The 205880-nt window shown below is 44.6% G+C and overlaps 1 protein-coding gene and 1 long non-coding RNA gene across 5 annotated transcripts; both read right to left on the reverse strand.

Annotated features, from left to right (window-relative positions):
- Positions 1-38753: 38753 nt before the first annotated feature.
- On the reverse strand, positions 38754-142629 carry ZNF831 (zinc finger protein 831). 3 transcript variants are annotated; one of them, XM_081559365.1, is made up of 6 exons: positions 142308-142629; positions 103268-106828; positions 102040-102179; positions 90784-90935; positions 41615-41775; positions 38754-40826 (listed from the first exon to the last, which is right to left on the reverse strand). In XM_081559365.1, the coding sequence occupies exons 2-6, from the start codon at positions 106790-106792 to the stop codon at positions 39984-39986; spliced, it is 4821 nt and encodes a 1606-aa protein (XP_081415491.1). In that variant the 5' UTR covers positions 106793-106828; positions 142308-142629; the 3' UTR covers positions 38754-39983. The 3 variants fall into 3 exon arrangements, with proteins under 3 accessions (XP_081415491.1, XP_081415490.1, XP_081415492.1); XM_081559364.1 differs by lacking the exon at positions 142308-142629 and adding an exon at positions 124941-125273; XM_081559366.1 differs by lacking the exons at positions 38754-40826; positions 41615-41775; positions 142308-142629 and adding exons at positions 58721-59344; positions 124941-125273.
- A 9197-nt stretch (positions 142630-151826) lies between these two features.
- LOC145533027 (uncharacterized) lies at positions 151827-164015 on the reverse strand. Of its 2 annotated transcripts, XR_014073768.1 has the most exons (5): positions 163051-163271; positions 162019-162234; positions 159871-160010; positions 154518-154753; positions 151827-152320 (listed from the first exon to the last, which is right to left on the reverse strand). It is a non-coding gene; the product is annotated as an uncharacterized LOC145533027 (long non-coding RNA). The 2 variants fall into 2 exon arrangements; XR_014073769.1 differs by lacking the exons at positions 162019-162234; positions 163051-163271 and adding an exon at positions 163693-164015.
- Between the last annotated feature and the right edge of the window lie 41865 nt (positions 164016-205880).

Genomic DNA, 205880 nt, shown 5'->3' on the forward strand with positions numbered 1-205880 from the left:
CAAAATAAATAAGCATTTAATACATGCTATCCAGCCATGGAGTAGTTATAATGGTTACAGTTGTGTGCAGAAGTTTCTTTTCTGAGCCATTGGAAGTCCTTTGACGGTGGTTTTTTCATTATCTAGTGATACAATAGTATGCATAACAAATATCCCCCATACTGTGACACTCATTGGCCAAGCAGCTCTGCAATCTTATTGGGCTCACTTATCTATCTGGGGGGTCATCTGATTGCTGGGGAGCCAGCTTGACTTTGACTGAAACAACAAAAATGACTCAGCTCTGTTCCCATGATCCTTAACACCAGCAGACCAGCCCCAGGAGGTCCTTCCCACAGCAGTAGACAGGATTTCAGAGAGAGAAAACCCAATACACTGAGCCTTCTCAAGCATCTGTTGACATCATGTCTGTGAGCATCTCATTGGCCAAAGCAACTCCCTTGGCCAAACCCAGGACTGGGGAGGAGGACACAGCAAGATCACAGGGTCAAGGATGTGAAATTGGGCCCATCTGCAACCAGCAGCAGGCAGGAACTTAAACCCTCTAACATGCTTAAAATGGTAGGTAAAATTGACCCTGAGAAATCAGCAAAGGTTGGCTGAGTTGATCACAAACTTGGGCTCCAAACCCAAGTTGCCAATATTGCCAAGCATCAGAATTGGCGATTAAAAATACAGGAATTTATAGAGTACAGGCTTCCTGGTGGCTCAGAGGGTAAACCGTCTGCCTGCAATGCAGGAGACCAGGGTTCAATCCCTGGGTCGGAAAGATCCCCTAGAGAAGGAAATGGCAACCTACTCCAGTACTCTTGCCTGGAAAATCCCATGGACGAAGAAGCCTGGTAGGCCACAGTCCATGGGATCGCAAAGAGTCGGACACAACTGTGTGACTTCATTTTCTTTCTTCTCTTTATAGAGTACAGGTGAGTCACTTTTATTGAGGTTTGGGTTTTTTTTCCTCCCACAAACAGCTGACTTTATTTCCTTCCATGGAAATCTTTAAACTTTCATTCCCAGGGTCAGAGGGAAAAAAAGACACATCCCATTTGCCTAAATTCCCTGATTTGTCACACACTTTTCTTCTCATCTAGGTCTCCCACACACCTGGGGAATCATCCAGACTCTCAAGAGAAGTAAAGAGATCAAGGGTGAGAGGGATGTGAAAACAAATGGGAGGAAAAAGAAATTTTGGCAGGGGAGAGGGGGTAGGTCAGAATTCTAAAGGGGGTCGCCTGATTCTGGAACTTCCCAAAGTTAGAATAAAGAAGGGACTCTACAGAACTCCTCAGGTTATGGCATGGATGCATTTTCTTCTGAAAGAAATTTCACAATCATGTTTTTAACGAGCTCCACATTTTCTCCTATAAAAATGATTTCCTTCTAAAAGACTAGAGAAAGCTGCTTCAGCAGGACATCAGTTAAACAAAAGAGTAATGAATTGAGTCTGGAAGTCGTAAGTCAAGTTCAGAAATCCAGAGAGGCCAGGATTTGAGCTAATACCTTCTCAGAACCAGGGAGCCCTGAGTGGCAGCAAACTCTCCCGCAGGGAAGGGGTAATGGATTGGGGGGAGGAAAAAGAAATAGTTTGCCTTTCTTAAAAAAAACCTTTAGGATTAAACTCTTAGTTTCCAGAGATGTCCACAGGCACTACAATCCAATTGCATTTAAAAGGGTCCTGAGTGTGTTTCTTTATTCACTCAACAACCATTCATGAAGAACCTGTCAGGAGCCAGACACTATTCTATTAGGTACTAATATTAGGACTTGAATGAGATGGTTGCTTCCATGGTGCCTGCGGGCTATTGGTGAGAAAGACAATAACCAAGAAACCTAAGAGACAATTAATTCATATGATTTGGGGTTGGGATAAGTGCCATGAAGAAAAATGCATAGCCGAAGGAGTAGGAGTGACAAAGAGGGTAGGGAGAGGGGCCCTGTTTCTTTTATTCTTTTTTATTAAAAAAAAAATTTTTTAAGTATAGCTGATTTACAATATTGTGTTAATTTCTGCTGTACAGCAAAATGACTCAGTGATACATACATATATTCTTTTCCATTATGGTTTATCAGAGGGGCCCTTGTTTCGAGCAGAGTGGAAAGGGAGGTTGTTCTGAGGATGGGACTTTTGAGCGGAGACCCAGAGCTAAAGGAGAAAGCCAGGCCATGCAGAGACACAGGAGAAGATTACGAACACACAGAACATCAGGGCAGGAGTGAACATGGCTCTTTCTGGGAAAAGCAGCAAGACCAGTCTGTTAGTTACTTCCCATAGCATCATCTGATCTACCTTCTGATCCCATATTGAGGGTGGTTAACCTCCCTGCCTTCTCAGGCTGGGTTGGGGTCTCCCTTTCCTGATGCTCCTGGGGAGACTTCGGGTTTGTCTCTCTTAGTGTTTTTCAGAGCTGTGACCACATGCCTGTTTCTGTGACGATCTGGGAAGTGTCTGTTGCCCCCATGATATTACTAGATGACATGGACCACGTGTCCTTATTCACTGCTGGTGCTTCAATGCCTACTCCAGGGCCTCCTGACACTTAGTAGCATCTTCACAAATGCATTCAGCTCCTTCTGTGCATTCTCTCCTTTAATCCTAACAACAACCCTTCCAAGTGGAGACTGCTGTTCCCCATTTCACAGATGAGGAACCTGAAGACAGAATGGGGAAGTGACTCACCAAGGCTCTCATGGTAGCAGGGGAGAGGGGCATCAGGATTTTAATCCAGGTCTGTTTGACTTTAAAACCCAAACATTGCAGTCCCACCCTCTGGATGGGTGATAAGCTCAAGGATGGGCATGTGACCCCAAGCAGAGACAGTGATAAGCTGGGCAACACTGCTGGAGCTTCTCGAGAAGAGAAGCCACCTCCATGGAAGACAGGATGGGGCCATGGAGAGAAGCAGATCCACGATGACTTCTTCTGAGGCCCTGGGTCAGCCTCACCTGAATCAGACCTGCACCTGGACGGCCGAGACTTCCTGCTCTGAGGCAGTGTGTCTGCGTCTTCACTTGCAATATCAATGTTTATTAATTGGTGAAACATTGCAGCAACAGTCATCACCATCCCTACTGGAGTTATTATTCTATAGAAGAAATAAGATACAAATACACACTTTTTTTACCAGAGCTGGTCACACATCGAGTTTTCTAGGAAGGCTGCTTCCCTCCTATGCAGTCTAACCTCAGCAGCTCAAATTTCCCCATGGCAGACCAGCTGTCCCCACTCCCTGCTGTGACCACCACAGACCTACAAGGAATGAGATCTCTGGAGAGTCTGGTGGTAAGAAAATCCTGAGCCCTGTCTGCCTTTTCCTCAATACCATGAATAAATGATTAATTTGTGTCAAACGCTGAAGTCAGGTACAGTCATGTGATCGCCATTAAGCCCATAAGAGATGAATCCATCAATTACCTGGCAACTCAGGACCATTGTGCTCGGGCCCAGGGGCAGGCAGGAGTGTGACACAGTCTCTGAACTTTAAAAGCCAGTGATTTGCCAGGGAGATGAAGGAAAAGACAGGGAATTGTTCAACACAATGCAAGACAGATGCAATCAGCGTTGAGTGGTGTCCTATGGTCTGCACGGGGGATGGGCATTCACAGGAGGCAAGACCAGTTCTCAGGGCTGTCACACACACTCTTCCACCACGGTTCTCCCCTACCATACCTACCCTATCATTATTCACTTCAGCTCTTCCTTTTTCCCTGTAACTTTTTTTTCCCTGTAACTTTTTTTTCCCTCAAAATTTTTACTCTAGAAAGAGATGGCATCAGCTACACAGACACCAGTTTCATGAGCCATCAAGAGAAAAGAACTATAAAATTAAACCTAACGAAAGCACGAAACAGCATCATCCAACATCTAACCAGACCTGGTCTTGTGCCACCCTCGGCTCTTTGGCTGGCCCTCTCTTTCTGAAAAAAAAAAAAAAACAAAACAGAAAGTGAGAGAGTGTTAGGGAGGTACTGAAGCTATGCTATTCGTAGAGAAATACTGACTGTCCTGGAGGCAATCAGGATTGAAATAGAACTCAGGAGTGTCCTTATCGTGAGACGATCGGTGTCTGTGCTGTGTTCATTGCACAGTCCGCGCTGCACTTGGGGACACCCGCAGGGCAAGGGTGTCAGCACCCCAGCTTTAGTGCAGATGCCACTCAAAGTGTTGGTTCTGAGCCCTTGACCCATGTCATCCTTGAAAAAACTGAGATAAGAATGACCCCTAAGTGGTTCACAGCACGATCAGTAGGACTTTACACGAGGTGACTTATGTGCAACGATAACACAGCACAACTCGACAACTCTAAGCTGCTTTATTTTTGCTAAGATGATGATGGTGGTGGTAACACTGAGACCCACAGCCAGCCTGCCAGGACAAGTGGCTCAAAGTTGATTTATCCAGCATTCACTCTCTGCAGACACTGTCCCTTTCCCCCCTAGAGTTTAGACTTCAGTGGGGACAGGCAGTACCAGTCCAACAAAAGAAAGATACCAACTTTGATGACGGCAGGCCAAGGTGCTGGAACAGAGTAAGCCAACCTGGTCTGGGGAGTCAGAGAAGATCTCCTGGGAAAGCACCAGTGCTCGTGAGGGGCAAACAGGTGAGAGGGAACACCCCTGACATGCAAATGAGCAGGTCCAGGCAGCCAGTGGGAGAGCAGCTCCAAGCACCTGGCCGAGACAGATGGCCCTGGGAATTTCCACCCAGAGTCCTCTGGGCAAAGGCCAGGCCAGCTTAACTGGGAACCAACTGATCCTGGATGAGGGTGTAGCCGAGAGGCCTGCAATGTGTCCATTCCAAAGGGCTGCCTGGGTGTTGTCTGGCTGCTGCCGGGGTGAAGTACTGCCACCACCCTCCATTCCCATTGCCCAGCGAACCTTGCTTCCTCACAAGAGCTCCTCGCCGACCACCTAGCAATGGAACCCTAGCCAAGCACACCCAGATATCAATGCAGAGTAACCTAGGAATCACTCCTTTTGCAAAGTACAGAAATTATTTTTAAAGTTGGAAATTTTGATGTATCATGTCTGCTTCCAGGAGACCTAGGGACACCTCCAGGAGACCTAGGGACACCTCCAAGAGACCTAGGGGCACCTCCAGGAGACCTAGGGGCACTTCCAAAGACCTAGGGGCACCTCCAGAGACCTAGGGGCACCTCTAGAAGACCTAGGGACACCTCCAGGAGACCTAGGGGCACCTCCAAAGACATAGGGACACCTCTAAGAGACCTAGAGTCACCTCAAGGAGACCTAGGGGCACCTGCAGAGACCTAGGGGCACCTCCAAGAGACCTAAGGACACCTTCAAGAGACCTAGGGGCACCTCTAGGAGACCTAGGGACACCTCCAGAGACTTAGGGGCACTTCCTGAGACTTAGGGGCACTTCCAAAGACTTAGGGGCACCTTCAGAGATCTAGGGGCACCTCTAGGAGGCCTAGAGACACCTCCAGAGACATAGGGGCATTTCCAGAGACCTAAGGGCACCCTTAGAAGACCTAGGGACACCTCCAAGAGACCTAGAGGCACCTCAAGGAGACTTAGGGTCACCTCCAAGAGACCTAAGGACATCTCCAAGAGACTGAGGGTCACCTCAAGGAGACTTAGGGGCACTTCCAAAGACCTAGGGGGACCTCCAAAGACCTAGAGACACCTCCAAGAGACCTAGAGTCACCTCAGGGAGATCTAGGGGCACCTCCAAGAGACCTAGAGGCACCTCAAGAAGACCTAGGGGCACCTCCAGAGACCTAGGGGCACCTCCAGAGACATAGGGGCATCTCCAGAGACATAGGGGCACTTCCAGAGACCTAGGGGCACCTCCAGGAGACCTAGGGGCACTTCCAAAGACCTAGGGGCACCTCCAAAGACCTAGAGACACCTCTAAGAGACCTAGAGGCACCTCAAGGGGACCTAGGGGCACCTCCAGAGACATAGGGGCACCTCCAGAGACAGTCTGGAGACAACTCCAGAAGACAGGCAATCTCAAAACCAAGAATTCTACTTTGCTCCCAAAATGCAACTCCAGAGCAACTTTCAACCACAGTGATGCTGAGTTGGATGCAAGCAGGAGCAGGCATACAGTTTACCCTCTGCGTGGCCAGATACAAAACCCAGAAGGTGGGTTTCTATGAAGTTGAGTACAAACCATAACTTATTATTAGGATTAAAAGCTATTGCTTAGAGTCTCTGCTATGTGTCAGTCACTACGCTAAGCTCTTCCCATATCTCATCTCACTTAATCTTGACATCAGTCATGGGATAGGTATCCTTATGATGCTTTTCTCACCATCCAGAAAACTGGGGTACAGAAAGATCAAGTAACTGGCATTAGGTCAGAAAGCTAAAAAAGAAAAAACAAAAGATAGAGGCACTGGGGCCAGAATTCAAGTCTATCTGACACCAAATCCAGATTTTCATGACATCCTCACTCTCCCTTCTCTGTAGTATCTATCACTCTTGCCTGGCATGTCACCCCTGATGGAATGGGAGCTCCTTGGGATGAAGACCATGTCATCATCACCTTCTTGGTCTCAGCATTTCACAATACCTGGCAGGTGTTGGCATCCAACTGAAGCTCATCAGGTGTGTTTGTAGAACTGAGCTGACATCGCACACTTGCAAATGAGGAGTGGTTGGTGTCAACCAAGTGGTTGGTGCTCTAATGTTTGGGGTTTATGTTAGAGATAAGCCAACCCAGCCCTTCTCTGGAGGAGAAGGTGGGAGTCCCCTGGCCTTGGGCACCTGTGTGCCTGTTTCTACCCACAGCTGACTCGAGTGGACACTGTCTTGGGAGCAGAGGCTGGGAACATGCAAAATGGGATCAGTAGGACCCCATGACAATGCCAGAAGACCTTAAGAGGTTTGTTTCAGCCACCACCCACTTCTCAATTTCCCAGGTCCAGTTGCTCAGAAGCAAAGCAGACCTGCAAAGACCAGCAAGGGTGGAATCAAGCCTCTGCAAAGGACACTTGACATTGGACTTAGGGCCACCCTAATCTAGAATGATCTCATCTCTTAATTATATCTGCAAAGATTGTTTTTCCAAAGGAGGTCACTCTCACTGGTTCCATGAGGACACGTCTTTTATGGAGGATCACTATTCAACTCCCTACATTTTGGCCTCTGCCTCCCAAAAGTCACATCCATCCGATGTGCAAAGTACATCACCACAATCCCAATTCCCCCCAAATCTCAATTCATTACATCATCAACTCAAAAGTTTCAAATCTTGTCATCTAAATTAGCAATAGATGAGACATTGGTTATGATCCATCACGGGGTAAAATTATTTTCCACCTGTTTATCTATGTGCTAGGAAACAAGTTATCTGCTCCCAGAATACAATAGTGGTACAGGTATGTGATAGTCACTGCCATCCTGAAAGGGAGAAACAAGTGGGAAGTAAAGGGATCACTGGCCCCAAGCAAGTTAGACACGCAGCAGGGCACATTCCATTAGGTTTCCAGTGTGTGTGCTCAAGCGCTCAGTCCTAACCAACTCTTTTTGACCCCATGGACAATAGCCCACAGGGTCCTTTGTCCTTGGAATCTTCCAGGTAAGGTTTCCAGGCCTGAGAATAATCCTTTGTGGTTCTTGGCCCCACCCGCTGTACCTGTGGGCTCTGCCCCTAGACGCTCTAGCAGCCAGTAAAGACTGCACTGTTGATTTCAAGGACAGAAGCATGAAGCCCAGTCAGGAGGCTTGTATAGACCAAACAGGAGATGCCGGTGCTTTAATCTTGGATCATGGTGGTAGGAGTAGGGAATCATGGTCAGATCAGATTTAGAGAAAATATTCTGGGTGCAGAGCCAACTGGATTTTGTGATATTGAACTTGGGAAGCAAGAAAAGAGTGATAGAAAGAACTCAAAACGCCCTCGAGGATTTTGGCCTGAAACTTAGAAAGGCAGATGATGCAGGCGTGTTTTGGAATGTGTGGAATTCTGTCTGAGTGAAGAGAATTTTTCACACCCTTTCAGAAACTGAACCTAGGAGGTAGCCAGCCCCTGCACCCCAAGGTTAGAAGGTCACCCCCCAAAGGCCTTTCCCTTAGGGTTCAATTAGTTTCTTTTATTCCAACCCTCATCTCCACTTCAGACTCAAAGCATGTTTACCACAGAAGAGTTTTGGGGAGTGAGAAAGAGAAAAGAGTTATCTTGGAGGCCAGCCCCACAACCCAGAGTGCTGGGAACACCTCTTTCCAATTCTGGGGCCTCCTGTCCATCCCCCTCACACCCGCTGCTGGGGACACTGTGCTTGGCTGTATCACCCCAGCCCACCTCTGTCAGCCCAGCAAACAGACTCCAGGAACAGGTTAAGTGCAGAGTTTTGTGACCCACTGGTTCTCATCAAGCCACGCCCCCTCTCAACACCACAGTCATAATAATCTTGGTATCTGTTACCATCCCTGCTCTGAACTGCTTGAAGACAAAAGGAAGTGACAAATGAAAACCCTTTGGGAAAACGATTGACAAGGAAAAGAACAAACAGCATGCAGCGGCACACACTGAAGCCATCAAGGCTGGCTTTGCTGCCCTGCACACAGACTTTAAGAACAGCCAAGAGATGCTAGGATCTACAGTATTTTAATTATTGCTTTCAATTTTTTCCCCAAATATTTATTAATTAATGAATGTCTGATCATAGAAGTGATCTTGGGGCCTTCCTACAGCTGAACTTTAATAGTGTGAAAGTCACTCAGTCACGTCCAACTCTTTGCTACCCCATGGACTGTAGCCAGCCAGGCTCCTCTATCCATGGAATTCTCTAGGCCAGAATACTGGAGTGGGTAGCCGTTCCCTTCTCCAGAGGATCTTCCTGATCCAGGGATCGAACCCAGGTCTCTCGCACTGGAGGCGGTTTCTTTACCGTCTGAGCCACCAGGGGAGCCCTAACCTTAATAAGATAAGCTTAAAATAATGCTTACTACCTGCTGGGTGCCCCATATTGACTTACAATATGTATAATACACAGCAGCAAGGAAGGTCATTTTATTTCTGTTTAACAGATGAAGAAACTGAGGCTCAGAAAGGCTCAGAGACTCAACCACAGTCTGAAGGTTGAATTTGGGAGTTGTCCCCAGCTGGATTGCCCACAAAGATTTTGGGATAAGCTCACTGTGGAAATAAATGTGGATCAAGAAGACTTCTGGAGGGCTTCTCTAGTGACTCAGTGGTAAAGAATCCATCTGCCAGTGCAGGAGACAATCCCTGATCCAGGAAGATCCCACATGTCACATGGCAACTAAGCTCGTGTGCCACCACTGTTGAGCCTGTGCTCTAGAGCCCAGGAACCACAACTACTGAGCCCACATCCTGCAACTACTGAAGCCCATGCACCCTAGGGCTGTGCTCTGCAACAAGAAAAGCCACTACAATGAGAAGACCGTGCACCACAACTAGAGAGTAACCCCCACTTGCTGCAACTAGAGAAAAGCCCAAATAGCAACGAAGACCCAGTACAGCCAAAAATAAAAATTAATAAAATATTTTTTAATGTGATCTTTTTTAAAAAAAGGAGATATCTAGAGATTGAGAACTGGGGAGATCCAAAGGTCTAGGAAAGGCGACAGAAAAGAGAATCCAGCTGTGTTTCAACCCAACCGGCCCACTGTCCTGCACTGGTAATGGGGAGAGGGTACCAATCCACACATCTGTGGACTCCCCCATATTTCCAATGCCATTTATGCGCTGGCTCATCTGCTTACTCAAAAGTACTTCTTGAGACATGAGCAATGGGGAGGGTATTGTCAAGATGCTCACTGGTTGGAAGACAGGAATGATGGTACAAAATGGTTAGAATTCTGCATAAGTTATCTATGAAATGCCCAGAGTGGGGATGAGTAGGGATCCATGTGGACTCATACACCAGCTCATTTAGGTCAATACGTGCATCTGACTACATTGATCCAGTCCATCTCTTTAAATGAAAAAGAGAGCAGAAGGCAACACCAAGATACAAAATAATGAGAAAATCTAGGCGCCACTGTTAAACAGTTTATAAGATCCAGTGGAACAACTAGATGGGAACCAAGATCATGCAATTGCTGTGAGAACATGGCAGATTCAAATAATGCATAAATACAATAAAAGTTATGAATGAAAGAACAGAAGAAAACCCTTGCATACATATGCAGATGATTTTCTTTTCTTTTTGGCCATGCCACAAGGCATGCCACTTGCAGGATCTTAGTTCCCCTACCAGGGATTGAACCCATGTCCCCTGCAGTGGAAGCACAGAGTCCTAACCTCTGGACCACCAGAGAAATTCCCCAAAATAATTTTCAACAAGGGTGCCAAGGCCATTCAATGGGGGAAGAGACAGCCTTTTCAACAAATGGTACCAGGAAAACTGGAAATCCACATACAAAAAATAGTTATGTAATACCATGTACAAAAATTCACTCAAAATGGTTCAAAGACCTAAACCTAAGAACTATAACTATGCAACTCTTAGAAGAAAACTAGGGGAAAAACTTCATTACATTGAATTTGGCAATGATTTCTTGGATACAACACCAAAGTACAGAAAGAACAGAAAGAAGAAGCATACTGTTCTCCATAGTAGCTGCACCAATTTACATTCCCACTAGTAGTATACGAGGTTTCCCTTTTCTCTGCATCCTTGCCAACACGTGTTTTTTCTTGTCTTTTTAGATAGTTGTCATTCTGACCGGTGTGATGTGCTATCTCACTGTGGTTCAAAGCTAAAAGTTACAAGTACTATATGATCCAGCAATTCTACTTCTGGGTATTTTCTTCAAAGAAAAGAAAAAACACTAATTTAAAAAGACATATACACCCCTGTGTTCATCGCAGCATTATTTACAATCACCAAGATACAGAAGCAACCTAAGTGTCCATCTATAGGTGAATGGATAAAAAGATGTGGTCTATATATACAGTGGAATATTACTCAGCCATAAAAATGAAATCTTGCCTTGAGTGAACACATGGATGGGTCTGGATAATATTATGCTAAGTGGAATAAGTCAGAGGAAAAACAAATACTGTATGATTTCACTTACATGCTTCTGCTGCTGCTGCTAAGGTGATTCAGTCGTGTCCAACTTTGTGCGACCCCATAGATGGCAGCCCACCAGGCTCCCCTATCCCTGGGATTCTCCAGGCAAGAACACTGGAGTGGGTTGCCATTTCCTTCTCCAATGCATGAAAGTGAAAAGTGAAAGTGAAGTCGCTCAGTCATGTCCGACTCTTCTCGACCCCATGGACTGCAGCCCACCAGGCTCCTCCGTCCATGGGATTTTCCAGGCAAGAGTACTGGAGTGGGGTGCCATCGCCTTCTCCATCACTTGCATGTGAAATCTAAAAAACAAAACAAAACAGAAACAAACTCACAATACAGAGAATAAACTGGTAGTTGTCAGAGAGGAGGGGGCTGGGGAAATGGACAAAATAGGTGAAGCTGATTAAGAGGTACAAACTCCCAGCTAAAAAATAAATGAGGATATAATGGACAGATAGGGAATATAGTCAATAATATTGCAACAGTTTTGTATGGTAATTGATGGTGAATGGTCTACTACAGTGATCATTTCATAATATATAAAAATGTATTCATAATGTATAAAAATATCAAATCACTACGTTATATACCTGCAACTAATATATATGATATTGTATATTAATTACAAGTCAATAAAAGGCAAACAATTTGGATTTCATCAAAATCAAAAACATCTGTGCATCAAAGGACACTACCAATAGACAAAAAGGCAACATGCAGAATGGGAGAAAATATTTGCAAAGCACACATCTGATGAGGAATTAACATCTAAAATACGTAGTGAATACTAAAACTCAACAAAGAAACAGATTCAAAAGTGGCAAAGGGCTTTAATAGACATTTCTCCAAAGAAAATGTACAAATGATCAATCAGCACATGAAAGAGGAGCAGAATCACTAATCATTGTTGTTGGTTGTTTAGTTGCTAAGTTGTGTCTGACTCCTTTGCGACCCCATGGACTGTAGCCGGCCAGGCTCCTCTGTCCTTGGGATTTCCCAGGCAAGTATCCTGGAGTGGGTTGCCATTTCCTTCTCCACTCTAATTATTAGAGAAATGCAAACCAAAACCACCATGAGATAGCAATTTGTACACCCCTGTTTATAGCAGCATTATTCACAATAGCCAAAAAGTTAAAGCAACCCAAATGTCCATTAGTGATAGAATGGATAACTAAAACATAGTACATACTGCATACAATGGAATATTATTCTGTTGCAGCAATATGGATGGACCTGAGATTATCATAAAAGTGAAGACAAAGACAAATATTATATAATATCATTTATATGTGAAATATATAAAATGATACAAATGAACTTATTTGCAAAACAGAAACAGACTCACAGACATAAAAAACAAACTTATGGTTACCAAAGTGGAAAGGAGAGGGGAAGGGATAAATTAAGAGTTTGAGATTAATACATACATATCACTATATATAAAATAAACAACAAAGACCTACTGTATAGCACAAGGAACTATATTCACTATCTTGTAATAATTGTAATGGAAAAGAGTCTGAAAAGAACCTAAAATGGACTCACTTTGCTATATACTAGAAACTAACACAACATTGTAGACCAATTATCCTTCAATTAAAAAAAAACAAGTCCCAGGCTTCACAGGTGGCTCAGTGGTAAAGCGTCTGCCTGCCAAGGCAGGGGACAAATGAGAGGCAGGTTCAAGCCCTGGATCAGGAAGATCCCGCGAAGTAGGAAATGGTAACCCACTCCAGTATTCTTGCCTGGAGAATCCCATGGGCAGAGAAGCCTGGTGGGCTACAGTCCATGGGGTCACAAAGAGTCGGACACAACCAGCAACTAAACAACAAAAAACGTTCCAATGGTGGTGGTGATGGTTGAGCAATGATAAGAATTTTACTTAATGCCACAAAACTGTACACTAAAAATGGATTAAAATGATAAATATTATGTTATATAGATATGTATGATAAAATGGTAAATCTTGTGTGTGTGTATATAAATATATATAAAACCACAATTAAAAAATAAAATCAAAAGGGGGTGGAAATCCTCCCATACACCCCCAAATTTACTGATGACGTGCATGCTTAGTTACATTCAGTCGTGTCTGACTCTTTGCGACCCCGTGGACTATAGCCCCCAAGGCTCCTCTGTCCATGGGATTCTCCAGGCAAGACTCCTGGAGTGGGTTGCCATGCCCTCCTCCAGGGGATCTTCTCAACCCAGGGATCGAACCCAGGTCTCCTGTATTGCAGGAGGAATCTTAGCAGCTGAACTACCAGGGATGCCCTACTGATGACAGTAGTGGCCAAGGAAGTTGTTATATTCTTTTTTTTTCAGAGCTCTTTAGTCCAGGGACAGAGGGTTGTTAGTTTTTGAAAGAGTAATTGGGGCAAATCGTTTCTAACCCCTCTCAGCTCCTCTACAAAGCATAGCTGGTCTGCAGTGACTGGCTCAGCATATTGCTCCATCTCTTGAAGGGGGAGGTGAAGCAGAGCATGTGACTCAGAAACGGGGGGGGGGGGGGCCCTGAAATTCGATCCTTATCTTACCGCTGCTGTAAGTCTGTCCCTCTATGCCCGGCACCTGTTGAGGCACTCGGAATGTGATGTGTCTGCAATGCTGGACTGACTTTCAGGCGTCTCTGTAGTTTCTATAAAGGCAGGGTAGCCTCCAATTAAAATAAAAATAATAATAATAATAATTAAAATAAATAAATAAAGACAGGGTGGCGGTGGGGACTTGAAAGATAATACAAGTTTCAAATGAAAAAGATGTTCCAAATCTCTTATTTAAAAAAAAAAAAAAATGCCAGGAGAAAGGTCAGGGAAGAAAGGTTACATGGTAATGAAGGAGGAGCGCACAAGTCCCAGGGTGGCCTTGATTTTTTAATTTAAATCCAGGGCCCATCGCTAGCTGCGGCTCCTCATGAATGATAAGCAGAGACGGTCCAGATGTGGCTGCCGCCCAGGGCGATCAAACCACACAATGTTGCTTTAGAATAATACATTACTCTGGATGGAACGTTTCAACAGGTGCTGATTTCCTAGGTGGAATGGTCTCTTTCCCAGAGGCAAGAAAATACTTCTTTTGCATACCCAGCGCTTAGGGTATGCAAGGGCATACCTGCCCAAGGGTAAAGCCCCTTGGCCTCTGTGTGATGCTGATTTCCCTGGTAGGTTTCACCTCCTTTGTTTTGGGGTCACTTGAATTATAAGTTTTGAACTAGTCTGGCCTTTGGACAGAAACAAGCTCTGAGCACTTTCTCTCTCTGGAGGGGAATTTTACTTTTAAATACCAATAGGTATATAAATGAAGGCTTCTGTGCTAGCTTAGGCTTTGTTTGGAAGAGAAACATTATTTCGTGACATTTTGGAAAATATTTCAAGTGAATGGATTCCTTTGATGTTCAGACAAATTAAAGGTTAAATCACTCCATGGAGTTGTCAGGGACAGGAAACAAGATTATTTGCTGTGTGCATGGCTTTTTTTTTTTTTTTTGCCTTAAATACTTATTTTGTACCCATCCCTTAGAGTTCCTTGAAAAATCAGTGTTTAAATGTATGCTATGTGGGTTCTTCCAGGCAAGACCTCTGGGTCATCCATCAGTCTCATCAAATCTGTTTAAAAATCTGGCGTATTGGTCCATGGGTCTTGTTGGGGGCTTTTTGTTTTTGTTGTCCTGCACTGGCTACTTAATTAAATTCATTCTTTTCATGTGTCATTGAGAAACACATGATTGTTCCTGCTAACTGCCCAGTGTGTTCTCTGGAGCTCAGCCCTGCCCATGCTTCTGTAAAGTGTGTGTGTTCAGGATGGGAAAGAAATGGTGAAAGTCCCTGGGAAGTTGTGTCAGCAGATTAAAAAAAAAAAAAAAAAATCTGGGCAAAGCAGGGGTAATGAAATTAAATGCTAACATGCAAAGTGCACAGCTGGCTCTAAGATCTTCAGATTTGGTTTTCACCACATGTGCTTTTCCACTACACAGAGACTCTGACTTTCTCTGGGAAACAGAGAAGCATTGTGGGGAGTGATCCGGCAAGGGATGGTGATGCTTCTAGATTCTGAGGAGGTTCTACAGCCCTGGCACCTTTGTTCTCACAATAGACTTATGAATAAGATTTCACGGTTAGAAGTAGCCTCAGACTTGTTCTGTCTCACAATAGACTTATGAATAAGATTTCACGGTTAGAAGTAGCCTCAGACACCCAGGGAAGGAAGGCAGGGGCCTTGGGAGAACATCCTTACATCAACCAAAAGGGAGGCCAGAGGTTGTCTAAACAAGCTTTGAGAAATAACAATTCTGCACAAAGCAGAGCCCAGTTCTGTGGTGTAATGAAAGTTCAAAGCTGTCCAGATTCAGCAGAGGTGATGGCTGTGTGCAAAGGGAAATGTGCCCAGCGTCAAGAGCCACTGTGGTGACCTAGAGGGGTGGGGTGGGGGCAGTGGGAAGGAGATTCAAGAGGGAGGGGATATATATGTATACATATGGATGATTCACTTTGCTGTACAGTAGAAGCTAACACAACATAGTAAAGCAATTAATACTCCATTTTTTTTTTTTTTTAAAGTGGAAAACTAAGGTGCTGCAGGGAAAGCCTACAAAGTTGCATCCCTGTGAGCTAAAGCTGATGGAAGCCTCACCTGGCAAAGCCAGTTCTAGGACTTCTCCCACCTGCAAACTGGAGAAAAGGGAAGCCTGCATTCTGTGACAGGACCCAGTTAATTTCAGGATGTGTTATAAACCTTCCGCTGCAGAACTTTGGCAGAAAACAAACCTGTCATCTCGAGAGGAGTTCGATGTTCTCAGTTCAGTTCAGTTCAGTCGCTCAGTCGTGTGCGACTCTTTACGACCCCATGAATCGCAGCACGCCAGGCCTCCCTGTTCATCACCAGCTCCTGGAGGTTACCCAAACTCATGTCCATCATGTCGGTGATGCCATCCAGCCATCTCATCCTCTATCGTCCCCTTTTCCTCCTGCCCCCAATCCTTCCCAGCATCAGGGTCTTTTCAAATGAGTCAGCTCTTCACATCAAGTGGCTAAAGTATTGGAGTTTCAGCTTCAACATCAGTCCTTCCAATGAACACCCAGGACTGATCTCCTTTAGGATGGACTAGTTGGATCTTCTTGCAGTCCAAGGGATCTCAAGAGTCTTCTCCAACACCACAGTTCAAAAGCATTAATTCTTTGGCGCTCAGCTTTCTTCACCATCCAACTCTCACATCCATACATGACTACTAGAAAAACCATAGCCTTGACTAGACGGACCTTTGTTGGCAAAGTAATGTCTCTGCTTTTTAATATGCTATCTAGGTTGGTCATAACTTTCCTTCCAAGGAGTAAGCGTCTTTTAATTTCATGGCTGCAATCACCATCTGCAGTGATTTTGGAGCCCCCCAAAATAAAGTCTGACACTGTTTCCACTGTTTCCCCATCTATTTACCATGAAGTGATGGGACCAGATGCCATGATCTTAGTTTTCTGAATGTTGAGCTTTAAGCCAACTTTTTCACTCTCTTTACTTTCATCAAGAGGCTCTTTAGTTCTTCACTTTCTGCCATAAGGGTGGTGTCATCTGCATATCTGAGGTTACTGATATTTCTCCTGGCAATCTTGATTCCAGCTTGTGCTTCTTCCAGCCCAGCGTTTCTCACGATGTACTCTGCATATAAGTTAAATAAGCAGGGTGACAATATACAGCCTCGACATACTCCTTTTCCTATTTGGAACCAGTCTGTTGTTTCATGTTCAGTTCTAACTGTTGCTTGGTGACCTACATACAGGTTTCTCAAGAGACAGGTCAGATGGTCTGGTGTTCCCATCTCTTTCAGAGTTTTCCACAGTTTATTGTGATCCCCACAGTCTTTGGCATAGTCAATAAAGCAGAAATGGATGTTTTTCTGGAACTCTTTTGCTTTTTCGATGATCCAGCGGATGTTGGCAATTTGATCTCTGGTTCCTCTGCCTTTTCTAAAACCAGCTTGAACATCTGGAAGTTCACGGTTCACGTATTGTTGAAGCCTGGCTTAGAGAATTTTGAGCATTACTTTACCAGCATGTGCGATGAGTGCAATTGTGTGGTAGTTTGAGCATTCTTTGGCATTGCCTTTCTTTGGGATTGGAATGAAAACTGACCTTTTCCAGTCCTGTGGCCACTGCTGAGTTTTCCAAATTTGCTGGCATATTGAGTGCAGCACTTTCACAGCATCATCTTTCAAAATTTGAAATAGCTCAACTGGAATTCCATCAGCTCCACTAGCTTTGTTTGTAGTGATGCTTTCTAAGGCCCACTTGACTTCACATTCAAGTACAATTAGGATGATAAGCACACTTCTCCCTCCTCGAAACCCCTTCATTATTAAGAGAGAGAAGGATACAGACAGAGCGGGACAGGAAGAGTCTGGTAAGAAATTAAATGACCCCAAAACAGACCAGAGGGTGGAGGGTGACTGGCAGCTTCCGATGAATGAAACCAATTTTTCTCCCAAAGCTTCTGGAGTATAAATGGCTTGGATCAACTTCTGCATTGGCAACTGAAGATGGCAAACTGTTGCTGAAATGCAAAGTGGCTCAGATGGTAAAGAATCCACCTGCAACGCAGGAGACCTGGGTTTGATCCCTGGGTTGGGAAGATCTGCCGGACGAGGGCATGGCAACCCACTCCAGTATTCTTGCCTGGAGACTCCCCATGGACAGAGGAGCCTGGCGGGCTATAGTCCATGGAGTGACAGAGTCACCTCTGTGACTGAGGGCAGCAGCACAGTGTTCACCGCATTGTGAGGCCAAACAAGACCAAAACATCCAAGACTGGAACAGAGAAAGCTTTACTGCAGGGCCCCGCAAGGAGACAGTGGCTCATTCCTTACAAACACCAAGCTCAGACTTCCCTGGTGGCTCAGTGGTAAAGAATTCACCTGCCAATACAGGAGACATGGGTTTGATCCCTGGTCCAGGAAGATCCCACATGCACTGGGGCAACTAAGCCTGTGCCCCATAACTACTGAACCTGTGCCCTAGAGCCCTTGCTCCGTGATGAGAGAAGCCCCTGCAATGAGAAGCCCACTTACCACAACTGGAGAAAGCCTGCACAGCAACAAAGACCCAGCAGGGCCAAAATAAATAAATAAAAAAAATTAAATTAATTACCAGCCTTTTAATTAATTTATTAAATAAAAATAACCAGCCTTCTGGTCCTGGAATGCTCTCAGCAAAACCCTTTTCTAGGAAAGGTGAAGGAGGCACGAGGTTGCAAACATCTTGGCATCAGAGCCTTTGTTCTTGAGGTCAGGTCATGGTCAGGTAATGATGTTCTGGTAAATCTCTACCAAACGAATGTTATTATCTGTTCTGACAAGAAGGTGCAGGTCCCCAGATCCTGTCCAGCTGCCATCGCTGAGGGAGCCAGGCACCCTGGACTCAACTGGCCTTCAGGCTCCTCAGGCTGCCAGTAGGCTGCACCCTATGCAGACAGCCGCTGCCATAAGGTGGCTGAGGCAGGGATGGGGGAGAGGTTCACCACAACCACCTCAAGGCCTGGGCCCAGCAGTGGGCAGCCTTGGCAAGGGCTCTGGAACCTCCAGGACACAGCCCGCAGCCTGTTCCCCAGGCTCCTGGCTCACCCACTGGGCCGAGGCCAGGAGAACTGGAGGGCCCCAGGGAGAAGGCTGGGCTCCACGTCTTACCCCACTCTCAGTCTGAGGACCACCATTCCACAGACCATTGGCTGAATGCCCAGACTAAGGGTCACTCACTGACAGTTGGTTGCTTGTGGGAGGGGCCACTGAAGCGCTGGCCAATGGCTGACCGGGACCACTAATGGTTCTTCACTGACAGTCGCTTGTGGGAGGGGCCACTGCAGGGCTGACCAATAGCTGAGCGGGCACCACTAACTGTTCTGCAGTAACCATCTCCTGGTAACAGGGTGGTGGAGGAGGAGGGGTAATGGCCCATAGCAATGGTCTTGTGCTAAGGGCTGTACTGGGCAACGCTCTATTACAAAACCTCTTCTAAATCAAAAAGGACATGAGAAATAAGATCTTGACACAAGAAATAAGATCAATTCACCTTATTTCATTTTATTTTTTGGTGTTCTCATCCAGTACTTTTTTTAAAAGAGATGCTCAATAAATTCTTCAAAATGAGGTATTGAAAGTATGTTTATATTTGTGGTTCTCACCTGGGAGTGGTGTGTCTGGCTCCCAGGGGACACTGGGTAGTGTCAGAAGACATTTCTGATTGTCACCATGCAGTGATGGCCTCCCCACCCCAACCTGACCTGTAATCAGCCCTTTCTTCCGTGACATTGGCCTGAGTGCACTGGCCCAAGTGCTCCATTGAAGCAAGGACCTCTCTGTCCACAGCCCCTCCTAGTCCATCAGGCCAGCCCACTCCTGCCACCCCCTACACTGCACTGCTCTAGCAAACAGACAGGAGCTCCACTGTGGGGGCACCAGCTCTGGGGCTATCTCTGGGGTCAAGAGCTGACTGTTGGGGCCAGGGTGGGCTGAACCCACAGTACCTGACACCCCTCCACATGGCCACCGTGGTCTCCACCATCTGCACACCTCATTCCACCGAGGGCTAAAGGACAACGTTGCAGGAGCAGCCAGGCCCTTCAGACCTGGGGTGCAGTGGCAATGAGGCAGGTACCAGTTACAGCGACCCAACTCAGCCATTGATTGGCACCACAGTTGACCCCTCCCCTTCAAATGTAAAAGAAATTTGAAGTCAGAGCAAGGGAAGATGGTTTTTTGAGATGGTAGATGCTAGTCTGCCATCTTCTTAGTCTGCTAGCTTTCCCATTAAATTATTAGTCCTTGTTCCAACTACCCAGTCAAGGGGGCGGGGTGTGGGCAGGCACATCACCCCTAGGTGAGAACCACTGATGTAAACTCACCTGCAATATCTCATTTTGAATAATTTATTGAACATCTCCTATAAAAAGTACCACACAGACTGGATGAGAACACCAAAAAATAAAATAAAATGAGATAAGGTGAGTTGAAATGATCTTATTTCTTGTGTCAAGATCTTATTTCTCACATGGAATTCTGCTCAATATTATGTGGCATCTTGGATGGGAGGGGAGTTTGGGGGAGAATGGATACATGTATTAATATATGTGTGGCTGAGTCCCTTCACTATTCATATAAAACTATCACAACATTGTTACTTGGCTATGAGAATGAAAATGTTAGTTGCTCAGTCTTGTCTGATTCTTTGTGACCGCATGGACTTAGCCCTCCAGGCTCCTCTGTCCATGGGATTCTCCAGGCAAGAATACTGAAGTGGGTTGTTATTTCCTCCTCCAGGAGATCTTCCCAACCCAGGGATTGAACCCGGGTCTCCTGCATTGCAGGCCGATTCTTTACCATCTGAGCTACCAGGGAAGCCCAATATAAATAAAAAGTTTAGAAAATTCATCTCCCAATTTATTGGCCTGTCGTGTGGCAAGCAGAATGAGCTTGGGCTCGGTGACAGCCACTTGGGGGAGGGAGGTTGGTTATTGGCATCTACTGGATGGAGGCTGGGGGGTTGCTGATAAACTCCTGCAGTGCACAAAGCAGAGCTACAAGGAAGCCTCTGGCCCCAAACGTCAATGCGCCAAGGCTGGGAATCCTGGACAGGACAGTGTCTTCTAAAGCTATCAGTCATTCAGACAGGGATGCCTACAGAGAAGCACTTTGCAAGTCAGGTTTTGTGTTTAGAAACCAGGGAGGTTTAGATGACAAGACATAAAATCCAATGCAACTCAGTTGAGGCACTACAGGGACCCCAGTGACTCTAGCAACTAAAATCTACATCTGTAACTTTTGAGAGTTGGACCATAAAGAAGGCTGAGCATCAAAGAATTGATGCTTTTAAACTTTGGTGTTGGGGAAGACTCTTGAGAGTCCCTTGGACAGACAGGAGATGAAATCAGTCAATCCTAAAGGAAATCAACCCCAAATATTCATTGGAAGGACTGAAGTTGAAGCTCCAATACTTTGGCCACCTGATGCAAAGAATAGACTCATTGGAAAAGACCCTGATGCTGGAAAAGATTGAAGGCAGGAGGAGAAGGGGGTGATAGAGGATGAGATGGTTGGATGGCATCACTGACTCAATGGACATGAGTTTGAGCAAGCTCCAGGAGATGGTGAAGGACAGGGAAGCCTGGTGTGCTGTAGTCCTTGGGGTCACAAAGAGTTGGACACAACTGAGTGACTGAACAATAAAAACTTTTGATGAGTACCCCTGTACGCTTACTCTAACTGTGCTCACTTGGGCCAACTTGTCTGCAAACAAAAATTCAGGTGTGGGGGGAAAAAAAACCTCAGGTATGAATTCATTTTATGGCCTTTAGCCTACTGAGATCCTCTGCCTGATCTGGGCAGAACTTCTGTTCCTTGTCAGTGGAGGTTGTGAGAAAAGAAAAAAAGTAATGCTGGAGCCCTTTGATTTTCTATTGTCTGCTAGCTCTAGGATTGATTACTACGCCTCTGAGGTTTGAACTTCTCCCTGGAAAATCATAGTGAAAATAAATGTAATTTATATAAACTCTTGAGCTTAAACATGTACATTGTGCAAAGTAACTCCACTTGGAAATGTTCCTTACAGCCTTGCCCATCAGAGCTGTGCTGAAAGGGTGTCTGGTGAGCTTTGGAGCGTTTATCAGTCCTAAGTCCACTTATAAGTCCACAAATGCTAAGCTAACATCTTCCCCTTGCCCTCAAAAACAAAAAATAATTGGTTTCTCCTAGTATCCATTTTCACCCATGATCCTACATATGTCATGAGCTCTTTACTGATTAAGAAGTTGTGATTAACATGTTCCCATAATTGCAAAGAGCAGAAGGAACATTCTACACATACCCATCGCTTCTCCTGCCAAAAATATAAACACTCATTTGAGTTCAATTGGACATTCATTGCCACTAAAGAATCCCCCAAAATCAGTGCTGGGAACTTGTTAGATGCTCCTCTGAAAACCGTTGTTTGCTGAATTGAAACAAGTTCCCGAACCATATCTTCCAAGGTTTTTAAAAAAGGATGAGACTACAGGTTTGCATGTCAGGGAATCACACTAACCATATTGTGTTTGATTAAAAGCTTGTCATCTAAAAATTGCCTATTTCTTGTAAGAAAGGGAAATTTCCCTTCAGTCTGGCCACTCAGAGGCAGCAAAAGCTCCAAAGCAGCATTCATATATATATATGATGGTGTCACCAGGCTGCTGAGAAAAAGGGACTGGAAAGACAGGTGAGACCACCGCAGCCTTTTATTTAGAAACCTTACATTTGTTTTGCACTGTTTTCCTTTAAAGCACTTTTTACATGTTTTATACCTTTTGAGTCTCACCACACACTCCAGTTGCCAGCAGTTACCTCCCTGACTCAGAAATAGCTGAAGAAAGGCATCATGAACAAAGCATTATGGATTGGAGTTGGAGGTGGCTGTCTACATTTGTGACTGCAGTGTCCTGGAGGGTAGGAATGGGAGCTGATTTGTCTTTGAAACAGACACACAAACTGACAAAGTGAAAATCCTCAATAACTACTTGCTCCATTGTTAGTTCATCCATCTAATCATCACAGATTTTCTAGGGGCCAGGAACTCTTCTAAGCAACTTATAAGCATGATATCATTGAATCCTCACAATGACATTCCATGATCAAGCTATAGTATGGCATTAACTCCTAATATGATGTGATGAGAAGGGCCCTCGACCTATGTGATCCCCTTTGCAAAGCCCTCCACCGCAGCTTAATCCCTAGGAAAACACAAAGGAAGCCCCCCAAAAGTATTAGTCACTCAATCAAGTCTGACTCTTTGCGACCCCATGGACTGTAGCCCACCTATCCATGGAATTCTCCAGGCAAGAATACTGGAGTAGGTAGCCAGCTGTTCCCTTCTCCAGGGGATCTTCCTGACCCAGGGATCGAACATGGGTCTCCTGCAGTGTAGGCAGGTGTGTTTTTTTTTTTCATTTAAAACCATCTGAGCCACCAGGGAAGTCAATCATGAGGAAAACATCAAACAAAACCAAATGGAGGGACAAGCCACAAAACAGCTGGCCAATCTTCCTCCAAACTGTCAAGGTCATCACAGCCCAGAGGAGCCTAAGGAGACATGATGATGACCAAATGCAAAGGGGTGATCAGGATGGGGTCTTGGACCTGCAAAGGGACATTAGGCGAACGCTAGTGACATCTGAATAAACTGTGGAGTTTCGTACATAGTCCCATGTCGGAACTGTCATTGTCACCAATGTACTACAGAAACGAAAGATGTGAAAAATAGAGGACATTGGGTAAAGGTTGATGGGCACTGTCTGTACTATCTTCACAACTTTTCTGTAAATCTGAAACTATATTAAAATAAAAAACATATTTAAATTAGAAAGCTTGCTTTAAAAAAAATAGAATCCTCTAAGGTAGGGATTTTTAACTGCCCCAATTTGATGGTGAGACTACTACCCACGGGAGTCAAAACTCGTTGTCTCCTAACCTGCTTGTCATTCTAGCAGTTTGTCCCACCCTGCTCTGAGGCTCCTGTTAACACCACGGAAACCCTCCTTGGGCTCCTGAGAATTAAATGTGAGAGCAGATCTTGAACGGGTCATTTCTCTGCTTGAAAAGTTGAGTCACCCAGGTTGCTCTGAAGGGCAGAGAGCGAGCCAACAAGGTCTAGGAGCTCGGGAAAACATCGCCAGATTGATTTAAAGGGATGTTCAGAGACCCCCTCAGAACTCCTGGGAAGTCTTGGATGTCTGAGGAGGTTGAAAAATCATTCCAATTCTGTGGGGCCTGGGCAGCAGGAAATCATCGAGAGTAACCTCTCACACCATCGAGACACCAACCTTTCTGCCTCTCTGCAAAGTCCAAGACCCACAGCTGCTTCCAATCAGGATAAGCAAACCCTCCTTCCGGAGCATCTCACTCCACGGCCCCCGTGGCTGACTCTTCAAAGCACAATCCGTAGCCCCATGCAAGGAAGAAAACACACACCCTTTCACCACCTGGGGCCTGTGGTCCCCTCCTTCTTTTCCCTCTTCACCGTGTCATTTCTTTTCTGAGTCCTCAGCAGCCTCCAGCCTTATCCATTGGGATTTCTTGGAAGGTCCCCTTGCTTCTGGTGTTTGCGTCATTCCAGTGATTTTCTCCCAATGACATTCAGATCTATAAACTTCCAGTGTTGCAAAAAGACGCCATGGACCGTGCTGGGCACTATGGGTTCTGCTTCCTCAGCATCCAGTCTCCCTTTTCTCCCATGACTGCTGGGGAGGTACTTCATCCCCACAGCTGGCTCCTTACTGCAAGGTTCTTTGGGAGAGAACTTCCCTCCCTTGTTTAGGCCTGGCTTAATCACAGTCCCAGTGAATATGAGTCTGGGGGAGGGGGATGTGAACCAAGCAGATTTGCCTGGGATTTTGTCACCAGCAAATGAGGGTCCTGAGTGCTCTTCAACGCCAAGGGAAGTCCCCTGTGATACCCCAGGGGGCTTCTGTTGGCTGCTGAATGATATGACCATACTCCTTATGACACCACCCTCCCCCGAAAAAGTCAACCTTTCAAATTACCAACTGCTTTGTGATACATTGTCCTGTGTATTCCACTGTTTTCCTCTAGGCTCTGTTCCAACACATTATTTCTTCTTGCTTGTTTTTATAAAAATGGGGACATCCGATAAACACTCTTATGCTAAACTCCGTGGCCCTTTCCTACCATATTTATCAATCGACTCATTCTCTTGGACCCTGAAGCATATGTTTTGAATGGATGTACTCTGGTTTATTGAACTTTTTACTTGCTGGTGGGCATTTATGTTGCATTCTACTAAAACTGCCTTGGTGCACCTATCAGTGTACTTTTTTAAGACAAAAGTCTAGAAGTAGACATGTTAGTTGAAAGGGAAAATGTCAATGACCATGCCACGGATGGACCTCAAGGGCTCTGCTGTCACTCCCTTGACCCTGTCTCTCTGTGGCCACCACCTGATGGTGCCCTGAGTCTTGTTCTGCGAAAATTGAGGAGAGGGCTCATGGTGAGTGAGAACCTTCTACGTGTCAGGCTCTGAGTATTTAGAACTTTATGTGCATTTAACCCCGTGAAGCTGAAACAGTTACTACCCCCATTTACTTTGCAACTCTATGGACTGTAGCCTACCAGGCTCCTCTGTCCATGGGATTCTCCAGGCAAGAACACTGGAGTAGGTTGCCATGCCCTCCTTCAGGGAATCAACCCAGGGATGAACCCCCGTCTCTTGCATCTCCTGCCCTGGTCGATGGGTTCTTAACTATTAGTGCTGCCTGGGAAGCCCACATTTACAGATGAGAAAACTGAGGCTCAGGGAAAGTCAGTAAGTTGCCCCAAATTGTAGATCTGATATATGGAAGAAAAAAAGGAATTTGGCTCCAGTCTTGCCTGACTTTGTAGCCTGTGCTCAGCACCCCCACATCCCCTTCCCGGAGGCTGTTGGTGGGTGCATGGATGATGGATGGGTAGGTGGCAGATGGATTACCTCCACAATAATTGATTAGAAATCAAGCGTTTGGTGTGAGGTAGATGTGAGGTTCTCTTCATCTGGTTTGAATTATTATGAAATCAGGATTATGTTGTTATTTTTCAGGCTACATTCTGAAAGACAGTGATTAATTTCTTTTATTCATTTATTTTCTTTTTCTATCAGCTTTAGCTACTAAATCCTCCTCAGTACAACCTTCTGAATCTTCCCAGAACTGCACAGGAAGAGGAGGCTTAGTGTGTTCTAAGCCGTCGACTTCTAGGGTGGGTCAGACGTTCTCATAGGCAGACGGGCCCTTCTGAGGTCATTGTCTTTGGGGCTGTTTTGTCCACAAACTTCTGGCTTCTCAGGGAAAACACATGTCTAGATGTGGAGAAAAAGGAACCCTTGTGCACTGTTGATGGGAATGTAAACTGGTGTGTCCACTGTAGAGAACATTATGAGGTTTCTCAAAAAACTAAAACTAGAACTACCATGTGACCCAGCAATCCCACTCCTGGGTAGATGTCTGAAAAAAAGAAAAACACTAATTTGAAAAGATCCATGCACCCCAATGTTCATAGCAGCGTTATTTACAATAACCAAGACATAGAAGCAATCTAAGTGTTCATCAGCATATGAGTGGATAAAGATACATAAATACGTTACTGTTAGTCACTCAGTTGAGTCCAACTTTTTGTGACCCCATGGACTGTAGGCCACCAGGCTCCTCTGTCATTGGGATTCTCCAGGCAAGAATACTGAAGTGGCTTGCCATTTCCTTCTCCAGAGTATCTTCCCCTCCTAGGGATGGAACCCGGGTCTTCAGCATTGCAGGAGAGGGCCATAATGGGCACAACGTGTGTGATATCAGAGATTTGGCAAATGCAGGATAACCAATCCTCCTATTTTTCCCAGAACAAAGGAGGACCCTGGGATGTTACACTTCCAGTCCTAAAATGGGGAAAGTCCCAGGCTAAACCAAGACAAGCTGGTCACTGTGGCAAACATCTCTATCCCGTTAGGGATAAAAGAATGGATGGAGCTCCTGAAGGCTCAGACTGGACCACTCCCCAAAGCTGGGCCATGTCCCTTGAGTCTCAAAGGCACATTCTGGAAAAGTTTGGTGCAGTTTGGAAATGCGAAAAAAAAAATGCTAAATATTAATGACTTTCCTCCCTGCCTAGGTGCTTCTGATTGAATCTAGGGTGTTTATCTCTGATAGGGGGCTTGATGGTAATGAAGTCAAATTGCCCTGCTATCCTGCATGGGGCAAAACTCCATTCCAGGCAACCACCAGAGCTAAACCCACCAGCCACCAGAGTATATGGCAGGGCCTCAGAAATTGGAGAAGGCACTGGCACCCCACTCCAGTACTCTTGCCTGGAAAATCCCATAAACGGAGGAGCCTGGTGGGCTGCAGTGCATGGGGTCGAGAAGAGTCGGACATGACTGAGTGACTTCACTTTCACTTTTCACTTTCATGCATTGGAGAAGGAAATGGCAACCCACTCCAGTATTCTTGCCTGGAGAATCCCAGGGACGGGGGAGCCTGGTGAGCTGCCGTCTATGGGGTCGCTTGGAGTAGGACACGACTGAAGTGACTTAGCAGCAGCAGCAGCAGAAATTGCAAAGCATTATTCAAATGTAAGTAAGATATTATTTTCATCCTAGTTTGTGAAGGTCCCTTGTGGTATTGGCAATTCTTATATGACAAAGATCTTTGTTCCTTTTATGCTGAATTAATAATTCACTTATGCTAATAAAACAAAAGAAATCCAGTTGCCAGGGTCTCAGAACAACCCCATGTCCTCCCATGAATTCTAATATGCTAGTTTTTTCTTTTTTTTTCTTTTGAACCACCAAATGGGAACAGGTGAGCTACAAACTCTTGGCATATTTTGAGCCAAAAGTGGTCCACAGATTTTTTTTTTTTAATGTGAGACACATGCCTCTGCTTTTGCTTGGCCTCAGAGCATACCCCCAGCTGCAAGTTGTTTGAATCAACTACCCATGTTTTTGGTCGAAGCGTGAGAGACCTGTGCTGATGTGACCTTTCACCCGTCTCCCTTACATGTGCAAGTTTTGTTTGTTCTCCACAAATGTGCATGGCGGGTGGGCCCCATCACAACATCAGCATTCCAACTCAGGTGGATATAATTGAACATATCTTATTTTGAGCCTTTCCGTGAGCAGAAATAGGTCTAACTTGGTCTTGGAATCTTGGATGTCCAGAAACGGGCTGGACCCACAGTAGTTACTTGAAAGCAAATCAGATATCCCTGTTGATTTTGAGGAGTCTCTCCTCCATGAAAGCCCAAAGACTTTCTTGTTCAAAGAATCAACTCTATCACAAAATCCTTGCCTTTTGAATACCAGAAGAAAGCCCTGGAAGCTTAACAGAAAACTACCTTTCAAACTTGGATGCTAAAGAATTCATATTAATTCGGAAAAACCTTCCCTCGCTGACCTTCATCTTATCTCGACATTTAGTGAACCCCTGAAAGATCACTTAAATACAGTCACAATCTGCCTTTTGTCTCTCTGACTTGCAGGGTGGAAAATGGTTGAATGCCCCCAGAGGTATTTCATATTCAAGGCAGATCTGCAGTCTATTCAGGCCAGGGCTATGGCAAAGGCTTTGCAGGAAGGACAACAGCACATGCTCCAAGAGAGAGCTGACCAGGTGGGGTTCTTACAGATGGGGGCTTCTCACCACCTCCCCAAGCCCACCCCTGATGCTCTATAATTGCACTATTTTATCGGGTGATGTGGTTCTGCCCAAGTGCATCCAGAGATGGACTGCAACTCTATATCCACACAAATTCTTCCCTCTGGTACACCAGGTGTCATCTGAAATTCATATGTATGTAATTGAAAATGACATTTCCTCCCACTACACAGGAAACCACCAAGCAGTGACCACAGGAGTGATTAATAATATAGCTCCTCCCACCTCACCCACCAGCTCCTAAGTTTAGGATAGAAATCAATTAGATTTTCACCTTGAAGCTCCCTGCTGCTCCAAAGCATATTATTTTATTCAATCTGTCAGTAATTTCCAACAATCTGGTTATAAAATCAAAGTACAACCCATAGGGTTTTTTTTCCCCTCCATTCATACTCTTAGAAGTTCTTTCTCCCTCAGATGAAATTGTGTTGAAATCTGTGCAGTGAGGCTCAGATCCTTGGTCCTACAGTGAGCGCCCTTTGCACGTTTCCAGGTCTGCGGGTCTCTCCAGGCAGAGAACCGTTACTTCTCCAGCTCTGTTAATGTTTTGTGGCAGACGTGTCAATCAGGAGGGGGACTACAGCTTTGCTTCCCTCACCGTTGGTGAAAATTGAGTTGTCACAGCACAGGGAGTCCACGATCATTTCTAATCACCGCACCCCCCTGGTGAGAAGCATTTAGCTTTGGGTCAGTTGCACAGGCCAAGGCAGGTATGAGGACAACCGGGGCAACAAGCCCATCTTCACCACCCAGGTGCTTCATGTGGCAATGATTAAAATGTTAAATGTTCTTCCTTCTCAACAGTTGTCTTAATTAAAGACCAATATGCGCCTTCTGTTCCCAGGCTCCCAGCCCTGAAGGGTTCTCTTCTGACACTTTGAAGGCAGCACATTTTGAAGTGCTTTTTCCCGTATGCCTTCCTCGTCGGATGTGGATCATTTTTATAAGCATCAAACAAAAGACGACTCACCTACACTGACCCAGGAATTGGATTTTTTTAATTGGCTGATCTCTATGGGGAGAGGGGAGGACTCAGCTACTAATGGAAAAAGTTAAGCTTTTCAAACTTTATGTGAAATCAGAATGAAGATGGCCGAACAAAATAAAGCAGCCTCAGTGGGCAGGGTGTTCTGAGTGAGTCCTGAGTGAGACCACACGTGGGGTAGAACCGCTCCTTCTCAAGCCAAAAACAGGCTTGTTTTTCAAATGCTTCCCCATCTCAGTGAAGAGAGAATGAGAGAGAAAGAGAAAGACTCCAAATACAAATCTAAGCCTCTGGAATTTTATCAGATCCCAGTGCGTCTCCTTCTGTCCCTACGTAAGTCAGAAGATCGTCTTGCTCCATGGGTCTCACAAGATTCAACACTGGACAGCAGGCATTAGGAATCTTCTGTTGTTACAGTGACTTTTTCCCTTTCATCTTTTCATCCAGATGACTGTATAAACTGCAAGGCAATTAAAGCCATCTACTCCTTTATCAGAGGGTTTATGGACAGCAGTTCTCAAGTCTTGGGGTCAACGGACCCTTTAAGTATTTTGTTTTAAGGCTTAGATTATCCACCTATTAACAGTTGGAGCAAGCTATTGTGAAAATTAAAGAAGGCAAGGGGGAAAGTCAGGTTAAACCAGATGCCGACACAAAACCCTAAATGGGTCCGTATAGAGTTTTGCGCAGCTCTACACAACTCCCCCTTGAGCTGGTTGGAAGATGCTACTTTCATCTTAGGTACCTCCCATTCTCAGGAACAGTATACACCTTGCAGACAGGAGTGTGCATTTACATTTTAGGCCAACTTTCAGCTTTTCAGTTCCAGAAGAACCTCCTTTCTAGATTCCCAAGCATGGTGTGGATTTCTTGGTCATAGCGTTCAGGATAAAATATACTCTAACTCTGCCCATAAAATCCCCCAGGTCCGGCCTTGTCCCCTGCAATCTCACTTCCTGCTCCCCAGTCCACATACCTGTCCCTCTCTGTGCCCGTGGTCATACCATTATCTTTTCGGTTCCTGCCCCTCAAAGCTCCCTCCACTTGGAACATTCATTTTCCTCTCATTCTAATTCATCCTTCAGCATTCAGTCTCAAGGTACCCTGATTCTGGGGGTTCCCCCAGTTCTTTTCTCACCTGGTATGGCCCCTTTTTAGCATTTGAAAAATTGTAACTAAATAACGTGTAATATTTTGTTTCACGACATCTTCTCTATCAGGTTGTGCCTGGCAGATGGCAGGTGTTCAATAAATAGTTTGTTGGATGCATGGAAGGGAGGAAGAAGGGCAGGGAGGGTGGAAAGAAGGGAGGAAGGGAGGCTGCGGGAGGGAGGGAAGGAGAGAGGGCGGACGCACCTGCAGTGGAACCTCACTGTGGTGGATACTGTGAGGTACCACCAGATCTTCTCTAGTGAAGGACTGTTGCCCCAGCCCCTGGAAGTGCTGTCGGCAGGCACTGTGGGGCCCTATGGCGACTGCCTCAGCTGCCTAGAGCTGCCTCCCCAAGGTCACACCCCTTCTCCAGAGCATCCCACGGGTTGGCCAAGGCTGTCATAGTCTGTGTTAGAATTCAGCTTCTCCCTCTGCCCAACGTGCTTCCTCATTCTCCTTTGCACAGGGCTGGACCTTAAGAGCATTTCCTGATAGACCTCAGGCACTAAACTCTGTTTCAGAGTCTGCTTACAGGAAAAGCTAACCTGAGACTCATAAGCCTCTCCTGGAAAACGGATGCCCCTTAAGCCTAGGATGGACCAAGCCCTAAAATTCAGGCTCCTGGTGGCAGTGGACAGGGGGACACTAAGTGAGATTCCCAGCTGCGTCTCTAAAGCTGACAGTTTAGGCAAAAACCTGAGAAGAAGGGCCTTTCTAGAACTGTTGGAATCAGCAATGCGGCATCTAGAAGTTCTCTACTGAAAGTAATTTTAAAAGTAGAAAAAGTCACAGAAAGTCCTGGTGCCTGGCAACATACTAAGTATTCAGCAAATGTTTGTTGAAACAATGGAAGTTTCTCTTTTTTTCTCCTGTTCTCTCTTTCTCCCCTAAGAATTTAAAACCAGGGAAAGATAATAAGACTAAAACATTCAGCTCCATCAGTTGTTTTCTCTAAGTCACTTGTTTTTAGCACAAAAGTGATAACTATTTGTAATGTATTTTTCCATTATTTTCTTTGTGCAGGAGGTTTTTAAATTAATTTATTCTCTCCCTGCATCAGGTTGTCTTATAATTGAAGATGTGAAGTGTTTGTATTCCAAATGCTTTTGGTGATGTCTTTTTTGCTGTTAAAATCTTCTTTGTCTACACTTGTGATCCCTGCCAAATTGCCTACAGAACAGCAACTCAAGTACATAAATTATGGGACCACATAGGCACCAATCACATCTATTTGAGTCCAAATGTCTTGAGAGAGTTTTCTTTTTGCAAAATCAACACAATCACACCCAGATTAGCTGGACCATTTGGAGGATGGATTAGTCTGGATAACATATTTTTCTGGCTGATTTCCAGTTAACCAGAACTCCATTGATATTTCCCAACCCTGATGCAGAAAATCTTTATAAAATGTATTGATACTCTTGACGCTCTTAGCAAGGAGAGTGGAGATAATGGACAATTTCAGAGGCAGAATCCGGTCATGTCATGGCAAGCATGTTGGACTTTGAGGCTTTGATATCAGTCACATCCTTGCTTCTGACTCAAGCCAGGACCACATCCTCTGGTTCTCAATTTTCTCTACAAAGAAGAAGACGCACAACAACCTTTCAGATTTGGTGCAGCCCCATCAATCCTAAAGGAAATCAACCCTGAATATTCATTGGAAGGACTGGTGCTGAAGTTGAAGCTCCAATACTTTGTCCACCTGATTCGTAGAGCCAACTCATTGGAAAAGACCCTCATGCTGTGAAAGATTGAAGGCAGGAGGAGAAGGGGCAGCAGAGGATGAGATGGTTGGATGGCATCACCAACTCAATGGCCATGAATCTGAGAACACTCCAGGAGATAGTAGAGGTCAGAGGAGCCTAGCGTGCTGTAGTCCATGGGATTGCAAAGAGTTGGACATGACTTAGTGACTAAGAACAAAACCAGATCTGAAAACTCCTTGGTTCCCAGCAGCAGTATTCATGATCTTTCATTCCATTTGGCCATAGAGGTCAACCCAGGTTTGGGACTCTGGGTTGCATCTACCCTCACAGTAAAAGCTGATCCTTAGATCTGTATTTGCTGGATGTCTAGTCGATATTCAAACATCTGTTCACATGGACTTAACTTCCCATGTCCTAGTTCTTTCTCCTCAAAGTGGAATGAAGAGTGAAAAAAATGAAGTTAATTGGACCATAACCCATAGATGGTCTACAGTGCATCAATTCAAAATGCATATCCTAATGCCTCTTGATGAAAGTGAATGAGGAGAGTGAAAAAATTGGCTTAAAACTCAACATTCAAAAAACTAAGACCATGGCATCCAGTCCCATCACTTCATGGCAAATAGATGGGGAAACAGTGACAGACTTTATTTTCTTGGGCTCCAAAATCACTGCAGATGGTGATTGCAGCCATGAAATTAAAAGATGCTTGCTTTGAATTTAAAAGACGCTATGACCAACCCAGACAGCATATTAAAAAGCAGAGACATTACTTTGCCAATAAAGGTCTGTCTAGTCAAACCTATGGCTTTTCCAGTAGTCATGTTTGGATGTGAGAGCTGGACCATAAAGAAAACTGAGCACCAAAGAATTGATGCTTTTGAGCTGTGGTATTAGAGAAGACTCTTGAGAGTCCCTTGGACTGCAAGGAGATCAAACCAGTCAATCCTAAAGGAAATCAGTCCTGAATGTTCATTGGAAGGACTGATGCTGAAGCTAAAGCTCCAATACTTTGGCCACCTGATGCAAAGAGCTGACTCATTGGGAAAGACCCTGATGCTGGGAAAGATTGAGGGCAGGAGGAGAAGGGGATGACAGAGGATGAATTGGTTGGATGGCATCACTGACTCGATGGACATGAGTTTGAACAAGCTCCAGGAGTTGGTGATGGACAGGGAAACCTGGCATGCTGGAGTCCATGGGGTCACAAAGAGTCAGACAGGACTGAGTGACTGAACTAAACTGAACTGAACACAACTGGGGAAGTTCCAGAGGTGATGTTACAGAAAGCATCAGGACTGGGATATGGAGCCTAGACTCTGCTTCTGGTCCTTCCAAGGCAAGTCTTTCTCCCCATTCTAGTCTCGTCATCCAGTCCAAGTATAAGGCTGCTCTGGGGTCACTAATAGACTGTGACCTCACCTTCTTAGACCAGAGTTTCTGAACCTCAGCAGTATTGGCACTGAGACTGGATACTTCTTGGTGGGGACCATTCTGTGCCTCATAGGATGTTGAGCAGCATCTCTAGATGACTTTGTTAATCTCTGATAAAGAGGCGATAACCAGAAAAGGGGTGGAGCCAAGTCACGCATCTTAGATGCTTTCTTTTTTCCCCTTGATGCCTAGTGAGCCATTTCTGTTCCTTCACTTAGCAGATATACATTAATACTTGCTATGAACTAGGCATTGTCCCAGTTGTTAAGAACCTCAAGACACCATGCCCTGCCTCCAAGGGAGTCTCTTTGGGACTGTTTATGCGGCTATCTCATTATGTACTTCATGGACCTCCACCACCCAGCTCTTTATTTTAACAAGAAGGGGACTTTCTGAGTAGAGTATGGCTTACGTGTGTACACCTGAGCATAGGGTGGGAATCCTTAGAGCAAATATGTCTTATGGGAACTCTACATATAGACAAAAAACAAGCCTAGATACCTGACCTTTTATTTATGATGAAGTCTAGGGGCTTTGTCTGAATTTCTGCTGAATTCTGATGAATTCTTCTCCGTTTCATGCAACATACACATAGAAGACAACTCGACTGCCACTGAGGTCAGAGACAGGACTGAGTCCCATCCACAGATGCTGCACATACAAAGCTGCCAATTTCCTATAGGAAACCATTCACACTTGCAGTTATCCAGGGAATAGTTCCTCTACTTATGGGTAGAAATCACATGGACTAATGCTTGGATCCTCAGTGGTAAAGAGTGTTGAATTTGCCTCTGGCAGAAACTGAGGGAGAATGAAAACAGACGTCATTCACAGCTGGGGACAAATGTCTTAGACGCCACCAAGCAGTTCCTTCTGCATTTGCAGCCTGGAGATTAACAAGCTGTCCCCAAATACGCGACTGGAGACTTGTTCTCAGTGGCTGTTAGCACAGCCAAATCCGTTTGCTTCAAATTCAAGAGTAAGGAAGCTGGTCTTTCATCGGAACTGAAGGGACTGCGGTGGTTCAGCATGAATCCCTGATACGCTTTCTTGTGTATCATTCTGTACTCATTAACCAACCAACCAATAAAACAACAAAACATTAAAAAAATATATTGACGCAACCAGCTATTATATGATTGTTCCTTCAAGACTAATAGATGTGAGCGTCCTTTGACTTGGAATGTTAATTGCTCAGCTGTAAAGTTTGACTGAAGACACTTATCTGATAAACCTACAGTGCAACTTGCCCTCACCAGTTCTATTGGCTTGAGAGAGAGCTGAGCTTAATGAAAACTGGAATAACTCAAGAAACTAACACAAGTATCTTCTAGATTAGCTCCGTGTTTCCCCCCAGAGTGTGTGTGTGGGAGGGGCTATCTTGGGTAGTACAAAGATGATATTTAACTGGTATGCGATGACCGATCTTAATACTTTTAATTCATATCGGAAAATACACACAACTACCAAATTAAGGCTGAGATTTCACAGATACTATAATTTACAAAAAGAGTAGCTTCTTTAAGACAGAGATGATTTAAATGAAAGTATTAAGTAAAGAATGTACCCACGTGTGGACAAATACTGCAAAAAGCAGTAAGATGGTTTTCAAATGATGGAAGTTTAGAAAGAATAGATCAATTTATGACAATAAGCATTTAATAAGTTAGCAAACTTATATCTGCTCTTCCCATGTTTCCATTCGCACTTTTTCTCCCAGTGCATTATGTCTCCATTGACGTCAAATGGCTCCAGGAGGTACAGACATAGAATACTGTGTTGGTACGTAAAAATAAGTCTACTATTCTTGCCAAGAGTACATGATTTATACTCATAAGGAGGCATTGTTTTTGAAGTAAAGATGTTTTCTCAGTTAATGAATAATATTAAATATCCAAGTAACATCAATTCCAAGGGGAAAAGTTTGGGATTATTGCACTGTGGATAGTGCCCTCGTGTGGCCTTAAAGTCCAGCTACATTTAAAAACACTTTTAAGTTATGAACCTTTAAATATGGCAGACAATGACAGAAGAGACACATGGGAAAAGAGAACAACACAAGAAAATGTGATAATTTGCCATTACCCAATTCTTTTATTGAGTGGAATGGGATACCAATATGGCGGATGAAATGTCTGGTCAACTTTTCAGGAATATTCAGATATCCAACTTATCTAGGATAGATTTTTGGTGGTAGTTTGAGTTAAAATGTTAACAAATCAAACAAAACATTTTCATTTTCAGTTTTATTTTTATCAAAACAAAATAATTTAATCATATAAAGAAGGAAATACATTTAAATAAACAACCAAGAAGCCAACAGCTTCTTGATTCTGAACAACGGATAGTGTAGTAAGTTCTAAAGAGTTGGCTGCATATATAAGTACTGAGTCATCCTCTAGGGCTCCAAGTGACAGAAGCTGATTATTTTCCCTGGATCTTTTTCTTTCAGTGGTGAAGTAATACAGTCAATGTCCTATACTTCAGATTGAATTATGTGTATTCCCACATACATACAAAGCATGAATGAAAAGGATTGTACAGGGTACAGATGTAGCACATAGGATTTCTTGGGTCCTGACATCTAGGTTTAATGAGTATTTGGGGAGGAGAGCAAAAAGCTGTGCTTACAGATTGAGAAATGTAGTGTTTCAAATGCCAAAGAGTCTCCCTCACAAGAGTTCTGGAAGTCACAACTGAAGTGAGAAAAAAAACACAAGCCCTGTTTGCCATGGCTGTAGAAATATGACCTCCATAGAACCAGGCAGGTCAATTTTTTCCTCACCAGATTAAATTATGTCTGGAGATTTGAGCAGCGGTACATTCCAATAATGATGATAGCTTCCATAACTACAAAATCTGCTGCACAAGGCAGATTTTTGTGCAAAATGCAAATTCCTATGCTGGGAGGAAAAATGAATAATGTGATCATTCTAAGTAATGAATGTAAATGCAAGGAAATACATTTTGGCATGAGACAGAAATCATTCATCTGTCATGGCAAGAGCTGTGGTCATAATGCAATTGTACAAGGCCACTCTTCCCATCTGAGCTCTAGAGGAGAGATTTTGGGAGAAGGAAGTTTAACTTGCCCTTAGTTACTCATCATGCTGTTGACAGGGTTTTGATTCAAACATAGAAGCACCAATCCCCTGTCTTTTTTTTTTTTTTTAACCTCTTGTAAGATGAACCATAGGTTCTCCTGGGTTGTGAAATGAGGGGATATTAGCTTGGTCCAGAATCTCAAAGGCCATGAGTTGTCTCTATCATGAGGCATGAGTTGTCTCCATCATGCCTTACATCAAGGAAGATTCAGGTTGTCCATCAAAAAGCACATGACATTAAGAGCCACTTAACAGTATAGTTTGCCAAGAGTGGGGGAATGTGAAACCTCTTTTCTCTATGCATTATCAACAAGTGAGATCTGGCTGGGTGTAGGTACAGCTGGAGGGGCACACTTGGTGGTGTCTTGAGTATCACAGTTCATGGCATTTGCATACCTCACTCCAAGAGAATAGGAAAGAATTCCAAGTGCACTTTATCTTAGTCTATGACAGCATCCTGGGAGTTATTCTCTGTGGGAGAAACTGAGACACCCATTGGTCTTACCTCAAGCTACAATGAAATTAACAGCATTGGGGAGAAAGGGGGATCCCTGATTTTTAGACTCCACTTTGCCCTGTGCTAAAATAAATTTGGTTTCCCTTAACCATTCCATGGCACACACTTGTACAGTCACAGCTGCAATGATCAATCAATAATACTGAAATTTTATTTTCGATAACCCAAACTGGGTTATAGTTCACCAATAATATCCTTAAAATGTACCCCTATAGTTGCAGTTCACTTTAAGAAAATCCTTAAGAACTTGAGAAAATTAAGACTTATAAAATCAGAGATTGTCTGTCGCTTTATAAAAGAATTTTTCGTTAAAAAAATATTTATCTTGGGATGATTTTCAAGAGCCAAGTCCTCTAGGGTCATTCAAACTACATTTTTTAATTTGTTTTTTTTCAATCCACTCAAATACAGCTTTTCCAAATTCATGTTGATATGAAGTAAGGTACACTTGTAAACATTGCCACCAACTAGCTAAAAGGATCATCGGAGAGAGGAAAATTGGTGACCTGCTCACCTTTGTATGAGAGGTACGGAGAGTTAGGGATGGAATGAGCATTCTGCCATGTGTGATGGAGGTTGGGGTGTGAGCCAGTAATGATGGGTTGTAGAAGGGTCAAGCTCCCACCTGATTCTCCTGAGGTGGTGCTACTGGGAGCTGTGATGTACTGACCTCAGTACAGTGATGCAGCCAGCAACTCAGCAACCACCCGGGAAAGAAGGATCTAGACCATAGTTTTCCCCCCTGACCAGGGCCTCCCAAGACAAAGTAACTAGCTCATCCTACAGATATGCTGGCTTCCTCCCACACAGTAGTGTTCTGTTTCTGCTTCTAATTTTTACATTATAAGCCACCATTTAGAAATGGATTGATTGCACCCCCCTAAACCTGGAACTCTGGGGAAAAAATTAGAAGGAGCTTCCCTGAGTCCACATTCTTCAAAACAATAATAATTGGGTTTAGTTCCCCACATCCCCCTCCCAAACTTCTTGGGTGCAAGACTACTCCTCATTAGGCCCTCCTCCCAGTCACGCTCATGAGAACTGGGGCCCAGAGTAGCATTCAGTGCATCTAGTCTTACTCTCTCCTTCCCAGAAGGAGAAAAAGGTGCCGAAAGGGCATAAGTTTTCACCAAGATTCCCTAGCCAGCTCTGGACAAGGTCAGGCCTTCTCTCCCTCTTCCTCCAGGACTCAGACCACTTTGCTAGACCTTCTCTCACTACAGTGGCAAGGATAAATCAAAGGATAGATAATTACATCACTTTTGTTTGCTTTAGAAAGTACAGGAAGCAAACGCCTAGCCTTCTTCTTACATTTTCCTTGACTGGACTTGAAATCACTAGGCTATGTTGGAGCATGTCTGAAATGAACACAGACATAAGCTAAGTCACCGGGGGAAACTGACCCTACCACAAAGTTTCTCTATAAACAACCCTAAAATTGGAAACTTCACTTGAAGACTCTTGAAATCTGACTGTCCTTCATCACAGACAAGGACGCATTAAAGCATCTTCGTACCGTGCGAGATGTTTCGCGTTGCCTTTAAACTATGTCGTAGGAACATCCCTACATCAAAGTGAAGCCAAAAGAGCTGGGCTATAAATTCCAAATGGTACAAAATCATACCAAAAGTAAGTATAAAATTTTATTGAAATGCAGCAGTGTGGATCTCCTGAAGTTTCTCCTCTCCCATTTAAAGAGGAGAAGAGTGTGGTAAGTTGGAGGCTTTGCTCACCGCTGACGTACATCAGCTATTTTCTTCTGCACAGGGGTGCACGGGCTTGGAATCCTGGGGAATTTTCTCTGTGCTGTTCTGACTTGCACAATACAGAGGCTGATTTAATTTGACAGCAAAGTAACACCAAGCCCCCAAAATAAAATTACCAAGATGTAAAACAGCGTCAAAACTCCAATTAGTTTTGTAACCTTGAAGCTTCTGGAGGAAATCTGAAAGGCTCCCATCATGATGAGCAGGCATCAATTTAAGCTGCAGAGATTACTAAAATGTAACCCTCTAATTGAAATTGCTCAGAACACAATATGACAGAGAGAATTGGAGGAAAACAAGTGAATTTTCCCCCTCAAAAATGACTCATTACAGAGACTGTTCTATCAACTTTTAACACAATGTTCCTTTTGCAAGAGTTGGAAAAACCAAGGGTTCCAGAGGTCTCCACAGAAAAGGCACCAGGAACACGAGCTAAACATGCTGTGTCATTGAATCACACGTAAGCATTGACCATTTGTGCAACATTGAGAGACACTCAGTATTTCACCAGATCATAGGCATTTTGAAGTATATTTACAACTTCCACTAAGGAGGCGAATAACTGAGACCAAACTTCAGTTTTTGGAGGAATCTGGAATGAACAGAAGTATCTCACTGCCCAGTTCACACCCCAGCTCCTTTGCAAGCTCCCCCAACTTTCCCAAGTACCATTACCCTCTTTGAAGCCAACCCCAAGCTCACTGATGGAGGAGACCTGTCACCTTGACCCTGGTTCATAAGCAAGTCAATTGTGGCTCTCTGGGTCAATGCCAGTTTCCTGGGTAAGGCAGTGAGGAACCAAAGCAGAGGACACAGCTAGGAGTCAAGCCACAGTCCTCGTGCAGGTCAACCCTTCTGACACTTTGTTTCACTGCCACCTTTGCCCTGCTGGCACCTTGCGAGCAGGGCATCTGGGGAGGAGTGAGGCTGAGCTTGGGTTTCAGAGTAGGTTGGGGAGATCTTAGAAAGACCCCAAGACGGCTTTCCTCTCTGCAGGGGCTTCATGAATAGAGTTCATTTCTGCTGCCCACTTGATGGCATTGACTGCAAAGCATCAACCGTCTTTGACGACAGACACCATCCTTCTCTGGCAGCGTCAGATTTCTATCACTAACCGATCTTCATCATCGCTGCTGGTGTCGCTGGACTCCACACGAGTTTGCTTTCTCATTCCTTCCAAACTTCTCTTCCTGAGGGTTTTCAAAGAGGCTGCAGGGATCTCTGTGGGCAGCCCTGGGTTAGAAGGGGCGGCATCATCCTTTAGAGCCATGAATCCAATTCCTTGACATTTCCCACTGTCAGGTCCTACCAGAGGGCAGGGGACCAGCCCTTCCCTACACCCATATTGCCCCCCAGAAGGAAAAGATGACTTGTGTTTCCCTTCCTCTTGGTGTGAACTAGCTGAACCTGGCCCTGAAGCTGGTATTTCAAGATGAATTTTTCCAGTGGAACCCGGTGTAACTGAACCTGAAATTCTCTCCCCAGATGAAGGCTTCCCTGGTAAGAGGTTTGGGGACACGCCCTCTGCTATTGTTTTTCTGTCTGGAGAGCTTTGTGTGAGAGTCCCCTCTTCACCCTGGCTGTGGTCTTGCTGTTCCACACTGTGAATTCCCAGGGTTGAGTGGCCTTCTCTTGCCCCCAGGGAAGGACAGACGGCAGCTGCAGAGGTAGCAAGGTCATGGCCGAGAGAGGTTCCTTTGGACACAAAGGAAGAAGGCTCTTGAGCATCTGAGAAAACGCGTGGTGTGGCATCTGTTGAGATGTGCTCCTGGGAGGGCGGCAGGTGAGTCTCCAATGATCCCATATCGAGACCTTTGCTGCAGGCTGGAAGTCTGTCATTAGCCACTTCCCCCAAGGAGTCAGATGGCAGAGATAAACCTGACCCCACAGCCATGATTAGAGGACAACCAGCCCCATGCTCACCAGCAGATGAAATCTCCTGCAGCAAAATCCAAATGAAAATAAATGGAGGGAAAAAAAGGTTAATTGGTACCAAAAAAGTTGTGGTCAGAGATGTGGTCCTCAATGAGAACAAGGTTTGGAGGTCCTGATTCTTTACTGAGTGTGAACCTCGATACAATGTTCTCCTCAGCTTCCATTAATAACTAATAGATGCATTAACTCCAGGAGAGTTCCCTGTTGACAAACAATAAGCTACTGAGACTGCTCTGTATTTTTATCTGGACCTAAGAAAACTCAATCACTCGGTTATCCAACCAGCTCTGAGCCTCCGATTTTAGATCATTACTTAGTGTGTGCTACTCAATGTGTACGTGTATGCTCAGTCCTGTCTGACTCTCTGTGACCCCCTGACTGTAGTCCACCAGACTCCTCTGTTTCGGGGGCTTCTCCAGGCAAGAAAACGAGTGGGTTGCCATTTTCTCCTCCAGGGCATCTTCCCGACCCAGGGATCAAACCTGCATCTCCTGCACTGGCCCGTGGGTTCTTTACCACTACCACCAACTGGGAAGCGTCTTTATTCAGGTATGAATTATTAAGGGACTTGGGATTTTTTTTTTAATCGACTGTGAGATCACCCCAATGGTTCACCACCCACTCATTCAGCACCATGTTTGAGGCATCTGTTTGCCTCAAGGGGCTTTTTATGCCAGGAAACTTCTCTAGGTGTCTTGAGTGAGTTCCGCCACACTGAACATGAACAAGAAAAAGAGAGGCATAAATCTAGGCCACAGATGGGTACAGACAACTCGAAATCACAGTTCCCACCTTTGCGATCGGTCTGTCTGTGTCCCCGACGGTTCTTAAGCTTGTGTCAGGACAGAAACTCCTGGAGACGCGTCCGCTCTCCTCCTCCTTCTGCTCTCTGTTCTCGATGCAAACAGATGATTCTGAGGTGACACAAGAGGGCTCCCCTGACAGATTCAGACCTGAGGTGGGGTGCACACAGATACACATCTGAAATTATGAGATCAGCCAATAGCCACTTCCCAGGGATTGACCTGCATCTTCGACACCAGCTCCGAGCTCATCAACTGCATCCTATGTGGCATGTCCACCAACTTGATTTACCTTGAATCAGTTCACATGGTCAAATAAAATGTCTCCACTTCTGCTAAGGAGAGAGATGGAAAAACCAATTCCCAAGGCAGAAAAATCCCTTGATTACAGATATTTTTTAAACTATTTCACGTGGATCTTTTTTTTTTTCATTAGAGTCATCTTCCTTGCCACATTGGTTAATTTTAGATTGGCTTGAATTTTGTGGTCATTCAACTGAGGCCAGAGTAGAAATATTGAGAAGGGAAATTTTCCTGTCATGTTGGATATCTTGATCTCCATCAGAGCACTGACAGCAGAAGGGTGATGGGTTTTTGTGTCGCTGTTGTTTCGTGGTGGTTTTTGGGATGAGTGTGGGGAGAGGGGCGACAAAGACATGGCCTTGACAATCCCCACCAAATATCATCTCCCTTTCATGAGAACCTTACTCTCTCTTCCATTTTGTCATTTTGGCCTGGGATACAGGTCAGAAGGATCATGGAATTTCAGAGCATGTAGATCCCATCATGAGAGCAGAGCAGAAAAGCATTCTATAAGAACTGTGTCACTAGAGAAAATGATTCAAGCCACTTTTCAGTTTACGAACTTTAAAAAAACTTTGCGTGCTGCAGTCCATGGGGTCGCAAAGAGTCGGATATGACTAGGTGACTGAACAACAACAACATAGCTGATTTACAATTTTGTGCCAATCTCTTCTGTACAGCAAAGTGACTCAGATATACACATATGCGTGCTAAGTCACTTCAATCGTATTCGACTCTCTGCAACCCTATGGCCCATAGCTGGCCAGGCTCCTCTGTCCATGAGATTCTCCAGGCAAGAATACTGGAGTGGGTTGCCATGTCCTCCTGCAGGGGATCTTCTCGACCCAGGAATCAAACTTGAGTCTCTTATGTCTCCTGCACTGGCAGGCGGGTTCTTTACCACTGAGCCACCTGGGAAGCCCTAGACATATATAGACTTTCTTTTCTGTATTCTTTTCCATTATAGTTTATCATAGGATATTGAGTGCAGTATAGCTCCATGTGCTCTACAGTAGGACCTTGTTGTTTATCCATCCTGTATATAATAGTTCACATCTGCTAATCTCAAACTTCCAGTCCTTCCTTCCCCCACCCCCTCCCGCCTTGTCAATCTACTTTTAAATCTGCTTTTATTTTGATTAACATTACACATGAATAGGGTTTTTTTTTTAAGTTGTCTTTCTACTTAAGAAAAACAGCCACACCTGCCCACCCGCTCATTTTTTTCCACTTGGGATTCCTTTCATGTTTATCTCCTTCTCTCCTAAGGACAAGCATATAGCACTACTTCTAGATTCCCCCTTTGCACTTTGGAGAAGAGCTGATGATGTCACGAGGGGAGAGGCGGGTTTCCACAAGCCTCATCACCCCCACCCATGGGCACACGTCCCTCCCCTCTCTCCTCTCTTCAGTTATATGTTATATGACTATGCTGTCAAGAGTTTGTTGAGGATATGCAATGTTTGCATCATTATGTTCAGGAACATGCTTTTCACCACCAAGTCAGATAGTGTACTATGATTACATTGCCTTTCTTGCCAACACTGTTTTTCCTGGAATTAATCATTATTTTGCCTTCTTCTGCCTACTTTTTTGTATGAATTTATTACCAAAACCACCTCCCATTTCCTTCCCAATTGTCTTTTAGTTCATTTCATTCATTCATTTCATTGCCTTGGAAACATCTCACTCAGAACTTTCTGACCTACTCCCAGTGGACCACTGCTCCCTGGGCCCAATGGGGGGCTGAGCCAATGCATCTCCCTACACCCCTGTCCTAGCAATTTTCTTCACCTCTGGTTCCTGGACAGCCCCCACCCCCCCCAACACACACACACAAACAGACACACACATACTTCTTTTTCCTGGGTTTACCCTCTTTGCGTTCTTTCCTAATGCAAAACTTCTGGCAATTGCATGAGAAAGGGTGAAATAAAACTCTTTAGACTTTAACTAGCGGCTTGTCTGGGTATAGCAGTCTGAATTAAAATTCCTCTTCCTTCAGAACTGAAGATGTAGCTCCACAGAGCTCTACCTATTGAGAAGTCTGGAGCCAACATGATTTACTGTTCCCAATCCTTTGGAGGAAACAGTTTTGTTTTTCTCTCTGGAAACTCCTAAGCTCCTTTTTATGACAGTGTCACTATGGTCCTGCATCTATTTCCATTCTTTGTCTGTACACTTTAAATGGGTCCTTTCAATCTGCACCATGTCTTTATGCTTTACAAAAATATATTATTTCTTTGATATATTTTTTCCTTATGTTTTTTCTTTTTTAGCTAGAACTGCTCTCACTAGGTCATTAGACCTCTTGAGTTAACCCTCTATTTATCTTTTCTCTCCTATTTTCTATTTCCTTTTCTTTTCTTTTGGGGGAATTCCTTCAACTTTCTATTCTATTCTATTCTGTGTCTGTTGTTGTTCAGTCACTGAGTCGTGTCTGACTCTTTGTAACCCCACGGACTGCAGCATGCCAGGCCTCTCTGTCCTTCACTAACTCCCAGAGTTTGCTCAAATTCATGTCCATCGAGTCAGTGACGCCATCCAACCATCTCATCCTCTGTCACCACATTTTCCTCTTGCTCTCAATCTTTCCAGCATCAAAATCTTTTCCAATGAGTTGGTTCTTCACATTAAGTGGCCAAAGTTTTGGAGCTTCAGCTTCAGCATCAGTCTTCCTTAAAGGAAGGACTGATATGTCTATATAATGTTTTTAATTTCCAAGAGGCCACTCCAAGATTATTAATTATTCCAATAATTAATAATAATTAATTAATATTATTATTAATTATTATTATTATCCCTTCTTTATAGCATCCTGTTACTACTTCATGGCTCCAGCATCTTCTCATCTGTCTCAGGCAAGATGTTGTCATTGTTGTCATCGCTGAAACTTGCCTGTCCCTACACTGTCTCTCTGTCTTCCAGGTTCCTTTGTTTCTGTTTGCTCTTATCTCTCTTTCATATTTAAAGCCTTCCCTGAGATATCCAGCAATCTATCTGCCCATGTTTTAGAAATAGGTCCTGAAAAGCTGGTTAGAAACTCTTTACAAATGTAAAGTGTCCATTGTGGACCTCCCTGCAGGGTTATCTTGTCGCCTTTTTGATGTGGGAAACCCTGAAGTCACCCACTTTGGGTCTCCACACAGGCTAGTCGACTTCTGCAGAAGGAGTTCTCTGATGTCCTGCCTGGAAAGCGTAAGGCAGGTGTCAGCATTCTGCAGTCCGAATTGGGATTGGGCAGGGAGGGGCTCAGCATCCAGTGCCAACCTTCAGTTAAACCCTCTGTTTTCAACCTAGTCCCCTTGCTCCCCAGCATTTTGTAGGGTCTCCAGAGACTAAGCCCCAAGCATTATTTGGGGGTGAGAGTGAAGGATGTGACCAGGATCTGAGAATCAGTGTTGGGGTGGAGGTTTCGGGGTGGGGAGTGGTCAACCAACACTCCTGTTTTCAGTCCCACCTGGTACCATGAATTTCTTAACATCCAGGACTTGACTGCTGTTAAATCAGGATGAAGTTCACTTGGGTCTGCTAGTCAGTGACCATTCAGCCTTTGCATTCTAATCCCCACAACCATGGTACTATTTCTTCTCTGGTTACCTAGTTCCTGTAGGCCTGGACATTCCAAACACATTCCTTCACTAACTTCTGGGTTTTTAGAGGAAAGTGGAAGAAAGTGAACATGCTCTCTCCTCCATCTTGAACCCAAAGGAACAGATCCACTTTTTATACCTCTGGGACAGGTCACTAGATGACCTGAGCGCACTAATCTTGAGCAAATCAGCTTAAACATCTATTCAAGTTGCAATGATTTGGCAAAGGAAGTTGCGATTTTCCCTTTAATACAATCTTTACTTGAGCACCACAATACCACAATCATCTAAAGACACAGCACCAGGATTTTGGTATTTCATTCATCCACTCAACAAACATGTTTTGGGCTCCTCCAAGGAACCAGGCACCACGTTCAACCCTAAGGAATCAGAGAACAAGACCAAGATGCCCAGGTACTTATGAGACTTTGCTCCAACAAGGAAGAGAAACAGAGGCAAGTAAGATAAATTGAGGATGTGATGGGGGTCAAGAAGGAAAGAAATGAGGGGTGGGTACTCCAGAGAGGACCAATACAGAGAAGACTATGACAGAGATGCAGTAAACAGGGAAGGGAGAATGATACTGAGAGTGATAATAAACAGTATTATAGAGAGTAACAGTATCCAATGGACAGATTACAGACAGTAACTGGGGTTGGGACAGTTAACTGGCTTGCTTAGTAGAAGAAGGTATCTCTGATAAGGTGACACCTGAAATGAGACCTTCAGGATCAGGAAGAACCAGCCCTCAAAGGCCGTTCCAGACAAAGGAGAAACAGAGGCAAGGGCCCTGCAGTGGGATGGAGCTCGGAGGATGGACCCAGTGGAAGGAGGCCTTGCTGGAAGCACAGTGGAGAGCAGGGGGCTCAGGTCTTGGAGGATGCAAGAAGCCCTGGGAAGGGGTGAGATTTTATTCATCATTCATTGTGAAGAAACCAGTGTTTCCATCAAGAAGTCTACATCCTCTAAAGATGCACATGGTTACTATACAGAGACTGAATTAGGGGAGAGGGCAGTGTGGTGGGAAAACCAGTTACAAGGTTCCCAGGGTCATCTAGGGGACAAGGGGAATGGCATGGCTAGGGCAGTGGGGAGAGAAATGGAGAACATAGATTTGAGATCATTTTCATTCTCACCTATGAAAAACCACCCAAAGACAATAATGATGAAAGACGTTTCTAGAGTCCCAGAGTCTACCAGGCCCACGCACCTCACTCTAAGTGGATTAAGCCGTGTCCCCACAGTGACAAAACCACCAGGCAATTTATTCAATTCAATGAAGAGTAAAAACCAATTAGTATAGAGAAAATAATCAGATTGACCAAGCATCTTCTCAGCAGGTCATTTGGGTTTTTAAGCTTAACGAAAAGGCCATGTGCGCCTTTGACCAATAACTTCTGACTCATCAGAGAAAGCAAGGGGAGAAAATCCATTGATTTAATTTGCTTTTGACCTATAGTCTACAGAGAAAAGAGTTATCTTTAATCATTGTGAAAAATGCCCAAATAATGTCACTAAAGTGTGTTAAATGAATTGAGATTCTTGGGAAAGGACAGCACCCTTGCTTTTAGATGGATGGCCCTTCTCAAAAAACTTTTCGGGCCCAATGTTAAAGCACAGAACAGGGTCCTGTTTATATTCTGGCATCACTCTATGAATCACTTTATACATCTTCAGAAATTATGGATTCCACTGTCCTAAGAGTCGGACACGACTGAGCGACTTCACTTTCACTTTTCACTCTCATGCATTGGAGAAGGAAATGGCAACTCACTCCAGTATTCTTGCCTGGAGAATCCTAGGGACGGTGGAGCCTGGTGAGCTGCCGTCTATGGGGTCGCACAGAGTCGGACACGACTGAAGCGACTTAGCATAGCATAGCATATGGCAATCTTTGCAGATTCAACCACTCTTATGCAATCATCAGCATCTTATTATTAGAACTCATCTCTCATCACAGCTCTGCATGCCATTCTGCCCTCCCCCCACCCCTGATTAACGGCTGCATGTTTAATAATTTCCCTCAGAAATAACTGCCAAACCACGTGGAGAGAGGAAGAGACTGCTTAGTGTGGCAGCGGATTTAAATTTAGCCATCTCGAAACAACAATAGGAAACTGTAAATAATTAGAAGGAAAATGGAATGAAGAAATGACACCATGAAACTTACAGCCTAACTGGTGACACACTTAATGCCAAGCCTCCTGCCAGCTATGTCATAACGAGGCCATATTAAAATGCTAATAGATATATTATTCAAATATCATTATCTGGAAATGTAAGTAATTTGATGCCTTTTCATCGGTTGCCCCAAACCACCCCAAACCTCCATGAATTTAGAGTCTAAAGATGATGAATTATAAGGAAGGAAATTAAAAGACGCTTACTCCTTGGAAGGAAGGTTATGACCAACCTAGACAGCATATTTAAAAGCAGAGACATTACTTTGCCGACAAAGGTCCGTCTAGTCAAGGTTATAGTTTTTCCAATAGTCATGTATGGATGTGAGAGTTGGACTATAAAGAAAGCTGAGCGCTGAAGAATTGATGCTTTTGAACTGTGGTGTTGGAGAAGACTCTTGAGAGTCCCTTGGACCGCAAGGAGATCCAACCAGTCCATCCTAAAGGAAATCAATCCTGGGTGTTCATTGGAAGGTCTGATGTTGAAGCTGGAACTCCAATACTTTGGCCACCTGATGCGAAGAGCTGACTCATTTGAAAAGACCCTGATGCTGGGAAAGATTGAGGGCAAGAGGAGAAGGGGATGACAGAGGATGAGATGGTTGGATGGCATCACTGACTCAGTGGACATGAGTCTGGGTGGGTTCTGGGAGTTGGTGTTGGACAGGGAGGCCTGGTGTGCTGCAGCTCATGGGGTCTCAAAGAGTCAGACATGACTGAGTGACTGAACTGAACTGAACTGAAAAAGGAGTCTTCCATGTAGGCATCATTAAGTAAGCTGTAAGTGTCAACAAGATCCCAGGAGTGATGGCCAGACTACTAATTTATCTGAGATGAAATTGTTTACAAGCATCCTTGCCACTGAAAGATGCACAATGTGCTAGCAATTAAAATTTGCAATTACTTCAGGAAAGCCAGGCAGAGCTCTAAATGGAGTCACTATGTGGGCAGTTATTTGCTCATATTCCAAATACTAGTTGAGCCCATTTTTTTGAGTCCATATTTTTGTTTTGTTTTGTTGTTGTTGATTTTTAAACTTAAAAAAATATTTATTTTTGGCTATACTGGGTCTTCATTGCTGCACTCAGGCTTCCTCTAGTTGCAGTGAGCAAGGGCTACTCTTTGTTAAAGTGCCTTCTCTTGTTGGGGTGGCTTCTCCTGTTGCAGAGCACAGACTGTAAGCACCAAGGCTCAGTACTTGTGGTTCACAGGCTTAGTTGCACTGTGGCAAGTGGAATCTTTCCAGACCAGGGATCAAACCCTTGTCCCCTGCATTGGCAGGTAGATTCTTATCCACTGTACCACCAGGGAAGTCCTTGAGTCCCTATTTCTTGAGCCTATTAATGAGTCCATATGATTCTGCCTAAATATTTACTATTGACCACAGTCAACACTCTGCCAGAAACTATGCTGAACACAGGCAATTTATTCAGTGACTGAGGCAGACACCTTTATGGAAATGACAGTCTAATGGGGGAGAAATTCAGCCAGCAAATCGTTACACCAAAAAATGATTTACAAATAACAAATGCTAGAAAAGATGTGGAGAAAAGGGAACCCGCCTGCACTTGTCAGTTGAAATATAAATTGGTACAGCCACTCAGAAGAACATTGTGGAGGTTCCTTAAAAAACTAAAAGTAGAGCTACCATATGATCCAGCAATCCCACTCCTGGGCGTATATCCAGAGAAAACCACAGTTCAAAAGGATACATACACCCCAATGTTCATTGCAGAGCTGTTTATAATAGCTAAGACATGGAAGCAACCTAAATGTCCATCAAAAGATGAATGGATAAAGATGATGTGGTATATATGTACAATGGAATACTATCTCAACCATAAAAAAGAACAAAATAATGCCATATGCAGCAACATGGATGGACCTGGAGATTATCATACTAAATGAAGTCAGTCAGAAAGAGAAAGAAAAAACACCATACGATATCACATATATGCAGAATCTAAAATATGACACAAATGAATTTGTCTACAAAACAGAAACAGAGTCACAGACAGAGATCAGACTTATGGTTGCCGAGGGGGAGGGGACTTGGAGGATGGATGGATTGGGAGTTTGCGATTAGCAGCTGCAAACTATTATATACAGGATGGATAAACAACAAGGTCCTACTGTACAGCACAGAGAACTATATCCAATATCCTGTAACAAATCATCATGGAAAAGAATGTGAAAGAAATATTTTTACAAATAAAATTTCAATTAAAAAAAATCACCAAGTAGATGTAGCAAATGCTAGAAGGAAAAAGCAGAGGGTGCAATAAGATGGTACAAGGGGGTCCTGACCCCACCTGTATCCATGAACAGGAGTAAAACCATGCATGCTGTAAAACAGTTAACCCACACCACCTTTTGGGGGCTGGTTTTCTCTCTACTGAATCTGAATCATTCATTCAAGTAGTTATTCAACCAATATTTTTAAGGCTCTCTGGCACACCAGATTGGACTAAAATTTTTTGCAAGTAAATCCATTCGTTTCTGCAATTCTATTACCATTTCTGTTTGTAAGGAACTCCAGAGAAGAAAAAAGTACAGCTGAAAATGATGGAAGGAAGAAGATTTATTCGCAGGCAGAGGTTGGGAACATTCATTCCAATCAGAAAATGATCAGAAGTGGGTGGGCCGTGGGCAATAGGAAGCAAGTAGTGCCCAACTCTAGCTCCGTAGATGGACAGGGACTGGAAAGAGAGAACCAGGAAAAGGTATTTATCCAGAGCAGCCTTGGGCATTTTTGAGCTATCCTAATGCAGTCTTCGGAGAAGGCAATGGCACCTCACTCCAGTACTCTTGCCTGGAAAATCCCATGGACGGAGGGGCCTGGTGGGCTGCAGTCCAGGGGGTCGCTAAGAGTCGGACATGACTGAGCAAACTTCCCTTTCACTTTTCACTTTCATGCATTGGAGAAGGAAATGGCAACCCACTCCAGTGTTCTTGCCTGGAGAATCCCAGGGACGGGGCAGCCTGGTGGGCTGCCGTCTATGGGGTCGCTCGGAGTCAAACACGACTGAAGCGACTTAGCAGCAGGAGCAATGCAATCTTTGGAAAGTTGGCCTCTAACTAATCACAAATGAATCTTTTATTCAGAAACACTTTCCTCATGGCTCTCATCTCTTTTTCTATCCTCTGATGAAAGGCAATCAGTACAAGAAGTCTTCCCGCACAGATATTCTTTACCTAAACTGTGTTTAGTGGAAATTGCTGTTTAAAATCTTGCTTGAAGTTAACAGTTGGATCCTGTCCAGACAATAAGAGAGTGACTTTATAATGGAGAGTGAAAATAGAATGATGAAATCATGTCAGGAAAAGAGATGATCAAAGAAATGGCCAGCTGAGACTTTAAATGCTGAGACTGAACACAGCCCATCCACCCTCCATATCGTTATTTTAAAAGTTTCCTGTTGCTAAATGCAATTGTCTATGAAGGCCCCTTCCCCAGGACCTAACTGATACACTCACGATGGCTTCTCATCTTTCCTTGAGATTTACACCTTGGAAGGAAGGAGAAATTACTCTGTTTCAGCAATTCCGGAGCTTGGCAACTTAACTGTTAATAATAGCTTTAGGGAAAGAATGAATACTTCTCTATTAATTCTAATGAGAAAAGATGTAGGAAAGTTATTAGCTCCCATCAGAGGAAGAGAGTAAAGGCAAAGTGGGAGAAGAGCCCAGGAGAGACCCCTCCTCTGCCTTCCAAATTCTTTCGGATGCTCAGGAACATGCTGAGGACTCTTGTGAGAATAGAAGGGGAGAAGGTTGCTGGCCCGAGGCCCTGAATCCCAAAAAGAAACTACTACAGAAAACCAGGAAAAAAGGCATGATCTCCCTTTATTCTGGGGACATATTCAAGCTTCTTCATCCAGTATTTGGAAATTGGCTCTTTTTCAGTTCAGTTCAGTTCAGTTCAGTCGCTCAGTCGTGTCTGACTCTCTGCAACCCCATGAATTGCAGCACGCCAGGCCTCTCTGTCCATCACCAACTCCCGGAGTCTACCCAAACCCATGTTCATCGAGTCGGTGATGCCATCCAACCATCTCATCCTCTGTCGTCCCCTTCTCCTCCCGCCCCCAATCCTACCCAGCATTAGGGTCTTTTCCAATGAGTCAACCCTTCGCATGAGGTGGCCAAAGTATTGGAGCTTCAGCTTCAACATCAGACCTTCCAATGAACACCCAGGATTGATCTCTTTTAGGATGGATTGATTGGATCTCCTTGCAGTCCAAGAAACTCTCAAGAGTCTTCTCCAACACCACAGTTCAAAAGCATCAATTCTTCGGCGCTCAGCTTTCTTCACCGTCCAACTCTCACATCCATACATGACCACTGGAAAAACCATAGTCTTGACTAGACGGACTTTTGTTGGCAAAGTAATGTCTCTGCTTTTAAACATGCTATCTAGGTTGGCCATAACCTTCCTTCCAAGGAGTAAGCGTCTTTTAATTTCATGGCTGCAGTCACCATCAGCAGTGATTCTGGAGCCCAAAAAAGTAAAGTCTGACACTGTTTCCACTGTTTCCCCATCTATTTCCCATGGAGTGATGGGACCAGATGCCATGATCTTAGTTTTCTGAACGTTGAGCTTTAAGCCAACTTTTTCACTCTCCTCCTTCACCTTCATCAAGAGGCTCTTTAGTTCTTCTTCACGTTCTGCCATAAGGGTGGTGTCATCCGCATATCTGAGGTTATTGATATTTCTCCCAGCAATCTTGATTCCAGCTTGTGTTTCTTCCAGCCCAGCGTTTCTCATGATGTACTCTGCATATAAGTTAAATAAGCAGGGTGACAATATACAGCCTTGACGTACTCCTTTTCCTATTTGGAACCAGTCTGTTGTTCCATGTCCAGTTCTAACTGTTGCTTCCTGACCTGCATACAGGTTTCTCAAGAGACAGGTCAGATGGTCTGGTATTCCCATCTCTTTCAGAATTTTATTGGCTCTTTTATGTGCGTGTAATTAGAAAGAGTTTTTACTTGAGAAACCACCTGTAATCATGGCCATGTCTACACCTCTTTTTGTGAGATGAAAGCAAAGCATTTTGATCATTCTCCATTCAGATATTTTCTTCCAACTCTGTGAACAGGGTTGGTTTGAAATCTTTCCATGACATTAAATCTTGGCCGTGTACAGAGTTCAACAATGTTCCTTCAGGAAGCAAGACAGATGCCTTCGGGCTAAAGACAAGTAATGAAAGCAACTCAGGGACACTCTTGGAAAAGCTTGTCTCAACAACTACTGAAGAAAATGTGTCTAGTGGGTCAAAGACAGTGGTTTTCAGCCAGAGGTGATGTCTGGGGACTTTTTCCAACGTGCGGTACACAGGGTAGACCCCCATCCCATTCTGGATGGACCTAATCCCAAAGGTCAAACAGGGTCACCACTGGGAAACCCTGGTTGAAACCAAAAATCATAAACGCAAAAGCTACAGGGCCCAATCAGTAACAGAAACGAGGGTTGTGGACGAAGAGGAAGGACTGGTCCAGCCTCAAGGACCAGGCTGCCCCTCAACCCCCACTCACCGAGACCAGCAAGCACCAAGCGTCCAGTTTGCTGGAGCTATTGGTTTTTCATGAGAAACCAGAAATCTGAGCTCCACGGGTCCCTTTTAAACACTGATAAATTAAGTTTCAAACCACACCACTGTGCTAACCAACCTATCTGTGGCCTGAATGCTGCCAAGAGAGGCCAACGAGTGACCTTTTGTCAGGGAAGAGGTTCAGGGGCACCAAGGATGTAGGCAAGGCTTTAGTCTCCACTCAGCCTTCACTCTTTTGCAGAAACAAAGTTTCTTTTCAAAATTACTGTCAAAAAGATATTTATGGGAGAGTAATCCTGTTTTTGAAAAGTAATTTAGTAGTGTCTTATAAAATGAAATTTATAATTATAAAACATGCCTTGATCCAGCAACTGCTCTCTGGGAAATTGAGCAAGAATATTTACTGCAGCAATAGCTGTGGTAGGAAAACCAATAGCACTCAACAGGAACATCCATCAATAGAGGAAGAGTTGAATAAATAAATTATGGTACAGCTATACTGTGGATTTTTGTGCCATTATTAACGTGATCTATCCATTAATCTGTAATATATGCCAAAGAGTTACATACAAGATTTATTAAGAAGAAAAGAGTTGCAGACAACTGAATATGGTGTGATCTCTTATTTTGTGTAAACAACAAAATGAAGTGTCCATATTTTTATGTATGTAGAGAAACGCATGATGGTGCATCAACCCAACTCTGGCAGCCTCTAGAGGCCACAAGGCTGGGGACTGTCAAATTTTCCTTGCATATGTCAGTGTTGCTTTATTTGTTGAAACACGTATGGTATGGTTTTACTAGTCTGAAAGAAAAATTAGAGGCCAGTAAATGACATCGGCTTTAAAACTCAGACTGAAAGTCATGAGGAAAAGCTCCAGAGTGTGCAGGGCAAATCATTTCTATCAGAACAAGGGAGACCATCATACTCTCTTAACAATAGGTCAGTTTCTCAGGCAGAGGAAAGGTTGAGAGACATATAAAAGGAAAAGAAAAATACATTTTTCCATCTTTTAACCAAATCTGAAGTACTTTGTTCTATCCTTATTTTTTTGTATGAAATTTTGCTGTTTCCAAGTAATCATTTTCCAATCTCTTTTTTTTCCCAGAAACCACTTTTCTCTATGGTTTAAATTTCTCTTCTCTTTCTCTGATGAAAAGCAATCAGTTTGAGAACACTTCACTTACCATTTTCTCCAAAAAAACATATTTAGTGGGAAAGTACGCTTAAAATCTTTTGGTAAGTCGAAACTTCAAATCATCCTCAGACAAAAAGAGAATGCCTTAAAATAAAGAGAGGACAAGTTGTGGGGAAGAGGGAAAATGAAATGAAGAACAAAAAAACCCAGCTAATATTATTTGAATTATTTAGTGCCAAAATTGAATCAAGAGAACCTACTTTAGAGATCATTACTTTCAAACTTTCTTAACTCTAAATGAAAATTGTAGTGGAAAAAAAAGAAGTTCAGGCTTTTGGAATATAATTGATGTGTTTAGGCAATTGTCTCATCATTTCTTAAGATTTACACCCTTAGAAGGAGGTGTTATCCTTGTTTCAGCAATTCCGTAAGCAGTATTACTTAACTAATGGCTTTAGGAAAAGAATATCTCCCCATTAAATCTGACAGGAACAATAATGGTACGGAGCCATTAGCTCTAGTCAGAGGCGGAGAGGGAGTTGGTGGGTGAGGGAACCCTGGAGTTCAGGCTGCCATTTTGTTTCTCTCAAGGAAACATTTGGAGGTGATTTGTGACAAAGGGAGCAGGTCACGAGTGACATGAAGTAAACCAACACCTCCCAGCTCCACCTGTCCCTGTTCACTCATGACTAACAGAAGTTGAAAGGGTGAAAAGATAAAAAAATTCAAATGTACTTAATTTCAGAGAATTACATCACCATCCTCATATAATATTGAGCTATTCCACCTTTTCAATAGGATTCAGTAAACCTTTATTTCAGGAAGTACCTGTCAGGGAAGTTCTCTTTACCTTTCTATTTTTTTTTTCAATGAAAGACAGCTGCTTTGATAATGTTTGCCTCAGAGGAATTTTTCTTAAACTATGTTAATGAAAAAAAAAAAATCAGTTAAAATTTTTCAGTCACTTAAAAGCTTAGGTATGGACAGAAAATTCAAAAGAAGAGATTCCGGTGAGAAAGAAAGCACAGAAGTGCCTCCTTCACCCTGGAATTAAATATGGGTTTATTGTCAATGATTTAAGCAGCTCAATTATGCCTCACTGATGTAGTGTACATGTAGCTGAAGAGAAGAAAATTAAGACATAATTACATAAAGATTGGTATTGTGGTAAATGCCACAAAGGAGACGGGTTATGAATCATGGCACAAGGACACCTAATTAGGCTTGAGAGGAAGTGACCAGCCTGAGGAATCATGAAAATGTCACCTTGCAGAACCATCCAAGGATTGCACTGCGTCTGTAGATTGCCTTGGGTGGTATAGTCATTTCAACAATATTGATTCTTCTGATCCAAGAACACAGTGTCTGCTTCCGTTTCATTCATTGTTGTCTTACAGTTTTCAGAGTGCAGGTCTTTTGCCTCCTTTGGTAGGTTTATTCCCAAGTATTTTATTCTTTCTGATGAGACGGTAGATGGAATTGTTTCCTTAATTTCTCTTTCTGATCTTTCATTCTTAGTTTATGGAATTGCAACAGGTTTCTGTGTATTAATTTTGTATCTTGAAAGGACCAAACTCATTGATGAGCTTGAGTAGTATACTGGTAGCATCCTTAGGATTTTCTATGTATGGTGTCATGTCATCTGCAGACATTGACAGTTTTACTTCTTTTCCAATCTGGATTCCTTTTTTCCTTCTCTGATTACTGTGGCTGGGACTTCCAAAACTATGTTGAATGAAAGTGATGAGAATGGACATCCTTGTTTCGTTTCTGATCTTAGAGGAAATGCTTTCAGCTTTTCACCATTGAGTGTGATGTTAGCTGTGGGCTTGTCATGTGTGGCCTCTATTTTGTTGAGGTAGGTTCCCTCTGTTCTGGAAAGGAATGAAACCTTTCCAGAAGGTATGAAACCTCAACTGGGTTCTTCAGAGAGAATATAGTTGAAGGACCCACCAGAGGGACAGAAAAATACGTTTACTAAAATCCCACTCCATACCAGAATATTTCTCTCTCCTAATGCAATTTTCTAAGCAATCATATGTTTTCCTTCAGAAACTACTGTTAGTAGGACTTACTTCTCTTCTTTGATGAAAGGCAATCAATTTAAGATTTCCCTCTTAGAGATTTTTTTTTTTTCCCCTGAAAGATGTTGAGTGGAAAGCTGTGTTTAAAATCAACCCTGAAGTTGCAAGTTTGTTCCCAGACCATAAGCATGTACCTAAAATTTGGAGAGCCACTGTGGCCATGAGGTGATGAAGGAGAAAAAATAAATGCAATTACTGAAAATACCATTTGGAATCTATAATGCCCAGATCGAAATCAAGAGTATATCCTCTTTGAATTATGATTCTCAATGTTTCTTCATGAGCCTATAAAATGAGCCTGCAAAAGACAGTCCATTTCTTGAAATATAATTGAGATATTTGAGAAGCTCAATTTGTCCTCAAGATTTGCATTCTTAAAAAGAAGAAATTGATCCATTTCAATGATAATAGCTGAGAAGAAAGATCTTTCCTTTTCTCCTTCATTACTCCTGATAAGGGGAAAAATGGACTAATTTCCAACTAGAAACAAAAGCAAGAAAGAAAATATTGGCATTGGCCTCAATCTGTTTTGGTTTTCCAATCACTTTAGGAAAGAAAACATTGTAAGTTTAGCCTCTGTGAAAGGATAATATCCAGGGAGAATCTCTGTCTTCCCTCAAACCTAAAATGCAGTAAAATCAATAAGACAAGAAAACCAGGAAACAGAATGAGAGAACATTTTTCTGTTTTTGTAACATGTTTAGATACTACATTGCGTGTGCACTCGGGCATTTTTTGTCTTTCTCCAGAACACTTGCCATTACCTGTTTTGAGGAAAGGTAAGTATTTAGAAAGCTGAAAACTTTCTTTCACTCAGATATTTCTTCTAAACAACATTAGTGGAGGAGCCAGTGTAAAATATTTCACTAATGTGAAATCCCGTACCCAGAATTCAACAGTGTTTCTTAAACTCCATTATAGAGGAGCAAGGGGACTGGGAGAAAAGGAAAGGAATAAAAGCAATTCAAAGGCTCTTTGAAAACTTTTCAGACCAAAATTTACTCAAGAATGTATGCTTTCAACCCAATTTCCTAAGTGTGGTTTTCTTAATAATGAAAGAAACTTGACTGGGAGGACTTTGCCCATAATGGAAGGACTTTCAACTTGGCTTCAGCTTTTCTCAAGATTTCCACCTCAAAAGAGTCCTCCTGTGACTGCAATTCTGTAGCAAAGAAACTCAAGGAGTGTGTTTTGAGCAAAAGCCTCGATGTGGTTTCTATGGATGCTGGAGGAAAATAAAGGGGGACAGTCATGAGTTCTTTCAGCTGAAGCAGGAAATAAAATATCTAGGGTTGACTCTGCCCTGTGATGAAGAGTCTCCAACCTCAAGGTTACCTGGAACTTGGACGCGTGTGTAACAAAGGGGAAAGAGTACTAACAGGAAGAGATGGACCCAATTCTTTCAGAATCCTAGGAAGTCAGTCTTTTGTCCTCCCACCAGCTTTAGAAATTCTGCCTTTTATAACAGGAAACTTAAATTACAGGACTTTTTTTTAAACTTCAGAAACTCTCCTAGTCTTGGAGTCACAGCCTTTATCTTCCTCTACATTTCATCAGTCTCATTAAAATGCCCTGGAAATGTAAAACCTCAGTTACACAACTGAAAGCATTCTTGGAAGTACAGATAGGACTCCCAAAGCAACATGAAGGAGAAAGAGAAAATAAAAAGGAAAGACTATCCCTCCCTAGAAATAAATGTATAAATGTTCATGCTACCAAATTCATTAAGAAATTTGATTTCTAGATTTTTAAGAACAGCAATTGACATATTAGAACCACAGAGAAAGTCAAGGCTTTCAAGCATGTAAGAAATCTTTACATCATTTCTTGAAGAGTTCTCCTCCATCACCCACAAAGGGAGTCTGTTTTGCAAGTCAAGAGCACTATAGGAAGGGAGATCCAGATCTGACAGAAAGTGGGAGATGCTTCTAACTGTTGCCTGGAAAGGAGTATAAATAATGTCAGGAATCCAGAAAATTCCACCTGGGGAAGGGGTAAGGAATGGAGTAGGAGACGAGACTTGGAGCAGATATAAAATTCTGCACTATATACAAAGGCGAAGGGGCTGGGGGGAAAAACAGAATTTAAAATGGGCAAATCTTGCTCCAGGGAAAGAAGACAGTCTTTACAAACTCCTGTCTTCCAGCAGTCCCTGGAATACTTCCTGGGGGTGGTCCCCAGCAGGGTTGGGGTTGGGGCACCTGTGCACCTAACCACACAGCTGGCCCCTGGTTATTTTCTTTCTTTCTTTTCTAAGTCGATTGAATTAGTTACAATATTACTTCTGTTTTATGCTTTGATTTTTTGGCTCAGAGGCATGTGGGATCTTCGCTCCCAGGTCAGGGATCGAACCCGCACCCCCTGCGTTGGAAGCCGAAGTCTTAAACACTGGTCCTCCAGGGGAGTCCCCTTGGTTATTTTCTCGAATCAAAGACAGCTGGGTCGATAAGTCAACCATCCCCCTCCAAAATTTTCTCCTCCTAAAAGTCCCAGAGTTTGTTTAAAATGCCCACAGAAAGAAAGGACAACTCATCACGTATGTAGAACTAAGGTCCAATAAAAGGAGATTAAAGAAGGAGGAGGGGAACCCAGAAACGTCAGCAGCTGTCATCGAAAATTTATTCAGGAAATCTTGACTTCTGTTTAAAATATGTTATTACTAAATTCAAATCGGAAAAAAGAATATATGGCTTAAATTATCATGGAGTAAACTAACAAAATGGGTTTGAAATAAAGTAGTTTACACAGTTTCTGTGAATGCTGACAGAAAAATAATGAGCAAATTGCATGAACATCCATCAAAGAATGAGGGCTAGAAGCACGAAGAGTGGTTCTCTTGGCTTTCTCAGTCAGATCCCTCGTGAAAATCTAAAAAAAGAAAAAGAAATGTCAGCGTGGGGAGAGCAGAAGAAAGACATGAAGTGGACTGAACCCCAGAGGATGCTGGTACCCAGAGAGACAGGATGATGGCAGACTGCCAGGGAGGGAAACCATAAAGATGCTCACCTCTCAGAAACTTTCTGCCCCTTCAAGAAGTTTTCAACTTCTCTAGGCAAAAGCAACCTTCAAAAGTTCTATCTTGACAAATGATTAGTCTATCTGATCTCAAATATTTCTCTCCCACAGAGGAAAACAAGCCTGACCATTTTCCTTGCAGAATATCCTCCAACCCTGTATATTCACTGTGAGTGTCTGCCAAGTATACTTCATTATTATGAAAGTTCTCTCAGGGAAAGAAATCCATATCCAGCCTCTAATAAATACAAGAGGTGGGGAGGGCAGGAGGAGATGAAATAGCATGAGGGAGATGATAAAATTTAGGTTTTAGTGTAGAGATGTACCATGTCTAGAAGGTTGAGGCTCGCTCCTGACTACAGCTTCTGAGTGTATTCTCTTAGCCAGAACTTACAGATTTGATGCCACCTCCCGCACGAATTTCTTGAAAAGAAAATTAACCCCTTTCCTTCCAGGGTTTGGTTTGGAAAAGAAAGAAAGTGAAGGTGGCCTGTCATCACTGGTGGAGTAACACGGCCTGGAGGATGCCTGCTCCTGCCACTGACCTCATTTGGGGTCCAGGCGACTTGCTGAGTGGCATCAGGCCACAGAAGGAAAAGCCTCATCCAGGGGAAGGGGCCAGAAGGCAGAGATGGACAGACACACAAAGGGAAGGAGAGAAAGAAAGAGACAGCAAAAAGGACCAATTGCAGGGAAAATGGGGAGATCCATGTTCCCAGGTGACATAGAACAGGTGATCCGACCAGCTGACCCTGAATCAGCCTCTTCAGAGGTAACAGGTTAGGAGTCTGAACAACAGACAGCCCAGAAGCCAACCCGTCTGCATGAAAAGGTGGTGCCCTGCACCCCCCAGCCTGGGCATGGAGGACAGGGCACTGCCACACCGATCCAGTTGCAGAAGTGGAATTAGATTTGAAACAATAATCAGGTATGTTTTCACGTACATGGAGCCCCCCTCCTGCAGGATGGTGGAGGCTGGAAACGGTGGTCTGAGGGCCTCTGGGAAAGGTAGTAGATGAAACGGGATGCCGAGTTAAACGTGAACGTCAGGTCAACAATGGATCATTTGTAACATAAGTGTATCCTATTGCCATGCTTGGAGGCATACTTATGCTAATATGTATAATACATACATGCGTAAATATATATATGTGTGTGTGTTTGTGTGTGTGTGTGTATTCAGGGGCTTCCCTGGTGGCACAGTGGTAAAGAATCCGTCTCCCAATGAGGGAGATGTGGGTTTGATCCTTGGGTCAGGAAGGTCCCCTGGAGGAGAAAATGGTAACCCACTCCAGTATTCTTGCCTGGGAAATCCCATGGATGAGGAACTTGGTGGGCTATAGTCCATGGGATGGCAAAAGAGTTGGACATGACTTAGCAACTAAAAAACAACAACAACTATATATATACAGTTCATCTGAAATTCAGCTTTAACTGGGTGCCTTATATTTGCATCTGCTAACTCTTTCCCCACCCCTACAGGGTGTGGGGAAGAGGATCTGACTGGGGACTGGCTGTGCAGAAATATTTCTCCCCCTAGATGAGGCCTCAAGGCAACCCATTTTCTACTGAAATCACCCTCCCCCACTGCCTTATGCTTGATGGCAGAGAATCAAGTGTGTGTTCCCTCATGACGAGGGTCCTCCAAGGGGAAGGAGGCTGTGCCCACCTGTGCTCATAAATTCAGGGAGAGGAGATGAGAATGGATGCAAGAATACAGGGTAAAGGATAAAATTCAAAATAGGTTTCAGTGTGGAAGTGTACCCAATGGTTCTTCCCCTTTTTTTATAGATAACATCATTCCTCTGATGATAGGTTCTGGGTCTATTTTCTCAGCGAGCATTCTCATGCACTTCCTATCAAATATTTTCAATGAAAATAAAAGTAATTTACTTTTCCAATAATGTTTTGGTTTGGGTAGAGATGATAGTACTTGGTCTTTGGTCGTGGCTCTGGGTTATCTTTGTTCTAGAGATAATAATTACGTCATGCATCACAGGGACAGGATGGGGTGAATGGGGAGCCTTCAGGGCAGAGCTTGCAACCAGTGGTGGGACAGGGATGCAGAGGCGATCCTGGATATAAGTGGGAGAGAGAAGTAGAATTCCTGTGGGTAAAAAGTCCAATGGTGGGAGCAGGTGTGGGATAACTTGACAAGGGAGAACCCGAGAGACCTCAGCCAGGTGATCAAGGTCAACATCAGTAATGGTGAGTCATGTGATGGTGCACCCTTGATAGGATGTGACAAGAAGGTCAATTCACCTCCGGAGTCTTGCTCGCCAAACCCACCCCCCGAACACCCCAGTCTAACCATGATAAAACCATAAGACAAACCCCAGTAGAGGGACATCCTCCACAACACGGAGCAAGAGCCCTCCCAACTGTCGAGGTCATCGAATACAAGAAAAGTTGGAGATGCTGTCAGACACAAGAGGCACCTAAAAACCTTCTGGAAGTCCACACTTTTCTCCTTATTCTTTAGATCTTGGGTCCGCAATGCAGCTTTTCCTCTGAGATGTGTCAGGAAAGCATTTTTCCTTCCTTGATGGGTCTTGAAGTAAAAAAATATACATGTATTTTTTTCAGTTCTCCCATTTCAAACCACTTTCTCTAATAGTATCCAGGGTATTGTGCTGTCTGCCAAAACTATGTAATCTGCAGAGTTCACGGAGCATGAAAATGTGGGCCCTTATTTTAAATGGTTAAGAATTTCAAGTAATACACTAGCCAAGATATGGGAGCACCAGTAGATGAATGGATAAAATGCCCGTCATAGACGGATGAATGGATATTAAGATGTGGTATATACATGCAATGGAATATTACTCAGCTATAAAAAGAGTGAAATCTTGCCATCTGCAACAACATGGATGGACCTAGAGAGTGTTGTGCTTAGTGAAATAAGTCACACAAAAACAACTACTACATGGTATCACCTTCATGTGGAATTTAAAGAAAACCATGAACAAACATCACCAAACAGAAACAGAGTCATAGATACAGAGGACAGGGATGGGGGGAACAGAGAAATAGGTGAGGGAGATTACGAGGTACCAACTTCCAGCTACAAACTAAATGAGTCATGGTGTGAGATGTACAGTGTGGGGAACACAGTCAATAATTATGGGATATCTTTGTATGGGGATAGATGGTAACTAGACTTATGATCGTTTTGAAATGTATAGAAATATTGAATCACTATGTTGTATAATGGGAACTAACATAGTATTGGAGGTCAATTATACTTCAAAAATAAACTCATAGGAAAAGGGATCAGTTTTGTGGTAACCAGAGGCAGGGGATGGAAGGAGGGGGAGCTAGATGAAGATGTTCAGAAGGTACAACCTTCCAGTTATAAGATAAAATACTAGGGGTGTAATGTATAATGTGATAAATATAATGAATGCTGCTCTATCTTATGGAGAAGGCAATGGCAACCCACTCCAGTACTCTTGCCTGGAAAATCCCATGGATGGCGGAGCCTGGTGGGCTGCAGTCCATGGGGTTGCTAAGAGTTGGACACAGCTGAGCGACTTCACTTTCACTTTTCACTTTCATGCATTGGAGAAGGAAATGGCAACCCACTCCAGTGTTCTTGCCTGGAGAATCCCAGGGACGGTGGAGTCTGGTGGGCTGCCGTCTATGGGGTCGCACAGAGTCGGACACGACTGAAGCAACTTAGCAGCAGCAGCAGCAGCAGCAGCTTTATGTTATATACAAAGAGTTTTCTTCACAAGGAAAAAAATTTTTTTTTTTATTTCTTAAATTTTGTATCTCTATGAGAGGATGGGTGTTTGCTAAACTTATTGTGATCTTTTCATAATGTGTATAAGTCAACTCCTGATGCTGCATACCTTAAACTGATACAGTGCTGGGTGTCAGTTGTATTTCAATGAAACTGGAAGGAAGAAAGAATTTCAAGTCAGCCCAGCAGTTCAGCAGAGCAAGCATGGGGCCTTCTGAGTTTGGCCCTGTGTGCTGTGCAGCTCCCAGGCACACTAGGGTTTCCCTTAGCAGGTATTGACTGCTGTGGAAGAAGCCCATCTTAACATCAACAAGGAAAAGAATCCACAGGACAATTCTTCAAGGACAGAAAGAGCGGAGGAATGGAGCTTTTGTAAAAAGGCATTATGTGGACCGAGGTGAGACTGTGTTTCAAATTGAGGAACAGACCTCTGTGTGTTGTTAGTCTCCAAAGGACCCGGAGACCCCCTGACCCCTGGCTGACCTTTCTTCTCAGGGAGGAACCCAAAGTCCACAATGGGGAGGGAGGGACTCTGTAAGAAGGAGAGGCTCAGTTGGGTTGTTTTCTCTTTTATTCATTTTCAGAAGGTCTGGAGGGGGTGGGGGTTGTCACACACACACACACACGTACACACACGAGGATTAACTTTTCAACAGTGGACACATGATGAAGGCAGTGGTCAGTTTTGGCTCTTGGGAAAATTGGAAAAGCCTTGAGAGAATTCTTCAAAGTCTGTCCCCAGTTTCTGCCATGTGTTTGGGATAAAGCACAGGTAGGCTTCAGGTTTGATAAAACTGTCACCCAACCACAGTCCCTGTGTTTATGGAGTTGTGTATGTGTGTGTTCCGTAATGATCCACTCTTTGTGGCCTCCCTGGACTGTAGCCCACCAGGCTCTTCTGTCCATGGAATTCTCCAGGCAAGAATACTGGAGTGGGTCGCCATTTCCTTCTCCAGGGGATCTTCCTGAGCCAGGGATCAAACTCGCATCTCCGGCACTGGCAAGCAGATTCTTTCCCATCTGAGCCACCAGGGAAGCCTGTTTATGGAGTTGTAGGTTCTTTAACAGATGCAGCGGAGTTCCCCTGGATTCTGGCAAGGCCACCTGCACCCTTGCTACTCAAACTCCCCCTAGCCTTATACCCAGAGCAGCAAAGAGGCATACATGGGGAGGAGACCACTGGCCACAATGGCAAACCTGTGCAGCACAAAGCCAACCATTTGGGGGCGGTTACTGGGCCAGCCTAACATTCCATTCCAGGGTTTCAAATCCTGAAAGATGATGCTGTGAAAGTGCTGCACTCAATATACCAACAAATTTGGAAAACTCAGCAGTGGTCACAGGACTGGAAAAGGTCAATTTTCATTCCAATCCCAAAGAAAGGCAATGCCAAAGAATGCTCAAACTACTGCACAATTGCACTCATCTCACATGCTAGTAAAGTAATGCTCAAAATTCTCCAAGCCAGGCTTCAGCAATATGTGAACCATGAACTTCCGGATGTTCAAGCTGGTTTTAGAAAAGGAAGAGAAATCAGAGATCAAATTGCCAAAAACCCGCTGGATCATCGAAAAAGCAAGAGAGTTCCAGAAAAACATCTATTTCTGTTTTCTTGTCTATGCCAAAGCCTTTGACTGTGTGGATCACAATAAACTGTGGAAAATTCTGAAAGAGATGGGAATACCAGACCACCTGACCTGCCTCTTGAGAAACCTGTATGGAGGTCAGCAAGCAACAGTTAGAACTGGACATGGAACAATAGACTGGTTCCAAATAGGAAAAGGAGTACGTCAAGGCTGTATATTGTCACCCTGCTTATTTAACTTATATGTAGAATACATCATGAGAAACATTGGACTGGAAGAAGCACAAGCTGGAATCAAGATTGCCGGGAGAAATATCAATAACCTCAGATATGCAGATGACACCACCCTTATGGCAGAAAGTGAAGAACTAAAGAGCCTCTTGATGAAAGTAAAAGAGGAGAGTGAAAAGTTTGGCTTAAAGCTCAACATTCAGAAAACTAAGATCATGGCATCTGGTCCCATCACTTCATGGCAAATAGATGGGGAAACAGTGGCTGACTTTATTTTTCTGGGCTCCAAAATCACTGCAGATGGTGATTGCAGCCATGAGATTAGAAAACGCTTACTTCTTGGAAGGAAAATTATGACCAACCTAGATAGCATATTAAAAAGCAGAGACATTACTTTGCCAACAAAGATCCATCTAGTCAAGACTATGGTTTTTCCAGTGGTCATGTATGGATGTGAGAGTTGGACTATAAGGAAAGCTGAGCACCGAAGAATTGATGCTTTTGAACTGTGGTGTTGGAGAAGACTCTTGAGAGTCCCTTGGACTACAAGGAGATCCAACCAGCCCGTGGTAAAGGAGATCAGTCCTGGGTGTTCATTGGAAGGACTGATGTTGAAGCTGAAACTCCAATACTTTGGCTACCTCATGTGAAGAATTGACTCATTTGAAAAGACCCTGATGCTGGGAAAGATAGAGGGCAAGAGGAGAGGGGGATGACAGAGGATGAGATGGTTGGATGGCATCACTGACTCAACGGACGTGAGTTTGAGTAAACTCTGGGAGTTGGCGATAGACAGGGAGGCCTGTCGTGCTGCAGTCCATGGGCTCGCAAAGAGTCGGACACGACTGAGTGACTGAACTGAACTGAACTGAACCAAGCCAGCCAGGAGTTGTAAGGATTTACTTGCCTCCACGCACAGATGCCTTCCCTCTGTGCTGCTGTATGCTCGTTTGTGCAGTGCGAGGAACCCGGCACTGCCTATTGGGGTGCTTGAGTTGGATGAGTGGGTACCACATGCACCACGCTCAGGACCTGGGATAAAACTCAGGTCTGCGTTGTTATCTTAGTCGTTCATTTGTGGTCTGTAGCCCATCTCCCTCTACCTAGAACATCACCTCCAGGAGGGAGGGGACCTGACCTGCCTCAATGGTCCCTGTTTTTCCAGCACCTAAAGGGCTGCAAGTGAACAGCACATATTAGCTGCTTGATAAATACCCTTGGAATGAGCTTACAGACTGCAACCTTGTCGGCCTGACTCTGAAACTTAGGCCAGATGCTGCTTTTCGCCTTCATTCCTCCAAATGGCAGCTCTCACTCCTGCACGGAGGTTTCTTGCCCTTTGTGACTGTAGATGCGTCTCCAGGGAGAGGTTCTGCAAGGGTTAATATGTGTGCAGCACCTCAGCGTCTCAGGCAGTGGTCCCGGGGCGCAGCCCCAGTAGGTCAGGCTTTAGAGAAAAGCTCTTTTTCTGATGAATTCACAGCAGTCCTTCCATGCCACCCCCATGAATGAGCTCAGTAATGATTTGACTCTGCTCCACTATTCCCACTGATTATAATCATATTTAAAAACTCTGATCATTTTTTTTAAACTTCATTTAATGTCAATTTGCATTTATCAAGGATTTTTTTTTTCTTTAAAGGGGTTGTTCTCTTTAAAAGCTCCATATGGATTTTGAAGGTAACGGGCTCTGAACCTGAAGGTAATCTGAAGAGGAAGATGAAAGGTTATCACAATTCTCAATCCTGTTTTCCTCAGCCAGGAAGAGAAACCGAGCCTTGAAACTTACAAGCCAGCTCACGTTTCTGCGTTCCATATAGCTTCCACCCTCTCTGTTCCATCGAAATTAATTTTCTTGTCAGGGATACATAGGTATAACCACGAGCTCTCCCTGGTTGATGAGTGGGGGGGCTGGGGGTACCAGGAAGAAACAGAATGATACATGTAGATAATGGGACCCCCTCAGGCAGTTATGACATTTGACGTCTCATTCTGGGTAAATAACAGCCAGGTGTTTTTCCTACTCTTATTACCGTAGCTCACCATATAATTTGAGATTCCTTCAGTGGGCCCCGTTGAAAAAGCTGCAAGGACCTAACGGAAGAGAAAGGATGAAGCCAGGCACTGTTAGATGTAGGCTCTGGAATTGTGGGGACCTAGGAGGCAACCTGGTTCCTTGTTTGGCCATTGCAGGGGTGGAGGGAGCATGCCAAAGGGATTCAAAGCAGAAGCACACGAGCCTGAAAGAACTTGGGGAGGAGACGTACCCCCGAGCTTGTCAGCATGAACACGGGTGTTTAGTAACAAGATTCTTGAAGTGGTATCACTTGCTCTCTGGAGATAAACAAACAAAAACATGTTTTTTCTCAAACTAGAACTTTAAAGTTCCGTCTGTCATTTTTTTTTTTAACTTGTGATGGGTAGTAGGATAAAGAATAAGATGTCACTGCTGCCCAGAGAGACGAGCTCAGGCACAGAGAGAAAATCTTAGCACATATACAGCACCTAGAGAACGGCATTCCTGGCATGAATATTAATTGAATTTAAAGTTGGGACTTTTACCCCGTCTATATCTCTAGCCCTTGTGGCAGAGCCTGAGAGTTGCCTCCCTATTTCTGATCCTTTTTGCTTAGCAATGAAAACCCACTTTCTGGATGGGGTGTGCTGCTCTGCTAAAAACTACGTTTTCTAGTTTTTCTTGCGGCCAAATATGACTAGGTAACTAAATGTTGGGCAACGAGATATGAGAGGATATGATATAGGCAATTTCCAAGGCAGGCCCTTGAAGGAAGGGCTGGTCCCCCTTCATTCCCCCTTTACCTTTCTATCAGCTGGAGTGCAGATGTGATGGCAGGAGCTGAAGAAGCCATCCTAGACCACAAAACAAGAAAAGCAAGGAGACAAGGGGAGCAGAGCAACAAGACAGGAGGAACCTAGGTCCCTACCATGAAACCACCATCCTAGATTGTTCTAGTTACACACAATAGTTATTTGTGAGAGGCAAAAACTTTTCATATCCCTTTAAATTCAGTTATTTTCACTTTTCAAGAGAGAAGCCAAAGTTTTATCATACTTAGTACCACAGTAATGAGAAATATTTTACTGTAGGAGTCTAATAAACTTTAGACTATTACCTAAACTTTGGTTAGAGAGTATGTGTGTGCTCAGTCATGTCCAACTCGTTGCAACACCATGGACTATAGCCCTCCAGGCTCCTCTGTCCATGGGATTCTCCAGGCAGGAATACTGGAGTAGGTTGCCATTTCCTTCTCCAGGGGATCTTCCCAACCCAGGGATCGAACCTATGTCTTCTGTGTCTCCTGCATTGGTAGGCAGATTCCTTACCACTGAGCCACCTGGCAAGCTCTAAACTTTGGTTATCCCCATACAGTCTTGACAAATTTGGTTTGTCTGTTGACCAACAAGTATTAAGCCTTCACCAGTTTTTTCATATCTACAAATTGTCTGGGCCAGAGATCAGCAAACTACAGCCTGCAGACCAATCCTGACCCTCTGTCTACTTTTATAAAGTTTTATTGAAACACAGCCATGCCCATTCATTTACATATTGTCTGTGGCCGTCTTCTCCCTAACACGTCAATGTTGAGTTGTTGCAACAGAGACTGTATGGTCAGCAATGTTAAAGAAACATATTATCTGACCTTTACAGAGAAAGACCACCAGCCCCACTCTCCCTGCTTATAGCCAACCAACTTCCAGGATGTGAGTGATGCCATCCTAGATTGGCCAGTCTCAGCCTTTCCCACAATGACTCCACAGATGCATGACCAAACCCAGCAAGACTCGAGTGCCAATTCAGCCAAACTTGATAGCCCACTAACCCAAAGACTCATGAGCAAGAATAAATACTCATAAACTACTGACTTTGGGGATGTTTTGTTACACAGCAGTAGCTAACATAACACAGGTAAACCTACACTGACATAGCTACTGCTATATAGTAAATATACATGTCATTACCTTTGATACAACAGATATGTATTTATGATAACAAATATGCATACTTTGGGATGATACAAATTCCTTCAGAATATTTGTTTATAAATATTGGATGTAAATATACTACATTTGGGGACGTCCAATGATAACTAATGAGATTGGGAACTAGAAGCATAACATTTCATAACCTTGGTCTAGTGGCAGATTGCCTACATGTTTTAGCACTTGCTTGCTGTATAATCTTATTTCTGCATCTTTAAAATGAGTGTAGGAGAGTATAATTATGGCTGATTTGCACTGTTGTATGGCAGAAACCAACACATTATAAAAATTAAAAAACAAAAAAACTTTAATGAGTATAATTTTAGCACTTTTGTATTTCCATCAAGAATTTTACAAGGGATAATAAAAGGGCTCAGAATAGTGACTAGTGATGGGGACCACCCATCAATATTAGCTAAGCTTATTCTTATTAGATAATACACTGCAGACAAATTATAATATGGCTGAGCAATGAATAGAATTGAAGTTTGAGAATAAAAATGTTTACAACAAAAGACTTTGAAATGAATGACTTTTTAAAATATTGCATGTTAGTCGCTCAGTTGTGTCCAACTCTTTGCGACCCCATGGATGTAGCCCACCAGGCTCCTCTGTCCTTGGGATTCTCCAGGCAAGAATACCGGAGTGGATTGCCATTCCCTTCTCCAGAGATTCTTCCCAACCCAGGTCTCCTGGATTGCAGGCAGATTCTTCATCATTTGAGCTACAGGGAAGTCCTTTTAAAATAAGGCATGGGCTTTGAAAACAAACTTACGTTTGCCAAAGAGGAGACTTGATGGGGGGAGGGATAAATCAAGAGTTTGGGATTAATATATACACACCACTATATATAAAATGATCAACAAGAACCACCTTATAGCACAGGGAACTCTACTCAATATTCTGTAATAGCCTATATGGAAAAAGAATCTGAAACAGAATGGATATACATATATGTAAACTGAATCACTTGGTTTCGAAAAGGTGATGGGAGGGAGGACCTTGAATACACATTTAGTCATTTTTCCTGGGTGGTTAGGACACAGTTATAAGCGTTGGGTGTTGTTGCAAACAAGTCCCTTGAAGACTGCTTTAAAAAGCAAAATAGGATGTGTTTATTTGGTGGAAATTTCAAACAGGCACCTACCTGAGAAATGAAAGCGACTGTCCTAATGTTATGTAAATGGGTGCTCACGAGGTGGATAAATTTCTACAATGGCATTGCGCTCAGATTCTAAAAGTACTAAATCTCAAAGAGCTGGGTTGAAAGTGAAGATGCTGTGCTCGGAAATCTCTATTAGGTGACTCAAACCAGGGGCTCTGGCGATGACAAAAGCCATCTCAAAGATTCATGCTACAAGTTCAGCTAGAATGGCTTTGTGAAATGTGAGTAGAAAACATAATGTCCCTACACCGATCTTTTATGTAATGTGTGATTTAAAGGACTGTGTGCAACTAGCTGAATACATAAAACACTATAAGGAGAAGTTTGCCTACTTCATCTCCATCTTGAGGTTGTATTTCAGGTTGGTCCCGAAACTCCTTTGGATCTTTGTGTTGAGAAAATGGGAGAGAGCCTTGTTGTTCAGTTGCTAAGTTGTGTCCGACTCTTTGAGACCTGCTGGACAGCGGCACACCAGGCTCCTTTGTCCTTCACTATCTCCCTGAGTTGGCTCAAATTCATGTCCATTGAGTCAATGATGCTATCTAACCATATCATCCTCTACCACCCCCTTCTCCTTTTGCCTTATATTGAGGCAAAAGTGGTAAACATCAATAGCTGTGATTCACTATTTGTAGATAGTCGGTGTCTTGCGCTCTTGTGTAACTGACTTATCGAGAAGTCAGTTACAGAGGAAACTTGAAAAGAGTGAGAGAAGCCAGAAGTTTAGACAACAAGGATTTTGGGAGATGGCCACAGGGAGCTCTGGGGAACAAACCATAATCACAAAACTCATCCTTCCTGATGGCAAAAAGCCTGAGTGGTGCTGTCCCTCCATCAATCAATCAATCAGAGACTGTGGACTAGGCTCCAGCAACTGCATGTATGTTCAGTTCAGTTCAGTTGCTCAGTCGTGTCCGACTCTTTGCGACCCCATGGACTGCAGCACACCAGGCCTCCCTGTCCATCACCAACTCCGGGAGCTTGCTCAAACTCATGTCCATTGAGTCAGTGATGCCATCCAACCATCTTATCCTCTGTCGTCCCCTTCTCACCCCGCCTTCAATCTTTCCCAGCATCAGGGTCTTTCCCAATGAGTCAGTTCTTCGCATCAGGTGGCCAAAGTATTGGCGTTTCAGCTTCAACATCAGTCCTTCCAATGAATATTCCGGACTGATTTCCTTTAGGATGGATTAGTTGGATCTCCTAGCTGTTCAAGGGACTCTGAAGAGTCTTCTCCAACACCACAGTTCAAAAGCATCAATTCTTCAGCGCTCAGCTTTCTTTATAGTCCAACTCTCACATCCATACATGGGAAGTAATTCCCATCAATCAAGGGCCAATCCCTTGGAGAAGGTATAGATAAAGAGGGCAGCAGCCAGGACACAGGGATGATGGGCACCTAGCCTGAAAAGGGATCTGGGCAGGACACCAGTGCCTTTGACCAGAACTGTCACCCTATAGTACAGAGTGAAATGGTTTTGCTCTTTGCTCTCCTCTACCAGGACACAACACTGGGCTGTGATAGAGGTAGAGAACAAATCTATGAATACCAAGGTGAAAGGTGGAAGGGGAGATGGGATAAATTGAAAGATTGAGACTGACATGTATACACTACTATGTTAGCATCACCAACTCATTGGATATGTACAAATCTGGGCAAACTCTGGGAGATAATGAAGGACAGGGGAGCCTGGAGTGCTGCAGTCCATGAGGCCATAAAGACACGACTTAGAGAGTGAACAATAGCAGTGATGCACAAGAGAGATAACTAACGAGAACCTATTGTAGAGCACAGGGAACTCCAATTAATGCTCTGTGATGACCTAAATAGGAAGGAAATTGAAAAAAGAGGGGATGTATGTAGACATTTGGCTGATTGATTTTGCTATACAGAACAAACTGATATAGCAGTGTAAAGCAACTACACTCCAATTTAAAAATAAAAATAAGAACTAAAAAGAGTGGGTTGTGATAAATATCTTCTGTTCCTTGATTTCAGCAGTCATTCCTTCACCTTCTAGGAACATCTCTTCTCAATATAAGTTGGCTGGTTTATACCCAATCACCACCTCCCATCTCCAGGAGCAGGCAAATTCCACTCATTTGGACAAACAGAAGGCTCAGGGCTAGATACATGACCCAAACCTCACTAAGTCAGAGCTGGTGCTGGACCTCAGTTCAATTCAAATGGACACTCCCTACTGCAATTGTTAAGAGGGTAGGATGCATGCCGGGGGCCACCTCATGCCAGGGAACAAAGCATCCCCCCACAACCGAGAAGGCCAGCTCAGATAGGAAGAGAGATAAACAGAGCCCTGGTGATATTGTTTGAGTCTCTGGGCTTCTTGTTTCACAAGCAATTATGTGCTTAAATCTTTTTGAGTTGGATTTTGGTCCCACGCTACCAAGAATTATATCAATAAGCCATGACAAACTGTTTTCCTGACTGTTACATACATTGCTTACTTTCCTTCTGTCCCAGCAAAGGAGGTGGGTGGGTGCCATGGGTATCCCTCCCCTCCAGCCCCACAGCCCCTTCTTAACCATATTCAAAATGGGATTAAGAATTTACCAAACCTCACCTAGTGACAGACTTAAAATTCAAAGCTTGATTGTCTGCTCCTAGTCCCTGGAAAACCATCCTACGTGGGGACACATCATGACTTCACTGAAAGGAGCCAGTCTCTTCTATAAAGAGGCAGTTCCAATAGACAGTGATTAATCTAGTTTCCCATTCTTCTAAGCAAAATAATAGAGAAATCATCATTTTCTTCCTTATCTAACTACGCAGATGACGGCTTCATGACTCCTCAAATTTATTGAGCAGCAAAACTGGAGGCAAAGAAGCAATATGTCCCCTGTCCTCAGAAGCATTGAAAGCCTCAAGCTGTCAGAACCAATGCAAGTCTTACTAAACAAGCTGCAGAAAATCCAGGAAGAGATGGGAGAGGTAAACAAACACAAACAAAACTCAAAAGAACTTCTTCCTCTTCAAGGAAACTTCCAAACTAAACAAGGCTACGTGGATTTTCTCAGTTCTGAAACGGGATGACTTAAGTCACTAAATAATGTTCCTCATTTCTTAATTTACAGAACAATATGGATGCATTGAATCTGTAATGAAATGTTACGTAAATGAATCCAAATTAATTGAAATTAAGCATCATAGAATGTAGCACTTAAAATGTATAGCAGATAGAGATTAATAAGGGAAAAATGAAGAGCTTCCCCCCACCCTCCACTTAGCAACATGCAGTATTCTGCTCTGCAGAATGAAAAGGGAAAGAAAAAAAAACAAACCATACAGACCCAGGAAGCAGTTTTAAAAGGAAAATAATTGCTTTCATATTAAAACATGCAAAACGAATTTCTTTTGAACCACTAATGTGTGGATTTTAAAAAATCAATAGCATACTCTATTTAACCCATTTGAACAAAGCTAAATGGGAATTCGTGTCTCTGGTTCTCGGTAGTCCTCTCTCTCATGCTTTTTGGAATCACTGTGCCATGTAATTTCCATTGTTGTTTTGTCTATGACACTTGGAGAAGCTTTAAAGTCTCAACGTTTTTGGAGATAAAGGGAGCTCAGTGAAATGGGCTTGGTTTACCCATCAAACAATGTAACAGCACAGAAAATGCTCAATCAGTGGCCCCTGAGTGCGTGGAGGGCCGAGTGAAGGAAGTGGGGCCATGTGAAAAGAGCAACCAGCTCATCAAAGCAGTAAGAGTAGATGGACACTGTGTTCAGGCATCAGGGCAGAAGGGCACGCCAATCAGAAGGGGACACAGGGGCAGAGGGGAAGGCCTCTCCTGGTACAGGAACACATGATAAGCCAGCCTGGCAGATGATGGCACCAAACCCAGGACAGAAGCCAAGAAACACCTTGAAGCACCAAGGTTGAAAAGCACACACTTGTTGGGAGGGGCCAGCGAGGTCTTCGGGGACAAGGAGGAGAAGTTCCCCCTTCCCACGTCTCCGTGATTGCCCACATGCATGCCCACATGCCACATTCCACTGTGGCTTCCTAGTGTGCATAGACTCAAAAGTGCCCCTCCCATATTCTCGGGGAAGGGGGAGGAAAAGGGGTCATTTCCCTCAAATCCATTCAGGCCAGAAGAACTGTGAGCACACTGGCTTCAGCATGTAGGGGTGGGGGCTGACATGGGGCGGGGGCTGTCTTCCCAAGCCCCCTGGCAGCTGGCAAAGCAAAGGTCTCAAAGCTCCTGACTATACTGGGGCTCAGACCAGTGTGTATGTATGCGCTTGTTTTTTTAAATGTGAATTCACTCTTGTCATGTAACAATTGGGAGATTTAACTTAATGGAAAATTCTGGGTTTCTGGCTCCTCCGTAGAGAGAGATTAAAAGTCATGAGCTGGGATGCTCACTGTCAAATAAGATATTAAGCCCTGTTTTAAATGATAGATATAAGTGATATCTCAACAGCCCTACCAAATGGATACTGTCATTTGCCGTCTTGGAGTTACAGACGGGGAAACTGAGGTGTGGGGGCCGCTGAGACCAGCCGAGGACAAAGGACCGCAGCCTGCCTCCGAGCCAATCTGGGAGATGCTGTCCCACTGGTGCCCCTGCTGGGCTGGCTGCCGCAGGCTCGCTCCTTCCCTGCATCTCAGGGTTAGAACGTTTGTTTTTTTTTTTTTTCAATATTTCTAACGTGTGCTTCTTAAAAACATGGTCAGCTCTGAAGGAGAACTGGTTTGTTTCCAAGCTGGGGAGGATAGAAACCCTCACATACATGACACAGAAAGACTGAAAAGTCCTGTTTGTTGTGCAAGGAGCCGGGAGTCGGGAGTCTGCGTTTGCAGCAGAATCCTGTATCCTGCTCACATACCTTGGGACAGGGAGCTGGCAAAGGTCCTGCAGCCCACCCAAACCCCTGCCCCGCCCCGTTTAGTCCTTTATTTTATCCTCATCGTATCGCTCTTCTCTTTTCTTCCCCACTCCCTCCCTCTATCCTCCGCTGGGGCTTCTGCCTCCTCTCTTGGCATTGGTTTTTATTCTTGCACATCTGGGTGGCATTTATATAAGAAAAATGAGACGACAGGAAAGAGCCGGGGTCGCCTGCATGCTGAAACCGTGGCAAGGGCCACTTCTTGAGCAGGAGTGGTCCAGCCTAATTCAAAAATGGCGGGGGAGGGGGGTCCTAAGATGAAAACCCTCTTCTCCCATCCCTGGGCTGTAGTCATCTAAATTCCAAAGAACAGAAAATAAATTCGTGCCAAGGGGTCCTCTTGTATTCAGAGCAGCCCCCCTCCCCACGTGAGTCAGGGTCCGATCCACACGGGACCCACAACTGGGCAAGATCAGAGTCCCCCACAGAGGGACCCCAAATTTGGGCTTTCAGCAGGGCTCCCGGGCGGAAGGAGCCAGCCTCGCTGCCTGATCCTCGGCGCTAGGGGGCGCCCTTGAAGCTTGGAAGACAATTTCCATCAAATAAAAAGTGCTTTTTTTTTTTCCCCCCTTCGGTAATAAATTCACAGGGCTTGTTTTTTAACCCCCATCAGAGGTTAGAATAGTTTCATAAAAAAAGTTTTGGTAAATTCATGGGCAACTTTTGAGGTTATATGAGGTTGTTGTTTTTCAAAAAAAAAAAAAAGAAAAAGAGAAAAACAGCCTTTCTTTGTACTCATGTAAGACTCAGCATCACCGGGCGTGAGGGCGGACGGGAGGGGGGCTTCGGGCTTCTGTATTTTTCCACAAGGGTCCGCGCAGAGAGGGGTTCTCGGGGGGGGGGTCCCTGCTGCCCACCAGCGGGGGGCAGGCTCCCCGGGGAGGAGAGTCCCAGCTCTCTTGATGCACCTGCTCGGGTGCCGCAGAGCCGCCCGCAGCCCCAACGCCCATCAGAGGTGCCCACCCGCAGTCCAGGCGAGGGCTGGTCACCGCTCTTGCACTCCTTTCTTCCTGGCAGGGAGTCGAGAACAAAGCAAAAAAAGTTCCAGCCCCCACCCCCACCAACCCCAACTCTCGAGTAGGGGTTAAAAAGAATAAGAACTTTATCTCAGATTGATAAGAAAGGGGACAAGAGGAGGCAGAAGAAAAACAGCGCGGTTATGAGAGGGGGCGTCGTACATTAACTATGATTCAGAGACTGAGATGCACTGAGTTCATTTTTCAATCTGCCTTTTGCGAAGGGGGAAAAAAATCAGGAAATTATAGAAAATTGAGAAACAAACATCTCCGAGAGTGTTTTGCACCCGGGGGTGCTTAATGAACACTTAATAATTTCAAACGCGAGTACTTAGAGAAATAGCTTTTGTCCATTCCCGGCATGCCAGGTGCCTCGTAGCAAAAAGGGAGAGCTGAAATGACTGAAAATGATCGCTAATGTCTGTGTGGAGGGGGTGGGGGCACAAAAATTACTTCTTCGTGTCTCTGGAAGTTAGGGAAATAAACAAGCAAAAATACAGAGTTTTAGCAAAAGAAAAAACCTTGGAATGGAATTTGCGTTTCTTTTCCTCCAAGTTTGAACTTGGGCAGGACTCCTAATTAGAATGGAGAATGGCCCTGACATCCCCCTGCTGACCCCAAGGGGTCATATTGAAAATTAGATGAAGAAATTCCAGTGCTCAAGCAGGAAGCAATGCTTGTTGGACCCGATTCCCCTGTGCTCCCTGTCAGCACCCAACCTTGGGGTAAAGGCCACAGTGAATGCATTTATTTAGAGAAAGGCAGTGTCCCTAAGCAGAGCTCACAGTGCCAGGGAGGTGTGAGATGGGATGGGGCCAGAACCCAAAGGATTATTCAGATCCCTTTGTCCCCTCTACCTTTGGGGCCAGTCTCACTCGCAGGCCATCTGTACCCAACTGCATAAATTCATGTGCCCCCAAGCATCCACTGACTCCATACCACCTAGCTCCCCACCTGAATTTCACTGTTCCTTGATTCATCCCTTTGACCTGTAGAAGTCTTTCCCAGACTTGGGTGGAAGGATAACCCACAGACCCCACTGTCAGCCAAGATAACCACTGTGACACCCACAAAGTCCTTTCAATGAGTGACACAGCCTCATTCTAACTCACCATCTCATGTAGCTTGGGTATCTTGACAGTCCCCTGGACAGATGAGTGGGCTATCTAGACTGGCCTCATGGGCTCTTCAAGTGCCAGGTTAGTGAGTCTCTGATACCTATGGACTCAGACATGGCCCCATTTTACAGATGAGGATCTGAGGGAAAGAGAAAGGATGACCTTTGCCAAGGAAGTAGTAAGAAGAAAAGTCAGGACTTGAATTCTTCAGACTTCAGAAACAAAGTTTCTTGCCCTGCACTACTACTGGCTGAATGAGGGGCTGAAAGAGAGGGACGAAGAAGGAGTATTTGGCACTTTTTAAATTATTTGGCTTTCCAAGGTCTATTGTAGGAAGCAACGGGATAGGATGAAGTATCTGCCCTAAGAGGGTACCTGTAAAACTACAGACAAAAAAAACAGAACCTAGTTCTCAAATTCTAGTTAGAGGTTGAAACCCAACCTCTCTCAAGACTTAGGCAGGTGTTAAGCAGGTGTTAAAGACGTATTAGCATCAGAAGGGGACTTCCTTTGTGATGTAATCAAGATGCTTAGAAAGAAACTGAGATTGACCTTCTCATTGTGACTCAGTGCAGTTGGTCTACTTATCACTTAAAAGTTGTTGACGCCATTCGGCCTCACTTTGCTACTAATCCCTTAGTAAAAATTAACCTTTAAAATAAAGGCTCACCTGGCCCCCAAAGCAAAACAGCCTGTTCCCTCCAGAATATCAGGTCCCAGGTGGAGATGAGAGAGGAAAGACCCAACAAGGTGACTGGACCCCTCCATGGTTTTGTCCCCCATTAGCAGGTTTGTTGAAATCATCACTTCTCCTCTTGCTTCATCCTCTGATGCCATTTGTCTACCAGTCCTTCAACATAGAATATTCTAGAACAAGACTCTTCTTGAGGGTTCTGCTGAGAAGAGGCTCCCCCAACTCCAAGGTGAGGACATTCTCCAGAAAGCCCTCCCAAAGCAGAACAGTCTCCAGTTCAGGTTTGTGATCAAAGGCATGTGCCTCTTTTGTTTTAAGAGAGTTTTTTTTTTAACATAACACAGTTTATCTTTCCAAATCTCAACCTCTTAAATGACTCTATGGTCCTGACCTCTGGCTTCCCCAGTGGAGCCAGGCACGAGTGCACTGCACACGCTTGTGCTCCCAACTTCTGTTGGTGCAGAAATCGGAATTCAGGATGTGTCGCTTGTTTCTACAGGAATCTATTAGCGACTGCCAAGGGAAACACTTAGCATCTTAGATAAATAAGTAAATAGTAGTTAAGTGCTCCTCGCCTCCACTTGCAGCAGTTCACTGTGGATAGCAAAGCTTCTTTATGATCCAAGGAGGAGAAACAGGGATGATGCAGTGACAGGCTGCGGGTCTCTGTAGGGGGCCACACTCCCCCTGCAGTGGGGGCCCGGATGGAGAGGCCACGGGGATGTGTGGCGGAAGCACGGCCCCCTCCTGTTTTGTTCCTGTTTACGCTAGCCCACTCTCCCTTCCCTGCTCCAGCCGGCCCTGTCAGGATCCCTCATTTGGAAGCTTAATCATATCAGCGAGCTTACCGCATTGCATGTGTAATGACTTGTTTACCAGTCTGTGCCGGCTGCCTCTGCCAGACTGGGCTCTCCCTAAGGACAGGGGCCGTGTCGTGTTCTTGTTTGCCTCTCTTCCTGCTCCCACACACTGCCTGGCACAGAGCGGGCCCAACTAATTGCATATGAACTCTCATCTATTTCTCAAAGGTGTCTCGATCCACCAACCGGTCCCCAAGCTCCTTAGGAGAGTACTCATGGCATCTTCTGTTTCTCCCCACTCTAAGGGCATAACTCTGACACACAGATGCTGAATCCCATTCAACCATGAGTAAGAGACGGCCTGGACATCTGGGACCCTCTCTCTTTTGGGAAACTGTCTCTCCTCTACTCTTAAAGGTCCCAACCCATCCGTCCCTACAAGGGCAGGTGCGTGACCCAGACCTGGTCACCCAAGTCCCCAGTGATTGGTTCCGGAGAGACACCTGCTCCCAACTAGGCCACCCAGACTCAGTCTGGGGATCTGGGTTACAGAAAGGAATCAAGCATATTCAGGCAAGGCAGGTCCTAGAGGAACCGATGATGATGCCCCAGGAGAAGATCCAAGTGATGGACAGAAACTGAGTCCGGGTGACATCATTGGTACCCCCTAGATCCAGCCAAGCCTGAAGCCCCTTTCTCTGTTCCCTGAGATAATGTTTCTGTCTAGGCCAATTTAAATTGAGTCTCTTTCCTCACAACCCAAAGATACAGGCATCCATTGCCGGTAGCAACATTTCAGAATAAGATAAGCAAGGCGTCTGTTTGGGGATAATCAAAGCTTGCAAAGAGAAACATTGCTATCATATTCTCTCCAAGCCTTCTCATTTTATTCCGGGAGTCTGGACTGTGGCCCCAGATCCCACACTAAACCAGAGAAGGCTGAGACATTCACCTCTTCAGCTTCTGTCCATAAGGGGTGATGAAGATGCCACTCAGGTTTTGACTAAAGCCTCACATATTGCTGTTTGCTCGGTCGAGTTCCCAGGCGGCCTGAGCATTCTGGGAGGTAGCTGAGTAACGCTCAGAGCTCAGCAGCCTGCAAATCAATTATTCTCTTCTGCAAATTGCTCACCAGGTCTAATGAATTGGCTCGGCACAGAGGAAGCCCTGTGTGGCCTTGTGTCCTCTGCAGTGACGGACTTCTCTAGGAGCAGACCGAGACATCGTGCCTCAGCCGAGGGACAAATCTATTAATATTTGGAGAGAACATCAAATTGTACCCAGTGGACTTAAAGTTTGGTCAAGAGAAACTCACTTCTCTGTGATTTCAAAACAAGACAGTCTATTCATCCCTCCATGTTTTTTTCCACTGGACTCTGCCAGCCTTCCTCATGGTCTGTCTGGCAGTGGACCCCCTCTCCCTGCAGTGAGATGCAAGGTTGGGGTGGAAAGGCCCTCCTGGTGATGGGCTTTCCAGTTAGCATCTGTTACACATCTCGGGATTTTTTTTAAGCTTGATAAGATCAAAGAAGGAAAAGGTACTCAAATATGGTACTGATGGGAATGTGAAATAGAAAGCAACTTGGAAATATCTACTAAAAATGTGCAACATAACTAAACTACAGTGAGGTATCACCTCACACAGGTCAGAAAGGCCATCATCAGAAAGTCTACAAACAATAAATGCTGGAGGGGGGTGTGAAGAAAAGGAAACCCTCCTCCATGTAAATTGGGGCAGCCACTCTAGAGAACATGGGCTTCCCCAGTGGCTCAGATGGTAAAGAATCTTCCTGAAGTGCAGGAGACCCAAGTTCGATCTCTAGGTCAGGAAGATCCCCTGGAGGAGGAAATGGCAACCACTCCAGTATTCTTGCCTAGAGAACTCCATGGACAGAGGAGCCTGGCAGGCTACAATCTGTGGGGCTGCGAGGAGTCAGACATGACTGAGCAGCTAACACTTTCACTTTCACTATAGAGAACAGTATGGAAGTTCCTCAAAACACTAAAAATAGAGATACCATATGATCCTGCAATCCCATGCCTGGGCATATACCTGGAGAAAATAATTCAAAGAAATACATGCACCCCAATGTTCACTACAGCACTTACAATAGCCAAGACATGGAAGGAACCTAGATGTCCATTAATAGATGAATGGATAAAGAAGATGTGGTGTATATATACACACTGGAATATTACTTAGCCATAAAAAAGAATGAAATAATGCCATTTGCAGCAACATGGATGGACCTAAAGATTATCCTACAAAGTGAAAGAAGTCAGACAAACACAAACATCATACAATATCATGTATATGTGGAATCTTAAAAATGATACAAATGAACTTATTTACAAAAGAGAAACAAACTCACAGACATAGAAAACAAACTTACAGTTACCAAAGGGGAAAGAGAGGGGAGGGGTAAATAAGGAGGTTGTATATACACTACTATATATACACTACTATATGTAAGTAGATAATCAACGTATATATACTACTATATATAAAGTAGATAATCAACAAGGACCTACTGTATAACACAGGGAACTGTACTTAATACTCTGTAATAACTTGGGGAAAAAGAATCTGAAAAAGAATAGATACATATATCCAATATATATATGTATAACAGAATTACTTTGCTGTACATCATAAATTAACACATTATAAATCAACTATATTCCAAATTAAAATAAAGTATTTTAAACGTGCAACAAAACAAAGACTCAGCAATTCTTCTTGGGTCTTCCCTAGAGAAACCCCCTACCTGGGCCTGAGAATCATGGACAATGGGTCCATGTGAAGTACTGGCAAAGATGAACTATTCATTGTTAAGAGAATGACTGCCTAAAGTCACAGCAGCCCCACCCAGAGAGACTGTGTTCCTGTTTACAAGGTTGAGATAGATCTGTATGTATTAACAGTATGAGGAGGCCACAAAATGGTGTTGAGTACAACAAGGCAAGTTGCAAAATGAGATGGGTAGTGTTGTACAATTCCCATTAGACACACACACACACACATACACACACAGAATGTGCAGAAACAACAATCTGGCAGGTGCCTTCCTAATCCCAAACTGTTGTTTTATCTGGGGGGGGCGTGGGGAATGGGGGTGGTGGTCAACATGAACATGAGCCTTATTTCCATAATTGAATGTGTTAAAAGATGTATGATTCATCATTACTCACATAATTAAAAACTAAACTTTTCTGTTCCTCTAGGTGGAGCATCCCTGTTTTCCAAGTTCATTTTCAACACAAACCTGCCCAACTTGTTTCAGAAACTTTCTCATCTGCTTCCTGGTGTCCACTCTACCTGCCCCAATCATTTCTCCACATTCACCTACAGTGGATGGTCTACCCTCTGCCCTCCTCATCCTTCAGTGGCCCCTCACTGTCCTCAAGAGAAGGATGAGCCCCCACCCAGGTCTCAGATGCTCCTGGTCCCTCCATCTCCTCTCTCTGCACCCTGGGCGTTTCCCATCATCCCTCCTTTGGTCACAGAATGCTCTGGTCAGCATCTCAGACTCTTATAAATGCAGAATTTGAATCTGCCTAGGACACCTCTGACACCACTAAGCTCCCACCCCCATGAGGCAGAAAAGGTTCAGTCTTCAAGAAGGATCTTTGCAGAATGTTGGTCCAAGGCCTCTACAGCCCAACTCTGATGAACGTAGAGTTTAAACTGATACAGGCAAAGGCCTTGCAAGAGTTGAGGAAATCCTCGCTAAGACAGCAGAAGCCAATGGGATGTTATTGACAGAGGAAAGCATATATGACAGCACAAGAAAGTCCCAGGGAGGGACTCAGACCCCCAGTGGGGGGTGAGTCACAAGCTTACCATTAAATAAAATGGAATCACCCAATGAAAAGACTGTCCTCCCTACAACCCTCTGATCAAGGAAAGAAGAAAGTCCCAATTGGATGCTAATGTATCTCTAATGTCTCCTTAAGTCTTCCAGGTCGCTTTTTAAGCAAAGAGAGTGTACCTAGGGTTCTCGCCCACAACCATCTAGACAGAATTTATTTGTCAGGAAAACATGTTCATAGTGCTTTCTTTCTATAAAGTTCTCTTAATGGCATGTGACACTGGCTTTCCATTTCCAACATTGATAAACAGTTTCTATTGAAAATAAATGAATTTATGGGTTTTGCCAGTGAGCTTAAGTGGATCACATAAGCAAATAATCACACAGGTGACATGCAGATGGGACATTTCTGAAGATGGTCCATGAATTATTTGAATTCAGGAAACACCGTGGACCCTGGATTCATCATCTGGGTGGCCCTGAGCAGGTCACTGGATGACTTGGAGACTCTGGGTCCCAGTTTCTCCCTCTGTAAAATGAAAATGAGTCATCCTGAGTCTGTTGGGGGGATTAGATGTGGGTGCAGCTCCTGAACTGAAAGTGCCTTCTGAGTTTAGTTATTGGGATATTTCTCTAAAATCTCACTTTGAAATGTTACCCTGAATCTCACGATGTTTACTGCCAGAAGCCACGCCAGCTGCAGGAAATTGCAAAACCAGAAACTCGATGGAGTTCTTATCGTTCAATAAAGCATCTCTCTCAATCAATGTGGCTTCAGATGTGCCATCTGGGCACAGGGCCACGCCAGGCTCCTCTTCAGCGTTCCAATTTTAGTCTGTGTACCGGCAGAAGCAGCACGGCTTCCAATGTGCCCAGCAAAAGCCCGAATAATTAACCTCAACCACATCAGCGTTCTCCATTCAGTTCCACGAAATCCGCTTCTAAGGAAATATATAAGAACACTCTTAATACCACGGAGTGTTTTAGTGTATCCGCACAACAGAGTACATAGAACAGGATTCAGTTAATGGAGCAGTTCCTTTTGACACAAAGGATTTCAATAATAAAAAAATAATAAAAGCTGATATGTCATCTGCTAGAGAGAAAGAAATGTGCACATAAACACAAAAACAGGACAAACCTCATTACAAAATTCTTTTTTGCAGCCCAGGGTCAATAACTGCGATATTAGGTAAAGGGTAATAGGCTGACTGCTGATGAGTTTTAAGCTCCTGGAGACTAGATGTCCCACTTGAAATGCAAATAGAATTGAATGGTGTTGAGTTTGTCCCTGCTTCTCCCCATGTTCTTTTCAGAGCGGTGACCTCATCAGGAAAAACACATCAGGAATTATATAACCACAACAGAAACGAATTGGTAGTGGCTTTTGCTCAGGTAGCGTCACCCACTTTGTATGGACCTGTGATTTTCAGTGACTTTTTCTAATGAAAAGTAACACTCCAATGTGAGAAGGCAAATGTGCAAGCAGGCACACAACACGTACCTGCAAAGCTTCCTTTCCTAACTCCCTAAGACCCTAACCTGGGAAATAAACAGATCATTTTCATGACAAGGCTTAGTAGTGAACTTCTCCTTCAGGTACAAAACATGGTCTTTCACTGACGTCAATTATATGGAATAATCGCAAAATGGAAAACAACTCCCCCGGTTCTTCAAATGGCACCAGGCAGATAGGTGCTCAGGTGAGAAGAGAAACCACCCCAGCAGGGACCTATTGCACATTTAATCTAAACCCTGATTTCTGAAACACTACCTCCCACACCACGCAGAAGACACAACTCCAGTATCTTAGTTAATCCCCCAACAAACCAATCCATTAAGATGTCGTCACAACTTCAGACACTTAACGCAGAAACTAAATGGCATACACCTCATGGCCAAGCAGGGACGTTTGAAAATTCCTTGCTAGAAATTGCTGTTTGTTGTCAGGGCAGCCTGGATGGATGGATTGCCTCTTTGCTTACCCTCCTTGCCCTCAGTGGTTATCAAACATGTTATGCACGAGAACCTCTGCTCAGAGTTGTAGACACCATTCCTATTCTTATGCTTGATAAGTGTCTGGTAAGTCAAAGCTACTTGAAATCTACAAAGAAACTTCCAGCTCCCCTCACCCCTTTGCTGGAAACTTGGACGGTGGATCACTGAATTTAGGTTTTAAACAAGTTCACGCAACATCACTAATTATTAGAATAATGCAAACTGAAACTACAATGAGAAATCACCTCATACCAATCAGAATGACCATCATCAAAAAGTCTACAAATAATAAATGCTAGAGAGAGTGTGGAGAAAAAGAAACCGTCCTACACTGTTGGTGGGTATGTAAATTGGTGTAGCCACTGTGGAGAACAGTATGGAGGGTCCGTGAAAAACTAAAAATAGAGCTACCATATGACCTAGCAATCCCACTCCTGGGCGTATATCCAGAGAAAAACCATAGTTCGAAAGATACATATACCCCAGTGTTCACTGCATCACTGTTTGCAGTAACTGAGACATAGAAGCAACTAAATGTCCATCAGCAGATGAATGGATAAAGAAGATAAGGTATATATATATATGTGTGTGTGTGTGTGTGTATGTGTGTATACAATGACATACTATGGGACCATGAAAAAGAATAAAATGTTACTATTTGCAGCAACATGGATGCAACTATAGATTATCATACTAAGTAAAGTATGTAAAAAAGAGAAAGACAACGAAATACCCTATCATATCACCTACCTTTAGAATCTAAAATATGACACAAATGAACCTATCTATGAAATGGAAACAGAATCAGGGACTTAGAGGATAGACTAGTGGTTGCCAAGCAGGAGGAGAGAGAGTTGGATTGGAAGTTTGGGATTAGCAGATGCAAGCTATTACATATAGAATGGATGAACAACAAGGTCCTACTGTATAGCACAGTGAACTGTATTCAACATCCTGTGATAAACCATAAGAGAAAGGAATATGAAAAATTTTTAAATAAATAAAAGTCATGTGACATTCATACCAAGAGAATGAAATAATGCCATTTGCAGCAACATGGATGGACCTGGAGATTATCATACTAGGCGAAGTAAATCAGACAGAGAAAGACAAATATCATATGATACAGGATACCACTTATATGTGGAATCTAAAAAAATAAAAAGATACAAGTAAACTTACTAATATTTATAAAACAGAAACAGAGTCACAGACATAAAAAACAAACTTATGATTACTAAAGGGGAAAGGTGAGGGGAGGGATAAACTGGGAGTTTAAGACTGGGAGTTGGAGACTGACATAGACACACTGCTATATTTAAAACAAATAACCAACAAGGACCTACTGTATGGCACAGGAGACTCTGCTCAATATACTACAATAACCTAAATGCGAAAAGAATTTGAAAAGAATAGATAAATGTATACATATAACAGAATCACTTGGCTATCTATACACCTGAAACTGTACACCTGAAACTAATACAACATTGTAAATCAACTATATGCATGCTAAGTCATTTCAGTCGTATCTGACTCTTTGCAACCATATGCATTGTATAGTCCAATGCAAAATAAAAATTTTTAAAAAGCATTAAATTCAGTGGTGTTGGAAAGTCAAAATATAAAAATAAAAAGTTCAGTTCTCAGAAGAGTCTCAAAGATGCCAATCATCATAAAATCTTATAAATTAGGTCTCCATCCTTCATAACTCCTCTGGCCTTCTGCTTGCAGAAGACTTCACTGCCAAGCCATCTGTTAATTCGAATGATTAGTCCCAAGTTATTGGAATAGTTGAAAGAGGGAAAGTAACCATCCTTTTAAAAAAATATTTTTCAAAAACATCCTCTCTCTCATCTTCATAAATTATTGACAGGAAGATTCTCCAAAAATAAAGAGGAGAAAGAATCCGCAACAACATCTTATTTCAGCCCCTGGACACAAATATTCCTGGCCACTTCTTCGAAAATGTTTTGCTGATTTAGCTGACCTTCAAGGATGAGGGCCAAAGGTTTTCCCAAATTTGAATTGGGAAATTCTACCCCGCGCCCCCATCAAAAGATTACTCTCCATTTTGTTGTTGGGTTTCAAATTCCCCCACGTTATAGCCCCTCAGGTCACCCCCAAAAAATCACCCTATCATTGTCGTGCTGAGGAAACCAGGTCCTCCCCCCAAAAAAAATATACACGTTTGCACGCAATTGCAAAGTCGTGTGTGCGCACGCGTGCGCGCGCACACACACAAACACACACACACAGTGGGGTCAGCTCCCTCACCAAGAAGCCAGCTCTGATCTCTCTAACCAGGACCTGCCAGGTCAAAGAAGACAAGAAAGTTGTTTGTAAATTGTGGGTGACCAAGGCCTATCTCTAGATTCCTTTGAAGTTATTAATGGCACTCTGTCTTCAGACACCCAATACTTTCAGAGTGTCTGTCACTCTGCTGTGAAATATTGGCTTTGGGAGGTGGTGGCAGTAAGCTCTCTGAGCTCCTTTGATTCCCAGGGGGTGTTTATTTTAACACATTCCACCCCACCTCCAACACAATGGTGTCCATAACAGCCCATCCACCCCATGCTTGCTGGTTTATCCGACCCAACATCCTTGCTCCATGACCCAACATCCTTGCTCCATCTTCGGCACTTCAATCAGGAACAGGGGTGATTAATATTCCCTGGGGCCAAAGCTTAGACCACACTCCACAGACTCCCACTGTCCTTAATGGACACACTCCATGTGCTTTGTAATCGTGGGGGAGGAAACCCTTTGAAAATGGGCACCTGTGACCCAGACCTCTGGCTCAACTGACTGTTCCAACAGCAAACACCTGGTCTGCTGCTGCAACATTATCACCTACACGGGGGTGGGGGTGGAAGGGGACTCTGTTCCCAGTGGGCTTTGCACTGCGTTTGGCTTCCCAATCTTAGCTCCACATTTAGATTTTGTTTCTGATTTTTCTTTTCTGTTTGGGGCTGGTTTTACCCCCCATTCACTGGATTTTGGTAGAACAGGCTGGTGTTGAGATCAGAAAGCTACCAAGTGTGATGCTCTCAACGTGGAGTGGCAGGGCCGGTCCCTGAGGCCGAGAGAAGCTTTTGAAGGGAAGACAGGATGAGGAGGACCATGAAAGATCAGAGACTTTCCTGCTAGTCTCTCCACTAGTACTGAGGCCCCTGGGTCACCGTGAGCACACAGGGTACACATGCATCTTAGGAAGAAGCGACGACTTCCATTGGAGGACATATGGAAGATGCCCCCACCCCCTCGGGAGGAGAGAAGAGCTCCCTGCTTTGGGCTGACAGTCCCGCAGTCAGAGCAAAGGGCTGGACCAACAGGTGGTGACTGCATTTCAACCCGCACGGCCGCATGTGGAGCCCTGCCTGCCCTCATCCAGACTGCCACCAGGTCTTTTTCCCAAAGAGAAGCTAAGAGGGCCCCCCGACCCAGCACACCAGTCTCAGGATTGAAGCTCACTTGGACCACACGCCTGCAGGTGTGAATATGTCCTACTGGGAGGTGGGCTGCATGATCCTGTTTTAATGAATACATATTGATTTAGATTTATAGCAGAACTTTCCTGCCAAAGCCATTTGCACACAAGGAGAGCACAGATGATGAGTGTCCATGCGTGCCACTGTCTTTTCCACTTAGAAACACATTTTGAGGTCCCTTCTGTTGGTTCTCAGACCAGGGGAAAATTGTTGAGGTGGTTCGTGATTGAATTGTGCCTGTCCCTCCAAAACATACATATCCAAGTCCTAAACCCACAGAACCTGTGACTGTGACCTTACTTGGGAAAACATCTTTGCACATGAAATTAAATTATGAATTTCAAGGTAAGATCATCCTGGATTTAGGGTGAGCCCTAAGTCCAATGGCACGTGTCCTTATAAGAGAAAGACAAGAGAACATTTGACCCACAGAAACACAGGAGAGAAGCCGTGTGAAGATGAAAGCAGAGACTGGAGGGATGCAGTTACAAGCCAAGGATGCCCGGAGCCCCCAGAAGCTGGGAGGCTGGACAGGACCCTCCCCTGGAGGCTCTGGAGAGATTGGTGGCTTCTGGCATCCAGAACTGAGAGAGAATACATTGCTGTTATTTTAAACCACCGCATTTGTGGCAATTTCTTCCGCAGCCCAAAGCAATCTACCAATCCAGAGAGCATCTGGATAATTCCCCCTGTGTCTGAAAATCCAGAAGAAGCCATCTCTCTGCTGAGAAATCTCCCCCTTGGGCTCCTCCCTGAAACACTGACCTCATCCTTCACTAAACAACAGGGGCACTGAGTACCACGCATCCCACATGCTCTTGGCACTCAGCATACGCCAGACCTTATACATGTGTGCGTGCTCAGTCCCTCAGGCGTGTCCAACTCTCTGTGACCCCATGGACTGTAGCCTGCCAGGCTCCTCTGCCCATGGGATTTCCAGGCAGGAATACTGGAATGGGTTGCCATTTCCTCCTCCAGGGGATCTTCCCTCACCCAGGGATTGTACCTGTGTCTCCTGCATTGGCAGGTGGATCCTTTACCACCGAGCCACCTGGGAAGCCCCAGACCTTACAAACGTATGCTTATTATGCTCCAGAGCAAAGAATCAACATTTCTCATCTACTTTAGAGTCTGAGAGTTCCTTGCTGTACACAAGCTTGCTCAACCCTCACCCTCAGCCAGTGAGGGGGTAAGATCTCTATCAGCGGCCTCTCTACAGACAGAAGGTTCCCAGGAGGGAGCTCACTGACTTCCAGTGTCACTCCCCACATGATTGAAGCAAAGGATGGACAGCAAGCCTGTCTGTCTGTCTGTCTTTACCCTGTACCGCATTGATCAAGGGCAGGCGTTGTCTTCTTCTCCTTTTCAGTTCCAAGCATGGAGTTTAGGAGTAGAAACATGGTAGCTGATGTGAGTTTCCAGGACCAGCTTGACTCAGCTCTCTCTATGGTGCTGGGGAGAGAGCTGGTGGGAAAGCACTGCCATTTGGAGCAACTGGCAGAATTCTGGTGGATTCTGTTGGGCTTTCTTGGGGATGGTATCACCCACGCACACCCCAATGGGCAGGTCCCTGGATTGTATATCCTTGAGAAGGAGGCAAGTAATGGAGTTCAATGTGAGGAGTCACAGAAAATGAAGAAAGGGCCAAGCCCGGTCCCCTGATTTCATTTTTGTCTAGCCCACTGCCCACCAAGAAGGTCTTAACCCTTGATGTTCCATCAGAAGACAGTGCTTTTCCTTCCACAACTGGCCGTCCATTGGAGCAAATACCTACTTTGACTTAAACTCTCACTGACGAAAAAAAATGAGTCCTCATTCTTGCCTAGGAAAGGGCACGGGGATGGCAAGGGGGGCGAGGGATCAAGGGGCAGCATGGAAGCACTATCTTCCTGAGGGGTTGGTGGGGCTTCACAGAGACTGAGAAGAGGAGACCCTAACCAACTGTCCCCACCATCAGGCAGAACCCAGGGTCAGCCCTTGAGCCAAACAGACAACAATCAGCCATGAAAGACGGTTAATTCAGTCACCACTGGCCATATGGGACCCCACCACCTTCTCACACAAGGTCTTGGTCTGCCCCCATCAAAACACTGCCCACAAGGCTAAGGCTGGGCTCATGAATGCCCAGTGGAGGGAGGAAGGAGGGGAAACAGCAGTCCAGAGAAGTTAAGTGATTTGCCATGGTTGCCCAGTGATTGAAACTTAAAATAGCCCATTTCCAGGAAGCAGTCTCCGTTAGTTCATCCTTTGTTTACTTCCAAGCATCACGAAGAGCCCCTTTTGTAAGCCTCCCATGGAAGTAATGTTCTCAGTCGCTCTCTCATTACAACTCCTCCTCCTCCTTTTATTTCACATTCACTTGAAAGCCCATCCATTGACCCATTTAGCCTCATAGTGGCCCTGCAGAAAGAGTCCAGTGCTGCTGCTTCTTCAGAGATGGGGGAAGATGGAGGCACCCAGAGTTCTGACTCAGGCCCTCCATACTCAAGGATGTTTGTTGCATCTCAATGTTGGATTCCCAATATCACCACCCAGGACCCTTTCCCTCAGTTTAGGGTCTCGACTGTCCCACAGAGGTAACACTTCTGTAATCACCCCATAAGCATCCATACCCTTGCTGGATGTCGGGCTTCAGATGGCAAGGACAGCTGCTTCTGCTCATTTCACATCCTCGGCAGCATGGTGCCCAGTTTGGATCCATCTCCAAGGAGAGCAAGTCTTACCTGCCATTTCTGAAGAAGCCTGCCCTTGGGTCCTGTGTGGGTCTGGCCCCTTGGCTCGGGGTGGGTGGCCATCTTTTCTCAGAACCCAGTGTGTCTTCCGCAGTCTAGTGACTCTCAGCTGGACACGGCTCTGCAAGAAATTCCCTCTGTACCTGGAGAACAAGAAGCACAGGCAGCATAAGCACCCTGGAGAGCATGTGTCCTGGAGTTCGTGGGCACAGAAATTCCAAACGGGATGCTCAGAGGGAAAAGTCCAGGTCCCCATGGGGAATCTGGGAGAGCACAAAGGGCATGAGGTCCAAGCAGCTTGTCAGCTCTCGGGAACCCCTCTTCCTTCCAGTCCTCATTCTCCTGCCAGGATGTGAGAATGACAACAGGACACAACTCAGGTGGCTCTTGTAAGCGTGAAATGAGACAGCATCTGGAAAATGCTTCCCACACCACCTAACACACAGCAAGTGCTTAATCAAGATCAGTTGCTGTAATTAAACCCTGAATTATATGACCTTGACTACCTGTGTAACAGGCTGTCCAGTGGAACTTTATACAGTAATGAAAGCCTTCTATACTCTGCATTGACCAATACGGTAGGCACTAACCATAGGCATCTCTGTAGTGACTGAAATGTGGTTCATACGTCTGAGGAACTGATCTTTCTGGTCAATTTCATTTTAATGAGTTTAAAGAGCCACAAGTGACTAGTAGCTACCATTATTGGACTGGTTGTATCCAAAGGGTCACCCCTGAAAAAACTAGGCATCACAGACATTCCCCCTAGAGAAGCCCTTCTAGGTCATCTGGTCTAACCTCCAAAATAGAGCCTCCACATCCCAGGGGGAGGGTGTAACAAGGGCAGAGAAAGAAAATACTGAGCTTCTCAACATTGCTAACTATTAGAGAAAAGCAAATCAAAACTGCCATGAAGTACCACCTCACACCAGTCAGAATAGCCATCATTAAAAAGTCTACAAACAACAAATGCTGGAGAGAGTGTGGAGAAAAGGGAACCCTCCTGCACTATTGGTGGAAATGTAAATTGGTGCAGCCGCTATAGAAAACAGTGTGGAGATTCCATTAAAAAACTAAAAATAGAGCTACCATATGATCCAGCAATCCCATTCCTAGGCATATATCCAGATGAAACCATAATTTGAAGAGATACATGCACCGCTGTGTTCTTAGCAGCACTATTCACAAATCTCAAGACATGGAAGCAACCTAAATATCTATCAACAGATGAAGGGATAAAAAAAGATGTGGTGTGTGTTTATATATATAATGGAATACTACTCAGGCGTAAAAAGGAATGAAATAATGCAATTGCAGTGACATAGATGAACCTAGAAAATATCATACTAAGTAAAGTAAGTCACAAAGAGAAAGACAAATACCATGTGATATCACTTATATGTGGAATCTAAAATATGACACAAACGAAAACTTACTTATGAAACAGACTCACAGACATAGAGAAGAGATTTGTGGTTGCCAAGAGTTCGGGTGGGTATGAGAGGGATGGAGTGGGAGTTTGGAATTGGTAGATACAAACTATTATATATAGGATGGATAAACAACAAGGTGCTACTGTATAGCACAAGGAACTATATTCAATATCCTGTGATAAACCATATTGGAGAAGAATATAAAAAAGAATGTATATAGTTGTTGTTTAGTTGCTAAGTCGTGTCCGACTCCTTTTGCTACCCCATGGACTTAGCCTGCAAGGCTCCTCTGTTCATGGGATTTCCCAGACAAGAATACTGGAGTGGGTTGCCATCTCTTTCTCCAGAGGATCTTCCCCATCCACATATTGAGCCCACATCTCCTGCACTGCAGGCAAATTTTTATTGCTGAGCTGCAAAAGCCTATGTATATAAACTGATTCAATTTGCTGTGCAGCAGAAATTAACACAACACTATAAATCAACAATACTTCAACAAATTTTTTAAAAAATACTGAGCCTCTATTTACAGTTATTTTCACCTAGAGTTTCTTATATCTATTGTTGCATGCCCTTTATAATGTACATAATACTTTAGGGGAGTAGAACATATGTATAATTAACTGGTAAATAAACAGTTATGCATTTCTTGCTGCTGCTGCTAAGTCGCTTCAGTCATGTCCGACTCTGTGCGACCACATAGATGGCAGCCCACCAGGCTCCTCTGTCCCTGGGATTCTCCAGGCAAGAATACTGGAGTGGGTTGCCATTTCCTTCTCCAAAGCATGCATGCATGCTAAGTCACTTCAGTCGTGTCCAACTCTGTGGGATGGCATAGACAGCAGCCCATCAGGCTCCTCTGACCACAGGATTCTCTAGGCAAGAATACTGTAGTGGGTTGCCATTTCCTTCTCCATGCATTTCTTAGGTACAGGCTAAAAATGCCTTACCAGTAGGAACGTGCAGCCAAAAGCAGACCAGCAAGCTAGTCTAGCACTCCCTCATGTCAGGTGAAGGAACTGAAAGACAGACCAACCGCCTGTCGCGTGCCCTGACTCGCAGCCCTGTAGCCAGTTGGGAACTGGACTCTTGACTCAGGTCCCTGCACCATTTTGACCATTATCAGAGGTCAGCTCTTTGAAAAGAAATCTGCACCGCTTCTAGCTGCCTGATCAAGCTACAAGGTCTCCCTTCCTATGGCTCAATTTACAAGAATTCTCTTCCCACCATGATGCTCTTCAGAACCACCTGGTGGCAGAGGAAGGTGAGGCAACCTGCTTGGTGATTTTTCTTTCTCACTTGTCTGAGCTGTTGCCAACATCCAGCCGCAGTCCCCTCATCACCAGGGCCATTGGCAGAATTTTAAATAAGATCTGCAGAGTGCCATATCTTCCTGGGCGCTGATTTTCACAGCAGCAACAAGGACAAAGTGACTTTTTCTTCATCTTATTCATGTTTGGAAGAGGCTCCACTTGCAAGCACTACTGCCTCCCTGGCCCTGGGCAGGAGCTGTCACTCCCCATGGGTGCCTGCCTGGTTCTTTGAAGCAGCCCATCCCTGTTTGTCAAGACCTCAGGATCCTGAAAGTGTAATCTGAGCCCAGGTGAAGAGCCACAGGGATGCTGTTCTGCTAATCATAAACCCCTCACACCAGCCAGGGCTGCTACAGGGCTGGGGGGAGAGTGACTTCCAAGTACAGAGACAAAGGCAGGAAGGATGGTTCCGGGATGCGGGAACCTTCCTCGCCTGTGTGCCCTGGGTCACCTTTGCCCCCAGTCAGCGGGTGATTGACACGAGCTCACAGGTGTTAAGAATGGCACAGTTTGAACTGCAGGGAGGTCTGCTTTTGGAAAACAGACAAGAGAGAAGAACTGCATTTGATGGAAATAACTAGGAGCCCGCCGGGAGAGCTGCCGCCTCTGGACTCGGGTCTTACTGCGGTGGAATCTAGACCCTTTCGGCCCTGTGGGGGAGCCCAAGTGGACCTTGGCATTATCTTCAAAGCAAGTTTTGTTTAATCGTGGGCAGGGTCAATTTCTTTCTCTCCTGGGTTCTCCAGAACATCGTGTGAGCGCCTCTCCTAGAGCAGCAACCCCCTGGGGTGGACAGGCGGGATGGGGCAGGACTGCAAGCCCGCCATCACTGTCCTGCGAGGCCCCTCGTGGTCCAGCAGGTGCCACGAGTGTGTCAGTTACTACCTCCACCTTAGCTACTCGTCCATGTCAGCTGTTGGGGTGCCAGCTGCTAGGGACGCACTCTTACCACCTTCTCAAGAGAGCGGCCCTTGGCCAGTGGGAGCCGGCTTGCCTGGAAGGCCTGGGGGAGTGTGCACACCCCCAGGAAGGGGCCTGAGCCATTGTCACCGGGTGTGAGACCCCAGTCTTTTTGCCTCTGAGCAGGACAACCTCTGTGACACATGTCACACTCTAGAGCTCCCATGGGGTCAAGCACGACTGGACATCCGACCCCACATCTCTTCTGAGTTCTTCCCTGGCCTGGCCTGCTTCCCTTACCCCTCACGAGCCTCCTGAGAACCCTCCCTGGGTGAACGACTTGTACCAACATCCCCATCTCTACCACGCAGGATCTAGAGTCAGGGCTCTGGTGCTGCGGAGAACATGACAGAGAGCCTCAGCGCTAGGTCTGTGCCTCCATCTCACTTCAGAATTATCTCACTGAATGAGGAGAGCGTGTCATGACTAAGTGAGCAGACGCATAAACTTCCGCTTTACAAGGAAAAACACCATCAATTAGGAGAATTCAGCCCTCAGTGTTTTCTCCTGTGTTCTCCGCTTCCGTGATTAATGGGCATTTTAGGGTTTACAAAGAGCCCTTTTCCCACGTAATCTCCAATCTCCTCCTTGTTCATCCCAATTCACTTAGGGCTTCACAATTCATTGTTCATTTGTCAGGAGCTTCCTAGAACCAGTCTCTGAGTATTTCATGCTTCAGATAGCACTGTACACAGTTACAAATTAATCAATAAAATCCAATTCCATGGTCCAGTGCCTGCTCTGGGCACGGCTGAGACATTTTCTGTGGATGCTCAGAATCTCTACACCTCTACTAGTTAACATCAGGGCAATTAGGTGTCCAAGTATGAACTTTTTACATTTTCCCATTTCCGCTCTGAAGACAGATCCTGTCTTTTCTAATCCCTCTCCTTTAACTCCTGTACTTTCATTAATGAAAACATCCATTTTCATTACATATTTGGAGATGGCAGCAGAGAGATGAATGCAACAGAATGGAGGGCCCTGAAATAAACTCCAAGTATACACAGGAAGTTAAAATACAGCCAAAAAGTGAAAAAAGTGGATTAGACCAAGGGTCTATAAGCCTTTTATGTAAAGGTCCAGATAATAAATATTTTAGACTTTACAAGCCATATAAAGTCTCTACCACATATTTTTACGTGTGTGTATATATATATATATATACACATATATTTATGGGCTTCCCAGGTGGAATTAGTGGTAAAAAAAATCCCCTTGCCAATGCAGGTTCAATCCCTGGGTCAGGAAGATCCACTGGAGGAGGGCATGGCAAACCATTCCAGTATTTTTGCCTTGAAAATTCCACGGACAGAGGAACATCCTGGGCCCCCCATGGGGTCACAAAGAGTTGACACGACTGAAGCAACTTAACACATACATAAATACATATTTATATATATGTATATGAAAGTGAAAGTGAAGTTGCTCAGTCGTGTCTGACTCTTTGCAACCCCATGGACTGTAGCCTGCCAGGCTCCACCATCCACAGGATTTTCCAAGCAAGAGTACTTGAGTGGGTTGCCACTTCCTTCTCCAGGGGATCTTCCCGACCCAGGGATTGAACCCGGGTCTCCCACATTGCAGGCAGACTCTTTACTGTCTGAGCCACAAAGGAAGCTCATATATGTATACATTTATATATTTTTATGCAAATATCTGTGTATATACACATATATGCCTATATGCATTTTTCTAAATGTAGAAACCATGCCTTCCTCACATATATTCCTCACATATATATATATATATATATATATATATAAAGAAACAAGTCAAGAGCTAAATTTGACCCAAGGTCCATTGTTTTCTACATAAAAATAAATTCTTTAATGTTAATATAGATAAAGAATGAACACGAGAATATCATTTTGTATCTGTGATCCCGGGAGACTGAGAGTAAGGAAAAATTTCTTAGACAAGATCAGAAAGTCATAACCATGAAGGAAAAGGGAGCTCCATCTGACTATATCAAAATATGCAACTTGTTGATGATCAGAGAAGCCTAAGTGTTAAGTGTTAGTCACTCAGTCGTGTCTGGCTCTGCGACCCAATAGACTGTAGCCTGTCAGGCTCCTCTGTCCAGGGAATTCTCCAGGCAAGAGTACTGGAGTGGGTTGCCATGCCCTCCTCCAGGAGATCTTCCTGACTCAGGGATCAAACCGGTGTTGCCTGTGTCTCCTGCACTGCAAGCAGATTCTTCGCTGCCTGAGCTACCAGGGAAGCCAGAGAAGCATAAACAAGATTGAAAAATAGGAAGTCCGTTTCCACAGTACAGTGGGCTAGCTACTGTGACTGCCTACCTTCCTATTTACCCTGATACTGAAATCAACTAAAAATGCAGATTAAAATATGAAAATGTTTACAACTTATATTTAAATGCACTGGTACTCTGATTAGGAGGTAAGATATATTTAAAAGTCAAAAGCCAAGTGAAAATAGAAACCAAAAAAAGTGAAAATGTTTTCATTTTGAGAGCATTTGCCAAACCACAGGAGCCTGTTGTTCTGTGTTCATGGTCTGGTGGGGCAGTGTGGGGTGCAGAATTCAAACTCAGAATCTACCCTGTGTGAGAGGTGGCCGGAAGACCCGACCTCTTGTCCCGCATAAAGCTGAGACCTCAGAGGTTATATCCTCAATATCTCGGGGAATTAATAATAATACACCCTACCCCCAACACCAGCTCAGAGAACTTTTTTTTTAAATTCCAATCTTATTGCTAAGTAAAGGGGGCAAAAGTCTCTCCTGTTAATTTTATAACACTGAGTCTATCTTCTCATGGGTCTGCAATCTGAATTCACACTACACTGGGACATGGAAAAGATTACAAGCAAGAATTTTCTTTAAAGTAGTGGTCAATGGGTGCTCCCAGGTACCTAGCAGAAGCAAAACAAATTACTGGAAAAACCCACCACAAAGTTCCCAAAACCTCAGCTTACTGGCTTCCCTGGTGGCTCAGTTGGTAAATAATCTACCTGCCAATGCGGGAGACACAAGAGACGCGGGTTCAGTCTCTGGGTCAGGAAGATCCCCTGGAGGAGGGCATAGCATCCAGTATTCTTGCCTGGGAAATCCCCTGGACAGAAGAGTTGGACATGACTGAGCCTGCATATACACAATGTCAAACAAGGAAACAAATGCTAGAAGCCCAAGGGATTCCTAATGGAATAATTTAAAGTGACGTGTATCTGGAGACATCAAAGTAAAAGTATGAAACACCAAAGATTAAAGAAGATCTTTAAAAGTAGCCAGAGAAAAGAGACCTTCAAAAGATAGTTGAGTAGATGAATCGCTGACTTCTTTCCATAAAACAGAAACTAAATGATGATGCAGTAGGAGCTTTGATGGATTAGGAGGCAATAACAGTCAATCTAAGACTGGAGACACAGCAAAAATATTTTTCAACAACAAGAATGAAATAAATGCATTTTCAGACTCATAAAAAGCGAGATTTTTCTACTCTAAAGAAAGTTCCCAGGAATATGCTTCAGACAGAAGAAAACAATCCCAGAAGAAAGATTTGACATGCCAAAGGCAATGAAGAGGCAATGTTTGCAATTTCGTAGGTAAATAGAAATGCATGGGCTTAAACATCAAATAACAGACTTGGGAAGTACCTGTAATTATGTCTTACAGGCAAAGGATATATGCAAATCTAAGATATATACACAATCCTACACATTCTGGGTGGGCAAAACATGAAAAGTCTGCTCCTGACAAACATTAGTAAGAATATGGGAGCAGGCAAACTCTCATATTGTCAAGTTGAAAATGTGATTATCTTATAACCCAGTAATTCCACTTTAAGGTATATTTCTTAGAAAGCTTCTCACATTGTGTTTAAGGAGGCATGCATAAGCATGTTCATTGCAAAGTTAACACATACACAAAAAACTGAAAACTATTTAAATGTCCATAAATAGGGGAATGGAAAATGCAATGTGTTATTCTCACAGGATAGAATACTCTATAGCAATTAAGATGAATGAGTTTTATCTGTATGTATCAACATGGCCATATCTTCAAAAACACAATATGGAGTTTAAACATCAAACTGCAAGATGATAAATTCAATGTGATATATGCATAAATATACACATATACATATATATTTTAAAGACACTAAACAATTTATATATTAGTGGATACATTGATTATAAGGTATGAACACATGGATGGAAATAGTGCCAAGCATATAAAGCTACATAATTATCTTTTTGTTCTATTTCTTTTATTTTATGTAATATTTAAATACTACATAAAGTAATATTTTGTTTTACTTTTTAAGGCTCAGAAGCAAATATGATAAAATGTTAACATCTATTAATTCTGGATCATCACCCATGAATCTGTTATAGATTTTCTAAACTTTTCTGTATTTTTTTATTTTTATTTTTTCAAAAAAAGAGAAAAAGATGAGAATTCCTTGGCAGTCCAGTGGTTAGGACTCCACACTCTCACTGCCAAGGGCCCAGGTTCAACCTCTGGTCGGGGAGCCAAGATCCCACAAACCATGCAGCACAGCAAAGAGAGAGAGAGAGAATGAATATGCTGATACATGAATTTCTCAATACTCTGTGAGCTGAGACCCATAGGGGAATCTCTGCTACAGTATTTCACTTCCTGTAGAATGTTAAAGACAAATGGAGTGAAAATGGGGGCATGAATTTAAAAATGGGTTTCTTTCTTAAGGAGAGAACACACAGGTTGATGGATAGATAGACAGCATAGATAGGTGGATGGATGGATAGATAGATAAATAGATAGACAAGGTAGATGGATGGATGAATGGATGGACAGACAGATATCAATAGATAGACTAGGTAGGTAGGTAGACGGATGGATAGATATTGATAGCTAGATATAGATATGCAAGCATACATACATATGTGAGTGAGTAGATGGATATATAAATGGACACACACATCCTATATATAGTCATTCACATCTGGGGGATGGATGGAGACAGAGTGTGGTAGGCAGATTAATACCCACCCACCACTGCAGAGATGGCCCTATCCTAATCCCCAGAACCTGTGCATATGTTACCTTCCATGGCTAGAGAGACTTTGTGGACGTGATCATGATAAACATGTGTTCAACCAGTCAAGTTCAAGTGTTGGGAACAGGGAGCTATAAACGAGGCACCCCTAGCCTTGCGGCCCTCCCCACATCTCCTGGGACCCTGACTGAGGTCTGGAGACTTCAGGCTTGTCACTGTCACTTAGACGTCATGTAGTGTGTAGTTTGCTATGTGGGAGCAAAGCCACACACCAGTGTCCCTGTGCTCCTGGGCTGTGGTCAGGGTGATGTGGCATTGCTCTCCAAGCCCACTCTCTGGACCAGCATTCTCAGCATCACTGAGGAGCATGTTAGAAGTACAGACTCTCCAAAGATCTCTCTCAATAAATGTCATATTGCACTTGAAAATATGTGAAAGTGAAGTGAAATCGCTCAGTCATGTCCGACACTTTGCGACCCCATGGACTATACAGTCTGTAGATTTCTCCAGGCCAGAATGCTGTAGTGGGTAGCCATTCCGTTCTCCAGGAGATCTTCCCAAACCAGGGATCGAACTCAGGTCTCCCGCATTGCAGGCGGATTCCCTGCAGCTGAGCCACCAGGGAAGCCCAAGAATACTGGAGTGGGTAGCCTATCCCGAAATATGTTTTGATATTGATCTCTAACATAATTTCACAGTGATGAGAACAGATTCTATATGATTTCAATACCTTTAGACCATGAAATTTTTGTACCTGGTCTAATGTCCCTGGATATGTTCCAGTGTCCCCTAGTTTACAGTCTATGGGAACTTGAATAGAATTTGTATCCTACCATTGTGTGAAAATTGTATAGATCTCAATTATGTTGAATTGGTTCATAGTGCTTTTCAGGTCTACTCTATCTTTCTACTTCTCTGTATATTCATTCTATTAATTTTTGAGAGTTTGATATTGAAACTCCAACTAAAAATTTTAATTTATCTACTTTAAAAAATTATAATATATCATGGAACTATATGTAACTTTGTTCTGCATTTTCCAAGTCTCCTGTAAATGTGTTATATTTTCATAATTTAAAAAAAATGCAAAAATAGAATTAGCATTGTAATTATCCTTCAATTAAAAATAAAGAAAAATTAATTTTAAATTTTTAAAAATTAGAATTAGCAAAAATAAATTAAAAAAAAATTTTTTTTAAAGAAATACAGACTCTTGGACAGCACTTGGACCCACTGAATTTGCCACAGCATCACAAAAAATCTCCAGAAAACCCTAGGCCACTCTCGTGTCTGTTATGGGCTGGGAACACCAGGGCAAGCTGCCATTCCACACACAAGCACTGGAGGAAGGCTTGCTGGTTCAGACCTGGGTCCCTGCGGAGGCTGCCCAATCCTTCTGTGGGTCTCAGTGTCCTCGTGAGAAAAATGGGGAGCCTGGCACACAGTTAACCCTCAGCGATGCCAGCTCTGGAAACGTGGTCCTGGCAGACATGTGAAACAGGGGCAGGGGCCTCAGAAGAGGGTTTGTCATCTCCAGCCACGGAGACTTTGAGTAGTTGTAGGCAAGCATTAGGGATTTGCGTGGCCTCTTGATGAGCACCTAGGTGTGGATCAAACACCTACAATAGGAGGAGAAGGCCAAGCATTCTTGGAAGGGGACATCACTGGGGGCCAAGGTGTGGCATGGAGGTGCAGGAGAGCCTCAGGGATCTGGGTTCAGAATGTCAAATGGAGAATGAATGAGGGCTGGGACCACAAGTCACACTGAGGGGGAAGGGAACAATCATGGGAAAACGGGACAGAAAAGCTTTGCAAGGTGTACAGGGCAGTGTTGCTGTTTAGCTAGCTAAGTCGTGGTGCTGGTTAAAGAATTTGCTTTTTAACTGGCACACAGTGGGCAATGTGAAGGGTTTTGAGCAAAGGGGCAAGACAATCAGAATGCCGTGCTAAAAGAGGAGTGTTAAAATACATCTGCCCCTACCCCTCGCCTCATTTGCAGTTGGGAGTTTATGTATGCATGCAGATCACAGAGAAAAGTCTAGAAGGGCCCACACCTAAATGTGATTGTCTCTGAATGGTGACATCACTAAGATATTTTATTGTCTTCTCCTTGTTCATGTGTATTTTCTAATTTTTCTGCAAAGGACACGCATCACTTGCATAATTAAAAAAAGCAATAAAAGCTGTAAATAATTAACATGCTCTCTCTTCAGGACTTACACTGGATAGATGTGTTTTCCACTCAATTGTTTCAAATATTTGCTGCATGCCTGGCCTTGAAAAAGGCACCATTGAAAAACACAGAGCCAGTGGACCGATGGGGAAACATTTGAGTCCTATAACCATGAAACTCTAGACCCCAGTTCCTAAACAGGACTCTCTCTCTGTTTCTCTTTCTCTCTCTCACTCTCTCTTTCTCTCTGGAGCACAGAGATGCCTTTTGAATCCCTGGTGAAGTTTTCTTTGCAGGTTTATTGAAATCTCAGTTTGCAGTTACAGTGTCACATAGGAAAGTGACAGAGGAGGCCACACGCCCTACCTTTTAGAGTGGGTGCTCAGATGTTTCCGCCTGCTGCTCCCACGAGGCATCTTTGCTCTCCTACGAGACCGTCGTTTCTTCCACTCTGGCTCAGACACCCAGTCCCAGGACAGCATCCCTCGGGCTGTTGGGTCAGAGAGCTGAAAATACCAGTGATGCTGGCGTCATATTGCTCACAGCCCTTGTGGTGGGAACAACACAGAGGGGTCTCCCACTGCAGACAGGATGCCTGTCTGGGGAAATCAGGCATCAAAATGCTGCCTTGCTAAATGGTCTGTGCATTTCTGGGCGGAATCTTCTGGAACCTGCCTGGGCTGGATCCACAGAGGAAAGCCCAGACCTTTGGTGATACCGTGGCTGTCTCCTTGCCCTCCTCCAGCAAAATCCATGCCCAGTAACTGATTGCCTTTTGGAGGAAAGAGGCTAACCTGGCTTCTAGTTTCCCCCTCTCTCAGGCCCAGCACAATCTTTCCTAACCCACCACTCTTGGTATGAAGACAGTACTACCAGGGAGAGCAGCCTGTAAGCTCTGGGACCCAGGCCCTGTTGTTCCATACGATTAAATTAGAACAGAGGCTACAGGACCCTCTTCAGTCACCCTGGCCCAAGACACCCCAGGGTGGGACAGCATCCTCAATGATACAATCCAGGTGCATGGAGTCCCTCTAATGATGGGACTCTAAGCCTATTTAATCACCAAGGGAGAACCCTCTAGAGCACTCAGCTCCTTAACCTTTCTGCCACTGCTCCCAGGAAACTCAGGAATTAGTCGAATCTGATTATAGCAACTACTTTTTCTGGAATCCCTGTAATGATAACTCTCTCCTTTTAAGAGTTTTTTCCTGATGTCTGTCTCTCAGTAAGGGTTTCTGATTTATAATTGTTGACTACCCAGAGAGCTCCCCTGAGCAGCATTTCATTTTTACTTTTTCCCTCTGCTACCAGGAAGCTCCTAGTCAAGGTTTATGTCCAGTTATGAAAAAGATCTCACCCAGAGTCATAGGTACAATTATTCTTTCGTTTGAAACTTCTTTTTTTCATGATTTTCTTTCGTTTTATTTTACTCTTGGGACCTCTATTCACTCCCTTGGAAGTGGGGTGAGAGGACATTATACAGGACAGCGGAGACTATACTAGACGGCCTCACACTTTCTCTCCATCATCACAAGTCCTGCCTGCCAAGTGTCCCCCCTCAGCTCCCAGGGCCCTGGGGCAAAGCTGGTATTACCTTCGATATCTGCATCTGCCCTCCGTCTCCAGGGCATATCCTGGTCCATGCTCCAGACACTGTTTTGCTCACCAGCCAGGTGTCCAGACCCTCACCCCGGAAGCCACCTCCAGGCAAATGTAAGCCCAGGTACACAGACGCATCCTTCTCCTTCTGCTCCATCGGCAGGGGGAGGCTGCGACTCAGGCAACACCATGTGAGCCGGGGCTCGGCCCTCAGCGATGGAAAAGGGCCCTGGACCCCGTGGCTCCTGGCAGGCTCTGCATTGGTGTGCAAGGCTAACTCAGGCCAGTGGGGTGCCGTGCTGGCAGAGAGAGAGGAGCCAGGCTGGTGGGAGCAGCAGGGACTAAGCTCCGCTAGAGACCCCAAAGGAGGGGCTTGAATGGCACTCTCAGAAGGCCCCCTCAGCTCCCCAATGGGTTCCCAGGAATTGAGGACACCCCCAGAGGGCCCGGCCCTCGCCACAGTGTTGCTCCTGCAGATTTCTTGGGCATCATGGGTCCCACTCCTCCAGGAGTCACACGTTGGGGCACACAAGAAGGAGGCCGACCCTTTGAGGGCCCCGGCTGTTGGGATGCCAGCGTTCAAGCCACCCCTCTCCTCTCTCTGTACCCCCTTTCTCTGGTCACACGGCCTGGACCAGCTGGGGTGTTCCCAGCAGCTGTCTTCTCCAGCTGGGGTCTGGCCTGAGATAGGACAGGAAGGCAGGAGGGCCCCCTGCCCTGCCTCAGCAAAGGATGTCTGTACCTCGGGCCCCCCTCTCTTGCAGATAGAGTCCTGGCCTTGGTCCGGCTTCTGGGGGACAGGCGACAGGGGGCGGGTGTCTCGCTGGGGAAACTTGAGGAGGTACTGGGGAGGAAAGGCCATGTCCACTGGGCCAGTGAGGGTGTGAGGAGCCGGAGGGTGGGAGGCCAGCTGGGAGGGACACCCGGGGGGACGTGGTGGAGGCTCCGTGTCTTGAGGACCCTCCCACCTCAGGGCCTCAGCCTTGACCCTCTCTGTGCAGTTGCCACTTCCAGGCAGCCCCCCTGGCTTCTCCCCAGGGTCAGTGTCCTGGTTCTGAGGTGGTGGTGAGGCACTCTGCATGGGGCCACCGGGAGTCTCTCCTCCTGCTCCCAGGAGCTCCTGGCAGCTTAGCTCCTCCACCTTCAGCTTCTTCCTCTCTGAGGGGAGCTTGTCCTCCGGGGGCTTGGGCTCTCCTGAGCTCCCGTCAGGCCCTCTCGGGACCACATGGGCCTGCTGACAGGTTTCCTTGCTGCCCTCACCACTGCAGGTGCCACCTTCCAGCTTGGAGTCTGGCCTGGGAGCCTCTAGGTCACCCCCTTTGAGGGGACCAGGTGCTGGGAGCTGCTGACACCCCAGCTCCAGGCCCTCATGTGGAGGAAGCAGAGGGCTCTTGCTGCCCAAACAGAGGGCTTCTCCATTGCTGAGGGTGGGGGGTGAGGCAGCCCTGTTCAAGCCCATCTGGTCAGGGCCTCCTGTTCTGGCCACTGTCTCCCTCTGCTTGTGGGGCTCAGTCACCAAGAGGCCCGCCAGGGCTGGTGGACTTGCCCACGGCCCCAGCTTGGCCCCCACAACAGTGTTCCCACCACCCGTGGCCTCTTGCTGGAGAGGACACTCCAGTGCCGCCCCACCGCCCACTGTCACCTCGGTCGCCTTCCTGCCTCCATGGTGGCTGGCTTTTGCTCTCTGGTAGATGCTCTTGAACGTGTCCTTCCCATACACTTGCCACTTCTCCTGTGAGAACATCTTCAGCTTCCTCTGGCCACGTTTCTTAGCAGCTGCCTGGCCCTTGCTGGCAGACCCCTCCTCAGCAGCTGGTCTCTTTCCCTCTGGGAAATCCACGGGGGCCGGGGCATCTGCGGTCGTGGGGCACGGCAGGTCCTCGACCGCCGCCTGTCTGACCAGGGCCCGAGGGTGCCCGCTGGGAGCATCAGCCTGGCGGGCAGGGGTGGGCCTAGGGCTCAGAGGTTTCTGCCTCCGGAGCCAGGCGTCCGGGGGTTCCCGCGGCTCCGGCCACGTCCCGGTGCCCTCGACGAAGGGCAGCGAGTTGCTCCTGGTGACTGGCACGCAATCGGTGCCGGTGGAGAGCTGCGTGGGGACCGAGTGGAAGAAGAGGGGGCGCGCCCTATCCGGGGGCGCGCAGGTGGAGCGCGCTGCACGCAGGGCGGCCGGCAGCCTCCCGGGTCCCGGCGGCCGCAGGTCGAAGTGGAAGGAGTCCTTGTAGGTATAAGGCATGGGCAGGTCAATGCTGCCCTGCTTGGACAGGACTGTCTTGCGGGGCCGCACGTGGGCCAGCTGGGGGTCGTCCACCACGGCCTGGTTGTGCGAGATGAGCCTGGCGATGCGTTCCTCCAGCCGCCTCTTCTCCAGCTCCAGACCGGCCGCCCGCTCCGCGCGCCCGGGCCCGGGGCCACCCTCGCTCTCGGACTCGGCGCTGTGCTCCGACAGGCTGTGCAGGGGGCTGCCTGCGGCCGGCGGCTGCTCTGCGCTGTCCGAACGGGACAGGTAGCCCGAGTCAGTGCTCTCACACTTCCGCAGCCGGCCTTCCGAGGGCTTGGCGTCCCCAGGCTTCTCCACCTGCTGCTGCTGCAGCGCTGAGCTCGGCCTACTGGCCGTCGGGGACCGAGGCTCTGGCAGCTTCCACCCCGACTGCGGGCTGGCCAGCGGGAGCCCGGGAGCAGAGTCTACAGGGGCCTCCTTGACATCAAAAGTGGACCCCCGGCAGGGAACAGCGTCCAACTCCCGGTCTAGGTTCTTGGCAACCGGGGACAGATGAGCGGTGGGCACCGGGCAGTGCCCAGCGGCGTGGGTGCCCGGAGAAAGGGGTCTCTGTGATCGCGCCCCGTCAGCCCCAGTGGCCTCTACGGCCTTGTCGCCTTCCTCCAGGAGGCTGCTTCCGCCACCGTCGGACTCCGAGGAGAGTCTGGAGTTGTTGAGGTGTGTCTGGGTCCGTCTGTGCTTGTACAAGTTGCTCTGGGTCTTAAAGGCGATGCCACAGGTGGCGCAGGGGAAGGGCCGCTCCCCAGTGTGGGACCGAATGTGCTTCTCCAGAACGCTTGGCTTCAGGCAGTCCCGGCCACAGTGTGGGCACAGGTACCTGCCAGCATTGCGCACCTTGCCTGGGCTGCCCAGCGTGGGCCCCAGGCCCGGTGACAGGATGGGCAGAGCACCCACGATGTTCACGGTGAGCCCCGGGGCCACCGGCTTCCCCACCTGGGTGGGACCAAGCCCTTCAGGCTGCAGCAGGGGGCTGAGAAGGAAGGGCAGGCTGCCCCCATCCAGGCTGCCTGTCACTAGGGGAGCACGTGGCTGGAGCCCTCCGGGAGGCACTGTGTGGTACAGCGGGATGGGCAGGGCCTTCAGGAACACGGTGGGGGCCAGGCCCTGCTCCCGAGGCAGGATGACGGGGCCCAGGGTCAAGTGAGGCGATGCTTGCCCACCCGGAGCCCCTGGGGGGCCAGAAGCAGGTGCCGGCTGGTCCCTGGCAGGCGAGGTAGGGCAGGTGAGTTCTGGCACATCCATCCCACATCATCTGGGTGGCCCGGGGTGCTGGGAAACCTGTGAGCAACAACAGGACTTTACTGTGGGTACCTCTCTTCTCTCATCGTACAGTACACACTTCCCTGCCCCCACTGGGCATTTCATCACCTCTACTGAAGCCACAACAATCCCCCCCAAAAAATACGCTTATGCTCATGTAAAAAAAGGGGGAAACTGAGGCTCAGCAAGTGGAAGTGACTTGTCGTGCAGCTAAAACATGATAGAGCAGGTTTCAGACCCAGGTCTGTCTGAATCCTGTCTTTTATTTAATTTTCCAAAGAGAATTCGTGATTCTTGCCCTGCACACAGGTATGTGGTAGGCTTGCCACTGACATCCCCTTACCCAGCACAGTGCCCTGTGCAGAGGAGACACTCAGAAAATGTGCTGACTTCGTGACAAAGGAAAGTCGTGCAGCTCATCAAGGTCCTCAAAGTCCACAGTAACCTCATGCACTGGGGCAAGTCCCTCTCCTCATTTGGGACTCAGTTTTTAGATCTGTAGAGTGCGCAGAGAATCAGCATCTTCCACTCTGGAGTGCTCAGTCTCTGCTGTTGGATGAGGACAATAGGGAAAAAAACTGACCTGAAGGGATGCTTATTAGACTGAACAAATGAAAATACAAAACTCCCAGCTAAATTTGAATTTCAGATAAACATTTCATAACTCTTTAGCATATATATATATATATGTGTCTCAATTCTTGCATTGGTCTTGCTTACACTAGAAAATTATGCATTATTTGTGTGTGTGTGCATCCTCAGTCATGTCTGACTCTTTGCTATGCCATGGATTGTAGCCCGCCGGGCTCCTTTGTCCATAGAATTCTCCAGGCAAGAATACTGGAGTGAGTAGCCATTCCCTTCTCCAGGGGAATCTTCCCGACCCAGGGATTGAACCTGAGTCTCCTGCATTGCAGGCAGATTCTTTACCATCTGAGCCACCAGGGAAGCCCAAATGTGCCCACAATTAAAAGTTAAATTAAATAAATCTGCAATTCAATAAATCACATTAAAAGCAAAGTTACTACAACTGGATATTCTCATGCGAAAGAATGAAATTGAATCCCTACTTCACACTATATACAAAAATTGACTTGAAATTCAACTAAAGCCTAAATGTAAAAACTAAAACTATGAAACTGTTAGAAGAAAACATCAGAATAAATCTTCATGACCTTGGATTTGACAATGGGCTCTTAGTTATGACACAAAAAGTACAAGCAATTAAAATAAAAGGATAAATTGAACTCTTTCAAAATTAAAAGCTTTTGTACATCAAAGGACACTATCAAGAAAGTGGAAAGACAACTCACAGAATGGGAGAAAATATTTGCAAATCATATGCAGGATAAATCCAGATTATATAAAGAACTCTTATAATTCAATAACAAAAAGACAGACAACTCAGATAAAGAAGAAGCAAAGGGTTTGAACAGACATTTCTCCAAAGAAATACAAATGGTCAAAAACACATGTAAAGATGTTCAATATCACTAGTCATTAGAAAATGTAAATCAAAATCACAATGAGATATGACTTCATGTCAACTAGCATATTGTTATAATAATAATGAAAATAATGTGTTGCTGAGGATGTGGAGAAATTTGAACCCTAGTGAGAATGTAAAATGATGCAACCACTGGGGAAAACAGCTTGGCAACACTTCAAAAAGTTAAACACAAAACTACTACCTGACCCAGAAATTCCACTTCTTCATATATACCCAAAAGAATTAAAAATAGATATTCAAATAAAAACATAGACATAAATGTTGATAGCCACAATTCAAAAGAGCCAAAAGGTGGCAACAACACAGGGGAAAGATCCTCTGGAGAAGAAAGTGGCAAGCCACTCCAGTATTCTTGCCTGAGAAATCCTATGGAGAGAGGAGCCTGGTGAGCTACAGTCCATGGGATCGCAAGAACTGGACACAACTTAATGACCACATGTCACATTCGTAGCTTAGGATTGGCTTCAGTGGGAGTATTTATACCACATAAATTGGCAAATGCTACAATCAATCCTTTTTCTCTTTATTGTCCCAAGACCATTGCTCCCATTCTCTGTTCCTCATAAACCTGTCTGCGTTTTAGATCTCACAGATTTGAGACCTTGTAATTTTTTAAGGAAAGATTTAAAGACAGAAATCCCTAGGGGTGGGTAGGAGCTACTAGAATTCATAAGCACCGCTGTGAAGGGAAGATGAGGCTTCCCTGAAGGTGCTGTGTCCTTTCTATTAGCTGAGAAATTTCCAGATGCTTCCCAGGAGAACCATCAGACCCGCCTTCCTGTCTCTGCTCACCTAGCTCCCAGGTCACTCGGGCACAGCTACTGGGAGGATCAGATGAATGACGTGTATGAAAACACCGAGGGTGGCATCAGGCAGGGAGGAAGTGCCTGGTTCATCTGAGTTTCCAGTGATAAGCCATAATATTTTGAACTATTAATGAGCGACTCCTCCCCTCCCCACCTTCCCTCCTACCGCTTGTCTCTTCCCCATCAGTCAGCGCAGCCAACTCCCTTCAGAGCCTCTGGGAAGGGAGGCCGTCTCAGGTGCAGTTCCCAAGAAAGAAGGCCATGCATGATATGGATTCAGGTTAGGAGGTGATTTCAGGTGACACTGACAGGGGAGTGGGAAAGCAGGGTGAAGGAAGCTCTAAAGAGTGTGTCATCCATAGATTAAGTTAACCTTGAAAATGCATTCCAATATACATTAGATGTGGACACATACTGTTTGAATCCACTTCTACGGGGTACTTAGAATAGTCAAATTCATAGAGTTAGATGATGCCTCGGGCTGGGGAGGGTGGAGAGGTGGCAAGAGGGGAGGGGAAGTGAGTCTTTAATGGGGACAGAGTTTCAGTTTGGGAAGGTGAAAATTTCAGGAGTTGGATGATGGTGACAGTTGCATGACAATGTGAATGTACTTAGTGCCACTGAACTATACAGTGAAATATGTTAAAATAGTCAAATAGTATGTTTTGTATTATGTGACTTTTACTACAATAAAAAATATTGTTTAAAAAATAGAGTGTATCACCAAGCAAGTCCTCACTGAGGGCACCTAGAGGTCACCTAACCAGGTTGGGGAACAAGAGATCATATAAACATGTTACCCCACTAGGGGCTGAAGGCACAATGGCTGGCATGTCCAGCTGGCCAAGGGGCCACACCCAGTGGGCTCTGTGGCCCCAGAAAATCTCATGCCCAGCAAGGCTGCCAGCAATTTGTTCCTAAGTGGTAAATGCAGAGAAGGATGAGTGGCCAGAGCTTCCAATGGAGTTACTATGACAGAAACAGAGGACAGACTTGTAAATTCCAAAGCCTAAACCCTAAGGGGACTCTGATGAGGACCATCCTTGGGTTGGGAGGAAGTAGGAAGGGGAAAAGTCAGAGGGAGTTGATGAGACCCACAATAGCAAGAGCTGCAGGCACTAGTCCAGTGGGAGGGATGGAAGAAGCCCCCAGCGTTCCATGCCCAGAACCCTACAGCCCAGGGGGACCTACAGCCCAGGATGACTCCCAGAGTACCCAACAGGGGGCCAGGAGAGACCCAGAAAGTGGGTCAGACCCAGGGCAATGCAGGAGAAAGGGTGACTCAGTGAGGCGGGGCTGGCTTGTGAGGGGAGCTGGGGGCTGAGCACCACCTGTCTCCTGAAATAAGCCCATCATCAGGGGAGAGAGAAAAGAAGTCCAGAACTGACTGCCTTGAGGTGGGAGGAGTGGGGCTTCAAAATAGAAATTCCAGAAAAAGAGCGCTACATTTCTGACACACCTGCCACGATGATTATTTTGCTCTCTGCAGCCTGTTGCGTGATCACAGCAAAATTGACGCCTTTTAGTAGCAGCTGATCACTGTCGGGGAGGTAGCAAGCCCACCAGCACCTTCCGGAGGTTGGGGGTGTGGTGCATGGCACTTTTCCCAGGAAAACCGCAGAGGGCTGCGCTGATTATTCTCACTCTGAACCAAGGGGGTGGGGAGCCATCCTATCACCATCAAGCAGGTGCACCAGGAATGCTCTAGGAGGACCACCTGCTCAGCTAGACCCGCTGCCAAGCACTGCTCCTGCCCCGTCACCCTCCCGAGGGTCCACCCTGCAGAGAGCTTCTCGGACCCCTCGCTTCCTCTATCTGTCACGTGTGGGCTTCCCACTCACCCAAGCTATGTTCTTCTAAGCTTGTGCGTGGCCCCATGGGGAGGTGAACAGAAAGGTGGGAGGAACCTGAGGAAAGTGACTATTTCCAAAGGCCCCTTTCTTCAGAGCAACCCACAAGGGGGCCTGAGCAAAAAGACAACGTGGGCATGCTGCAAATAGGTTTTAAAAACTCACCTTCTGGGCCTGAGAGACAAGACTATGAAGATGGAACTTTCAGCAGATGGAACTCTCCAGAAAGAACGTGGGTACCAAGACTGCCATTCTAGTTGCAAGTTTCCCAAACGTCAGTCCATCCTGAATGCCTGTCACCCGCTGTGCTGTGTGGGGGGACCACTCGCTTCCCCCCATCCCTGGGCACCTGGGCTAGCATTACTTTAACAGGGAGCTATGTGCATAAGAATGTGAATGTACTGGCAGCGCAGAACTACACTTTAAAGTGGTTGAGATAATCAATTTTATGTCATGCATATTTTACAACTTTTAAAAAGCAAAAAGGAAAGGTGATGCTATATCACTGGGTTTCCCTGGTGGCTGTGATGGTAAAGAATCTGCCTGCAATGCAGGAGGCCCAGGTTGGATCCCTGGGTTGAAAGGGTCCCCTGAAGAAGGGTATGGCTACCCAGTCCAGTATTCTTGTCTGGGAAATCCCATGAACAGAGGAGTCTGGCAGACTACAATCCACGGGTAACAGAGTTGAATGCAACTGAGTGACTGACACTTTCACTTTTTTCACTCTATCATTACCCAACTAGTCAAAAGCTTATTTTCATTCAAAAGCCTGCAAGTTTAAAGCAACAATTGATTCTATTCACAATTGCTAAAACTTAGAAGCAACCAGGATGCTCTTCAATAGGTGGGTGAATAAGTCAATCATGGTGCATCCAGACAGTGGAATATTATTCAACATTAAAAAGAAATTATTTTAATTACAATTTAATTTTAATGACAAAAGACTGGAGCTATCAAATCATGAAAAAATGTGAAGACACATAAATGAATATTTTTAATCAAAAGAAGCCAATCTGAAAAGGCTGTATAGTTGGACTATATGATTCCAACTATATAACATTCTGGAAAAGGCAAAGTTATGAAAGCAGTAAGAAGATCTGTGGTTTCCAGGGGGTTAAGGGGAGGGAGGGATGAATACGTGGGGCACAGAAGATTTTGAGGGCAGTAAAGCTGTCCAGCATAATACTGTAGCATGGGGTACATGTCATTCTGCATGCATGTGAGCTCATGTCCAACTCTCTGTGATCCCATGGACTGTAGCCCACCAGGATCCTCTCTCCACGGAATTTTCCAGGCAAGAATACTGGAGTGGGTTGCCATTTCCTTCCCAACCCAGGGATTGAACCTGCGTCTCTTACGGCTCCTGCATTTCAGGTGGATGCTTTACCATTGGGCCACCAGCGAAGCCCATTTATAAACCTAAACCACTCTTTTAAAATTATTTATTAATTTTTAAAATTAAAAATCAAAGCAATTAAGTTCTTAAAGACATATATGAAAAAGACATTCATTGTCACTGGCCAAGGAGTATGAGATATAGACCATCATGCCATGTCTGCTGCTGCTGCTGCTGCTAAGTCGCTTCAGTTGTGTCCGACTCTGTGCGACCCCACAGACGGCAGCCCACCAGGCTCCGCCGTCCCTGGGGTTCTCCAGGCAAGAACACTGGAGTGGGTTGCCATTTCCTTCTCCAGTGCATGAAAGGGAAAAGTGAAAGTGAAGTCGCTCAGTCGTGTCCGACTCTTAGCGACCCCATGGACTGTAGCCTACCAGGCTCCTCCGTCCGTGGGATTTTCCAGGCAAGAGTACTGGAGTGGGGTGCCATTGCCTTCTCCATGTCTGCTATCAGTTAAAACAAAAACAACCAACAAATAAATGCTTATAATAACTGGAGGGGAAAACGAGGGAGGACTATACCATTACCCAAAAGAGAACCAGCATATTCACCACCACTCAATAGCAATAAGGCCATTCATACCCATGGGGCCAGTGGAAGCCATGTGAGGAGCCATAACATGGCATCCTATTTTCCCGGGAGACACTCGTGCTGGCTGAGTGGGGAGCCAGAATGACCACCCCATGAAGCAGCAGTGAGGAGCTCACCCGTGGGGTCAATAGAAACCAAGTGGGCAATCTGGACTTCTCTCTCCATTTTCTTCCCCTGCTGAGCAGATCAAAGGAAGCCAATAAAAACAGAAGGTCTAATCCATCCAGACTCTCATAATGTAGTACCCAAGTGACTAAGTTTCAATCAAAATCACTTTTCCTATCAGGAAGATGTCAAACTGAGTAAAGAAAGATAATTCATAAATGCCAATACCAAGATGCAAGAGGTGTTGGGATTATCTGACAAAGATTTTAGAGGGCCCATCATTAAAAAAATGTCTCCATGAATACTTACAAATAGGCTTGAAACAAATAAAAACAGTCTCAGGAAAGAAATCAAAGGTAAAAGAACAACTAAATGGACATTTTAGAACTGAAAAATACTGTAACCCCAAATTTTAAAATTCAGTGGGTGTACTCAACAGCAGAACAGAAGGGAGGGAAAAAAAGAAGCCAGGAACTTGAAGATAGAACAATAGAAGTTTCCCAGTCTGAACAACAGAGAGAAAATAGGCTGGGGAAAAAAATGAGCAGAGCCTCAGGGACCTATGAGATTAACAAAAGCTGTAACATTCACATCATCTGAGTTCTGGAAGGAGACGAGAAAGAGGACTGGGATAAAAACAATACTCATTGAAATACGGCTGAAAACTTCAGTTTGACAAAAGACACATAAACCCGTGGAATCAGGACACTAGTGAATCTCAAACAGGATAAACCAAAGAAATCCTCACCAAAACACATAACAGTCAAACTTCTGAACTCTTAAGACAAAGAAAAATTTCCTCAAAGCCATAAAAGAGAGATGACAACTTGCCTATGGGGAAAAACAAATCCTAATGCCAGCAGGTTTCCCGTCTGAAACTTGAGGTCAGAAGGAAGTAGCACAACATTTTTCAAGTGCCTAAAGAAAAGAACTGTCAACCACAAATTCTATATCCAGCAAAAAGATCCTTCTAGAAGGAAGAGGAAATGAAGGCATTCTCAAATAAAACACAGAGAATTTGTCATCAGCACGAATGGCTAAAGGAAGTTCTCTACATAGAAAGGAAATAATAAAGGAAGGGGGAGTTCCCTGGTGATCCAGTGGTAAGGACTGCACACTCTCACTACCAAATTCAATACCTGGTCAGGGAACAAAGATCCCACAAGGCAGGTGGTGTGGCCAAAAAATTTTCAAATAAAATAGCATAAAATAAGAAGTCATCATAAATTAATGGTGTGATCCATTCTTGTAAAAATAATATTACTACTACCAAAAGAAAGTCACTTGGAACTTCAAGGAGAAAGAACACTGGAAAGAGAAACAATATAGATAAATTCAATATTTCCTTTTGAATTTTCCAAATGATGCTTGAAACAAAGAACACTGATGTATTTAGAAGAGATATTTAAGACAGTTATAAGTGGGAAAAGGTAAAGGAGGTAGTTTATATATTTCACTTCAGCTGGTAAAGCAGTAACACCCAACAAGTGGTGCTGGGAAAACTGGTCAACCACTTGTAAAAGAATGAAACTAGAACACTTTCTAACACCATACACAAAAATAAACTCAAAATGGATTAAAGATCTACATGTAAGACCAGAAACTATAAAACTCCTAGAGGAAAACATAGGCAAAACACTCTCTGACATAAATCATAGCAGGATTCTCTATGACCCACCTCCCAGAGTAACGGAAATAAAAGAAAGCAGTGACACCGATAGACTAGGATGAGTTATGAATCTATAATGCAATACTAACAGCAACCACATAATCAATACGAGGATATCCAACAGAGCCTGCCTGAACCACAGGCCGCAGATGCCATCTCTCTGCAACCATAGAACCTCGGGTTGGAGAGGATGTGGCTGTAGCCTTCCTGACAGTGAAACTGGGTACCCATGCAGGCAAAGCACAACTGCCTGTGGCTGGGGGTCCATACAGACTGTCCAGTCCCTCTGCAAGCCTGACTTCCCTCCACACAGCCCATGAGCTCTGACTGCCTCTGTCCCCACTAGTGTCCATACTCCCAATGCACACCCACATCTCTTGTCATTGCCTGCTTCCTACCCACACTCCAGAGGGTTACCTGTTGTGTGCTCAGCAATTCCAGACCAGTCCAGTCGGGCTAAACTAGCCAGCATCTCTGCTGTTGGGTGACTAAGTCACAACTTCTTCGATGAAGTCTGAACTCCTTCCAAAGTCTGCCCTTTCCTGGACAATCTCTTGCAATCATAGGGACTATAAACAATGTTCTTAAGTCTTGTGCATACGTGCATGCTAAGTCACTTCAGTTGTGTCTGACTCTTTGCAACCCTATGGACTGTAGCCATCCAGGCTCTTCTGTCCATGGGAATCTCCAGGCAAGAATACTGGAGTGGGTTGCTGTGCCCTCCTCCAGGAGATCTTCCTGATCCAGGGATCAAACCCACGTCTCTTATGTCTCATGCACTGACAGGCGGGTTCTTCACCACTAGCACCACCTGGGAAGCCCTCTTATGTCTTATAGTTACTCTTTTATTTTAGTTAATCATCCTTATCCTAAACTTCCCCAGTGTAACGAACTATGTGATTTCTATCTCCTGATTAGATACACATACTACAGAATCAGTACTGGAAGGGGCCCCAAGAGACAGATCCCTAAAGATGGGATCTTGCCCTTGAACTTGGGTGTGATGTTAGATCCTTGCCTATGAGAAATTGGATGCTTGCAACCCATGACAAGCAGTGCTATCACAGTTAATCAAGCTATTACCTGTGGTTGCTCATGATAAAATGCCAATGGGGGCACATGCCTTGGGAATACCAGCCACACATCAGTGATGATGATGATCAGGAATGTGGTATGACATGAATTTTTCTGAATGCCATTGAGCACATAGAAAACTATAAACCCAGGTCTGTTAAATCCCACCTGAAGTCATGATCTGAGAATTGGACAGCTTCCACAACAGCCCTGAAAGAATTTATTTCAGGGCTGACATGACAGAAGATCAAACACAAAATTTAATGGTGCAAGTTGTGCATTTAAATGGCAGTTAGATTCACAGTCTCACCAAGTGTCTAGGGTGAAAATTAGATCAGTAATGAGGTAAGAATGAGACCTTGAAATTTGGAATAAGGCCATTTGATTGGACCATGGAGAAACTGACAGCATTGACTCCAAGTCATTCTGAACCTGTCTGAGCAGTAGCAGTAGCTTTTCCTCCAAGGTCCAAGAAGACCAGTCTTCCTCAGCTTGAAAACCACATGGCATGCTCCCTTGGGGCATTAATAGATGCCTCAAATGGGGATGCTCTCTTTCCTCAGAGCCCACCACAGCCCCCCACCCTTTTGTCAGTAACTGGAGCTGCATGTTGGCATGATTCAGGGAACAGATACAGGCTATGTTATTGTTGTTTATTGTTATTTTATTGTTGTTTATTGTATATTATTGTTATTGTTGTTGTAAGTCCTGTCCGGCTCTCTGGGACCCTATGGACTGCAGCACACCAGGATTCCCTGTCCTTCACTATCTCCCAGAGTTTGCTCAGACTCATGTCCATTGAGTCCATGATGCCCCTGAGCTTTACGCAGGAGGAAGTAGCTTATATACCAAGATAGCTGTAGATCCTTGATAACACATGTCAGCAGAAACCTGGGAATCCATGTGTAGGAGTGGATCCTAAGAGTGTTATAACAGAAGGGGTAGAAAAGAACATCAGTGATGGGGCCACATTCATTGATGGGGTGCTTATTAGAAGGTCTCAACTTAATGCATTCATTGAGTGGCTGGGTGTGGTTTTGCAGCTTCGTTGGTTGGTTAACAGAAACCTGGACCCAGTGGTGACCTAGATTCATGAGATTGAGAGGCCAGAACTACTCTGGCCTGATGTAGAGGCAGGAATTAAGTGGCTCAGGTAACTAGGAAGACTGGCCTGGATGTACCGTGTGCCACCTTCAGACCTACCCATCCACTCCCCAACCACAATTCTCCAGAAGACCCAAAGACCCTCTCCTCTCTAGAGCATTGCACTCGCATCCCTGAAAACTTCTGTGGTTGCTCTCTTTTGAGGCCAGGTATGTCTAGGGGGTGTCAGCCTTGAGATGGGCTCCCTGATTTCACTGGGGATCCCAGGAGAGCAGAGGCCAAGCAGGAGCACTTAACTGTCCATGAGAAAGTGGGCACATCCAGCACAGGGCCATGGAGAGGGGCCAGGAGTCAGAGTTCCTTGGGTCCTAGAGATCTTCCATAGTAGCTGACAAGGGTGCCACTAGGGGTAAAATAGGATGTCAGCCCCTAGGATATGGCTTGATCTGAATAACAAGAAACTCTATGTGTGGTTGTGTGGTCGCTAGTAACCTGACTTGAGTCACCAAAAAGAATCATGGCCCTTTGTCCACTTTTCAGACCTTAATCAGTTCACAGACCCAGAGGCCTCTGATTGAAGGGAAGCCCAGGTGCCCTTGAAAAAGAACCCTGTACTATTGCTCTATAGTCAAAGCTATGGTTTTTCCAGTAGTCATGTACAGATGTGAGAGTCAGACCATAAAGAAGGCTGAGCGCTGAAGAATGGATGCCTTCGAATTGTGGTGCTGGAGAAGACTCTTGAGAGTCTCTTGGACTGCAAAGAGATCAAACCAGTCAATCCTAAAGGAAATCAACCCTGAATATTCATTAGAAGGACTGATGCTGAAGCTGAAGCTCCCATACTTTGGCCACCTGATGCAAAGAGCCAACTCATCGGAAAAGACCCTGATGTTAGCAAAGATTCAAAGTAAAAGTAGAAGAGGGTGCCAGAGGATGAGATAGTTAGACAGCATGACCAACTCAGTGGACATGAATCTGAGCAAACTCTGAGAGGTAGTGAAGGCCAGAGAAGCCTAATGTGCTAAAGTCCATGGGGTTGCAAAGAGTTGGACATGACTTTGCAACTGAACAACAACAGGAAAATCTCCAAACACTTGGAAACTAAAGAGCAAACTACTAAATAACCCACAAGTCAAAAAAGAGGTGTCAAGGGAAGCCCAAAACACAGCAAATGAATGAAACTGGAAATATAACATCTCAGAATTTATGGGACACAGCTAAGGCTGTGCTGAGAGGCCATTTATAGTATTAAATGCTTATTCAAGAAAAGACAGAATCTCAAATCGATAACCAAGCTCCTACACCCATAACCTAGTAAAGGAAACCCAAAATAAGCAGAAGGAAGGAAATAATAAAGAAAAGGAAACAAAATGATTAAACTACAACAGAAAACTAATCGAGTCAAAGTAAAAAAAGAGCTTGTTCTTTAATAATATCAGTAAATTGATCTTTTTGAAAACTATTACATATAGAATGGATAAAAACCGGATCATACTATATAGCATAAAGTACTACATTCAATATCCTGTAATAAACCATAATGGACAATAACTTGAAAATGAATGTATATATGTATATGTATAACTGAATCACTTTGCTATACAGCAAAAATTAACACAACATTGTAAATCAACTATACCTCGATAAAATAAATTTTTAAAAAGTTAAATAAATAAATTCATCTTTAGAATCTCTACAAAGATTTAGAAAGGATAAAGGAGAGAAGACACAAATTACCAACATCAGGAATGAAACAGAATATCATGACAGACCCTGCAAGTATCAAAAGGACAGCACAAGGATTACCCTAAATAACTAACTCCATCCACATACATGTGATAACTTAAATGCAATGGATCAATTCCTCGAACAGCACAAGTTAGTAGAAATTCACCAGATATAAAACAGATAATTTGATTAGCATTGTATTTATTAAGCAGACTAAATTTGTAGTTTTATTATCTTTTTAAAGTCTTCATTGAATTTATTACAGTATTTCTTCTGTTCTTTGTTTTGGATTTTTGGATGCAAAGCATGTGGGATCTTAGCTCCCCAACCAGGGATCGAACCCACACCCTCTGCATTAGAAGGCAAAGTCTTAACCACTGGACCACCAGAGAAGTCCCCCAAATTTGTAATTTTAAAACACTCAAGGAGAAGTCTTAAGATCCTGACAGTATTGCTGAAGAATTCTACCTAGAATTTAAAGAAAAATTAATACAAATTCTATACAACTTCTTCCAGGGAACAAAAAGGAGGGGGCATTTCCCCATTAATTTCATGAAGCTAGGTATTACCCTGACACCAAAATCAGACAAAGACAGTCCAAAAGCAAAACAAAACAAATCCTACAGAGCACTATCCCTTCATGAATATAGATGTAAAATTCTTCATAAAATATCAGCAACTAGATTCTGCAGTATAGAAAGAATTACACACCCCACGACCCAGGGCCCCAGGCCTGCATCCGTGTAATCCATCACATTTACAGAGGAAAGAAGGGGGGGAAATCACATGATTATATCAACTGCTGGAGAAAAAGCTTTTGACAAGAGTCAACACCTATTCATGATAAACTTTCTCAGAAAATAGAAATAGAGGGAAAGCTCAGCTTGATGAAGTATATCTAAAAATGTTATCCTTAATGATGGAAAACTGAAGACTTCCTCCTAAACATCAGAAACAGGACAGAGATCACTCAGCACTGTTATGTAACAGAGATGTAGAAATTCTGGCCAGTGCAGCACAGCAAGAAAGGCAACAAAAGACACAGAGACAAGAGAGGAAGAAATGAAACTTTCTATATTTGCAGATGACATGATCGTCTGTGTAGAAAATCCCAAGAAATCAGAAAAAAAGAGAGAGAAAAGGACAAAAGCTTGCTAGAACTAACAAATTCAGCAAAGTCATGGTCTACAAAATCAACACACCAAAATCAGTCCCACTTTAGTAGCAATCAACAGTCGGAAGCCCAAATTTCAAATGCAATGCCATTTACAAGCACTCAAAAAACTGAAAGACTCAGAGGTAAAATTAACAAAGCGTAACCAGGACCTATATGCTGAACACTACAAAACACTGATGAAAAACTCAAAGAAAATCTAGAGAAATAAAGAGGTAGATTGTGTCCATGGTTTGGAAGACTAGCCATAGTAGAGGTGTAAAGATGTCAGTTTTCCCCAGAGTGATAGAGAGACTTCATTCAATTCCTATCAAAATCCCCATCAGCTTTTTTTTGTGAGCATAAACAAGATTATTCGAAAATTTATTGAGAAAGGTAAAGGAACTAGGGTAACTCAGTTTTGGAAAAAGGATAATAAAATTGGAGGAATCAGTCTAAATTTTCAATAAATTTTAAAACTTATTACAGAGCTACAGTAAAGAAGACAGTGCCATACTGGTAGAGGAACAGACACATAGATCAATTGAACAGAATTTAAAAAAAAAAAAAACAGAAATAGACTCGCACAAGTAGGCCCAACAGATTTTTAACAAAAGTTCGAGCAATTTGGTGAGGAGAAGGCAATCTTTACAGTAAAGGGTGCTGGAGTAATTGACATCCAGAGACAAAAAATAACCTCAACTAAACCTCAGACCTTACTTATATTAACATTAACTCTAAATGTGAAACAAGCTTAAATGGAAACTATAAAACTATAAACTCTAGAATAGAAAACAAGAGAAAAGTCTTTAGGATCCAGGGCATAGGGAAGAGTTTTCAGACTTGACCCCAAGAGCATGAGCCATAGAGGCAAAATGTATAAATTGAATCCCATCAAAATTAAAAATATCTGCTTTATGAGAACCCCTGCTTTGAAGAGGATAAAAACATCAGCTATAGACCAGGAGACAGTATTTGTAAGCCATATATTAGACCAGGGAATTAAACCTAGAGTTTGAAAACTTAACATAAAAAAATTTTAAGTTAAAAAAATTCAAACTATATGCCAATATACAATAAAAATTAAATGTAAAAAAAAATTCAACAACCATCCAGTCAAAAAATGAGCAAAAGACATGAAGAGAGGCACATCGCCGAAGACATACAGATGGGAACAAGCACACGAAAAGCCGTTCAGCACCACTAGCCATCAGAGAAATGCAAATGAAAACCGCAGCGAAGTATCACTGCACACCCATCAGGATGCAGAAAAGAAAAGCAGTGATAACACCTAGTGCAGGCGAGGATGTGGAAATATGACATGAATGGCTGATGTGGACGTGCAGTGATAAGGCCATTCTGGACAAAACGTTGGCAGTGTCTTCAAAAAAAAAAAAAATTCACCTGCCACTGCCGTTTAACCCAGGGATTACATTCCTGGCCTTTTATTCCAAAGAAATGAAAACTTAGATTCACACAGGAGACTGTGCACAAATGGTCATGGCAGCTTTATGTGTAATAGCTGATAATTGAAATCAGCCCTGATGTCCTTCAACAGATGAACATTTAAACCAGCTGTGGCCCATCCATGTCATTATTACTCAGCAATCAAAAGGAGTGAACTATTACATGGAACAATATTGATGAATCTCCAGAGAATTATGTTGTGTGAAAAAAGCCACACCCTAAGGCCACACACTGTAATTTCATTTATATGACATTCTTTTTTTGCTATTTTATTTTTATTTTTTCCATTTTTAAATGGATGTGTAGTTGCTGTATAATCTTATATAAATTACAGGTGTATAATATAGTGATTCACAATTTTTAAGGGTTACACTCCATTTCATTATTATAAAGTATTGGTTATAGTCTCCTTGTTGTACAGTATACCCTTGTAGCTTATTTAATCCCTGAGAGTTAGTACATCATAATCTCCTATATCTTGATGTGTTTCCCCATCCCCCTTCCCTCTCCTCACTGATAAACTGCTAGTTTATTCTCCATATCTGTGAGTCTGCTTTTTTGTTGTTATATTCACTGGTTTGTTGTGTTTTTTAGATTCCACATGTAAATGATATTATACAGTATTTGTCTTTCTTTGACTTCACTTAGTTTGTCTTTCTCTGACTTCACTTAATTATGATCATCTCTAGGTCCATCCATGTTACTGCAAATGGCATCATTTTCTTCTTTTATGGCTAATATTCCATTGTGTGTATACACCACATTTTCTTTATCCATTCATCTCTTGGTGGACACTTAGGTTGCTTCCATACCTTGGCAATTGTAAAAAAAAAAAAAAAAATGCTGTTATGAAAGTTGGGGTGCATTGATCTTTTAGAATTAATGTTTTTGTTTCTCTCAAATATATACCCAGGAGTAGAATGGCTGCCTCTTATGGAAGTTCTTTTTTTTTTTTTTCATTTATATAACAGCCTTGAAATGACAGATTATGGAGCTGGAGAACAGATGAAAGGTTACCAGGAGTTGAGAGGAGAGCAGGGAGGAAGTGGGTGTGGCCATGAGAGATCCCTGTGGTAATGAAACAGTCTGTATCTTGACTAAATCATCATGCAGGCTGTGATTTGCAAGATGTTACCGTGGAGGGAAACTGGCTAAAAGGTACATGGGATCTCTTTGGATTATTTCTTACAACAGCATGAAATAAAGAAAGTGAAAGTGTTAGTTGCTCAGTTATGTCCAACTCTTTGCAACCCCATGGACTGTAGCCTGCCAGGCTCCTCTGTCCATGGAATTCTCCAGGCAAGAATATTGGAGTGGGTTGCCATTCCCTTCTCCAGGGGATCTTCCTGACCCAGGGATCAAACACAGGTCTCTTGTAGTGGAGGCGGATTCTTTACTGTCAGAGCCACCAGGAAAGCCCTACAACTGCATGGGAAGCCCTACAACTGCATGGGAACCTAAAATTACCTCAAAACAAAAAGCCTAATTTATAAAAATAATAAATAGCAAATAAACAAAAAGAAAGAGCACTGAAACAGGAAGTGACCTTCGTAGCATGTGAGCCATGTTATTTACTGCAGCATCTAGAGACCTAAAACCATATCCCTAGGCCTGGGCACCATAAGGCTGCCCTTGGAGAACACTGACTTGATGCACATCATTCTCCTCTGCATCATTTTCTTTACGTCAGTTCACTTGTCCTCAGGTACCCTTATATTCAGAGGACATTTTTACATCACTGCCATATACGGCAAGGCTCTGCCATTATATGAGTGCAAATGATTATAATGACAATATGATATCAATGAAGACCCTCAAAGACTTCTCACTTCATTGCAAGTCAAAGCAGGGGAAAGGCTGTCCTGACAGACTCTGTAGAGATTGCTGACTGTGACCATTCAGAGAAACTCGGTCATCCTTGCTCAGCCACACCCAGAAGGACAGAACTCCCAGACCTTGGAGACCATTACCTGTCTTTGACCCTTTACTCAGCTCCCTTCAAGCTCTATGATTTTGTAAACTATTTTTTAAAGCACTATAGGGCATCACTGGCTTCCCCAGTGGCTGAGCAGCAAAGAATTCACCTGCCAGTGCAGGAGACTCAGGTTCAATCCTTGGGTCAGGAAGAGCCCCTAGAGGAGGATATGGCAACCCACTCCAGTATCCTTGCCTGGAGGATTCTATGGACAGAGGAACCTGGCAGATACAGTCCATGGGGTCACAAAGGGTCAGACACGACTGAGCACACACACATGCACACACAAGGCATCACTAGCCATGCCACATGGCTTGTGGGATCTTAGTTCCCCGACCAAGGATTGAACCTGGGCCACTGCCATGAAAATGATGAGTCCCAGCCACTGGTCTGCTGGGGGATTCCCAACCTCTTATGACTTTGAAAAAGTCACCTCGACTCTCCTTGCCATGTTTTCCTTCTCTGAAGGTCAGGGCTTATGCCCACTTGTTCAGAGGATCAGACAACTGGTAAATGTGTATGTTGGTGGGCACTCTGCACTGGATGTTTTTCTCTGTGTTAATCTGACACAGACCTCCCCATCCCCCTTCTACAGTCTTGGTTCTCTGCATACATGCTTGTGGTTTCTACCACGAGAAGGACCTCTGGCTGGTACCCACTTGGCCCTCCTGGCAGCCTCATTTCCCCTAAGCAACTAGGCAGTGATTATTTAAGTTTTAGGGGGTTCCCCCTCGCCTGTCTTCCTGGTTAAAGTAAAATCGAGGAAGCAAACCTTCATCTCTTGGCTTCTCAGAATCTTCCCACAGCCCCAAAGCCTTGTGCAGAACCCAAACACTTGCTCTGATGGGTATCAGTCTTGTGATCTAAAAGCTTGCCCTTAGCTAGGGTGCTAGAATTAGTTAAAAGGCACATTATTTTAAATCGGCCCTGACGTTGATTCTGCTTTTCCCAGTCGCCCGACGTTATCGTTCTTCTACGTTGCATCCTGTCTCCCCTTGCATTCCGGCAGATAACATCTCGGCTCTCATTCTCACAGGAAGATTTGCGACGGGAGCGGAGAGGCATGCCACCTCTCAGGACATGGGCTCCAGGGCTTATCTGACAGACCCTCCAGCTCTTAGCTATTTTGGGCGCTGGGAACCCAAATATATGTATAAATACATGGTCCCAGATCCAGGGTCCCTTGTAAATCTCATTGAAAAATGCTCCCCTTGGGTGGTTGCTCAGTAGAGCTGCTATAAATAGTATTGCTCTCAAATACCTTGATATTTAGATTATACTGTATGTTTTGTTTTTCTAACTCTTGGGCTAATAGAACTGATGTTCCTAACCAATTCACACCTTCAGTTTAATTAGATCCATCACTAAAAAAAAAAAAAAAAAAAAAAAAAAACTGCTTACAAAGCAACAGCAACAAATTTCCTTATAGGTTTTTCTATGTTCAGTAGAACACAGATTGCGGACTTGGTTTCTGACAGCCATTATGATTTGCAGTAAATATTTTGACAAAAAGAGCAGTGATGGTAAGCACACAGGACAATTACTGAACTGGGTCAAGCCGAGTTTTATGTAGCATTTTCTTTTCAACTGTATGCTCGAAGATGAATACATCATTAAGAGCACAGGGTGAGAAAAAAAAAGAGTTTGTTTTTTTAAAAACTAGCATCATCTATAGGCTTATCTCGTGAAATATGTTACATACCTTGATGAAGAGAGATGTACCTGCAGCCAATGGTGCTCCGACTCCAACACGAATGACCTGGCCTGAATCTGGGGAGACATCCGTGGCCCCAGAAAAGACAACCCAGAGCAGAGAGGTGCTGGCCTGGCCTGCCTCCTACCCTCTTTGCTGAAACGGTGCCCACTCTACAGGCAGCATCTCAGAGGGCAGAGGCATCCTCTTTGAGTCTTAGAAAATAAAGTAAAAGAGGATGACCTCTCGTGGCTTGGCCTTTGAGTCAACACCAGGTTTAACTGAGAAAAGCACCATTTTGAACAACCTGGAGGAGACGCATGCAGAGATGAAACTTGGTCTGGCTCAGAAATAGGAAGTCAATTCTTTTCTATACATCGCTTAATGTCACAGTAACAACCCTTAAAAAACAGGAAGAGAGAGACACAGAGAGGGAGAGAAAAAAAATACAACCTTGGCTGAGGCCTTCAATAATTGTGACTATTGATCTAACGGAGCATCTACCAAGCCTGCTGCTGGGAAATGGAGGTGTGGCACCCAGCATATCAGAGATATGTTTGTTCTGTGCAGGCTGGTAAGAAGTAGGACCAGCGTGGTTGTTTTCCTGGAGGTGGGGTTGGAAGAAGCATCCAAGAACCTCTTCACATAATACTGCAGGTTCTCAGGGCCCAGGTAGAGTATTCCACTGCAAGCGATGAAGGCAAGAGGCCTGACAAAGATCTCTGTGATGCTGTCTTTATTTAAAGTACTGATACTTTGCTCAATTTGGAATCACTTGCATTTACTTTTTAAATATTTTTTAATTTACTTTTTAAATTGAAGGATAATTGCTTTACAATATTGTGTTGGTTTCTGCTGTACCATTAATTTTTATTTTCAATACATTGCATGAAAACATTATCTTGGTGACTTCAGTCTGGGGCACCCCTCAATTCTGCATCCATGGTGGAGTTTTCTGACTCCCCACTCTAGTCCCTGCCCTGCTCTCTCTAACTTTGGAAGGAGAAAACACAGGAGTGATGGAACATTGAAAAGTACAATAAGTACAATCCATAAATATGTAAAAATACAGTATGTACAAGTTCAGTACATAAATAATAATTATTCTCAGTGGTGGAAGTTGAGAGGCAAAATGAATCTCTAAGTCACATAGAAAACAAACTTATGGTTACTAAAGGGGAAAGGGTGGGGAGGGATAAATTAGAAGTTTGGAATTAACAGATACACACCACTATATATAGGCTTCCCACGTGGCTCAGTAGTAAAGAATCCATCTGCCAACGCAGGAGTCACGGGAGACAGGTTTGATCCCTGTGTGGGGAAGATCGCCTGGAGGAGGAAATGGCAATCCACTCCAGTAGTCTTGCCTGGAAAATCCCACGGACAGAGGAACCTGGCGGGTTACAGTCCGTGGGGTCTAAAAGAGTCAGGTGTAACTGAGCGACTGAGCACGTATGCACCACTATATATAAAATAAATAACAAGGACCTACTGTATAGCATAGGGAACTATATTCAGTATCTTTAATAACATAAAATGGAAAAGGACTTTAAAAAGAATATATATATACATGTGTATATATATAAAGTTAAATCACTTTGCTGTGTACCTGAAACACAACATTGTAAATCAACTTCAATTTTTTTTAATCGCAGCTATTGGTATTGTCAAAAAAAAAAAAAGAGTCTCAGGGCTTCCCTGGTGGTCCAGTGATTAATACTCTGAATCTCAACCTCCAGCTGGTCATGTATCTAAGCCTCACGCTGAGCTAGATTGGGCTTGGGGAGGAATTTTACGTGGGTGAGTGAACTGGTCTTTGGAAGAACCACATCCTGAAGATTCATGTGGATTCCACTCCTTGTACCTCCAGTATCAATGCTCAGGCACCTCCCCAGCTATGTGAGCCACCATGTATGCGAGTGGTCACAGGTAGTATGCAGGTAAGACTGGGAAAGCCGGAGGCAATATCTCAATGGTGTAGCATGAGCACAGCTCCAATGTCCCTTCCCCTCCCTGGGACCCTCCAACATCCCCAGATCCCAGCATTGACACCACCATCCAATCCAATTTATTGGTACCTACAGTTTTCCCATTGTTAAACAGCATAGAACCACCCCCTGACCATGACACAGAAATAAAGCATCATGGAAGCCCAGGGAAACACAGTTTCAGGAACTTCCTGGAGAAAATAGATGAGCTGGGTGTTGCAGGATGCAAAAAAATTTTCTGGGCAGGTGTAGCAGCAAGAAGCAAGCGGGGGAGGCTTGGAAATGCACGAAGGTCAAAGGTTTGTGAGTGCCCAGCTGTCCCCGAAAGGGAGAGAGAGGGCCATGGGACAGCTATGGACCAGGGAAGGGAGAGGAGAAGACTGGAAGGGCTGAAGAGCTGGGCCTGCCCCTGGAGTAAGGCAAAACTCCCAGAAGTAGAGAGCCGTGGGAGAGGATGCAGAAAGGACTGAGAAGCCAGTTGACAGTCCCCCATAACCAAGGAAGCCCTCAGATAAGGATCTGTCTCTATATCGGAAAGGACTTTGATTTGCTTTTTCTTTTTTCTCCTGAGTTACAGTGTGAATACACTTCATGAAGATAGCTTAATGGGAAAGTTTTCCTGTACAAAAGTAACTTAAAAAAAACACACCTTTGGAGTTACTTGAAAATAAATATATCAATGGATGATTAGATTTAAAATGTCACAAATCTATGTCATGGAGACATGAGGCAACAGAAAGAATGAAATCCTGACCCTGCAACAGCGTTGGTGGAAGGCTCAACTATGCTGAATGGACCCCCAACTACACTGGGTGGACCCCAGAACTACACTGAATGGACCTGCAACTATGCTGAGTGGACCCCAGAACTATGCTGAGTGGGCCCCTAACTACGCTGAGTGGACCCCAGAACTATGCTGAGTGGACCCCAGAGCTACACTGAGTAGACCCCAGAACTATGCTGAGTGGACCCCAGAGCTACACTGAGTGGACCCCAGAGCTACGCTGAGTGGGCCCCTAACTACGCTGAGTGGACCCCAGAACTACGCTGAGTGGACCCCGGAGCTACGCTGAGTGGACCCCAGAACTACGCTGAGTGGACCCCGGAGCTATGCTGAGTGGACCTCGGAGCTATGCTGAGTGGACACCAGAGCTATGCTGAGTGGACCCCGGAGCTACGCTGAGTGGACCCCGGAGCCATGCTGAGTGGACCCCTAACTACTCTGAGTGGACCCCAGAACTATGCCTAGTGGCAGAAGCCAGACGCCAAAGACGACAAGTCATCCGGTTCTATGTATATGAAATGTCCAGAAAAGGCAAATCTGCAGAGACAGACAGTAGAGTTATAGCTCCTTAGGGCTGGAGGTAGGGAGGGGAGTGAAGGCTGCTGCGTGCAGAGGTTATTTGGGATAGGGGGGTGGAATGTTCTGGAATTCAATCATAGAGATAAGCACACAACTTTGTGAATACACTAAAAACCACTAAATCATAGATTTTAGAAGGGAAACATTATGGTATGTGAATTATATCTCAAGATAATAAACAATCACTCCCCTTCCAATTTTTCTAAGTACTGTCACATAATTCAACTGTCCAGATTAGGCAACAGATAACCAACCCAGTAAGCATGTGACAACAGTCACCAAAGAGAAAGAAAAATTATTTCCGAATTATTGTGAACTTGCTTTCTTGGGCCTTTTTTTTTTTTCCTCCCTCAAGGAAACAAACAAAAAAGATATATCACTCCCTTGCCAAGAGTAAGGCTCGTTTGGCAAAATTGCAGTCTGCAATGACAGTTCTCTAAAGCACAGCTCTCAGGTGCAGCTAAAAGAAAAGACAGCAAAAACAGGACAGGACGGCAGATGTCCTGCAGGTCCAGGAAGACTGGGTGGGAAGAGGAATTTACACGAGGAGCAATGCTGCATGGCCCCTGGTGCCCCTAGACACACATTCCCTTCCAGAAGTGGGGGCGGGGGGAGTCTAATGACCCCCTGCCTTTGGGGTTCAGTGCCCAGAATCTTCCCTGGCCCCACAGATGCAGCCACATGGCGCAAATCCCCATGGTGGCTGCACCTGGCCCCCTTCTTGCAGCTCTGAGAGCAGCCCTCCCCCAGGACTCAGCAGGAGGATGAGTCTGTGCAGGAAATCTGGGGCCCGGGGACCCGGCTCAGCCTCACCAGCAAGCAGGGCGCTAAGAAGATCTTCTCAGGGCCTCGGATGAGTCAAATCTGAAGCGACTACAAGACGCCTCCAGGTGTGGTCCTCTCTCCACATCCTGCTGCCAACCCTTCTCTCCTCTACCTCCAGGGGCCTCTGCAAAGCCTTGAACTGGGCCCAGAGCAGATCACAGTCCCCAGGACATGTGTTAAATGAAAGGAAATGAGTGGATGTGTCTGTTTGTTGTTTGCTTGTTTTCACTTTTGTGCGTGCAGCAGGACAACTTGTGAAGAATGGAGACCATGCAAGACCAGTCAGGACAGACAGCCACCCTTCTCCTTCGGACTCTCCTGAGATGGACCCTCACATCTCTTGTCCCTCTCGGGTTGTCTGTCCCTGGGTGTCCTAAGTGATTGGGCTTCCCTCTTTGTCACCTGACGGCCTGCACAGGGTCAGCCTGAGGACACTATCTACCCAGAGACAAACCCCATCAAATTTCTCCAGCCTTGAGCCAAACCCAGACCTTGCACGGGGGGCCCTTAGAGACCTACCAGCCGGGTGGGACCTGCCGGGATGGAACAACCTCCAAGTCTCCAAGCTTATCAACTGCAGAGTGTTCACAGCGGACTTCAAGCGGGAGACAGGGGCACACACTTGCGCTCTTGGGAACATACAGTCAGGTTTTCATTTAAGTCTCTTTCCTCTCTGGATTCAGTTCCCCTTAACATTCTCCTTGTCAAAAGAGGTTTGTAACCACAATCCCTGTGTAGTGAGAAATGAGGTTCACCTGTAGAACTCCTTTTGAGGGGAGCCCTCCAGAGGGCTGTGATGCGTCCCCACGGCCGTTGTTCTCATTTCTGTGCAGATGGAAAAGTGCCTCCCCTGAAGAGTAGTCGCAGGAGTGGCCCATGTAATTACCTGCCTGTGTGTCCTCAGGGCCACTTCAACCATGTTTTTATTTAAAACATGCAGCATCCAGCCGGTTTTTGATTATCCATGATAATGGGGGTCAAGGGTCAGCTGAATAATTGAGATGGAAACTTTATTCCCTCCAGAGGGTCTCGCGCACCCCCACCTCCACCTCCTGCCTTCCTTCCGCTGAGGAAGGAGGCGCTGTTGGATCGTGGAAGAGCTGCTGGCCTGGGGGTCTCCCTTGGGCCAGTTCCACAGTCGGGATTCTACAACTGGATTTCTGGGGGACCCTACACCATGCCCTTCCTTTCAGTTGGCGGGGTGGCGATGGTGATGAAAAGGAGCCAGACCACTGCATGCCAGATCTTCATCCCCAAGCTGAGCATCGTCTTCATTTATAACATATTTCTTCAAACTGACATGTTTTTGGTCATTTAATTGTTTACAAACTGTAATCACAGTTGATGTGGTCATGATATACTTCTGTAATATCCATTAAAATAATTCCCTAGGTAGTCACTTTTAAAAAAGATATGTCAGAAGATACCACTTGACCCTCGTCTGGATCCTAGAATAGAAAGCCAAAAACCAAGGAAGACTGGAAGTCCAGATAACATCTGGAATTCAGTTACAGTCGTGCGTCAACATTCTGCATCTCTGTCATCGTGCAGCCCTGTGTGCATGTCAGATGCTCACAATGGGACAAAGGGCTAACTTTGCAACTTTCCTGTAAACCGAACATGACTCCAAGATAAAAAGTTTATCTGCAAAATGTTTAATAGGGATGCAGATGCAGAGAGCAGACTTGTAGACACACCCTCTTCCGAAGAGGGTGGGAGGTGGGACCAATTGAGAGAGTAACATTGACATACATACAGTACCATGTGTAAAACAGACAGCTAGTGGGAAGCTGCTGTACAGCACAGGAAGCTCAGCTCAGGGCTCTGTGATGACCTAAAAGGGTGGGGTGGGCGGGGAGGGGGGAGTAGGGGAGGGAAGCTCAAGAAGGAGGAGATACATTTGTACGTGTATATAGTATATACATAAATGTATATATGTATAGCTGATTCAGGGCTTCCTATGTGGCACTTGTGGTAAGGAACCCTTCTGCCAATGCAGCAGACAGAGACGTAAGAGACACGGGTTCGATCCCTGGATGGGGAAGATCCCCTGGAGAAGGGAATGGCAACCCATTCCAGTATTCTTGCCTGGAGAATCCCATGGACAGAGGAGCCTGGTGGGCTACTGTCCATGGGGTCACAAAGAGTTGGACACGACTGAAGTGACTTAGCACTCAAGCACATAGCTGGTTCACATTGTTGTTCAGCAGAAACCAACACAACATTGCGAAGTAATTATCCTCCAATTTAAAAAAAATTTAATGGTTCCACCTAAATTTACAGAAGTTAAGAAATTAAAAAAAAAAATACAGTACCCCAGGTCTAGATAACGATCTTGGGAAATGTCAGATCAGACAATGTGCCAGCCCCTTAGACTCTTCTGATACTGGGGATGGGCTGGGTTTGGGTTGGTTTCTCTGGTCCAGACCCATTCAGGGGAGGGTTGAACGAGGAAGCAGGAAGATGCCCCTGGCTGTGACCTGTGGCTTGGTGGGCGGGGGGCACAGGTTCATCAGGACAATGTCCTTCTGACTCTCAAGACAGTTTCCCCAAAACTGCCCTCCTCCACCCCTGGTCAGCAAACAAATGCCCCCTCCCTTTTCTGGAACGGCTCCCATCACTCCAGCTTCCCGGTTCACACCAGGCTATGACCATACTACATCCGGGGAAAGATTCAGAGCCTCAGGGGCCCATTACTGTCTTGTTGCTGATGCTCCCGCCATAATTTCCTGAGCAGTTCACTTCCCCAGACCGTTGCCCTGACTCTGCTTTCCCAGAGTTAGAGAGAACGGAAGCGCCTGAGTGACAGACCAAAAGTCAGGCGAAGGCAATGTGCATTTTGTTCCCTATCCATAGTATCCCTATTTAGGAAGGCATGCTGGGGCTCTTGAGCACTTGGCTGATATGATTTTTAACCATCAAGTATAAAAATGAAATCATTCCCAGCACCTGAAGTGATTTTTGTCGGTGTCACCCACTGTTTCTGTAGATTAATTTTTTAGTCTAGAAAGAAAAAGCCTTACTTTTCAGCGATAAGAAGAAAAACTGGTTCCCCTTTTCCACCCCGTCAAAAGTTTCTTATGTAGGGCGTTTGTTTCCTTATTTTTTTTAAGGGGAAGAGTTCACTGATCCAGATGGGGAACAAAATGGCGGGGCTAAGACCCCCACCCCACCCACCCCTTGGGAGACGGATTAATCAGTGTCTTTCAGATGTATTTACAAAAAATGATACATTTAAACATTTCAATAAACAGATTAAAATCCAGATTTGTATATCAGCCTCTGCCAGCTACTTCTCCAAGCCAAGTATCCTTTTGTCCTCATGAAACCGAATGATGACTGGTCCTCAAATCCAAGTCCTAGCCTAGGAAAGCCCCGAGATTTTGTCCTCTTGGTGGCCTCTGAGCTCAGGTTTTGGCTTTCTTTCCCACCGTCCCATCCTCTGGGGGTGTCCCTACTGTGTTGTTATCGTTCAGTCACTAAGTTGTGTCCAGCTCTTTGCAATCCCATGGACTGCAGCACACCAGGTTTCCTTGTCCTTCACTCAAACTCATGTCCATTGAGACAGTGGATTGGCTTGTTTTCCTGTCCAGGAGAAGCTGTGCTTTGTCCAGTCTGCCCTGTCACCTCCCACTGCCCGGAGAAGGTTTTGCCATCACTGAACTGTTCTTCATTGGAAGAACTGATGCTGAAGCTGAAGCTTCAATACTTTGGCCACCTGATGCTAAGAACTGACTCACTGGAAAAGAACCTGTTGCTGGGAAAGACTGAAGGCAAAAAGAGAAGAGGGCAGCAGAGGATGAGATGGTTAGACAGCATCACCGACTCAAGGGACATGAACCTGAGCAAACTCGAGGAGATAGTGGAGGACAGGGAAGCCTAGTAGGCTCCAGTCCATGGGGTCGCAGAGTCAGACATGATTGAGTGACTGAACAGCAACAACAAACTGCTCTTCGTCTTTTCTGTGATACACGTTCAAGACGCTTGAGGAAAAATAAGGACAAAAACCAAACAGGCAGATACCAACCAAAAAAAAAGCCATGAAGAAGAAAACAGACCCACTCCTGGGAAACTGCATTCCACAGCTACTCACACATTCACCAACTATTTTTTGAACACCAAACAGGTTCCAAGTTCTGTACTAGGTCAAAGGATCAGGGGAGAATAAGATAAGGCCCCTGTGCTTGTGGGGCTCACCTTTTGGAATAGGAGACAATCATATAGAAGAAAACACATAAGTGAGTGAAGTCATTTCGGATAGAGATAAGTGATGAAAAAAAATGGAGCGGTGTGACGCATGATGAGGACAGCTGAAATGCAAGGATGATTCAGCCAAGGGGAAATCTGAGGGTGAGTTTTTCCAGATGGAGGGAGTTTGATGTGCAAAGGTCCTGGGGTGAGTACCCATTGGGCAACTTAAAACAAGCAGAAAGCTAATGGATATGCAGAACAATAGCAAAGAGGAAGATGCTAGAAGATGAGGCCACAGTCCAATCAGAGGACAAGGGGTGTAGAGCTTTTGAGGCCACAGGTGGCTCAGATGGTAAATAATCCTCCTGCAGTGCAGGAGACTCAGGCTTGATCCCTGGGTTGGGGAGATCCCCTGGAGAAGGGAATGGAAATACTGGAGCCCCACTACAGTATTCTTGCCTGGAGGATTCCACGAACAGAGAAGCCTGGTAGGTTACAGTCCACAGGGTCGCAAAGAGTCAGACATGACTGAGTGACTAACAGTAACATTAAGACATGGCAAGGAGGTTGGGAAATTGGTTGAGAGAAAGAGGGTCAGGACAGAGGAATGAGCTTTTCATTGGAGTTTGGAGAAGAGGGACATTGGAGGAGGGAACGTGGATGGAAAAGGAAGAAGAATTGTTACAAGTTTTGCTGTGGATCATGAGACTCCTCCCCAGCACTGAAGAAACTCAAGCAAAGGACCTTGCTGTTTGCCTATCAGATAAATCACCTGCTGTCTCCTACACTGAATCTGGGGCTTGTAAAGCTGCTTTGAGACTGGACCATGTGAGTTCCTGTTCCAAAGGTGTTATATACTCGTTCTACAGGCTTGACCCATGTGTGTGACTATGTTCTGAACTCACAATTCCTCTCCCTGGAGCAGGAAAAAGTAATCCAGCCTGTCTAGATGTTGCATCCTCTGTGAGGCATGACCCAGTTGTCCAGGCACCCCGGGAACTTCTCCTCTCTCAGGGAGCCCCAGCAGCTTGCACATCCTTCCTCATGCACTTCAAACAGCATATTGCAATGATTGGTTTACCCATCAACTCTGTCACCGGTTGCACTCCTTGAAGATGGTGACAAATTTTAACTTTCTTAGCCCAGCTCCACAGGGCTTCCCAGGTGGCACTAGTGATAAAGAACCCGCCTGCCAATGCATGAGATGTAAGAGACACAGGTTCGATCCCTAGGTGGGAAAGATTCTCTGTAGGAGGGCATGGCAACCCACTCCACTATTCTTGCCTGGAGAATTCCATGGACAGAGGAGCCTGGTGGGCTATGGTCCATGTGGTTGCAAAGAGTGGAACACAACTGAAGTGACTTAGCATGCACACACGCAGCCAGCTCCATGCAGGTACTTGGTAAGCAACTGTCAGACCAACTTCCCAGCTGTGCTGGGAGAGCAAAGGTTGTTTGTGGCTTTTTTCAAAAAAAGAGTTCCCCCTGGCATGTAACAGTGGGGCAGTAACTCCCTCTCTGAGGCTGGGCTGCCCAAAGCAACTTCCTACCAGGTCCTTTTCCCTCTAGGACCTTCCTGTTCTCCAGAGCTTAGCATGGCGGGTATGCTCAACCTCTGACTTGTCCTTCCTCAGGTGTACTTGGTGGGGTGGGGGTGGCTAGGACAATCAGGTAGTGTTTGTCCAGTCTCCCGATCAAGTCTGGGCAGCTGGGAGACCAAGGCTTCTGGAGGCAGCATCCTGCACCATGAAGCACTTCACCCAGTGGGCCTGGGAGCGAGATCGCTGGGTGAAGCAATCGGTTCCTCCCACCATGCCTTCTGCTCCATGGGAAGCCCAGCCCAGGGAAGTGGGGGCTAAACAAAAATCAGGCCCTGACCTTCTCAAAAGTCAGGCAGCAGGGCTCAGGCATGCTTAATATTGCATTGACTCCTTCCTGTTCTCGTGGGGTCCGGTTGTGCCAAGTTTGGCCCCGAGGGGAAGAACTCAGGGTAATGTGGGCTGAGAGCCAGTGCACGTGTTCTCTGGAGGCGGGAAGGAGAGGGAGCCAAAAGGGGTGAACTCAGGAACACGGTCTGCAGGGGCTGCTCAGCCTGCTGGGCTGTGAGTGGAGAAGGCAGTCGAGCAGGATGGGAATGGATTGTGTGCCCACCAGCAGCAAAGGTCCACTGATCTCCCTTCACCCCCAGGACCCCTGTAAACACCACACTCCTCCCATGACCAGAGGGCTGATTTTCAAACAGAATTCCTTCCAACATCCTCACTCTAGTCACAGCTCCCTGAAGTGGTCTCCGCCACATGCATGGTCGCCAGGGTGCTGGCCTCTGCACGCTTCTTCGGCCCCCATCCCAAACCCCACTTCCTGTTTGCATCCCAGCCCACCCTGGCCTTTCAGATCCTGCTGGCATGGGGGCCCCACAGGAGCCACTCCCAGGCCTGAGGTCTGTGTCCGTCCTTCCGTCTGCACTTCATTGCCTTGCTCCAGACCTTCAGACCTAACTCAGATCTGGGGTCTTCTGGGGAGCCTGAGAAGAAACTCACGTCACCATGCTTAGCTGTTAACCCGAGCTCCTTTCTTCAGCAGACAAGACATAGGAGCTGGGGCAGCCCACCCTTCCATCATCAGTCCCTGGACTCAGCTGCTCTCTTGGGGAACATCTCCCAACATATGGGGATTCAGTTGGCACCAACATTTGAGGCCAACCCTGTTAACTCTAAAAGCACAAATCCCAAACAATCTCACTTAAAACTTGCAAATCTCCTTGAAGACTTTCCCATGAGAATTCATTCTCTCCAAAAAGTCTGTGCCCAGGATTCAGGTTTCAATCCTCAGTGGACAGGGCTCTACCAAGCTCCCGAAATCTCAGAGCAGGGGTCTTAGGGCATCTAAGGTTGAACATGGGCTCCGTTCTCACTAGTTGTGGACAAGTTCCTTTATCTTTCAAAGCCTTTACAGACTGCTCTGTCTGGCAGGGACGATAATAACCCCAGGCACTTGGGTCAGTTAAGTTCATGGTGCTCCCCAAAAGGCAGGTGGGCCTCTAACCCCAGTCAACATTAATGGGAGCATTTTTGTTTGTGTGCTCAGTCATGTCCGACTCTTTGCGACCTCATTCATTGCAGCCCACTAGGCTCCTCTGTCCATGGAATTTTCCAGGCAAGAATATTGCATTGGGTTACTACTTCCTTCTCCAGGGTATCGTCCCAACCCGGGGATTGAACCGCATCTCTTGCATATCCTGCATTGGCAGGCAGATTCTTTACCACTGAGCCACCTGGGAAGCCATGGTGGGAGCCAATAGGAACATTACAGCTGCAATTATTCTCATCAACAGCATCCATTCCGGGCATCTTGACAGGAGGATGGCCAGAAAGAGGGACTGCCTCTTCCTCTCTGGAGAGAGATCCTGGGGGAGCCCAGGGAGGGCTTATCCTGAGAGACTGGAGCTGTGTGTCTGGCTGGGCGTCCACAGATCATGGTGGCAAGTCACGCACACATCAATATGCTCCCCCCGCCTCACACATCCACCAGCCCCCTCACATCCTCAGCCACACCAGAGAACATGTGTGTGTGCTTGTTCACACACACACACATACACACACACACACATCTCCTGCCCCAGGCCAAACGTGCTCCAGGAATGTGGACCTCACCAGGTCCCAGCAGCGCCCAGCCCAGTACACCTGCCATAGCCAGAGACCCAGGACAGTAGTGGGGTGCAGGTGGGATGAGCTCATGGCCTCCCACAGGTACACACTGCCAGGTGACCGAATGTATTTGCATATAATTTGCATGTGGTGATACAGCCTTCCCATCTCTGCACAGAGCATTTCCAAGCTAACCTATTATTACTGCTCCTCCAAAGCTTGGTTTTCCCAGGCACTTGCGCTGCTTACCCACCCACTGTCAGAAAGTCCTAGGCAGGGAGGCGGAATCTGAGCACCTGGAAAGTCAGACCAGCATCCCTGGGTCTCAGCTGCTCCCTGGGACAGCGAATTTCATCACGCCTCCCCGGAAAGACCCAAGGAGACCACCCTGCATATAAGATGTTACCGTGTGCCCACAGCCAGGTACCCACTACAGCACATAGGCAACTTTATTCTCCTCAGGGCCCAGAGAGCTAGTCTGATGGAGAACTCGACCCCAGCTCCTCCCAGAGCAAGTTTTTCAAGTTTGCATGGGCATACCCTGTGCTACAGATACTACTACTGAGTGAGTGAGTGAATGAAAGTCACTCGTTTGTGTCCAACTCTTTGCGACCCCATGGACAACACAGTGCATGGAATTCTCCAGGCCAGAATACTGGAGTGGGTAGACTTTTCCTTCTCCAGGGATCTTCCTGACCAAGGAATCAAACCAGGGTCTCCTGCATTGCAGGCGGATTCATTACCAACTGAGCTATCAGGGAAGCCCATACTACTACTACTTGTAGCAAATATATAAAAATGCAGAATGCCCTGAAAAAATATATATGTATGTGGGTATACATATATATATATATACATATATATGTGTGTGTGTGTGTGTGTGTGTGTGTGTGTGTGTGTGTCTTTAAATGAATCACTGTGCTGCACACTTGAAACTAATATTGTAAATCAACTATACGTCAATTTTTTAAAATGCATGATGGGGGGTTTCCCTGGTGGGCTCAGTGGATGAGAATCCACCTGCCATGGCAGGAGACATGGGTTCAATCCCTAGTCAAGGAAGATCCCACATGCCAAAAGACAACCAAGTCTGAGTGCCACAACTACTGAGCCTGTGCTCTAGAGCCCAGGAGACACAACTACGGAGCCTAGATGCTGCAGCTATTGAAGCTGCTGCTCCCTAGAGCCTGTACTCTGCAACAAGAGAAGCCACTGCTTGAGAAACCTAAGAATACTGCAATCAGAGTGTAGTCCCTACTTGCTGCAACTAGAGAGAAGCTTGCACAGCAACAAAGACTCAGCACAGCCAAATAAAAATTAAAATAAATATATAAAATTATTTTTGAAAAAAAGAAAAAGAAAAAAAATGCAGAATGGTGAGTTTTCTGGTGGTCTAGTGGCTAAGACTCCATTTTTCCAATGCAGGAGACCTAGATTTGATCCCTGGTTGGGAAGCTAGATCCTATATGCCACAACTAACAGTTTGCATGCCACAACCAAGATTGAATATCCTGCATACTGCAACTGAGAACTGGCACAGCCAAATAAATAAAAATAAATGTTTTAAAAATAAAAAATTTAAAAAATACGGGATGCCTAGTTAAATTTGAGTCTAGACAAAACAACAAATAATAAGCTAGTATATCCTGTGCAATCCTTATACTATAAGAGCATTCACAGCATCCCTGAAGTCCAGCTGGATGCCCTGTATTCTATTGGACAGCCCTACCTAGGACCCCAGATCCACTGGTTTCTAGTATCTAGACACTAGAAATCCACTGATTTCTCCCAGCTTTTAGCTAAGACCAGAGGAACAGGGCTTTACTGCCTAACTGTCCAGCTTCCCACTGTAGGATAGAAAGCGAGAGCAGAGGCTCCACGTGAGGTCAACTGAGAATAGCCAGAAGGAGACACGGGGGGGAGGGAGAACACGTGTTTCCTAATTTAGTTAAACATCGAAAACCTGTTCCTCTTCTGTGTCTGGGAGGAGCACGGTGGTTATCACTGTGGACGTGAGCCCACGTTTCCTGTGGCGAGAGACACTTGTGTTTGCATCAACAGGCCCTGTTTCTAGGGACCCCCCCAGGATGTGAGGCCCACGGCGGTCACAGAGGAGGAGGGGGACAACGAGGGCCTGTAGGTGGGGCTGCTTGGGAGCTGCGGGCCCTGGAGAACCCCGCCCCCTCACGTGGAACGACCACCTCCTTGCTGGACCCCTGTCTAGCTTCCGCATTGCACTACAGAAAACTGGCCCTTCCCAGGACCGTAGGTGACAGTTGCCTAGCTGCAGACCTTTGCTGGGGGTGGGAACTCAGCAGGGAAGGAACAGGGCTGGGGAGCCTTTGCCCTTCACCTGGAATCACCTGCCAGTGAGCACAAACCCACAGGGAGGCCACCCCTCTGGCCCCACAGGTCCTCCCTCCAGTGGGCTGAGCTCTGGCTCTTCCAACAGGGCCCCTGTACTTCCAGAATGAGCAGGACTCAGCCTGCAGACACCACAGCTAAACACATGCCTCGCCCAGGAGTGAGGGAGCGGAAAATTCTCCGTCAAACCTTTTTTAGGGGGAAGAGTTATTTTATAGTAAGATCGGTGGATCTACTGTGGAAGGCAATGCAAAAAAAAAAAAAAAAATACATAAGGCTCCGTTTCCTCCTCCATCAGAAGGTGATGGGATGGCTGCAGGTTCCCAGGCATTACAAGGACTAGAAAAAGAGATACAGGCACAGCCCTCCTTCCCCGGCATAACACCAGGCAGTCAGAGTCAGCAGCAGCAGTCACCTTCTCTGATCATACTTTTGGACTTATCCCTTAACTGGCCTGCGATATCAGACCTCTCTGCACTTAAATTACAAAGCTGCGAAAGACTCCAGGTTTTCAGCACCGGGGGAAGGTTTCACTTGGTTTTCTAAGGGCATCCTCTGGTCAGGTCTCAAACAGGTGACAAGAGCCTGAAGGTCTGTCACCTGCCCTGTCTGACGTGCCCAGGTGGGCACCCATCTCATATAACAGTGGCCACACACTTGGCGAACCTGGAAGGCACCAGAGGTTCCCATTAGAACAGAATTCCCGTTACCCATCCACTGGATCCCCACTCATCACCACCTGCCAGCTAGGTGTTCCCAGCCCAGAAAATTCCAACTGTGGTTGCTGAAGAGGCTCTGGTAGAAGATGTGATGGGCCATGTTCAAGGAGCTTGGTGTGGGCAGGAGAGCATGACTCACCCAGACTCACACAACTCACATGCGCGGGCTCGGGATCCTTGAGTCCGCCGCCTGGGTTGAAGGACGGAACCCAGTCTCGACAAAACACCCAAGTCAGTTCCCTGCCTACTCACACCCTCTCGGTGGTCCTGACCCTCCTTCTTAAGAATTTCTCAAACTCAGTGATGTTAATCTCTCTTGAGAACCTGAGCGCTGAACCTGCCCAGTGGCCATCAGAGATCATCCACATTCTTTGTATTTCTTCACTCGACAGAGAGGCCAGCCACTGCCCTGGGACGTTGCTGGCTGTGGTTGTCCACGCCCCTGTCTCAGATGGACCAACCATGCAAGACTCGGGAACTAAATGAAGACCATACACAGGTGGCTCTGAACACCTAGTCATCAATGACTGAGGCTGACTGTAGGGTCGTGGGGGTATATTCGGATTAATTTAAGAGAGGATAAGAGATGTCTCCTCGAATCAGGGGCTGGGATGCATTCACACTTTCTTACTGACCTAATAATTGTTGCAAATGTACAAAGACAGTTGTCTCAGTGGTTCCACTACTGCTCAGCCTTCTGTTTCTCATGCTTGCCTCTTCCTCACGACAGCTGCTATCCTGTTTTCACCTCAGAGAGCAAGGCACCCTTCTCAGGACAGCTCCAGCATCTAAACTGCTCTTTCAGTACAGCCTGGGCTCCAAAATATGAACAGGCGTTTTCGGGGTAAGTAGCCTCAGGTGAGATTTCAGCCATCATCTGACCACTTCCAAGCCCCATGATGAGTTCCTGCTAAAATATTACACTTCGTCCTAACTACCTTGGGAGCGATTCTCTGTTTACAAAACACACTTCGTCAATATTCACCCAGTTTGGAGATTAGGGAGCCCTGTCCTTCTTCTCTGTGGTGGTAGAGATGCCCCTAAAGCCATTTTTTTTTTTATCCCAAGCCATGATCCAACATCTTTTTCCCCCAATTTCGACTCCGTACAGCCTTTCCTTTTTGAAAAACAAAGCATAACAATTGCAATTCTCCCTTGGCCAGTGGCCAGACATCCACGGGTTGGAGCCAGGAGATGAACGGATACACCCGGAGAGGGCAAGGTCAGAGAGCGGAACATTCTGGACACGTGTTTGTGCAGGAGACCAGACCCCAAGGCCCGAGAGCGCCCAGACATGAGGGTCGACACCTCCCGGTTTGAATGACACGCTGAGGACCTTCGGAATCTGTGGATGAAACACGCCTATGACATTAATTAATGCCAGGCAAACTGTAACAGCAGATCTTAGAGACTAAAAATAAACCTATGCCAACTGATTCATCCCTCACTGCACAGAATTCGGAGCTTTTTTTCTCTGCTTCTCTTCTCCAAGTACGTTACATTATGGCCTTTTTCCTTTCCCTCCATCTTTGTCGTTCTTCTCTAATCCCTCTCCTTCTGCTCCAGAGGTTGAAAGCGTCCAGAGGAGATGTCCCCACTCAGCTCCCCTCCGACCCACAAACATGCTTAATAAGCAAGGAAATCATTTTTTTCCTGGCTCCCATAGCGGTGAGCTATGTAATTTGTCCTTAATATTTTCCATACGGATGTTGCTGCCTGTTGCCTCACACACACACAACTCTATAGCTTCATTTCCGATTACAGTCCGTTCTATTTTAAACTTTGTTGATTTCTACTGGGAAGGAAGCCTATTTCATAGAGATTAGCTGGACAGCTGGGTCTGATTGCTTCTGATTACCGGGCTTGGGGCCACTGGGCAGACAGGTTTCCCAAAGCCCCATAGATGGAGAACCACTCTGTAGGGACCCACTTTGGGGTCAGCGCTCACTCCAGGGAGGGAGGTCAGTGGCCTCAGTCGGAAATCAACAGGTCAAGCCAAAGGCAGGGTCAGCCCTTAGTCCACATCTCGGCTCAGGAGGCTGTGCTGAGAGGTGGAGGAGGGGGCCTGAGAAGCCCCTTGACTCCAAGGCGCTCACGGGGACCTGAGTGGGGGCTTGTGTCACAGAAAACTGCGTGTGCTTGGAAGAGAGCATCCATCATGCTTGCCTGATAGAATCACTCAGGAGGTGACAGACAAGGCTCAGTGATTAAGCTCCCTTCATCTGGCCTTGCCTCCCAGACCTCCAGGTGCACAAAGAAATCACAAAGACCTCTCTCACCTTGAAGTGGTCAGTCCACAGGCAGGTGGGGGCTGCCGCGCTCTCCGGAAAACCGGTGGCTCCGATGAGGCACGAGTTTCCTCCCTCCTCGTCCCATGTCTGCCTTTGCTTCTCTTTCTGCTTTCTCTAGAGGAAACCGAGTGCTGGAAAAATTTTTTTAATTGTGTGTGTGGAGGATGGTGGGTGTCAGGGGTGCAGGGTGGTGGTGGGGGTGGTGGTGAAGGGACCCGGGGGGTAGGGGTGCAGCCTGCCCTGGTGTGGGTTCGGGTGTAATGGCCGATGCTGGAGATACGGCTTGCCTGCCGATGCTCAGTGGTACTGCAGCTCTGTGTGTGGGCGGCGGCAGCTACACGGCTGGGTTTCAAACCATTACACTGAACATTTGCAAACAGATAAAAAAACAAAACCATCCGGTACAAATGGAATCTTCTGTTTTTCTTCCCCCCCTGCACACTCTCCTTTGCACTTCTCTTCTGGAGTTTCGGAGAAGGTGGGCAAGGGTGGGTTTCTCTCTCTCCAGGCTCCCCCCACCCCATCACCCCATGTCTTCTGGCCACACCATTTACCCTTAGGGCCACTGGGCTGGACGGGAAGGTCAGGTCATACAGACCAACCCCCAGGCAGTGGGCATGCCCAGACATTTGGGAAAGATTTTCTCTTCTCTGGGATCTTGCCCTGATTCCAGCCACTGAGATGCATCACACCCAAGGAGAGTTTGTACATCCATATTTGGCCACCTGGATCCCTCCTGGTTGCAAAGCTACCTTGGAACTGGCCGACGAAGGGGAGAGAGGTGCACTTTCGTATCCAGTGAACGTCTTCTCAAGGAATACTCTGTGAATGGTGGCCTAAGATACTCCATGAAAGGGGGAAAAAAATCCTGTGGACAAATTACCTTGGAAACTATTGCATCCCGTATCACTCAAAGATAGTCACAGAGCATGCTGGCAAGTAAAGACTCTGAGAAGTCCTTCAATAAAGAATCCTGTGTAATTTTGTCTAATCCAATATTTCCAAAACATGTAGACCTTAGACGAAAGAATCCCCTCTCCCCAAATACCACCACCACCCATGACAACACACTCATATGCATGCACACTTTGTACACACATTCATGTACCCCACCTCCAGTGGAGGCCTGACCCCAAATCAACCCTTACAGCCAACAGAGGGCAGGTAAAGCAAGATCCTGGGAACCAGGCAGGTCAGAGGTCACCATCTCAGAACACTCTAAGCTTGTGACTAACGTGGGTGCTCTGGCTAGTTACCCATGAACTGGAGACTTTGCTTCCAGCTGGACAGGGAACACGAGGGAAGTGGACAATTCCCTCGGGGCTGTGTGGAGCTGAGTCAGTGCAACTTCTCTCCCCTTCCAGTGGGTCTCCACCTCACTTCTGCAGCCCGGGGATGGGGGTTGCCTGAGGTCAGAGCTGAGCCAAACTGGCAGGGTTGCAGAGTGGGGGTGGGGGGGGACAGACTCCCTGGGGGAGCTTTCTGGCACCCTGTTCAGACCCCTGATGGACACTCTAAGGATCAGATGGCACGTCTGATCCCGGACAGTGTGAGACTTAGGGAACTAGAATAGAAGAAGCATGAAACACAGAAACTCCGGGAGAGAGACCTGCTGCGTAGAGACATTCAGGTCAGAAAGGACCATGATGGAGGGAGTTGAACAGGGGTAGGGGAGGAAAGGACGGTGCACCCTACTGGATTTGGGGCCTGCTGGGCCGATCAGTGCCAACAGACTCTAGCTCTACAGCTCACCATCGATGAGGGCGCTGGGCATTGGGCGTTGGCCTCTTCATGTGAAAACTCCTCAACCAAGCATGATCTTGCCCCCGTGGGCATTTGAGACTATCTGAGGACATTTCTGGTTGTCACAACTAGGGACAGGGCTACTGTCGAACAGCCTATGAAGATGGACAGGGCAGCCCGAGACAGAGAGTGATCCATCCTGAAGGTCAACAGCCCAGCAGAAGTGAAGGACCCAGTCTGAGTGAGTCCTTCAGCCCCCTTGGGGGGGGTCAAGTGAGACCATGCACACAAGGATTCTGAGTAAACCAGAAGGCAGTTATGTTACATTTGGTAAGAAAGAGACTTCCTTATCATTTAGGTGGCATTTCATCTCTGGGGGGCAAATTGGAAACAGATGGGAAGTCGTGTAAGAGCTTTCTGCTACAGACCAAGAAGAGAGAAAGCCTGCTGGCCTTGTAAACACTCAAAATCACATGATTGAAAAAATAAATAAATAAGAGAAAGAAAAGGAATGCCTCCTTTTGCTTAAGTACATCACAGAACTTGAACTCCGTGTGAACAAAGTGAAATGGGTGCAGAAAAGCTTTAAAAAGCTCGCTAGCACTTCGACGGATATCATTGGTAATTAGAGCATTTTACAGAATCCATTAAATAAGCTTTAAACAAAGCTGAAATTATTTGTTGACCTTTCTCTGAAGGAGGGTAACGATCGTGCTGACGACACTAATGCATCCGGCCTGGTCGGGGGGTTTCTTTCAAAGAAATCTTGGGCCAGGCTTGCCACACAAGCCCCAGCACACAGCAAATGATTGGAGGCCAACAAAAAGGGAAAGTGAAATTCATGTTCAGAGGTGTATTCCAGATGACTGCCCAACCTTGAGGAAGAAAACTGGCCATTTCTCAGTCTGTACCCCAACTCCGGTAGGACCCTCGAGGGCAGGACCTGGGATCTTGGCCCTGGAAACAGATTTTCCTGGATGATGAAGAGGTACAGGCGGGTGGGAGCCTGGGAGAGGCAGGTAGGGGCTGTTCTGCCATGACTGGAGTGAGGGTCAGGACCGGTCAGGCCCATTCCAAGAGAGAAGGAAGGGAGGATGTGGGGGTGGAGGAGTCCATGCTGAGACCAGTGCCCTCACAAAGAAGCTTTCAAGGAAAAAAGAACCAGCCAGCTTTCTGATGTGGACACAGAATGGGACCCACCATCACCAGTTACATCAGCTTCTTCCAGGAACCAAAGTAGAGCAAGGCCACCTGAGAGTCTTGACATCCCAGTGCCTCCCCAACCACTGAGTGTGTGTTAGTCGCTCAGGCGTCTCTGACTCTTGACAATCCCATGGACTCTAGCCCGCCAGGATCCTCCATCCATGGGATTTTCCAGGAAAGAATACCGGAGTGGACTGCCATGTCCTTTTCCACCCCCACCACTTACCCATTCACTAACCAGGACAGGCAACGGCTGCGTAACTGAGAACTTCCCTGTGCCAGCACTTTGGCACTAGGAGCAAGACGATGATGGATAAACAAAAGCTAATCTCTGCTTTTGTTTACATGGGGTGCATAGTTAGGTAGTTTGAGATGGACATGTACACACTGGTATATTTGAAATAGATAACCAATAAGGACCTACCATATAGCACAGGGAACCCTGCTCAATGTCATGTGGCAGCCTGGATGGGAGGGGAGTTTAGGGGAGAATGGATATGTATATGTATGGCTGAGCCCCTTTGCTGTCCACCTGAAATTATCACATTGTTAATTGGCTATACTCCAATACAAAATAAAATGCTAGGGGAAAAAACACAACCGAGTATGGTTCTGTTTAATGGATTTTACAGTGTGCCTGGTGGTCTAGCTCTGCCCCCTTCCCTGTGAGGACAAGCCAGAGGAGGTCCAGGGCTCCCCACTCAGGCGTGTCCCACTGGGGAATCAGCTACTCATCACAGGAGTGGCTGCTGCTTTCTGAGTGTCTCACTCCCTCCTGTGTCCTCTCCCCCATGGCTGCCACCCTGTTCCCACCATCAGTCCCCTTCACCCGACACTCACACTTGCCCAGGGAGTGCCCACTGGCCTCGCTTGGTCCATGAAGGACCTCACAGTTGGGCAGAGCCTAACTTCTGGGCTAATTCCTAGGCTTCAAGCCATCCTATAGGTGATGACTGTGAGGTCCGCCACCGCTGAGCCAGCCCCGGACGAGGGAGCAGAGTCTTGCGTGTTTTACCAGGGAGCACTGCCAGCATTCCACAGAGAGCCCCTTTCCCAATACACGGGTGCCAGGAGGGAAGGGTCTGGGCCAATCGAGTGGCCCCTTAGATCATTTCACATGGTCTTCAGTTGATTTTTATTTATTTGGTTTTGGTTGCACTGGGTTTTTTGTTGCTGAGCAACGGCTTTCTCTAGTTGCATCAAGCGGGGGCTTCCCTTTGGTGTGGTGTGAAGGCTTCTTTTTCTGGTGGCTTTCTCTTATCACAGAGTGCAGGCTCTAGGTGTGCAGGCTTCAGTAGTTGCAACACACAGGCTTAGTTGCCCCACGTCATGTGAATCTTCCCAGACATGGGATCAAACACTTGTCCCCTACATTGGCAGGTGGGTTCTCATCCACTTCACAACCAGGGAAGTCCCAGATGATTTTTTCAAAATTGTACTAGTTATATTTTTATGTCAATAAAAATGACAGATCCAACTTGTGTATATCCCTTTTAAATGCATCTTAATAGCCAATTTAAGTAAAAATTCTAATCTGAGACTTATATGAAAATCCAAACAAACTAGAAGACCTAAAGTAATTTTGAAAAAGAAGAATAAAGTTGGAGAAATCACATTATCAAATTTTAAGGCTCACTCTATAGCTACAGTAATCAAGAGAGTGCAGAATTGATAGAGATAAACATGTAGATCAATAAAACTCAACAAAGAACCAGAAACAGAGCCACACAAATATGCTTGACTGATGTTGACAAAAACACAAAAGCAATTTAATCGAGGAAGGATAATCTTTTCCACAAATGATGGTGGAGCAATTGGATGTCTTGGCAAAAAAAAAAAAATCTATGCTAAACCCACAATTGATACAAAAAGCAACTCAAAAATGGATTGTAGATTTAAATGTAAGACATAAAACTATAAAACTTTTAGAGAAAAAAAATGAGAGAAAAGTTTTGGGACCTAAGGTTAAGGCAAAGAGTTCTTAGACGTGATACCAAAATCACAATCCATGAAAGAAAAAAGCCAATGAAATTAGACATCATTAAAACTAAATCTTTTCCTCTACAAAAGATGCTATTAAGAACATGAAAAACAGCTTTATTGAACAGCTGGTACTGGAACAACTGGACATCCACATGCCAGAAAAATGAATCTAGACACAAACTTAGACTCTTCACAATAATTAACTCAAAATGGATCATAGACCTAAATGCAAAATGCAAAACTATCAAACTCTTAGAAAATAGCATAGAGGAAAACTTAGATGATATTCTGGAAAAGGCAAAACTACAGAGACAGTTAAAAAAAAAAGACAAGCGATAGCAAACAGTTAAAGGGGTAGAGAGAGGGAGGAATAGCAGAGCACAGAGTGTTCTCAGGGCATGTGTGATAAGGAAGGCCATGATATTTTAATGATGCACACACTTCTTTGTATATTTTTCCAAATTTGAGGAAATACAGCAGCAAGAATGAACACTAAGAAAAACTAGAGTCTTTGAGTTGTAGTGATATGTCAGTGTAGATTCATCAGTTGTAACAAAAGCACCATCTGATGGGGGATATTGACCCAGAGGGGGTGGGTAGGGGGCATATGGGAACTCTCCCAATTTCTGCAGTTTTGATGTGAACCTAAAACTACTCCCCACAAAATGAAGTCTTTATTTAAAAAAAAAAAGAAAATATTTGCAAGACATGTATCTGGCAAAAAAAGACTAGTATTTGGAATACATAAAGAATTCTCAAAATTCAACAGTGAAAAAAAAATAATCCAATTAGAAAATGGGCAACAGACATGAACAGATACTCCACCAAAAGGACAGCCAGACAGCCAGGAAGTATTTGAGAAGATGCTCAATGGATCTGCCACGAGGGATGTGAACTAAAACCATGATGAGACATCACTGTGCACCTGTCAGAGTGGTTAGATGAAAAAAAAACAAAACAAAACAGTACCAATGCTGGCCCAGATGTGAATAAACTGCATCACCCACCAGTGGCTGGTTTGTGTGAAAAATGGGACAGTCACTCTGAAAAATGATTTGGCAGTTTCTTATGAAATTAAACATGCACTTTTATTTTGTATTGGAGTACAGCCGATCAACAATGTAATGGTTTCACATGAACAGTAAAAGGATTCAACCATACATATAGGTGTATCCATTCTCCCCCAAACTCCGCTCCCATCCAGGCTGCCACATAACATTGAGCAGAGTTCCCTGTGCTACATAGTAGGTCCTTGTTGGTTATCAGTTTTAAATATAGCAGTGGGGACACGTCAATCCCAAATTCCCTAACTATTGCCTCCCCCATCCTCCCCCAAGCCCAGCAACCATGGGTCTGTTCTCTGAATCAAACATGCACTTATTTAGACCACTCAGCAGTTGCACTTTAGGGCATTTTCCCCAGAAAAATGAAATTTTATTTTCACATACAAATCCATATATGTATGTTTATAGATACTTTCTTTGTAATAGCCAATAACTGGAAACAACCCAAATATTGTTCAACAGGTAAATAAACTGCAGTGTGTCTGCACCATGCAATATAATTAAGCAATAAAGAAAAAAAGACTGTTGATACGCTCGACAACTTGGATGAATGTCAAGGGCATTATGCTAAGTGGAAAAAAAATAATTGTACATCCTGTGTGATTCAACTTAACATGACAAAATAGAGATGGGAGAACAGATTAGTGAACCGGGGCATAGGGATGGAGGGTGGGGTGAGACCACGAAGGGGTCATAGTAACCGACAGTTTTGTATCTTTTTTCCTTCTTTCTTTTTTAAATTATGAAAGTATGATAACACACTTACATAATACCTGGAAAATATAGAATAGAGTTCCATATAGTTCCACTATATGTTACAATTATTTTTTAAGTAGATGAATTAAGATTTTTAGTTGGAGTTTCAATATCATACTCTCAAAAATTAATAGAAAAATAGAAAAGTAGAAAGATATAGTAGACCTGAAAAGCACTATGAACCAATTCAACATAAGATTTATGCAATTTTCATACAACAGCAAGATACAAATTCTATTCAAGTTCCTATAGACTATAAACCAGGAGGTGACAGTTCTGTATCTTGACAGTGGCCATGTGTGATAAAATTGCATAGACTGTATTTGCACATATAAATGAATTCATGCAAAAACTGGTGAAATCTGAATAAGGTCTGCACCTTAATAAATTGTATTGTCAGCCCTCCACTTCTGGTATTGTACTATAGTTATTATGATGTTACCAATGAAAGAGGGTGAAGAACCTCTCTCTACTCTTTTTGAGTCTGTAATTATTGAAAAAAGTTTTCCAAAGGGAAAAGTATTAATTCAATGATAGTACAGGTGATTCATGAATTCAGTAGAAAATTTGTGATAGTGACATAAGACACACCCAAGGTCTAGGAATGGATGGATTTCCTCTAGGAGTTAAGGGTCACAGTCCCATCCAGGGGCAGAACCTGTGGGCATCCAAGCCTTAGGCATCCAGTGGACACCCAAAGCAAAATTCGAGCCCTTCTGTAGTTCCAAAGTGGTAAAATTTAAAATCAAAGTGCCTCTAAGGCCAAGTGAGCCAATTTTCTAAATGGCCAGAGGCCTTGCTTAAACTCCACTGAAATTGAATTGAGTGACACAGCAGATGTCATTAGATAAGAGCAGCCCCAGCCAGAAATACCATATTTCATCAACTCTTAAGACACACAGTTGCAAGAGGCACCGTTATTTTCTGTTCCACTGTAAAAGAAAAATACACTGCCAATTAAACCATGATACAAATGCTTTCTTATCACTTAGAATTTTTAATTTTACTTATTGAAAGGGTTCTTTGAGACTTATTTAGACAAATTTTTAATCACATATTACTATTGTGCATACATAAAAATGAAAATACAAGTGAAACAAATTGATCATTATTCCTCAAACTTCTTTACACAGAGTCTGACTCTTCTGTCATCAGTGTCTGGGTTTTTTCCATGGTCTCTCATCCTCCGTGCTATCATCCATAACCCTGATGATGCGGCATTTCTTTAAAGAATCCATCAAAGGATTTAAAGTCCCAAGTGTTGGACTCTTCAAAGCAGACTTTAGAATTGTATATGGTTTTCCTGCTTTGGTTCCCATTTCAGGATTGTTGCTAAATGTCTATGATTTGCTCAAGTTCTCCACTCCATCCCTACAACCATGACATGCATAAAGGTTACAGAAGCTTCCCATCCAATCCACATCTTCTTCTAGCATGCTGACCGTGGTCAGTTGCATATTAGTTACATGCGTCCACTGCAGAAGGGAACTTCAGATTTGGATGATGGTTATTTTGATGTTCACACATATGGGCAATTCAACAATGTCATGGCCTTCATAACACAGCATGGACTATACAATATGTTCTGATTTCACCTGTATGAACATGTGAAAAAAATAACCATCTTCTAAATTGTTGCTGCTCAGTTGCTAAGTCATATCTAACTCTTTAATACCCTGTGGACAGTAGCCTACCAGGCTCCACTGTCCACGGGATTTCCCAGGCAAGAATACTAGAGTGGGTTGACATTTCCTTCTCCAGGGGCTCTTCCTGGACCAGTGATCAAACCCGAATCTCCTACACTGGCAGGGGGATTCTTTACCACTGAGCCACCAAGGAAACCTCCTAATTTCCAAATAATGGAATGCAGTAAGCGGACAACTGAAATAACGTCAGGTGGCTTTACGTATTCTGAAGAAAATCAAGAAAAGACAGGATCACGATTGGCTGGGAGGAGACAGACAAAGCAAAACATTCTGAGGACAAGATATTTGAGAAGAGTCTGAAAAATAAAAAGTCATTAGCCAAAGGAAAATCTGGGGAAATTGCCCCCTACTGTATCTGCAAGAGAAGTTAGGTTATGCTTAGAAAAAAACAACCTCCAAGTTTCTGTGTTGTAACAAATAAAGATTTGTTTCCAATTTATGCTTGGTGTCCATAAGCATGTAGGCTGAAATGTATCTTTCTCACTTCAAGACCCAAGGTTGATGGAGAAAACGCTGTCGGGAAGATCGCCAGTTGCCATGGCAAAGGGAAAGGATGGGGGTATATTTCATGCAGGTTGTGCAAGCTTCTGCCCAGAAACGACACATGTTTCTCTGCCCATGATGTGAAAGCAAGTTACTAGGGCCACCTAGCTTCCAGGGGGTGGGGAGAGGAGTGCCATCTACCACGTGCTTCTGAGAAAAGCTAAAAAGACGTGGTGAACAGCAGAAATGGTGACCACACAGGCAGGCAGAGGAGCCAGCACCAAAGCAGTGGGCTACAGAGAAGCATGGTGACTGGGGGGGCAGGGGGAGGCCAGGGAGACTAGACCAGTGGGGACAGGGGGAGAGGGGGCAGAAGGACACAGCACCCTAAAAAGCACAGAGACCTGTTCTAAAGCCCAGCCATGCTCTAGAAATCACCATTTCATCCTAGCTATGACCCTGAATGCCTGTGGACAGAATTAAGCAACAAATTGTATAATGAGGTGGTTGAATTACACCTAATTTCCACAAACGCTTTTGTTAAACAAACATCGCAAAGCCAGAAGGTGGTTTTCAATCATTTAATTAGTCTTCCAAAATGCTCCAAAACCAGTGTTAATCACAGTTTTAAAATAATACATGGAATATGTCCTTAAATACTTTATCATGTCTTGGCATTAATCCTGCAACTGAATCTAATGAGTCACTGATAACATATTTGACACCTGGCACCTGGGAATTTGAAACCAATGCATGTCTGGAGGCAGGTGACCAAAAGGCGAAGCCCAATGGGTGTTAATGACTTTCTCTGGGGTGTCCTGAGAGGGAGGGAGGGGCCTGGCTCTTCTAGGGGGGTGGGTGCAGAGATGATGCTGGCATTAAAATGAAGGGCTTGGGGTTCCACACATGTCAGAGAGACTCTGTTTTAGAATAACAAGCTGTGCTTAAAAGAACCTCCAGGAACTTTCCGATCCTCCACCCAGCACTGGGTTGCCGTAAATGCTCTTTGCCTGTTGCTCCCCTCACCTGGAGACTCTGCCAGGATGTGGCTGCATTGGTGACGCTGTCAAAATCAAGGATTGAAAACTTGATAGGTGGGCTGTTTCTTCACAACTTCCACTCAACACAAGCGTCCTTTTGCCCTACCCCCGCTTAACTGCTAAGGAGCTATCAGAAACTTCCGAGGGATGCAGCGCGGACCAGGACCCCAGCTTTGATAGCCCTAAAAAGTTTGAGCCACCAAGAGAACCTGAAAAGACTGAGTTTGGGGTTAAACACTTCTTGGGACCCAGAGACATCAGGTAATATCACTGCCCTGCCTCTTTATCCCGACTTCACCAGTGGACAGAAATGAAGAGGGATTTATCACACAAAATAGAAAAATGTCATGGAAATGCAAGTGTTTTGATATGGACAGCTATGTTTCATTGATTCACTCCCCAAAAAAAGGGTTTATTGAGCATATCTCAAAGGCATATTGGCATATATGATACATCAACATCTTGGAAATGGCTGTCTTTGGATGAAAGTTTTTACTTCTGTTATTCGGTCACTAAGTCATGTCTGGTTCTTTGCAGCCCCATGGGCTGCAGCACACCAGGCTTCCCTGTCCTTCACTATCTCCAGGAGTTTGCTCAAACTCATGTTCACTAAGTCAGTGATGCCATCCAACTTTTGCAATAGAGAACCAAACTAACAATAGTTAAGTGAAAGTCGTGTCCGACTCTTTGAGACCCCATAGACTGTACAGTCCATGGAATCCTCCAGGCCAGAATACTGGAGTGGGTAGCCTTTCCCTTCTCCAGGGGATCTTCCCAACCCAGGGATCGAACCCACGTCTCCCTCATTGCAGGTGGATTCTTTACTACCTGAGCCACAAGGGAAGCCCAATAAAAAATAACAATGGCTTAAGCAAAATGAATGTTTTTCTGCTGTATAACAGTTCCAACACAGGCAATGCAAACATGGGTGACAGATCAGAGTCAAAGAGCTGGGCTTCTTCTAACTAGTTGGTCTGCTTTCCTAGCTTATGTCCTGCCCACGTGACCCAAGATGGCACACAGTCTCCTTTCTGGATGGACAAAGGGATGAGGCACACTCCTTCCCTGTAAGGGCTTGACTTAGAAAGTGTATATCTCATTCTCTTCACGCTCTTCAGCCAGAATATAGCCATAGGGTCATATCTAGCTACAAGAGAAGATGAAATGTCTTATTTTTATTCTGGGTGACCAGATGTTCTTATAAAAACCAGGGAATCAGTTACCCTGAGATACAAAGGGAACATGATATAGGGCAACCCACAGGCTGTGCCACAATGCCCTCCGGGAGTGTGGAATCTGCTGGGGAAGAAAAGCACATGGCTGAATTCCAACATTTTATCCTAGAATGAGCCAAACACCTATTAGGACGGAAGTCTCCAGGAGGAGGGAGTTTGGGGACTTGTATCCAGAGGGAGCTACAGGATCTACCGCAAAGGATAGTCAAAGGCCTAACATGAACTCAAGAGGACAAGGACAAGCTGGGTGGAGGAAGGCAGCATGGGTTCCAGGGTCACAGACCAGAGCTTGAATCCTGCCCCACCACTTACTTTCAGGATTATTGTGGAAAGCAGGATTCAAAAGAGACACCCCCCCAACCAAGATTCCAGACCCCTGCTTATTTGATCAAACATCAAAATGGCAACATTTCATTCTTTTTACTGGCTGAGTAGTATCCCATTGTGTGTGTGCATATATAGAGAGAAAGATATATATATATATGCACATACACATACACCATATATATATTCTATATATACATACACCATATATATATATACCATACATATATACACCATATATATATATATGGTGTATATACATATGGTGTATACATACACCACATCTTCTTTATCCATTCTTCTATTGATATACTCTTAGGTTGCTTCGTTTTCTTGGCAATTGTAAATAATGCTGCTATGAACACCAGGTACATATATCTTTTCAAAGAGACAGAAACCATTTTAGCCCCATTTGCAAGAGATATGAAGATATTTACAAATATATGAAATGATTTTCCCAAGGTGCTACAGCTGCTCAGAGACAAAGCTGAAATGACACTGCAAGCTATGTGGCTTTGAGCTCTGAGAGGCAGGAATGCTGATGTTTCCAGCCCACCCCCACTGTACAGATGAGCAAAGAGAGACTGGGAGCCTTGGAGTTCCACAGCGAGTTTGCAGTGAGTCAAGTGGGTTTTGGGTTGAGATAATGATGACTACAAACCTTCCAGCCACGGCCCACAGTGCAGCTGATTGTTTCCTCTCATCATTCCATGATGGCAGGGAAGCCAGGGTCCCGCTGCTCAGCTTCCACAAGCAGGCTGCTCGAGCAGAAAAGCCACAACTTCCATTTGTGACCGAAAGTCCAACAGAGATCCTCCACATATTCACCAATCATCTGGCCTCTTTAAGATGCCAGCCACTGTCCTTGGTGCTGGGTGAACAAAATGCACACGGTCCCTGCAAGGTGGTCAGCACAAGAATCGAAATCAGACCACTGCTGTTGTTGTTTAGTCGTTAAGTCGTGTCCGACTCTTTGCAACCACATGGACTCTAGCCCACCAGTTTCCTCCACCCATGGGATTTCCCAGGCAATTTTACTGGAATGGGTTGCCATTTTCTTCTCCAGGGGAATCTTTCCAACTCGGAGATCGAACCCATGTTAGCAGGAGTTCTTTACCACTGAGCCCCCAGGGAAACCCAAGACCATTATAAGTGATCAAAGCAAGGTAGGTGAACCACAGGAGTAAATCAGAGCACATGGATAGAGGAAGCCTTTCTGGCCTGGGTCCTGCCGCTTCAAGGCCTGTGGGGGACTGCAGCTGGGGGGCTACTGGCTGCTGCTGCCACTACCCTCTGTCCACTGTTCAGTAACATTCCAGGCATCACTGTCCATGTGAGAGGGGTCTGGGGTGGCCTCCCAAGCCCTGGGAAGCCAGCATGAAGGTAACACCCAAGACATCCCTCAGGCACCAGGAAAGAGTCTGGGCTTCACCTTGTCCCCACATCAGAATATCATCCTCCCTGCTGACTTCACTGACCCCAGCTCCATGGCAATGATACTCTAATCTCTGAAAGCTGAGAATCAGCAGAATGGACGCTCAGCAGGACCTGAAAGAGGAAGGTGTGAGGTCTCCAGCCAGCGCCAGCCTCTGCTACCAATTTCCCTCCCTCTCTGAATCCTGCTTTCCAAACTCTAGAATGAAAGAAGGAAGAGAGATGTTTTTGTGGGTCCCCTTCCCATCCTGGAGGCTGACCCATGCTTACTCCTGCCTGGTTCAGCCAGCCGTGGTCCCTGCCTGCCGCGTGCCCAGCCCTGCATTCATAGCTGGGCATGGATGTTTGGGTTCCCTCTTCCCACTTGGCAGCTGTCAAATGGAGCCACACATGGGGCCACTGGCCCGCCCATGGGCAGGGCTGTCTGGTTCTGCACGGAGGTGCCTGTGTGCAGATCTGCGTTAGCCTGCATCACTTTAAATCACCTCGAAAATTGACTTTGGAGGAGAGCTTGACAGGTGAGGCGTGTTTTCCTACTGGAAAAAGAAGCAGAGCAACAGCCCAAGGCAACCCCACGGAAGTCATGCAGGACCTGAGGTTGAATAGGCCCTAACAGATCAGTTGAGAAGCTTCCAGCTGTGGTCGGCAGCACAAGGGGACCTTGTCAGGTCCTGGGACCCTCAGCGGAGCCGAACCCCAGCCCGGCAGGGTCTTGCCTGGCTCGCTGGGGCCTGTGTGGCTGCAGAAGCAGCCTTTCACCCGTCACTGGCTCTCCTTCCTCCAGTCAAAGCCTACTTGAGATAGAGTTGAGAGTTTGCCGAGGATTTGGGTCAATTCACCAGTTTAGCAATTTAGCAGTTTACAAATAAAGAGCCCAGGATGGAGAAAGGTATTTCCAGAAGGCATGCAAATGCACAGAGAAGAACATGATAAGATGCTTCACCTCTAGGACCACCAAGAGATAAGCATGTGAACGTGAGATCACAAAAAAGTGAAATATTGCTGACACTTGGGGTGCAGAGGGAGGGGGAGACAGGCTTTCCCCTGCCTCACTGATGGGGATGGAAAACGGTCAACCTTTTGGAGTCCAGCTTGGCACTGTTGGCACAATGATCAATCATCTCAGAACTTTTTTCCCAACATCGTGATCAGACAAACTCACAATGTGTTAGTACCACATGGTTTGTTGAAGCCAGAAAATGCCCCCTGAAAAAAGTTAAAACTCTAGTGCCATTTGCAGTAACTTGGATGGACCTAGAGATGATTATACTGAGTGAAGTAAGTCAGACAAAGACAAATATCATATGATATCACTCATATGTGGAATCTGATTTTTTAAATGATATAAATGAACTTATTTACAAAACAATAACAGACACACAGATTTCAAAAAAAAAAAAAAAATATGGTTACCAAAGGGGAAACATGGCCGGGATGGATAAATTAGGAGCTTGGGATTAACATACACACACTACTGTATATAACACAGATAACCAACAAGGACCTACTGTATAGCACAAGGGAACTCTACTCAATGTTCTATAATACCCTATAGAGGAAAAAAATCTGAAAAAGAATGAATATATGGATATCTATAACTGAATCACTATGCTGTACACCTGAAACTGAAACAACATTGTAAATCAACCATATTCCAATAAAAGTTTTTTAAAAAGTTAAAGCCCCAACAAAAAAGTCTTGACTAGCTTCATCACAGGACATGCACACAATGAAATGTGATGCAGTCATGTAAAATGCTGGTATTGCTCTACATTATCTGGCTGAGAAAGAAAGACACTGCTATTAGAGTATCGAGTGAGAAAATAGCAAGTTTCAGAGCAGGGCACAATGACAATCACATTTGTGCGAAATTGCTCCTGCAATGGGGTGTACGAGTGCCGTGTGTGGTCAGACCCTGCAGATGACAGGGTCGCAGTGTTATCCTCTGGGAGAAGAACTGGAGTGCTTTTAGTGTTCCTCTTTATACTTTTCCCACGTGGTCTGAATTCTTTGCAAGGATCATGTATCATTTTTATAATCAGAAAAAGTACAATTAAAAACAGATTCCATTTGAAGAAGGGAGTGAATTCAGTAAGGCACAAAGAATCAGGCTGTGGCCATGCCTGGGTGGGAGGTAAATTGGCCTCACACCCTCCAGAGCCAGGACGCTGCAAGGCTGCTCCACCCACTCACCCTAGCACCCCCCACAACCTCCTGCACCTGCTGCCTCAGACCTTCCACTGCTGCACCCTGAGTCCAGCCTCCGACACACTCACATGCGCGCACACACACACACACACACACACATGCACGCACGGGATGCCACGTGCGCCAGGAAGCAGGGCCCCCTGCTCTCCACGAGGGCCCCATAAGGACCCCTCACATGCATGGGTCTGCGAAGTGCAGGACGAAGAGGTGAGGATCACCCCTGGGGGCATCATTCGGGGTGAGAACAAAGAGGGCAACAGGTTTGAAATGAAAGCCAGGTTTCTGGAGCCAGTCTGGCTGGCTGAGCATCAGTGAGCAAGGAACTCCATCTCCGCTTCCATCCAGATTACATCGGGTGATCCCAGGAGCAGATGCATGAGAGGGCTGAGCACAGTGTCCACACCTGGGCCTGGGCTTCATGCAGGAGCAGATGGTAAGAAGGAATCACTATCATTATTAGGCCTGTGGTTCCTGCCCCTCAAGGAACTCGAGACTCTGGCTGGAGGTGAACCTTAAGTACCTGGGGATTGGGCTTCAGCCACCAGGGACCTGGGCTGTGGGTGGGGAGGTCAGAGATGCTGGCAGGTCGGCAGAAACACAGCATCATTGCATCCCACTCACCCTCCCACAAGCTTCCCAAACGGAGGCTGAGAACCTCCCATGCACCCTATGCTTCACACTCAGCTCTCTTGGGCCTCCCAGCAACCTAGGAGGTGGTCAGGACTCTCTTTTCAGGGAGGGAACCGCACCTAAGTGACAGCCGATGTAACAGGGCCAGTAAGTGCAAAGACAGGAGCTCCACCTGGATTCTGGGTCCCAAGTCCTAAAGGCGGACACCTGGAAACAGTCCTGACCTTTCGTCTAAGGGCCATTAACAGTACCTCTTAATCCCTCAAATTACAGATGCTTTCCCACCCAGGAGAAATTAGGGGCATTTTATCATTTCTGGGGCTCACATTTGGATTAATCCATTCCCCAGTGGCTTCCAAGGTCACTGTCAAGCTCTGGGAGAGAAAATACCTTGTTTTTTTAAAAAAAGAAATATTTCTTTATCTACTTTTGGTTGCATTGGGTCTTAGTTTCAACATGTGGGATCTTTATTGTGGAGCGTGGGCTTCTCTCTAGTTGAGACACACAGGCTCTGTACTTGTGGCATGCTGACTAAGCTGCCTGCCGGCATGTGGGATCTTAGTTCCCTGACCAGGGATTGAACCCGTGTCTCCTGCATCGCAAGGCAGATTCTTAACCACTGGACCACCAGGAAAGTCCCGAGAACACTCCTTGCTCTTATACATTGGGAGGAGTTGAGCACATCCGCAGCCCCAGGGCACATCCACAGGGCCCATCTTATTCACTAAGTTGGGGGGAGCCCAAGTCCCCAGACATCCTGGTGTTCACCACTCCTCAACTATGTGTGGGGTGGAAGGAGACGAGTCAGGTGACCACCTGCTCAGGTTTGAAGGAAAACGGAGGGCAGGTAGAAATGGGGGCAATGGTCAACTCTTTGAAAAGATTTCAGGTCAAGGGGAACAGAGAAATAGGGTGATGGTGATGGAGAATGTGGATGGAGATTAGTCCTTTTTTTTCAAGATGACAGAAATAACACCGAGTGAAAACAGCTTGGGAAGACGGGAACTGACAACTCGAGAGAGTGAGGAGCGAGCCAGAGACACACACGTGGAAGAGTTGGCCATTGATGGGAACACAGACTGTTCAAGAAATTGTGGTAGCTAAAGATATCTGTTACTTTCCAGCATGGATAACGATTAAAAGTAATTTCTCACCAAGCATGTTCTACCAGCCAGAAACGTGTCCATAGGGACACTCAATAAACATTTATTGATAGATTGATTTTCAGGTACAGTTCCCCCTGAACTTGAACACACCGAGGTTCAGGTATAATTGGAAGCATCTCATCACCTCCACTTAGTGAGCAGAAGTCCCAACAACAGTTTGCTCTCAATCTTGCTCGCAGTCCAGCCAGCCTGGCCCCGGTTTAAATTATCACTTCCAAATTGGTGAGGCCTGAATTAATGAGATTTTACTGCCCTCATGGCTTTAGATGAAAATCAATGCTGTACCCAAATGCAAGTCAATGGAAAACAGTCGGGGAAGCAGAATCTCATCAACCACTTGCTCATATTTTCCTTTGAGGCACCGGTCAAGGCCTCTGCACCTTTCTGAGCTTTTCCACAGCTTGTTGGCGTACCTGAAATGCACCTGTCAGAAACTGTAGCTCTGACACCTGTTACCCTGTCTTGGGGAGAACCTGAGCCCATCACTGTCAAAACCAGTGTTCTCCTCAGGAGGACTTGATCCAAAAGTACAGCCTTTAGGGCAGGGCTTCTCAAGCTTAGGTGGACGTGAATCACCTGTGAATCTCCGTGAAGAGCAGGGTCTGGAGGCAGAGTTGAGATTCCACCAATGCTGCTAGTCGGGGACCACTTTCAGAAGAACAGGGCACTGAGGATGCACTGATCAGCAAGTAACAGCAGCCGGCAGGTCAGACCAGCTGAAATGAGAAGAATTTGCTTTTATCTCACTTTACAAGAGACCCCCACAGCAGGGCAGGACCAGGGATGGCAAACTGAGAGCCCCTCTCAGGGACCTGAGTCCTTCCTTTCTCTCCCTCTGGTCTTGCAGCCCTGGAGTGCAAGCTTTGTCTTCAGGCTGTCCCAGTCACAAGATGGCCAAAGCCATCCCAGGAGTTATATCCAGTCCTGACAGCATTCAGCCAAACACAAGAGACTGGACCCTCATTTTTAGATAAACCCTTCCCAGGGGCCCTGATGGATCACTTTGGTGCCTCATTAGCCAGACCCAAGACGCTTGCTCCCCTGAAGCTAGCGCTGGTAAGAGCAATGGGCTTGTCCAAGCTGAGTGGCCCTAATCAGAATTCAACCCCAGAGTGGGGATGGGATTGTCACCCCCGAACACATTCCTGACTTGGAAGGTGGACACCCACACCGGATAGAGTTTCCACCACCAAGGATGAGGCATGCTGGCCAACAACGCCTGCTGTAGCAACAGCCACTGCGTCCCAGGCTGGGCCTTGCCAAGGTGCCACTGCTTTCTGTGGAGGAAACTGAGCATCACAGGGAGGTGGCCTGATCTGAGCCCTGTCTTCTGACCCTAAGTTCAGTGTTGCTTTGTGTCACCTCCTCCCAGCCTAGATGGGGAAGCCTGTGAGGGAAGGAGACCCTCCAGGCATGCTGTACCCATCAAGGTCTCTGACAACATGGCTGTGCTCACTTCAACACATTTGTCCTCCCCATCAGAGGGTTTGCTTATGTGCATGCTAAGTCACTTCAGTCATGTCAGACACTTTGCAACCCCATGGACTGTGGTTCACCAGGCTCCTCTGTCCACGGGATTCTCCAGGCAAGAATACTGGAGTGGGTTGCCATACCCTCCTCCAGGGGATCTTCCTGACTCAGGGATCGAACCCACGTCTCCTGCACTGGCAGGTGGGTTCTTTACCGCTTAGCCACTGGGGAAGCCCATCTGAGGATTTAGGGTCAATAAAAGTCAGATCAACGGCTAATCACGATTGTGAAGGCTGAATGATCACAGAGCTTGGATCACTAACCCAGAGACAGATGGCGAGTCGGGAACACAAAAACAAACCCTGCGTGGCGTGTTGCCGAGGGACAAGAGAGGTGACAATCTTATTCAAAACCAGGATGTGTAGCCAGCTGTGCTTCCAGCCCACCCATCCTAACCCAAGGCCAGGCGAGGCCACCAACACAGTGACCATTCTTCTTTGCCAATGGGGCCTGAGCCACAACCCTGGGGGCTCACATTACAGGACACACACACAGACAGCCCTGTGTCTGCCTCCCGCTCGGAACCTTATGAAAAGAAACAGCCATAGGAAGAAAGTTTATTTTTCCTAAGTTGTTGGCCGATCAGCCAACATTGCCACCAACACGGATTATTTGGCATCACAGGCCTTCCCTCCCCTGCTCCTCGCTCCACGCACCTGAACCAACACCACTGACCATCAGGGGGAATACGGACACAGGCACTCCAGGCAGAAGGAAGGTCTTTGCTGCCTCCTCTCATGTGCCAAGCTAGTTAGAAGTCAAAACTTCACTATCCTTTCAAATGGCCCCCACTTCAAAGATTCTTTGCAATTTCTTAATCTGGGTCTGTTCTGTGAACAAGCAGCTTGGGCAGAATCCAGAGGTGGTCTGTAAGGAAGAGACCCAGAGCAGAGATGTCCACAGGAAAACAAGACCCTGCTGCTACTTGCTGACTCAGGCAGCTTCGGGAAGCCCACCACCCCCCTAGGAATGGATGGGTAGCCCTCTCCCCTCCACTGTGTGGACCCTGCCACTGAAGCCCACTGCCCTTTACCCTGCTTCCTTCTTGCTGGAGCTGCTAATTTGCTCCACAAAACCATCCTTCCCAGATAACACCTTGGACCACTGTGGACCCCTCCTCTCCATCATCACACCAGACCATGCACAAAAACCCTCCCCTCCGCCACCCCACCCTTACAAAAGTTCTTAGCTCACGTCATTTCAGCAGGACTGGATGTTCAGGTCTGAAAGTCGTCTCTGAATATGCAAGTGGTATTTGCCCAACAATTATTTGCTATGCATAAGATGTCCATGCATGGCTGGTGATTTTCTTGAATAAACAGATGTCCCAAACTTCCTTCCTCTCGCTGTGTTAAACCCCATGACTGGGCCCATCTGTGTGGATGCACGACTCTTCGGGGGAAGTTGCCTCTGGGCCAGGAGGTGGGGAAGAGAAGATACAGTCTGGGGAACAGGGCTTCAACCCCTAGACAGATGGAAATTTCCCAGGGACTTTGGGCAATTTCCTCCTTGACAAAGTGAAAAAAATGAAGCACTGTGACCCCCTCCTGCGTGGATGGCTAGGCTGCTATGAGAGGAAATGAAAGACGTGGCTAATTTGAAAATTATAAGCTGTGACCTCCAACTGGAAGATACAGAAAATGACAGCGGGCAGCTTAAAAGGCACCATCAAGCCTCCATGAGAAGATTCTGGATCCTGTAGGGCCTCCCCAGGATGACTTTCATGACACTGAAGAGCAGAAGCAGAGTGACAAGAAAATAGTAAAAATAATAGTCAGCACTTGCTGGGTCAGACCCAGCTTGCTGGGCTAAGTGCCTTTTGTGCAATAGCTCACAGCGTTCTCACCACGTTTGAAGTCATTATTATTACAGCTTCCATCTCACAGAGCAGCTCTAAGAGGTCAGGAAGCGGCTGTAACATCACACACTACTCAACAGCACCAGCACTGAACTCATTTACATATACGCAGGGCTGGCTGACTCCACGGCCGGAGCACTTGGCCACTCCACTAGACCAAAATCCTAATGTCACGGGGACCTCAAGCAGCCCAAGCTCCCTCTGGACCTCGGTTTCCCTCTCTGCAGGATAGAAGGAGAAAGGGACCAGATACTCCAAGACCCCTCCCAGCCTAGGGAAGCTCTCATTCTTAGAATGAAACTTGGTTGAGAGCAAACTACACACTCTTCGAGGCAGCACTTAGTATTTCTGTGCCTCACGCCACTCACTGGCTGTGCAGTTTCCTCCCACTGTAGACATGGGCCATGGAAAGAGAAGCTTCCTGTTGCTCCCTTTTTAGCCCCCAATTCAGGCAATGCTTGCTTCTAATGGCCTGAAACTCCATGGAGGCAAAGTGTTGAAAGAGGGGACCATTTCCAGGCTAATGTCGCCCCCTCCTCCTGAGTCTCCCTATTTTTGATAGTCTTGTGCCTTCCAGACATGAATATTCAAATCTGTTGTCAAGGCAACCCTAGGTTTCTCTCTTTGCACTCTCCTGTCTCAATGGGGGTATCCATAGCAACAGGAATACCTAGCAGTTTTCAAAGTCAGTGACCTCCCAAAGCTTCATGAGACTTGTGAAAATAAAGTATGTTTTGACAACTTTTTAGGCACAGCAACTAATGTAGTACCTAACAAGCTTAACTAATGATGTCTGTAACAGTCAGCTTTTGCTGTGTAACAGATAATCCCAAAACTTGGTGGTTTAAAACACTACATTTATTATTGCTACATAAACACTACATTTACGATTGCTCTAAAAGTCAGCTGGGTTGTTCTTCTGGTCTCAGCCCGGCTCACTTGGGCATGTCTTGTGAGTTCCAGGTGGGAACACACAGCCCTGTTCACCTTGACTGAACTCATTTACATACCTGGGGGTCATCAGACCATAGAGTGGAAGAGGATGTCCTCAACTAGGACAGTCAGGCTGTCTTCTCCAGAGTCTCCCATCCTTTAGCTAGCCCTGACTTTTTCACAAGAGGGAAGCAGGCTCCTGCATCAAGAGAGAGAGATGACCAGAGAAGAGGTGGAGAAATGTGGCCATTTTAGCAAATAATCTGCCACAAATCTCCACATTTCTTGTGGAAAGATTCAGGCACCAATTACATGTGAACCAAGTTTAAATAGCCAAGAAGTCATCATTTAGCACAAAGGGAATGGAACCTTCAGAATTCTCATCTCCCTGGCTCCTCCTAGAAAGAGCTCTGGATTCTCTCATTCTCACAACCATTCAGATTCTAGCTGTGGCATCACCTCCCTCCGTGCTTGTGAACCAGCCCACTTGATCCACATGCACTGAGAATGCAGTAGGTTCCCGGTAGAAAAGAGAGATGCTGTCACCAGAAAAAAAAAAGGGCGGGGGTGGGGCGACATGAATGCTGCACAGCTGAAGTTAACAGATGACTATGGCAGGTCTCCGGAGAAGGCAATGGCAACCCACTCCAGTACTCTTGCCTGGGAAATCCCATGGACGGAGGAGCCTGGTGGGCTGCCGTCTATGAGGTCGCACAGAGTCGGACATGACTAAAGTGACTTAGCAGCAGCAGCATGGCAGGTCTCACCCAACCGTCCAACCATCACAGCCAAGAGGCAGGAATCCACCCCAGGTCAACAGTCTGCTCTTTAAATGGAGTGAATTCTTATCATGTGAAATATCTTCCACCTGTGAACCTGGGGCAGGTTTCAAAACTCTTATCAAAACTATTCTTAAAAACCAACTCTAGAAATAGCAGGCCTAATCTTAGACTAGGAAAGCAGGAGCAGCTGCCTTTCTCTAGAGGCTGATGAAGGATGCAGTGCTGCAGAATGGAGAATCATGGCATACATGGGGTTGACCAGCTGCCCTAAATGATGGTGCAGCCCATACTCTAATGAATGCCCAGAGCTGCTACCACCTAGCCAATGTTAGCCTCCTGTTCCCCAACATCCCTTGGGTGCTAAGTGACAGAAGTCCAACCAAAAACTAGCTTATTTCTCAAAGGAGTTTATCAAATCAGAGAGGTCGGCCTCAAGCAGGTAGATTCAGGTATGTCCAGGTTAGGGTTACAGATGGCATCTGCAGCCACATCTCCCTTTGTGTCCCTCTGGCCAAAAAACAAAGTCCTCCCAAGTTCTGGTTGGATTCACTTGCCATATCCCAGAAACCCTGAAATCTACTATGATGCCTGGGACCTCGTGGTCCCAGGCACTGGTGGGTGCTTAGAAAAGAAACTAATGAACAAAAGATTGTAAAAAGAAATTTTTCACACATCAGAACTCCTTGGGTGACTTGGTGTTTTTCCACTGGAAACATGAAAACTCTCCTATCTACCTGGCAGGGAAGATCCGAGAAAGACTGAGACAGAAGCCCAGGAGACTCTTTCCCAGCAGCCCCCCTCAGCAGCAAGGAGAGGGTTAACCTGCTTCCGGGATCTGCCGCCTCTCCTGTCTGTGCCCCGTCACCCCTTCCCCTGTTTGTTCTCCATGAGTCAGTGAAATAAGTTCTCCTCCACCATTTGGCCTTCAAAACACAGAAGAATAGTGCTGCGTGCATTCGGGATGCGCCGTGCCCTCCGCTATGAGGTCCCCTCTCCAGCTGTTCTTCCCCTGCTCTTATTCCCCGGTGATTCATCCACTTTAAAATTCCCGCTTTCCTCCCACTCCTGAAAAATGTCAGGAGCACCATGTCACCGCGTAATCAATTCCCTTATCCCCCAGTTAAAAGCCTATTTTTTTTCAAAGGTAGTTGTTTTAAACGGAAGCCAGGAAGAATATCACCATATGAATTCATGACAGCCTGTGAAAGGAAGAAGTTGAAGAAAAGAGATGATGGATGGAACTTTCTGGATACTTTCTCTGTATTATTTTTTAAGGGTACTTGCACAATGCATCCCCAGGGCAGTGACGATTAACGTGCGCTGTCTCATTCGGGGTGGAAAACGGTGGCTGGAAATTGTCACCCAAAATAACCCTTGCATGGCTTCGCCTCTTACCAGAGACATAATAAGAGAGATCCGGTCTAATCTTTATTAATAAAGCAGCTTTTTATGAAAGGTACTCAGCTCAGACGCAAGTCCAACGGCTACAAAGTCAACAAAAGAGCAATATGTCAAAATTGATTTCTCTCCTGCGTTTTTAATGCTTTCTGATCATTTTCTCATTTATATGTTCTGATTTCAACGACAATGCTTCATTTTGTCAAAATTTAATATGAGAAAATTAGACTGGTGAAAAAAAAAATGTATGAGGCTTGGTCACCTGGTGGGTCAGGGAACATGGTTTTGGAGATTTAGGTAAATAATTGCTTTTAACTTGGTTTAAATCTTTTCATCCCCATGGGCCTTGTGTGTTTTTGCGTGTTTGTTTTGTGATTCAGATATATTCCATATTTTATAATACATTTGTGAAATCTCCACGTTTGTGCATTAAATTGCTGTAGCACAGATGAAACAAGCATATTTAACTTCTTGCATTGGCCCTGGCCACATCCCCAGCATAGAAGTAGGTTGGCTGTAGCCACTGAATGGAGAAGGCAATGGCACCCCACTCCAGTACTCTTGCCTGGAAAATCCCATGGGCAGAGGACCCTGGTGGGCTGCAGCCCATGGGGTCGCTGGGAGTCGGACACGACTGAGCAACTTCACTTTCACTTTTCCCTTTCATGCACTGGAGAAGGAAATGGCAACCCACTCCAGTATTCTTGCCTGGAGAATCCCAGGGACAGCGGAGCCTGGTGGGCTGCCGTCTATGGGGTCGCACAGAGTTGGACACGACTGAAGCGACTTAGCAGCAGCAGCAGCAGCCACTGAATGAATGAAATCTACTTTAAAAGACTCCTTTAATATTATAACAAGTAGTCCTTGAATTGATAAATCTGGATAATCCAGAATTCTCCATGTTGAGTTTTCTGGAAGTATCAGAGTGGGTACCCAGCTTCTTAGGTTATGCAGAAAAAGTCCTAGGGTTGGCTGGAGCTAAAAAACAAACCACTGATATATAAAAAGTTCTGTCCTTTGTCACCTTCTCTGTATTTCTCCACATATTACTCTCAATATATCAACACATTCGATTAAAATAATTATTGAAAATGAACTTATTTACAGAACAGATACAGACTCACAGACTTAGAGAACAAACTTATGGTTGCCAGGGGGAGGAATAAAGGGATGGGATAGTTAGGGAGTTTGGGATTGACATGTACATACTGCTATATTTAAAATGGAAAACTAACATGGACCTGCTTTACAGCATAGGGAACTCTGCTCAATGTTATGGGGCAGCGTGGATGGGAGGGGAGTTTGGAGGAGAATGGATATGTGTATGTGTACAGTTGAGTACCTTTGCTGTCCACCTGAAACTTTCACAACATTGTTAATCAGCTATATTCCAATATAAAATAAAAGGTTAAAAAAATAAAATAACTGTTGAAAGGCATCCCTTTTGGAGACAAGGCTGGGATCTGGGGAGGGACAGATGGGGACCTTCTCCACCTGTCCATCTCATCAGTCATGTCATAAATATGTTGGTGTGAGCTTCTTTCGCCTTTTACTCAGTGTCCTTTAGACAGAACAGGGGTCCAAAATCCCACACATGTCAATATAATGGTTTTCAAAAAGCTTTTCCTCCAATTTTCCTTTCATGTGTCGGTGCTGTCTTCCCCCACGCAGAGAACTGGCACTTAGCATCCAGAAGATGCAACGTCATTGTTCTTCCAGTTAGAACACGAAGCCTCTCACTGGTCCCCTGAAGTTGGCTCGAGGACTCTCTTCATGCAGATTTCATCTGGGCATGAACTCAAAGTTTTACGCCGCATCGAGGTCCAATATCCTCTGAGGTTATTAAGGAAGAAAAGCAATCTCTTGGTGGCACATGGTAATTAAGTCTCCATGTGGCCCAGAGCTATGACTATTTATGGGCACTTATCTGCAGGCTCAAGGGTGATTTTTGCTGGGTGATAAAAGCCGCGAGCTCGGTTCACCAGAAGTAATCCGTCTGGACATTTTGTACCCGTTCTTACAAACACTGAGCAGTGGGAATTTGAAGAGACGAAAGGGTATCTGAGTATCTGTCCCGATAACAATAAGATCTCAGCTCCCTGAAAGAAGCCACATCGCTCCAAGTAAGCCTGGAAACAGGAAAGAGCACATGAACAGAGGTCACCCACTTTATGACCCACAGAGTGAAGAAATCAGGGCCTCCTTGGGGCATGAGGACATAGCCCTTTGTACAGACTCTCGGGAACATCTCAGCCACCGGAAGACAGAACAGGACACCCCTCCCCTCAGTAGAATCAGCCTCGGAAAGACATCCCCTCCCCAATCAAGGCTTCCAAGTATCAGATGCTTTGAGAAGGTACTCAAGCCCACTTGAGTTTCTTCCCACAAGGAAATGAATTTAAAAGATTGAAGGCGCATTATCTCTACTCCTAACAACAAAGACTCGGGCTTTTATCTGTTGTCAAGGCAACGCTAGCAGCTTCCCCCCCCCACCCCCCGGCTTCTTAATGCCTAGATTTTTGTTTCCATGGTTACAAGAAATCCCTAGGTCTTCAAGGTAATACAAACTGGCCCATCCAAACTTTCAAGGGCAGAATTGTGGCCCCTGGCCAAATATCCATGGGCACTGCAGACACCTGTTCATCTACCTGCTCCCCTCCAATCCCACCCAGGACTGGAATTCAGCATCACTTCCTGTCTTTGGGGGCCTCATTTGCACCTGGGAACAGCTGTCTTAGTAACCTCTTGGGCCAATCCAGGAGTCTGAGAAGTCAGGAAGTGAAAGTGAACCCAGGAAATGGAGCTCCTTTGAACCACTGAACTGCATTTGTTAGACTCCCTGCTGCCAGAGCCCCACCAAGGAGAACTCTGCAAAGTCAAAGTTTCGCTTCGGGGATCAGCAAGACAATGACCCGAGGACAGAGTGTTTGGAGAATACACATACCCATGCTGCCAAAACACCTTGCTGGGACCTCAATTCCAATCCCCATACTCCATGGCATCAATTTCTAACCTTGAAACTATCTTTTCTCCAGATTAACTCACATGGAACCAATCTTCCAGATATTTGCATGATGGGCTTGCAGTGTTTTGTTGAAGCCAGTTGATTAAGAAATCATTACTTTTCATCGCTCTGTGGTCTTCCTGGCCGTTCCCCAGGGTTTTGTTATCTCAGGATTATTCTGACCACTAGTTGGATACTGTTGCTCAGAGTATTAGAAGCAAAACTGTGTGCGCATGTGTACATGCACATATGTGTGTGTGTGTGTACACATGTGTGCAGTAGGGAGTGGGAGGGGCCTAATCTAATAAATTAGAAATATTGTCAGAGTGACGAAGATGTGGCCAAGTCGAAAAACCCAGATAGATGAACCCTGATTTGTATCGATATAGCCCAGTTTTTTATTTATTATTTAATTATTTTATTTTTTGTCCATGCCACATAGCGTGCAGGATCGTAGTTCCCCAACCAGAGATGAAACCTATGCCCCTGCTGTGGAAGGGTGGAATTTTAACCACTGGACTGCCAGGAAAGTCCCAATATAGTCCATTTTTGAAGCTCTTCCTTGTCATCAACAACATCAGCATCCTGCAACAATAGCTGTCGCCTCCAACTGAGATCGGACAAGGGCGCTGGGCAGGGGAAGTAGGGCCCATACACAGGAACCTCCAGTTGTATTAGTTCACTAGGGCTACCATAACAAGCACCATAAACTGGGGAGCTTGAAACAACATATTCATTCTATTACAATTCTGGGGGCCAGAGGTCCAGAATCAAGCTGCTCCATGCTTCTCTTCCACCTTCTGGAGGTTGCTGCCAATCCCTAGTGTCCTTACCTTGTGGCTGCATGACTTCAGTCTCTGCCTCTGTTGTCAGGGGGCCTCTTCCCTTTAGGTCTTTAACTCTGTCTTCTCTCCCCAGTGGCTCAGCTGTAAAGACTCCACCCACAAAGCAGGAGACACAGGAGACACGGATTCGATCCCTGGGTCAGGAAGATCCCCTGGAGAAGGAAATGGCAAACTACTCCAGTATTTTTGCTGGGAAAAGTCCATGGATGGAGGAGCCTGATGGGCTATAGCCCATGGAGTCACAAAGAGCCGGACATGACTGAGTGACGGAGCATGCATACTCCTCTTCTTACAAGGATACCAGTCACATCGGATTTAGGGCTGCCCTACTCCAGTGTGGCCCCATCTTAATTCACGACATCTGTTAACAACCCTATTTCTAAATAAGGTCACAGTCCAAGGTTCAGGGCAGGACTTGCAATTGGAAGGGACACCATCCCACCAGGCACAGGGATGGAGGCCATCACTTAGGGAGTTGGTTACCTTCTCCCCTCCTCCAGGAGATCACCTCCTTCTGGGATCTCCCCAAGCCAAGTTAGCTGCTCTTCTTAGAGCCCTGAAAGCATGCTGTTCTCCCTAGCATGGCAGCTATACTGTAATTACCCACATACTTGTCTGGATACCAGAGGCCATGGAGCCCCATTTGGTCCTGCTCTTGACTCCTCATCCTGGGAGTAGACCTCAGTGAATATTGCTCATCCCCAACTTTAAGTGACAGAAGAGCTGGGCTGATGCACAGGCTAAAACATAAGAGAATGTATTTTCTTGCCCAACAGGAAGTCCAGAGGTGACTGAACTCTGGACTCAGGACGTCACTGGCTTTGCTCCTGGCCTCCTCAGGTGTCAGCTTCAGCTTCCGGTGAAGAGTAAGATGGTGGCCTCCATTCTAGATGAGGCTTTTTCCCACGGGGATATTTCCTAGACTCCCCTACTGTCAGGACAAGTCACACATCCATGGTCATCCCATCGCTGGCAGGGCCTGGCTTGGACTAATCATTTGGGGGTGCTGGGCATGGGGGATTCAGCCAATAGGACCACTGCTTTGTGCAAATGAACCCACTGTTGTTGTTTTGCTGTCTCCACATTGGGCCTAGGACAGCACTCTGGCCCTAGGCAGTGGCCTTTGATTTCGTGGTGACCTTGAAAACACCAAAGGCCCAGCTGAAACCCCTAGAGGCATTTTGCAGCATCACAAGAACCAGTAGAAACACATTTCCTGTGGCATGAGCCAGCACCTCCCAATGGCCGTGCCTTTGTGCCAGCACTCATGGAGGTCAGCTGAGGGGACGGCTCCATGCTATTTCTTGGCAGGGACCAGCTTTTTTCTTGGAAAGTTACGTGTTCCTGAGCCAGAGCTCCCAGGCTGCATTGAGGTCACGGCTGTGGGTGAAAAGGCTCCACGGAGGGTCTGAATGAGTGTGGCTTGGCCTGGAAGTGGTCTGGGGACAGATGCCTGCCCTCATTAACTTGGTGTTTTGGCTCTCACTGGCCAGCAAAAAGGGGGGTGAGGTGGGGGACTGGAGGTGATCAGTCACTTTGGAAAGCCAAGAAATTGCAGAGCAAGGTCAGTCTTTATTTAGACATGTTCCTACAGAATAAAGACAATGTCAATGGTGTTTCTACTTCCAAAGCAAGAGCAGGAGGAATAAATCCTCTGCAGGGAACATTGATCTCCTATGACTCCCTTACGTAGACCCTGTTGGTCAGTGGAGCAGGGTGAGGTGTTGATCCTAACTGTGTGGCGGATATACCTGCCCTTTCCCTGCTTTAGGACAGCCTGCTCTTCATCCAGGGCCTCCTAGTCTTACGATAAAACAGTTTTAGAATATTTTTAAAAGATGATGAAAATAATATGTAAATTTGCCAAGCACTTACTGTGTGATAAAGGCTATATGTGGGGGGACTTCACTGGTGGTCTGTTGGCTAAGACTCCACACTCCCAATAGTGGCTCAGACAGTAAAGAATCTGCCTGCAACGCAGAAGACCCAGGTTCGACCCCAGAGTCAGGAAGATCCCCTGGAGAAGGGAATGGTACCCCCTCCAGTATTTTCACCTGGAGAATCCCATGGGGTCGCAGAGTCAGACATGGCTGAGTGCCTAACACTTTACTTTCACTTTCCATACTTCTGATGCAGGGAGCTCAGGGTTTGATCCCTGGTCAGGGAACTAGATCTCACATGCTGCAGCTAAAGAATCTACACACCACAGTGAAGATCGAAGATCCCATGTGCCACAGCTAAGACCTGGCACAGCCAAATAAAAAATAATTTTTAAAAAATAAAAGGCTATATGTGGGATGTCTCATTTAATCTAGACAGAAAACACAACATACCTAGGAGAGGTCCAGTACCGTCATGTTCCATTTTACATTCGCTGGGTTTGGGGCTCAGAAAAATCAGGCCACCTGCTCAAAGCCTCACTTCTGGGTCCTCTGAGCTCAAGCTTTCATGATTCTCAGCAAGAACTTTACGCCACTACCCTGTCTTGACTCTCAGAACTGACTAGCCACTCTGCTCACCTCTCGAATTTGTCCAGATAGTTACATTTTAATGGGAAAAACTGGAATAGTTCTTCCCACTGGCATCCTTCAGTTTAACCATAAGTTAAATGGTTAAAAAAAAAAAATGCATTTTTTGCATGAGGCACAACAATTTTTCATGTAAAAAATTTTAATTAGTAAAAGCAAAAAACTGAGAAAAACCAAACATCATCCATCAGTTAGGGGACTGACTGAATAAATTTTGGTGAATCCTAACAGTAGAGCACTATGCAGCTATTTTTTAAATAATGAAAACCTTTACATATTTATATGGAGTGATTTTCAGCTTATATTGTTAAGTGTTTAAAAAAAACCCAAAAACCCAAGGTGCAAAATAGCAGTAATAGTTTTCTACTTTTTTGTAGAAAACAGGAGAATATATATGTATATGTTTAATATTTTCATAAAGAACAAAAGAAAGAATGAAAAGAAACCAAAATTTCTTACTACGGGTAGCTAGATGGTAAGGAAGGGACAGGGGTGAAGGAGACAGGACTGGAAATGAGATTTGTGAGAAAATACATTATTTTACAGAACTGATCTTAGAACCTTGTACATATTTTACATAATTAAACATAAAGCTAAAAGATCAACCCCTAAAAACTGATAATGAGCTGAAATTAATGAATCTGAGTGAATATCAAATTGGTCCCCAACCAGACACACAAAAGGAATTATTTAAATGATTTTAAAACACAGTATCTGGACTGTCTGTCCCTACTAATGTCTATCCAGGATAAAATGAATTGTAAATAAATCTTAACTCGTATTTAAAAGTCTTGTTTTCAGTAAAGATATTGGTATTGCTAATTTGAAACTATTAAATGAATAATGCAGGTTAAAGCAAAGGCCAATTATGAAAATATCATAAGGAACTAAAATTTTAATTTTAAAAGTAAAGAGATATACATATAACACCCAAAGGCATAAAACTCTTATCATCTTAAAATATGAATCAGAAAATGTCAGTATGAACTAATGAGGTATTTTCTCCTTAAAAAGAAAAAACAGCTTACATGGTTCTTAATTGTGTCCAATGGAAATAATTATTGAACCAGTGGCACTGAGCACCCCAAGGATCTAGATTGTGATCTCAAGTTAACATTTTCCACTAAAAAGAACCAGAAAGCCTCTCAGAGAAATGGCCAGGGCAGGAAATATACAAACTAAACACAGGCGATTCTGTTCTGCAGGAAAGCATGAAAACTATCAAAGACAGATAGGATCCTCTCAAAAGGAAACAGGATAACACTGGGCTTCCACTAGCCAAAGATGGATCAGCTTGAGCAACAAAAAGAGTAACAATTGCAGCTGATTGAAATAAATCAATAAGGTCAAAGTGACACTTAAAAAAAATGTAGAAACTCGTTCAGTTCAGTTCAGTCGCTCAGTTCAGTTCAGTTCAGTCGCTCAGTCGTGTCTGACTGTTAGCGACCCCATGAATTGCAGCACGCCAGGCCTCCCTGTCCATCACCAACTCCCGGAGTCTACCCAAACTCATGTCCATTGAGTTGGTGATGCCATCCTGCCATCTCATCCTCTACCGTCCCCCTCTCCTCCTGCCCCAATCTTTCCCAGCATCAGGGTCTTTTCCAATGAGTCAACTTTTCGCATGAGGTAGCCAAAGTATTAGAGTTTCAGCTTCAACATCAGTCCTTCCAATGAACACCCAGGACTGATTTCATTTAGGATGGACTGGTTGGATCTTCTTGCAATCCAAGGGACTTTCAAGAGTCTTCTCCAACACCACAGTTCAAAAGCATCAATTCTTCGGTGCTCAGCTTTCTTCACTGTCCAACTCTCACATCCATACGTGCTGCTGCTGCTGCTGCTAAGTCGCTTCAGTCGTGTCTGACTGTGCGATCCCACAGACGGCAGCCCACCAGACTCCCCCGTCCCTGGGATTCTCCAGGCAAGAACACTGGAGTGGGTTGCCATTTCCTTCTCCAATGCAGGAAAGTGAAAAGTCGAAGTCGCTCAGTTGTGTCCGACTCTCAGTGACCCCACAGACTGCAGCCTACCAGGCTCCTCCATCCATGGGATTTTCCAGGCAAGAATACTGGAGTGGGGTGCCATTGCCTTCTCCACATCCATACATGACTACTGGAAAAACGACAGCCTTGACTAGAAGGACCTTTGTTGGCAAAGTAATGTCTCTGCTTTTTAATATGCTATCTAGGTTGGTCATAACTTTCCTTCCAAGGAGTAAGCATCTTTTAATTTCATGGCTGCAATCACCATCTGCAGTGATTTTGAAGCCCCAAAAAATAAAGTCTGACACTGTTTCCCCATCTATTTCCCATGAAGTGATGGGACCAGATGCCATGATCTTAGTTTTCTGAATGTTGAGCTTTAAGCCAACTTTTTCACTCTCCTCTTTCACTTTCATCAAGAAGCTTTTTAGCTCTTCTTCACTTTCTGCCATAAGGACGGTGTCATCTGCATATCTGAGGTCATTGATATTTCTCCCAGCAATCTTGATTCCAGCTTGTGCTTCTTCCAGCCCAGCATTTCTCATGATGTACTCTGCATATAAGTTAAATAAGCAAGGTGACAATATACAGCCTTGACGTACTCCTTTTCCTATTTGGAACCAGTCTGTTGTTCCATGTCCAGTTCTAACTGTTGCTTCCTGACCTGCATATAGGTTTCTCAAGAGGCAGGTCAGGTGGTCTGGTATTCCTATCTCTTTCAGAATTTTCCACAGTTTATTGTGATCCACACAGTCAAAGGCTTTGGCATAGTCAATAAAACAGAAATAGATGTTTTTCTGGAACTCTCTTGCTTTTTTGATGATCCAGCGGATGTTGGCAATTTGATCTCTGGTTCCTCTGCCTTTTCTAAAACCAACTTGAACATCTGGAAATTCACAGTTCACGTATTGCTGAAGCCTGGCTTGGAGATTTTGAGCATTACTTTACTAGCATGTGAGATGAGTGCAATTGTGCAGTAGTTTGAGCATTCTTTGGCCTTGCTTTTCTTTGGGATTGGGATGAAAATTGACCTTTTCCAGGCCTGTGGCCACTGCTGAGTTTTCCAGATTTGCTGGCATATTGAGTGCAGCACTTTCACATCATCATCTTTCAGGATTTGAAATAGCTCAACTGGAATTCCATCACCTCCACTAGCTTTGTTCGTAGTGATGCTTTCTAAGGCCCATTTGACTTCACATTCCAGGATGTCTGGCTCTAGGTGAGTGATCACACCATCGTGATTATCTGGGTCGTGAAGAACTTTTTTGTACAGTTCTTCTGTGTATTCTTGCCACCTCTTCTTAATATCTTCTGCTTCTGTTAGGTCCATACCATTTCTGTCTTTTATTGAGCCCATCTTTGCATGAAATGTTCCCTTGGTATCTCTAATTTTCTCGAAGAGATTTCTAGTCTTTCCCATTCTATTGTTTTCCTCTATTTCTTTGCATTGATAGCTGAGGAAGGCTTTCTTATCTCTCCTTCCTATTCTTTGGAACTCTGCTTTCAAATGGGAATATCTTTCCTTTTCTCCTTTGCTTTTCGCTTCTCTTCTCTTCACAGCTATTTGTAAGCCCTCCTCAGACAGCCCTTTTGCTTTTTTGCATTTCTTTTGCATGGGGATTTTTTTGATCCCTGCCTCCTGTACAATGTCACAAACGCCCGTCCATAGTCCATCAGGCACTCTGCCTATCAGATCTAGTCCCTTAAATCTATTTCTCACTTCCACTGTATAATCATAAGGGATTTAATTTAGGTCATATCTGAATGGTCTAGTGGTTTTCCCTACTTTCTTCAATTAAGTCTGAATTTGGCAATAAGGAGCTCATGATCTGAGCCAAAGTCGTATCCAACTCTTTGCGACCCCATGGAGTGCAGCACACCAGGCTTCCCTGTTCTCCACCATCTCCTGGAGCTTGCTCAAACTCTTGTCCATCGAGTCGGTGATGCCATCCAACCATCTTGTCCTCTGTCATCCCCTTCTCCTCCTGCCCTCAATCCTTCCCAGCATCAGGGTCTTTTTCAAAGTATTGGAGCTTCAGCATCAGTCCTTCCAATGAATATTCAGGACTGAGTTCATTTAGGATTGACTGGTTTGATCTCCTTGCAGTCCAAGGGACTCTCAAGAGTCTTCTCCAACACCACAGTTAAAAAGCATTAATTCTGTGGCATTCAGCTTTCTTCATGCTCCAACTCTCACATCCATACATGACTCCTGGAAAAACTATAGCTTTTACTAGACAGGCCTTTGTTGGCAAAGTAATGTCTCTGCTTTTTAATATGCTGTCTAGGTTGGTCATAGCTTTTCTTCTAATGAGGAAGCGTCTTTTAATTTCATGGCTGCAATCACCATCCACAGTGATTTAGGAGCCCAGGAAGATAAAGTCTGACACTGTTTCCATTGTTTCCCCATCTATTTGCCATGGAGTGATAGGACTGGATGCCATGATCTTAGTTTTTTGAATGTTGAGTTTTAAGCCAGCTTTCTCACTCTCGTCTTTCACCTTCATCAAGGGGCTTTTTAGTTCCTCTTCACTTTCTGCCATATGTATCATCTGCATACCTGGGGTTATTGATATTTCTCCCAGCAATCTTGATTCCAGCTTGTGCTTCATCCAGCCCAGCGTTTCTCATGATGTACTCTGCATATAAGTTAAATAAGCAGGGTGACAATATACAGCCTTGACGTACTCCTTTCCCAATTTGGAACCAGTTGATTGTTTCATGTCCAGTTCTAACTGTTGCTTCTTGACCTCCACACAGATTTCTCAGGAGGCAGATAAGGTGGTCTGGTATTCCCATCTCTAAGAATTTTCCACAGTTTAAGAAGTTTCCACAGAACTCATTAGTCACTCTTAAAGACTGATATGGCACAAGCCTAGTCTGAAAAATTATAAACAAAGGAAAAGAAATAAGCATTTATACTGTATTTCTCCAAAGGTTGATGGGGGAAGGTTCTCTGTAGAAGAATTTTAGTTACTGAGTGAAGAAGGAATAATAGAATTAGAATCTTATTATTTTGCTATTTTCAGGCTTCCCAGGTGGACCTAGTGGTAAAGATCCATCTGCCAATACAGGATACACAAAAGGTTCAATCCCTGGGTCAGAAAGAGCGCCTGGAGTAGAAAGTGACAACCACTCCAGTATTCTTGCCTGGGAAACTCCATGGACAGAGGACTGGTGGGCTACAGTCCTTGGGGCCGCAAAGAGTTGGACTGAGCGACTGAGCACATTTTGCTGTTTCCAGTGAAATTTGGACCCAGGACAAGCTTCAACAAAAGGAATTTATTCTCTCAGAGTCCATCCTGGCCTCTTCCATCTTCTGGAGGCCCCAGGCCTTCCCTGACTTGTGGCCACATCCCTCCAATCTCTGCCTCCATCATCCCATGGCCTCTTGTCTGCAACTCTGAATAGCGAATCTCCCTCTTATGTCTCTTATAAAGACATCAGTCACTGGATTGAGGCCCAGCCTAAATCCACAATGATGTCACCTCAAGATCTTTCCTTGGCTTAGGGAGAAGCAGAAGGTGGGATGGTTTGAGAGAATAACATTGAAACACATACATTACCATATGTAAAACAGGTAACCAGTGCAAGTTCGATGTATGATGCAGGGCACTCAAAACCAGTGCTCTGTGACAACCCGGAGGGATAGGGTGGGGAGGGAGGTGGGTGGGGTTCAGGATGGAAGACCACATGTATACCTGTGGCCGATTCACACTGATGTATGGCAAAGACCATCATAATATTGTAAAGTAATTATTCTCCAATTAAAATAAATAAATATTTTTTTAAAAGAGACCCTTAGCTTAATTATAGCTCAATTAGATTAATTAACTTGGAAATAAAGTCACAGTCACAGGAGCTGGGGTTAGGATGGGACAGAACATGTGGGAGGGTAGAGTTCACCCCACTTACAGGCCTCCTCCCCATCAGTAATTCCTTTACGTCTCGCATAAGCTCCTTACCCCCAAATCCTTATCTCAGGGAACCAAGCCTAGAAAAGAAGGCAACTGAGTCGTGGGGACAGGAGAGCAGTTTGATGTCTATGCAGAGAGGAAAGGATGCATCCACATGGATGGAAAGGCCTATTGAGAACCACAAATTAAAAGTGATGTGGGCTTCCCTGGTGGTTCAGTGGTTAGGAATCCACTTGCCAATACAGGGGTCACAAGTTCGATCCCTGCTCTGGGAAAATCCCACATGACTTGAGGTAGCTAAGTCCATGGGCCACAACTGCTGAGTCCACGTGTCCTAGGGCCTGTGCTCCACAAGAGAAGTGCCTACATGGAGAAGTCTGATCATCACAACCAGACAGTAGCCCCTGCTCTTGGCAACTAGAGAAAGACTGCACACATCAACAAAGATCAGTGCAGCCAAAAAAAATTTAAATAAATAAATAAATGATGTTTTAAAATTGATGAGGGGTGGATGGGAGTTTGGGATTAGCAGATGCAAACTATTATACTGATATACAGAATGGATATAACAATCAGGTCCTACTGTATAGCACAAGGAACTATGTTCAGTATCCTGTGATAAACCATAATGGGAAAGAATATGAAAAAGTATATATGTATGTATCACTGAATCACTCTGCTGTACAGCAGAAATTAACACAGCATTGTAAATCAACTATACTTCAATAAAATAAGTTTTTGTTAAGAATGATGAAAACCTAGTACTTTCTCTGCTTGAAACTCACAAGACTTTTGCTACTACTTTTCAAGCCCTCTTTTGATTAAACTGGATACCGAGGTAGATATGTGTGTGCATGTGCATGTGTGTGGATATGTGTGTGTGTGAGAGAGAAAGAGAGAGCGGTGTATGTGTGTGTTTTCATAGCTGCTGTTTATGGAACATTCTCACGCACACAACCTCATTAATCCTTACAGCAGCCCTGAGAAACGTGACATCTATTTATATCCATATACTTCCCCCAAAGACTTGGGTTGACTTATGATGACAGGCTCAGATACCATCAACCCATAAAACTTTGAAGACAAGCCTAAAAGAAGGTGGAGGGTGAGGGCAACAGGTCAAGTACAACCTCATTGTGGAAAACCAGCCCAGCTAAACACAACAGCTTTCTCTAAGCTTCCTGGAAACCAAGGCAAAAAGAGAAACAATTCTAATGGTCACAGAGCTCTTATTGTCTAAAGAAGAAAAAATATATGCAAGTTTGCCAAGAAAAGCAAGCTTTTTCCAAGCCCTAACTTTAAAACAACTTTTCTCCCAAGGGTTGTGAATAAAGGGCAAAGAACAAATTCACGGCTGGTGTTTCTGAGAACAGTTTTTCAGAAAATGGCCGTTTCTCCTATCGATGGTGGATAAAAGCTCAGAGCATGATGTTAAAGCCTGTTCTGTAAAGGCAGTTCTGCAGGGAGTTTCCAGGTCTGTGCCTTCCAGCAAGCTGGCCCTGTCAAGGGTGGGGCTCTGGGAGTGGAGACGACCAGCAGCCAGTCTCTCCTCTGGAGCTAAGTCCTTCCAAAGAGCGGCCAACATATCAGAAGGCGGACTCCGCCGCCCTGGAGGCAATGGGCTCTGCGTCTTCTGTGCTGCTTGCTCAGAGGAAAGCCTCCTGCTCTGGGCCAGGGATTCTCACGCTTGACAAGTTTATAAGTTGGTTCCCCTGGTGCCTCAGCCAGTAAAGAATCTGCGCGCAATGAAGGAGACCTGGGATCCACCCCTGGGTTGGGAAGATCCCCTGGAGAAGGAAATGGCAACCCACTCCAGTATTCTTGCCTGGAGAATCCCATGGACAGAGGAGACTGGCGGGCTATAGTCCATGTGGTGGCAAAGAGTCGAACACGACTGAACTACTGACATTTTCACTTCTTTCACTTTCCTTATTTATAGGAAATGATATAGAGTTTCCAACTGTTATTTTGACAAATACAGACCCCTCCCCCCTCCACCAAAATGCCTCATCCACTCAATTGTCATTGTTATCTCCTTATAGTGGGGGGGCAGTTTATACTGAAAAATGAGGCTCTCTCTTTAAATTGAATAAGTCTAGCTTAATGGAAAAACCCACTACCTTGAGCCTATTTTTCCCCCTTATTTCACCAGTGAAGTGAGAAGTTGGTCTTGAACCAACTGTTAGGAAGCCCTCACGCCCCATGTCTGGCTGAAAACAGCAAGGCTACATTTAGCTGGGGTTACGTGAAAGTTTGACCTGTTCCTCCATCCGTGAGGAGGGATGGCCCTGGTGACCTCTGCTGGTAGCCCTGTCTTTGTGTAATCCTCTCCCCTTGGGAGCTGCAACTTGTTTCTAACCCTTGGAATATGACCAAGGTGGCAGGAGGTCAGTCCCCAGATAGAGTTACATTATGTAGGACTCCCTCCTGGCCAACTGGAGAGAAAGATTCCCCTTACGCATTTGATGGAATTAGCAACCATGTGGCTGGTGCTAGCATGGCAGGTGTGAAAGTTTTCCAGAGCTGCTAATTCCTCACACTGGGTGGTTTAAACAACAGACGTTTGTTTATGGCTGACTCTGTGTCGCAAGTTTCCCTTTTCAAAAGGACACAGTCAATTATATTGGATTAGGGCCCCCCTCTGACCTTATCTGAACCTGATCATCTGCAAGGACTCGATGTCCAAAACAAGGTCCCATTCCCAGGTACTAGAGCATTGAGATTTCAACATCTTTGGAGAACAGAATTCAGCCCTAACAGCTGGGGAACTGTCAGCCCCCCTAGAGCCTGAAAGTAGCCCCCATCCAACAGCTGGCAAGAAGCTGGGGCCCAGCGTTCTAGCACCACAGGGAAAAGGATTCGGAATTTGCCAACCACCACGTAAGCATGTGAGAAGCCCCCTGCCCCCAAGATGGAAATGTAAGTCAGCTGATGCCTTGATTGCAGCCAGGGGAGACCCCAGACAGAGACTCAGCTGAGCCATGCCTGGACTCCTGACTCACAGAAACTGTGAGATAAGGAATGTGCATGTCATGTCAAGCCACCAGATGTGTGGTAATCTGCTACAGAGCACAGAAGACGAACACAGGAAGGACGTCCAGCCTCTCTGGGAGAAGGGCTGCCATGCTGGGTGCCCACAGGCAGTCTGCCCTCAGTGTGGGGAAGACCAGAACCCAGACCCCACACTTACCCACCATGGTTTTGACCCTACTGACGCACATTAAGGTCAGAATAGGGGCTAATCAGTATTTGGGAGGCTACATTGAGTTACGGTGCTGAGAGACGTGGGTGCATTAGGGTCTAGTGTGTGGACTCCAGGAGAGCATTCTCTTCTACAGAATAAGGGATGGGAGAGCACGCTGTATCCTAAGACGTTATCGCTGGAGCATCTTCTTTTTTTATTGCAGGATGATTGCTTTACAATATTGTGTTAGTTTTTTCTGTAGCACGAATGATCAGCTATACATAAACATATATACCCTCCCTCCCACCCCCACCTCCATGCCACCCTTCTAGGTTATCAGAGAGCACCAGGTTGAACTCCCTGGGTCATACAGCAGCTTCCCACTAGCCATCTGTTTTACATATGGTAGTGTATATATGTCAGTTCTACTCTCTGTTTGTCCCACCCTCTCCTTTCCCCTCTGTGTACACGAGTTGGTTCTCTATGTCTGCATCTCTATTCCTTCCGTGCAAGTAAGTTCATCCATACTATTTCTCTAGATTCCATGTATAGGCATTAATATATGATATTTGTTTTTCTCTTTCTGACTTACATTACTCTGTATGACAGACTCTAGGTCCATCCACATCACTACAAATCACCCAATTATGTTCCTTTTTACAACTGAGTAATATTCCATTCATATACATATATATGTATATGTATCACATCTTCTTTATCCATTCTTCCACCTGTAGCATCTTCTTGACATATAGATAAAAAGAAGCTGACTTTAAATAGGGACACTGAGGATTGAGCTGGTAGACCTAGGAGTGGCCATTTCAGATCACAGTAAATTCGCCCCAGACATGAGATACAGTGTCCCTGTCTCTGAGGTTTCCCAGCTGATGCTCAGCACCCTGATCTTTGCCCTCGAAGCCTCAAAACTCCAGGGAAATAACAATAACCGAAAAGAAAACAAACAAAAAGCTAAGCTGACAATAAATCCAAAGAAACTGTAGCAGAAGGTTTCTGATAAGACCCAGGGAGATGTCAAGGCCAGAGAAAAGCTGAAAATACTTTACTAATCATAAAATACCATGCATTCCATGAAGTCCAAGAACTCATGTCCACCCACCAGTTTAATTTTTTTTAATTTTTTTGGCTGCATTGGGTCTTAGTTGTGGCACATGAGACCTTTGTTGAGGGGGCTTCTCACTAGTTGTGGCACTCAGTCTTAGTTACTCTGTGGTATGCAGGATCTTAGTTCCCTGACCAGGGATCAAACCCATGTCCCCTGCATTGGAAGGCAAAGTCTTAACCACTGGACCACAAAGGAAGACTCATCTACTGATTTAGAATCCTCAGCTCTCCAAAAATTAAACCTCTGCATCAAGCCTACCGCTTGGTAGCCCAGAATTTGGGCCAAATCACCCTCACCTTGACCACATTGGTACAGTAAGGTTAAGTCAGGAGGCCTGTTGAGAAAAAGGGCCACGGGGGTGGCCAGAGCCAGGATGCTCTAGCGAAGGACAACAGAAGATGCCACTGCTTTCCACATGAGAAAGTGCCTGGGAATGGGCAGTAAGGAGCTGGGGAGAGATGATGAACCATCCATCCTCTAAACACCTTCCCAAGCACTGGCAGCACAGTCTCCTGCTTGACCCAGTCAACTCCACCGCCTTTTTAATTTTATTATAATAGGCTCCTGAAGAAAACACATACAAATACAATACTCTCAGTTAGGACCAAGTTAAACATTATCTGGCAGAACATTGTAATAAAGGCAAGGATTATTTATAAGCTAAAGAGAACATCAAAAAGGGTTCCATTCCCAGCCATTGGCACTTTTCAGAGGGTGTGATTGACAGCTTGTTCTCCCTTTTCAACAAGATGGAATGGAGAACTTGTTGCAGAACTGAGGAGGGTGATGCCAGAAAGTATTGGAAAAGCACAGGACTGGAGCAGGAAGAATCTAGAAACAGTTTCACAACCTTGGCTGCATTGACATCTGTTGCCCGGGGTAGTGGGGGTGTCTCTCTGCATTGTAGGATGTTTAGCAACATCCCTGGCCTCCACCCACTAGATACCAAGGGGACTCTCCCCAGAGTCTGACAGCCAGAAATGTCCCCTGACCTTGCCAGATGTCTACTCCCAGTGGAGAAGCAGCAGCTCTGTGACTTACTAGCAGTCTGACCTCAAGCTGACCCCTTCACCTTTCTGAGTCTGGTTTTCCTTATCACTGCCCTGCTGGCTCTGAACTTTTGAGAAGCTCAAACAAGATTGAGCTTGTTTGACTCTAAATTACTTTTTTTTTTTAAGATGACTGTTTTTTAATATATTATTTCATTTTATTTTATTTATTTTTGGCTATGCTGGGTCTTCATTGCTGTGTGGGCTTTGTCTCTAGTTGCAACAAGCCGGGGCTGCTCTCTAGTTACCATGCACCGGCTTCTCATTGCAGTGGCTTCTCTTGTTGTAGAGCATGGATTCTAGGGTGCTGGGGCTTCAGTAGTTGCAGCTTGTGTACTCATTAGTTTTGGCTTCCAGGCTCTAGAGCACAGGCTCAACAGTTGTGGCCCACAAGCTAAATTGCTCCACAGCATGTGGGATCCTCCCGGACCAGAGATCGAAGCCGTGTCTTCTGCATTGGCAGATGGTCTGTTTACCACTGAGCCACCAGGGAAGCCCTCTAAATTACTTTTTAAAACTCTGAAGTTCTAGAGCCATAGAAGTTATGGGAGTTCAATCACCTGCTACTCAAAAAGTGTCTAACATGTAGAGTTTTTCATTTTCATCCTAAAAGCAAACATGAACTCTCCTGGAAGCATTTCCCTGGAGAGAGTTTTCCAGCTTTTTTGAGATATAATTGATATATAAAATGTGTGCCTTTCCAAAGTGGGTTGGAGAAGGAAGCATTGGAAGTTTGGGATTAGCAGAGGCAACCTATTATATATAGGATGGATAAACAAGATCCTACTGTATAGCACAGGGAACTATATTCAATACCCTGTAATAAACCATAACGGAAAAGAATATGAAAAAGAATCTATATGTGTGTATCTGTATAGCTGAGTCACTTTGCTTTATAGCAGAAATTAACATGATGTTGTAAATCAACTACACTTCAATAAATTAAAAAAAAAACATTGTGTAAGTTTAAGTTGTATAAAAATATGATGATCTGATATTATAAAATAATTGCCACAATAAGATGAGTTAACAGACCTATCATTGAACATAGTTAAAAAAAACATTGTTTAAGTTGTATAATATGATGATCTGATATTATAAAATAACTGCCACAATAAGATGAGTTAACAGACCTATCACCAAACATAGTTATCTTTTTTTAATGTGTGTGGTGAGAACATTTAAGGTCTCCTCTCTTAGTAACTTTCAAGCATACAGTATAATCTTGTCAACTGTAGCCACCCTGCTCTACATTAGAGACCCAGAATTTATTCATCTTCTAACGAGACGCTTATACCCCTTGACTAGCATCTCTCCACTTCTCCCACCCTGAGCCCCCAGCAACCACCAATCTACTTTTTGTTTCTACAAGTTTGACTTTTTTATATTGTATATATAAGTGAAATCATACAGTATTTGTCTTTGTCTGATTTATCTAATTTAGCATCATGCCCTAAGGTTACATTCATACTGTAACAAACAATAGACTTTACTTTTTTATGACTGAGTAATATTTATGACTGTGTGTGGATAGACAGACAGATCGATAGATAGACAGACAGACAGATAATGACCTAAAGTTACTTTCATGTTGAAAAAAATGATGGGATTTCCTTCCTTTTATGGTTGAGTAACATTCCCCTGTGTGTGTCTCTGTGTATGGATAAATGATGGACAGATGAACTCCCCTCCCTTGCAGGCAGAGGTCTTGTGTTACTCCTCTCTGTAAAGTTATTGCCAAGATAAGAGCCTGGTACAAATGAGGCACTCAATTAATGCTCATGGAATAATTGGTTTTTATGTTGCTGACTTTTCCCTGGGATTTCTTTTTTCATTTCCAAAACCAGTATCAGCTTACAACTGAACCAAAGCCAACAACGTCCAACAAGCAAACATTTAAAACCATATGAACACAAAGTTCTAAAAATTGTTTTCCATTTCTGATCTCATCCAAGGACGTCCAACACTAGGAATGTAAATTAACCCTAGATGGAAGTTAAGAGGAGAATTCACTGGACTGAGAATGACAAACAAGTGAAAACAACAAGAATATAATCTGTTCCCAAGCATAGCATCCAAAATCAGACAGGAAAAGGATTAAGCTTTACAGTTGACTTACCTGCCCAGAAATTCAGCCCCTAGCTGAACAGAAAGAAGAAACCAGGCTATTTATTCCTAAATATTTTTTCAAGACCAGAATTTCATCCTATAAAGTATGGCAAGAAAAGATAACAAGTTGATTTTCCACTCTGGTAACTGAATTTGGAAGGAGAGAACCATTTATTTTTATCGGTTTCCCATTTGCCCAGGATGGCCCTTTTGAAGTTGACCAAAGGAGCTTACAGATACCCAGTCATGAAGTAGCCTGCATCCTTAGTCGCCATCCAACACGATATGAAAATTACAATTATCCCGTTGCATAGAATTGATATCACCTTGTCTCTGGAGAGCTCTAGGCAGTCCTCAAATTACATTTAAACACCAAATTAAAATTTTAACTATAAAAAATAACGGGATAAACAAGAGAAATCATATTATAATATTATATTAGTAAAAATATGGCTGGGAGAAGGAAGTGGATTTTCCATATTAACATTATGCTAAATGCAACGTTATTTCCATTAGAGCCACAGGAAGCATATGGCCCATTTAGCATCAATCTTCATCAAGGCCCTGATCTCTCACTAACGTTTATTGAGGACCCATGGATACCGGCCACTCTCCAAGTCAAGTCACTAGAGAGCAAATTCCTGTACAAGCTTTCCTAATGGTGACTAATGTGGACCTACAATTTCCTACTTTCTGAAAGATATTTTCAAAGAGAATAGGAAAAGGCATCTGGTCAAGTTGAGAATAGGCTGGCCAGTGACTTGATGCTTTGCTTTACATCCAGGTGTTCTGGCTCATGGGGCCAAAGTTTTGTCTGACAGTTTTGCTGGTGAGGGGTCATCGCTTGCCTCTCAAGACCCTTCTCTTCTGTCCTTCCTCCTTCCCCTTCTCCTTCCCTGAATGCAGAGGCCAAAGAACTATTTCAAACTACGGAGACTTTTTAAGCAGTATTGGAAAAGATGGAAGGACACATTTCAAAGGAGAATTTGGTCTCAGGATTGATTTATGTAATAAAATAATAAATGGTGCCACTTGGCTGTTTATAGAGTTAGAGATAAAATTAGATTCTAGACAGACCTTCTTCATGCACATGGGGTAACTCTGATGGATTACTGCTTTCATGTGACTTAGGATAACAGAGCTCATGGAAATTTACAAGGGGCTCCTTGAGAACACAATTCCCAGCCACATCCAATAATTCAGAAGGATATTTCGGGTTCTGAAAATGACTCAAATTTAATTTGGGAACAATACTTGAAAAGCATAAGCTGATAAAAAGTATTAAGTAGTTAACAATTTTGAAGTTAGTTCATGCTCCATAGCTAAGCAGCAACCATTTCCACCCAATTTCTCCCCAGCATCACCTCTACTGACACATTCTTAGCCTGGCCACCCTCAAAAACATAAGCAAAAGGGAGCAAGTAAGGACCCTGGGGATTGAAGAGATGAACATTTCATCAGCTACCCAAGAAAGGAGTCCGGATTTTAGTAGGCTAATGCCCTTGACCTTGGCAGTTTTATCTTTTTATAAAGTTGGAAATCAGGCCAACCTGAGCAGCCATATGTTGTTGTTATTGTGGTTGTTCAGTCGCTAAGCTGTGTAAGACTCCTTGTGACCCCACAGACCGCAGCATGTCAGGCTTTCTTGTCCTTCACTATCTCCCAGTGTTTGCTCAAACTCATGTCCATTGAGTTGGTGATACCCTCCAACCATCTCATCCTCTGTCGCCCTCTAGCTTTAAAGACTTCTGGACCTGAGTATTCGCTGCCCTCTGACAGTAGTCAGCTATGTTGAATCCACTCACCTATGTAACAGATATGTAAGGGCAATTGCTATCTCCTTGAGACTTTATCAGTTCTGCAGACACACATGGTGGTCAGGAGCAGGCCATGCTCAACATCAGCCTATGAAGAAGGGTGCAAAGTTGATGGGATGAGCAAAGGATAGTTAAACTGAGACCTGAACAGAGACCAAGCTCGCTTGAAGTGGAGGTGTGGGGTGGGGTACAGAATTAGTACTGATAGAAGTTGAACTTGGGACAGAAAAGCAAGAAGTCTTAGATGCCTGAACTGTAAAGAGGGAAAGGAAGAAGCGTGAGCAAGGAGACTGATGAGTCAATGAGAAGCCTGTTGATCAAAGTCCTGCCAGCCAGCCACCTGAAGGGGTAAGTATATTAGGGAAATAAAGTCATGTGATATCATTAAATGCTTTAGAAAGTACCCCGGGCTGGAGTGCAAGGATGGATGGAGGCGTGCAAGGCAAATTTGAATGGAAAAACCACTAAAGACACTTCCATGTCCTTCCAGTCATCCAGGTGACTCCCTCCAGGATGGGAGGCCACTACTGGAGAGGTCCCACATATATCTAAAAGGTAGAGTGCTCAGAGCTTGCTGATTGGTTGGACGAGCAGATCGAAGGAGATAAAGACTCCAAGACCATGCCTAGGCTTTGGTGAGAGGAGCAGTGGGGGAATTTACTTGGGCCAGCACACCAGAGAGGCAGCTTACAGGGAACAGTTTTGGAGAGATGGACTTGGAGGCGCTCCTGGGGCAGAGCCAGGTGGAGATGCTTCAAAAGGAGTCTACTGCAAGTGATGGGAGTGTGCCACCCTCCCTTCATCTCTATCCTGGAAGAGGAGGAGAAACTATTAGACGAGCAGGTAAGTTCTGAGGTAACCCTTTCACTGAAAACTACAAGTGTCCTAGGAAAATCAGGGTTTCCAGAACAATCCACACGAGGATGCAGCTGCTGCCATGTGCGGCGAGAATACCTCACGGTGCCTCATCCCATGGGGAAGGGGCGGGACTTCCGCTGAGGCCGGAAGGCACCTCTTCTGCTTGAGGAAGGCCGGCAACATGGCGGCCTTCTTGGTCCCTTCAGTTTCTGATGGTGGCAGTGCATGGCCAAATTCTACTGGAAACAGAAAGGGCTTGTTCAGCCTCCTTCCTCCGCAGCTCTTACTGTCTGGGGGAGGCCATGTGTGCTTGCACTGGCAATTATGAGGATTCCTGAGGTCTTTTACACCAAAGCTGCCTCCAAATTTTCTGCTCAGCACCCAGACTCATAATCTCAGAGGGCATCGCTTCTTCCCATGGAAGCTCTGGACTTCGTGCTTACCTTTCAGGCCCTAGGCACACACTGAACAATAGAAATTCCATGCAAACCTTGAATATAATTTTAGATTTTCTAGCAAATTGATTTTCAAGTGAAAATTTAAATGTGAAATTAATTTTAATAATATGCTTATGCCACTATATCTGAACTGTTTTTTAATTATCAAGATTGTGTGTGTGTGTGTGTGTGTGTGTGTATAATCTTTGATCTGATGTATATTTTTACACTTAAACCACATATCAGTTTGCATCAACTGCATTTCAATGGCTCAGTAGCCACATGGGGCTCAGAGATGGTGTTGGAAAGCACAGCGCAAAATCATCAGCCACAGACCTTCCAGTCTTGAGAGCTATTAACGAGAGCTATTAATAATAATAGCTATGAGAGCTAACCTGTATTGGGCGCTGGCTGAATACCAGAGACAGTGGTAAGCACTTTACATGGGGTATAATGCGGGTAAGTGCACAGATTGAACCTTCAGTCCTGGCACCAGGGCTTACTAAATGAGGCCAGTTCCTTTATGTCTCTGTGCCTGTTTCTTGCAGTGCAATGGGCATGAAAATGTTAGGGTCTGAATGTATCACCCCCCAAAAAAGTTCTTATGTTGAAACCTAAACCCTAAGGTGATGGGATTAGAAGGTGGGGCCTTTGGGAGTGATTAGATCATTAAGGTAGAGTCTCAGAAATAGGTTTAGGAACTTCCCTGGTGGTCCAGTGATTAAGACTTTGCCTCCTAATGAAGGGAGTGTGGGTTCTGTCCCTGGATGGGGGACTAAGATCTCACACGTCTCCTGGCCAAAAGAGCAAAACATAAAACAGAAATAATATTGTAGCAAATTCAATAAAGACTTCAGAGAAGGCGATAGCACCCCACTCCAGTACTCTTGCTTGGAAAATCCCATGGAAGGAGGAGCCTGGTAGGCTGCAGTCCATGGAGTCACGAAGAGTTGGACACGACTGAGTGACTTCACTTTCACTTTTCCCTTTCATGCACTGGAGAAGGAAATGGCAACCCACTTCAGTGTTCTTGCCTGGAGAATCCCAGGGATGGGGGAGCCTGGTGCGCTGCCGTCTATGGGGTTGCACAGAATTGGACATGATTGAGGCGACTTAGCAGCAATAAAGACTTTAACAATGAGCCACGTTAAAAAAAAAAATCATAAAAGAAGAAGAAGAAGAAAAAGAAATAGATTACATGCCCTTATAAAAGAAGGTCCAGAGAGCTCCCTTGTCCCTTTCCACCATGTGGGACACAGAAGGTGGCAGTCTGCAACCAAGGAGAGGGCCTTCAGCAGACCCCAATCATGCTGGTGCCTTGATCTGAAACTTCACAGTCTCTAGAACTGTGAGAAGTAAATTTCTGTTGTTTATGAACCACCCTGTTTGTGGTACTTTTTTATAGCAGCCCAAATGGACTGAGATAGTAACATCTAGTTAGGATAGATGAGAGAATTAAATCAGCAAGTAACGAAAAAGTGCCTAGAACAAAGCCTGTTATAGTCCACTCTGTATTTTGCTATTACTGTTATCCTAGGCCACACACCTTCCAAAGAGGTCAATGTGACAAAGTTTGAAAACTGCCCACTGGATTTGCAATTAGTTCTTGATGATCCTACAAATGGCAATTGATTTGAGTGGTGATAAAAACCAAAACCAGACTTCACTGGTGGCTCAGTGGTAAAGAATCCACCTGCCAATGCAAGAGACGCAGGTTCGATCCCTGGGTTGGGAAGATCCCTTGGAAAAGAAAATGGCAACCCGCTCCACTATTCTTATCTGGGAAATCCCATGGACAGAGGAGGCTGGTGGGCTATACAGTCCATGGGGTCACAAAAGAGTTGGACATGACTGAGCAACTAAACAACAAAACAACAAAAACCAAAACAAGCCTAGCTGTGTGCAATGAGTAGGCAGTGCGGTGAAGGTCTCCATCGTCATTTAGTAGCCCTAGTTCCTTTAAAACCCAGATCAGAAGTACCCTACGGGTACCTGCCTTACCTACACTGCCATAAATTGAATGTCTACAAGTCTCCTTAACACCATTCACAATACCATTCAACAACATCAGGCAAATGCCACCAGAGAAGCCAGGAGCACAATTAAGAGCACCCAGACAGTGTAGACAGTGTAGTGTTTCCTTTTTAAAGGAAAAGCAAAAAGGGGGCCTCAAGTCTTGTCCACATTTAGGTAACGAAAGCAAGTTAGGAAGGGCAGGGGAGAGAGCAGATAAAGCAGAAGGAAGAATGAGAAATGGATGGATAAAAGGTATTGCTCCAGCTGCTGAGTCCTGGATATCTGTGGCCTGGGCTGTTTGTTCACAGTGCATCAAACAAAAGGTTTAATGATCTTAGAAATGATAACCTTTTATTAACCTTTTTATTTAGAAATAATTTTGTTACATAAAAGTTATAAGAGTAGTACAAACAGTTCCCAATGTCTTTTACCCAAATTCACCAATTGCTAGTATTTTGCAGCATATTCTTTATCATTCTCTCTCTGTCTGAACCATTTGAGATTAAACCACATACATGTTGTCCCTTTATCCCTAAATACCTCAGTGTGCATTTGAGGCATTCTCTAATGTAATGACAGTACAGTTATCACATTCAGGAAATTGTTCATTGACATAATACTCTTACCTAGTCTACAGTTGCGAGGTGGGGGGTGGTAGTTGGGATGAAAGAAAAGACAGAATCAGAAGGCAGATGAATAATGAGTGCCGCTCCAAGTTCCACCTCCACCCACCGTCTCAACAATGTCCTTCAGAGCAACTTTTTCTGGCCCAGTGTCCAATCCACTGTGATGCCTTGCATCTAGAAATAACTGACTTTTGACTTCTTGTTTATTAAGTTGGACATCTTGGACATCAGCACTAAACATCCATTGGCCTGGTTGAAAGATGCTTGGAATGTAATTTAAGTGAAGGTATCTTGAGAACTGGCAGGGAAGTTAAGGAAGGGTGGAAAAGATAGAAAGAACACTGAAAAAGTACAACTGAACATCTCATGTTTTCAAACCATTGTAAGTACCAAAGATGGTATAGCTGAGTCCTTGGTCGCATGCACTAAGAGACCCCTGTGCTCAGGTGCATGATGTCATCTGAGTGACCCCCTGTTAAGTTACAGAGACACTAGGGTACAAATACAACTGACCCTTGCCCTGGAAGAGATGACAGATCTTTTCAATAGGAACACAGACCACTTCAATACAAAGTGGTCAATGACATAAATGCCAAGACCCATTGCTCACCTGCGGAACCCCAGTGCACTGCTGGTTCATCTTATTCTCACTACTCAGAGACTTAAAAGCCCTGGACTTGAGTCTCTAGCATCTTCAGTCAAGTATTTCACTACCACGGGGAACTAGCATCTCATAGGATTTGAAGGGCATTCTCCCTTTTGCGTGGCTAACTACATCCTGATAATCTTACAGGCATCCCAAATTTCTTCTTTCTTCTTCAGGCCTGCTCTCTGCAACTTCTCTCTTTGTATCATTTCTGTTTGGATCAGGCTCTTTGAACTTCAAAAAATCTAGACTTCTCAACCCAGCTCAAATAAAAGATAATAATTGAAAACCCTCTGCAGTGTAGGGATGGCACAAGACATCTCTAGGATGGTTTCAGCAAGGAATTAGAAAACTCCAAGGAAGAAAAGGAACTTCAGGGTTCCGGGTAGTGTCTAAAAGCATTGACAAGTCTCAATACAAGTTCATACTAATGGGAAATTTTCAGTTCTTTTTAAAATAAGTTTCCTATATCTCTTGAGAAACCAGAAAATCATGAGTCCTCTTTGGCTCTTAGAAAAGAACATTACTAAAGAAATATTTCAGCCTTCATCATACATCTTTTTAGACTGCATGTGAAGTAATTTGGATGGCATGTATCTGGTGGTGAAATTTACCTCTACATTCCTACAACAGCGAGTCTTCTTAGTGAATCACAAGGAGGAGAGAAGCTGAGTTCCGATGCTTCCTGCTGGCACTCCAAGTCTACACAACTGAAACAAGCGTTACCCTTGCAGCAGGGTGCCAGGGAAGAGAAAATTAAAAATATGAAATGTCAATACTCCGCAAGTTAAATGGTGTCGGTACAAATAATACAATCATGCATCATTTATCTGCCGTTGTTTTGTTCAATGTTCCCTGGTAATTTTTCAGGAAGCTAAAGCTTGTGGTATAATAACAAAAGTTAACAAGTAATTAGCATCAGGAAAGAATGAACTCTGAAAGGACACAAGAGAAACTTGCTGTGGGGATAAAAATGCTCCAGCTTGATTGCATTGCTGGCTGTAAACAAAGTCATGGCTACCCAATGCTGCTAAAGGGTAAATTTTATTGTGTGTAAATCCTACCAGATAAATCTGACTCTTAAAAAGGGGGGAAGTAATTAGGACGCTTTCAAGGAAGTGAAAAGACAGCCTACAGAATGGAGAAAAATATTTGCAAACCATGTGTCACAAAAGTCTGGTATCAATATATAAAAAACAACACACCAACAAAAGACAAATCTTTTTAAAGTGGTCAAAAATCAGTGGTTGGTCAAAAAATTAAACATAGAATTACTCTAATGACCCAGCAATTCCTCTCCTAGGTATATACTCAAAAGATTTGAAAACAGGGATTCAAACAAAAATTTGTACCTATTTCATAACAGCACTATTCACAATAGCTAAAAGCAGAAGCAACCCAAATGCCCATGGACAGATAAATGGATAAACAAATTGTGATCTATATGTGCAGTGGAACGGTATATACTCAGTCATGTCTGACTCTTTGTGACCCCATGGACTGCAGCACACCAGGCTTCCCTGTCTATCACCAACTCCCGGAGCTTGCTCAAACTCATGTCCATTGAGTTGGTGATGCCATCCAACCATCTCATCCTCTGTCGTCCCCTTCTTCTCCTCCCGCCCTCAATCTTTCCCAGCATCAGAGTCTTTCCTAGTGAGTCAGTTCTTCCCATCAGGTAGCCAAAGTATTGGAGTTTCAGCTTCAGCATCAGTCCTTCCAATGAATATTCAGGACTGATTTCCTTTAGGATGGACTGGTTGGATCTCCTTGCTGTCCAAGGGACTCTCAAGAGTCTTCCCCAACACCACAGTTCAAAAGCATCAGTTCTTCAGCGCTCAGCTTTCTTTATCGTCCAACTCTCACATCCATACATGACCACTGGAAAAACCATAGCCTTGACTAGACGGACCTTTGTTGGAAAAATTTAGCCGCGCAGCCCAACTAGAACAACCCCTGGGGAAATCTTAGAAACGAGGCGCCCCCTGGTGGTCCTCTTGACCAGGGCTTATGGCAGATTCCAGAGAATTCTATTCACCTGCTGTGATGCACCAAGCAATTCATTTTATCTCGGTTTTTAAAATTGTTTTGATCGTTAAGATTATTTTCATCTTAACCCTTTGATGAATATCTTATACTTTAGAGACTATTTATTATATGCTTATTTACAGTTGCATCCCAAGTTCAAAAATTAGCAGTGTGTACCTATAGAATTAAAATTTCAACTCTTCAGCATAAACAACAGCCACACAGCAAGAGAATCCAAACCCATCTCTCACTCAATATAGAACTTTTCAAGCTTTATTTACATTAACATAGTCATTATGCCTTTGATGGGAAATGTTTATTTCATAGAGGAGAGGGTGAGTACATCGCAAAGGAGATTAATCATTTCCTATAAGTAACTAACATCTTAGCAGGCTTAGGGTAGTCTTCAGCTTGGAATTAGTATCTTATTATTTATATTATCTATCGTATGTCCTACTTATTCTCTGCCTCATTTATTTTTATGAAAATAACTTGCAGAGTTTTTAGTTCTGATGAATGATTTTGCTTATTTGCTTTTGAGCATTGATCAGGCACAAGTTCTAAGATAAAACTTAATTTGAGTGTAGAAGAGCAAAGAGAAGCAAAATGAATTAATTTGCCAATCCACTATCATCAGTGAGTATTAAAGTACATATAAATCACCACAATTCTGAATGATTCTATGGGGTTGGCGAACTTCCCCATAAAGAGCTAGTGAGGAAATACGTTAGATACATTCAGCCAGAAGGTTTCCACCACAACTACTAGACTCTGCTGTTGCAGCACAGAAGCTTCCAGAAACAATCTGTAAACGAACAAATGTGGCCATGTTCCAATAAAACTTTCTTTACGAAATGGCATGCCAGATTTGGCTTGCAGGCCATAATCTGCTGACCCCTACTATAGTGAACCATTTTTCTCCATTGGTGCCTTCCATTTTGGAAAACAGTTCTGGACTATACATACTAAAAATGTCAAGTAATAATATGGAGTTCATAATTCTATTCTTACTATACTAGTATTTACTTGGTATTTTCTTGATTGTATATTGAAGGATATTTATGAAGAAATGTATTAAATCTTAAATTTTTTATTGCATCTGAGTAAGTCACAACAGTTTAATACTTTGTCATATGGTACATAAGTCATCTTTATAGTTCAGTTACAAAAATTTACCGACCCATTTTTTTTATTATCATTATCTGGGCAGCCTTCTAACAGACATTAAAATGATGAAAACATAATTCTCTTCTACCCACAGGAATTCTTGCTTTCCCAGGCATATATTCTGGTTATTATCTCAAAAGTTTTAGGCAAGTACATATTCTTATATTTTCATTCTAATGTCTGTCTTGTTCTATATAAAATCTCCTAAAGAATTGTATAAATTTTATTAGAAGGGTTATTAGCTTTCTGGCTGATACACGCTTACATTATTTGCATTTAACTTAATTAGAGTTTTGAAGGGAATGCTGTAAAATCAGATTTAGTGTTTTTAGGACATTTGAAATTTATTTCCTATCCAATTCATGGTATCAGTAATCAAGGATCTTATTTTGAAAGCAGTTTATGTAACTGTATCTTGATATTTTTTGATATTTTAAAAAACTGTCTAGAGGGTAAGACCAATCAAGACTGTGTCTTTTGATTTTTTTTTAATATTGTGGCTCATGTATTTTTAGCCAAATCTTCATTTATGTAGAATATTTTCATTTTGAACCATACTTTTCCCTCATGATAAGAGGGAATATCTTTATTTTGAGATTATAAACTACTCATCATCCCAATTTCCTTAAGAATCTTACAGGTGAAGTATTGACACAATCTTGTGTATCAAGCAGATTCATTTTTAAGTGTGATTATGCATTCATTTTGTCACAGTCATCAACCATGGTAGGTCTACAGCCACTGGAGATTCAGAAGACCCAGGCTAGAGTACCTTATTCCTAGTTTTCTTTTTTTCAACAGCTAATGATATTTTGCTGGAAGAAATTTGGAAATGAATAGGGTAATTTGCCCCATCTGTGAATAAAACCCAACATATAAGGCAGGTCCATACTTTCCCTTTATGTCAGAATTTTTATTTGCACCATATGCCTGTAACTTACAAAGCACCCCATGAACGCCTTAATAGAAGGAAAGGGGTCTGGGACTTACCATATTCTCATCTCTACGTGGCAGGTATCCTTTGATTTTCTAGAGTTAAGTAGAGATAATTGGTAAATCAACCAATATACTGCTCAATCAGTATCCCAAGGGAAACCTGAACAGATCAAAACCTAATAAGAAGCCAGCATTTGTCTTAAGGTCTCTTTAAGTCCCAGCATCCAGAATCAGTGTTGTAATGAGCAAAAGTCTTGGATACAGTAATGTCTGCCACAGAAGACATAATTGGATAAAATTTTGATTTACTCTGGTGCTTGGCTCTTAGAGAGAAGATTTATTTTCCACTTTCTTTTGAAATGCTTCACATATATGGAGCGGATGAAATGATAAATGCCTGAGAAGGAATATTAAAAACTGTTTTAATGGAGTACTGAAATAAGGGTAGCTTAGCTTTCTTTTTTTCCTTTTTTTATTGTAGGGAACCTGTTGGGTGCACAGCTGCAAACAGCTGGACAGCTTCTTTAAGCCATGGTCTCTGCCAACAACAGAGGAGCTCTGCCAGGGACTCAGCCCCCTCTTCTCTCAGGGCGGGTATTGGTTTGGGCTGAGATGTGGCACTGCCTGGCCAGGTGAAGCAATTAACAGTACTTTTTAAAAAATGTTAAATTTTAAATGATTTTAACTAGGAAGTATACTCCAAGTTCAATATTATCCAGTCTTCCCTCATCTACACAGAGTCTTTACTGTCTTTGTCATGGCCCTGTATTATTTGTACCATTACTCACTTTATATTTTTCCCAACAGTAGACTTGTTTATTTTACCTAAATAGATCTGTTTTCAAAGTGAGCTTCATAAAACTACCATGGACGGAAAAACCAGTTATCACCAGCTTGGAACAGAAAGCCGCCCTACAAAATGACTAAGTAACTATTAGGCCTACCTGCCCGTCACTTTCGTTCTGAAACTTTTCTGTGCCTCTCACTTTCAGTCTTGCTCCAGATCACATTGCCTGAAGTTGTACTAAGATGAAAGCATCTCACAATAACAGTAAGAAACCACCATCTAAGTGCTTCATTTTCCAGAGTTAGAATGGTGTGATTGCCAGGTCAGCGCCCTCACCGTAGCTCTGGGCTGCCTTTGGCGTAGGTCCTCAAATCCCTGCTTCCCACCTAATAGTCTCCAAAGCTCTTCATTTACCCTGGTAGGGATAACAAGTCCTCCCCTCCCTTCTGCTCAGCCTCACCCAGTGGCCCCAGCCTTCTCCCTGGCAATACTGGGCACCTTGCCTGGAGCATGGGAGGTGATCCTCAGCCCTTGGTGAAAGACTGGCTATCAGTCTCTGCTAACAGGAGAGAAAATCTGACTTGATGGGGGGTGAGAGGGTGGACAGGAGTTCATGATAACAGTTAGTACCATCTAGACAAATAATCGTGGATACAGACAGAAACATAGAGTTGCAATAACACCGCATAAGGAAAAAAAAACTGTAAATTCCACAACGCATTGGAAGAGCTCATTCTCTCATAGAGCAACTCCCTCTCATAGTACAGTTGCTGCTCATGTGATCTCCCTGTTTTTGCATTTTTATCCAGTTTTTGCATTTTTATCCAGAAAGTGGTAAATAAAATATATTTTATTTCATTCTGGTTAAATTGATCTATTTGATGTACTTTATGAAAAAATAAAGGGCTCTTATTAATAAGCAAACTATATTTTTATTAAATTATGCTTTATTAAATGCAGTTTGTGAATTTACTTTCTTGACATGCTATCTCTTGGAAGTAGATTTCTTTTGAGTGCATTCAAAAGCCACGTAACATAATTATGTTACTGTAATTGCCTCAATATTATCTCAACTAAGAGGCTTAAGTCTTTGCACAGAAATGCCGTAGAGCACTTTGGAGAGCCCCAAGTGTTTGCTCAGCGTGCTATATCCGGCTTTTCACTGTGTTATTTTGTCTCACAGAATATAATTCGCCCGGTAATACAAATGAGCTCATGTAAAAGTTCCCCAGGTTACTGCGAGGTGTTATGGAGGCACTCTGTGAGTCATCAGAACTAATCCTGATTTTCTATTCCTATTTTTATTATATGACCTATGCTTTTTCCTTAATACAAAGTGTTGCATGCTAATTATGAGATAGTTGGAAATACAGATAAGAAAAGAATTCAGTCAATGAGAAACTCACCACACAGTCCCCTAAAGCCCCCAACCTAGGAATCACCATTGTTGATGTTTTGGTATAATTATATATACATATATATATAATTTTTAAGCAAACAAAATAAATTCCTATATTCACTCCTTTCTTGTCTACTTTGACACTTTTTTCCCACTAAATATATAATAGACATTTCTCTTATCATGAAATATTCTTCTCCATTATCATTTGTTTATACTGAGGAAAAATTCACATAATATAAACTTAAGCGTTAACCATTGACGATTTAAAAGCAAGCAGTCCTGTGGCATCTGGTCCATGTGTGCAACCATCAGTCTAGTTCCAGAACATGTTCATCACCCCAGTAGAAAGCCCAGAACTCTCAGTGTTCGTGCTCCAATTTCCTCCTCCTCCCCGCAGCGTCTGCGGTTTTTCTGTCCCTATGGATTTACCTATTCTGGACACTTCATATAAACAGAATCACACAATACATGGCCTTTTATGTCTGGCCTCTTTCACTTAGCATAATGTTTTCAAAGTTCATCCACGTTGTATCGTGTATCAGGCTTCATTCCTTTTTGCGGCTGAAGAATATTCCATTGTATGGCTAGACCACATCATCTCTACCCATTCCTCTGTTGATGAACATTTGGATTGTTTCCACCTTTTGTTTGTTGTGAATACTGCTGCTATGAACATTCATGTTCCAGTGTTGAATCTCTGTTTGCAAATGAGTTTATCTGGGTATATTCCTAGGAGTGGAATTATTCAGTCTTGCAATAATTCTGTGTTTAACTTTTCAAAGAACCACTGAAGTGTTTTCCACAATGGCTGACCCATTCTACATTCAAACCAGCAATATCTGAGGATTCCACTTTCTCTAAACCTCATCAAAGCATGTTATTTTCCAATGTTTTTAATACAGCCAGCTTAGCAGGTATGAAGTGGTATCTTGTGGGTTTCATTTGCAAGTCCTCTCCAGCTTAATTTTTAATGTCTGCCTAGCAGGCCACTGTGAAGGATTTATTTTCCTAGTGTTCTGATGGTGGACACTTAATTAATAACAAGTTTCTGGTTTTATAAACAATGCTGTAGTGAACATCCTCCTCACACAATCTTTACACAAATTGATTATATGTCTTTTTAATATATATCTCTAAAAGTGGATTTGTTGGAGCAAAAATAAAGCTAAGGCTTTGAACATGTATTCACAAATTACCTTCAAAAAAATATCAATCCAATTTAACTTCCTGTCATATCTGACCTCTTTTTGGTAAGTTACTCATTTTTGCCAAAATACATAACAGACTTTTTAAAAATTACAACCTGCATTAAAACCTGCTAATACTAAGTCTGTATAAATCTCTGTCACTTATTTGCACACATGGATTTTTCCCTATGGTTTTCCTAGAAAGGACAACCAGTACTGTGCTTTAAAAGTATCTGAAGGATAGATATGTCGTTGTTCGGTTGCTCAGTCATATCCCACTCTTTGTGACCCCGTGGACTACAGCATTCCAGGCTTCCCTGTCCTTCACCATCTCCCGGAGCTGGCTCAAACTTATGTCCACTGAGTTGGTGATGCCATCCAGCCATCTCATCCTCTGTTGTCCCCTTCTCCTCCTGCTTTCAATCTTTCCCAGAACCAGAGTCTTTTCTAATGAGTCAGCTCTTCACATCGGGTGGCCCAATTATTGGAGCTTCAGCTTTAGCATCCCCTGGAGAAGGAAATGGCAACCCACTCCAGTATCCTTGCCTGGAAAATCTTACGGACACAGGAGCCTGGTGGGCTGCAGTCCATGGGGTCGCAAAGAATCAGGCACATCTGAGTGACTAACAGCTTCAGCATCAGTCCTTCTAACAAATATTCAGGGTTGATTTCCCTTAGGATTGACTGATTTGATCTCCTTGCTGTCCAAAGGACTCTCAAGAGTCTTCTCCAACACCACAGTTCAAAAGCATCAATTCTTAGGCGCTCAGCTTTCTTTATAGTCCAGCTCTCACATCCATACATGGCTACTGGAAAAACCATAGCTTTGACTAGATGGACCTTTGTCAGCAAAATAATCTGTCTGCTTTTTAATATGTTGTCTAAGTTTGTCATAACTTTTCTTCCAAGGAGCAAGTGTCTTTTAATTTCATGGCTGCAGTCACCATCTGCAGTGATTTTGGAGCCCAAGAAAATAAAGTCTGTCACTGTTCCCATTGTTTCCCCATGTATTTCCCATGAAGTGATATGACACTTTCTTAAATATAAGTGGAAAACCCTTTATCGAGACAGCTCAATTTATAAACAGTCAAATACAACTATTGAGTTGTTCAGGTTCAGTAATTTGGCTTGAGCAACGGTGGTGCTAGTGGTAAAGAATCTCTCTGCCAATGCGGGAAATGCGGGAGACTTGAGTTTGATCCCTGGGTCAGGAAGATCCCCTGGAGGAGGGCTACAGTCCATGGGGTCACAAAGAGTCGGACACGACTGAGTGACTAACACACATGAATAAGTTACATAGCATGAATTTGGATGCTCACTTCCAGAAAAACTTAGTAACCATGAATTGGTGGTATTTTTTGACAGCACGCTATTTTATCATAATATTTTATCTTTTTGAAGCATGACTTAATAAAGTTGATGCGGCACAAGTAATGGCAGGCCCTATTTTTAAAGGAACGTGTTACTGTAGCTTGAAGAGTATGCAGAGGTTTTGAGTTCAGCTGGACTACTTGGGAACATTAACATAACTAATTCATGAAGATGGAAAGAAACTGGAAGATATTAAAGAGGGGAATTTTTAGCCTAGATGTATGGCACAGACAATCATTATGATTATAATGACCAGATCATTTCTACCCTAAGAAGAACAGTTTTGATTTACTCTGAGAAAACGAAATAATTCCTAATTGAGACTCCCAATATGTTAGCATGTTTTGAGAGCATATTACTTCCTGATGTCACAACTGGTCTTTATCCCAGGACAGAGAGATCCTAAGTAGAGCCAAAATATGAGAATGTTTATCACACAGTTCATTAGTTTCAACCACTGGGACCTAATTAATAACTCTCTAGTTAATATCTAATTTTCTGATTTCTATTCTAAAACAGTTCCCTCTTTATTAGCATTGAAATAATGAATAATTTTCATTCTCTGCATTCCAGTTTTATTAAATATTTAAAGTTTCTTGTCTTTTGTGTTGTTAATATGTGTTTGTCCCTTAGATTGTATAATTAGTTAAGCTGTTTCTACGCACACAAACCATTTAGATTTTTTAGATCAGTTTGTTCAGAAAAGGCTCATTTGTTTTGAGAAGAATTTGTTCAACCTGCTTCAAAAAATCGTGGCTGACAAAAGCAAAATTTGTTCCCTAACCTAGCGGACATCACCTCCTCCTTCTCCTCCCCCTCCTCCTCCTCCCTCCCCACCCTCTCTCCCTCCCCACCCTCTCTCCACTCTGAAAATACCCTTCTTATCTTGGTGAAATTCTCCATTGTGAGGTTCCTGCCTCTCAGAAGGGAGTCAAGACAGGGATGCAGATGCCCCCTCCCCCCATTTCCCAGATGCCGGGATATGGGAAGATGCCCAGGCTCAGCCTAATGGCACTCCTGTCCATGGCTTTGAAGTTTTAGGGAGTGACCCTAAGAAACAGGTGCACCTACAGGGTATTGAGCATGATGGCTGCAGAATTAGGAGCCGAGGGGTGGCCAGTGCACAGACAGACAGACGCCAGGGGGGAGGCACAACGAGACTCTCCTTATGGTATGGTCTTGTTGTCCTTGGCTTCCCGACCCTGCACAGCTGGCTCACGCCCCAGGACTCCGTCACCAGCCTTCTCATTGGTTCTGTGAACTGTTGACATCCTTTCAATGAATTCCTGTCCTCTCCAGTTAATCAGAATCCATTTCTGTTGTTTCGTAATCAGAACCCTTGATTGATACCGTCTGTATCTGGGGTTAAACTTGAGATGCAAATCTTGGGCTTGTCACTGATTGAATCTATTAATAGACAATAAATTTGAAATTCAAATTCAATAAATATTTGTGAAGGAATGATTCTATTTAAGACATTATTCCGAGGAATGAAGAAAGGCTAAAAATGTTTTTGATTTTTTTCTTCTTTGGACCCAAAATCTAGTGAAGACATGTATCCATCTGATCACACTTGCAAGGCAGCTCACTCAAAGTCCTGCAGCTGAAGTAGAAGCCAAGAGTCATGGGCCTATAGGAAGAGGGAAATTGTTTTCACGTGACTGATTCAGAGAGACTCTCTGAAAGATAGGCGGCTGAGTCAGGCCACATCCCTCTAGGTTTGCCAGAAAGTATCATTTTCATGTTGAGGATGGTGATATGCAAAGAGCTCATGGAGAGTGGTTAGAAAAACACTATATATGTGTGTACATATATATATATAGTTTAAGAGCATGCCAGTCTTTTTGTTGCTTTTTTTGATTGAAGTATAGTTGATGTACAATGTGCCAGTCTTTTTGTTGCTTTTTTTGATTGAAGTATAGTTGATGTACAATGTTCTGTTAGCTTCAACTGTACAGCAAAATGATCCATATATATATATATATGAAGTGAAAGTGAAAGCGTTAGTCGCTCAGTCATGTCCAACTCTTTGCAACCCAGATATGGACTGTAGCCCGCCAAGCTTCTCTGTCCATGGAATACTCCAGGCAAGAATACTGGAGTGGGTGGCCATACCCTTCTCCAGGGGATCTTCCCAACCCAAGGATCAAACTCAGGTCTCCTGCACTGCAGGCGGATTGTTTACCATCTGAGCCACGAGGGAAGCCCTAAAAAAAGGAATAATATATATACACACACACACACACACACACACATATATATATATATACTGTTTTAGATCTTTTCCATTATAGATTATTACAATATATTGAGTATAGTTCCCTGTACTATACAGTAGGTCCTTATTGCTTATCACTTTTATATATAATAGTGTATATCTGCAAATTCAAGCTCCTAATTTATCCCCCCTTTACCCTTTCCATAACCATAAGTTTGTTTTCTATGTCTGCAAGCCCTATTTCTGTTTTGTAAATAATCCATTGGTAGCATTTTTCAGATTCCTCATATAAGTGATACCCTATGATATTTGTCCTTCCCTGCCTGCCAGTGCAGGAGACCTAAAAGATGCAGGTTCAGTCCCTGGACTGGGAAGCTCCTCTTGAGAAGGGCATGGCAATCCACTCTAGTATTCTTACCTGGAGAAACCCATGGACAGAGGAGCCTGTCAGGCTATGGTCCATAGGGTCGCAAAGAGTCGGACACGACTGAAGCAACTTAGCAGAAGCAGCAGCCTGACTTAATTCACTTAGTATGATAATCTCCAGGTCCATCTATCTTGCTGCAAATGGCATTATTTTATTCTTTTCTATGGTTGAGTAGTATTCCATTGTATGTATATATCGCATCATCTTTATCCATTCATCTGACAATGGACATCTGGGTTGATTCCATGTCTTGTCTGTTGGAAATACTGCTGCTATGCACATGGGGGTTTGTGGATCTTTTCAAATTAGAGTTTCCCTCTTTTCCAGATATATGCCCAGGAGTGGGATTGCTGGATCATATATGGTAGTTGTATATTTAATTTTTTAAGGAACCTCCATACTGTTCTCCTTAGTGGCTGCACCAATTTTACATTCCCACCAACAGTGTAGGAGGGTTTGCTTCTCTCCTCACCCTCTCTAGAATTTATCAATTGCAAATTTTTTGATGATGCCCATTCTGACTGGTGTGATATGTAGTTTTATCACTGTAGTTTGATCATGAGGCCAGTTGTCCAGTGTCATCCTGTGCAGAGAGAAACCTTTCTGCTGAAAAAGAAAGTAAAGCAACTAAAATGTCAGAGATTCCCTTAAAAAAATTTTAGCTGGTTTAAATGCAGATCTCTCTCAGGATGGGCTGAAGGTTGAGCAGATCATTCCTTGTCAATAACTCCTTTTTCCTAGTAGCATTGACATTGTTTCAAAGTTCTCAGAATTCCTCACCACCACTCCCCCACCCAAATCTAAGTACTCTTTGTCATGCTTTACTGGCTCCAAAAATAATTGAAGAGATAAGTAAAAGAATCAGAAAAATAGAACAGAAGTTTAAGTTTCATTATGACTATGCTATACTCTTGAACCATATAGACTTCATTTCAACTAACATTTTATATCTGAGCAAGGTAAAGAGAAGCCATTTCTTAGCTCTAATTTCCTATAACAAAGAGGAAAAATATTTTGTAACAATTTGCAAATTGTTACAATATGTTACATAGACCAAGAAGAGGTATTGATACCCTGTATTTTAAAATTTGACATGCTGCATTGGGGGCTTTCCAGGTGGCACTAGTGGCAAAGAGCCCACCTGCCAATGCAGGAGATGCAAAAAGTACGGGTTCAATCCCTGGGTCGGGAAAACCCCCTAGAGGAGGGCATGGCAACCCACTCCAGTATTCTTGCCTAGAGAATCCCATGGATAGAGGAGCCTGGTGGGCTACAATCCATGGGGTTGCAAAGAGTCAGACACGACTGAAGCACCTCAGCAGGTACACATGCATGCTGCATTTAAAATTCATTTACTTGGAAAATCTTACTTCTAACCTTACCTCTTTTGTAAGGATAAAAAAAAAAAGTAAAATTTAAATGCTTTCTCTAAAGAAATGCCCTTCCAACCAAGAACATTGGTCTGCAAATCCAGGTACAGAGGAGGTGAAAAACTTGAAGTGTAGAATAACAGGAAACAGCCTCCCTTGAAATCACAAAGACCTGGGTCCCAATCCGAATGTTTCTTCTTATGAACCATTGAAACGTCCCACTCTACAGATGACAACGTTAAGGCTCACAAGGTTAAGGGACCTAATAGTGAGGCCCAGCAGAAACCAAAGCAGTTTGACCCCAGATTTGTGGGCTTCACTCTTCTGCACAAAAGTGCTAGAGTTCACATTCATCTTGGGCTTGCCATTGGGCTTAAAGGGTGAAAAGACGAATCTAGACTGTGCATTGTCCCTGTGACATGTTACACTGTGTAACTGGGAAAAAAAATAGCCACAAAATGAGGGGAGGATTTTCTTCTTCTTTGCTTTTCACCTGTGTCCTCAAGGTCTCCCCACTCAATAATGGTACAAGCCACACCCCTGTCTCATCTGTGATGTTCTCCTCACCCCCAGGGAAGCTATGTACCAGTGTCCAGGCTGTGCACTGCACCACATCTAAAGGGATGCCATTCAAAGCATAGACTAACTTACACAATAACACACAGGTGGCACACAGATCCTGGGCCTCCCAGACAAGCCTTGGTACAGCCAAGGAGCAGGCCCCCTGTGTAAACCCACACTTTCACATACTAAGGGGCACATGTTCTCTGAAACACACGCTCTCAGAGCTGCTTTCAGCCCTACAGCATCAAGCCCCTACTCCCTCACCTGACTGGAATCTGACTTGACTCCCTCCTAAGAATCGAGGGGATGTGGGGTGCAGAACCAGGGTGAGAAGAAACATGAATGCTGCCCCTCCTCTCTCTTGCCTCCTACATCCTCACATAACCCAGTTGTTCAGACCTCAGGGGTCCAGCAGCCATCCCCACTCCTGAAAAACTCTTCTTCTGCCAGCCAGGGGTTGCATCTTTTTCACCCTTCAAATCTC

This window comes from Giraffa tippelskirchi, chromosome 13, assembly GCF_054371585.1.
Source record: "Giraffa tippelskirchi isolate mGirTip1 chromosome 13, T2T-mGirTip1v1.2.pri, whole genome shotgun sequence".
NCBI classification, from domain to species: domain Eukaryota; kingdom Metazoa; phylum Chordata; class Mammalia; order Artiodactyla; family Giraffidae; genus Giraffa; species Giraffa tippelskirchi.

Excerpts from the sequence above, each read along its gene's own strand:
- ZNF831 (XM_081559365.1), bottom strand. The coding sequence starts at position 106,792 with ATGGATGTGCCAGAACTCACCTGCCCTACCTCGCCTGCCAGGGACCAG. Across the intron at positions 102,180-103,267 it reads GGCAGATGCAGATATCGAAG|CTCTCTGACCCAACAGCCCG; the intron begins GTAATACCAGCT and ends TGGTATTTTCAG. Across the intron at positions 41,776-90,783 it reads GGCTTCTTCAGAAATGGCAG|GTCTGAATCTGTCAGGGGAG; the intron begins GTAAGACTTGCT and ends ACCCCACCTCAG.